Genomic DNA, 272,172 nt, shown 5'->3' with positions numbered 1-272,172 from the left:
ACTAGGGTTGTAATGTACATCATGATAAATATAATTAATGCTGCTATATGTTATATATGAAAGTTATTAAGAAACTAAATCCTAAGAGTTCTCATCCCAAGGAAAAAAATACTTTTTTCTATTTCTTTAATGTATCTATATGAGATGATGGATGTTCACTAAAGTTATTGTGATCATTTCATGATGTACATAAGTCAAATCATTATGTTGTACACCTTAAACTTATACAGTGTTCTATATCAATTATATCTCAATAAAACTGGAAGAAAAAAAAGAACTTCATTCCTTTTGGGGCCTGAATATTCCATTTATGTATATACCACATTTAAAAATCTATTCATCTGTTGATGTATGCTTAGGTTGTTTCCACCTTTTGGCTGCTGTGAATCGTGCTGCTATGAACATTCACATACAAGTATCTGAGTCCCTGTTTTTAATTCTTTTGGCTATATAACTAGGAGTAGAATTGTTGGGTCATATTGTAATTCTGTTTCTAATATATTTAAACTTACCATTCTATTATTTTGTATAAAAAGCATTTGCAGAAATCTTTCACTAGGAACTGTTATTATAAAAATAAGCATAAAACAAATATACATTTTATGTGTTACTTATAAATACATATTTACATGTTTCAAAATTCAAAAAAATCCATTTTTTGTCTATGATTGCCAACATATTTGAGAAGTAGGGAAAATAATAAAAGCACAAATATACCACACACCATTTATATTTTTGCTTTTAAAAGACTGTTCAAAACAAATATATGAATATAATTTGAAAAACAGTGGGGTGAAACATGGGTCAAGAGATTCACTGTTTAACCTGCTAATATTTTTCTCTCACACTGGGGAACTGAGTTTTTAAAAACCTGATGAAGACACTTAATAAGTACTTTAAAACAACCATTAAATAATGCTTTAAAATAAAATCTTTTCTTTTTCAGGATAAACTCAAAGCTGGCAATGCTCTAAAATTTTTGGGTCTTGAGAGAAAACAATTTGAATGACTGAATTTACTACAAAGGCAAATTTCAAGAAGATTTTTTTGTTTGTTTTTAAATATGTATCACATATGTATCACTAAAATCCTATTTTGAACACTTTTATCTAGAAATATAATATTTATCCTGAATTGTTCATAACAAAAATGATTCATGCTTTTATTCAGAAAAGCAGTAAATTATTTCATGTGCAAATCAAAAATAATTTTCCCAGTGCCTTTTAAATTAATGTCAGAAATAAAAAGCAAAATGTCATTAATGATTTATATGGAAAAAATAACAGATTCATCCCAGAGCGTTCAGGTAGGTTCTACTTTGAGCAAATATATGTTAATAGGGCCCAAATAAACTGTTTTTATTCACTTTAACACCTTCCATTAGCCCAGAAGTGGGCTGGGAGTGAAGCTCCAAAAAAATAAATGATATACATATTCCATAACATCTAGGAGCTTATAGCCCAATTAAAGAGGCAAGATACATGTTCGTGGAATAATAACTAAGCAATAAAACATGCGTGTCACAGAAGTTTTAGTAAGAAAAATTCATTTGGATTCAAACTTTGGGCAGATCTTCACAGAAGCTAGAACTTGGGCTGAGTCTATAAGGATGGATAAGACATGCTTAGGTTTGGAAGATAGGAAATAGATAGGAAGGCAAAACTATGGGAACATAGTTCCCATACGAATGAGAACTTATCTATTCTGGAGAAAAGTTTCAGTATGTAATTTACTTTTACGAGAAGCTCTTTTAATTTAAAATACAGAGCAGAATGTTTAAAGAACGCTGTAGAGACTGAGCAGGGCAATACCAGGGTAGCCTTTGTTCTACTCACTTCATTTCTGGTCATCCCACCTGGACTGCTGAAAATGAACTTGGTCCTGGGAAGGGTGATGAACGTCTGTGGTTCATGTTCCTCTGGCTGAATTCTAAAATCAAATATAATTTTTCTAAATTACCCTCTTGCTTTAGTTTCATTCATACTTCTTTTCCCTTCCATTAGTCCAGAAAATCAAGTTGAGTACTGGCATGTGATTTGTACTGATTAAATTTTTGCTAAACTACACCCATCCCATTATTTTTTCTTCATTTATTTAGTCTGTAACTCCATCTCTTTCTTGCTACTCCTGTTGCTTTCTAGGACTTTACCCACCCACCACTCTGTTACTCCAATCTGCCTAAAAAGAAAAACAAAGTCATGCAAAACAGCAGCACGAAGCATGTGTTATTATTCTTTTCCTTCCCCATTCTTTGGGGAAAATATCTGTTCCTTTTCAAATAATATATATTTGAGCACTGTTAACACAGTGTTTAATGATTGTGTTATTACGAAAAGTAACTTGATCATCTCATTCAGTATCATAGATCTATAGATTCATAGCTTAAATAGATACCAGGTATATTCATAGTCACAGAGTATTTATATGATGTGCCAGAACTGTAGGACACTTCCAGACACTGGGGATATAGAAGTTAACAAAAAGGATAAAGTTCCTTCTCTGATGAAGCCTACAATCTGGAGGGTAAGAAACATAAATAAATGAAGGAGGACAAAGAAAGGAGGAATGGAGAGTGAGAGGGAGGGAGGAAGGAAGGGAGGGAGGGAGGGAGGGAAGGAAGGAAGAGAGGGAATTCTTCTCATACTGATAAACATTATGCAGAAATTAAAACAAGGAAATGTATAGAGTGACTAGGGGAAAGATGGGAGACAAAACATTCAGCTGTGAGGCCAGAGAACACCGCTTTAAAGAGGATTTTGAATTAAGACTCGACCAGTAGAAAGAAAGAGCCATGGAGAAGAGTCTTGCAGACAAAGGCTGGAGCAGCAAAGGCTCTGAGGCAGAAGAGAACTGTGGCAGAACTTGTGAGCAAGGGGGAGAGAAGTAGGGACAAAGCGGAAAAGCTGGCCAGATAAGCAGGCCAAGGTCAAGAGTTTAGATTTTCATATTAAGTTTTACAGGAAGCCATTGGAGTTTTTAAAATAGGTTTGTGACATGCTCTGACTTAGGTTTTAAAAAAAAACACATTAGCAGCTGTGTAGAGAATTACTTAAAGGGGTCAAGAATGGTACTAGGCAGACTACGCAAGAAATGATGGTGACTTGGGCAAGAGTAGTAGAAAGGGGATGGTGAGATGGTGTTGTAGGGAGAAGCAACAGCACTTGATAAATGTGAGGACAAGGGGAGATGGGAAGGAAAGAAATCAAGGCTGATAGCCAGGTATCTGTCTGTATGTGTGACTGCACCACAGTTTGTTCAATCAGTCTCCTACATTCGAACATTACATGTAATTTCCAATATTTTGCAATTACAAACAACACTGCAATAAAATTAGGTTCATTTCTTACAGCATACATAAGGACAACTCTAACTTCGATTTGATCAAAGATTAACTCTAAGATAAAATGAAACTATGCAGATGCAAGAAAAGATGAAAAAAATCCTCTTTAATTCGAATGTAAAGAAGGGCTTTCTTTCCTTTTTCCTAAAATTTATTTATTTATTTTTGGCTGCGTTGGGTCTTCGTTGCTGCACGCGGGCTTTCTCTAGTTACAGTGAGCGGGGGCTACTCTTCGTTGTGGTTCGCGGGCTTCTCATTGCAGTGGCTTCTCTTGTTGTGTAGCACGGGCTCTAAGGGCGTGGGTTTCAGTAGTCGTGGCACGCGGGCTCAGTAGTTGTGGCTTGCGGGCTCTAGAGTGCAGACTCAGTAGTTGTGGTGCACAGGCTTAGTTACTCGGTGGCATGTGGGATCTTCCTGGACCAGGGCTCGAACCGTGTCCCCTGCATTGGCAGGCGGATTCCTAACCATTGAGCCACCAGGGAAGCCCAAGAAGGGTTTTCTAATGATGTCTTTTCTGTGCAATAACTCTGGGGACATTTAGCCTCTGAGATGTAGCTAAAGGTATTAAACTCATTCATACCTTAGACACAGATGCCTTGACTCCTAGTTTTTTTCACTAGAGCAGCTGAGCAGATTTATTTTACCATCATGAGGAAGATTGGGAAAAACAGATTTAGGAGCAAAGAGAATCAATAGTTCCACTGTTGGACTCGTTATATTTCAGATGTGTCTTAGACATTTAGGTAGGACTGTCCAGTAAGCAGTTAGGTATATTACTCTGGAGACTTCAAGAGGGAAGCTGCGGAGAGGCCATCAGTGTACAAAAGGTATTTAAAGAAGTAAGACTGGATGAAATCACTGAGAGAAAAAGTAAAGCAGAGAACCAAAAGAACCCAGGACAAATTCCTGGGATTCAGCAGCATTTGGAAGTCGGATGGAGGTAGCCAGCATTGAAAACTGAGTAGTGCCCAGTAAGGTAGGAGGAAAACCAGAAAAATGTGGTATTCAGAAGTAAGGAGGAGACAATGTTTCAACAAGTCCTAACAGCTTTAGGCATTAAAAAAAAAAAAAAAGCTACAATACTATGGTACTTTACAGAATCATATGCCCCCAATATAACTCAATCCCTTTATCCCAAAATAGTTCCACTTCCTATAGTCCCAACTCTGATTAATGGCATCACCCAGTCACCAAAATTCTCTCCTTCACCCATATCAAACCTGACATTAACTCTGATAGATTCCGCCATTTTAACATATATCTTTCACTTCTTATCTATTCCTTCTTCCCTAACACTTCCAACTAAATTCAGGTCCTCAAGTCTCATCAGGACTATTGAAATAATCTCTTACGTATACCGCTGCCTCTTGGCTTAGTCTGGGTACAATCCATCTTCCACACTGTGGCCAGAGAAAAATTTCCAAAGTATGTATATGATCATATTGCTTTCTCTCTCTCTCTCTCTCTCTCCTTCAAAATTCCTCAGGACCTAAAGTGATGGTTTCTAGGCTTTGGGATTTCATTAATCAGTACCTCCCCCTTTGAAAAACTGGACTGATATCTCTAATAGAACATACTTCTCATTTTGGATTGCAGCTGCTATCTTCCCACTGGCCTGGGACTTCCTTGAGAGCAGAAACTATGACTTCATTCACTTATGCACTCATTCACATATATTCAACAATATTTATTGAGGGTCTATTATGTGCCAAGAACCACACTAGGTCCTGGGATGATGTACGTAAAAACAAACACAGTTCCTGTCCTCAATTGTGCTTATAATCTAGTTAGGGAGACATGTATCAAATAAGCAACAAATTAATATAAAACTTCTACCATCACAAGAGCTATGAAGGAGAAGCACATAGTGTATAGAGAGCTTAAAATAAGGGATTTGAGCCAATCAGAGTTGGGGAGAGAATTTTCAGAAGTGTTGCTTGAGCTGGGATCTGAAGAGCAGACAAGAGCTAAAAGGTAGAGAGACAAAGAGGAGAGTGAAGAATATGTGAGGCAGAGGAATAAGAAATAAGACCACAGTAAGAAATAAGACCACTGGGGCTGGAGGTGAGAAACCAAGACATTCTTGGTACAAAGTGACAAGATCACGTAGGGCCATACGTCAGTTGAGGAATTTTATCTATCAAAAAGCAGTGAGGTTTTCAGGCTTCCCTGGCTGCACAGTGGTTAAGAATCTGCCTGCCAATGCAGGGGACACGAGTTTGAGCCCTGGTCCGGGAAGATCCCACATGCCGTGGAGCAACTAAGCCCGTGTGCCACAACTACTGAGCCTGCACTCTAGAGCCCGCAAGCCACAACTACTGAAGCCCGTGCGCCTAGAGCCCGGGCTCCACAACAAGAGAAGCCATTGCAATGAGAAGCCCGTGCACCGCAACAAGAGTAGCGCCCCGTCGCTGCAACTAAAACAAAGCCCGTGCACAGCAATGAGGACCCAATGCAGCCAATATTAAAATAAATAAATAAATTTAAATTTAAAAAATAAAGTTAAAAAAAGAAAAGCAATGAGGTTTTCAATTAGGAGATGACATAACTAGAGATGAATTTTGAAAAGACTCTTCTGGCCCTAAAACAATACTGCTCACACCCAGAATCTCAAAAATCTCTCAGGAAAATCACTTTTTCAGGCTTTTCTTGCCCATGTTTTCTACTACAAGTATTTCTCCAAAACATACTCCTGGGGGGAAAAAAATCCCACCACCATCAGATTCCAAAGGACAACCATGCATAGTTATCCAAGTACTTCTCTTCATTGTATTCTACCATCCCCATATTTCCGATCTCCCCTAAAAAGGAAGTCAGCTCTACTTCAATTTATATTACCCAACCAGAAAACTTAAACCTATATTGATGTAAAAAAAAATGATATAATGAATTAGTTACAAAACAGAAAGAAACTCACAGACACAGAAAAGAAAATTATAGTTACCAAAAGGGAAAGGGGGGTGGGGGGAGGTATAAATAAGGAGCTTTGGATTAACATATACACACTACTATGTAGAAAACAGATAACCAACAAGGACCTACTGTATAGCACAGGGAGCTAAACTCAATATTATATAATAACCTATAATGGAAAAGAATCTGAAAAGGAATATATATGTGTGTGTGTGTGTGCATGTGTGTGTGTGTGACTGTACCACTGTGCTGTACACCTGAAAATAGCCAACTAACAAACTAATCAACTATACTTCAATTAATAAAAAGTATATTCGAGATTGGTTCAAGATAGCAGAGTAGAAGGACGAGTTCTCACTCCCTCTTGCAGGAGCACCAGAATCACAACTAACTGTTGGACAGTCATCAACAGGAAGACACTGAAACTCACCTAAAAATATACCCCACATCCAAAGACAAAGGAGAAGCCACAATGAGACGGTAGGAGGGGCACAATCACAATAAAATCAAATCCCTTAACTGCTGGGTGGGTGATGCACAAACTGGAGAACACTTATACCACAGAAGTCCACCCATTGGAGTGAAGGTTCTGAGCCCCACGTCAGGCTTCAGAACCTGGGGGTCTGTCAACGGGAGGTGGAATTCCTAGAGAATCAGACTTTGAAGGCTAGCAGGATTTGACTACAGGACTTTAACAGGACTGGGGGAAACAGAGACTCCACTCTTGGAGGACACACACAAAGTAGTCGGGACCCAGGGGAAGGAGCAGTGACACCACAGGAGACTGAACCAGACCTACCTGCTGGTGTTGGAGGGTCTCCTGCACAGGCGGGGGGTGGCTCTGTCTCACCGTGAGGACAAGGACACTGGCATCAGAAATTCTGGGAAGTACTCCTTGGCGTGAGCCCTCCCAGAGTCTGCCATTAGCCCCACCAAAGAGCGCGGGTAGGCTCCAGTGTTGGGTCACCTCAGGTCAAACAACCAACAGGGAGGGAACCCAGCCCCACCCATCAGCAGAGATCGGATTAAAGTTTTACTGAGCTCTGCCCACCAAAGCAATAGCCAGCTCTACCCACCACCAGTCCCTCCCATCAGAAAACTTGCACAAGCCTCTTAGATAGCCTCATCCACCAGAGGGCAGACAGCAGAAGCAAGAACTACAATCCTGCAGCCTGTGGAACAAAAACCACATTCACAGAAAGATAGACAAGATAAAAAGGCAGAGGGGTATGTACCAGATGAAGGAACAAGATAAACCCCCAGAAAAACAACTAAATGAAATGGAGATAGGCAACCTTCCAGAAAAAGAATTCAGAATAATGATAGTGAAGATGATCCAGGACCTTAGAAAAAGAATGGAGGCAAAGATGGAGAAGATGCAAGAAATGTTTAACAAAGACCTAGAAGAATTAAAGAACAAACAGAGATGAACAATACAATAACTGAAATGAAAACTACACTAGAAGGATTCAATAGCAGAATAACAGAGGCAGAAGAATGGATAAGTGACCTGGAAGACAGAATGATGGAATTCACTTCTGCAGAACAGAATAAAGAAAAAAGAATGAAAAGAAATGAAGACAGCCTAAGAGACCTCTGGGACAACATTAAACGCAACAACATTCGCATTATAGGGGTCCCAGAAGGAGAAGAGAGAGAGAAAGGACCTGAGAAAATATTTGAAGAGATTATAGTCGAAAACTTCCCTAACATGGGAAAGACAACAGCCACCCAAGTCCAGGAAGTACAGAGAGACCCATACAGGATAAACGTAAGGTGAAACACATTGAAACACATAGTAACCAAACTGGAAATATTAAAGACAAAGAAAAATTACTGAAAGCAGCAACGGAAAAATGACAAATAACATACAAGGGAACTCTCATAAGGTTAACAGCTGATTTCTCAGCAGAAACTCTACAAGCCAGAAGGGAGTGGCATGATATACTTAAAGTGATGAAAAGGAAGAACCTACAACCAAGATTCTCTACCCAGCAAAGACCTCATTCAGATTCAATGGAGAAATCAAGAGCTTTATGGACAAGCAAAAGCTAAGAGAATTCAGCACCACCAAACCAGCTCTACAACAAATGCTAAAGGAACTGCTCTAAGTGGGAAACACAAGAGAAGAAAAGGAACTACAAAAACAAACCCAAAACAATTAAGAAAATGGTCATAGGAACATACATATCGATAATTACCTTAAACGTGAATGGATTAAATGCTCCAACCAAAAGACACAGGCTTGCTGAACGGATAGAAAAACAAGACCCATATATACGGTGTCTACAAGAGACCCACTTCAGTCCCAGGGACACATTCAGACTGAAAGTGAGGGGATGGAAAAAGATATTCCATGCAAATGGAAATGAAAAGAAAGCTGGAGTAGCAATGCTCGTATCACATAAAATAGAGCTTAGGGCTTCCCTGGTGGCGCAGTGGTTGAGAGTCTGCCTGCCAATGCAGGGGACATGGGTTCGTGCCCAGGTCCGGGAGGATCCCACATGCCACGGAGCAGCTGGGCCCATGAGCCAGGGCCGCTGAGCCTGTGCATCTGAAGCCTGTGCTCCACAACAGGAGAGGCCACAGCAGTGAGAGGCCCACGTACCGCAAAAAAAGAAAAAAAATAGTGTTTAAAATAAAGAATGTTACAAGAAACAAGGAAGGACACTACGTAATGATCAAGGGGTCAATCCAGGAAAAAGATATAACAATTATAAATATATATGCACCCAACATACGAGCACCTCAATATATAAAGCAACTGCTAACAGCTATAAAAGAGGAAATCGACAGTAACACATTAATATTGGGGGACTTTTAACACCTCACTTACTCCAATGAACAGATCATCCAAACAGAAAATTAATAAGGAAACACAAGTTTTAAATGACACAATAAACCAGATAGATTTCATTGATATTTATAGGATACTCCATCCAAAAACAGCATATTACACTTTCTTCTCAAGTGTGCACGGAACATTCTCCAGGACATCTTGGGTCACAAATCAAGCCTCACTAAATTTAAGAAAACTGAAATCATATCAAGCATCTTTTCTGACCACAACACTCTGAGATTAGAAGTGAATTACAGGGTAAAAACATAAAAAACACAAACACATGGAGGCTAAACAATACCTTACTAAATAACCAAGAAATCACTGAAGAAATCAAAGAGGAAATCAGAAAATACCTAGGGACAAATGATAATGAAAACTCGACGATCCAAAACCTATGGGATGCAGCAAAAGCAGTTCTAAGAGGGAAGTTTATAACTATACAAGCCTACCTCAAGAAACAAGAAAAATCTCAAATAAACAATCTAACCGTACACCTAAAGAAAGTAGAGAAAGAAGAACAAACAAAACCCAAAGTTAGCAGAAGGAAAGAAATCATAAAGGTCAGAGCAGAAATAAATGAAATAGGAACAAAGAAAACAATAGGAAAAATCAATAAAACTAAAAGCTGGTTCTTTGAGAAGATAAACAAAATTGATAAACCATTAGCCAGACTCATCAAGAAAAAGAGGGAGAGGACTCAAATCAATAAAATTAGAAATGAAAAAGGAGAAGTTGCAACAAGCACCACAGAAATACAAAGCATCCTAAGAGACTACTACAAGCAGCTCTATGCCAATAAAATGGACAACCTGGAAGAAGCAGACAAATTCTTAGAAAGGTATAACCTTCCAAGACTGAACCAGGAAGAAATAGAAAATATGAACAGACCAATCACAAGTAATGAAACTGACACTGTGATTAAAAATCTTCCAACAGGGCTTCCCTGATGGCACAGTGGTTAAGAATCCACCTGCAGGGGGCTTCCCTGGTGGCGCAGTGGTTGAGAGTCCGCCTGCCGATGCAGGGGACATGGGTTCGTGCCCCAGTCCGGGAAGATCCCACATGCCGCTGAGCGGCTGGGCCTGTGAGCCATGGCCGCTGAGCCTGTGCGTCCGGAGCCTATGCTCCGCAACGGGAGAGGCCACAGCAGTGAGAGGCCCGCGTACCGCAAAAAAAAAAAAAAAAAAAGAATCCACCTGCAAATGCAGGGGACATGGGCTTGAGCCCTGTCTGGGAAGATCCCACATGCCGCAGAGCAACTAAGCCCGTGTGCCACAACTACTGAGCCTGCGCTCTAGAGCCCGCAAGCCACAACTACTGAACCCGTGTGCCACAACTACTGAAGCCCGTGTGCCTAGAGCCTGTGCTCTGCAACAAAAGAAGCCACTGCAATGAGAAAGCTGCGTGCACCGCAATGAAGAGTAGCCCCCACTCCCTGCAACTAGAGAAAGCCCACATGCAGCAACGAAGACCTGATGCAGCCAGTAAATAAATAAATAAAACTAATTAATTTAAAAAAAATTTTTTTAAACAAACAACAAAACAAAATCTTCCAAAAGACAAAAGTCCAGGACCAGATGGCTTCACAGATGAATTCTATCAAACATTTAGAGAAGAGCTAACACCCATCCTTCTCAAACTCTTCCAAAAAATTGCACAGGAAGGAACACTCCCAAACTCATTCTATGAGGCCACTGTCACCCTGATACCAAAACCAGACAAAGATACTACAAAAGAAGACAATTACAGACCAGTATCACTGATGAATACAGATGTATAAATCCTCAACAAAATACTAGCAAACAGAATACAACAACACATTCAAAGGATCATACACCATGATCAAGTGGGATTTACCAGGGATGCAAGGATTCAATATACACAAATCAATCAATGTGATACACCATATTAACAAACTGAATAATAAAAACCATATGATCATCTCAATAGATGCAGAAAAAGCATTTGACAAAATTCAACACCCATTTATGATAAAAACTCTCCAGAAAGTGGGCATAGAGGGAACCTACCTCAACATAATAAAGGCCATATACGACAATCCCACAGCAAACATCATTCTCAATGGTGAAAAACTGAAAGCATTTCCTCTAAGATCAGGAACAAGACAAGGACGTCCACTCTCACCACTATTATTCAACATAGTTTTGGAAGTCCTAGCCACTGCAATCAGAGAAGAAAAAGAAATAAAAGGAATCCAAATTGGAAAACAAAAAGTAAAACTGCCACTGTTTGCAGATGAGATGATACTATACATAGAGAATCCTAAAAATGCCACCAGAAAACTACTAGAGCTAATCAATGAAATTGGTAAAGTTGCAGGATACAAAATTAATGCACAGAAATCTCTTGCATTCCTATACACTAATGATGAAAAATCTGAAAGAGAAATTAAGGAAACACTCCCATTTACCACTGCAACAAAAAGAAAAAAATACCTAGGAATAAACCTACCTAGGGAGACAAAAGACCTGTATGCAGAAAACTGTAAGACACTGATACCAACAGATGGAGAAATATACCATGTTCTTGGATTGGAAGAAGCAATATTGTGAAAATGACTATACTACCCAAAGCAATCTACACATTCAATGCAAGCCCTATCAAATTATCAATGACATTTTTTACAGAACTAGAACAAAAAATCTTAAAATTTGTATGGAGACACAAAAGACCCCAAATAGCCAAAGCAGTCTTGAGGGAAAAAAGCGGAGCTGGAGGAATCAGACTCCCTGACTTCAGACTATACTACAAAGCTACAGTAATCAAGACAATATCGTACTATCACAAAAACAGAAATATGGATCAATGGAAAAGGATAGAAAGCCCAGAGATAAACCCACACACCTATGGTCAACTAATCTATGACAAATAAGGCAAGGATATACAATGGAGAAAAGACAGTCTCTTCAATAAGTGGTGCTGGGAAAAGTGGACAGCTACATGTAAAACAATGAAATTAGAACACTCCCTAACACCACACACAAAAATAAACTCAAAATGGATTAGAGACCTAAATGTAAGGCCAGACACTATCAAACTCTTAGAGGAATACACAGGCAGAACACTCTATGACATAAATCACAGCAAGATCCTTTTTGACCCACCTCCTAGAGAAATGGAAATAAAAACAAAAATAAACAAATGGGACCCAATGAAACTTCAAAGCTTTTGCACAGCAAAGGAAACCATAAAGAGGAAAAGACAACCTTCAGAATGGGAGAAAATATTTGCAAACAAATCAATGGACAAAGGATTAATCTCCAAAATATATAAACAGCTTATGCAGCTCAATATTGAAAAAACAAACAACCCAATCCAAAAATGGGCAGAAGACCGAAACAGACATTGCTCCAAAGACATACAAATGGCCAAGAAGCACATGAAAAGCTGCTCAACATCACTAATTACTAGAGAAATGCAAATCAAAACTACAGTGAGGTATCACCTCACACCGGTTAGAATGGGCATCATCAGAAAATCTACAAACAACAACTGCTACAGAGGGTGTGGAGAAAAGGGCACCCTCTTGCACTGTTGGTAGGAATTTAAACGGATACAGCCACTATGGAGATCAGTATGGAGATTCCTTAAAAAACTAAAAATAGAATTACCATATGACCCAGCAATCCCACTACTGGGCATATACCCAGAGAAAATCATAATTCAAAAAGACACATGCAGGCTTCCCTGGTGGGGCAGTGGTTGAGAGTCCACCTGCCGATGCAGGGGACACGGGTTTGTGCCCCGGTCCAGGAAGACCCCACATGCCGTGCAGCGGCTAGGCCCGGGAGCCATGGCCGCTGAGCCTGCGTGTCCGCAGCCTGTGCTCCGCAATGGGAGAGGCCACAACAGTGAGAGGCCCGCATACCACAAAAAAAAAAAAAAAAAAAGACACATGCACCTCAATGTTCACTGCAGCACTATTTACAATAGCCAGTACATGGAAGCAACCTAAATGTCCATCGACAGGCGAATGGGTAAAGAAGATGTGGTATATATAGAGAATGGAAAATTACTCAGCCATAAAAAGGAACAAAACTGAGTCATCTGTAGAGACATGGATGGATCTAGAGGCTGTCATACAGAGTGAAGTAAGTCAGAAAGAGAAAAACAAATATCGTACATTAACACATATATGTGGAACCTAGAAAAATGGTACAGATGAACCGGTTTGCAGGGCAGAAATTGAGACACAGATGTAGAGAACAAACGTATGGACACCAAGGAGAAAAAGCAGCGGCGGGTGGGGGTGGGGGTGTGATGAATTGGGAGATTGGGATTGACATGCATACACTGATGTGTATATAATGGATGACTAATAAGAACCTGCTGTATAAAAAAATAAATAAAATTCAAAAATTCAAAACAAAGTATATTCAATCACTTAAGATTAACTTAATTGAAATAAATACCTGCTTTATAATATTTTAGCTTACAGACACCATTCTGAGGCTTCTTTACAATCAAAATTGAACAAAAGTGAACTGAGGTCTTCATTTCTGAATACAAAACACTACGCACTTTTATTAGGTACCTAATAAAAAATTTTAAGTTTGTTTTTGAAAAGTCAATACATGAACATGTTAAAAGAGTTCAAAAAGATCAAATTCAATGTATGTCTCCCAGAGGGAACCAATTTTACCTGTTGTGTATATATGTGTATTGTTGTAAAGAAAATCTATACAAATATGTTCCTATAAGAGGGTTGTATCTTCAAGGAATTCATTGAAAAGACTCTGACAAGTACAGGTTTCTGGTAACTGACTATACTGTTGAACTGAATGAATAAGCATTTTCAGAACTCTAATGGAAAACTGATGAACTCATAAAAGTGCTAACAAAAGATCAAGATGAAAAAAAATTTAATTACATGGGACTGAGTGAACTGATGAGGATGATTATAATTTTTGTGACTTTCTGTTTGAATAAAAAAAATCCCACAAGGACTCAGAGGCACAAAATATACAAATCAATTTTCACTGCAAAGTACAGGAGCTGTTACAGTGGAGGATTACTGGACTGAATGTCAGTATTACGACATAGTATGAGTGTGTTTTGTGTTTGGTAATTGTAATCATTGTTGCTTTTGTTGTGGTCATCCATTTACAATGCTTGGTGTCAGTCTATTTATCTCTTGTAAAAATAAAATATTGTGTGTGTGTGTGTGTGTGTGTGTGAGAGAGAGAGAGAAAATAAATAAACAAATTAAAAAGAAAATCTATAATCATACAAGCACTTACATGTACATATTCCTTTGTTCATTTTACCCAAACAGTAGCATCTTCCTTTTTTTTTCCTACTTAATACCTTGGTGGTCCTTCCACATAAAAGCTGCCTTTTTTTTTAAGGTATTCTTTTTTAATTTTTATTTATTTTTAAAATAAATTTATTTATCTATTTTTGGCTACGTTGGCTCTTCGTTGCTGTGCGCAGTCTTCCTCTAGTTGGGGTGAGCAGGAGCCACTCCTCGTTGCAGTGCATAGTCTTCTCATTGTGGTGGCTTCTCTTGTTGTGGAGCATGGGCTCTAGGCACACGGGCCTCAGCAGTGGTGGCACACGGGCTCAGCAGCTGTGGCGCACGGGCCTAGCTGCTCCGCGGCATGTAGGATCCTCCTGGACCACAGCTTGAACCCATGTCCCCTGCACTGGCAGGCTGATTCTTAACCACTGCACCACCAGGGAAGTCCCTGCCTTCTTTTTATATCAGTCTATTTTAAGTTGATAACTTAAGTTTGGATGCATTATAGAACTCTGTATTTTTATTCCCTCTCCGCCAAAGTTTTATGTTTTTGATGTCACAATTTACATCTTTTTATCTTGTGTATCTCTTACCTAAGTATTGTAGTTATAGCTTTTTTTACTACTTATGTCTTTTTATCCCATACAAGCTTTGTAAGTGATTAACCTACCACGTTTACAACTTTAAATTATTCTGATTTTTACTGCATATTTACCTTTCCTAGTAAGATTTATACTTTCATATGTTTTCCTGCAACTAATTAGCACCCTCTTGTTTCAGCTTAAATAAGTCCTTTTAACATTTCTTGTAAGGCCAGTCTAGTGGTCATGAACTCCGTTAGCTTTTGCTTGTCTGGAAAACTCTTTCTCTCTCCTTCAACTCTGAAGGATAGCTTTTTTGGTAGAGTATTCTTGGTTGGTAGCTTTTCTTCTTTCAGCACTTTGATGCCTTCTTCTTTTTAAGAGATGACTAGTATCTTATTGCATAGATGTATCAAATCATCCAATCCTCAATTCATGGACAATCATACTTGCAAGCTTTTGCAATTATAAACTACTACTAAGAATACCCATATGACATATGATGTCGAACATCTTCTCATATGTCTATTTACCATTTGTATATCTTCTTTCTTAAGTATCTGTTCAGATCCTTTGCCTATTTTTAAATTGGGTTCTTTGTTTTCTTATTGAGTTTTAAGAGTTCTTTGCATATTTGGGATACAAGTCCTTTATAAGATATGTGTTTTGCAGAGATTTTCTCCTTGTATTTTCACTTTTAACAGTGTCTTTCACAGAGCAGAGGTCTTTAATTTTAATGAAGTCCAACTTAATTTTTTCTTTCATGGATAATCTTTTGGTGTTGTATCTAAAAACTCATTGCCTATGACAATAAAATGGAAAACCTGGAAGAAATGGACAAATTCTTAGAAAGGTACAGTCTTCAAAGACTGAACCAGAAAGAAATAGAAAATATGAACAGACCAATCACAAGTACTGAAATTGAAACTCTGATTAAAAGTCTTCCAACAGACAAAAGTCCAGGACCAGCCTGCTTCACAGGCAAATTTTATCAAACATTTAGAGAAGAGTTAACACCTCTCCTTCTCAAACCTTTCAAAAAATTGCAGACGGGCTTCCCTGGTGGTGCAGTGGTTGAGAATCTGCCTGCCAATGCAGAGGACACAGGTTCAAGCCCTGGTCTGGGAGGATCCCACATGCTGCGGAGCAGCTAGGCCCATGAGCCACAACTACTGAGCCTGCGCGTGTGGAGCCTGTGCTCCGCAACAAGAGAGGCCGCGACAGTAAGAGGCCCGTGCACCGTGATGAAGAGTGGCCCCTGCTTGCCACAACTAGAGATAGCCCTCGCACAGAAACGAAGACCCAACACAGCAAAAATAAATAAATAAATTAATTTTTTTTTAAATTGCAGACAAAAGAACACTCTCAAGCTCATTCTATGAGTCCATCATCTCCCTGATACCAAAACCAGACAAAGATATCACAAAAAAAGAAAATGACAGGCCAATATCACTGATGAACACAGACGCAAAAATCCTCAACAAAATACTAGCAAACAGAATCCAACAACACTTTAAAAGGATCATACACCATTATCAAGTGGGGTTTATTCCAGGAATGCAAGGATTCTTCAATATATGCAAATCAATCAACGTGATACACCATATTAACAAACTGAAGGAGAAAAACCATATGATCATCTCAATAGATGCAGAGAAAGCTTTCGACAAAATTCAACACCCATTTATGATAAAAACCCTGCAGAAAGTATGCATAGAGGGAACTTTCCTCAACATAATAATGGCCATATATGACAAACCCACAGCCAACATCGTCCTCAATGGTGAAAAACTGAAACCATTTCCACTAACATCAGGAACAAGACAAGGTTGCCCACTCTCACCACTATTATTCAACATAGTTTTGGAAGTTCTAGCCACAGCAATCAGAGAAGAAAAATAAATAAAAGGAACCCAAATCAGAAAAGAAGTAAAACTGTCACTGTTTGCAGATGACATGACACTATATATAGAGAATCCTAAAGATGCTACCAGAAAACTACTAGAGCTAATCAATGAATTTGGTAAAGTGGCAGGATACAAAATTAATGCACAGAAATCTCTGGCATTCTTATACACTAATGATGAAAAATCTGTAAGTGAAATTAAGAAAACACTCCCATTTACCACTGCAACAAAAAGAATAAAATACCTAGGAATAAACCTACTTAAGCAGACAAAAGACCTGTATGCAGAAAGTTATAAGACACTGATGAAAGAAATTAAAGATGATACAAATAGATGGAGAGATACACCATGTTCTTGGATTGGAAGAATCAACGTTGTGAAAATGACTCTACTATCCAAAGCAATCTACAGATTCAATGCAATCCCTATCAAACTACCACTGGCATTTTTTACAGAACTAGAACAAAAAATTTCACAATTTGTATGGAAACACAAAAGACCCCAAATAGCCAAGGCAATCTTGAGAACGAAAAATGGAGCTGGAGGAATCAGGCTCCCTGACTTCAGACTATACTACAAAGCTACAGTAATCAAGACAGTATGGTACTGGCACAAAAACAGAAATATAGATCAATGGAACAGGATAGAAAGCCCAGATATAAACCCACGCACATATGGTCACCTTATCTTTGATAAAGGAGGCAAGAATATACAGTGGAGAAAAGACAGCCTCTTCAATAAGTGGTGCTGGGAAAACTGGACAGCTACATGTGAAAGTATGAAATTAGAACACTCCCTAACGCTATACACAAAACTAAACTCAAAGTGGATTAAAGACCTAAATGTAAGGCCAGACACTATCAAACTCTTAGAGGAAAACATAGGCAGAACACTCTATGACATAAATCACAGCAAGATCCTTTTTGACCCACCTCCTAAAGAAATGGAAATAAAAACAAAAATAAACAAATGGGACCTAATGAAACTTCAAAGCTTTTGCACAGCAAAGGAAACCATAAACAAGACCAAACGACAACCCTCAGGATGGCAGAAAATATTTGCAAATGAAGCAACTGACAAAGGATTAATCTCCAAAATTTCATGCAGCTCATGCAGCTCAATAACAAAAAAACAAACAACCCAATCCAAAAATGGGCAGAAGGGGCTTCCCTGGTGGTGCAGTGGTTGAGAGTCCGCCTGCCGATGCAGGGGACGTGGGTTCGTGCCCCGGTCCGGGAAGATCCCACATGCCGCGGAGCGGCTGGGCCTGTGAGCCATGGCTGCTGGGCCTGCGCGTCTGGAGCCTATGCCCCGCAACGGGAGAGGCCATGGCAGTGAGAGGCCCGCGTACTGCAAAAAAAAAAAAAAAAAAAGGACCAGTGACAAAAATGGGCAGAAGACCTAAATAGACATTTCTCCAAAGAAGATATACAGATTGCCAACAAACACATGAAAGAATGCTCAACATCATTAATCATTAGAGAAATGCAAATCAAAACTACAATGAGATATCATCTCACACCGGTCAGAATGGCCATGATCAAAAAATCTAGAAACAATAAATGCTGGAAAGGGTGTGGAGAAAAGGAAACACTCTTGCACTGTTGGTGGGAATGTAAATTGATACAGACACTATGGAAAACAGTACGGAGGTTCCTTAAAAAACTACAAATAGAACTACCATATGACCCAGCAATCCCATTACTGGGCATATACCCTGAGAAAACCATAATTCAAAAAGAGTCATGTACCAAAATGTTCATTGCAGCTCTATTTACAATAGCCAGGACATGGAAGTAACCTAAGTGTCCATCAGCAGATGAATGGATAAAGAAGATGTGGCACATATATACAATGGAATATTACTCAGCCATAAAAAGAAACAAAATTGAGTTATTTGTAGTGAGGTGGATGGACCTGGAGTCTGTCATACAGAGTGAAGTAAGTCAGAAGAAGAAAAACAAATACTGTATGCTAACACATATATATGGAATCTAAGAAAAAATAAAAATGTCATGAAGAGCCTAGGGGTAGGATGGGACTAAAGACACAGACCTACTAGAGCATGGACTTGAGGATATGGGGAGGGGGAAGGGTAAGTTCTGATTAAGTGAGAGAGTGGCATGGACATATATACACTACCAAACGTAGGGTGGATAGCTAGTGGGAAGCAGCCACATGGCACAGAGAGATCAGCTAGGTGGTTTGTGACCACGTAGAGGGGTGGGATAAGGAGGGTGGGAGGGAGGGAGATGCAAGAGGGAAGAAATATGGTAACATATGTATAACTGATTCACTTTGTTGTAAAGCAGAAACTAACACACCATTGTAAAGCAATTATACTCGAATAAAGTTGTTAAGAAAAGAAAAAGGATTATACACCATGATCAAGTGGGATTTATCCCAGGGATGTAAGGATTCTTCAATACACGCAAATCAATCAATGTGATACACCATATTAACAAATTGAATAAAAACCATATGATCATCTCAATAGATGCAGAAAAGGCTTCTGACAAAATTCAACACCTATTTATGATAAAAACACTCCAGAAAGTGGGCATACAGGGAACCTACCTCAACATAATAAAGGCCATATACGATAAGCCCACAGTAAACATCATTCTCAGTGGTGAAAAACTGAAAGCATTTCCTCTAAGATCAGGAACAAGACAAGGATGTCCACTCTCACTACTTTATTCAACATAATTTTGGAAGTCCTAGCCATGTCAGAGAAGAAAAATAAATAAAAGGAATCCAAATTGGAAAAGGAGAAGTAAAACTGTCACTGTTTGCAGATGACATGATACTATACTTAGAAAATCCTAAAGATGCTACCAGAAAACTACTAGAGCTAATCAATCAATTTGGTAGAGTTGCAGAATACAAAATTAATACACATAAATCTCTTGCATTCCTATACACTAACAACAAAAGATCAAAAAGAGAAATTAAGGAGACAATCCCATTTACCATCATGTCAAAAAGAATAAAATACCTAGGAATAAACCTACCTGAGGAGGCAAAAGACCTGTACTCAAAAAACTATAAGATACTGATGAAAGAAACCAAAGATGACACAAACAGATGGAGATATACCATGTTCTCGGATTAGAAGAATCAATATTGTGAAAATGACTCTACTACCCAAAGCAATCTACAGATTCAGTGCAATCCCTAGCAAATTACCAACAGCATTTTTCAAAGAATTAGAACAAAAAATGTTACAATTTGTATGGAAACATAAAAGACCCCAAATAGCCCAAGCAATTTTGAGAAAGAAAAATGGAGTTTGAGGAATCAGGCTCCCTGACTTCAGACTACCTACAAAGCTACAGCCATCAAAAATGTATGGTAGGGACTTCCCTGGCAATCCAGTGGTTAAGACTTCACCTTCCAATTAAGGGGGTGTGGATTTGATCCCTGGTCAGGGAGCTAAGATCCCACATGCCTTGGGGCCAAAAAATAAAACAGAAGCAACATTGTAACACATTCAATAAAGATTTTAAAAATGGTCCACATTAAAAAAATAAAAAAAATTTTATAATTGAAAAAAAAAAGAAAAAAATGGTCCACTTTAAAAAAAAAAAACCTTGGGAAAAAGAAAAAGCAGCATGGTACTGGCACAAAAACAGAAATATAGATCAATGGAACAGGATAGAAAGTCCAGAGATAAACCCATGCACCTAGGGTCACCTAATCTATGACAAAGGAGGCAAGAATATACAATGGAGAAAAGACAGCCTCTTCAATAAGTGGTGCTGGGAAAAGTGGACAGCTATATGTAAAAGAATGAAACTAGAACACTTCCTAACACCATACACAAAAATAAACTCAAAGTGGATTAAAGACCTAAATGTAAGGCTGGACACTACAAAACTCTTAGAGGAAAACATAGGCAGAACACAAATCGCAGCAAGATCTTTTTTGATCCACCTCCTAGAGTAATACAAATAGAAACAAAAATAAACAAATGGGATCAAGTAAACTGAAAAGCTGTTGCACAGCAACAGAAACCATAAACAATACAAAAAGACAACCTCAGTATGGGAGAAAATACTTGCAAACAAAACAACCAACAAGGGATTAATCTCCAAAATATGCAAACAGCTCATACAGCTCAGTATCAGAAAAACAAACAACCCAATCAAAAAATGGGTGGAAGATCTAAATAGACATTTCTCCAAAGAAGACATACAGATGGCCAAAAAAGCACATGAAAAGATGCTCAACATCACTAATTATTAAAGAAATGCAAATCGAAACTACAATGAGGTATCACCTCTCACCGGTGATGGCCATCATCAAAAAATCTACAAACAATAAATGCTGGAGAGGGTGTGGAGAAAAGGGAACCCTCCTACACCATTGGTGGGAAGGTAAACTGGTACAGCCACTATGGAGAACAGTATGGAGTTCCCTTAAAAAACCAAAAATTGAGCTACTAGGGACTTCCCTGGTGGTCCAGTGGTTAAGAATCTGCCTTCCAATGCAGGGGACACGGGTTCAATCCCTGGTCGGGGAACTAAGATCCCACACGCGTGGGGCAACAAGCCCGCGCACTGCAACTAGTGAGCCTGTGTGCTCTAGAGCCTATGTGCCACAATTAGAGAGCCCACGTGCTGCAACTACTAAGCCTGCACACTCTGGAGCCCGCCACAACTAGAGTGAAGCCTGCACACTGCAACAAAGAGCCTGCGCCACAACGAAGAATTCCGCATGGTGCAACGAAGATCCGGCGTGCCGCAACTAAGAACTGCCGCAGCCAAATAAATAAATAAATATTTTTAAAAAATAAAAATAGAGCTACCATATGACCAGCAATCCCACTCCTAGGCACATACCTGGAGAAAACCATAACTTGAAAAGATACATGCACCCCAATGTTCATTGCAGCACTATTTACAGTAGCCAGGACATGGAAGCAAGCTAATGTCCATCAACAGAAGAATGGATAAAGAAGATGTGGTACATATATAACAATGGAATATTACTCAGCAATATAAAAGAACAAAATAATGCCATTTGCTGCAACATGGATGGACCTAGAGATTGTTATACTGAGTGAATTTAAGTCAGACACAGAAAGACAAATATCATATGATATCACTTATATGTGGAATCTAAGAAAAGGGTACAAGTGACCTTACTTACATAACAGAAGTAGAGTCACAGATGTGGAAAACAAACTTAGGGTTGCCTGGGGACAAGTGGGGTGGGGGAGGGATGAGTTGGGATTGACATATGCACACTACTATATACAGAATAGATGACTAGTGGGGACCTGCTGTACAGCACAGGGAACTCTGCTCAATTCTGTAACGGCCTATATGGGAAAAGAATCTAAAAAAAGAGTGGCTATATGTATGACTGATTCACTTTGCTATACATCTGAAGCTAACACAGCACTGTGAATCAACTATACTCCAATAAAAATTTTTTAAAAACCTCATTGCCACACACAAGGTCACCTCCATTTTCTCCTATGTTATCTTCCAGAGGTTTTAAAGTTCTGCATTTTACATTTAGGGATATGATCTACTTAGAGTTAATTTTTGTGAAAGTTGTGAGATCTGTGTCTCAATTTTTTTTTCCATACACATGTCCAGGTGTACCAGCACTATTTGTTGAAAAGACTATCTTTTCTCAATTGAATTACCTTTGCTCCTTTGTCAAAGATCAGTTGACCATGTTTGTGTGGATCTATTCCCAGGCTCCCTATTCTGTTCCACTGATGTATATGTCTATTCTTTTGCCAGCAAACGCTGTCTTTGGTACTGTAGCTTTGAGGTCGGATAAAGTCAGTTCAGCTTCTCTGGTATTGTGTTGGCTATTCTGGGTCTTTCACCTTTCCATATAAACTTTAGAATCGATTTGCACATATCTACAAAATAACTTTCTAAATTTTTTTATTGGGATTGCATTTGAATCTACAGATCAAGTTGGGAAGAACTGACATCTAATGATATTAAATCTTCGAATCCATGAACCCAGAATATCCTTCCACTTATATCTACTTTGATTTCCTTAATCAGAGTTTTGTTGTTTTCTGTATACAGATCCTGTACATATTTTAGATTCATACCTAAGTATTACTTTTTGTAAATGGTATTATGTTTTTAACCGCAAATTTCAATTATACGTTGCTGGTATACAGGAAAGCAATTCACTCTTGTATATTATAATCCTGCTATAGCCACTTACTGTTCCAGTTTTTTTAGTACTCTGAGATTTTCTACATGAACAACTATGTTATCCATGAACAAAGTCAGTTTTATTTCTTTCTTCCCAATCTGCTTAGCTTTGATTTCCTTTTCTTATAAGACTTATAATACAACGTTGAAAGGAGCAGTGACAGGGGACATCCATGCCTTAGCAGGAAAGCTTCTAGTTTCTCACCATTAAGTATGCTGTAAGGTTTTTATAAACGTTCTTCATCAAGTTGAAGAAGTTCTCCTCTATTCCTAGTTTGTCGGAGCTTTTATCATGAATGAGCGTTGGAGGTAGACACTTTTAAAATGCTGCTTTAAGTCAATCTATCCTGGAACCTCTAAGCAGCCTAAGATGTGAGGCAAGGTAGGTACGAAGTTAGACAATGTTCACGATAGCTGCCTACCAAATCAACAGCTCAACACTGTGGCCTGACGGGGGCAGGCAGAGCCAAGGTATATCAGTACATTGAGCAGCCCCGAAACAATGACAAAAGCCTGGAGATATAATCAAGAACTCAATGAAAAGTAGTATTTATTGCCTTTCGAAGTATGACTTCCTGCATGTATACACTACTATGTATAAAACAGATAACTAATGAGAACCTAGTGTAGAGCACAGGGAACTCTACTCAATGCTCTGTGGTATCCTAAATGGGAAGGAAATCCAAAAAAGACGGGATACACGTATACTTATAGCTGATTCACTTTGCTGTACAGCACAAACTAACACAACATCGTAAAGCAACTATACTCCAATAAAAGTTAATTTAAAAAGGAATCCTGATATAACAATGCAAACAAAAAAGTATGTCTTCCTATACGCTGTATCTTTGGCAAATAGCTAAAATTTAAGTTAGCAACTTTATTCACACACATTAGGCGTTGGCTCAGAGCCAGAGGCCCACCGACTCCCAGTCTGCAAAATTTCTTGCAGGGACAGGATAAAGAGTTAATCAATAGGTATGTGCGGTGTTACCATATTAAACACTGATAACTTTTTAACTCAGTTCCTTTTACACTATCTGCTTCTCTTTAACCTTCTCTTTCAAACTGACTGATTTGAAAACACACTACAGATAGGGACTCCAAACCTAGTTTAGAAATTCAGCTCCTCTGGTTGCTCATCAGATAACCTTTGACAAGCAATTAAAAAAATAAACCCACGGCCTGCGTGGTGGTAGGATTCAAACAAGATAATGTAGAAAAAAATAAAGTGCGGCACAAACGTAGGCGGGTGCGGGGGGGGGAGGGGGGAAGCATTTCTTCTGCACCCTTTCCCAGGTAGGTCCTTCCCCGAGCCGCCCGCTGGGCGGAGGCTGTCCCTCGGGGACTCCGGAGTCGGGAGCCTACGAGACTGCGCAGACCGACGCTAGAGGAAAATGGAGGATGTGGCGCGCGACTGCGACAGAGGAAGGTTCTTCTGTTTTTTAAAGCACCGCCAGACTCCCGGCCCAAGAACCAGCCGGGATTTCAGAGCCCACGCCCAGGCCCCACGGCGCAGCCGCCCGCCCGCGTCTCTCGCCACCCGACACGAAACCAGCCTCTTCTCGCCTCTCCTCCCCGCCCTTCTCCCAGCCAATCCTAGGCCCGGCATGCACCGCGCTGACCTTTCCCTTCCAGCCTACCCCCACCTTTGGGCGCCTCCAAATGACAAGAGGCGCGGAGCATTGTGGTCCCGTGCGCGAGAGCGAGGCCCGGGCCGGAAAAAGAAAGCAAAAGACTAGGGCGAGCCGGTAGGGCGGCCCCCACGCACGCGCACGCGCACGGGCGGTGGCGGTGGTGAAAAAGGGTGGTGCGTGATCTACGGCGAGCGGAGTGGGGCGGGGTCGCGCGGCCTTGGCTGGGTGTCCGCGAGCCGGGAGGGGCGGGGGGTGGGTGAGGGAGCGGGCGGAGGAGGAAGTGTCATGGCGTCCGGCCGTGGAGCTTCTTCTCGCTGGTTCTTTACTCGGGAACAGCTGGAGAACACGCCGAGCCGCCGCTGCGGAGTGGAGGCGGATAAAGAGCTCTCGTACCGCCAGCAGGCGGCCAACCTCATCCAGGACATGGGACAGCGTCTCAATGTGTATCCTTTCCTATTTTGGGCCCTGCGCCTCTCACGCCCTGTCCCCCTCACTACTCGCCCGGTCGCCGGGCCTGGTGCCCCGCGAACATGGCGCCGCCGCCTCGGTCTTTCCTGGGCCTCGGCCGCACCGTAAGAGAAGACAAGCTAGGGTCCTGGAGGCTCCGAGCGGCCGGCGGCGGAGGAGGGGAGGAGAAAGGGAGTCCGGTGAACGCGGGCCGGGAGGCTGCGTTGTGTAATCTGTTTGGGGCCGCGCGTGGTGACGGCGGGGGATGGAAGTGCCGCCCGGGCGAGAGGGAAATCTTAGGGATTATCGCAGAAAAGAGGCGGCTGCTTCTACTTTTAGTCCGAGAAGGGGTTGAGAGCTAGGAGGGAGATGCTGAAAGGCGTAAGTGTTCTCTGCAGCCTTTCCCCGCTCTCATCGCCGGTTTGATGGCGGTTCTCTTGTACCTTGGGAGCGCACGGGACGTCTTTATGTTCCTGGCATGGTTTTGCATGGGTGCGCGCGCGCGTGTTTCAACTGGTTTGATTTTGGGTTTAGTCGTAGCCATTGATAAATCCTTCCTGGGCTCGCTTAATAGCAGTATTGGAGTGGAATGGTCGGCGTTTGTTATTATTCCGGCTATTTATTCGGTGGGGAGCCTTTTCCATCCGCCAGCCCCCACGCCACCATCCTGTGGGTATTTAGTTCCTTATTATTACAGTTTGGGGATTGGTTTTGAGTGAATGGGGGCCTTGGAAAAGAACCGTAGATCGGGAATTTTCCTTCAAAATAGTTTTGGAAAAGAGATCTTGTTTTTCTCCGATATTTCCTAAATGTTAACTTTCCAGCTCTCAGCTTACAATAAACACTGCGATTGTTTATATGCACAGGTTTTACATGCACCATTCTTTCACCAAATTCAATAGAAATGTAAGTACTGTTTTACTAATCTGTTTTTGAAACAACCAGATTTTAATATATAATCGATACGCAGAAAAAAGTTGGTCGTGGATTTTACTATTGTATTTAATGTTCTAAGTTAACAGTGAAGGTGAATCGCGTGGTAAACATTTTGCTTCAAATGTGGGGTTTCTGGTTGGTTGGTTGGTTTTTTAATTTGTGTTGACAAGCTGCCAGGCGCTGTGTCAGGCTCTGCCAGGTCTTTTGAGCTAAGAGATAAATCAGAAGCATTTCTCTTCTCAAAGAGTATTTATTACATTGGTATTCATTTAAATTTTACACTCAACATTTGAACAATTTATAGGTACAATGTAATTGTAGAAAACCCAGTCATTCTGTTGTACATCTTAATTGTATTGGACTCATATTGCTTCAAATACTGTGAATTGGGCTTAGTTTAATTGTAACATTTTCAAATGACCCTTTGAAAGAGTTAAATGTTTAGCAGAAATATTTCATTTGCTAACACAATTTAAGTTGTAAAACGTTCTTGTTTATCACATTTTAGCATTAGTTGTCTACTTAAATTTTTGGTGGTTTGAATGGTGTCTTGCTTCAGAAGTACTATGTCAGAGGTGTGTCTGTGTATGTACAATTAGTTTGAAGTAAATCTTACCTTCCAATACTAAAGTACTGATTTGGAACATATTCTGTAAATTTTGACAAGCTGAGTAGTGGCATTTAGTTGAAATTTTCATTTTAAGTTATGAAAACGGCACTTCGGTGTCTGTTCTTTTCAGAGAAACACGAATACTGTGTTGTACCTGTTATCAAAGGAAATTGCATATTGTTTAGAAATATTTAGCTCTACCTTATTTCTCACCATATTTTTTGCTCACAGCTATTTATAGAATGCTATTCTGAAAGGAGTGTGGAAAAGTTGACCCTGGAAGACTTTATGCAATTTGTGGATTGTCATTAGAACCTTTTAAGAAAACAGTCTTTGAAAAGGTCCTTTTTTTTAGTTGGAATGAAAAGCTTCATAGTTTAGATTGATTCCTATTTTAATCTCTTCTGATCATAAATCTGATTTGGTTTATCAGATTGGCATATAGGTTTATATTAAACAGTATACATTTTGGTGTCTTGCAGTCTCCACTGCTTCTACTTTTCATCTTTTAAATCTGTTTGATTCTTGCTGTTTATATTTTCCCAGTTATTTCTTGTACACAGAACTTAGGTCAGTGATAGTGTTATGGAAGAGAGAGGAAGCCTTTTTGGTATAACATTTAGATTGAGAGAAATACATTTTTATTTAAATTGTCTCCTAAGGCAGTAGTGAACTGATGAATACTAATATAAGTATGGCTTCCCTTAAATAGCCCTGGAATATTCTGGTAGGAATCACAAATCAAAATAGTTCTGGAAATTCTTGATGTGGCTACAGATGTCCTATTTGCTTACTTTTCTACTTCAGTAGTGATTTCACCACAAGACTACACTTCTCCTTTTGAACCCTCCGTCTTTCATAATTTGTCTCTATGGCCTGGTTGGTGTGCTTTAAAGCAAAACCTTACTTAACAGCCAAAATTCACAGCTGTAACTTTAAGTTGACTGGTGAAGCCCAGGTCACTTGCATTCTAACTCTTATGATTTTATTTAAATGCCATCATTTAATAAGAAAGCCAGAGTATTCATTTTTATTACCCTACTTTCTATCTTCTGTGTGTATAAAGGCAGACTTCACTGTTTTACATTGAGTCGTTATTAGGAGAATAATTGAAATCTGATGCTAATTTCTGTTTTGAGAAGTAAATTGCACCCTTCATATGTAACCATTGTCTTTTTTACCTTTGCTATTTTATCAAAAGTGGTTTTAATATTTATTTGTGTTGGTACACTTGCATCAATTGCACAGCCTCACTCTTTTATCTTTTTTTTTTTCCCTATTCTTTTAGGGTGAAGGGGGTGGTCTCAAATTGAATGTGAGTCACTTTCAAATTCATACTCCCTGACATCACTGGGAAAATTTTTCTTACAAGGTTATAATGGAATGTCATGGTAGACTTTAAAAAAGCATGAGTCTCCACCACTAAGTAAATTGAACACCATTTGGTAAATTAAACCGTATAACAAGCTTCAATTTAAAGATGCTAGTAACAACATATATCTAGTTTTATAATAAATATGCATTCATTATGTTAAAATATTTAAAAATATTTATGTGGCTTTATTTTATTTTTTCACATTAACAAATTTAAAAGTAAAAAAATCCCCTAAAGGTCAAGTTGGTCTTGTGTTAAAAGTTAGTGTCAACAGAGCTGTCTTTTATCATTGTTACTTTCTCTTTTTAGAAGGTTGGATGGCTACCAGCAGGAAATGACTTTTATATGTAACCTAATTAAATAAATCTATCCTTTGCTCACTGGATGCAGTGAGGTTTATGTAATTGAGATTAGTAATTGAAGAATGGCCTTGCTGTATCAAGCTCAAGATAAATCTAATGAAGTATATAAAAGAGCCCTGGAACCAGCAGTGCCTCCACAAAGTATGTACTGTGGGAGAGCACCCTCCCAGTTTCAGTCGTAGAATAGATATTGACCCAGCTTTTCCTAGAAACTGTTCATTAGTTTGGTTAGTCAAGTTATGATGCATTTGTTTCTTATATTAATTCCAAGTTTTCAGAGTTCTCTTAAGATGAGGTTGTAAAAAACACACTCTTAGTATTTTTGTTGGTCATGGTCTAGTCTCATATCTCTCTCCAATTCATGTGATCATTTTAATCTTCTCTTTCTTTAGTTCTGTTGCCTCTTTTTTGAGCTGCAGCAATTGAAACATTATAGTATGCCAAAATTTAAATGTAGCTTTGTTTAAGGTCTCAAGAGTGCACAGTAAGTTAAGGGCAGTATTCAGAACTAATGATTTTTGACTATGATGACATCTAAGAATGCACCATCTATGTCATATCTGAGTTTCACTTAATACATCTAAGATTAGTCAGCTGATATGCATAAAGGAACTTGTATTTGCTTGTGCTAAAATTTGATTACCACTTTTTGCTTGCAGTCTTAATCTTTCTCAGTTGACTTGGTTCTTGACTAGTAGATACCGTTTGAAAATTTAAAGATTTTCTTTTTGCATTCCTTTCTTCCCCTGTAAAGACTTAAGTGATTTAAAGGAAAACCATTCTTTTCTCTCTCTAGAAAAGTGCCCACAATCCCTGTTCTTTGTCCGATAATAAAGCGTTCTCCCATTCTAATTTTTATTAAGTCTTTGCATAGAAATTTATTCAAGATTTTTTAATGGTAGATTTCATTCAGTTTACACCAACTGTTGCTTATTTATACTCAAATTGCTCATAAAATTGTCATAAACAATTGCTACTTGTGAAAGAATAACATTTTGGGCAATTTGGTTAGTTAAGGATTTTGTTTAAATTTATATTGTGAAAACCCTAAATTTCTCTCAAACATAGGAATCTAGATAAAGTTAAATGTAACCCCCTTGCCCCCAAAGGACGGGGGGGGGGTTGTTTCCTTTCTTTTTTGGCTATACTCACCAGTACCTCACATAAAGTTGATATCTGGCAATAGTTTGTCAATAGAATGTATCAAATCTTGTTGCTCACAGGTCTGTTGAGTGAATTCTTCTACATTTTCCTCTATATTCATCCTCCCCACATAGACACATTTTAAATGTTTTATTACTGAAAACTAACAGACACATGGTAAATGAAAACAGTAGATAAAGGGATATGATAAACCTCCCTCCCATCCAGGTATCTAAGCCCCCTGCCCTACAGCATTTGCTGTGCACAGTTTCTGTGTGCCCTTTCAGAAATAGTTTTTGCTTGTGCAAGCATATATGTGTGTATTTTTTTCAGCACAGAAAACGGTTTTTGTTTGCTTTTTTCACAGTTCTTAGATCCAGCACACAACAGCAATATGAGAACAGACAGAATTGGACTGGTCCTAGTTGGGGTTAGATGTGGCTGTTTCTGGAGAAGTAATTTTTAATATGGCACCAGAAAAGGATAGTATAGATTGACCCAGTGGATCTCAACCAGAGGCAGCTTTGTCCACCAGGGGACATTTTACAATGTTTAGAGATATTTTTGGTTGTCACAGATGGGAAAGGGGTACTACCGGCATCTGGTGGATAGAAGCCGGGGATGCTGCTAAACATCCTACAATGCATAGGATATTCCTGCAAAACAAAAAGTTACCTGGTACAAAATGTCAGTAGTGCTGAGGTTGAAAAAACCATGGGTAAACCTAAAGAGTTAAGAAGTGAGACTAAAAGCTATGTTATCGTCACTAGATTAATTTTGAGTGTTTGGTGAATTTTATCTGTTCTAGTAAGAAATAGCCTATTTATCTATAATTCTTCAAGGACCATAAGAACAAAGATCACATTTGTAATCTTTTTCTAATTGGGGGCTTTAGGGAAACTTTTTGGTATTTCTAAAATTTAAAGTTTAAATTTAGCTTGTTAATGTTGCTTTTCTGTTAAGTACTAATGTGTTTTTTAGCCTCTTGAGTTTGTTATGAATCTTACAATATTAGAAGATATTTTAGTAGTTTGGTTTCTAATTTTGTTTATGGTGGGGTTTTATTTGGGGTTTTTTTGTTTTGTTTTTTGCGGTACGCGGGCCTCTCACTGTTATGGCCTCTCCCGTTGCGGAGCACAGGCTCCAGACGTGCAGGCTCAGCGGCCATGGCTCACGGGCCCAGCCGCTCCGCGGCATGTGGGATCTTCCCGGACCGGGGCACGAACCCGTGTCCCCTGCATCGGCAGGCTGACTCTCAACCACTGCACCACCAGGGAAGCCCTATGGTGGGTTTTGACATAAATTTTTTTGTTACTCAAATCTACCAGCCTTTAATTTTGCTTTATTTCATTACCTTTATGTTTATCTGGAGATAAATGTCTACCTATATGTATTTACTGATTTCATGGGAAGAGATTCTTGGGTTTTGGCGGTTGTTTTTCCTCGTTAGGTTTATTTTGGTATGTGGTTCCTAAACATTTACTTAAGGTTGATATTCTCTTTCTTACCCCAGATAAGGAAGAAAAGAATCATAAAGGTTAAACACTTCGTCTGAAGTCACACAGCAGCTGAGTGACAAAAGCTAAAAATCGCACCCAGATCTAGACTCCATTGTTCATGCAGTTATCAGTATTTCTGCCTCAAGTATCTGTTACTAGGAATCTTTTCATAGCCCTGAAATTTTTCACTAAAAGCAGTTGATGTGTAAAGCTTTTGTGATGTGCCAGTTGTGATTCACCAACGCTCGGCATGAGAATTATCAGGACGCTCCTCTAAAATATGCTTTCGTGGGCTGTACCTTAGACCTATGTAATCAGAATATTTGTGGTGGGACCTTGGGATCCTCTCCCTTAACAAGCTTCCCAGGTGATACTGATGCCTGCTAAAGTTGAAGACTGTTCGTTTAAATTTTGATGTTTCCCTTGTGTCTCATAAACTGTTACACAGTCAGCCCTCCATGTCTGTGGGTTCTGCATCTGTGGATTCAACCAACTGCAGATCAAAAATATTTGGGAAAAAATTCATTTACAAAGAGCAAAACTTGTATTTACCCCACACCAGTAACTATTTACATAGCATTTGCATTGTATTAGGTATTATAAGTAATCTAGAGATGACTTGAAGTGTAAGTAAGGATGTGCGTAGGATATATGCCATTACTATGCCATTTTATATTAAGAGGCTTGAGTATCCATGGATTTCGGTAAATGTGGAGGGGTCCTAGAACCAATCCCCCGCCTGTGGCTACTGAGAGATGACTGTACACTGGCCGTTTTGTAGACGTTAAATCAGCATGTTTCATTCTTTTACCTATTAAAGTAAAATGTCTTTGAAATCTGAGTGGTTGTTTATATTATAGCTCATTTATGCTTCTGCCTTTTAATTTAATAAAACAATTAGTCGGAGAATAATCTTATGTTCAAAATCCATTAATGCTACTGGAAAATACTGTAGGGCTGTCCAGTAGAACTTTCTGCAATAATGGACGTATTCTGTATCTTTTATGTTCAAAATGATATGTACTGACCAAACACATTTCCTAGATTGTAAATTTGAGATTATTAGACTAGATGATTTCTAAATTCCTTTTCAACTATAAATTGTGTGGATGAAAATTTATTAAGATCTCACTCTGTAGGGCTTCCCTGGTGGCACAGTGGTTAAGAATCCGCCTGCCCATGCAGGGGACATGGGTTCGAGCCCTGGTCCAGGAAGATACCACGTGCTGGAGAGCAACTAAGCCTGTGCGCCATAACTACTGAGCCTGCACTCTATAGCCCATGAGTCACAACTACTGAGCCCGCATGCCACAACTGAAGCCCGTGCACCTAGAGCCCGTGCTCTGCAACAAGAGAAGCCACTGCAATGAGAAGCCCACACACTGCAACAAAGAGTAGTCCCCGCTCGCTGCAACTAGAGAAAGCCCCTGCGCGGCAACAAAAACCCAATGCAGCCAAAAATAAAGAAATAAAATAAATAAATTTATTTTTTTTTAAATTCCACTATGTAATAGGCATTTTACTTATGGCAGCTGAAGTATTCTCCTCCTGAGGAAACAGATGCAATTACTAAGTTACTTGTCCAGAAAGTAGCCGTATGTGATTGGCGTTTGAACCTAGATCCCTAGCCTGATCGCATGCTGCAGTTCTCGCTTGTGTCTAATGTGCTTAAGAAATGTTCCTAATGTGTTTCAGAAATAGGGCACACTAATTATTGATGCCAGTGATTTCTAAGGAGGAGATGAGTATACAAGTGAATAATGAAAATACTCTCAGATTTTGCTTTTCTCATTGGGTGAAATCCAGTGAAGTCCTCTCTTGAGTTAGGCCCCAATCCCTCCTTCAGCCATACATCAATCTTAGAATTTACGCATTGTGCACCCCTATTTTTCCATGTGGTGCTTTCCCTTCACTTTTCATGTGATCCTGACCTGTCAGGTTGTGAGACTGAGCTGAAGTTCCAACTCTTCATAAACCATTCCCCAGATAACTCCACTCTTTCACTTCTGTTTGATTCTCTGACCTTATCCTTTGGGTCCTGTTCACCTCCTGTTCTATTTCATCTATTTGGTATTCTTTAGTGCTGTAATGTAACTGTGCATATATGAAATGAAGTGGGTTTCTTTGTGTTTTTTGTTTGGTTGGTTGGTTGAGTTTTTTTGGCCATGCCACGTGGCATGCAAGATCTTAGTTCCCCAACCAGGGGTCGAACCCGTGCCCCCCAACAGTGGAAGCGCGGAGCAAGTGGGTTTTTTTAATTGTTATAAAATGAAACACAAACATGTAAAACCACTAAATATATAGCATAGTGAATTATTATAAGGTAAACAACTTTGTAACTACCACTCAAATCAAACAAGGGAACTTTGCTAACTACCCCAGAAGTGCCTTCATGTTCTCCATCCCAATGTCAACCCTTTCCTTCCCTCCACAAAGGGATAGAAAAACTGTTCTATCCTTTCCCATTATTAAAGATTTGATAGGTTTCTTAAATCTTTCAAGGTACAGGTTTCCCCTCTATCCCTTTCTTTTACTTAAATTTTATCTGTTGAAAGACCTAGGACATTATACCTGTAGAGTTTCCACCTGTCTGGGTTTTGCTAACTGTATATTCATGGTGCAGTTTATTATGTTCCTTTGTTGGTGTATTCCCTGCAAATTGCCAGTTGGATCCAGAAATTTGATCAGACTCATGTTAGATCCCTTTGGCAGGACTACAGGTGATGTTATATTCTTTAATCAGCAGGCACCTAATGTCTGGTTGTCTTTTTGTGGTGTTAGCAGCTGTTGATATTCAATGCCTAGATCCTTTTATTCATTGTGATACTTCAATTCTGTCATTTCTTCTTCATTTATTAATTGGAATGTTTGTATAGTGAAATGTTGTGATTCATCATTATTTGGACATCCAGTGGTACAAGTTCATATAGGAAAGGCAGAATAAATACTTGATTCTTGCCCTATATTTACCACCTTTGTTGAAAGAAAATTCACATACCATATATTTCATCCTTTGAAAGTGTACAATTCAGTGGTTTTTGCATACATTCACAAAGTTGTACATCAATTTTAGAAATCCGTATCACCCCAAGAAGAAATCCCACATCCTTTAGCCATCTCTTCCCATTCTTCCAACCAGCCTATTCTGGACAGTCCCTATAAATGGAATCATTCAATGTGTGGTCCTTTGTGACTGGCCTCTTTCACTTAGTACATAATATTTTCAAGGTTCATCTGTGTTGTAGCATGTATCAGTACTTCATTTATTTTTCTTGCTAACTACCATTATACCACATTTTGTATATACATTTATCAGTTAGTGGACATTTGGGTTGTTTCTACTTTTTGGCTGTTACATTGCTACTATGAACATTTATGTATGTTTTTGTGTAGATACATGTTTTGGTTTCTCTTGAATATATACCCAGGAGTAGAATTGCTGGACCATCTAACTCTGTCTGTACCCGTATAGTCTGGGATAGTTTCCTTAGTATCTGTTATAGCAAGATATTCCAGGTTCATCCTGTATATTTTATATCCACAGCTGAAACTCTGCTTTTTCTTTTAGTAGAAATGGTATTTCAAGATATCAACCTGGACCCTGGAGATACTCATTGTTGCTATGTTTGTCTTGTTTTTAGGCATCTTCAATAAACAGCAAGGAAATACATAGTACAGTAAATATGTATTCACTATACGCATCAACATATTGTTTATTATTCATTTAACAGTAAATATATGAACTATACAAAATATAGGTGGACTTGTTTTATATATATATTTTTTAAATACATATATTTAAGATATCTTAGGAATTCATTCTGATTCAAGCAACAATAGCATTTTTACTTAACTTTTTTTTTTTTAAACCTCTTTTGTACTACATCTTTGTGACCTTTCTTTCACACCAAAAATCTTAGTTTTGAAGGATGTGGGAATGATAGAATTTAAATATCCCAATATCACTTGTTAATCCCACATTACACAAACATGTTTCAGAATTACAGTACAACCACCACCAGTGTAATTACTGAGAACATATTTTTGTTTGCTTTCCCCTCTCACCCCTGGTTTTTAAAAGTTGTATCTACATTATCATAAATAGCCATTACAAAACTCTCCCTTTTAATCTTCATTCAACCTTAGTTCTGCAAGTAACTTTATTTGTATTGTTCACTACCAGTGTGTATGTTGAAGTCTCTGTAGTCATTTTGATTGTTTAAAGTTATCTTGAAGATCATGGAAACAATATTGTCTAAATCCTTGGATGTTGATAATTGTTTGTGCCCTTTATATCCAAGGTCAGTTTTGCTGGATATAAAATTTTTGGCTTGTGCTTTCTTTTCTTGAGTATCTTAAATATGTAACAATTGCTTTTTTCTTTTTTCCTGGTATAAAGCATTGCTGGCAGTTTGGGTGGTGATCTAACTTTCTTATATTTATTTTTGCCTAAGTGGTCAAAGGATTTTTTTTCCTTAAAAATCTAGGTGGTTCTGGGTTGATATGCTCAGGTGTGTGATGTGCTCTTTGAATGTGTGATTTCATATCTTTTTTACTTAGGTTTTGTGTTATGAATCGTTTTTTTTCTCTTTTTTTAACATCTTTATTGGAGTATAATTGCTTTACAATGCTGTGTTAGTTTCTGCTGTATAACAGAGTTAATCAGCTATACATATACATACATCCACATATCTCCTCCCTCTTGCATCTCCCTCCCACCCTCCCTATCCCACCCCTCTAGGTGGACACAGAGCACCTAGCTGATATCCCTGCGCTATGCGGCTGATTCCCACTAGCTATCTACTTTACACTTGGTAGTATATATATGTCCATGCCACTCTCTCACTTCATCCCAGCTTACCCTTCCCCCTCCCTGTGTCAAGTCCATTCTCTACATCTGCATCTTTATTCCTGTCCTGCCCCTATGTTCTTCAGAACCATTTTGGGGGGGGGATTCCATATATATGTGTTAGCATACGGTATTTGTCTTTCTCTTTCTGACTTACTTCACTCTATCTGAAAGACTCTAGGTCCATCCACCTCACTACAAATAACTCAGTTTCGTTTCTTTCTATGGCTCAGTAATATTCCATTGTGTATATATGCCATATCTTTTTTATCCACTCATGTGTCGATGGACACATAGGTTGCTTCCATGTCCTGGCTATTGTAAATAGAGCTGCAGTGAACATTGTGATACATGACTCTTTTTGAATTATGGTTTTCTCAGGGTATATGCCCAGTAGTGGGATTGCTGGGTCGTATGGTAGTTCTAGTTTTAGTTTTCTAAGGAACCTCCATACTGTTCTACATAGTGACTGTATCAATTTACATTCCTACCAACAGTGCAAGAGGGTTCCATGTTCTCCACACCCTCTCCAGCATTTATTGTTTGTAGATTTTTTTTTTAAGATGTTGGGGGTAGGAGTTTATTAATTAATCTATTTATTTTTGCTGTGTTGGGTCTTTGTTTCTATGCGAGGGCTTTCTCTAGTTGTGGCAAGCGGGGGCCACTCTTCATCGCTGTGTGCGGGCCTCTCTTGTTGCGGAGCACAGGCTCCAGACGCACAGGCTCGGTAGTTGTGGCTCACGGGCCTAGTTGCTACGCAGCATGTGGGATCCTCCCAGACCAGGGCTCGAAGCCGTGTCCCCTGCATTAGCAGGCAGATTCTCAACCACTGCGCCACCAGGGAAGCCCGTGTTTGTAGATTTTTTGATGATGGCCATTCTGACTGGTGTGAGGTGATACTTCACGGTAGTTTTGACTTGCATTTCTCTAATGATTAGTGATGTTCGGCATCCTTTCATGTGTTTGTTGGCAATCTGTATATCCTCTTTGGAGAAATGTCTGTTTAGGTCTTCTGCCCATTTTTGGATCGGGTTGTTTATTTTTTTGATATTAAGCTGCATGAGCTTCTTGTATATTTTGTCAGTAGCTTTGTTTGCAAATATTTTCTCCCATTCTGAGGGTTATCTTTTCATCGTGTTTATGTTTTTCTTTGCTGTGCAAAAGCTTTTAAGCTTCATTAGGTCCCGTTTGTTTATTTTTGTTTTTATTTCCATTTCTCTAGGAGGTGGGTCAAAAAGGATCTTGCTGTGATTTATGTCATAGAGTGTTCTGCCTATGTTTTCCTCTTAAGAGTTTGATAGTGTCTGGCCTTACATTTAGGTCTTTAATCCATTTTGAGTTTATTTTTGTGTATGGTGTTAGGGAGTGTTCTAATTTCATTCTTTTACATGTAGCTGTCCAGTTTTCCCAGCACCACTTACTGAAGAGGCTCTCTTTTCTCCATTGTATATTATTGCCTCCTTTATCAAAGATAAGGTGACCATATGTGCGTGGGTTTATTTCTGGGCTTTCTATCCTGTTCCATTGATCTATATTTCTGTTTTTGTGCCAGTACCATACTTTCTTGATTACTGTAGCTTTGTAGTATAGTCTGAAGTCAGGGAGCCTGATTCCTCCAGCTCCGTTTTTCTTTCTCAGGGTTGCTTTGGCTATTCGGGGTCTTTTGTGTTTCCATACAAATTGTGAAGTTTTTTGTTCTAGTTCTGTGAAAAATGCCATTGGTAGATTGATAGGGATTGCACTGAGTCTGTAGATTGCCTTGAGTAGTATGGTCTTTTTAACAATGTTAATAGTATGGTCTTTTAAACAATATTAATTCTTCCAATCCATGAACACAATACATCTCTCCATCTGTTTGTGTCATCTTTAATTTCTTTCATCAGTGTTTTATAGTTTTCTGCATACAGGTCTTTTGTCTCCTTAAGTAGGTTTATTCCTAGGTATTTTATTTTTTTTTGTTGAGTGGTAAATGGGAGTGTTTCCTTAATTTCTCTTTCAGATATTTCATCATTGATGTATAGGAATGCAAAAGATTTCTGTGCTTTAATTTTGTATCCTGCTACTTTACCAAATTCATTGATTAGCTCTAGTAGTTTTCTGGTAGCATCTTTAGGATTCTCTATGTATAGTAGCACGTCATCTGCAAACAGTGACAGTTTTACGTCTTCTTTTCCAATTTGGATTCCTTTTATTTCTTTTTCTTCTCTGATTGCAGTGGCTAGGACTTCCAAAACTCTGTTGAATAATAGTGGTGAGAGTGGGCAACCTTATCTTGTTCCTGATCTTAGTGGAAATGCTTTCAGTTTTTCACCATTGAGAACGATGTTGGCTGTGGGTTTGTCATATATGGCCTTTATTATGTTGAGGTAAGTTTCCTCTATGCCTACTTTCTGGAGGGTTTTTTTCATACATGGGTGTTGAATTTTGTCAAAAGCTTTTTCTTCATCTATTGAGATGATCATATGGTTTTTCTCCTTCAGTTTGTTAATACGGTGTATCACATTGATTGATTTGCGTATATTGAAAATATTGAAGAATCCTTGCATTCCTGCAATAAACCCCACTTGATCATGGTGTATGATCCGTTTAATGTGCTGTTGGATTCTGTTTGCTAGTATTTTGTTGAGGATTTTTGCATCTATGTTCATCAGTGATATTGGCCTGTAGTTTTCTTTCTTTGTGACATCTTTGTCTGGTTTTGGTGTCAGGGTGATGGTGGCCTTGTAGAATGAGTTTGCGAGTGTTCCTCCCTCTGGTATGTTTTGGAAGAGTTTAAGAAGGATAAGTGTTAGCTCTTCTCTAAATGTTTGGATTCACCTGTGAAGCCATCTGGTCCTGGGCTTTTGTTTGTTGGAAGATTTTTAATCACAGTTTCAATTTCAGTGCTTGTGATTGGTCTGTGTATATTTTCTGTTTCTTCCTGGTTCAGTCTCAGAAGGTTGTGCTTGTCTAAGAATGTCCATTTCTTCCAGTTTGTCCATTTTATTGGCATACACTTGCTTGTAGTAATCTCTCATGATCCTTTGTATTTCTGCAGTGTCAGTTGTTCTCCTTTTTCATTTCTAATTGTGTGGATTTGAGTCTTCTCCCTTTTTTTCTTGATGAGTCTGGCTAATGGTTTATTAATTTTATCTTCTCAAAGTACCAGCTTTTAGTTTTACTGATCTTTGCTATCATTTCCTTCATTTCTTTTTCATGTATTTCTGATCTGATCTTTATGCTTTCTTTCCTTCTGCTAACTTTGGTGGTTTTTTGTTCTTCTTTCTGTAATTGCTTTAGGTGTAAGTTTAGGTTGTATATTTGAGATTTTTTTGTTTCTTGTGGTAGGATTGTATTGCTATAAACTTCCCTCTTAGAACTGCTTTTGCTGCATCCCATAGGTTTTGGGTCATCGTGTTTTCATTGTCATTTGTTTCTAGGTATTTTTTGGTTTCCTTTTTGATTTCTTCTATGATCTCTTGGTTAAGTATTGTTTAGCCTCTATGTATTTGTATTTTTTACAGATTTTTTCCTGTAATTGATATCTAGTCACAAAGCATTGTGGTTGGAAAAGATACTTGATACAATTTCAGTTTTCTTACATTTACCAAGGCTTGATTTGTGACCCAAGATATGATCTATCCTGGACAATGTTCCATGAGCACTTGAGAAGAAAGTGTAATCTGCTCTTTTTGGATGGAATGTCCTATAAATATCAATTAAGTCCATCTTGTTTAACGTATCATTTAAAGCTTGTGTTTCCTTATTTATTTTCATTTTGGATGATCTGTCCGTTGGTGAAAGTGGGGTGTTTAAGTCCCCTACTATGATTGTGTTACTGTCGATTTCTCCTTTTATGGCTGTTAGCATTTGCCTTATGTATGGAGGTGCTCCTATGTTGGGTGCATAAATATTTACAATTGTTATATCTTCTTCTTGGATTGAGCCCTTGATCATTATGTAGGGTGCTTCTTTGTCTCTTGTCTTTATTTTAAAGTTTATTTTGTCTGGTTTGAGAATTGCTACTCCAGCTTTCTTTTGATTTCCATTTGCATGGAATATCTTTTTCCATCCCCTCACTTTCAGTCTGTATGTGTCTCTAGGTCTGAAGTGGGTCTCTTGTAGACAGCATATATATGGGTCTTGTTTTTGTATCCATTCAGCCAGTCTGTGTCTTTTGGTGGGAGCATTTAATCCATTTACATTTAAGGTAATTATCAATATAACTAAATTAAAAAAAGTAATTTTAAAAAGAGAGAAGGAAAAAAGAGAGCAAACCAAAATAACAAATCTTCCAATGATAACAAGCACTGAAAACTATACTAAAAAACAAAAACAAAAAACAGTCTGTCAGAACCCTAGGACAAATGGCAAAAGCAAAGCTATACAGACAGAAAACACACAAAGAAGAATACACATACACACAAAAAGAGAAAAAGGAAAAAATATATGTATATAAAAAATTTAAAAAAAGAAGAGAGCAACCAAATCAGTAAGCAAATCTACCAGTCATAATAAACTCTAAATGCTAAACTAAGATAAACATAGAACCAGAAATAAATTAGATGCAGAAAGCAAACCCCAAGTCTGTAGTTGCTCCCAAAGTCCACCACCTCAATTTTGGGTTGATTTGTTGTCTATTTAGGTATTCCACAGATGCAGGTACATGAAGTTGATTGTGGAGATATAATCCGCTGTTCCTGAGGCTGCCTGGAGAAATTTCCCTTTCTCTTCTTTGTTCGCACAGCTCCCGGGGTTCAGGTTTGTATTTGGACCCACCTCTGCGTGTAGGTCGCCTGAGGACATCTGTTCCCCACCCAGACAGGACAGGGGTAAAGGATTGGCTGATTCGGGGGCTCTGGCTCACTCAGGCCCTGGGGTGGGGAGGGGTACGGATGCAGGGCGAGCCTGTGGCGGCAGAGGCTAGTGTGACGTTGCACCAGCCTTATGCACGCTGTGTGTTCTCCCAGGGAAGTTGTCCCTGGATCACGGGACCCTGGCAGTGGCGGGCTGCACAGGCTCCCAGGAGGGGAGGTGTGGATAGTGACCTGTGCTTGCACACACGCTTCTTGGTGACTGCAGCGGCAGCCTTAGGGTCTCATGCCCATCTCTGGTGTCCGTGCTGATAGCCACTGCTCGTGCCTGTCTCTGGAGCTCGTTTAGGCGGTGCTCTGAATCCCCTCTCCTTGCGCACCTGGAAACAGTGGTCTCTTGCTTCTTTGGCAGCTCCAGACTTTTTCCCGGACTCCCTCCCAGCTAGCTGTGGCGCACTAGCCCCCTTCAGGCTGTGTTCACGGAGCCAACCCCAGTCCTCTCCCTAGGATCTGACCTCTGAAGCCTGAGCCTCAGCTCCCAGCCCCCGCCCACCCCAGCGGGTGAGCAGACAAGCCTCTTGGGCTGGTGACTGCTGGTCGGCACCGATCCTCTGTGCGGGCATGTCTCATCTTTGCCCTCCGCACGCCTGTGGCTGTGCTCTTCTCCGTGGCTCTGAAGCTCCCCCCACCCCCCCGCCCACCCCTCGTCTCCACCAGTGAAGGGGCTTCCTAGTGTGTGGAAACCTTTCCTCCTTCACAGCTCCCTCCTGGGGGTGCAGGTCCCGTCCCTATTCTTCTGTCTCTGTTTATTCTTTTTTCTTTTGCCCTACCCAGGTATGTGGGGAGTTTCTTGCCTTTTGAGAGGTCTGAGGTCTTCTGCCAGTGTTCAGTAGGTGTTCTGTAGGAGTTGTTCCATATGTAGATGTAGTTTTGACGTATTTGTGGGGAGGAAGGTGATCTCCATGTCTTACTCCTCCACCGTCTTGTAGGTGCAAATTCACCATCTGAATCATTTTTTTAATGTCTGTTAGTTTGGAGGTGTGTTGGTTTGTTAAATTTTTTGGTGTTTTTAATTGTTGTAAAATATAACATAAAATGTAACATTTAAACCATTTTTAAGTGTACAGTTCAGTGGCATTAAGTACATTCACATTGTGTGCATCCATCCATATCCAGAACGTTTTATCTTCACAAACTGAAAGTCTATTTAGTAATCAAACTTCACATTTCCCCTTTCTCCCTGCCCCCAGCAACCACCATTCTACTTTGCTATGAATTTCACTATTCTTGGTACCTCCTATAAGTGGAGTCTTAAAATATTTTAACTTTCACGTCTAGCTTATTTCACTTTACCTGATGTCTTCAAGATTCATGTTTGTTGTAGCATGTGTCAGAATTTCCTTTCTTTCTAAAGCTGAGTAATATTCCATTGTATGTTTGTACTACAGTTGTTCATCCATTTTAATTTGTTAATGGACAGATGGATAGCTGCTATAAACATGAATATACAAATTGCTCAATTCCTTGCTTTCAGTATTTCAGGGTGTATACCCAGAAATGGATTTACTGGATCACATTGTAATTCTGGGTTTAATTTTTTGAGGAACTGCCATACTGTTTTCCATAGCAATAGCACCATCTCATATTCCAACTAGTAATGCACACAGATGCCAATTTCACATCCTCACCAACACTCTTGTTTGGTGTTTTTGGCTGCATTGGGTCTTTGTTGCTGCGCACAGGCTTTTCTCTGGTTGCGGAAAGTGGCTACTCTTCATTGCGGTGGCTTGTCTTGTTGCAGAGCACGGGCTCTGGGCGTGTGGACTCTAGGGTGCAGGCTCGGTAGTTGTGGCTCACGGGCTTAGCTGCTCTGCAGCATGTGGGATCTTCCCGGACCAGGGCTTGAACCCGTGTCCCCTGCATTGGCAGGCGGATTCTTAACCACTGTGCCACCAGGGAAGCCCCACCAACACTTACTCTTCTCTGGTTTTCTGATAGTAACCATCCTAATAGGTGTGAAGTGATATTCATTGTAGTTTTGATTTGAGATTCTCTGAGGACTACTGGTGTTGAGCATCTTTTCATGTGTTTATTGGTCATTTATCTTCTTTGGAGAAATGTCTACTCAAGTCCTTTGTCCATATTTTAGTTGGGTCTTTTGTTGTTAAGTATATGAGTTCTTCATATACTCTGGATGTTGATCCCTTATCATATACATGATTTGCAAGTATTTTCTCCCATTCTGTAGGCCAACTTCATATATATGTATATAATATATATTTTAGTGCACAAAAGTTTTGAATTTTGATGAAGTCCAAATTTTTTCTTTTGTTGCCTGTGCTTTTGGTGTCATATCCAAGAAATCATTGCTGGGCTTCCCTGGTGGCGCAGTGGTTGAGAGTCCGCCTGCCGATGCAGGGGACACGGGTTCATACCCCAGTCCGGGAAGATCCCACGTGACGCAGAGCGGCTGGGCCCGTGAGCCATGGCTGCTGAGCCTGCGCGTCCAGAGCCTGTGTTCCACAACGGGAGAGGCCCCAACAGTGAGAGGCCCGCGTACCACAAAAAAAAAAGAAAAAGAAATCATTGCCAAATCCAAAATTATTTCCCGTCTTCTTCTAAGTTTTATAATTTTAGGTCTTACATTTAAGCCTTTGGTCCATAGTGAGCTAATTTTTATATATGGTGTAAGGTAAGGGTCTAATTTTTGCATGCGGATGTTGTTTTCTCAGTACCATTTGTTGAACTTTTTTTAAAGCAAGTCTTTCTAGTGTGATTTTTGTTGCTTGGGGACAACTCTTCTAACTTTTTTCTTATAGTATCTTTGTAAGACCTAAATACTTCTTGTGATACTCACTTTTTTGAGAGATTAGTTTTCCTGAGTTTTAAGTAGATGTGTTTCAGAGGAGCTTTTCTAACTTCACTGTTATTTTGTGTAATATTCAGAAATGTAGCAGGTTGCTTTCTGGGGTTTCCTGGCTGTGTTCCCCTACCTCATTTTTATCTCTGCTTTGCCTTGTACCTATCCTGCCAATTTTGCTTTATGTTCCCAGTTTTTCTTCAATATGGAGTCCTGGAAGGGAGCCTTGGAAGATCAGTTTCAAAAGTTCATAGAAGTTAGCTTCGACCCTTTAAGCCTTATTCTAGGCCTCATGCATTCATCCACTTAATTGGACTTGACATAATTTTTCCGAGGTTTAGCTGCTGTTATCAGATTGGCCCGCCATGGTTTCCAGTGGATGCCTGTTGGCTACTTTGAGTTTCTTCTGTTATCAAATCCAGCATATGCCCCATTACTTCCCTTTCCTTATTGCATAGATGCTGATACTGTAGATATTGTGGTTACAGTAGCCTGTTTTCTCCTCTCCCATTTGTATTTTGGGATTTCCTTGTTAAGTGGTTTGGTTATAAGCATCCGTAGGCTCTTGGTTTTGCTGTCTTGTTACTCTGATTCTCTGATTTTCTGTGGAGATTTGGGTAAGCAAGGCAGAAGATCCATCAGAGAGAGTTTGATAGACATATGAAAGCATGTGATATTCTTGTTAGATTTTTTTTCAGATTGATTCTGAAAAGAGCTCAGAGTTTAAAAAAAAAAGCTTTAAGGTTATTTTGAAACATGGTGCTCTTTATGTATAGTTACATATGTTGACTGATGGAGTGTATTGACCATATCTTCTACAAGTCTTTATAAAGTCTTCATGAAACAGCTTTTTTCCCTCAAAATTAAATGATTGTAAAATATTCACATAATTCATACCTTTTTTCGTGCACACACATACTTGTGTCTGCTAGTCTTGATAGTTCATATGCTTCTTTGATGGCTTTAGCTTATTTGTCCCAGAACTAAGAAAGTATCTTATACAATTTGGTGATGTAGTAATTCTAAACTGAGCCTGGTCTATAGAATCGAGCAGATTTTTATGTTAACAAATATGCAAAGAGTGTTTGCATTAGCCAAGGCACACAAAGGTCTCTGTATGAAGACTGACTTTATGTAATTTATAAACTGATTTTGAAGGCATAACAGATATTTTTAGTACATAAAATTGTTTACTGTAATTTTTTTAAGTGAAAATCAAATTATATCACTATACATTCTACTATAAACATGTATACACATTCTAGGGAATGAGGAAAGTGATAGAAACATCCTTACCACCCCACAGCATTTTGGGACATTAACTTAATATTTTATACTTAAATGTAAGTTGTGGTTCTGGTTGTAAAGCTGGCATGTTAAGTACTCTGTGTATGTCATATTTAAGGAAATAGATGTGATGTGAACTAATGGGCACAGGGTTTCTTTTGGGGGCGATGAAAATATACCTTAAATTCACCAGTTTAGAATGTGCAATTCAGTGGGTATATTTATAGAATTGTGCAGCCATTATCACAATCTAAGTGTATAGTACTTTCATCACCCCAGAAAGAAACCCCATGCCTATTAGCAGTTCACTGATTTTTCTCCCCACTCCCAATCCTGGACAACCATTCTGTCTCTGTAGATTTGCCTATTCTGGACATTGCATATAAATGGAATTATGCAATATGTGGTATTACACTTAGCATAATGTTTCCAAGATTTGCCCATGGTTTAGCATATATTAGCACTTAATTCCTTTTTACTGCTGAGTAACATTCCATTCATTGTGTGGATATACCTCATTTTATTCGTCTATTTATCAGTTTGTGGACATCTAGGTTGTTTCAGATTTTTTGCTATTGTGAATAATGCTGGTGTGAACATTCGTGTGCAAGGTTTTGTGTCGAGTTATGGTTTTGTTTTCTCCTGGGTATATACCTGGGAGTGGAATTGCTGGATTGTATGGTAAACCTAGACCTCAATAATCTTAGGTAGCTTTTTTTTTAAATATATTTTTATTTATTTTTATTTATTTATTTATTTTGGCGGCACCAGGTCTTAGTTGCGGCACATGGGATCTTCCTTGTGGCGTGAAGGATCTTTTAGTTGAGGCATGTAGACTTCTTAGTTGCTGCATGTGGACACTCAGTTGCAGCATGCATGCCGGATCTAGTTCCCTGACTAGGGATTGAACCCGGGCCCCCTGCATTGTGAGTGAGGAGTCTTACCCACTGAACCACCAGGGAAGTCCCTTGGATAGCTTTTTTAAAGACATTTTGTGAAACTGCCAAATTGTTTTCCAAAGTATTCATACCATTTTACCTTCCCACAAACAACGTTAAATGGTTCCACTTTCTCCACATCTTTGCCAACACTTAAACTGTCTTTTTTCAAACTTATGGTTCTCCTAGTGAGTGTACAGTAGTATCTCGTGGTTTTGATGTGCATTTCCATAATGATTAATGGTCTGGAGCATCTTTTCATGTGTGTGTTGGCTATTTGTATATGCTTAAGCCTTGAACAGTGCAGGGTTTAGGGACCCCACCCCCACACACTAGGAAATATGCATAGAACGTTACAGTTGCCCTGCCCTCTGTATACAAGGTTCTGCATCTGTGGATTCAACCCACTGCAGTTGCTAAGGCACTGTAGTATGTATTTATTGAAAAAAATCTAAGTTGTAGGACATCTTTATATATTCTGGGTAATAATCGCTTATCAGAAAAATAATTTGGGAGTATTTTCTTCCATTCCATTGCTTGTCTTTTTCACATTCTTGATGGTGTCATTTGTAGCACATGTATCCAATTTATTAATATTTTTCTTTTGTCACTTGTGCTTTGGTATGTCTAAGAAAGCATTGCCTGATCCAAAGTCATGAAGATTTATTGCTGTATTCTTCTAGGAGTTTTTTAAAATAGTTTTAGCTCTTACATTTTGGGCTGTGATCCATTTTCAGTTACTTTTGGTGTGTGGTGTTAAAGAGGGAGGGATGGACTTCATTTTTTTGCATGTGATTATATGGTTGTCCCAGCACTATTAGGTGAAAAGACTGTTTATTGAATTATCTTGACACTCTTGTTGAAAAATCAGTTGACCATAAATATGTTTATTTCTGAACTCTTTGTTCTATTCCACAACCTATATGTCTTTATGCAGTACCACATAGTCTTGATTACTGTAGCTTGTAAGTTTTGAATTCAGGAAGTATGAGTCTTTCCAACTTTGTTCTTCTTTTTCAAGGTTGTTTTGGTTATTCTCTGTCCCTTGCATTTCCATATGAATTTTAGGATCAGCTGGTCAGTTTCTGCAAAAAAGAAGCTGGGATTTGACAGGGATTGTGTGAATCTGTAGATCAATTTGGAGAATCAGGCCATCTTCACAGTATAAATTCTTCTATAATATTAGTTTTTGTTTGTTTAGCCATCTGAAGAAAAGTGGTCTTTTTAAGGTTTATGTGGCATGATAGAATACATGTGCAACGTTAATGTTCTTATTTCACAATACTATGATTGTTTATTATGGGCTGGTAGGAGCTGAATATGTAAGGGAGAGTTGAACACCAACATTTGAAATGCTAAGGGTATTTTAAACTATAAATTGATTTTTTTTCATTTTTGTAACAAATTCATAATGATGAGGTACTCCTCAATAAATAAATTTTAAAATGCCAAATTGTGTTAAGCATATTAAATGTATTTAAATATAATGTAATTACTCTGAAAATCAAGCCCTGTTCTCTTCATCAGTACTATTTTTCAGCAATACTGAATACTAGTATTTTTTCGGTCTTTATTAAGCCAGCTCTTTTTTAAATGTAACTAGATGTTCCAAATAACATCCAACCTGAAGATTTTTTTAAATTCTCAACATAAAATTTCTTACGTTGACAGTATTACACTCTTACACTCACACATAATTATATGGGTAGGAAAACAGCTAAAATGCCAGAGTGAGTTAATGACATTTTCTGTAACACTGAAATGCCAGTCTTTTCAGTGCAGTAAAGTTAAGGGTTTAAACCCCTTTTTAACATTGTACTGGAATTTTGGTTTAATTTGTTGAAGCTTGGTGATCTTTCTTAGTAACAAATGGACATTTTGACCTATTCCATTTTCTTCTATGTTGGGGGGCTGTTTTTCTTTATATCTAAGTTTTTACTTTACTTTTCCTGTTCTGGGATCCTCTTTCTGTGAGTCTTTGCTGAAGTTATACCATTACCACTTTTCCTTAACTATAGCCATAGGCAAGTGAGTTCCAAATTCAGACTGTGGTATCTAGAACTAGCTGGATATTTATTAATGAAGCGTCTTCAAGGCACAGAGAATAGTTACTCCTACTCTTAGGGGACAGGAAGTGTTGGGGCAGTTAAGGGACAAGGCAGAAATGGCCTCACCAGCCTGTAGGACCTAAAGATGAAACCTAAGAAAAGATTAGAAAAAGCTTGTTGATGATGTATTAGCAAATAGAAAGCAGACTTGGAGATCTTTGCTTCTGTTAGGGCTTTTTTGCATTAGGAGATTTAAAGCTGAAGAGTAATTAAACAGCTATGGCTAGTTCTTAAATAAAAATGTATACACAAAGTGTAGGCAGAAAATTAACTACTCAAAGAATAAAGACCAGAATGATTTATTTGAAACTGATTTTGATGTAGCCATTTTCAGTGACTTAGAAATCACCCAAGCTTTTTGTTAATGCAAACTGACCTTGCCTCCAACTATCAAGGTTGAAGCCAGCAATGGAGAGTGAAGAATGTCAGCAGTGAGGGCATCATGAGCAGAAGGGGGAGACAGCGGCCAGGAATGGGCAAGAGGAGAAAGATGGAGAAGTAAGGGAGTCAGATCAAGAGATAGGAATGGAAACATACAAAGGAACTGAATAAGAGAAGAATGTAAAAACAGCTGGAGGGAGAAGGGAAGAGAGGAGTACAAGTGTAATCATTGAAGTAAAGTCAAGTGTCATTATTTCAGTGTTTGAATCTGCTTATTAGTTAGGACTACAGTGAACCCTTTAAAGAATTGAGTTTAACCATGGAAGAAAGAAGTTGAGCAAGAAAGAAGGGAATTTTGATGAGCATGTTAAATCACTTTTTAAATTTAAGATCAACCCTAAAAATACACAACTGTTGTTTCATTTTGCAGCATAGTAACAATAATATTTGAGTCATATTACAATGGGGCACTATTCTAAGTGCTTTACATATATTGATTCATTTAATCCTCACCACAACTTTATAAGCAGATACTATTTCTCCCATTTTACAGATGCGGAAACTGAGCCACAAAGAGAATAAGTAATTTGCCTAGGCTAGTCAGATAACAGAGCCAGGATTCCACTGAGGCAGTCTGACTACTGTGCTACAGCTGGCTTCATCACCTCTACCTCCCCCTCTCCATCATTTGTATGGTATATTTCTGTAGAAATTTGTCTTGTTTTGAGAATGTAATATGCCCTTGAAATAGTTGTACATCTGCTAGAGTGACAAACTGTGGACACTATTTAAAGATCACTTTTTCTTCCCTTTAGTTACAATAACTTGAAAAAGTTTATTAAACTCAGTACCAGAACACAAAAGATGAATAGTGCATGGTCCCTGTCCCCAGTGAACTGAATCTTAGTTTGTAATTGGTCATTTGAACCAACCAAATGTCTACTCCAATATTGGTGTGAATTCTTTTACTTTGAACCAAGTTTGCTAATGAATGTTTGTTGCCTTCAGAAGTATGCTCACCTTTAAAAGCCACCGACCAACTAGTATTGTCGTTACTTAAAGGTTTTTGAGTTATTTTTGTTTTAATAAGCTACACAACAGTCAGCTTTTCATACAAAAAGCAGTGGTACCTAGTTTGATTACCTTCCTTAGTCATCCTTAAAATTAAAGCCTCGCATGGATATTCACAAAGTATCTAAAAAGGTGTTTTGTTTTGTTTTGTTTTTACAGCCCTGATGGAGTAAGATGTTTGCAGGCAGTAGAGGAGGAAATGTGAATGGAGGTAGTGGATTTCACCAGGAACTTTGGAAGAGTGTTGGGTATTAGTTGCACTGGAGGAGGATGAGAATTGAGCCCTATTTAGAGGGAGAACAGAAAGACTTCTGTGAGGAGTGTGGGTAAATAAACCAGGAACCTATCCTGAAGATCATTGCTTAGCTCCTTGAATACTTAATTTTTAAAACTTTTTTGTAGAATTTTAGAATCATTCACTAGCATGCATATTTTGTGTCCATTGAGACTGTCTTCTAAGGAGAAGAGCTATGTGGTTTGAAAGTGCTTCTTGATATTGAGGTTTACAAAAAGTCTGAAGAGGATGGAGCTGTGACTGGGAGTCCTAAGAGATTTTACCAAGAAAAACTCATTGGAGACTTTTAGAAGTGCCCTTTAGGCAAGTAAGAGAAATTCTGGATTATCTGGTGTTAGGAAGACAGTTTAAATATTAAGTTCAGTCTAATTTGACTTTTCATTTGAGCCTGTATTGCTTCACTGTTTGACAAAGAGTTCTAGCATTTGAAGGTTGACTTAGCCATTTCCCTCTTAGACATGAACGAGATAATAAATGAGAGATTGTGGGAAACTGAGAATATCTTCATTTTATTGAGTGTTTCTTGCATTTCTTACCTTGGCATTGGCTCTTAGATTTTTTTGTTGTGACATTTGGAATACTCTGAACTTAATATTGGTGCCTTTATATTAATATGTGGATTATCCACATGTCATTCCTTCCGCAAGCATTTTGAACAGCAGCTGCACAACGCTGGATAATGGGAACACGAATGAATAATTTAGTCTCTGTGTTCAAGCTGCTTCTAGACTGGTAGGGCAGACAAAATTAATAAACCCCAAGTTAGAGTACAGTGTAAGTACAATGATAGAGGAATACACCGTTTGCTATTGAGTAAAGAAGAGCAATTCGCTCTGACTCGGGAATTTTACCTTGGGCGGTGTGATCTTTTGAGGCAAGCTGTTAAATAGAAAAGGAATTAATCAAACAGACTAGGTAGCAGTGGTAAGAAGTTTTCAGTATGTAGACAGAGTGACAGAACAGATAGAAGATAATTGTCCACTCTCAGTTATCTTACACTTTCTACATCTCAGGGACCCCCCTGCCCTGGATGACTGCCATATAACTGGTATTTCAAGAATATTGACTAATTTTGGCATTGCTTAATTAAATCTGTTGTAAAGAATAACAGTTTAGTCTGTATCTATGAAAACTAAGAATAAGTTGCTTTTCTGAGCATTCTCAATTTTTTAAACCATTTCCTGTTGTAATTTTAAGAGACTGAAATAAATTGAAAGTCCAAGATGGAATTATTCAGTCTATTTAAGGTAACATTATTTCTGGTTGTTTGTAGCCAAACTCACTTAATTTTAGGTATGTTTTAAAGATTTATACCTAGGAAGAGAACCTCGTGAAGTCATTTTTACTCCATTGACTCATCTGCAAATGCAGTTGGACTAGAGAAGGCCCCTTTCAGATCCAGAATCCAGTGATTAAACTTTATTATATCTCAAGAATGATATTTATAAGTTGTTTTAAAAGCTATCAGAAGAAAGATCCACCTCCCCTGTATCAAATTTTCTCCTTATGTTAACTACCCAAATCATGTAGCATCAAATTTTCTCCTTACGTTAACTACCCAAATCATGTAGCTTGATTTATGCCCTCCTCTCTCCTCCCCTCCTTCTTTTGGCATTGTTTCTGTATAGTGATTGATAACACCCCTCAGATGCAGTTAGACTCAGATATTCATCTCTTGAAAAATAATGTACGTGAATCTTGATGTTTAGAAATTATATTTTCATGACAAATTTTTTGTATATATTCCTAGAATGTTATTTGAACTTAAATTATGCCAGTTTTCTGAGTCAGCAATTATTTGGTTTACTACTAAGTTTTTGGATAAATATTTGCTCAAAATTGGTGTTCTCTTAGTCAGTATCTTTATAGTGCAATGTTCTTATGTTTCTATCCCAAGAACATAACTTACTAAAGCTGAAAAAAAAAAGTTAATTTTTTCATCTCCAGTTAGAAAGGTTTCTACTCTATTGGTTTGTCTTACATGTTTATATTCCCTGGTTTTTTAGCTACTTTTAATATTGCTGTATTGAAGTAATAGAGATATTAGGTAGCAGTTTCATGTTCAGAATCCTCTTATTTTGTCTTGTAGATTCTTGTTCTTTTTCTCTCTTAAGCAAGATTGTATAGCTCTTAGCCACAAAATGAAGCATTGATTAAAAGAATCCTAGTAAGTGGTGACTGCCTCAAAAGAGGGAAAATCTGGGTATACTTTACCCACTTTTCCGTTTTTTCTTTTCTTTCTTTCTTTTTTTTTTTAAAGCTTTGGCTTCATTATTTTGCTTGAGTTTTTTCATTTACCTCCACAATGTGCGTTAATATTATTTAAACTCTCTTTTAGCTAAAGTGTAAGTCTTTTTCCTTTTAGAATTCTACTTGCAAAACAAGTAAAACAGATTTTATAGACTGAGGTAACTAGTTCTATCTAATGAATAACTTTTAAAAAATTTAATCTCGTTATAGCCCAACTTCAGTTCATACTATTAATATTGCATTCCTTTCTTGCATGCCCCCTCCCTTAGAAAGTAGAAGGTGTTTCCAAAATTTATTTGTTTTTAAATCACCAAATTTTATCTTTCCCACAGATAATATCACCTACTGCATTATTTTTGGCTGCAAAAGTAGAAGAACAGGCTCGAAAACTTGAACATGTTATCAAAGTAGCACATGCTTGTCTTCATCCCCTAGAGCCACTGCTGGATACTAAATGTGATGTATGTAAAAATTGGGTGTTTTGGGTTTTGAAACCTTTTCATTATTTAGACTTAATAAAAATATAATTTGATTAGTGTTGCCTTCCAATGCTGCTTATTACTATTACAACTCAGGAATGTAATACCAGGAAGTGATCTGACAGAAACATATTTCATGTTATGTTCATGAATTTCACCGTCATTCTGCATCATGTAAAGCTTTGATTCAAAGGTACTTTTTAAGTGTTTCACATTTTGTTTATCCTCACAGCAAACCTGTGATATATGTAGAGGGTATATCATATCACCTTCATCGTTTGGGTGTATTTAAGACCAGAGATATATAATTCTCTTAAATTGTCAGCAAATGAGGGAATAGAAAAACCTCTGGATTTATCTCTAGACCAGTAATTACTCTTTTTATGGAAGTGTTCCTTTATTAATGCGTGTATGCTACTACTATTCTCTGATAAAGATTTATTTTACCATGCTTTCATGAGTGTCATTTTGAAATTATTTTTGTTTTCCTAAAGAGTAATACTGGTTTACAGGCAGCTTGTTCATCACCAGTGTGTCAATAGACCTTGTTTGAAAACACCATTTTTAAATGTTCTGACATCTTAAAAACAGAAGCTAGCATCCTGGGCCTTTCAAATCCTTTTTCTAGCACTCCTATGTAAGTGAGTTGCTTTATCAGGAACTGTTAACTACTGAATGACTACCAGACTGTATGAATTCAGTTTGATTTGGATCAAGTTTAAGGTCCAAATTAAATATATCTGATTTTATTAATGACAGGTTTTATCCTACATGTTGGCTTTAAGGCACTAAAATATTAATGTAGCTATTCAGTAATAGAGAATGTATGATTATTTAAAGTTACTTCTTATAGTTTCTGTTAACTTTACAAATTCAGAATTATTTCTTGTGAATGCTTAGGGTATTGTTCAAATAATAGAAAAATCTATGTTTTAAAATTCAGCTCAGTGATCTCAAAATGGGCATAAATAAAATTAAAGGTGCTTTCACTCTAAGTTTAGTAATATGTCCTTACAGAAATGAATATTTATATATAATATAGTTTTCTTATCACCTTAGTCAATTGTCATGATATAAGAATGAGATGGCAGGAAAGTTTTCATACCTTTTATCCCCGAGTAATTACATTAGGGCAATGATTTATTGAAGTTGAGGGAGAAGATCGTCTATTTTTGTCCCCACAGGTGTATGGTACATTGTTTTGGTATTTTATAGCTAAAATTTTTTCTTTTAATCTAGGGGTTTGAGGGATTGTTTTATTTTGTGTTTTCTGAAGAGAGGAATTTAATTCTAAAAAATAACGCACTGACCTACTGTGACAGTCAAGGAATTACCACATGAAATATCCTAGAGTGAGTTGATAAATCCTTTTCTTTAAAGGCCAGTTCGAATTTAATCTTACTTGGATTGGTGCTTCCTGTCCTTAATGAGTCTTGAAGCACCAATGCCTAGGTAAAGTTTTACGTTAGACTGGAGATGTCTTTTTTCAATTAACCTACCCCCTTTCATATTATTATTTTTAGATTGGTTTTTGTTTTGTTTTGTTTTGTTTTGCTTTGTTTACATTTCCTTATTAGAAGTAATTGAATTTAGGGTTTCCTGTATTAGAAGTAATTGAATTTAGAATTATCACAGAAAATAGGTTTTCTCTATCACCCTCAGTTTTATTTTCTTCATATTTCCAGACTATCTTGTAGTAGTTTAAAATGAATCTGTAATACTCATGAGATTTTTAACAGTCCCATAGTCTAGTAGTGTTATGTTTATTAAGCGTTTTAATATTATTATTTTTACCTGGCAGGCTTACCTTCAGCAGACTCAAGAACTGGTTTTACTTGAAACCATAATGCTACAAACCCTAGGTATGTACTTATGTCAGGTATTATTTGTGTGTATGTTCTTCAGTGCAGTATTCTAAATAAAGGAAAAGATTTCTGGAATAATTTTATCATTGAAGAAAGTTTTATTTGAAAATAAGGTTTGGCGCCAGAATAGTATTGCCTGGTTCTAAGGAAGCCATTTTTTTAAATTTAATTTTGTTTAGCATTTAATTGAATGGCAAACATCGCCTTCAGTGTGATTTCTTATATTTTCAGATAGTTGAGACACTGTGCTTCATTTTGGATTTGCATTGGGGAATAAAATGGTCCTTTAGGGCTGTGGTGTATGACTGTAATATGTATAAACATACATGGCAGTCCTTCTGTACTAGAGCTTATGAATTTATCACATCATTTTATTGTATTTTTTTAATACTTGGTTGCACTGGGTCTTAGCTGGGGCAGGTGGGCACCTTAGTTGAGGCACGTGGGCTCCTTAGTTGTGGCATGCGAACTCTTAGTTGCAGCATGCATGTGGGATCTAGTTCCCTGACCAGGGATGGAACCCAGGCCCGCTGCATTGGGAGCGTGGAGTCTTATCTGCTGTGCCACCAGAGAAGTCCCTATCACATCATTTTAAATGTGACATAGTAGTTATTTAAATGTTGATTGTCTTTGTCTAAAAGTTATATTGTCTTCAAGGTTTGTGCAACTTAAGTATCTGTAAAAATCGTTTATTCTAATCTTTTACTTTACTCATAAGGAAATTGAGCCCTAAGCAGGTTTTGACTGTGTACAGTCATATATTACTTCTGGAAGAACCTAGCAGGGTGTAGTGGGAAGAACATAGGCTTTATGGAGATCTGCGCTTAGATGTGTAAGCCTCTTTACTTGCTTTCCAAATTTGGTCAGAGTTCCTTTACCTTTCGTACCTCCATCCTGTATGTGCAAGGTGGAATAATAATGTAGCTATAACATTGTGACTTTGAAGATGAAAGATTGTTTGTTTGTTTGTTTTTTGCGGTACGCGGGCCTCTCACTGTTGTGGCCTCTCCCGTTGCGGAGCGCAGGCTCAGCGGCCATGGCTCACGGGCCCAGTCGCTCCGCGGCATGTGCGATCTTCCCGGACCGGGGCACGAACCTGTGTCCCCTGCATCAGCAGGCGGACTCTCAACCACTGCGCCACCAGGGAAGCCCGAAAGATTGGTTTTTTAAAAAATTGCCATGTAGTGTTTCATAAATAATCATTATTTATTATGGTAGTTATTTTTATCTTATTGATACTCCATTCCCAAATGTTGAATAGAAGTCTAATAGTCATAGCAGATTCTTTTTTTTTTTTTTTTTTTTTTTTTTTTTTTTTTTTTTTTTTTTTTTTTGCAGTACGCGGGCCTCTCACTGCTGTGGCCTCTCCCGCCGCGGAGCACGCAGGCTCAGCGGCCATGGCTCACGGGCCCAGCCGCTCCGCGGCATGTGGGATCTTCCCAGACCGGGGCACGAACCCGCGTCCCCAGCATCGGCAGGCAGACTCCCAACCACTGCGCCACCAGGGAAGCCCCATGACAGATTCTTTTTATTACAAAAGGAGGTTGTTTGAAACACATATAACTTGTTGAAAGTTTTTATAATATAAAGATATAAAAAGTGAGAATCTTTTTATTCCCTCCAAATCCAATTATTTAGCATGTTACTGTTTTATTATATAAGTATGAATTTTTACGAATAATGAAAGTTGAAGGAAAATAACATTTTAAAATAGTTATTTTATCTTGAAATCAATGTATCGTATTCATATTGTTGATGACAGAGTCTTAAACACAGAGAATGAATAGCATTATTTTAAGGGGAGCATTAGAATTAACTATGGCTTTTGTTAAAGTGCGATTTTGCAGGTTTAATGACAGTAGAAATATGAAGAGACCACACAATATCTTTATAAATCCAGATAATCTGTTTATTAGGATGTTATTCCTTTACTACTGCTGAAGGCACCATACAACGACCTCCACTTTAGAAAAAAAAAAAAGGAAATGGAAAAACCCTGCCCTACCTAAGGGGTTGACTGGACATGATAGTTTTTCAATATGTTGTCTTTGGTTTTAGAAACAGTGATTTAATCTTGAGGCCTATAAGGTTCACTTGCCTTAACAATTTTATTTTTATTAGTAATGAAATGTAGTTATAAGCTAACTGAAACCCATTGATCTAAGGCACAGTGAGAAAATAAGAGGAGCATATTTAAAAGGTCATTTCTCCCACTGTGGCCCAAAGGTTATATTTATGAAAAATGTTCTTTTCACATCTTCTGAAAGAGTTGGAACATATTTAAGAAATATGTTACGTAGTTGAATTCCCTGCTTAAACTGTGGGGCAAGCTTAATAATTGTATTTGTCATGATTTTAGTTTGTTTTTAACTTGAGGATAGTTTCAAACTAACTAATTGAGAATTTTGAATACATACTACTTATCTCTAAATAACTTTGTCAGTTTTCATAATTGGAACACTATTTTTGAGAAGATATTATTTCATATGATTGGGGATATAATAAACATGTCAGTGATGAGAAACTTTGTCTTTTTTAATAATGAAAAATATACGTTTATGGTTATGAGTGGCATTTCTCAGGCAAGTATTATAGTGGTAAGTGATTGGGAAAAAAAGTGCTTTTCATTTCAGGTTTTGAGATCACCATTGAACACCCACACACAGATGTGGTGAAATGTACCCAGTTAGTAAGAGGTAAGTGACACTTTTAAGTTTTAATGCTTTTTATTGTCTATAGTTGATAATTAAATGCAATTTTGTTCTTCTACCCTTTTCTTGAGTTTTATTAAAATGGCAGAAATGTCATTTTGAAGCATTATTTTTCAGTGTTCTACACCTGCCTATTCATCTACTTCTATTTTTGGTTCTTCCTGGTGAATTAGCTTCCTTTAACTTTAGGTGAGAGTCTTGTTTCTCTAAAAAATAAGAGGGCTTCCAAATATTAGGACTCCTTCTACTTCCCCACTGGGCTCTGCCCATCCCAATTCAGGTAGTATTTAAGATGTAGGCCAAATTTAACATATAGGTGCAGAAAATAGTATTAATTTCCAATTTATGTCAAACTTTGATTGACTTCCTGAAAAGTGATTACGGTTTAAGAATTTGGAGGTCAGCTTCAAATCTTTCAGGTAAAAATTGCCTTTCTTAGCGGATTTGTCATTTTGGGAAATGTTTTGCCCATGTTCGTTTGAACAGAATTGATTTAATACATTTTTCAAAGTTCTTTAGCATTACTAAAAATGGTTTCCTTTTTGTGTATAATGAGGAAATTATTATATAGCATGATATATAACAGCATGTGATGTACTTATTAAACCTTTTATAAACAGGAGTACAAAGTTTTTGTATTGTTTTCTTTACTCCTTATAAAGCATGTGATATATATTTTTCTACTGTTGTTAATGAATCCTATGTATCTATCGTTGTATCTCTAGAAATAATTTTTCACACAGATGCATGCAGTACTACTTCTACTTCCCTGTTTACTATGTGAAGTGTTACACACTAATAGCAACCACTTGGAACCTTTAGTGTGCCTTTTTCTGATACTTCTTTTTGAAAATGAAATTTTGCAGTTTCATTCCTTTACCACCAGACTTGTTTAGGTTTATTCTAAACAAAATGGGTAAGACTTTTGAAGGCCTTGTTTCTAGTGTTTACCTAAATGTTCTCTTATTCATTCTAAATTGAATTCACTTTATACCTAGGTTAAGGTTTTATTACTATGCTAATGGCTACATATAAAAACAGACAAACCTGTTGTCTGGTATCATTGTTAAGAAATGGACTAATAAAAATCCCATTTATATTTTTTTAATCCTAAAAGCAAATGTTATCATTTATAAACTAAACTAGAACATATTTAATTTTTGTTTCTATTCTTCATGGTTATATATTTTATAGCACTTTCTCATTCTCAGTATTACAGTGTAGTATAGAATTGTATAGATAACTAGTGTAGATGTTGGATTAAGAAATAGAGCTTTAGAGAAGTTCTGTTTCCCTGAAAACTTGAAAGGGTAAGCTGTTTTGTTTAAATAATGGAGAGCCATATAATTTGCCTTAAGTTGAGATTAGTAAAGAAAGATGTTGAAGATATTAAATATAGGTTAAAAGTATGTATGTGTATGTGCATATACATACACACACACTCTTAGGAAATGAAACTGAATTTTCAGCTTAATATTGTGAAATTTGAGTCAGCTTCTCTTAAATCCTATCTAAAGAAGCTAGAGACATTAAAGTCCATTTATTTGGCAAAATTGAATAGTAAAATTTAAACATTTACAAAAACTATGAATTTGATATATCATCCAAAGCAAAATATTTAAATCTGATTTTTTTGTTGTTGTTAATGTTTAAAATGTGGCCAATTCTTAAATTTTAGTATGACTCTCATATGTGTTTAACATCATTTTGTTTGACTAACATTTCAAGTAACTATAATTTGCATCTTACTCCATTTTTAAAATGTTCTTTCGTGTTTGGTATATTTTTTTCCTTTGCCCCTAAAACCACTTGCAGCTAACAAAAGAACATTTTCCCTACATTCTTCTCTGTTGAAATGACTTTTAATAGGTTATTGAATTTACCTATGTTCTGAGGTGAAAACTGCAATAGCAATTTAAACTTATTTTTACTTACTTTTCTATATGTTTTGATTCTTTCGTGGGTGGGGGTGAGGGTAAAAGTTTTGAGTTCTTTGAAGTTCTCCCCTGCCCCTGACCTCTGGAGATGAGAAAGTTATTATGCTACTTTGCTGCAGGATTGGCTGTTGTCATTTTACAGGGACCTTTCATTTCTGTGATTTCTCCTTCCCTCCCCACCAGGAAAGAATGCCATACTTAAGTCACACTGCCTCCAAGACATCTGATGCTTTGACACTCTTCCTTAGCACAACTCTGCTAAACCCAAATCCCTTTTGTAAACCTTTATGTTGATGATCCACATGGGGCAGCGGGGAATTACAGGTGCCACAAATAAAAATAGGAGAGGGCAAGGAATTTGAGACCTGTTAGAGGGGGTGAGCTGAGGTGAACTGATCCTAGGTGAGCAGAGAGGAAAGGTATGTCAGTGATTATGAATGTAACTGGGGAAAGGGGGGAGACTATAGCAGAGACATCCCTGTTGGGAAGAATAAGAAGCAGAAGAAGGGAGAGGGGGACTGTTTTCAATTTCAGTGTTTCAAGAAGCTAGTTATTAAAAATTGCTTTTCTATTGAGGACCAGTATTGAAGCATCCTGATTCCCTCTAGAGTACTTGTATCTTTTCTAACATTATAGTTAACTGGGTTATATAATTTAAAAATAATACAATAGTGTTTTCTATATCTACATCCTTATGATGTTTCTAGGTTGTTTATTCTCTGTTGATGCTTAGTAGCATGATGAAAAACTGAGCAGTTTGTGCTCTCTGAGTTTGGGGGTTGGGGGTTTGTTTTTGTTTTTTCTTTTGGTGGAAGTACTTAAACCAACTTAAATATGATGACTGAGGATTAAGTCTGGCAGGCAACTCTTTGTATTTTGTATTAGACTTCAAAATCTTTTCTTCTTCTTCTTCTTCTTTTTTTTTTTTTTAAATCCAGGAGAATGCTTTATTGCAACTTTTAGCTGACTAGATGCTTAACTTAGTAACAAGTTTAGCCCTTGTAACTGGCTAGCTAAAAGCAAATCGGCTTGTTTCTCAGATCTTTGGGGGATAGCAAGAAACATTTGAGTGAATGTTGTTGAAGATTTTCAGTAGTATAGAAAATGATGGCGCTCTTGTGATATTTGTAAGTAGTAAGTAAAATTTACTTTTTGTGTACAAATCTTTGAAGTTTTGTTGTGTTGAGAACTTTTCGATGGTAGCATGTTAAAGCTGATAGTATGGTCTTCGTTTTTTTTTTCTTTTCTTACAGCAAGCAAGGATTTGGCACAGACATCCTATTTCATGGCTACCAACAGGTTGTTATCCTGACCCTCTTTGTTGCACTGTTGTAGCACACTATAGCTTCCTTTAATGCAGGGCCCCCTCAATGTGTCTCTTACCCTTGTTGCAGCAGGAGACTGGACCATCTACTGTGGTGGTACCTTCCTGTCTGCTTTGCGGTGTATTGTACAAGGGACTTTTGGCACAGAGGGGTTAAATGCACAATGTGAAGTGTAGTGGTGCTTTCTGATGACATATTCTCGATTTGTGAGTGCATAAGTCTAAAATTGGTAGCCTGAATAGCAGCTAAAGATTACAAAGAGCTAAACTTAACGTAGAAATTCGAGCAACTTGGTAAGTATAAAGCTATTTCTAGTTTACAATTATAGTTAAATGACAATTTAAAAAAATTTCACATTGATCCAATCTTAACTTTAAAATAATCATTAAAGCTTTTTTAATAAATAAAATTTATATAACTTGGTTTTTTTTTTCCAGATAATACCCACCAGTAGTAGATTAGTAGTAGTCACGTCCTATCAGTGCCTTGATTTGCATAAGTATAACTTTAAAAAAAAAAAAACTTCCTCTTCAGTTCATATAAAGAATGGTATGGGTTTGTGCTTGATCAGTAGACATTTTCATCAATTCTGAAACTGAACTGGAAGAATATTTTTTAAAAGTCTTTCACATCTAATATATTAATTTTGTTCTAGATTGATTATATTAATGATTTAAATTTGTGTTTAAAATGAGTCATTGGGGAGGAGTGGACCATACCATCTTTATGTGGTCCTTAATTTCTTGTGACACTGTTAAGTTTTGTTTAAAACTTTGGATTGGCAAAAGCCAATGTATTTTCTTAGGTATATGTTGTTGGGATTTAACCTCTATCCCTAGAAATTCTGAACAACAAGGCCAAAAAAATCACTTAAATTTAAAACTTTGGTTAGAAGAGGCTAGCTGTGACATGCTACATGCCCAGTCTTTGGCATGTCATGGAAGGAGAGAGGTAGTATTTTTGTAGTATTTAACAACATTGGGCCTTCAAGCTGTTCAGCAAAAGGTAAGTTTCCTCTGTGGCTTTGCTGAGAAGAAGATAGTTTTACCTAGATAGGTTTTAAGTTGTCTGAGTTACTTAAGAATTAAAGTTTGTTAAGCCACATCAAATGGTAATCCCTGATTATGATGTGTTATTGAAATTACCTTGTCAGTTTTACAGTCTTCTGCTTTTTCTTTAGTTTTTTGCCATTGACATTACAAAAGAAACAAAAATACCACCAAAGAAAGTTTAAAGCGTTTTACTTGTATTTAGTAATTAGTTGAAATATACTGTCTTCCTCTCCTTTTATAGAGAGGTAAAAATACTTTTAATTTAGATGTAAAACAAAAATTTAGAAATATTAATATATTAGTAGTATTAATAATATACTCTAGGAAGTAAGTGTGAAAATGTTCATAATCTATATAGGTTTTTTAGTATTCAAATTTTTATGACCATAGTCATAAAAAGTGTTATAATGTTAACTTTTAATGAAATAAGGTTTTATACTCTAGACTTGAAAAAGAAAACCTTTATAATTTTGTTTTTGCTCTAATCTTATTGGTAAATGTTTTTCTTTGTTTTACATATTTGAATTTCTATGACTCTTCGTTTCAAACCTGCTCCACAACAGCCTGCATCTTACAACCTTCTGTCTTCAGTATAAACCAACAGTGATAGCATGTGTATGCATTCATTTGGCTTGCAAATGGTCCAATTGGGAGATTCCCGTGTCAACTGATGGAAAACATTGGTGGGAATATGTGGATCCTACAGTTACTCTGGAATTACTAGATGGTAAGTAGAGAAAATAAATCTTTTTGTTACATTAAAATTTTTTTCTTTTTATTATGGATTAAAACTTCTATCTACTTTTGTATAGGTTTGAAAAAATACTCAGTCCCCATATACTCATGCTCAATTGAAGTTATCAGTTCTGGCCAATCCAACATCTTCCTTCCCCCATAGTTACTTTGATGCCAATCCCAGATATCATTTCATCTATTAATATTTCATCTATTTTGAAAAGATAAAGACTCTTTAAAAACATAATTCCATTTTAACAATTTGGCAGTAGAATTTAAAAGTATAGTTACATGATCAGGGCTTCCCTGGTGGCATAGTGGTTAAGAACCCACCTGCCAATCCAAGGGACACGGGTTTGAGCCCTGGTCCGGGAAGATCCCACATGCCGTGGAGCAACTAAGCCCGTGTGCCACAACTGCTGAACCTGTGTTCTAGAGCCCATGAGCCACAACTACTGAAGCCCGCATGCCTAGAGCCCGTGCTCCGCAACAAGAGAAGCCACCGCAATGAGAAGCCCGCGCACCGCAACGAAGAGTAGCCCCCGCTTGCCGTAACTAGAGGAAGCCCACGTGCAGCAATGAAGACCCAACACAGCCAAAAATAAACAAATAAAATTTTTTTTTAAAGTATAGTTACATGATCAAATGAACAGGATGAAAATAAGGATTCATTAGCCTAAAGGGGGGGGTGGAAATGAGCATATATTAACCACCACTCAATATCTAAAGCCTTTTCAGGACTTTTCAAAGAAATATGATTTATAATGCTACAGGTTGATAATACAAGAATACCTAATTTAAAGTACACTAATTTAGGGCTTCTCTGGTGGCGCAGTGGTTGAGAATCCGCCTGCCAATGCAGGGGACACGGGTTCAATCCCTGGTCTGGGAAGATCCCACATGCGGCTGAGCAAATAAGCCCATGCGCCACAACTACTGAGCCTGTGTGCCACAACTACTGAGCTTGTGTGCCGCAACTACTGAAGTCCGTGCGCCTAGAGCCCCTGCTCCGCAACAAGAGAAGCCACCGCAATGAGAAGCCCGCTCACCGCAACTAGAGAAAGCCGCCCGTGCGCAGCAACGAAGACCCGATGCAGCCAAAAATAAATAAAATAAATTTTTAAAAATAAATAAAAAATAAAGTAAACTAATTTTGTTGAGTTTAAAATGTATAAACACAAAGTCAGGTATTAACTTACTGTAGAAGATGTGAAGCAGTGAGCTAAAGGTATTTTCATGGTAGTATTCCTTGCTCTGTTCCACTGATGGTAAAGTGTGTCATTGTTGTCTTGCATTAATAAGTATGAATTCACAAGGAAAGATCGGGAGTATTAAGTTCTGTACATTATGGACCTGGAATTTGGAGGTCTCCTGATAGGACGTTTTTCTGGTAGAGAAATAAGCAGGCCAGAGGCAGGGGATTCCTGGGGATTAAGACATTTTAACCAGGCACTCTAGATTTCAGAAAGGAAATAGATAACATTTCTTACCTAATATATACATAAATCTAAACTGGTATGTTAGGTTTTCTGCTTCTTTTTGTGGGCTTTCCCCAATTTCCTTTACAAAATTGAAGCTAATTTGAAAACTGGATTTACATAACTTCTGTTATATAAAGTGAGAGACCCCTATGGCTTTGGAATGTGGTTTTCTGTTAATATCTTAGATGCTTCTTTAAGACAGAAATTTCTTTAAGGGTCTGCTCCCTTTTCTGTGAAGGGCCAGGTGGTAACTATTTTAGGGTTTGTGGGCTATATTATCTATGCACCTAGACAGCTCTTGCCACCGTAGCTGGAAAGCAGCCATAGGCAACCTGTAAAATGAGTGGCTGTGTTCCAGTAAAACTTTATTTACAGAAACAGGATGCAGGTCATATTTGGCCCACTGGTGATAGTTTGCCTACCCTTGTGGTAAAATATGCTCTTTGTTAGGTCTCTTGATTTTGTTTTGGTTTTTTTTCCTCCCTGAAAAATTTCTTCCGGATTATATACCTCATGCTGTATTACTGCCGCATGATTATCCTCTTTTCCTTACATTGCCAGAGGTTTTTTTAAAGGTTATTGAGAGTGGTAGGAAATCTTCAGTGAGTTGAAATAACATCTTCTAAAAACTAGTGGGGGGCGGGGTGCTTCCCTGGAGGTCCAGTGGTTAGGGCTTCATGCTTCCATTGCAGGGGATGCGGGTTCGATCCCTGGTCGGGGAAGTTCTGCGTGCTGCGAGGTGTGGGCAAAAAAAAAATTGTAAAGCAACTATACTCCAGTAAAAAAATTTTTTTAATAATAATAAAAAATAGGGCTTGCCTGGTGGCGCAGTGCTTTGCGAGTCCGCCTGCCAATGCAGAGGACACGGGTTCATGCCCCGGTCTGGGAGGATCCCACATGCCGTGGAACGGCTGGGCCCGTGAGCCATGGCCACTGGGCCTGCGCGTCCGGAGCCTGTGCTCCGCAGCGGGAGAGGCCACGGCAGTGAGAGGCCCACGTACCGCAAAAAAAATAATAATTAAATAATTAATTAATTAATTAATTAATTAATTAAAAACTAGTGGGGGCTTTTTTTTCCATCTGTGACTTGAAATTAGGTTACCTATGCCACCGTTCTATTTTAGCGGTCAATAGGATAAGATAAAATAGGCATAAACTTAATAAAAATAGTTTGTATATATGGTGCTAAAATAAAGCTCACAAAAAAACAAGTAATCTCCCTTTTATCCTGCTCTTAAATTGTATCAATAGGTAAAGTCTTTTTTTGACACAACAGGAAGCACCTAAATATCCCTTTGCTTCTATTCTGAAAAGGCTCAAGTACATTATTCATTTGGAGAGCCACTGAATAGGAATCTTGGACACTTAACACATTGAAAATTTCAACGTATTATGTGGCAGCCTTTTCTCACATTTTTATGGGATCACATTGTGATCCCGTAAAAATAAAGTAACAAAGTATAAGATATTAAGAGTATCTGAATTTTATCAAGATGTCTGAAGTATCAGTGTTTACCAAAATAATTCATTTAATGACTGTCCCCAAGACAACGTTGGGTTGTATTTGGCCTACCTGTAACAGGGTTTGGTGTGGGGGGGGGGCTTGGTTGTTTTGTTTTTTTAATGATTAATAACAAACCTTCATGTGTTTTTTATAACTTGAATTTTTTCTGAAATTGAGTCAAAACAATTTATTGTTAATTTGGGGCCCAAAGGCATGTGTCTGCTAGATTTATTGCTGTGTCCAAGTAGAAAAGTGGTCTTTTTTTTTTCAGATGGAAAAATGGTAGTACAGACATTAGATTGTTTTCATCCAGACTGAATCGAAAAGCTTCTGAGACTTTAGCAGGAATTAGTTGTCACAGCTTGTGAGCATGTAATGGTGCCAAGTTTTTGCATGAATCTAGTCTCTGTTAAATTAGCATTGATATTATTACATGACATTGTAATTCATTTGACTAATATTATTATTTGTCTTGAGAGTGGCCAATAACTTTATTAATGACACTATTTTGGAGTCAAAAACTATAATTCATCATAACCACACCACTTTGGAAAAGTGGGTCATCTCATTGTAATCCTAAATTTTAGGGAAAAAATTGTAAAAATATGACCAGGGTGATTTACTGATAATGTTACTAGTGTTGATTGCTAGGAAGTTATGGGTATAGGTAAAGGAATTTTTTTCATTTAACTTTGAAATGATTTTAAATCTAAAGAAATTGTGAAATAGTACAGATTCTGTACTATTATACCCTGCACCCAGTTTCTCTAATGTTAACATCTTCTATAATAATAACATGATTATCAGAACGAAGAAGTTAACATTGGTGTAATACTATTAACTACAGATTTTACTCAAATTTCCCCAGTTTTTCTATTCTAGAATCCCATGTTCCATTTAGTTGGCATGCCCCTTTAATCTCTTCCAATCTGTGATAGTTTTTCAATCTTTCCTTTTCTTTCATGTCCTTGACACTTTGAAGAAGAATGGTCAGTTACTTTATAAAATGTTCCTCAATTGGAGTTTGTCTGATGTTTTCCCATTATTAGTGTGAAGTTATACGTTTTTGGCAAGAATACCACAGAAGTGGGTTGTATCCTACTGTGCATTTTATCATGGGGTGTCATGTTGATATGTTGTATTGCTGGTAATGATAATCATGATCACTTGGTTAAGGTCATAAAGTTACTGATTTTCTCTTTATAATTAATATCTTGACGGTATGTTGGGATTACACAAATATTCTCTTTTTCCTTAAACTTTTGCCCACTGATTTTAAAGAATCTACTGATGGATCTTGCCCGTCACAATTATTACTATGATGTTTGCCTAATAGAGATTTTCTATTTGGAAGGAATTTTTTAAATGTGACTAAATTTTCCAGAGATTCTAAGTAAGCATGTAAAATCAGGGGGGTGTGGGAGGAGTGTTTTGTTTTGTTTTGTTTTGTTTAATTAAAACAAATTTTTTTAAGATTCATCTTTGAAAATACCAGTTCAAAGCTGTGTCTACTTCTGTATGTGCTGATGGTTGAATTAGGAGGGTGATAGTGAAGTAGATGAACTCTTGAGCTTTCTTTCTAATATTGCCCACTTGAGAGAATTCTAAATCTAAAGGCACCTTCTAAGTTTTAAATTTGAATTTTATCTTTAGAGCTAACACATGAGTTTCTACAAATATTGGAGAAAACGCCTAGTAGGTTGAAGAGGATTCGAAACTGGAGGGTAAGAGAATGGGCGGGTTTTTAGAACATCAATTTGTTAACTACATAGCTAATCAGTTTGATTTTTTGTGGTTAAATATTCTTATTTCCAGTATTCATAAGTAGTTACAGTGTTTCGTAAGCTACATACACTCATAATTTATTCAACTACGGTGTCCAGTAGACTTTGCTATAAATACTTTATAAATTCCTTATTTAATTCTCTTAGTGATTACCATGGAAATAGTCTCCTCACTTTACAAACAGGAAAATTAAAGCTTAGACGAGTTAAATTCCTTTCTCAAATGCTGGGCTAGGATTTAGTCTGCATCTAATTTAAAACCAGTACTTTCAACTATTTATATCCTTTTTATGCCTCTAAATAAGATATTTATTTACTGGCAACATAAAGTGAAACCCCAGGTGATTTTATTTCCATGTATTTAATATAGAATCTTTATAAGCAAAGAAATTTGTATTAAATTCCTTTGCTGTCATTGCTTCTTCTGTGTTTTATTTAAATAGGCTAATCAGGCGGCTAAGAAACCAAAAGTAGATGGACAAGTATCAGAAACACCACTTCTTGGTTCATCTTTGGTCCAGAATTCCATTTTAGTAGATAGTGTTACTGGTGTGCCTACCAACCCAAGTTTTCAGAAACCATCTACATCAACATTCCCTGCACCAGTACCTCTAAATTCAGGAAATATTTCTGTTCAAGACAGCCATGCATCTGATAATTTGTCAGTGCTAGCAACAGGAATGCCAAGTACCTCATATGGTTTGTCATCACACCAAGAATGGCCTCAACATCAAGAGTCGGCAAGGACAGAACAGATATATTCACAGAAACAGGAGACATCTTTGTCTGGTAGCCAGTACAGCATCAACTTCCAGCAGGGACCTTCTGTATCACTGCATTCAGGATTACATCACAGACCTGACAAAATTTCTGACCATTCTTCTGTTAAGCAAGATTATCCTCATAAAGCAGGAAGCAGTAAACACCATGGGCCAAGTTCTGCTACTCCTGGAGTAATTCCCCAGAAAATGTCTTTAGATAAATATAGAGAAAAACGTAAGCTAGAAACCCTTGATCTGGATGCAAGGGATCATTATATAGCTGCCCAGGTAGAACAGCAACACAAACATGTCCAGTCCCAGGCAGCCAGCAGCAGTTCTGTAACCTCTCCCATTAAAATGAAAATTCCCATTTCAAATGCTGAAAAACCTGAAAAATATATGGCAGATAAGAAGGAAAAGAGTGGATCGCTGAAATTACGGATTCCAATACCACCCACTGATAAAAGTGTCAGTAAAGAAGAACTGAAAATGAAGATAAAAGTTTCTTCCTCAGAAAGACACAGCTCTTCTGATGAAGGCAGTGGGAAGAGCAAGCATTCCAGCCCACATATTAGCAGGGACCATAAGGAGAAGCACAAGGAGCATCCTTCCAACCGCCACCACCCCAGCGGTCACAAGTATTCCCACTCCTACAGTGGCAGCAGCAGTGGTGGCAGCAAGCACAGTGCTGATGGGATACCACCTGCTGTTCTGAGGAGTCCTGTTGGCCTGAGCAGTGATGGCATTTCCTCTAGTTCCAGCTCTTCAAGGAAGAAGCTGCATATCAATGATGCATCTCACAACCATCACTCCAAAATGAGCAAAAGTTCCAAAAGTTCAGGTAGTTCATCTAGTTCTTCCTCCTCTGTTAAGCAGTATGTATCCTCTCACAACTCTGTTTTTAACCATCCCTTACCCCCTCCTCCCCCTGTCACATACCAGGTGGGCTACGGACATCTCAGCACCCTCGTGAAACTGGACAAGAAGCCAGTGGAGACCAACGGTCCTGATGTCAATCACGAGTACAGTACAAACAGCCAGCATATGGACTACAAAGACACATTCGACATGCTGGACTCGCTGTTAAGTGCCCAAGGAATGAACATGTAATCATTTGTTTAGGTCAATTTTTCCTTTACTTTTTTAATTTAAAAATTGTTAGAATGGAAAACTTTCTTCTGATCTAGCAGTGGTAACACCTGCTGTTACTGCCACTGCTTCAATATTTGTAAGTGCTGCTTTATTCTTCATTCTGAAAAGAAGAGATTATAGTAAACAAGTCTTTATCTCCACATATGATAGTGTTATAAATACTGTAAAAGCATGGAAGGTGCAAAACTCAGTATTTCTACAATTGCAGCTAAGAACATTAGGGTGAATGGCTGGCTGCTTCTAGGAATATAAGATGCCTCAAGCATTCGTTTATTTATAATTTGAATACTGTAGCTATTTTTTGTTGTTGCTTGGCTTTTGAATGAGTGTAAATTGTTTTCTTTTGTGTATTTATACTTGTATGTATGATTTGCATGTTTCAATGATAAAGGGATAAAACAGTATACTGACAACTGTTTACAAGAAAGTGGAGAAAAATGTACATACATTTTTGTATGTTTAGATATTACCATAAATACTCAGGATTGGAGCTGCTTGTAAGTATAACAATATACAGAATAACTTTATTTTATCTTGTCAGAGTCCATCACTAATCTAAAACAAAGGTGGCACTTTTTCATGTTAACCTTAAACTCTAGGCCTTACTGGAAGCCACTGAAGGGGGACACTTCACTACCAGATGGGTATGCAGTGCCACAGATGGTCATTTACACTGTGAGGCACTGATTCTGCCTTCAGAGGTTCTGACCAGATTGGCTGCTGAAATAGCCCCTAATTTTCTGAAGGCTTGAAGAGGAAAAAATAAAGTTTACATACTCTTGATGTGAAGTGCATTTAAGTGTTTGTTGGCTTGTTGCAGTACTATAAACACAGAGCTGTTAATAATGGTTATGTAGATTACTGTGATTTGAAAACTGAATTCACAAAAACTTACATTAGTGAAGAATTAGTAAGTCTTTTTCTTAAATAGAGAACTTTAACACTACGTATTTTAACAGTAAACAGGAATCGCTTTTCCTTTAGCGTTCAGAAGGACACCATGTTCTTAAACATACTCCTCCCCTGAAGCGTGTTTGTGTGTGATGCCATATTTCTTTTTCAGGTAAATGCAGTCTTCCTTATAAAAATGAAATTAAACTTATTGCTCTTTCAGTTCTTTTATATTCTAACAATAAATAAAACAAAAAGATCACTGACTGTGCATTGTACCTGTATTTATAGCTTATGGTTGTTAACAGGAAGCTCACTGAGAAAAAAAAAAGGTAAGCCTCCAGGTAAACAGCTAGTGGAGGTTTTACATTTGTTTGCACATCTCAGTATATTCCTGTTGAAGTCAAGTTTGCACAGTCTTCTGACTTCGGAACAAATGATAGACTTTAACTTGTTTAAAATTTGTCTTAAATGCCGGTAACATGGCTCTGGTTTATCAGCTAATCTTCAATTCTGTGGTAAATCTTTGGGCTGTTGAGTATCTTTGAGATAGACTGAATTCAACTTCTGTTGAATTGAAAACTGTCTTAATTTTTCCTCTATGTATATGAATTATTTTTGTTACAAAGCCACTGATATGTGCACAATTGTAATTTTACTCAAGTATGTTGCAGTTGTAAATATTAGAGAGTTTAATCTCGTGCTCTACTCTTATTTAGCAATTACCTGATTTGCCAGTAGCTTTATAATTTTTTTTTTAAGATAATTGTTCATTATTTTGTCCATGTTATTTGAACTTAGGATACTAGGATCCTCTTTCTAGGGACTTTGCCTAGCTAGCATGTCCTAACTTTGTTCTTGTCTGGCCTAACTTTAGTAATCTTTGTCATTACATGTAACTTTGTTACTCTGTATGACATATTATTGTATCCATAAACATGGTAATTTTGATACAGTTATACTTTTACAGTGGTACATAATCCAAGGACTAGTATAGAATTAAGATGAGTGCAAGATGAGGGAGGGAAGGGTTTTGTTCTTGGTAATTTAGATGTGAAACCTCTAAGGAGCTATCATGTGAAACGACGTAGGGTGGTTGTGCTACTGTATAATTGGGGTGATAATACCAGGAATTTTAATGAGATTTTGTAAAGAATATCCAGAAAAGTAATGAACTTATTTTCAGTATGACATAGAAAACAATGTGAATATTTAAGGTCTGTGACTATACTTCACTAAGAATTTGCAGAATTGTTTTGAGATGTGAGAATAAAGGTAATTTTGTTGAATCTTTATTGGTGCTAATGATGGACAGTTAAAAAGGTAGCTAGTGTATATTGTTATGGGTCAGTACTTATTAGTACTTCCAAAATTGAATTTGAAATGCTATGTATTCACTTTTCACTCTGTAAATGTAATTCTTTACAATGACTTTATTTATTAAAGGGCAGCCAGTTGTAATTTTTACAGGATTGTGTGAGCTATTCAAACTCTTCAACCTCTGAACAGGATATTAGCTTCCGTAAACCACAATGGGGATAAAATATGGAATTTCTTTTAAGTTTCGTTTCCATTAAATGAGAACCCTTATAATTCATATTGCCATGAATTTAACCATCTCATTTGCATAAAGTAGTTCATCAGCCTGGTCCCAATAGGCTCAACCAAAGAAAAAGACTCCAATGAATGGACATTATTACTGAGTCTTCTTGTAAGTAGCCATAAATAAACCAAAATAGTATCAAATTTAGGTATGAAATTCCACATGTGCAAAGTACTGTTAAGGTGATACATTTTTGATGAGATTTTTAAAAATATTTGAACTATTAAAAAGCATTATCTTTAAACATCCTATAAAAGAGTGATTCATTTTTTAGTTGTGTTTTCCCTAGATCAAAGATCATAGATTTGTTACCTTTATGCAGAAGCACATTACATAGAAAGGCTTTACTTCTACCTCTTTCAACTAATTTTTCAATATTGAGCTGTGCCCCCTAAATATTTGCCTTAGCTATTTTAAAATACAATATTTTCAGAACCAAAGCAAAGGAGTGGTTTTTTTCACAGAAACATTCTCAGAGGCTTACTTTACCAAATAAACTGATGGTAGTATCCTTGAGTGGTAAGACCTTGCAAAATGTCCTAGTTCCTTTTTCTTGTTTAACCCTGAGGTTCATTTCTTGTTGCAGGTATTTAAATACTGAAAAGTTGTGTAGTCACCCCAAGGTTTATCTTTGAAAACAGTTACAAGTGCATCTTGATCTTCCTCTGTGTATGCAGATTCATTCTTGTTAGAGTTCTTAAGCGTCAAAAGAAAATTTCTACCGTGATACATGGTTTCATGCAGAATGTCATAAGGGGTGCTTACACTACTTTGTGCGAACAGATTATAATTATGTAGGATACATTACTTTTCTGGCCTATCCTCTTTGAACTAAAGAAATGACTAGTTTCAGATAGTTTAAAGGAAATGACTATTTCAGATAACCAAATTTGAAATGTGTTTGTTAGTTACCAGATGTCTTGCCTTAAAACATTTTAAGCACATTTTCTGGTTATATTTGAGAATTTAAGTTACTGATTTTTATTCCTTAACTAATCTTAGAAATAAACCACTGCTTACATATGCATGACTATTATGTACTCTCAAAGTACCCTTGGTTGATTAGATATTTTAGGTTTTGCATTTACTATGGAAATAAGGATTTTTTAAAACTTAGTAATATCTCTAAAGGGAGACAGTTCTACTGTCAAGATATTTCACCATTTCCGAATTTTATCTAAACAGAAAAGCAGTTGTTTCTCACTTACTACTGTGCTTAAATAGCTAGGTGATTTTTTAAGATGTCTTTGCTAAGAAAAATAAGAGCTTTGGTTATGGAGAATTCTTGATTGAGCAGTCTGTGCTTTCTTGGGATGCAGTAGGATTCATTAACCACATTTACCCAGATGAAGGATTAATAAACCCCATACATGAGGGAAACTTGGTGACACATGCTAATCTCATGTACCAGTTTGTTTATGATAGGCTGATTTAGGGGTTTTTGCATTGGAAAAGTAGCACATTCTGTTCCTACCCTTCTAGGGTCCCAGGTTATGGTACTAATGTGTTAATTTGAGAATTCACAGCTTTATTAATATCTGAAATTTGATTGCTGTAAGCAGACAAATGTAAGCCAAATAATCAGAAGTTTGCTTGTTTTGTAAGAGAAGTTTGCCTCTGAAACATCTGTCATTACAGTAGAGATGATCTTGCCAGTGGATCTGGAATGCCCTGAGGGTTTTCGGTCTGATACTATGCATCCGTTTTTTATTCCACAGTGTTAATTTGGGCACAGCCAGCTTTTGCTTCTATGACTCCTCTGTTTCTGTTAACTTACTAGTATGTATTCTGCCTGAAGTTTCTTAAGGTAGCTAGATAAGCAAGATACATTGAAGGCTGTGTGGCTAGGAGTAATTCTGGTGTGGTAAAAGTGACTTAACCTGTTTGCTGTAATCCATTCATCTCAAAAGTAAATTCTGAGGGCTAATTTCCTTTATCTACAAGTTCTGGGAAGAAGCCTCACTTAAAACCTGTTTAGTGGTTGGTTTAACTTTATTTGCCTATTGTTAAGTAATGAGTACATTCTTTTTTTTTTAAGTTGTGTTTTTCAAGCAGCTTCCTTACTTTGGAAAACTTCACGTGTGCTCATTTGTTGTCAGCAAATTGGGATTTCATTTTGTGAATGTACTCAAAACCCCCAAGGACTATTGAACAGGATGTTTGCTGATAGAAAATCTAAAACAGGAGTTTGTATATATGGTATGAATTCAATTAGGCATTGAATTTCAGCTCAGTATCTATTACAAGGAATAATTAATAAAGTTTGTTTATTGACTACATAAATCCAAGGCTCTAACATGTCTTGTTAATGTGAAACAAATAATTTTCAGTCCCTGGGAGATGTGGGAAATAAGGTCTCAAATATAAAAGTTACTCTTTGAGTGACTTCATGTATCATCAAGGAGTATGACCACTGAGATCAGATTGTCCATACTCCATTCTCAACCCCATCACTTAGTAGCTGATGTCCTTGGGTAAATTACTTTGTGCCTTGATTTCCTAATCTACAAAATGTCAGTAATAGTACCTATTCATTGGGTTGTGAGGTTTAAGGTTTGGGTGATCAGGGAATAAATAGAATAGATGGCATTGAAAAGAATCCTAATAAAAGCGTGTTTTGGGTATTGGGGAGAGTGGTGAAGGCCCAATCCAGGTGCAGTAGACTTGAGTGTGTATTAAACACTGCATGTGTACCGTTTTCAGAATTTAAGTTGTTGATTCTGATTCATACTTCGGGATTTTCTTGTGTACCCTCTTGCATCACCTTCACAAAAAGCAGAGAGTAGTTGTAATTATCTGCAAGGGGAATTATCCCTGAGAAATTTAATCATAAACTGCTTTAATATTGCTGCTCTTTCCAACCCCCTTCCCTCCCTCACCGATTTTCCTACACCTCACACTTGAGAAAGAAAATGGAAGCCTTGCAGTGGCTTTCATAAAATAGAACTAAGATAGACAAGTTACTTCCTCTAACATGAATTTTAAGCCTGAATATAAAATAAATGTTTTGAAATCACATTAAAAGATTTGTCTTCATTTTATGTTGATAACAGCAGTAAGGGCGTCCTTTTTTCATATAATAAATTACATGAGCTTTTATTGAGGAACATCACAAAGTTGGTAATTCCCTTTAACCAAAGTTAGTAATCCATTTACTAATTCACCCTACTCCATTGTTTCATCACTTTCACCCCTGCTGTTTTTAATATAACGGAAAAAATTATGTTTTTGTTTTAGCTCTAGTATATGACCTGCCTGTTCCCTCCCCCCAACACCACCTCCCAAAGCAATATTGGGCTTCACTAAATGAGGGTTTTTAATCATAGTGCCATGAAATTAACCAGCTATTGAGACCTTACAAATGTCCAGGCATATACCCAAGATCAGTTTTCTTTGGTCTTTCAAGTCATAATCCATAGGAGCAAGTGCTTTAGAGACAAATTCAGCCATGATTTTTCACAAGTTTGAGAAGTCATAACAATGAGACAAAGTGCTACAGCTTTTCCTCAGGACTGTTTGCTATTCCAGCTTTTCACAGCACAGTGCCATACACAACAACTCTTCTTGTTAACGTTGTTGCATGAAGATGCAGACTGCCTACAGCCAGTGCTTTCAAGTCGAAAGCTTTTTTTAAATGCAAGTTGCTTTATTATATAGCTGCCTTAAACTGAATACTTGGCAAGTACAGCAAGTATGAGGAATAAAGATGGCCTGGTACGTGATGGAGGCTTTTGATGCTCATTGAGCAGATTGTGTGAGTTTTTATCTTGGAGCTACTCAGTACACTAAAGGCCCAGGACTGCTGTCGTCAAGCAGGAGAGAGTGGGTAAAGCAAGTAAGTGGAATCCTGTACACTCCCCAACCCCATAATCCAGAGCTCGCTCTTTTCCACAACGGCAGCTCTCATTCAGACCCCGAGAAACGTCCAGTGGGCTAAAGTAGGTTAAAGTTAAGGAGATGCTGTAGAGCTGGAACTACTGTCAGGATTTTACTTGGGGAGTTAAATTTACTTTGGTTGAGCTTGAGACCCATTCAGTATGTAATGAAATGCGCTTCTGAATGTGATTGAAAACTGGGGTGGTGTTCATGGTGAGAAGGGAAGATAGTCATAGGAGGGAAGGCAATGTTGCTGCAAAGTGAAAAAGGAAAAGCTTTTGACACCATTCAAGTCATCAGAATCACTGGACTGGTGAATTTGTTTATCAGCCTCTATGGAGTTTTGTTTGCGTAAAACTTAAAACTGTAACTGATTTCATTTATAAACTACAAATCTGGGAGGCAGCAGGGAGAAGGCTCTAAAGCCAGACAAATCTGGGTGGCAATCCCAACTTGACCTTGAGAAAGTTAAGTACCCTGAGCCTTATTGTGCATTAATAGAATGAGACTACTACCGACCCAAGCAACAGGCAGAATTAAATGATAATGCCTTTCTCCATTAAGAGCTCAAGGAATGCTAGCCTTCCCAGCCCACACCTTTCTTCCCTCTCAGTCTCCTTTTAGGACCTCTGCCTCCTAAAGGAAAATACAAAGAGAGCAACCTGGGCAATGATAAACACAGTGAATGACCGAACAACAGAAAGCTCTTAATATCAAGGCTTGCCTATTAAAAACATACAGGTTTTGGAGGTTCTGTGAAATTAGTGTTCAGTATTTTTCTATATCAGAAGAGGGGTAGGTTTGTTAACAGCAACTTCATGTGTCCATTACTGTGATCTGTATACACAGCATAAACATGTCTTAGTCCCTGCCCTTGCCTCATAGGGTTTAATAGGGTTGAATGTAAATAGGTAATTGCTCCGAAATCAGATATAATCATTCAGATTTTAAAGAATGCTGAAATCCCTACTAAGATTAAAAAATTAAACCCTACTTAAAATGGTGTTACGTTGATATACAAGTAAATAAAATAAGGGACATATCCCTTAAATTTTTATCAAATATAAGGGAAGAACTCTGCAAACTGGAGAGAGAGAAGGAAGGTACACCCGCAAAGACCCTTCTAAACATGTTGGCCAAAGTAAAAGCTTTTATCTCAGCTGGAGTGCATTTCACATTTATTTCAAAAACTTATGAAGTAGCAGCTTGATTTTGACAAAGTCTGACAGACAACTGGTGTTGGAATTCACCTAAAGTTAGTTTGTAGTTGTGCCATCTTCAAATGATAGTAGCTAGTAAAAAAAAAATCTGTAGACCTAGCTTAAGACAACAGGTGTCAGTGAAATTTAGTAGATGAATGGAGTCACAGCAACCGAAACCTTACCAAAAATGCTCAGTCCACCAACTTAAGACCTTGTAATAACTCTGACAACTTGTCCCTGTTCATTTTTGCAAGGTTTTCCAATGTTCTGGGAATGAAAGTGAAGAATGACCTTAGCAGGGGTGTCCTTCCTTCAGGTGAAGTGAGCAAAAGTGCCCTGGAAAAGTTTATATGCTCACCCACTCTCCCCTTAACAGATCAGTGAGCTTTTACCCCACCAGCTAGCTGTCTTAGGTTTAGCTGGTTCTCAATGCAGTAATTTTCTAATTCACTCTGTAAATACATGAAGACCTCAAAACATCCACCAATCACAGAGAAGGCAGCCTGAGGTTTATGGAAACACCTTGAAGAGCCCAACTTCTTGTAGGTGGAGACTTCTGAGGAGTTAGGGGACCCTCTGATAATGAAAGGCCAAGGCCCTTAGCTCTTCCTGTTAATTTTGAGGCCCCTATAGTCTGCAGCGTTAAGGTTGCTGCCTAAGTAAACTGAATCTAGCATCTTTCTACTCCTTTTACCTTCTCACCTTCCTCTATTCTCCTTTGTAAGAAATAAGTGTCTTTACCCATCAAGCAAGAAAATACATTTTATCCTTGTTTCTACAATTTAAACTAATGACATTAAAACTGACAGGCCAGAAATAAAAGGAAATATCGTATAAAGCAAGAGAGATTGTAGTTACTGGATAATCAAAATGAAACACCGGAATAGGTTTTCTGTTGTTACTCTTTAAGACAATTTTCTTATATATATGGGTAATTGTGCCTGAAGCTTGAGAAGGCTAACCTGTAACAAACTTTTCAGGTAGTGCCACTGCAGGATCTGGTTAAATTGGGTTAGATTGACTTTCCAGTAGGAAAACAAGGGTCCCTTAGCCATTATTTCCGCAATGAAGCAGTAACGGAGTAATCTATAGTGGAGCTGGGAAGAAAGTCCTGATGTATGTTCAACGACTTCTCTTCAAGAAGGAGTGCTTCAGGAGCTGGACAGCAGAAGGTCGCTCATGCTGGTCCCTAAGAAGAGGAAAAAACACATTAGAGTAAGCAGCACCCAGTATCGTGCCTGCCAACTAGATTCAGTTGATTCAAAATGCCAACTTTAACAATGGAAGTACAGCCTCTGCCAGTCAAAGAGATTTGGATTGAGTCCAGACTCCAGATTTTAACTGTGTGATCTTAGGTGAGGGACTCCAACTCTTGCCTCATTGGTAAAATGGGGATAACAATAACACCTAACTCACTGCGAGAGTGTTTTTTTTAATTTTTATTGCAGTATAGTTGATTTACAATGTTGTGTTAGTTTCTGCTGTACAGCAAAGTGAATCAATTATACATATTCATATATCCACTCTTTTTAAAATTCTTTTCCCATGTGGGTCATTACAGAGTATTGAGAAGAGTTCCCTGTACTATACAGGAGGTCCTTATTAGTTATCTATTTTATATATAGTAGTGTGTATATGTCGATCCCAATTCATTGAGAGAATTTTTTTTAATAATGAATTTTTAAAAAAAAATTTTTTTTTTTTTTTGGTTGCGCCGGGTCTTAGTTGCAACATGAGGGATCTTTTTAGTTGCGGCATGTGGGATCTAGTTCCCTGACCAGGGATTGAACTCGGGCCCCCTGCATTGGGAGCAGGGAGTCTTAGCCACTGGACCACCAGGGAAGTCCCCATTGGGAGATTTTTTTTAAATGCATATAAAACTTTGAAACAGTGTCACATACTAATAATTCAAAAATTAGTACCTAGTATGATTCAAAACCAGTCCCTCCTTTTCCATTGTACTTTCGCTCAATTTGTTTGGGGTATAATTTATACACAGTAAAATTCACGCTTTTAGGGCTTCCCTGGTGGCTCAGTGGTTGAGAGTCCGCCTGCCAATGCAGGGGACACGGGTTCGTGCCCCGGTCTGGGAAGATCCCACATGCTGCGGAGCGGCTGGGCCCGTGAGCCATGGCTGCTGAGCCTGCACGTCCGGAGGCTGTGCTGCGCAACGGGAGAGGCCACAACAGTGAGAGGTCCGCGTACCACAAAAAAAAAAAAAAAAAAATCACGCTTTTAGATGTACAGTTTAATGCACTTTTAGTTAGCATGAAATTTATTTTTTAAATTTAGAGGTATCCAGGATTGAAAGAAGTAGACGTTTAAATATGCTTTGGTGATTAATTTGAATAATCCCATTTGGGGCACTCTTGGATGAGCATAAAGGGATACAGTTACTTAATTAGTACTATTGTGGCTTAGGTTTATTCCCCTTCAAGAAATCAAAAGCTTTTGCCAATGAACTAGTCAATGAACTAATGAACCAGTCACTGGTTATCTGCAGTGACCTATTCAAAGGCATTCTTTTCATTAAACTGGCTATCTTGATCATTTTGGAAGCAGATGACCACCAAGAACATCCCAGGTAAAAATGGAAATAAAAATAAAATACGTTAAAAAGCAAGTGACCGGGCTTCCCTGGTGGCGCAGTGGTTGAGAGTCCACCTGCCAATGCAGGGGACGTGGGTTCAGGCCCTGGTCCGGGAGGATCCCACATGCCACGGAGCAGCTAAGCCCACGTGCCACAACTACTGACCCTGTGCTCTGGAGCCCACAAGCCACAACTACTGAGTCCACGTGCCACAACTACTGAAGCCCATGCGCCTGGAGCCCGTGCTCTGCAACAAGAGAGGCCACCGCAATGAGAAGCCCGCAGGCACTGCAACGAACTGTGGCCCCTGCTTGCCGAAACTAGAGACAGCCCGAGTGCAGCACCGAAGACCCAATGCAGCCAAAAATAAATAAATTAATTTAAAAAAAAAAAAAAGCAAGTGACCAAAAATCATTCTAAAATAAAAAACCTCTCCCCTTCTGGAGGCTCTTTCTCCTGCCTTCAAAAAATGCAGAAATCTCTTTTCTCTTCAAAAAATCCTTAGATGACTACCATTTCTAGCTGCCATCCTATTTCTTCTATTCCTGCCAAATTTCTCTAAGTTGGTCAAACCCAGATTTCTTTTTCAACATTCACTAACCCAAATCCTTACCATTTGGCCTACTCTTCTCTATAGAAATTGCTCTTTTAAAACTAACCATGACCTTCTCCTTACCAAATTTAATGAGCTCACCCTCCTTGTCATCTCTGTAGCATTTGAAGTATTCACTACCCCCTTTTCTCTGAAACAGTCTCTACTTAAGAGAAACTGTCCTCTTCGTTCTTCTCCCACACTGTGGCAACTCCCCTCCTTCCCTTTCTTCCAGTTGTGTACTGGACTTAATTCTATGCATATTTTTTTATCTTCTCCCACGAGCATTTTCAAAAACATTTTCATCAGCCCTCTAATTTTTTCATGATTATAGCTACCAACCTTATGATTTTCAAATATGCACTTCCAATGTTCACTGCTTTCCTGAGCAACAATTCCACAGCTTCAAATGTTTCCTTCAACTTCCTCCCCTGTTCCTCTTTCACAACTTTCTATTACTTCTTCCATTATCCATGTTCAAAACCATGAGATCCTATCATCCTCTATCACCAAGTCCTGATTCACCTTCCTCTGAAATACTGGTATATATTTTTTAATGTTTATTTATTTAGCCTGCGCCAGGTCTTAGTTGCAGCATGTGGACTCTTAGTTGCGGCATGCATGTGGGATCTAGTTCCCTGATGAGGGATCAAACCCGGGCCCTCTGCATTGGGAGCATGGAGTCTTACCTACTGGACCACCGAGGAAGTCCCTGAAATACTGATATTTTGGAATCTTCTTTACACTCCCACTGCTTCCATCACCATCAAAACCCAAACTCTGGATTCCAGAATGGCCTCCATTCGAGGTCCCTCTACTGAATCTGCTGTCTGACCTGACTCCCCAAAGACCTTTTTCTTCGCATTCTCTACCCCAAATCCTTTGCAGTCCTCTGGTCTTCACTGCCTATCTCAACAAAGTTAAACTCCTTGGCTTCCCAGAACTTCTGAGACCTGCCCATAGGAGTACCCCCAGCCATGCTTCTTACTGCTTCCCCAGATTGATTTCTGTTCTGTCCTTGTTCCTGATTTTTACCTGATCATCTCTACTTCTGAATCTTTAAGAGTGCCTTACCCCTTTATTTGTAACTATGCACACCTCCAAGAAGTTATTGTCATAGACAACAGGCAAGATTCTAGAGTCCTTAGGGTCTCTGGCATAGAATTGCAGGCTTGCAGTATGACACTCATTAGGAAAGGTGTATTAGTATTCTCCCAAAGGGTTATTAATAGTTGAGCCCTAATTACATACCCCAAGCTGTGCTAAGCAATTTACATACACCATTTCCCTTACCCTTCACAACAACCGTGTTAATTGATTATTAGTGGTGTGAGTTGTGTATTGCTTAGTTTATGAAGCAATGGTTCAAAAGGAGAGCCAGAAAAAAATATTCCTCCCTTTCTCTTTAAAGCTGTGTGTGTGTGTGTGTGTGTGTGTAATAAGAACTAGAAAGGAAATGAGAATAGCAAGCACTTTCTGTGGATCAATAATAGATAATTGTTCAATTCAGAACAAAGAAACTGCAGTATGTTTAAGAGCTAAGACCAATCTCCAAGACTAGTACTGGTCTAAATGATATTCCTAATACCTTTATGTCCCTTTTGTGAGGCGGTTTTTTTTGGGGGGTGGGGGGCTGGGGGTCATCTCTGTGCCTGGAGCTCTGTCCGCAAAATCCATGCTGGAATGCTTACGGCATCTCTGCATGTAGGGATGCCCAGAACTGCAACCCTGGAGTATGCCTTGCTGCCCTGGCCTATGTGATCCCCTGAAATCAACCAGGACATGCTGATTGGTATACACATGTGCTGGGAGAGGGAGACAGTCTGAAAGAGACACACTCATCGGCAGACAGGGAGGCCTGTGGGTTCTGGAGGTTAACTGAGAAAGATAAAATGAACCCATTCAGGGAGCTGGAGGTTGCCATATATGTTTGCTGAAAGCTGGGGCACTAGAATTTTTCATCTAGCAATAAGAAAGCATACTTCCTTGAAGGGCAAGAAATTTTGTTGGTTTCAGACCTTTCTCATTCTGCACATGCAACTAAATGTTGAGCCTCACTAGGTGGGTGGATTTTAGGCTGTTCTACATCATCACAGAGGCCAGGTAGGTAGGCTTGAGCACCCCTACCCTACTCTTTAGCTCTCCTCCACCGTACACATACATGCATATACATATACACACTTTAACCAGAGCCATCTCTCTGCCTTTATCTTTTATTCTTTGAATTAAGATTTCATATGAGCAGAGAGTGCCTGGGTAAGAAAAGTTTGAAAACCACACAAATGAGTAATCTCTAAGTTCCCTACAGTTCTAACATTTTACACAGGACTTTATTCCATAAGTACCAGGAAGCCTCAGGACAGGGGAAAACAGGCAACCTTCTGGGGCTTTTCTGCTTCCCCAAACACTACCCATTTGATGCTTGAAACACTCCAATTAGAGATTTGTTCCTTTGGCTCAAAATGCTTCCTCTCACTTTAAATGCAAGTGTTTCTGGGGAAACAATACATTAACTGTCAATCATCAATCAGTCAGTTCATATCATTCCCTTGATACGAATGAATTTCTCACATACTCTCCTGAGAGCTGGTTTTAGGAAGGAATGAGAACATTGGTTCCCCGAGAGGGAAGGGAGGCTAAAGCATAGGTGATGTCATTTCACCATGGCTAGTCCCTGGGAAGATGTCTCATTGGTAAATAAGTAAATCCTTAGCAATTTTTGCACACCCATTGATTTGAGGAAGTATTGTCTGGACCTGATAAGACATTTCATTGAGGCACTTCCCACTTGAAGCATTACCCCCATACCCTGGTACAACAAGGAACACAATCACCCAATATGGCCAATCATGATTCTTTTCAGCACAAAATCACTCCCTGCTTGATTTCATAACCCAAGCAGAGCTTATAATGGGCCATAAATTGCAGGGGAAACGTCAGCTGCTTGGAATCTCTGGGGATTTATCCTCCTCCTGCTTTCAGTTTCTTACCTGGTGAGGCACACACGCACGAAATCTGCTGCATTTTCTGAGAAGTGTTCTGGTAAAGGAGGCATCAGCCCTCGGTGTGCGCCAATGTAAAACATGGCTGCCATCCTGTCCATGGAAGCTAGTGGGGGCCTCCCTGTGGCCATCTCAAACACAGTGCAGCCAATGCTCCAGATGTCTGACTTCTGTCCATAGCCAGACTCATTGATGACTTCCGGAGCCATCCAATACAGAGACCCATGCATGGACTTCAGCATGTCACTGTGGGTACCATTTAAGCCAGCCCAGGCCAAACACTTGACACAGCCAAAGTCAATCAGCTTTATTATTCCAGTTGGCATAAGCATAATATTATTTCCTTTGATATCTCGATGCACCACACAGTTCTCATGGAGATAAGCAACACCTTGCAGAATTTGCTTTGTATATTTACAGAACACAATCTCAGGCAATGGCCCAAAATTGTTTATAATACTAGAGATTGAGCCACCAGGAACAAACTCCATGAAAATGCTTACAATGTTATCCTCCAAGCATGTCCCCAAATAGGCCACAGTGTTGACATGTTTCAGTGCTTTGAGCAAATCTACTTCTCCCTGCAGTTTCCCATATTCTTTTTCAGTAGTTAATTTATCAGAGGTATCCAAAGCCACCTGTTTTACAGCTATTAGCTGTCCTTGGCAAGTAAGACCACAATATACCTAGAAGCAAACCAATGCCTTATTATTAAATGTAAATGACGACACTTGTTCACAAAATGGCTCCCAAACACTTGTCTTTCTCTAAGCTGATACATCCCTACCTAAATGCAAAGTACTTAAGGAAATTGAATGTTTTAGTGGAGACAAGATGGGGATAAGTAGCTTAGTGAATGTATATCATAATGGCTTGGGTTCAGTCTTCTCTTTACCAATCTGTGTAAATACTATCTAAAGTGCTGGGACCAGAAATATAGCTACACGTGGAACAACTCCTACAGAACACCTACTGAACGCTGGCAGAAGACCCCAGACCTCCCAAAAGGCAAGAAACTCCCCACATACCTGGGTAGGGCAAAGCGGAGAGATCCCCACACAGAGGATCGGTGCCGAGCGGCACTCACCAGCCCGAGAGGCTTGTCTGCTCGCCCGCCGGGGCGCGCAGCGCTGGAAGCTGAGGCTCGGGCTTCGGTCAGAGCGCAGGGAGAGGACTGGGGCTGGCGGCGAGAACTCAGCCTGAAGGGGGCTAATGTGCCACAGCTAGCCGGGAGGGAGTCCGGGAAAACTCTGGAGCTGCCGAAGAGGCAAGAGACTTTTTCTTCCCTCTTGGTTTCCTGGTGCGCGAGGAGAGGGGATTAAGAGCGCTGCTTAAAGGGGCTCCACAGACGGGCGCGAGTCGCGACTGAAAGCGCGGAGCCCAGTGACGGGCGTGGGACGCTGGGGCTGCTGCTGCTGCCGCCGCCAAGAAGCCTGTGTGCGAGCGCAGGTCACTGCCCACACCGCCCTTCCGGGAGCCTGTGCAGCCCGCCACTGCCGGGGTCCCGGGATCCAGGGGCGGCTTCCCTGGGAGAACGCACGGCGCGCCTCGGGCTGGTGCAACGTCACGCCGACCTCTGCCGCTGCAGGCTCGCCCCGCACTCCGTGCCCCTCCCTCCCGCCCGACCTGAGTGAGCCAGAGTCCCCGAAGAGGCTGCTCCTTTAACCCTGTCCTGTCTGAGCAAAGAACAGACGCCCTCCGGCAACCTACACGCAGAGGCGGGGCCAAATCCAAAGCTGAGACCCAGGAGCTGTGAGAACAAAGAAGAGAAAGGGAAACCTCTCCCAGCAGCCTCAGAAGCAGCAGATTAAAGCTCCACAATCAACTTGATGTACCCTGCATCTGTGGAATACATGAATGGACAACAAATCATCCCAAATTGAGGAGCCAGGAGTCAATGCTGTGCCTCTGAGGTGGGAGAGCCAACTTCAGGACACTGGTCCACAAGAGACCTCCCAGCTCCACATAATATCAAACGGCAAAAATCTTCCAGAGATCTCCATCTCAACACCAGCACCCAGCTTCACTCAACGACCGGCAATCTACAGTGCTGGACACCCTATGCCAAACAACTAGCAAGACAGGAACATAACGCCACCCATTAGCAGAGAGGTGGCCTAAAATTATAAAAAGTCCACAGACACCCCAAAACACACCACCAGACGTGGACCTGCCCACCAGAAAGACAAGATCCAGCCTCACCCACCAGAACACAGGCACTAGTCCCCTCCACCAGGAAGCCTACACAACCCACTAAACCAACCTTAGCCACTGGGGACAGACACCAAAAACAACAGGAACTACGAACCTGCAGCCTGCAAAAAGGAGACCCCAAACACAGTAACATAAGCAAAATGAGAAGACAGAAAAACACACAGCAGGAGAAGGAGCAAGATAAAAACCCACCAGATCTAACAAATGAAGAGGTAATAGGCAGTCTACCTGAAAAAGAATTCAGAATAATGATGGTAAAGATGATCCAAGATTCTATTTCCCAGATCCAAAATCTTGGAAATAGAATAGACAAAATGCAAGAAACAGTTAACAAGGACCTAGAAGAACTAAAGATGAATCAAGCATCGATTAAAAACACAATACATGAAATAAAAAATACTCTAGATGGGATCAATAGCAGAATAACTGAGGCAGAAGAACGGATAAGTGAGGTGGAAGATAAAATAGTGGAAATAACTGCTGCAGAGCAAAATAAAGAAAAAAGAATGAAAAGAACAGAGGACAGTCTCAGAGACCTCTGGGACAACATTAAACGCACCAACATTCGAATTATAGGGGTTCCAGAAGAAGAAGAGAAAAAGAAAGGGACTGAGAAAATATTTGAAGAGATTATAGTTGAAAACTTCCCTAATATGGGAAAGGAAATAGTTAATCAAGTCCAGGAGGCACAGAGAGTCCCATACAGAATAAATCCAAGGAGAAATACGCCAAGACACATATTAATCAAACTGTCAAAAATTAAACACAAAGAAATCATATTAAAAGCAGCAAGGCAAAAACAACAAATAACACACAAGGGAATCCCCATCAGGTTAACAGCTGATCTCTCAGCAGAAACTCTACAAGCCAGAAGGGAGTGGCAGGACATAATTAAAGTGATGAAGGAGAAAAACCTGCAACCAAGATTACTCTACCCAGCAAGGATCTCATTCAGATTTGATGGAGAAATTAAAACGTTTACAGACAAGCAAAAGCTGAGAGAGTTCAGCACCACCAAACCAGCTTTACAACAAATGCTAAAGGAACTTCTCTAGGCAAGAAACACAACAGAAGTAAAAGACCTACAATAACGAACCCAAAACAATTAAGAAAATGGGAATAGGAACATACATATCGATAATTACCTTAAATGTAAATGGACTAAATTCTCCCACCAAAAGATACAGAGTGGCTGAATGGATACAAAAACAAGACCCATATATATACTGTCTACAAGAGACCCACTTCAGACCTAGAGACACATACCGACTGAAAGTAAGGGGATGGAAAAAGATATTCCATCAAATGGAAACCAAAAGAAAGCTGGAGTAGCAATTCTCATATCAGACAAAATAGACTTTAAAATAAAGACTACTAGAAGAGACAAAGAAGGACACTACCTAATGATCAAGGGATCGATCCAAGAAGAAGATATAACAATTGTAAATATTTATGCACCCAACATAGGAGCACCTCAATACATAAGGCAAATACTAACAGCCATAAAAGGAGAAATCGACAGTAACACACTCATAGTAGGGGACTTTAACACCCCACTTTCACCAATGGACAGATCATCCAAAATGCAAATAAATAAGGAAACACAAGCTTTAAATGATACATTAAACAAGATGGACTTAATTGATATTTATAGGACATTCCATCCAAAAACAACAGAATACACATTTTTCTCAAGTGCTCATGGAACATTCTCCAGGATAGATCATATCTTGGGTCACAAATCAAGCCTTGGTAAATTTAAGAAAATTGAAATTGTATCAAGTATCTTTTCCGACCACAATGCTATGAGACTAGACATCAATTACAGGAAAAGAGCTGTAAAAACTACAAACACATGGAGGCTAAACAATACACTACTTAACGAAGTGATCACTGAAGAAATCAAAGAGGAAATTAAAAAATACCTAGAAACAGGGCCTCCCTGGTGGCGCAGTGGTTGAGAGTCCGCCTGCCGATGCAGGGGATACGGGTTCGTGCCCCGGTCTGGGAGGATCCCATATGCCGCGGAGCGGCTGGGCCCGTGAGCCATGGCCGCTGGGCCTGCGCATCCGGAGCCTGTGCTCCGCAACGGGAGAGGCCACAACAGTGAGAGGCCCGCATACTGCAAAAAGAAAAAAAAAAAAAAAAAAAAAAACCTAGAAACAAATGACAATGGAGACACGACGACCCAAAACCTATGGGATGCAGCAAAAGCAGTTCTAAGAGGGAAGTTTATAGCAATACAATCCCACCTTAAGAAACAGGAAACATCTCGAATAAACAACCTAACCTTGCACCTAAAGCAATTAGAGAAAGAAGAACAAAAACATCCCAAAGTTAGCAGAAGGAAAGAAATCATAAAAATCAGATCAGAGGGCTTCCCTGGTGGCGCAGTGGTTGAGAGTCCGCCTGCCGATGCAGGGGACACAGGTTCGTGCCCCGGTCTGGGAAGATCCCACATGCCGCAGAGCAGCTAGGCCCGTGAGCCATGGCTGCTGAGCCTGCGCATCCGGAGCCTGTGCTCTGCAAGGGGAGAGGCCACAACAGTGAGAGGCCCGCCTACCGCAAAAAAAAAAAAAAAAAAAAAAAAAAAAAAAAATCAGATCAGAAATAAATGAAAAAGAAATGAAGGAAACGATAGCAAAGATCAATAAAACTAAAAGCTGGTTCTTTGAGAAGATAAACAAAATTGATAAACCATTAGCCAGACTCATCAAGAAAAAAAGGGAGAAGACTCAAATCAATAGAATTAGAAATGAAAAAGGAGAAGTAACAACTGACACTGCAGAAATACAAAAGATCATGAGAGATTACTATAAGCAACTCTATGCCAATAAAATGGACAACCTGGAAGAAATGGACAAATTCTTAGAAATGCACAACCTGCCAAGACTGAATCAGGAAGAAATAGAAAATATGAACAGACCAATCACAAGCACTGAAATTGAAACTGTGATAAAAAATCTTCCAACAAACAAAAGCCCAGGACCAGATGGCTTCACAGGCGAATTCTATCAAGCATTTAGAGAAGAGCTAACACTTATCCTTCTGAAACTCTTCCAAAATATAGCAGAGGGAGGAACACTCCCAAACTCATTCTACGAGGCCACCATCACCTTGATACCAAAACCAGGCAAGGATGTCACAAAGAAAGAAAACTACAGGCCAATATCACTGATGAACATAGATGCAAAAATCCTCAACAAAATAGTAGCAAACAGAATCCAACAGCACATTAAAAGGATCATACACCATGATCAAGTGGGGTTTATTCCAGGAATGCAAGGATTCTTCAATATACGCAAATCAATCAACGTGATACACCATATTAACAAATTGAAGGAGAAAAACCATATGATCATCTCAATAGATGCAGAGAAAGCTTTCGACAAAATTCAACACCCATTTATGGTAAAAACCCTGCAGAAAGTAGGCATAGAGGGAACTTTCCTCAACATAATAAAGGCCATATATGACAAAAAATAAAAAAAAAAATAAAGTGCTGGGACTTTAGATGGTCTTTTACGCAATTCACAAAATGTAAGGAACATCTTTTGTTTTTGCCACGCAGCAATGATTCTCCCAACTTCTGGTAACATAACATGAACCGTTGAACAAAGAGACTTCTTTCCCACAGGACTTGGACCTCAGAGAATTAGAGGCTTGAAATACAATGGCTATTGTACTACCCCGTGGAGCCTGAGAACCAGAGCCAGAAGGAGACACAGAGAGACCAGATCCCCAATGACATTGTTTGACCCCTGAAACCAGCTGTGCCCAGAGCCAGTCCTACTCCAAATCCTTCAGTTACATAAAGCTGTGGACATCCTTTTCCTCAAGCCACTTTAGGCTGGGTTTCCTATTACTTCCAACTGAAAGAGTTCTAAGTAAAAGAGTATACGGGGTGGGGAGGGCACTCAGGAAGATTAGGGAAGAGGGAGGAGTCGAGGAGGAGTAGAGACTTTTTATTTCAACATGTTTCCTGTTTCACTTACTGTGCCGTAGGCTCCCTTCCCAAGGGTCTCACCCTTGGTCCACAGGATAGGTTCTTCATACTTTAAACTGTTTTCAGAAAATGTCTTCTTTTCATGTGAGTTGAAAAATCTCTCCTCTTTGTCACATATCCCAAAGCCATTACTGTATCTCTGGAAGAATGAGACAAAAAGAAAAGCCATCATTACATTCTGAGTCCTTAGGACGGAGAGAAAGGGTAGAGAGAAAGGTCTTCCTTTTTTCTAACTTAGGACCAACCAGAGAAGGCCAAATATGCACCCCTAACCAATCACGTGGGAGGCCCCTTCTAGTTAGCCCACCTACAGCTTCCCCAGGACAACAGCCTCCAATCAGGGCACACCTGAAGCCTTTTTTCCACTAAAAAGCTTTCCTACTCCTTGCCTGCTTTTGAGTCTCGGCCAAACACAAGTGATGGTGGTTGACTCCTTTGCTATAGTGAGCTCTGAATAAACAACCTTTGTTCTATTTCCACAATGTATGCATACACTCAAATATACACATATGTAAGCATATATGCCTACACTTCCATACACATACACATTTACACACAAATATACATACAGATAGATACTGTCTCTCTTACACATACACGCACATACATTCACCCATGCACAGCCATGCAAGCAAGTCTAATGGTCAAGACCAGCTGCAATAGACTAAACATCCATGGTCCTCTAGACCCTTGTTACTCAAAGGAGAACCTACAGACCAGCTGTATCAATATCCCATGGGAGATTGTTAAACTTTCAGAATCTCAGGCCTCAGACATACCAAATCAGTGTCTACATTTCAGCATGACCCTCAAGAGATGTGCATCCACAGTAAACTTTGAAAGGCCTTCCCCTGGAAGTCGGGAAACAAGTATATTTTTGTAGAGCTTAGACCATGTTTACCAATTGTTTGATTAGGACCAAAAATACTTTGTCTTGATCTCCTCTATGAGTTCTTAAAAATAAATGATGGGGCTTCCCTGGTGGTGCAGTGGTTGAGAGTCCGCCTGCTGATGCAGGGGACACGGGCTCGTGCCCCGGTCCGGGAAGATCCCACATGCCTCGGAGCGGCTGGGCCCGTGAGCCATGGCCGCTGAGCCTGCGTGTCCGGAGCCTGTGCTCCGCAACGGGAGAGGCCACAGCAGTGAGAGGCCCTCGTACCACAAAAAATAAAAATAAAAAAAAATAATAATAAATGATGATGGTGATGTAGAGGTACGGTGACGGTCCTTAAGAATAAGATAGGCTTCCCTGGTGGCGCAGTGGTTGAGAATCTGCCTGCCAATGCAGAGGACACGGGTTCGAGCCTTGGTCTGGGAAAATGCCACATGCTGCAGAGCAACTGGGCCCGTGAGCCACAACTACTGAGCCTGCGCATCTGGAGCCTGTGCTCCACAACAAGAGAGGCCGTGACAGTGAGAGGCCCGCACACCGCGATGAAGAGTGGCCCCCGCTCACTGCAAATAGAGAAAGCCCACGTGCAGCAACGAAGATCCAACACAGCCAAATAAATAAATAAATAAACTTTATTTTAAAAAAAAGAATAAGACATTGCACAGGATCTCCTTCCTCGGGAATGAGCACGGGTGCCTCCAGAGGGCCATTTGGGTTCCTCCTCCCCAGCCTCTCATGTTTCTATCCAAACTGAACTTTAAGGATTGCTTAGAAGTGAAAAGGTCACAAAAGGTCAGCTTTTGACTCTGTGATTGCAGGGTAGGGTTATGGGCTGATTGTATTTACTAGCTTGTTAGCTTTTCTTGAACATGAAATGGCAGGCTGGTGGACCCATCTCAGACACACAGGCATGCACACACGTACCCCCAACTCCCACCCAAGCCTGGCAGCCTCTGTGAATCACTGTCCACGTCCCAGCCAAGACCAGGTTCACATGAGGGTGAAGCTGGCCTTTTACAACCAGGAATATTCCCACTGTGTAGTAATTAAGTGTGGGGCTGGAATCAGAATTCCTGTCCCCACCACTCACTACCTGCGTAACTTTCTAAACCTCAGTTTCCTCATCTGCAAAATGGGGACTTGTTATTACCTTTAGTATTGATCTCATGGAGCTGTTAGGAAGTATAGAAAGGATGATGTGTCTCACTCATACGTGGTAAGTTCTCAATAAACTTAGCTATGGTATAATTATTTACCTTGTGTATTCTTCTGATCAATTATTTTAAAGGATTCCTGATCCTGAAAGAGTGTGATATAACCTGAGTTAATGTACAGTAAATGATGTTTCAGCTAAACCCACTGTTTGTCTTTAAAATTTAGTAGAACAGGAGGCTCATATACTTCAGTGAGAACTAAAACAAACATAACCTTACTACCTGCTGATAGTCTTCTCACCACCCCACTCCAGTGCCAACCAAATTTTTTTTAAATGTCTTCAGGATTGTTGTTTATGCTTCCCTGAGAGCAATGGCTAAGGCTTGTACCCTACCATGTCTTCAGTTCTTATCCCAATACCAAAATCACAGGAGGCATCAATAATATTTTTGTGTTAAAGTAAACCATTTGGGAACAAATGCTCAGGTGCAGGGAATCTTTGAGAAATGAGCTTTTCATGTTTTCATACGTCTTTTGGAACTAGATGGTGAGCTACTTCGGGGGCTGTGTTAATTTCTTTCTATCTCACACACCACTTAGAGTAATGCTTTACCCATAATTATCTCCCTGCTGTTACTTGTTGATTAAAAACATCATCACTGAATATAATATCTACCTATTTCAATAAGTAGCTCTGCTATATTAATGTAACCAAAGTGATTCCACTGCAGTGTCAGGCTAGCTAAATTCTAGAAGTAAGGCAACATAATGAAAACGTCTTAGCACGAGAGTCAGGAGACCTGGATTCCAAACTTGCAACCAAACAATGAGATCTTGATAAAACTATTTAATTGTTTAGGGTTACTGATTCCTCATTTGAAAATAAGGGGTTTGAAACAGATTGTCTCTGAGATCCCTTCCCGCCCCCATGAATCTCTGATTCTAATTATACCCACCGGTATTTTGACAGTTGTCTCTCCGCCTAATTCTTGCATGGTATTTCCTCTCTTACTGAGGGCAAGATTTCGGCTTTCAGGATCTGTTTCATCTGCCATTATTTGGCAAGAGTTGTTATCTTTCTCATCAAGATCTAGTAGTTCTGCAGCTAGACAACCTAACAGTTCATCTGATGATTCTTCATTCTTTACAGGGTCTAGAATTTCTTGGGAAATTGAATATGCATCACTTAAGGTTTTTCCAAATGTTTGATATGGAATTGACTTATTAGCCAAACTAACATGATCCAAAGAATGTGCCCAACGTTGATATGCTTGAGAAGATGCACTTTCTTGTTTCTCTTGGAAAGAGAAACTCAAAAGTGTTTTAGACTTATCTGAAACACTATCAAACTCTACATCGTTAGTTAAAATTTGATTGGCATTAGTTTCACCAGGAGATACTATAGTCTGCTTTTCTTGCAGTACATGCTTGCTGGAACTCTTCTCACTGGGCAGTGCCCAGCTGTTTTCTGAAAGGACAAATGGGGTTTGGTGATGTTGCTCTTCGAGTTCATGCAGATCTCTGAGGCTCGTGGCAAGTATCTGATTGCTAGAAATGTCTCCTTCATCAAGACTTCCTCAACAATGGACAAATCTGAGACAGGAAGGAATTCGTTCTGCTCGATGGACTGCTCATGAGTCTGAACCATGTTCATGGGCTGAACTTCATCTTTGGAAGATAGAAAGTCATTTCCTGAAGACTTTATCTGCTATTCTGGTTCTGAAATACCATCACCATTTTCAGTGTCATTGCTACTTACAGGCTGGTAACACTTTTCTTTTCTTTTTTTTTTTTTCTTTTTGTTTTTGCAGTACGCGGGCCTCTCACTGCTGTGGCCTCTCCCGTTGTGGAGCACAGGCTTCAGACTCACAGGCTCAGCGGCCATGGCTCACGGGCCCAGCCGCTCCGCGGTATGTGGGATCTTCCCGGACCTGGGCACAAACTCGCGTCCCCTGAATCGGCAGGCAGACTCTATCAACCACTGCGCCACCAGGGAAGCCCCAGAAGACTTTTTTATTCCTGGATTTTTACAGATGCAAGGGAATGATTGCTTTTTAGGTTCCAAAGCCCGGTAAGTGGATTGCTTCTTTTCTATCTGTGGCATTCTCTTTTGAAACTTTGGTGATTGCCGAGGTCTGGGGTCCACAAGCCCCAGAGCAGGAAAAAGTTGAGTTTTTATGCTGGTTTTGTGCATGGTAGGCTTCATGGGACTTTCAATGGAAACCATGAAATTCTGAGGTGTCCTGTTACTGGCCTTGGTCTTTGAATCCAACTTATTTCTATGGGTTTTCATTTTATGCCTGTCATTTCTTGTTCTGCAAGTATGTTGAAGCTACTGTTGTTATGAAGGGTGCCCTTTCTTTTTTGGAGGCTTGGTTTAGTTATTGTTGGTTCCTTGGGAGTTTCATCTCCAGGGAAATTGATGTGGATAAGAAGCACCATCCCATTCATTATTGGTTTGGTTGCCTCTGCTACTGATATTTTTATGTTTGTCTCCATGCTTCTGTGATCTTCTGGGAGCTTTTCAATGGGGTCCTGAGGAACTATATTGGACAAACTTTTAAGAAGAGTACACTCTTCTGAAATATGATTTGGCTCACTTACTTCCCCTTTATGTGCTGAAGCAGTTTTTGAATCAGCTTTATCATTTCTAGTCCCTTCATCCTGGCTTAGAGTTATTTCTGAATGCAGGGCTTCTTGGAACTTGACTGGTTTGATATATCCAACTTCTGAATCTTGTTCATAGTTTCTGGCTACTGAACCCTCTTTCTTTGCTGATGAAAGAGATTGAGTGTTCTCTTCTGCTCTTCTCACTTCAGCACCATGGCAGTCAATATCCACTTCCCTATCTGTAGGAAAATTGCCTTCCTTGAAATTCTCAAAGGACACCAAAGACTGTCCTTTTTCAAAGTGAGAGATTTCAATGTTGACACATCACTCTGTTTCCTTGGATTTCCTACTCTCCTCTGTCTCCAGGTGTTGTCTGTGATGGTGAGCCTTCCAAAAAGAGCACATGTTTCTGGACCAGGTAGATTTATCAAATGACCTGAGAGTCTGATCCTCCAACACCTTGAACGGTGCTTCCTTCTGCTTGTTTGATGGTCTAAACTCATCAGATCGACTAACAGGCTCTGAGAACTTAGGTATGAAAGATATGAAGCTTGGAATATTTCTTTCTCTCTCTTTCTGATCCTTATGATTTGGGGGTATAGTAAGGAGACCAGATCTCACAGGCAGGGGTGACAATGGTGGCTGAGGGAACTAAAAGGAAAGAGAAAACAAATGAATACAGAAACACATATGCATATCATATTAATAAAGTAATCTGAAGAAAATTTAAGATTCTCTTTAGGAAGTCCTTTAAAGTACAAAGTTATCCTGGAGATCACAGTTTTAAAAACTCAAATCTTATTCCTGGTGTCTTTTAAGAACCAGGGTAAGACAATACTTTTAAAAAACAATGTTAATGGTGCTTCCCTGGTGGTGCAGTGGTTGAGAGTCTGCCTGCTGATGTAGGGGACACAGGTTCGTGCCCCGGTCCGGGGGGGATCCCACATGCCGCGGAGCGGCTGGGCCCGTGAGCCATGGCCGCTGAGCCTGTGCTCCGCAACGGGAGAGGCCACAACAGTGAGAGGCCCGCGTACCGCAAAAACAAAACAAAACAAAAACCAATGTTAACATATGTAAAGATTCATGGTTATATGTTTAAAATAAAGGTTCTACATTGTAAACAATAAAACTTTTACGTTTTTTAAAATTTCTATTCTTTTCTGTTTACTTTCTGTTTTATTTCTATTCTCTTTCCATAGAATTGATCTAAGATTTTTAAAATTCCCACTTAGAACAGCTTAAAATTGCTGTTACATTTACTGTAATAGTGATCGTTAGGCTGCAAACCAACCCAGAATTTGTATGCAGAACACAACTGTTCCTCATTATTTGGCTGAATTGTTTTGTTGAGAGTGGCTTATAAATGTGCCTCACTATACACTTGAGAGTTAGCTCCTGAAATGGTTTTTAATTCTCCTTGGCCCTCCAACTATTTTCAAATTAAGCAAGTTTATATTATTATCAACCTCTAGAGGTCAGTGTAACCCAATATATAATATTCAGCTTTTTGGTTGGTTAAACTATAAACTCTAATTTTACAGTTTTCACTGTGGCCTTCCCCCTCCACCACCCCACCCTCTGGGTATAGAGATTTGATAACTAATTATATCAGAATATTTACAGGCATAGATCACGAGTGGTAATTGAGAGCTCTATGTTTAATTTTCATTCCGTTGCCACCTGTGTGTAAGAGGAAAGGAAAAGGAAACTGACACTAGAAACAGGCATTAGAAACAGGTGAGATGCAATATAATCCCCTAGTTTCAGTACCTAGATGTCTTTCTTCCATCTCTCAAAATACAGATTCTCCCAGTGCTTAAACACTTCTGCAGTAGCAGCAGTTATTTCATTTATTTATTTTTTAGGCCAATAAAGTCCTTTTTTCCACACTAAGCAGTACCTATGCATTTTCTCAAAGGCTCATAGAATATAGAAGAGTCAGTTGAGAGAATTGCAAGGCTCTTTCCAAACGCTTTACTTACAAATGAGACAACTAGGAAAATCTTTCTACCAATGGAAAAAGGATTACCTCATTTCTCAATACATTAAAACAAGAAAAATTAAATATGTCCAAAAGAGCTACTCACTTCATTATGTGGATGACGGGAAACACCCCAGAAAAGAAATATACCTGTCAAGATATAATTTTCCCAGAAATTAGCTCCCCTATAAACTGTAGGTGAGTTGTGGTTTTTCCAAAATATATGTTCAGGATTTGGGCTCTGAGTTTTTTGTTTTGTTTTTTTTTTCTTTTGCACTATGCGAGCCTCTCACTGCTGTGGTCTCTCCCGTTGCGGAGCACAGGCTCCGGACGCGCAGGCTCACGGGCCCAGCCGCTCCGCGGCATGTGGGATCTTCCCGAATCGGGGCACGAACCCATATCCCCTGCATCGGCAGGGGGACTCTTAACCACTGTGCCACCACGGAAGCCCTGGGCTCTGAGTTCTTTGATAGGATTTGTCTCTAACAAGATTCTTTGGTTAATCCTTAAGTTAAAAATGCTCAAACTGCTCTTACCTCAATTCTCCGGCACTATACATCATATTAGAAGAGGAAAACACTGTAACGAGAAAAATTATAAAATTATAAAAAAATTTTTTTAAAATAAATTTATTTATTTATTTATTTCTGGCTGCATTGGGTCTTCCTTGCTTCCTTCCTTTCTCTAGTTGTGGCGAGCAGAAGCTGCTCTTTGTTGCACTGCTCAGGCTTCTCATTTCAGTGGCTTCTCTTGTTGCAGAGCACGGCCTCTAGGAGCGCGGGCTTCAGTAGTTGTGACACATGGGCTCAGTAGTTGTGGTGCACAGGCTTAGTTGCTCCGCGGCATGTGGGATCTTCCAGGACCAGGGCTTGAACCCGTGTCTGCTGCATTGGCAGGCAATTCTTGACCACTGCGCCACCAGGGAAGTCCCCAAAATTATTATTATTATTATCAGATATTCTTAGTAGTAGAGTGAACACAGTCGGCCTTAAGCCAGGGGATGGCGATGGAGTGATCTTGGTGCTGAGGTTTGAGGAAAAGTTGTCAAAATGAAGAGTTTTTCCAGGTGTGATCCACGTGACAGTGGGTACAGAATGATTACACAAAACTACTGCCACTGAAGAGGGTTGTTGTTTTATATAGAATGTTGTTTTTTATATATATCTATGTTATATATATGTATATATCTCTGTTTTATAGTTATAACATTTGCGTGTATATATAGTGATATTTATTTATTTATTTTTATTTATATTCCTTCTGGAAACACATGACCTCTGGATCAGAAAGCAGAGCACTTGTCACCCACAGGGCATCATAGAGCCAGTTCCCTGCAGCCCGATTTCCCACAGGTTGACACAAATGAGAACCAGGTGCTTACCTGCACCGGTAGTGAGGCTGCACCATAGGAGGAGACCCTGAAATTATGAGACTCAGAGCTTACGTATAGAGTGCTGGCAGTTCAACCCATCTTTCCCTTGTGAGAAAGAGAGACCTTCACTATGAAATGTAAGCAAGTGTCTCCAGGAGAAGGGGGAAATGTGTCTCTGGCTTTTGTTGGTTTGTTTTTTTACCCTATTAAGTAAGTAAACAGCTCTTGGCGAAGCCAGCTTCAGTCTTTCTGGAGCAATAGCTTATCTCTAACTTCCAAGGCATGTTTGCCATTCAGTCATCTTTCAACCTAGTCTCCTAGTGCTTTTTGCTCAGAAAACCCAGACTTTGCAGAAAAGTGAAAGTATTTATGTATAATTGTCTCCCATCCATTGTTTGAACTCAAACATGAGATAGATCATAAATTCTGAAGGAGGGCGGGGAAGGGCGAGATGAGATTTACTAGGTAGGGTAAAACCCAGACGTTTTTTTCTTCTTACGAAAACATCAGAATGGTCCCTAAAACCCCACTCACCATCATGGGTTAAAGTTGAAGCCAAAAGCTCCAATGTATTCAGGGTCAAAGCAGGCACATAAATGAATGAAGTGGGATAAGTAGGGACAGTGATGGACTGAAGTTATGTGCCCCAGCTACAGGGATAGCCATTCCCCAGTTCTAGTTGGTGTTGTCCATTCCAGATGGGTAGTCCAGCACTGCTGGACCTTCCAATTGCCAAGAGAAGCCAGAGAGCTGGAGACTTTATGTGAAATCTGCTTCCCATCCCTTTTTAAACTACTTTGAAGGCCGAACAAAATATGCCTGTAGGTCCTTTTTGGCCACAGGCTGTCATTTTGAAATTTCACTTAGCGAGACCTCTCTGAGATGTACCACAGGTAGAAGCCATTCTCAGGTGAAAAATGGTCACCTAAGAAGAGGATTCCAATAGGAGGGGATGCGGGCATTCCCCTTAGCCACAGCTGGCCAGAGCACCACCCCAATTCTTTATCCATTTATTTAACCAATATTCATTGAGTAGCCAACACTGTCCCAGAAGATGGCAATATAATTGTGAAGAACAAAGACAAAATTCTTGCCCTCATTGAGGTTGTATGCTAGAGGTTGAGATTTTCTGTTGAAAAGATATTACAAGTTAATACTAGAAATATAACTGAATATGATTTATAGTTGGGTGTTTATGTATAACACCCTGAGTGTAAAAAATTCAGGTATTATAAATATTTAGATGAGTACTATCCAGTATTGATAAGGAATGACATGAGATATAAAGGCACTCTTAAACATTTCTGGTGAGAATGTAGAGGTAAGATCTTTCCAGTAGGTAATGTGGTAATATATACTGAAAGCTTTTTTAAATGTGTATAGAATTCCAGTTAAAAGATTGAATGTACAAGCTTTTCTCCACTCTCTCCACAAGCCTCACTAAAATGATGGTAGACTAATTTTTTAAAAAGGTAAAGAAGGGAATTCCCTGGCGGTCCAGTGGTTAGGACACAGTGCTTTCACTGCCAGGGTCTGGCTTCGATCCCTGATCTGGGAACTAAGATCCCGCAAGCCATGCAGCCAAACAAAAAAATAAAAATAAAAAAATAAAAGGTAAAGAAAAAGAACAGCAAAAACCTAGAGGGTAAAACCGCACATGCACAACATCAACAAAATTTTGGATGATGAAAACTGTATGGATGAGCTTCCCTGGTGGCGCAGTGGTTGAGAATCCGCCTGCCAATGCAGGGGACACTGGTTCGAGCCCTGGTCCGGGAAGATCCCACATGCCACGGAGCAACTAAGCCCGTGCACCACAACTACTGAACCTGTGCTCTAAAACCCACGAGCCACAAGTACTGAGCCTGCGTGCCACAACTACTGAAGCCCGTGCGCCTAGAGCCCATGCTCTGCAACAAGAGAAACCACCGCAAGGAGAAGCCCGTGCACTGCAACGAAGAGTAGCCCCCACTCACCACAACTAGAGACAGCCCGCACGCAGCAACGAAGACACAACACAACAAGAAATAAATAAATAAATAAATTTATTTTTAAAAAAACTGTATGGATGAATAATAACCAATTTAGTAGTCAGCTTTCTCTGTTCTGCTCACTGACTGCAGAGGGTAGAACTCAACAAGAAATAATAACCCCAGAAAGGAGCAGGAATTAAAGATACCAGGTACCTCTGAAGGTGGGGTTGCAGGTGAGTCTGAAACAAGGGGTTGCTTCAAACTCTGTACAAGGAGTTCGTTCCAGATTCCCTGTCCTGTGTCCTGCCCCACTTGTCAGGGGTTGCTCTTCTCCATTCCTGGCTGGAAGTTTATTCTCTGAAGAGCTTGAAACAAAGATGCGAAGGAGCTAGGTACAGCTGAGAGCAGAAACAGGGTGCTGGAGTGAAAATGTGAGGATAAATGAAAGCCTCCACATTGACATGTGAAGCTCCAGCCTTATAACCTACAGGCAAGAGCTTGGATTCTCCTCTCAGGCAAACTAGCTGAGAGAAAAGCCTACCTACGCACCCTGACACTAGGGGAATCCGTCACCCAACCATCCAGGTCTCTGTCCACTCCACAAGCCCCCTCGAGCCTCTGGCACTTTTTGGTCTCCCCCTCTTAAATACAAATAATCGCCAAGGATCAACTGATATATGGGAATAGCCTCTAACATGAAAATAAACAGGACAAAACAGAAAGAGAGAAGAGAACTCAGAGGGAATAGAGACAATGAAAAACTACCGTTAATATCATTCATGTACCTTCTTCAGGAAGCTACGGGAAAATTTACCTTCCTAAAGTGAATGCATTAATCAAGAGAGAGGAAGCCGTGTACCCAGTACACAGGGGTCCAACACAGAGGGTAGCCAAGGGCATTTCCAGGATAATGATGAGGAACTCCCAAAGAGACAGCTGGTCAGGAGGTCCAAAGACCAAGTAACACAGAGTGAAACAGGAGGGCAGAGCATTCCAGGAGCAAGGTCTTAGAAAACAAAAGAAACCAATGGATTACTTGGTGTGCAGTTGCTGAATTGAGGTGCGTTTCACAGGTCCATCGGACAGGATGGGGATGAATTAGTGACAGATACACAGAAAGTAAACAAATGGTGAAATGAGGCGAGTATTAAAGCTGGGATAAATAGAATGTCTCAAAAGAAAAGCAATGTAATCATAGCACACTCTGGGGCTCAGCTGTGAATGATATTTTACCTAGTCATAATAAGAGAGGGCTTCCCTGGTGGCGCAGTGGTTGAGAGTCCGCCTGCCGATGCAGGGGACACGGGTTCGTGCCCTGGTCCAGGAAGATCCCACATGCCGCGGAGCGGCTGGGCCCATGAGCCATGGCTGCTGAGCCTGTGCTCTGCAATGGGAGAGGCCACAACAGTGAGAGGCCTACGTACCACAAAACCCCCCCAAAAAAACAAACAAACAAAAAACATAATAAGGGAGACATTGAATATTAATTTTTTTAAAGCACAAAGATTTCGAAGGTTGCCTGTGTGTGTAGAGAGTAATATAAAATTGTTAAACCCTAATAGATAATGCCTAAATTGAGCAATCAAGCAATGTAGTTATAAACATGTTATTTAGAAATGTGGAATTACATTCTAGAAGAAACGGTCTTGAAACAGTATTTGTACTTCTTATTTCTTACTTTTTATTTTTTCTCACCTGTCTTTTCTGACTTTTTCTTAATTGACATATATTGATTGTCTAAAATTTAAGATTGCATTTAAACAAAAATATTTTTAAAAAGGGAACGAACACCAGCCTGGTAAACCCAGCTGACTTCTTCAGACAAGATCGTAACACTGATGGAGCAGATCCCATCACAGGATACTGACCTAACCCAGTTTGTTCTTGTTTGAATGTGCTACTTTTATTACATCTTCAAGACTTTCTGTGGTTTGGCCAGGAGAAGAGGATATTTCCATGATGTCCAATTCAATCTCTCCATCCATCCTTCTTCCAGTTTGTACCTGCACCAACTACCCTCCCTTTTCTCTAAATTCACCTCCACCACAAGACTAAATGTTTCTCCTTTTTTTCCCTCATAACTAAAGTGGGGCTCAAATGGGCGGTGTGAGCTCTGAACACACATGACATGGTGCTTAAGCACGTTGGCTTCAGAGACAGGGGGTCCAGGTTTGAACCCAGCCTCTGTAACCCATTAGCTATGTGACCTGGGCATGCACTTAACCTTCTGAGGCTCACTTTCCTCATTTCTAAAACGAGAATGCTAATATTACCTGTATCAGTGAATATTTGTGCCTTGCGGTAATAGGCACTCAATAAATGGTGACTGCCATTGTTATTAATTCAATATACATTTTAAAATAGCTATATGCCAGATCTGGAGCGAGGTGTGCAGAGGTGCGATGGTTTTTGCCTTTGTCATCTGGTGAAGACCAACACATAAAAAGACAGTGACAATTCAGCATGATGAGTGTTATGTTGCAGACAAGGTCAGGATCCTATGGGAGTCCAAAGGCCTGGCGACTCCCCCAGTCTTGGGGACATTCAGGAAGACTTCCCAGAGGAGGGGGTTTCTAAGGGGAGAACTGAAGGATGGCTTAATGTTCCGGCAGAAAAAAACAACATGTGCAAATATTCACATATTTGTTCTGGGAACAGAAGGCGTTTGGTGATGCTGATGTTTAGCATCTGCTGAGGAAGAGTGGCAAGAGAGGAGACTGAAGAGAGGCTGTGGACAACTGGGAGTGAGATTTCTGGATTTCAAGGAACAAGACCCTGGGTCTACATCACAGTCCAGACCTGATGTTAACACTTTTATACACAGCCTATCGAAACTCAGCTTCAACATCATGTTAAATGAAATCAGCCAGACAGAAAAGGACAAATGTTGTATGATTTCACTTATATGAGGGACCTAGAATAGTCAAATTCATAGAGACACAAAGTAGAATAGTGGCTACCAGTGGTACAGGGGGAAAGTAGAAAGGAGAGTTAAAGTTGAATGGGTATAGATCTTCAGTTTTGCAAGATGAAAAAGTTCTGGGGATGCATAGTGGCAACGGTTGTGCAACAACGTAAATGTATTTAATTCCACTAAACCGTACACTTAAAAATAGTTAAAATGTGATGTACATTGTACCACAATAAATTTAAAATTAAAAAAAAATTTAAAACACCACTGCTTCATTTAAATTTCATTTGAGCTCAACCCTTGCACCCAAATCCTATAATAATAATTCAATTTTTTTCCCTTCTTTTGGTGAGATGCTTCACATTTCCTCCGCTGTGTGATATCTCTCGTTGCAATAAGCCAATAAATGCAAAATTTTGGATTTTGCATACAATTTTGTCCCTGGTGGTTTAGGCCAATTGGTTTAGGACAGTGGTAAGCAGATATCAATGAGAGTAACGTCCTAAGGGGAAACGCTGGTATCAGTGTGCTATCTGTTAAATAAGTCTTGGGCTAGATAGAACAGCTAACTCAAATCTTGGAGGAAAGCATCCTCAGTGTAGGCCCCCCAAACTCCCATAGATAAAGATAAACCAAATATGAGTTCCCTGTAAAGATTTTCAAACGCAGAAGAAAAAGATCAGTAAAGAAATATTTATGGACCAAAGAATAAAGGAATAACTGTGTAATTAAATGAACTCACCTTCAGATTTTCTCGGCTGCCCCTTCAGAAAGTGAGGAACATCTTCTCTGGCTACAGACTTGGAGATGTTCGGTTCTAAGCAAGGTCTTGGCCAAAAAAAGCCCAAGTTCACATTGCAGAGCTCCTGGTAATGTTCCTCTTTCTTCAGGAGTAAAGGCTGCCTGGTCACCATATTTGTCCTGGAGCCTACCATCTCAATTTCATTTGGAAGTGAAACAGAATGTGCTGGTACCCATTCCTGATGCACTGAGGTTATCTGACTAAAAGGCAGAGGAAACGGTTTGATTTAAAAGTCATTCCCCATGTCTTCTGGGTCTCCAGTTCTCAGCCCAGCCCGACATCACTAGAAAGTTTGGAGGACTACTTCCAAACGCTGCTGCTGTGTGGAATGGCTGTATTCCTGAAAGCACAAGACCTCCCTGTCCTCTGAGTTGCTCCCCACCTCATCTGCCCTCTGCCCCTCGCACTTTAGTTTTCCCATTCCCTGTTTCCTCAAGCAGAGATATCAGAGGGGCAAAGGGGAGACATAGGGGGTGCATCCTTGTACTTCTCCAAAGGTGTTGACCAAAGGCCTTTGACCATTCTCCAAAGGACCAGTGCTTCTCAAACTATCTTTGGTGAAGAATCCGTTTAAAATTTTCCATTGCATTGTGGGCTGAAAGTTTTGTAATATGTAATCAAAGTGAATGATTATATGAAATGAACATATGAAAAATTAAAAGAAAATAAAAAACATGAAAATAAATTATAAGACACTCATGAAAGAAATTAAAGATGATACAAATAGATGGAGAGATATACCATGTTCTTGGATTGGAAGAATCAACATTGTGAAAATGACTCTACTACACAAAGCAATCTACAGATTCATTGCAATGCCTATCAAACTACCACTGGCATTTTTCACAGAACTAGAACAAACAATTTCACAATTTGTGTGGAAACACAAAAGACCCCGTAGCCAAAGCAATCTTGAGAAAGAAAAACGGAGCTGGAGGAATCAGGCTCCCTGATTTCAGACTATACTATAAAGCTACAGTAATCAAGACAGTATGGTACCGGCACAAAAGCAGAAATATAGATCAATGGAACAGGATAGAAAGCCCAGAAATAAACCCATGCATATACGGTCACCTTATCTTTGATAAAGGAGGCAAGAATATACAATGAAGAAAAGACAGCCTCTTCAGTAAGTGGTGCTGGGAAAACTGGACAGCTGCATGTAAAAGAATGAAATTAGAACACTCCCTAACATCATACACAAAACTAAACTCAAAATGGATTAAGGACCGAAATGTAAGGCCAGACACTATCAAACTCTTAGAGGAAAACATAGGCAGAACACTCTATAACATAAATCACAGCAAGATCCTTTTTGACCCACCTCCTAGAGAAATGGAAATAAAAACAAAAATAAATAAATGGGACCTAATGAAACTTCAAATCTTTTGCACAGCAAAGGAAACCATAAACAAGACGAAAAGACAATCCTCAGAATGGGAGAAAATATTTGCAAATGAAGCAACTGACAAAGGATTAATCTCCAAAATTTACAAGCAACTCATGCAGCTCAATATCAAAAAAACAAACAACCCAATCCAAAAATGGGCAGAAGACCTAAATAGACATTTCTCCAAAGAAGATATACAGATTGCCAACAAACACATGAAAGAATGCGCAACATCACTAATCATTAGAGAAAGGCAAATCAAAACTACAATGAGATATCATCTCACACTAGTCAGAATGGCCATCAACAAAAAATCTACAAACAATAAATGCTGGAGAGGGTGTGGAGAAAAGGGAACACTCCTGCACTGTTGGTGGGACTGTAAATTGATGCAGCCACTATGGAGAACAGTATGGAGGTTCCTTAAATAACTAAAAATAGAACTACCATACAACCCAGCAATCCCACTACTGGGCATATACCCTGAGAAAACCATAATTCAAAAAGAGTCATGTACCACAATGTTCATTGCAGCTCTATTTACAATAGCCAGGACGTGGAATCAACTTAAGTGTCCATCAACAGATGAATGGATAAAGAAGATGTGGCACATATATACAATGGAATATTATTCAGCCATAAAAAGAAAAGAAATTGAGTTATTTGTAGTGAGGTGGATGGACCTAGAGTCTGTCATACAGAGTGAAGTAAGTCAGAAAGAGAAAAATAAATACTGTATGCTAACACATATGTATGGAATCTAAAAAACAAAACAAAACAAAAATAAAAAAACTGGTCATGAAGAACCTAGGGGCAAGATGGGAATAAAGACGCAGACCTACTAGAGGATGGACTTGAGGACATAGGGAGGGGGAAGGGTGAGCTGGGACAAAGTGAGAGATTGGCATGAACATATATACACTACCAAATGTAAAATAGATAGCTAGTGGGAAGCAGCCACATAGCACAGGGAGATGGATGTCTTTCATACCAGTTTTATAGTCATCCTTGAGGGCAAACACCTAGCTGACAAGTTGGAGTAAGAAAAACATACAGCATACTTTCCTAATAACTAAACTGTCAGTGAAAAGGATGTTCTAGTAAAGGCTAGGTACAGTTACTGTTTTGCTGTGGAAATTAGAAAACTGGGCAGTGTATACATGTGAACACGTTCTTAAGAATGACTGTACTTTTACAATCATTGAGGACTAATAAACCCTGGTTATTTTTTTTTTACCCAGAATGTTTTGTGTGTGTGTGTGTAGTACGCGGGCCTCTCACTGCTGTAGCCTCTAACGTTGCGGAGCATAGGCTCCGGACGTGCAGGCTCAGCGGCCATGACTCACGGGCCTAGCCGCTCCGCGGCATGTGGGATCTTCCCGGACTGCGGCACGAACCCGTGTCCCCTGAATCGGCAGGGGCACTCTCAACCACTGCGCCACCAGGGAAGCCCTACCCAGAATGTTTTTAAGCAAATTTAATGTGTTCAAAATCTGTTAATTGGTTGATTTCTTCTTTTATTTTAAAACAAGGAGCAAAGATACAATAAGCGAGTATGAGAAATACCTGCCTTTTTAGACATTGTGAAAAGTTAATGGCTCCTAAATGGAAAAAAAAAATTTTGGTCCTAAATGGCGGAGGGGAGGGGGAAAGATTATACAACATTCTGGCTCTGAAATCATCTTGGAACATATGTGTTCTCTTTTTGTCTTTTGAATACTGTGAGTAGTCACGGGAGCCTCTAAACATATCCAGTGGTCCAGCAAAGAGGATGCACTGTTACATGTAAAAATAAAACACTTGCTCCCATCTGAGTGAATCTTTCCAGTAAGAAGATGTATTAATAAAATAACCCTGACACTTCCTTGGTGGTCCAGTGGTTAAGACTTCACCTTCCAGCACAGAGGGTGCAGGTTCGATCCCTGGTCGAGAAGATAAGATCCCACGTGCCTCGTGGCCAAAAACCCAAAAAATATAAAACAGAAGCAATATTGTACCATATTCAGTAAAGACTTTTTAAAAATGGTCCATATCAAAAGAATCTTAATAATTAATTAACCGCACGAGAAAATGTTACAGTGGAGAGAAACTAAAAGGCAACATTTAAACACAACCAGAAACATAATTTCCTTGCAGAAGAGGTGCAAATGACATTCATAAAAGTCGGGAAATGATGATTAATTTGTTAATGTAAGTGCTATATCATTAAAATGAAAATTTAAAATTGGCCTAACCTAATTCATTCAATCAAGAAAAATTATTTTCTCCAGAGAAGTTTTACTTTTCTGTGTTTTCCACTTGTTCTGTTTAAATTGATGGGAATCGAATTTCAAAACATTTTGATAACCTCTCCACGTTTTGATAATTTCCTAAGTCATGATTTTCAACAGAATTTTTTAAAACTACATTTTCCAGCCTTTTTTGCCACTAGAGTTCAGAAAGCTAACTTGAGACATGGATTCACATGGGTTACATGAGAAAAGATAAGGCACAGGCATCATTTGCTGATGTGGGTGTCAACAGAGGAGGGAGGTTCTGAGGTCAGTGTGGGAGCAGCTCCTGGTTGTGACTGAAGCAGCATAATCTGGGGGTCAGTAGCCAGTTTTGAGATGTAGCTACAAGAATTCTTTCTGACAATCCAACCTGGGGTCTGTTCTTCTCCCTTGGTTTTTCAATGGTCTGTGAACTTTCTAGTATCTTTGAAAACTTCCTTCCTTCTTCACTCAAGTAGAGTAGATTCTGTTATCTACACTTAAGAATTGTGATGATACACTATTAAAAATAAATTAAGCCCAGTAATTTCAGAAAATAGGTTCTTATTCACTCATGAAAAGGGTAATTTTACATGCTCAATTTCCAGCCTATGAGGTTTGCATCTGATATGTTCTGGGAAAATAGCTTATTGAGGAATACAAGAAGGTTTTTATACTACGGAAAAAGATGAGGGATTTTGCGGGGGGATTTTATTTTACAAGTTACCATCTGTAAAAGCCCATAATAAAGCAAATGTACGCTGCAGGAATACTTAGTTGTTAAAAGACCAGGGGAGTTATCCAAACATTATATAAAGTTTATACATACTTTAGTCAGTGATGCTCCCTTTTAAAAGAATAATACAATGAACAGAGATAAACTAAATGATTAAATGTGCATATCTAGAGCTTCCCTGGTGGCACAGTGGTTAAGAATTTGCCTGCCAATGCAGGAGACATGGGTTCGAGCCCTGGTCCAGGAAGATCCTACATGCCGTGGAGCAACTAAGCCCACGCGCCACAACTATTGAAGCCCACATGCCTAGAGCCCGTGCTCCACAACAAGAGAAGCTACCGCAATGAGAAGCCCACGCAGTGCAACGAAGAGTAGTCCCCGTTCGCCGCAACTAAGGAAAGCCCACATGCAGCAACGAAGACCTAACACAGCCAAAAATAAATAAATAAATAAATTTTAAAAATGTTCATATCTACAACAGAATAGTCACATGGTATGTGCATAAAGTCTTCATAACATGTGCAAGCACTTTAACATTAACAACCTGGAATATGTTATTGGTAGAAACATGTAAATGGGATTTAAAGAGATTTATTGCTGTTTAAGATGTATACAATGCACAATAATACCCCAAACAGTTTTATTTCAGGCTTTGTGACTTAAAAGAGTAACTAGTTCTAGTGAAGACTCTTATCAACTATGAGAGGAAAATTTAGAAACGTAATTGCTTCTTTCAAATGGTAACCCAAGTTATGAAAGCTTAAAACTACAAGGGCTTAGTCGAGATGCTGCATAAGTGTTATGGTTCCTATATGAAAACCTAAAATCTTACAAATCGATTTTAAAAGAATTATAAGCACCTCAAATGGCAAGTCACCTCCAAATTGAGCAGAATAAACACATTATTTTAACCTCCTGGAAGATGATGGGGAACACAGTCAGGCTTCTGAGAACTCAGCTTTGAAACCTTTGAAAGTCAAAGGCAGATCACATAGACTGTTTGGAAGGGGATCAGAACTTGTTTATTTTAATTAGGTCTTTCAGGGTTCATCGTTTCAAATGTTATTAAATTATTCCCCGCCCTCCGCCAGGGGAGAGGAGATACTGAGTGAGTTTGAGAAAGACTGAAGGGTCCCCAGAAGAGGGCAGCATCACATAAGGGGCCAAAGGAGACAGCAGCTAGGACAGCACTGTGGCATTCAGGGTGGTTGACAGGGATGAGAAAAAAGACGTCCAGAGAGCAGCTTCCCTGGAGTGTTAGAAATGCAAATAGGAACATTACCAGAGAGAGATTGGAGCAGTTCAAATAAACATTTCATTTAAGAAGTTTGTAGTAGGGGGACTTCCCTGGTGGCACAGTGGTTAAGAATCTGCCTGCCAATGCAGGGAACACGGGTTCGAGCCCTGGTCCAGGAAGATCCCACATGCCGTGGAGCAGCTAAGCCCGTGCCACAATTACTGAGCCTGCGCTCTAGAGCCCGCAAGCCACAACTACTGAGCCCACGTGCCACAACTACTGAAACCCATGAACCTAGAGGCTGTGCTCCACAACAAGAGAAGCCACCGCAGTGAGAAGCCCGCACACCGCAAAGAAGAGTAGCCCCCGCTCGCCGCAACTAGAGAAAGCCTGCACGTAGCAACGAAGACTCAATGCAGCCAAAAATAAACAAATTTATTTTTTAAAAAAAGTTTGTAGGCGAATAGATGACAGACAAATGTGATCTCTGTGATGCCTATTTTTTGAAGTGAGAATCTGCAAATACTTTGTGATCTGTTCAATACAAGGACACTTATGGGTAGGACAGGATGACATATTTGGAATGGGCATGGTTCTGGAAAATTCCAGACTTATGACCTCCTAGAATACAAGAGTGCAACCTGGGGCTTTAGTTCTTTGTTCAGGCCCCCAACTCCCCCTCAAGGGAGGAGCTCTGGGATGACAGATAGTGGAGAAATGCTTGCCCCTGGAAGAGAACAGATCCCTGGAGCTGATGGAAGATTCTGAGAGGAAAGAAATGAGGGATAAGATGTTATTAGACAGAAAAGAAAGGAGATGAGAACAGTAGGCTGAGCTGGAGTGGGGTAGAACGAAGAGGAGAGACAGAAGAGGGATGCCCATTTTGGCTGGGCAGATTGACAAGACTCACTGATTCAGGTATGGACCAAAGGATAGGATTATGAGTGATTTTTCTTTTCCTTTGTGCTTGTCTGTGATTTCAACGTTCCTGCACTGAGCACTACCAAAATTAGGGGGGAAATCCAAATAATCCATGTTATCTTTGTAACCATATCAAGGACAGAAGACAGATACCTTCTGTCCTGGGTTGCCAGTCTTGTCCATCACCACTTGGATCTCCTTTTTCACTAATCAGTTGGAATGAGTGCAGACATCATCTTGGTCAAACTCCTGAAATATCATAAAATAGAAACTCAGTTGTTCAATGTAGTACTTGGTTGGCAGAGTGAATGTTGATTTTTTTTCTAGGCTAAAGTTTCACACTGTGGATTCCTTTTAAATCGGATAAAGTATTTAGGACTAAAAATATGGGAAAGTATTCGCCTCCAGAGCACCAGGCTCAGACAGACACGGACGTGATTAACTGCATAATCAAAAATGAAGATCAAAGCTGAAATCACTGAGACACATAGAAATTCAATATTTTCTACTTTATCATGTCCGTGTCCAGGCTGTTAAACTGCCACAAATTCCATCTGGGTGGGTAACTGGAAAGAATCCTTTGGCCACAGTCCGTGAACAACCCCAAAGGAACATGATCTTTTCCATAATGCCTCCCTGGGGCATCATTTGTAAATGATGAGGGTAGAAATCCCTGCCCCATATGGAAGCTGCAGATATAACCTTAGACTGAAAGGAGGCAGCAAAGCTGATTAAAGTTTTCACTATGACAGCTTTTTGATCTAATCTTGGTATGCAACCTCTAAAGCTTTCCTTTTACCCTCTAGAAAATAATCATTATGCTGAAAAACACAGTTGAGAAACAGCTTGATTTATAAAAAGTACTCCTAACTCTCTAAAGGAGAAATGTTTTCTATTAGAATTCATTGTTGTTGACAGTTTCCTTCATTAGAAGTTGTTGCTGGTGATTTTGCCCTTTCTAACGTCTAGAACAGTGATAGATGCAAGTAGTAGTTAAAATATCCCGTCACAACCTGGATGTTACAACGGGCTGTCTGGCTTCTGTGATCTGGTTGAACTGCCTATTTAAGGAGACTGTTGGATAAAAAGCCTTAGCCCTAAATGCAGATGCCTGTTGGACAAGCAGGTAGCCTTTATCACCAAACATTATCTGATATTTCATTCACTAATTCCCAAGAGAGCTTGGGAATCTTTTCTTTTTGTTTTGTTCATTTTAATTATCACAGAAAAAAATAAAAATAAAACCCTGCATTTATACTGCCATGAAAATATTTTAGGTGTTCAATTGTAATAACTTAGTAGTACATCATTTTTAAGATTTTTTTTTTGATGTGGACCATTTTTAAAGTCTTTGTTGAATTTTTTTCTATTTTTTAAATCTTTATTAGAGTATAATTGCTTTATAATGTGTTAATTTCTGCTGTGCAACAAAGTGAATAGGTTATATGTATACATACATCCCCATATCCCCTCCCTCTTAAGCCTCCCTCCCACCCACCCTATCCCACCCCTCTCAACTGCTCAGTTCCTTCATTAGCTGGTCCTTTAAGAAAAGTTGGAAGACACAGAGTGTGGGCACACCTACCTACAAAACCCATCATGACTACTAGCATTTACACATAAAGTGTCAGACACTGTTGCACCTTTCACATATTAACTAATTTAATCCTCACAACAACTCTAGAGGTAGGAACTATTGTTCTCTTTTGTATGTGAGGTCTAGAGAAGTTAAGTAACTTACCCAAGGTCACATAGCTAGCCTGAAGTCTGGTTACAGAGGTCTTAACTACTCTGCTTTCTTGTTACTGTGAAAAACTTGAAACAGAGTCTGAACAAGAAGCAGAAAGAAAAGAATCAATAACAGTGAGCAAAATTAAGAGAAAGAATACTCAAACCTGATTTATAGGTTTTGCACAGGAAAAGATAAAATAAAAGATGTGTGATGCCTACAATCTCCTGACAAAAATTTCTTCCGTAGAATAAACTGAAAAACCATAAGTATCACAAACAAAAAGAATGTAGGGAATAATGTCTACTTTGAAGGTTATCATGGAAATGAAGGCAAAAGCAGAAACAGCTCAGAATTTTCTAATTTCTTTTAGAATACTAAATATGAATGACTTTAGGGAGTGCTTGGGTGCTACAAGGAGGAAAATTAAAATAATGACACTCAGTTGTGAGTGAAGGAGAGAAAATGTTAGAATAGCACATCCCAAACATAAATGGAGTTCATAAACCGTTGACAGCGATGCAGGAGGTGACAACAGACTAGATAGAGGGCATAGCATTCTAATCTGTAAACAACAGAATGCCAACCACACAAAAAAGAGGCATAGAAATCATACGTAATTAAATTTAGAAAGATGATTCTCCTTAGATGAAAAAAGATTGGGAGAGGGTATGAAGAGCCTCTCAGGAGCAATCCTACAAGCAAGGCAGCTGCTTATATTTGTAAACTATAAAAACCTATTACAGACAACCCAAAAGAAAAGCAAGCTTTCATTCAAAGAAAAGAAGTGAAGAATGACCTTGGGTTTTGCAATTTAAGCACTAGAGAAAGCACTAAGAAGCAGAGGCAAATTCAATAGTGAGAGTCTATTTCTCCTTCAGAAATGAGTTCAGTTATTTCAACCATAATAAGAAAGATATAGAGTGAAAGTTCAGAAAATGTTTTGCAAGACAAAATATACTAATATGAAAGGATTTTTAGTCTTTTTAAGAAAGAAAGTTCCTAACTATACCACAAAAAAAAAGAAAAGTAAATGAGTTTTTGTTTATCAATTTCTGATGCATGACACGCATTTTAAAGATTGGTCTCTAGGTATTTTATTCCAATTACTATGTAATATTAGTAGTCAAAAACAATACAACCTTCAATCTTGTGACAAAGCCTACTACACAGCAAGGTTTCTAAGCCTTGCTGCTATTGACATTTGGGGCTGGGTGATTCTTTGCTGTGGAAAGCCTGCCCTGCGCACTGTAGGATGTTTAGCAGCATCCCTGACCTCTACCCACTGGATGCCAGCAGCACTTCTGCCCCGGTTGTGACACCAAAAATGTCTCTAAGCCTTGCTAACTGCCTCCTGAGGGGTAAAATCACCCCCTTTTGACAACCACTATACTAAAGCAACTTTGGTGAGAAGGAGGCTAACCTCTTTAGAAAAGTTACAAATGCACAATAGTAAAATATTCAAATAGTATTAAAAATAAATGTTTCCATTCTACCTCATCCCATCCCATGCCCCAGAGGAGTCGGGATTTAACCATTTCTGTATTTTAATTTTTAATTAGTTTTCATTTTTATCTAACTTATACATTTTTTAAAAGTCAAATAATGGTTAAAAGCAAAAACTTATAACAAAAAATGTCATCAGTTGCCTTCCCCACTCTTTCCCCCAGAGGCAGCCAGTTCCAGCCTTTTAAGTGTTTCTTTTGGTATTTTCTTCCATATCTCTAGATAATGTACTTATCCTGCTGTCACTAAAGTGATATATTACCTACTGGCTTCTTATTATTGCAGTTGACAATTTAATATTCTTATACTTTGCCTCTAACTTCCCAGTAAATTCACCCTCTTTTTCTTGTGAAATCAGTAGGCAAAGTTCAAATTATGATTATTTGAGTATTGTACTATACTGTATGTATTGCACTGTAGTAGTGCAATAGTAGTGTAGTATGTTTATACTTTCCTGAATAACTTTTTTCCTGCACAAAACCCAAAACCCCTATTTTTATTTCATTCACAATTTAACATTTAATTCCTTTTCTTATATTTTTTTAAATCTTAAATCTTCCAAACATCCTGTGGTCTTTTCACCAGGTTAAATATATCAGATAATATATCAGTTCCATCTTCTTCCTGGAAATCTCCATTATTCTGTTCTCCCTCACTCCTCCCATCCCCCAAGGATCAGAGCTCTTTGTTCTCTAGACTTCATACGTGGCTGAAGCCCTGGGACTTGCTTTCTGCTTTATACCAAGGATACCCTCCTCTCTTGTGTTAGGTTCCAGATCCCCTGAATTATGGATCCAATTTTCCCCTCCATTTTTATCTTATTTCGTTAATTTAACAGAGCACATAGTAGCTTCCTTAAAAGGTGTATGAAATGTAAAATGTTTGAGCATTTGTGTGTCTGAAAAATGTCTTTATTCAACTCTAATACTTGACTTATAGTTTGTCTGGATATAAAATCCTAGGTTGAAAACCCTATTTTTTCTCAGATATTTGAAGGCATACCCCTTCCCTTTAATTTACTTTTAAGTATAGCATACATTCAGAAAAGTGCACATATCATAAGTGTATAGACTAGTGAATGTTTATAAACTGAACACACTCATGTAACCAGGACCCGGATCAAGTAAAAGACTTCTTAGACGTAAAAATCAAGACCAGTAAAGGAAAAAGTGGGTACACTGGTTTTCATCAAAATTAAAAACTTTTGTTTGATAAAAGAATTGTCAAAAAGGTGAAAAAGGGCTTCCCTGGTGGCGCAGTGGTTGAGAGTCTGCCTGCCGATGCAGGGGATGCGGGTTCGTGCCCCGGTCCGGGAAGATCCCACATGCCGTGGAGCGGCTAGGCCCGTGAGCCATGGCCGCTGAGCCTGCGCGTCCGGAGCCTGTGCTCCGCAACAGGAGAGGCCACAACAGTGAGAGGCCCGCGTACAGAAAAAAAAAAAAAGGTGAAAAAACCCCCAAGTTTTTCTTATTGGCTAGCAGAAAATATCTGCGAGTCACACTTCATTCAGAATATATAAAGAATTCTCTAAACCCAACGATAAGAAAACAAACAATTCAATCAGAAAATGGACAAAATATTTGAACAATTTATGCTGATGGCAAATAAATTTTTAAAAAATGTTCAACATTGGTCGTTAGGGAAATGCAAATTAAAACCACAATGAGATAACACCATATACTTATTTTGGTTTAAAATTTTTAAAATGGTTAAAATAGAAAATACTGATAGTACCAAATGCTGGCAAGGGTATAGAGAAACTGGATGTCTCATTTATTGCTGGTGGGAATATAAAATGGTAGAGCCACTCTGGAAAATTGTTTGGCAGTTTTTAAAAAAAACAAAACACACATTTACCAAATGACCCACTAATTGGACTCCTGGGCATGTACCCTAGAGAAATGAAAACATAAGTCACACAAAAGTTTATACATGAATGTTCATAGTAGCTTTATTTGTAATAGCCCCAAACTAGAAACAACCCAAATGTCTTTCAACAAGTGAATGGCTAAATAAACTGTGAAACAAAATATAATTGTAATAGAATACTACTTAGCAATAGAAAGAAACTATTGGTACACGCAATAGCTTGGATCTATCTCAAGAGCATTATGCTGAGTTGAAAAAGCAATCTTAAAAGTTCACATGTATGATAATTTCATTTATATGACATTTGTGAAATTACAAAATTATAGAGTTAGAGAATAGATCAGTGGTTGCCAGGAGTTAGCAGGGAGGATGTGGCAGTAAAGAGAGGAGTAAGAGGGCGTTCCTTTGTGGAGACAGACCAGGTTTGTATCTTGATCATGATAATACAGGGGATAAAATGTCATAGAACTGTACACACAGGCACACAAAAACAGAAGAAGAAAAAGGAATGCATTCAAAGACTAGTGAAATCCAACTAAGGTCTGTAGTCTAGTTCCTTGTATTGTGTCAATATCAGTTTCCTAGTTTTGACAATCAGCTATAGTTATGATGATAATTCCAATTGGTGGTAGCTCATGGAGGTTATACAGCACCTCTCTGTACTATTTTTACAAGTTCTTGTGAATCTATACTTATTTCAAACTAATTTTTTACTCAAATTTTTGTTTTTTGTTTTCTTGTTATTTTGGGATGATATTTGGAAGGAGAAAGGGACTGAAAGATCTTACTCCACCATCTCCAAAACTCTTTGTATTGTTTATACATATTATAGTCCATACCTCATTACCTTTTAGAAATAGACAATTTTGTGGTCATATTCTTTTTTTTTTTTTTTTTTGCGGTACGTGGGCCTCTCACTGTTGTGGCCTCTCCTGTTGCCGAGCACAGGCTCCGGATGCGCAGGCTCAGTGGCCATGGCTCACGGGCCTAGCCGCTCCGCAGCATGTGGGATCCTCCCAGAATGGGGCACGAACCCGTGTCCCCTGCATTGGCAGGCGGACCCTCAACCACTGCGCCACCAGGGAAGCCCTGTGGTCATATTCTTTATTACCAATAAAATATAAGGTAGGAATTTCTCTTTTTTTGGTGGGGATCGAATCCAGGTCCCCACAGTGAAAGCACCAAATCCTAACCACTGGACGGCCAGGGAATTCCCATAGAGTAGTAATATTTTTAACAATTTGGGCTATGTTAATTTTTATAAAAATTCAAAAGGTACACATGAGTATACCTTTGCAAAGTTCTTCTCCAATTCTGTTCCTTTAGGCAACCACTTTACCAGTTTACTGTACATCTTGGGAATCATTCCATAATTTTCCATGGGCACAATGTTTGTTACCACTACCGCTACTATACTTTGTAGAGTCATTCATCATGGGCAGGGGGTGATGACCAGGGCCAAGAAGAGGTACCTCCTTTGTCGTACCCTGTGATGGATTTGACATGATCAGAATAATGATTTTCTCCTTTTCCACATTAACATACATAAAGACAAGCTACATTTTACTATTTAGTATGGATTCAACTGCAGTAATATTCTGTGGTATTCCATACACACACACACATACACACACACACACAGTGCATGAGACTCAGAGTTGACTAGCTCATTACTGCCCTGAGATTAAACTCATGAAAGACTGTCATTAATTGTACTTTAAGTTTCTTTATAATCACATTTAAATCTATAATTGCAATATATGATTGTTATAAATATTCAAGCAACACAAATGAAGTAGATGTAAATACAGTAAGTGTAGATGGAGTAGCTTATCCATTTTTCTGTTACTTTGTTTTTTTAAAGAGAGTTTCTTACCTTCCTGCTGCTAATGCTTTGCAAGATTATGTTTTGGTTTTTAGTAACTGTCATCATATCAGTTGGAGAAGAGTTTGTATCATGACAAATGTCAAGTAATGATTCAACATGTCTTTCTGCCAAAAGAAACATAATAATGTGTTTTGATGAGATGCATCTCCAGCAGTTTCACAGCAAGATCTAGCTCTAGGTTCTAAAATCAGTTCCATTTTGTCTAAGATTTTCTTGAAATAGTGGACTGGGATCCTGATGAAGCTTCAGGCCATAATTTTCACAAGAGTCCACCTAGAGGGGTGGGATAGGGAGGGTGGGAGGGAGGGAGACGCGAGAGAGAAGAGATATGGAAACATATGTATATGTATAACTGATTCACTTTGTTATAAAGCAGAAACTAACACACCATTGTAAAGCAATTATACTCCAATAAAGATGTTAAAAAAATAAAATAAAATAAAATAAAATGAAAAATAAGGAAAGAGAAATTATTATCATACAGACAGGAAAGTGATGGATGGTAAGGTAAAAACATACAAAAATGTTTGTCATTAATATTAAGTGGAAATATAGAAGATAACATAGAAAATAGATTAAAGATATAAATATGTGAAAAATATGCATGTAAATGGACAAAAATCAAAAGAAAACATGGAAAATGTTTATGTTATTAAGATTATGACAATTATTAAACATTTAAAATTTATTTTAATGTAATAACAAAATAAAAAGGAAGGAAATAAAAATTGCCCTTAATTAAAAAAAAAAAAAAGAGTCCACAGAATGAACGGGGTTTTGTCCTTTTATTTTTAAAAAGGGGCCAAAGTTTCGAGCACACTTCCTGTCCAGCACTTGAAGCCACATTAAACTGATAGAGTTCTAAAAACCAAACAGTGAATTTCCAGTTAGTTCCTGGGGGACATTGCTCTCATATTCATCCCTCTCCTGCTATCCTGACTTCTTCAGATAAGCACAGGCTCGTCCATGAAAACTTCCTCTTGCAATCATTCTTCCATTTATCCTAATAACTGAAACAAATTTGAACGAGTGATCTATACTCATATCCTCCATTTCTTCACCATATCCTCTTTCTTTACTCTTTGCAACCTGTCTTCTGCCTCTATCCTGCCATTGAAACTCTCACTTCCTTATCACGTCGGCTTTGTAAACTCTTTTCCAATTTGACGTTGTTTCCCACTCCTTCCTTCTTGTAACTCTCTCCCAATTCTCCTCCCTTTCTCATTCCCCTGAGTCTCTGTGTGCACAGCTCTCTCTAACTGTGGGCGCACCTCCTCTGTTCAGCCCCTGCAATTTTCTTACCATCATCAGTACATTAGTGATCTTACCTACTCTCAGGTCCTCACAATCTCCTTGTAGAGAACTCCCAAAAGAACATATCAACCCATCCATTCCCACAAGCCCTGTCCTACAGAAAATTGCTACTTTGAACGTCCTAAGTTTCCATCAAATGTAGTGTTTTACAACTCATTACCTTCAACATCCTCACCAAAACAAAGTGTTCTCCTATTTTGTTGATTGTATTTCTATCTCCCCACCTCCTAGGGCTGAAACATTGGAATCATGTTTAACTCAACTCCCTCAGCCCTCGTCTCTGTGTCTCCTCTATCAATGTTACAGCACTAAATTCTGTGAATTCTTTCACAATCTCTTAGACTCACCATACCCAGCACTTCTCAGGCCCACTACACACCATGCCCAAAGACTCTTTTCCTGGTCCTTATAACCGCACATGGGTACTTCTGTAGTTTCTTAAGAGAGCTTCCCTGGTATGAGTCTCTTCCTTCAAATTCATCCAACACAATGACAGCTTAATTTTCCTAAAACATGGCTTTCATCATTACCTGGCTTAAAAGTCTTTAGTGACTCTATTTTATTGGGAAAAAAAAATGTCCTTCAGGCTGACATTTAATGAGTCCTCAATGGACCCAGTTTCTTTCTTTCTTTTTTTTTAAAATAAATTTATTTATTTTATTTATTTATTCTTGGCTGTGTTGGGTCTTCATTGCTGCGTGCGGGCTTTCTCTAGTTGCAGTGAGCGGGGGCTACTCTTCTCTTTATTGTGGCCCGCGGACTTCTCATTGCAGTGGCTTCTCTTGTTGCGGAGCACAGGCTCTAGGCATGCAGACTTCCGTAGTTGTGGCTCGTGGGCTATAGAGCACAGGCTCAGTAGTTGTGGCGCATGGGCTTAGTTGCTCCCCGACATGTGGGATCTTCCTGGACCAGGGCTCGAACCCATGTCCCCTGCATTGCCAAGTGGATTCTTAACCACTGCGCCACCGGGGAAGTCCCTGGACCCAGTTTCTTTATGTATCTAATCTTCTGTATTCCTTTTCCCTGACATGAACTGTTGGTTCTAGTCTCCCATTTGCTCCTGGGATAAGCCATGCTCACTTACAGTATGCTGCCTCTGCTCCACAAAATTAAATCTCATCTTTTTTTTTTTTTTTTTTTGCGGTACGCGGGCCTCTCTCACTGTTGTGGCCTCTCCCGTTGCGGAGCACAGGCTCCAGACGCGCAGGCTCAGCGGCCACGGCTCACTGGCCTAGCCGCTCCGCGGCATGTGGGATCTTCCTGGACTGGGGCACGAACCCGTGTCCCCTGCATCGGCAGGCGGACTGTCAACCACTGCGCCACCAGGGAAGCCCAAATCTCATCATTTTTTAAGGACCAGATTGAGTCTCACCTCTTCCATGAAACCTCCCTGGGGATAACCTTGTACCCTGCCAAGAAGCTTCCAAAAAAAGCCAATCAAACAATAAAGTCAAGCAGCTTTCACAGTCACATGTGGCTCAGTGGCACTTTTTCTATTACACTTTTCTCTGTGGCTGGCTTTTTTGTCCTGCTCAGACTCTTTCTCCCTGCCTATATCACACCTTCTCTCTTCTTCTCTTCCTTCCTATCTTACCCAGCATTTGAGAACCACTGTAAGTCCTTCTTCCCCTTTCAAGTTTACAACAAGCTCTTTCTCCTCTGACTTACATGATGTGTCCCTGACTGTACTGAACACTTTCAAAAGGTAGGACCATGTCTTAGACTTCTTTGCCTGCCTCAGAGTATCTAGTTTTGGGTCTTGTACAAAGTCTCTGCTCAATAAATAGTTGTTCACTTGATTTCTTTTTTAAAAATTTATTGAAGTATCATTGATTTACAATGTTGTGTTAATTTCTACTGTACAGCAATGTGATTCATTTATACATATATACACATTTAGTTTGATTTCTTTAAATGGATCCATCAAATCCATGTAGAAAAAGAAAGATTTCTAATACAGCTTTTGTAGTTAGAGAATTTTGAAAGTGGAATAGAAATATTTACCTGGTTTTGGCATAGAATTCATTAGAATGTCCAATAACTGCTGTTTTCTGAAACTTCCTATTTGTGACACATAATGTATTGCTGATTTTCCACTAAAATCACAGAGTTTAGGGTCTCTAGGAAGAATAGAATCAACATCAAAGATTAGTTAGTTCAATCTATTGAAAAAGAAAACCACTGACATCAAATAAATAAAAGTTATTTATTTTACTATAAAAGTACTTTTAATTACTATAAAAGTAATTTTATAGTTTGGGGATAACAATAATGACTTCAAAATGTATGAGAGAGAGTGACAAATTTTCAAGATTTTTAAGTGAGAAGAATATGCTGTATATCTTATGCCTCTCCCATTCTAAAAACCTTCTAAGGCAGAAAATTTCCAACTTTGGACAAGAAGTTTCATAATTCTTTAATAATGCCTAAATCAAGCAAAGATAAAAATTTTTTTAAATTATTTATTTATTTATTTATTTTAGGCTGTGTTGGGTTTTCATTTCTGTGCGAGGGCTTTCTCTAGTTGCATTGAGTGGGGGCCACTCCTCAACGCGGTGCGCGGGCCTCTCACTATCACAGCCTCTCTTGTCGCGGAGCACAGGCTCCAGATGCGCAGGCTCAGTAGTTGTGGCTCACAGGCCGAGTTGCTCCGCGGCATGTGGGATCTTCCCAGACCAGGGCTCGAACCTGTGTCCCCTGCATGGGCAGGCAGATTCTCAACCCCAGCACCACCAGGGAAGCCCTAAAAAACATCTTGATTAACTGTTGTCTTATCATCTCCACATAGCTGACTTGATTGTTTTTTTTCTTTCCAATGGTTTAGTTAATTGCTTAGTCTTGATATTTCTTTTTCCTAGTGCTAACAGCTAGCTCTTTTATCATTCAAAATAGTAGAATGGCCTAGCATCTCACTTTGAAATTAAACTGATATGCTTATTTCACAGGCTTTTGGTTGAGTGGAGTGATCATATCATAAAATCTCTGCGTGATTTTTTCATTCCTCTTTGCCTTGCCCTGTGACTGTTAAGCCCAACTGACTGGTCTTAGGACTCCTTGAATCAGCACCAATCTCCTCTCTCTGCTGTACTGGATCCTAGAATTAGACATGAGCTCAGAGAGGTCCAAAGGGTAAATGATGGAACTCTTATTAACAGATTATGGTGAGAGAAACAATGACTAAACTTGCTTCACTAGTCACATTCTGGGACCAGGAGCGAATTGATCATGGTTTCCAACCTAACACCTTTGAATTTGAATCTCTTTATTGCTATGGGACAGGGTAATGTTTTATGATCTGCAACAATATTCTTATGACCTTTTCTCCATCAAAAGTCATGATTCAAAAGAGTTAGCATGGGACCAAGAATCGATGGACTGCCACTACCTTGATATGTAGCCTTAAGCAAGTCATTTATCTTGTTAGGACCTTGTTTTGCTCATCTGCCTTGATTAGTGTTTCTTCATGTGGTGTCCTTTGATCTCCAGTATTCTGGACCCCACTCCAGGCCTACTAAACACCATCTCTGCGGTGATGTCCAGTAATCTCCATTTTTAACAATCTCTTCAGCTGTTGTTTAACGCTAAAGTTTGACATAGCTTCAGACTTCCATCTTCATCCTATTATACTAATTGATCCTTTTACAATAGCTCATGTTCTTGACTATACTTTTGTTCTGGAAGTTTCATCTTCCTTTTTTATTCCCAAAACAAAATTCCTGTGAAATACTGAGAAAGAGCTTTGTCCATCTTTTCTTATTTGATGACAAGATAAATAGGTAGCAAACAGAATTAGGAAACTGCAATTCTGACATGAAAGACTGTTTATTAACCCTCTAATTTTTAAAAGAGATTGTTTACGTCTCCTATCCTAAAAGAGCAGGCTGACATGTAATCTTTAGATAACAGTAAATCATTACTATAAATTGTTTTTGATAATTGACAGTACTTTCTGCGATAATTAGTAACATTTGGGGGGTAGGGAGCTGTATACTCCAGAATTATTTGACATTCCAAGGAAGTACCAAAAGAGTAAGTATTTAAACAAGTAAAACAAAGGTCCAATATCATAAGAATAATAGATAGCAACCTCTAACATCTGTACATCACTTTGCAACTTCGAAGTCCCTTTTGTGACCATGCATGTGCGTTTCATATATATATACATTATATATATATATATCTTATATATATACAGCATTTAATATATATTCACTATATATTTATATATATAAAGAACTAAATATATATATATATATATATATATATATATATCAATATATACGTCTAGGTTTGCAAATGACTTTGTAAGTAACAATGGCAGAGACACCCTTCCTTGGGTGCTGACTGACCACTTATACTCACGCATGATGCCTGAGGAGCTCAGACAGAACCTCCACAGGTCTACAGAGGGTTAACATATAAAGACTCTCAAACAGGTCCACATCTCTCACAGCCAGCATCAGAGGGGTGAAGCCATGTTGGTTTGGGAAATTTATATCTAGGAACTCTTCAGATGCCTTTAAAAACATGAAACTTTATTTCTGTTATGTCTTTACTGCATGTGTATTAATACTAATCTTTGCATTTTCATTGTTTGGCCAAATTCTCAACTTTAAGACATTCTTCCTCAATATCTTGAGAGGGAGCTGATTAACTGAAAGAACACAGGCCTGAGAGACAGACAGATCTCTGTTTGAATTTGAACTTTTTAAATTGGTTATTTAACCTCCCTGACAGGGTTATATCAAGGACAGTCTGTTAAAAGTTGATCAAATCACCCTGATGAAATAAGGGACCCCTAGTTAAATAATGAATACTTTTCATCTGGGACATAATCATACTAAAAAATTATTTGGTATTTATCTGAAATTCAAATTTAAATGAGTGTCCTGTATTTTTATTTGCAAAATCTGGCAACCCTATACACTGAACTTCAGGGGCTTCAGCTGCAAAGTGGGAATAATAGTGTTTACCCTTCAGGGTTGTTTTGATGATTGGAGATAGATAGAATATGAAAAGCACTGAGCAGAGTGTTTGATACACGCACAGTAAACATTTGTGGAATGAATGAATGATTTACAATGACAAGGTAGCTTATTATTTAACAGTATTTATATAGTCAAATGGATGTGAATATATAGATGTTATATGTTTTTTAATGAAAGTAAAATTTAATTTGGATAATTCAGAACTGAGAAGCTACTGGAAGGCCAAATTATCCAAATTGTTTATTTTCTAGACCAAAGTAACTCATGAACTTCCATCTCTATTTCACTTTATGCCACATCAATACAGTCGGTGTCTCTACCCCAGTTTCTCCAGGGACAGACTGGAGATAATGATATTACCTCAGAGGGGTGCTGTGGGCATTAATCAGTTATTATTTTTTTAGTCTCTGAAAAGAAACCACTTCTTATATCAATGTTTATTATTAGTTAGAACTAACATGAAAGTTTTGAGCTGAGAATAGTTTTCCAATAGCACAGTAATTGAGGATCTATTGATTAAACTCTGGATCCAGTTACAGGTACCAGTTTTTTAAAACTTAGGGACTTATCTTGAGGAGTGAAAAATGTGGTTATGAAAACAGACATTGTCCCACTACTGGGCATATACCCTGAGAAAACTAGAATTCAAAAAAAGCCGTGTACCAAAGTGTTCATTGCAGCTCTATTTACAATAGCCAGGACATGGAAGTAACCTAAGTGTCCATCAACAGATGAACGGATAAAGAAGATGTGGCATATATATACAATGGAATATTACTCAGCCATAAAAAGGAATGAAATTGAGTTATTTTTAGCAAGGTGGATGGACCTAGAGACTGTCATACAGAGTGAAGTAAGTCAAAAAGAGAAAAACAAATACCGTATGCTAACACATATATATGGAATCTAAAAAAAAGAAAATGGTCAGAAGAACCTAGGGTCAAGATGGGAATAAAGATGTAAAGATGCAGACCTACTAGAGAATGGACTTGAGGATATGGGGAGGGGGAAGGGTAAGCTGGAACAAAGTAAGAGAGTGGCATGGACATATATACACTACCAAACGTAAAATAGATAGCTAGTGGGAAGCAGCCACATAGCACAGGGAGATCAGCTCGGTGCTTTGTGACCACCTAGACGGGTGGGATAGGGAGGGTGGGAGGGAGGGAGATGCAAGAGGGAAGAGATATGGGCACATATGTATATGTATAACTGATTCACTTTGTTATAAAGCAGAAACTGACACACCATTGTAAAGCAATTATACTCCAATAAAGATGTTAAATATATATATATATATATATATATGGTGATGGAGCTAACAGATTTAAAAAAAAAGAAAGAAAAGAAAACACATCGAATGACAGCAACAACTGTTGAAAATACCATTAAAGTGAAATTTAGTGTCTTCCAAAAATGTTTCTAAACCTCAGTTTATGATGTATGGCAATTTTAGACTATCGTTTAGTACAGCAAAATAATTTAGAGTTCTTTGGATTTTGGTGTCTGTTTCCTTGAGCTCAAGATAAAGATAAAAACTGCAAATGGTCCGAAGGGATCTAAACAGCAGTCGTACAAATGGCAATGATGTCAAGGGAACGCCTGTGAGTAAGTTGACAGTGGTTCTCCAGGGGCATCCTTGGGAGCACATTATTTCCCAGGGGTGCTACATGACTTCTCCTCGCATCCAGCTGGAAGAAGGTGTAAATAGGCTGCTGCTGTGTTCTTTTATTATTTTGTTTTCCACCCCAAGTGTCCAATTTAATTCTGTTTCTTTCTCATATTTCCTGCCTGAAACTTTCTGGAACTGCATTTGAAAAGAACTTATTTTTCTTTAAAAGGAGTCATACGTAGTCTGTTCCTTTCTCACCCCTCACCCACTCACCTACCCAAAGACAGAAGCAAACATCAGATTAACTGACCAGCAAGTGTTGAAGTTGTTCAAGGTCATCTTGCCATGAACTTTGAAGAAGTTGCATTTGGGGAGCCTGGATTCCATTGATGGCCAAGAGTTGCCTTTGGACATCACAGCTAGCCACGTGGACCGCGGTTTGATTTCTTTAATTGCAAAGGGTAATATCTACTCCATTTTCCAGAAGAAATCCAACAACCTGCAACACCACAGCATTCTAATTTAGCCTTTTTGAGTACCAATAGTGTCTTCTGGGTTGGGTAGAAAACTTATTTAGTGGGGCACAGCTCTGATTCATGATATAAGAAAGGAGAATAAGAGAGGCATAAAAATGAAGGATTGATTTGGATGCAGGTGACTGCTATTGCCTTTTTTTAATTTGGGAAACAAAAAATCTCCATGATAATGGGTAGTTTGGGGATATCTTTTTTTTTTTTTTTTTTGCAGTATGCGGGCCTCTCACTGTTGTGGCCTCTCCTGTTGCGAAGCACAGGCTCTGGACGCACAGGCTCAGCGGCCATGGCTCACGGGCCCAGCCGCTCCGCAGCATGTGGGATCCTCTCGGACCAGGGCACGAACTCGTGTCCCCTGAATTGGCAGGCGGACTCTCAACCACTGCGCCACCAGGGAAGCCCCTATATACTTATTTTTGAAAACAGTATTTTCAGTATCATTTCAGTTAAAAGAAATGTTTTCAGAAAAAAAGATAATTAAAACCTGTCCTTCAATAAAGATGAAAACTGGATAATCAAATAACAACTAGACTAGAAATACATATTTATATCACCAGCTCATCTATAAAGTGGAAATAAAACCCCAAAGGTATTTTTTCCCAAGCTTATTACCCTTAGCAATGAAATGACAATGCATGTTATGGAATCGTGGGCTTAACTCTTAAGTGAGAGCATTTCAAAAGTAGTATCTACCTCAAAAATAAAAACTAAAATTAATATTTAAACCAACTGCAACCCAAAAGTTATTAAATCAAATCACTACAGTACTGGGCACTGTGGTCGTTTATTTGGTAATCTACTGTCTCATACACTCAGCAGTGACTGGAGGAGGACAATAATGATTGAATTGACATACAGCAGTATCCCTATACATGGGTAGCTCTTTCAATGAAAGTGGACGGACCCACCCTGCTTTTTATTAGTGAGCTCCATTTCCTCTTCTGATCTTCAGTCTGTACATTTCCATCTTAAGTTTTTTCATGAAAAAGCTTTTCTCAATTTTTCTTTTAGGATTGTTTTGATCAACGATTTTTTTAAGCAATAACATTTCATTCCACAGGGATTGCTGGTTTAGCATCTATTGAAGCCCTGTTCTTGTATCTTTAATTGTATGTATGATTAATCTACAATACTTGTAAAACAAAATCTTTTTATTATACTTTACATATGATTTGGAATCTTATGTAATTAAGAGTTAAAACAATGGGAATCTCCTTTTATGTTAAGAAAATATAGCCAAGAACACATACAATACTGAGTGGCACAAGAAGGTTTATACCATGTGAAGTTAACACATATATAGGTGATTAAACTAAAATAAAAGATTGTTGCTGGGTATAATTCAATGGACATAAGTATTTTTATATACTTCTCTTGTCCTTACCAGTTTAGCCTACTGGTTTAGAGGCATTTATATAAAGTATTGGATGGGATTGTTTCAATATCTGAAAAGTCAAAAATAGCTTATTACAACGACTCTAAGGATATAATTATTTGAGATTAGGACACAGTTTCCTCTATCAGTTTACCTGATGTTCCTCCTTTGGGACATCCTTGGGGAGAAAAAAAAGTTGCAACATTTGGTATTATCCAAAATGTGATGAAAAGTGGAGATTTGGCTTACCTGTGGTATGTTTTGCAGAGGAAGTTGGTCCACTGTTGAAGAAACACCAAGCCAAACAGCAGTCAACATCATTCTAATTCATCGTGGCACTGATTTCTGGGACAGCTGTCAACCCACACTTCAACAAGGGATCCATTTAAAAGCAGCATAGATATTGATTTTTTCTTTGATTATTTTCCAGTGGTTCACAGCTCACAGTACTTGAAAAAAAAGATATTTAAAGCTGGTTCTGAGTGCACAAACCCTTCAGTTAGCTGCAGAGACTGCTTAGTTTATGGCCTGTCACCTGGGCAACCATGCACTGTGCATTTAGCTTGGAGATTTGAAAGCAGTACAATTTCATTCAAGAAGGAAAACAAGTGTGTACACTATTTGAAGTTGCTGTTTAGATGCTTAAAAGAGTTCGACCCCTATGGACTATCATGGTTGGCACAATTGCCGTTATCACCTTATCCACTGAGATTTTTTCCAGGAAAGCTGTACCTTTATAATTGCTGTAATGTGCCAAAAGGGCCCCTTTCCAAATCTGAATATGGGTTACAGAGTGAGAATCCCATAGATTACCCCCAAACTTGTTGTATTCTTAGAGTCATGCTTGAGAAAACACTAGTGAATGGAAATTCTTATGTGAGAACATATTTCTTGTCTAGACATGTGCTATTCCAGAGCGAAAGCTTCAGTAAATGGACTGGATTTTTGTTTGAGTCATAAATGGTAATAAATCCAGCTGAAAGAGACTTTAAACTATGGTCTACCAAAACATACTCATGAGGAAGTAGACTCAGGGCACTCCAAAATATAAGGTCACCTGGCATCCCTGTGCCGCCAAATTCTTTTCCACCACTTACTGAAGGATGCAGCAGTTTCTCTTCTAAAGATGTACTTAACACTATATATACTCAACTGAAAAGGGTTTAAATATTTTATCATAACAACAACTAACATTTATTAAATGCTTCCTAGGTTCGTCCTTTACATGAATGATGTCATTGAACCCTCACAACAACTCTATGGAATAGATACTATAATCACCATCTTTCCCATGTTACAGATGAGGACAATGAGGCTTAGACATTTTAAGCTAACAAATGGTAGAGCCTGGGATTAAATCTAAACAGTCTGATCACCATGTTGAAATATTCACCACTTTTACTAAGCTAACATGCAACACACACACACACACACATTTATACACTCAGATACTCACACACTTGCTCACACACACTTCTCCAGTGAGTGAACACGCCAGGGTAAAAACCACTCAGACATTGCTAGGTTTCTGTATACTCTTTCATCAACCAATTCAGCCTGACGCAGATTGACACGAATCCAAGTACAAAGCAGTTTGTTACTGTTTTACTTCCTACATCCTACCTTGTTTCTACTCCCAGGAGGAATAGTGCTCTCTCTTAGCATTTTTTTTTTTTTTTTTTTTTTTTTGCGGTACGCGGGCCTCTCACTGTTGTGGCCTCTCCCGTTGCGGAGCACAGGCTCCGGACGTGCAGGCTCAGCAGCCATGGCTCACAGGCCCAGCCGCTCTGCGGCATGTGGGATCTTCCCGGACCGGGGCACGAACCTCGGCAGGCGGACTCCCAACCACTGCGCCACCAGGGAAGCCCTCTCTTAGCTTTTATGTCAAGAGAAAGTTACAAGTACTGTAGTTTCCGATGTTTAGCACTTCTACAGGGTTACCCTTGGGTTCAGGATGGTCTGCAATCCATGAATCTTTCACTTGGTTCCCCAAAGAGTAATCCTCCTCCTGTGTCTCGTTTTGAGAAATAGTCATTCATTCAAATCATGTTTTTTCAAGAAACTGAGTTTTTCAGAAAAGTGATGAGACAAGCATGCAAAACTAGGGCAGTATTAGGTGATAAGGCCACTAGAGAGCTGTGTAAAATGCTCTAAGGAAGCACAGGAGGGGAGTGTCTAACTTTTGGAGATATACCATGTTCATAATTAGGAGGCTTGATGTTGTAAAGACATAAATTCTTCTAGAAGTGTCACAATCAAAATCATAAAGTTACTTGGGGAGCATTAACAAGCTGATTTTAAAATTTATATGAAAATTTAAAGGGCCCTAAATAATGAAGATACTCTTAAAGGGCAATAAGGTGCTATTTGAATGGAATAGCAGAGAGATCCCATAAACACACCCATACATACATGGTATACACACTTGGTATGCAACCAGGGTAGCATTGCAAGTAGTGGGAAAAACATGGTCTTTTCAATAATATGGAGCCAATGAGGTATCCATGTGGGAAAAATAGATCTTCTCCTCACACTATATGCAGAAATAAATTCCATTACTTCAAGACCTATATGTGAAAGGTAATACTAAAATGCTTTTAAAGGGACTTCCCTAGTGGTCCAGTGGTTAAGGCTCCACACTTCCACTGCAGGGAGCATGGGCTCCATCCCTGGTTGGGGAGATAACATCCTACATGTCCCGCGGTGTGGCCAAAATAAAATAAAATAAAATAAAAATACTTCCAGAATAGATTATAGTAGAATATCTTCATGAGCTCAAACTAGGGAAAGATTTCTTTTTTGGGGTGGGGGGAGAAGGTTTCTTAAACAAGACACAAAGTAAAGTAACCATAAAGTAAAGTATTGAAATTTTGACTTCATAAAATTAAGAACTTATGTTCATAGAAAGACACCATTAAACGAGTGTGACAGGCACAGATGTGCCACTCAGAGCCCCCTTCAAGAAATGGCTTGCTGCCCAGCTGCAAGGAGTGTGGTTTGATGACCACCTCCAGCTATTAGCTTCGTCAAGTTTGCCTAGCTGTGGAGCCAAGGTCATGCTATTCTTGAGGTGGTCCCCAGGCAAAAACTGACCAGTGATAGTCAAGGTCACTCTCCTCTTGGGGAGGTCCCTGGCCAACGACTAACTGAACACGGCAGTGGTACAAGGGACTCGTCATCTCTGCCCAATGGAGGACTCATATAATGGAATATTTTTGTCCCAGTGCTCCCCATGGGCTGGCAGAGACTCTTTGAGGTAGGAATTTTTGTCTGATGGCAATCCCTGCCCAACCTTACCTCCTCCCTTGTCCTTCACAGGTGTTACTCCTCAGTAAAATCTTTTTCACTTTCAATTCCAGCTCAGTGTCTGCTTTGCAGAGCACCAATTTGCCAAAGTTAACAGGCAAGTCACAGAGTGGGAGAAGATATTTGCTGCCTATATAAACAATATTGGGGTCATGCATAGAATATATAAATAACTTCTAGATGTCAATAAATGACAGACAGCCCTATAAAAATAATTTTAAAACTCAATTTTCCACTTTCACATACACACAAAGGATATCCAAATGGCCAATAAGCAAACAAAAAAGTGCTTAACCTCAACAGCAATAGGGAACTGCCAATTCAGATCACAGTGGAATACTCCGTACACCCATTGGAATTGCAAAAATTTTGTAAATCTGAAAATTCCAAGTGTTGGTGTGGATAAAGAGCAATGAGGATTCTCATAAACTGCTGGTGGGAATATAATTTGCTAAGCCACTTTGAAACACCAGCATTATCCAGTAATGTTGATAACACTCTTAACCCATAACCTAGCAAATCCACTCCTAGTATCTCTCACAAATATATACCAGGGCACAGGTACAGGAATATTTACAGCAGTATTACTCACCAAAACCTGAAAACAATCTAAATGCCCATAAGTAGTTGAAGAGATAAATAAATTGTGTTATATTCATATGAAGGAATACCACATAGCAATAGAATAAATGAATTACTACTATGCATAGCCATGTAAATGAATCTCAAAAGCACGATGTTGAACAAAAGAAGTAAAATACACGCAGAAAAATAGAATGTTCTATTTAAGGCAGGCAACACTAAAATATATTGTTTATGGATAGAATTTTATTACAGGTAATAAAACCACAAAGATTAACAAGGAAATCACCCCACAAAAGTCAGGATAATATTTGTGTCTATAGTGAGGAGGGTCTATAATTGATAGGGGGCACATGAAAGCTGGAAATATTCTATTTCTATTTCATCTGGTTGATATGTGGATGTTTGATTTATGAAATAGTAAGAAAAGTCATGAAGTTTTTCTTACAATTACAGAAGATACACAGGAGCTGAGACCTGGTGGATGAGAATGAACAGGTCATACAAGAGCCTGTGGAAGAGCATTCCACAGAGAGGGTGTTGCCAATGCAAAAGGCTAGGGAAAGGGAAGAACCTGAAGCTCTGTACAAAAAAATAAATGGAGGTTGTGACTCAAGCACATTGATTAAAGCAGAAAGTGGTAGTGTATGAGGATTGCATAGCAGGGTAATGCCAGACCATGCAGGTCACAGTGAGGAGTTTGAATTTTATTCCAAGGGCAATATAAAGCCATTGATTTATTTTTTTAATTAATTAATTAATTAATTTTTATTTTTGGCTGTGTTGGGTCTTCGTTGCTGTGTGTGGGCTTTCTCTAGTTGCAGCAAGTGGGGGGCTACTCTTCATTGTGTTGCACGGGCTTCTCATCACGGTGGCTTCTCTTGTTGTGGAGGACCACCTCTAGGTGTGCGGGCTTCAGTGGTTGTGGCTCACAGGCTCTAGAGTGCAGGCTCAGTAGTTGTGGTGCCCGGGCTTAGTTGTTCTGAGGCATGTGGGATCTTCCCAGACCAGGGCTCTAACCTGTGTCCCCTGCATTGGCAGGCGGATTCTTAACCACTGTGCCACCAGGGAAGCCCCCATTGATGGGTTTTAAACAGGAAATTGACATGGTCTGCTTTCCTTTTTTTTCAGAAGGTCATTCTGGTTGATGTATGGAAAACGAATTGGAGGATGGATCTCCACTTCTAGAAATAGTAAAATAGCTCCTGTTGGGATAGGAAGGGATCAAGGAAGACTTTTAAATTTGGGGCTTAAGCAAATGTAAAAATGGGATCTCATTTATCAAGAGGCAGATAGTGGGAGAGGAACATTTGGGGCAAAAAAATCAAGAATTATTTTTTAGACCTACTTAAATTTGAGATGTTTGTTAATCTTTCAAAAATTCATATAACTTAGGCAGCTGGATGCAGAAGTCTGCAGTTCAGGGGCTGCTTTTTGGGTAGGAGATAACAATTTCAGGGTCATCTACATATAGATGACATAAAATCACCTTTGAAGGTCAATGGTTTGGACCCTTTTTTCTTTTTTAATGTAATCATAAAGGCTATACATTTTGGGAACTCCCTAGTGGTCTAGTGGTTAGGACTTGGTGCTTTCACAAAAAAAAAGAAGAAAAAAAGGCTATACATTTCCCTCTAGGCACTGCTTTTGCTGTATCCCACAAATTTTGATATGCTGTATTTTAATTGTCATTCACTTCAAAATATGTTTAAATTTCTCTGATGATGATTTGTTCTTTGATACCTGGTTTTCTTATTAGCGTGTTGTATAATTTCCAAATAGTTGAGAGTCATCTACATATGGATGTAAGGTTAAATTACCTGAACATGTACCTGAAAGAAAAGGAGTGCCCACTCATTCATTCATTCAACATCATATCTTGAATGTCTTTTTTTGTGAAAAGCTTTATTCTAAGCACTGGAGAAATACCAGATAAGCAAGATAGTAGGATAAATGAATAAATAATCAAGGTATTATACCATCAAATGGTTATAAATGCCATGAAGAAAATTAAAGTGATAGAGACTGATAGTTGTGGGTAAGAGAGTGTTTTATTAGATTGTATGCTTATGGAAGGTCTCCATTACAGGTAAACATTTGATCTATTACCTGAATGAAGAGAAGCAGCCAGCCCATTGTAGAGTGGGTGGCAGAGCATTCTAGGCAGTGGGAATAGCTGGTACAAAGGTCCTAACGTATATATAAATATAACATGTTAAAGTTACAGAAAGAAGGAAGATGGTGAAGGTATTAGAATTGAGATTGGAGAGGTATGTAGGGGTCAGATCTTGAAGGATCTCATAGGCATAGTAAGGAGTTTGATTTACTCCAAGTGAAATATAAAACCATCAGAGCATTTTCCTCAAGGGAGTGACAAGGTCTGATTTGTTTCTTTTTTTAAATCATATCAATAGTTCTACAGAGAAAAGATTGTAGGGTGCAGCAGTGGAAGTCAGAGGTGAATGTAAAATCAGCTGGTGCTTGGTTTACCATAAGTAAACCCAGGGAGTGGAAGCTTTGAAGGCAAAAAATATAACTATAAGAGTGCTCTTGGTTGAAGGACATTCTTATGAGTATGTTTTTGTAAAAACTAAGGCAGAGTGAAATAAAAGGCCTTGGGAAATGACTGCTTGCATGAGGTTTCTATTACTTCTTTGGCACAAAGAAAGCAATTTGGAATAACATTTTTATAGGCTATGATTAGAGATACTCAGAACTAAACTTCTAATACTTCTATTTCCTCACCCCTGGCCACCTCTGATCATGGTTAAATATGGAAAAACTACAGGCTTATTTTTTTCTCTTTCCCACTACGGAGAATCTGGTAGTGTTTGGGAAGATGTACACGTATGGGGCCTATTTCCTTTTTTGTTTTAAATAAATAAATTTATTTATTTTTGGTTGCGTTGGGTCTTCGTTACTGCACAGGGTCTTTCTCTAGCTGTGGTGAGCGGGGGCTACTCTTCATTGTGGTGTGCGGGCTTCTCACTGTGGTGGCTTCTCTGTTGCAGAGCATGGTCTCTAGGCACGTGGGCTTCAGGAGCTGTGACACGTGGGCTCGGTAGTTGTGGCTCTAGAGCACAGGTTCAGTAGTTGTAGCACACGGGCTTAGTTGCTCCACACCATGTGGGATCTTCCCGGATCAGGGCTCGAACCTGTGTCCCCTGCATTGGCAGGTGGATTCTCAACCACTGCACTGCCAGGTAAGTCCAGGCCTATTTACTATTTATTGAATATTTAAGTATTAAGCAGGAAGAAGTTAAGACAGCTGGCCTGTCATCAGTTTCTCTCCTATTACTGGGAGTGGAGAGGTCAACATACGCCTAGACAAAGAAAGAAAGTAGATGACCCAGTATTGTAAACATGACAATAACTGAACCTCTTGGAAGATACATGGTTATTTGCTAAGAGGAGCGTCCTTGTTCATGGAATGCTCTTTACACGATATCCCTACTTCTTTAGGATTGCTTATGGTGAATCTACGAATTTAAGGAACATGGCTTCCTGAAAAATGGTACAAAACCATTCAGCTATATGCCCATAAAATGGAAATGTTTCATTACAGAGAGCTTATGTCTTACATGGGAAGAAAGGACCTGGGAGCTCCTCTCAGTTTCTCAGACCTCCCCCTGCTTTGCCTGTTCCTGTTGATTGATTATATTCCTGAAATTATTCATAAAGCTTGATACTGGAAGAGATCTTAGATTTGCATGAGTCTGATTTGACAATATGATCCTTCATGTTACACACACACACATATTCAGCTACTGGATTCAGTTATCTTTGAAACATGCCTGTTGAGTTCCCACCTGTAGGTGACATCAAACACTGATATTTTGAGACAGAAGAGCAGAAAAGTTAAAACAATAAGCAAAGATTCTGGGGACAGAAAGGAGCCCTAGAAGAGGAGTCAGGATTACTGAGCTCTCATCTTTAATGTTATCTAGCTGTGTGACTTGGGCTTAGTTTTCCTATTTATAAATTGAAAGGGTTGTGTAATATGATTTCAGAAACCACCTCTGGTTCTAAAAATTTGGGAATCCAAAACAGAAAGTACGAAAAACAATTTCATTGTATGAGAAAAACCAAGAAATGAGGGACTTCCCTGGTGGTGCGGTGGTTAAGAATCCACCTACCAATGCAGGGCACACGGGTTCGAGCCCTGGTCCGGGAAGATCCCACATGCCGCGGAGCAACTAAGCCCCTGTGCCACAGCTACTGAGTCTGCGAACCACAACTACTGAAGCCCGCGCACCTCGGGCCTGTGCTCCACAGCAAGAGAAGCCACCGCAATGAGAAGCCTGTGCACCACAACAAAGAGTAGCCCCTGCTCGCCGCAACTAGAGAAAGCCCACGCACACAACAAAGACCCAACACAGCCAAAAGTTAATTAATTAATTAATTAATTAATTAATTAATTAATTAAAACAAAAAAACAACCAAGAAATGAGAAATAACACTGGGATCAAGCCTCCCTCTGGTGGTCACCGCGTTCAAAAGCCTGCCCTCATTCAACCATATCCTCAGGGCCTTTGTATTCTATTCTTGTCTCTCAGATCCAATACGTACCCCTCCAATCCACTTTATTCTCCTGTCATTTTGTACTTCTATTATGACAGAGATAGCCTTGTTTTAGAGTTATTTTATTTTATTTTTTTGCGGTACGCGGGCCTCTCACTGTTGTGGCCTCTCCCGTTGCGGAGCACAGGCTCTGGACGCGCAGGCTCAGCGGCCATGGCTCACGGGCCTAGCAGCTCTGCGGCCTGTGGGATCCTCCTGGACCGGGGCACGAACCCGTCTCCCCTGCATCGGCAGGTGGACTCTCAACCACTGCGCCACCAGGGAAGCCCTAGAGTTATTTTTATCTCTCCATTAGATTCTAGTTTCTAGAGGACAAGGAATGTGTTTTAATTATCTTTGTTTCTCCTATTGTGTTTATGTGTTTTACCCAGAGCAAGTTTTTGGTGACTATTTCTCGAACTGACTATATGCCCAGGAGAGCGAAAAAACTGAAGAATTTTATGTAGTGACACTTTGCTTACTATAGGCACTTTGCTTACTCAAGTTCTCAGTAGAGCTATGTTTTTGTTTTTTTGTTTGTTTGTTTGTTTTTATTGCATTCTGGTGAGGTAGAGAGGAGGAGAAAGAATCTCAGTGAGCAATAGTAGCAAATGAGATGCTGTAAGGTGGGGGGGACTTGAAAAGGACCACAGTTAAAGTTTTGAATCTAATGTTAGCTATAAGAATGCATTAATGAATAATTTAAAAATCTGGGCAACACCAATGTATTCAGTAGGAAAGGATTAAAGGATTTAAAAATTCTAGAAAGTGCTTTTCTGCTGAGGCAGCAGTGGTTTGGATGTGAGCTACCTCTTCTGCATGTTAAGCACGACCTCTTTGTCCCCTGCAGCACAGTTGTAGAAATAGGTGGAAGCTTCTTCAGGAAGCCCATGAAGGGAGCTGCTGCTTTTAAGGAACACACTTTTCCTAAGAACACTCTCTCCCAAATCTCTTTTTCCAATTAAAAGGTGGTGGAGGGAGTAGAGGTTTGCGGGGGTTGGTGAAGGAAAGGAAGGAAGATAAATTGGGCATCTTGGTGGATGGAGAAGAGAGACAAAGGAGATCACTGAGGTCCAAGGGGCATAATAGTCTAGAGAAATTTGGTAGAGAGAGACCAGGGTTTTCTGTGATACTGAATGCAGGGGGTGGTGGTGTTTTTATTAACTAAGGTGTTCTGTCTTACAGCTCAGAAAGAGAATGTGAGCAGGGACAGCTCCAATTCTATGAGATGAAGCCAAAAATGACATTCCTTAAAGCCTTGGCAACAAAATATGGTTTAATGTCAGCTTCATCTGGACAGATTTTATAAAAAACACAGATTCTGGGATGAAAAACAAGTGAAAGATTTGAAATCACTCTTTATAGGGGAAGAATGTGAATGGCCAACAAACACATGTAAAATTGTTTAACCTCACCAGGGATCAAGGAAATGCAAATCAAACCACTTTTTGTTCAGCATGCTGGCAAAATTTTAAAAGATGCATGATATTAAATGTGTGGGGAAATGATTATTCTTTTACACTCTTAGTGGGTATATAAATTAGTAATGCTCTTTTTGGACATTGCAATCTGGTGCTATCTATTACATTTTAAAATGTACGTACTCTTTAACCCAGCATTCCCATTTCTCAGTATTCACCCTAGAGTAATTCTCACACATGTTCACAAAGATGTAGGTATAATGAATTTCTACCCGAGGTTTTTTTTTTTGTTTTTTTTTTGGGAGCTCTTTTATCATGGAAAATTTCAAACATGCAAAGTAAACAGTGTAGTATAATGAGCCCCCATGCACTTATCACCCATCTAAAGATGTTATTAATAGCTTTAAATAGTAAATAGTCTACATGCCAAGTCATGGGAGAAAATTAAATAAAAAGTAGTACATCCATACTTTGAATTTTGGAATGCTTTGCAGCAGTATGAAAAAGGTGGAAAGAGCTTTATATAACTTTCTAAATGGGTTCCAACATATAGCTAAGTAAAAAAAACTGAGTTGCCAAATAATGCACGTAGTATGATACTGGTAGGTTGAAGAGGTTCAGAGCACATGCTCAGGAGCCAGCCCTACCACTTAAGAAGTGTGTGACTTGGGCAAGTTACCTGTTCTCTTTCTGCTTCAGTTTCCTCATCTGTAAAGTAAGGATGCATGAAAATAATAGTATCTACCTCATAGGGTAATTGTGAGAATGTTTGGCATGCATTAAGTAGTGGACGTTCTTATTTGTGCAAAAAATTGATCAAAAGAAGGTAAAAGTCTATATTTTATATATACAAATATTTATGTAAAAGCATAGGAAAGATTCTGAAATTATTCACACTTAACTGGTATTAGTGATTTTATCTTGAGGGTATGGGAATTGAGAAGACGGTCAAGGAGGCTATTTGTTTTATGTATATCACTTGACCCTTTTACTATGAGAAGACATTCCTATTACTCGTATAATGCTTGGACAAATTAAACAATTCCCAGGCTCTATCTTTGGAGATAAATAGTGATTTAAATATTTCCTACTTGGAAGTATATTGCAGTATATAGATGGGCAAAAGCAAAGAGCAGGAATAAATGGAAGATATAAGACTCACTGCAGCAAAATTGCAGAAGCAGTTGATATGGAAATTAGTCCATCTAGTCTCATTATAAACTAGACTGAAGTGGACGGTGAAAGGGATCTGAGGAGTGGATCTGAAGAGCAGATAAGCACACATTTGGAGATATTATTAATGTAAATGTAGTTAGCGGGACTTACTAATATTTTGCATTTATTCATCATCTGTGGCTAGAATAGTTCTTATCCCTCACAAGGAAAGATTGGAGATTAAATAAGAATATGCCTGTGTAAAATATGGTAATTGTCCACATATACCCAACACCCATAGAAGAATATGCTTATTCTGTAAACTTGTACATAATTCTTATGATTCTTTTTAATTAATTCTTTTGTTTTCCACATTCTGAGTTCAAAAATACATTAACCTTAAAATATTTTAAATAGAAACACATTAACTTGGGCAAACTAAATCAACCTGGCAACAGGTAGTGTCCTTTGTGGATCTACCAGATGAGAAGTTAAGTTACAAATTTAGGAATTAAAACTAGCTGTTTTGACTTATTATTATCATCTAGAAGGACTTCAATTAATTTATACTTGAAACCTCCTGAAGGCAGGCACCTCGTTTTTAAGTTTTCATTTCCCATTTTCTAAAACAGCACCAGGCACCTAACAGCTGCTTTTTTAACAGGTGTTTATTGAATGAAGAAAGGAGTGAATGAATGGTGAGTAAAGGAAGGTTTCATCACTTCTCTTGAAATTCTCTGGAGATTCCTGCGTTGGTGACTGTACCTCTTTGTAGTTCAAGAAATAGTGGACTACTTATTTAGGATATATGAAATTGCGTGTGTGTGTTCAGAAAGGTCACTTGATTATTTTCCCACTACTAATTTTACAAAGAGCTTTAAGAAGTTGGGTAATCATCATGCATCCCTTTCTAAATCATATTATAGTTCTTCATGTCTTATCTCAGACTGTGGACACCTTGAGGGCAGGGATTATTATTCTTTGAATCACTCCGTACAATTGACCATGACATGCCATGACAGTGGCTACTTGATAAATATTATTGAATTAATGAATGAATAAATGCTGATAATTTTTGTAACTTTGATTTAGAGAATTTCTCATATTCTGTTCTCATATTGTCTTCCTCTTCCAGCTGTACCTTCTATTGCAACTGGTCTCACAGCTGTATCGTAGAAAATTCCTGATTCTCTTTGCCCTGAGGCCATCAGGGCAGGTGAGGGTGGTGTAGTCCCACTGCTGTTGCTTCTCTCACAATGTTTGCTCTCTCACTAAGACCTAATTAAACTGTGATGCCCCTACATTCCTCTGGGGACTCAGCCTAGGGTGACTTTTCCAGGCTTCTAATCTCTTAAATTGCCTGTGAATCAAAATTCTCCCCGTGGCCATTATTGGTAACACCTTGAAATAAGTGAAAGTTATGCCAGAGAGGGAGTACACTTGCATGGAAAAGCCCTTGCCTTTGGACTTGTAGCAAAACAGCTCTTAATACGGAAGAAACAAAATCTTTTCTGCTTTGCGAACCAGTGAAAATCTAATAAAAGCGTGTCTCCCCAGAGCACTTTACATCATTAGAATCCTGGCTTCACACTTCTCTTTAACAAATAACTTATTTTAAAAGTTTCTCCAGGGAGAAGACAAGGAGCCAAAAATATCTTGGAAGAAAACTCTACCTAGCAACCTGATAAGGCTGTTTCATACAGTTTCTGAAATTTAACCTCATGCAGCAAAGTGTTTGTGGCTTTTTTAGTTTCTGATTTTGGTATGTACAGAAACTTCTTCATGGTTAAGCAAGCAGGGAAAGAGTAGTGCCTTACATGTGAGTAGCACTTTATGGCTTTCATGATATAAAGCATTCATTATAATTGCTACTACCATAATTGATCACCTACTACAGGACATTGTGCTAACCATTCTACATATGTACAGAGAACTTAATCTTTGCCACAGTCCTATGTGGTAAAGAAGTATTACAAATCCTATTTTACTATTGAAGAAACTGAGGTTTAGAGGAGTTATGTAATTTGCCCAGTCATATAGTTAGTAAGTGGCTGAACCTGGATTTGTTTGACCTTAAAACCTACAAACTTATTTCACTTGGAGAGAACCTTAAAAAGTTTTACGTGAACAGCTCTTTTCCTTTTATATGTATCACTGTCCCAATGTCTATGTCTGTCTCCAGCATTTTCCTCCCTTCTTTCCCTTCTCAAGAAAAGCCAACCTCACAACATATCCTTCTTTCCCTCCTGCTACATGTGCTCCGAATTCCTGGTACCATCTTGCTCCACAACTCCAGGGAGCACTGTCCACAAGGTGCTTTCTGTGGGTGGCACCTCCTGAAGCAAGACTTCAGCATGCCATGTGAATGCTGCCCCCTGGGGTTGTGTGACTGCCAGCTCTGTGGATTTCCTCCCTCTCACCTTATCAAGAACTTCAGTCTTGCATCTCCCCTCCATCATCAATCTCTCTCACATGCTCCTAGATTATTCGAATCAGCATAAAAACATAGCCACTATCCTCTACCTTGAAGACAAACAAAACCCAAGAAACAACACCAACAATCACCCTTGACCTTATATTCCTCTTTCACCTGCTTTATCAACAGCAATCAATATTTTTTAAAAAAAATATTGGGGCTTCCCTGGTGGCGCAGTGGTTGAGAGTCCGCCTGTCGATGCAGGGGACACGGGTTCGTGCCCCGGTCTGGGAAGATCCCACATGCCGCAGAGCGGCTAGGCCCGTGAGCCATGGCCGCTGAGCCTGTGCGTCCGGAGCCTGTGCTCCACAAGGGGAGAGGCCACAACAGTGAGAGGCCCGCCTACCGCAAAAAAAAAAAAAAAAAAAAAAAAAAAAAAAAAAAAAAAATTTACTTATCTATTTATTTGGCTGCGCCTGGTCTTTAGTTGCAGCTTGCAAGCTCTTGGTTGTGGCGTGCGGAATCTGGTGGAAGTCCTAGCAGCAGTCAATATTTACCATTCCGAAACATTCTCCTTTCTTGAGTTCTATGCCATCACTCTTTCCTTGTCTTCCTATTTCTCTACCCACTCCTTTCCTCTCTCACTATATACTTTCCTTTATCCAGTCTCTAAATACAAAATGTCTTCAAGCTTTTTATGAGGCTCTTCTTCTTCTTTCTATATTCTCTTAAGTCTTCTCATCTGTTCTTGTGATTTAAAATACTCCCAAGTGCATATCTTTACCCCAGATCTTGCCTCTGAGTTCTAGTCTTATACCCAATGTTCTCCTTTACAGCTCCCCTTGAATATCTTACAAGCATGTCAAACTTAACGCTTCCCAAACCAAACTCTAGTTTTCTTGCTCCTTCCCATCTTCATCTCAGAAAATGGCATTATCCTCACACAGTTGCTTAGGCCAGAATCTTGCAAAATATCTTTGATTCCTACCTTTCCCTTATCCCTGCATTTAATCCATCATCAAGTCCTGTCTATTGTATCTCCAAAATACATATCAAATCAGTTTACCTTGTCTGCTGACCCTCCCTAGTCAAGGCCTCCACACCATCTCTTTGGATGCTTTAATAGTCATGAGCTGTTCCTATTTCTTCTTTTGTCCCCTGCCCCCAATCCATTCCTGTAGCATCCAGATTTTTGCAAAATGTAAATTGGATCACAATGCTCTCTTGCTTAAAACATTTTAGTGAGGTCCATTGTGCTTCACATAAGGGCCATACAGAAGGCCCTATATGGTCTAGCCCATGCCTACCTCTCCAACTTCATTGCAACCACTGTGCTCTAAGTGTCCTCTCTCAGTTCACTAGACAGATCAGACTTTCCTACCTTTAAGCCTCTGAATACGCTATTCTCTGTCCTTAAAAGCCTTCCCTGCCCCCAACCTGGCTGCCTCCACCTTATCCTTCAGCTGGCCCCCAAGATTCTTCTTGTCAAGGTCACCAATTACCTCCACGTTGCTAACAGTGATACTGAAATATGTAGCATCTCCTCTTTCTGTTTGTGCAGTAATTTCCAGTTTCCCTACTTGATCTTGAGTTCCTTGAAATCAGGGATTGTATCTGCCATATGTCTTCATTTCCCTGCCGTCTACCATAATGGTTGGCTTATAGTAGGTATTTAATAAATGCTTATAAATGAATGAAGGTGGAAGTTCAGACCTCTTGGGAAAGATTGCTGCAGTAGTAACCCCCAACTCCCACTAGTGTAGTGAACAGAAACTAGAAAGAATATTAAAAGACAGGGATTCAAGTCTTGGCACTGGCAATAATTATCAAATTCTTCTGACCTAAGTTAACTCATCTGCATCATCTACACTAAATTTTTGATATCTCCTGCTCTTAAGATTAAAATTTTTAATTGCTAAAGCTGTATTTCTGAGTCCTCTACCCACGAATCCCTTCTTGTGAGTTGCAGAAAATCAGTAAATGAGACTTAATTTTTAAAAAACTTTAAAAACAATTTATTTTTTAAATTTATTTATTTTTTGCTGCATTCGGTCTTCGTTGCCGTGCACGGGCTTTCCCTAGTTGTGGCGAGCGGGGGATACTCTTCGTTGAGGTGCATGGGCTTCTCACTGGGGTGGCTTCTCTTCTTGAAGTGCATGGGCTCTAGGACTGCGGGCTTCAGTAGTTGTGGCACACGGGCTCAGTACTTGTGGCTTGTGGGCTCTAGGGTGCAGGCTCAGTAGTTGTGGCGTATGGGCTTAGTTGCTCCTTGGCACGTGGGATCTTCCTGGACCAGGGATCAAACCCGTGTCCCCTGCATTGGCAGGCAGATTCTTAACCACTGTACCACCAGGGAAGCCCTTTAAAAAACTTTAAAAAAGCTTTTAATTACGAAAAATTTCAGACCTAACAGAAGTAGGGAATAGTATAAATACCCAGGTAACCATCAGTGGCTTAAACAATAATCCACTCATGGCTAATTTTGCTTTATTTCTAGCTCTATCCACTCCTCCCTCCCCTTATTTTGAAACAAATCCTGGACATGGTATGATTTCCTCTGTAAATATTTCAGAATGTATGAGATATAATTACTAACTGCTAGCTGGCACTCCTTCTGTTCCTCAGTGACTTAAAAAGTGTTGTGTTCATTGCACAGCATGTTGCTCTTCTCAGAAACAGATAAATAGCATAATGATTTTATTTGATGACTTACCCAAACTGTAAACTCTCTGAGGGGTAGGGGTAAGGGAGGGTGGATATTATGGCATCTAGCTCAGTGCCTTGCAATCAATCAACAGAGGTGGAAAGAAAAACAGAAACACAAACAATGTGTTTTAGGTTTTTTTTTTTTTTTTGTCTCCTTCTCTTGGACACTGTGCTGCTACATTTTTCCTGACTAGACCTTGGGCTGTGATGGTAGGACAAAGAATTATCCCTCTGACTATGCACACTCAGGACTCTCAAAAGGACAGCAGGATTAACTCCTTAGATGTCAATCCCCTGGCATGTGTCCTGCCCACAAGCCAGCCACTCCCCTTTCATGACCCATTCTGACTCTGTCATCTGTGAATTTAAAACCTTTTGAGTTTCATTCATATTTTAAGCTTGTTTTCTTTTCTTTGGATTACAAATGCCATACATTTTCTACTTGTTGAATAGTGCTTCCTTTATTTGTCCTAAATATCAGCTCTTTCTCCTGGCCCAGCTCTTAGACTCCTGTAAGGTAGAAGACAATGAATTCTTTCTTTCTTTTTTTTTTTTAATGAAGCACTAATAGCTTCTTTTAAAATTTTTATTTATTTATTTATTTATTTGGTTGTGCCCAGTCTCAGTTGCTGCAGGCGGGCTTCTTAGTTGTGGCATGTGGACTCTTAGTTGCGGCATGCATGTGGGATATAGTTCCCTGACCAGGGATCAGACCTGGGCCCCCTGCATTGCAAGCACGGAGTCTTAACCACTACGCCACCAGGGAAGTCCCAAAAGGCGATGAATCTTTTGGGGAAGCCATATAGACCCTTTCCTTACATGGCGCAACTATTTCAACAATCATAGGGCTGGAAGGGATCTTGAATATGGGCCAGTTGAACTAACTTTTCCAATTCCACCCACCAGATCTCCCCCTTCCTTGTAGTTGCCCCGTGTGCTGGAGTATACTCAGTGACAGAGCACTCGCTACTTCCATAAGCACCAGCTCCAACTTTGCAGAATGTTTTTTTTTTTTTTTTTGCTTTATAACAAATTTAATCAGTTATACATATACATATGTTCCCATATCCCCGCCCTTTTGCGTCTCCCTCCCACCCCTCCAGGCGGTCACGAAGCACCGAGCTGATCTCCCTGTTTTTTTTTTTTTTTTTGCGGTATGCGGGCCTCTCACTGTTGTGGCCTCTCCCGTTGCGGAGCACAGGCTCCGGATGCGCAGGCCCAGCGGCCATGGCTCACGGGCCCAGCCGCTCCGCGGCATATGGGATCCTCCCAGACCGGGGCACGAACCCGTATCCCCTGCATCGGCAGGCGGACTCTCAACCACTGCGCCACCAGGGAGGCCCCCTCGGGAGGCCCCCTCCCTGTTTTTTAATACACTGGTATCCACATGAGTCTAGGGCCTTGTCTTACCTTTTTGCTTCTGTTCCTTTCCTGAATTCATTGCTCTACAGGAAATTTTTAAATTGTATTAAATCAGCCAAAGAACGGGGACTTGAGGGCAGAGTAAATTCTTCCTCCTCAGGAACCAAAAACATTAAAAAACAAAAATCAAATGATTTCAGCTTGAGAAGACCTTTCCTAGAGGGACTCCGAGGGCGGGGCGGCGCGGAGGCCCCGCCCCTCCCCTCCCCTCCCCTCCCCGCCTCCGCCAGTTCTCGGCTCTCTTCCCCGCCCACCCCACCCTCGCCCTCCTGCTCTTCTTCCCGGCAGCCCTAGCGCTCGCCTCGGCGCTCCTCAAGATGGCGGCCGACAGTGAGGTGAGGTGTTTGCTCCCTCCCTGTCCCTATCTCTGTTTACGTTTGCTCCTCCGCGTCAGCGCCCCGGAGCTCAATCTCTTTTTTTCCTTTCACTTCCCGCAGCCCGAGTCCGAGGTATTTGAGATCACGGACTTCACCACTGCCTCGGAATGGGAAAGGTGAGTGAGTCGTTATCATTGGTTACCACCACTTTGGGCCCAGGCGTCTCCCCCCGCCACTCCCCCAGCATAGACTCCCCCAACCCAGACGCCACTTATGCGGGAAAAGTAAGACCCCTGGGTGTCCAGGTCTCCGCCTCCTCCCTGCTGTGGTCGGCCGTAAGCCTCTTCTGCGTCTCGCGTCTGACTAGCCCCGGCCCGCCCACATCAGCCAAACGCCGGAGGAGTTTAGTTTTCTCCGCTCTTCGGCCACTCTCCTTAGACCTTTGGTTCTCTCGTTGCTGCCCACCCGCAGAAACAGTTCCCAGGCTACCGCTTCCGTTCCTGCGTTCCTTTCCGTGTACGTCATTTTGTTATAGTGAGCAATAAACTTCGCAGGTGCTTTTTTCTTTCTTTTTTTCTTTCCGTGTACGTCCTTTTCAGGAGCAGGCCTTTCTTCAGAGTCCTGGTGGTTGTCCGTCTGCCACTCCCACCAGCTCCATCTTGTCTTTTAGAATAACCTTTTGAAATAGTCCGCGTCTGGCTTGGGAACGCTTTGATTCAAGTTGTTCCATTTCAGTGGGTAACGTGCCCAGGCTTCCGGTGCCATCAAACTCCCAGTTGAAACAGCTACGTGAAACTGTAGGATCGCTGGAATTAGTTGAAGGCCAAGTGTGGGGAGGAGTGATAGCTTGGATCCAGGTGTTAACAGTTTGATGTCCCAGAGGCCCTTCAGGTTTTCTGAGTGTTGGGGTGAGTAGTTAGCTTGTTGGAACATTTTGTAATCTTTCTGGTTGGGAGAGGAAGTCCATCTGGATGTGAATGTCATGTCATTAAACGGCGTAGAAGAGATCCCTGCTGGGATACTTGTTTGACCTGTGGTCCCTTCCCCCGCCCCCCCAAAAAGTCCGTAAGAGACAAGCACAGTGGCAAGGCTTTATTGAGCGGGTACTGTGTGTTCAGAACTATACTAACAGAGAAGAACAAAACCAAAACAAAACCCTTGATCCATGTGTTAAAAAAAGCAAAACAGCAAATAGTTAAATTAGTTTAAGGATGCTATTGCTGTGGATTATAATTGTTGGAGGTATTTTCATAGAAAAGATAGGAAATGTGCTGGGCCTGGAAAGTGGAAAGTAATTGGTTAAATACGAGAAGGTCCCGACGTGAACAGAGACAGGTGAAAACCTTTGGGATTTAATGAAATGTCTTTACTGGAGTGAAGGCTGTTGAAGGGAAGTAAACAAGGTTATTAAGGAAGATAGGACCAGGTTATAGACAGCTTCCAAAGCTAAGTAAAGGAATCTAAATTTGGTGCTTTAAGACTTAAGTGTGTGTCGGAATCATAGTTGATGATTCTGTATGCCTGAGAATCAGAAATTTGCATTTCTAACAAGCTCCCAGGTGATGCTGCTGCTACTGCTGGTCAGGAGACCACACTTTAGAACATTAAAGAGCAGTAGGGGGGGACCTTTGATTTTTTTTTTTTTGTGGTACGCGGTCCTCTCACTGTTGTGGCCCCTCCCGCTGCGGAGCACAGGCTCAGCGGCCATGGCTCACGGGCCCAGCCGCTCCGCGGCATGTGGGATCCTCCCGGATCGGGGCACGAACCCGTGTACCCTGCATCGGCAGGCGGACTCTCAACCACTGCGCCACCTGGGAAGCCCAGGGACCTTTGATTTTAAAGTGGCGAAGTGATATGAGAGTTGTTTGAGGAGATGAGGTAAAATGAAGTTACTTTGATTATTAGGTTGGTGATTTGGAGACTGGAGAGAGAGGCTAGGAGGGAAGATTGTTAGACATTTCAAAGAAGTTGATGATAGGCTTGATGAAATGTACAAGTAGGAAAAAAAAATCAAACATGGAACTTCAGTTTCTTGCCTGAGAGAATGAAGATACGAAAGTGGCAAAGTGAGAATACAGTTTTAGACTTGTTGAATTTGAAATAATAATGTCTTAAAGGTAGTTAGAAAATGTAATTTGGATCTTGGAGAGTGGGATGAAGAAACAAGAAACAAGAGGAAACAAGAGTATTTAAGGGAAAAATGATCATTTTCCACTAGCTAAATTTTTAAAGTATCCTGAAGTGGACTATTAAATCCTTTAGCTCCTTATTTGGAAGTAATTGTTAACACAGCTTTGAAAACTACCACAAAGTAGGAACTTTGATTTTTGACTTTTAAGCTCTTGTTTCTAAAGTAAAACCAATGTTTTACAGTTTGGGAAAATGTTAAGACTTTGGAGTCTTTTAAACCTTGAGTTTAATGTTTGAATGAAATTTCTTGTCACTATGTTATGAGCCATATGGACAGTTTATTGAGAGAAGCCAGTAACTCTTTTTATCCCTTGTCCATTGAAAAAATATTGAGTACCCATGTGTCAAGCACAGTGCAGGGCATTAGGGATGTGGTGGTCAGTGAAAGCATATGGTTCCTGCTCTTGCTGAACGTACAGAGTAATGGAATAGACAGACCTGAATCAAATAATAGTACAAGAATCTGTAATTACAATTGAAATACTGAGAAGAGAAAGAAACCTGCTCTTTTAAGAGCATATAACAAAAAAACCTAATACAGAATGAGAAGTAAGAGGAAGTGACTCTTCAGGTGAGATCTGGAGAGCTTTCAGGGATAAAGTTATTACATTTTTGTAATCAAATATCAATACTTACAGGATAGAGCCCAATTTTGGTTTGTTTTAGTACTGATAGGATTCATACAATGAATATTTTAAGATGTTCCTTCTTTTACCATGAAAGCTGTATTATTTTAAATTATTTTTATTATAATACATCATTATAAAATAAAAAAGAAAAATCACCTGTAATCCTACCAGCAGGAGATAGCTGCGGTTAATATTTTGAGAAAATTCCTTGTAATCTGTGTGTTGTAAACTTTTTGTGTTAAACTGTATTAATATTTATTTCTCAAATCTTTTTTTAAAAATTAATTAATTTATTTATTTTTGGCTGCCTTGGGTCTTTGTTGCTACGCGTGGGCTTTCTCTAGTTGCTGCGAGCAGGGGCTACTCTTTGTTGTGGTGTGCGGGCTTCTCTGTGCGGTGGTTTATCTTGTTGCGGGCAATGGGTTCCAGGCGCGCAGGCTTCAGTAGTTGTGGCACGTGGGCTTAGTTGCTCCACAGCACACATGTGGGATCTTCCCGGACCAGGGCTCGAACCCGTGTCTCCTGCATTGGCAGGCAGATTCTTAACCACTGCACCACTGGGGAAGTCCCAATATTTATTTCTATAGCTTCCATTTTTTCATCTAACGTATGGACATTTTCTTATTTCCTCAAATGGGCTTCAAAACATGATTTTTTTTTTTTTTTTTTTTTTTTTTTTTTTGCAGTATGCGGGCCTCTCACTGTTGTGGCCTCTCCCGTTGCGGAGCACAGGCTCCGGACGCGCAGGCTCAGCGGCCATGGCTCACGGGCCCAGCCGCTCCGCGGCATGTGGGTTCTTCCCAGACCGGGGCACGAACCCGTGTCCCCTGCATCGGCAGGCGGACTCTCAACCACTGCGCCACCAGGGAAGCCCCCAAAACATGATTTTTAATGGGTGCATATTAGTCCTTTGAATGGATGTACCATAAATTTACAGCTGGTTGCTGCAGTTGGACTTTAAGGCAGTTTCCAGTTTTTTACCTTTATAAATGTAATGTGTATTTCACATACAGATTTTTGCTCACGTATGCCTACATTTGAATTTTTTATTTCTTTTTTTGCAAACGTGTTTACTTATTTCTAGAGCACTCTTCATAAAAGCTGATAATTGCCATTTGAGCCCCCTCAAAATACTGTATTAATATCTTTTTTTAATTTTAAAGAGGAGGTAATTAGAAGGTTCAGTTGAATCATTAAAACTCCCATTACTACCTTTACCCAAGAATGTAAATAAATACTTTATAATGTCACTGACAGGAAAAACCTGATACTTTTGAATATATTTTGACTAGAATTAACTCTAGTACTCTAGCAATACTATGTAAGTGTTTTAGGAGAGCAGTGTTGCTGTTAAATTGCATCATACATATACAGTTTAAGAAGGCAGCTTCTTAGAGTAATAACAGGTCTTCTGACAGTGTCCTTTCCTTTAATATGTATTGAACACTGCTACTGAGACGTGACAGTGTTCATTTGCTGAAATTGAGCATGAAATTGTTGCTAGTCAGAGTTCATTCTGTTTAATAGGTCTGCTTGATCATTAGATTTAAAGATCAGACAGTGAATAGTTTAAAAATCTGTTGATTATTCCTTAAAGCTGACAAATCTACTTTTAATTTCTTGCCAGCTGTCCCTTAAAACTTGTTTTAATGGGGAAGTTCCCAAATAATGTTTTTTTGGGGGAGGGGGAGGCAAATCAGGGAATTCATAAATATCTTTAAAGGAAAAGTTAATTTAAATAGATCAGTTATTTGGAGGGTAGTGAAGAAATCATTGGCTTCATAATTATCTTTACTAGTATCATTTTAGTCTGTTAGTTTTTCTGTCTCAAATTTACTATATTCATTTCAATATGGAGAGATTTACTCTTATATTTTATAGAGGGCAGAACAGGCTTTGTTGGGTTGGCAGTAGACTTAAAAAAGTCAGTCTAAGAAATCTAAGAATTCTTTTTTTTTAAATTTTGCATTGTTTTGATTATTTATTTATTTATTTGCGGTACGTGGGCCTCTCACTGTCGTGGCCTCTCCTGTTGCGGAGCACAGGCGCCGGACGTGCAGGCTCAGCGGCCATGGCTCACGGGCCCAGCCGCTCCGCGGCATGTATGATCTTCCCAGACCGGGGCACGAACCTGTGTCCCCTGCATCGGCAGGCGGACTCTCAACCACTGCGCCACCAGGGAAGCCCCTGATTCTTTTTTTTTTTAACAGAAACTTTAAATCCACGTATTATCAAGGGAATTTATTATTTTTTAAATTTTATTTATTTTTGGCAGCGTTGGGTGTTTGTTGCTGCACACGGACTTTCTCTAGTTGTGGAGAGCGGGGGCTACTCTTCCTTGCAGTGTGCAGGCTTCTCAGTGCGGTGGCTTCTCTTGTCGTGGAGCACGGGCTCTAGGTGCACGGGCTTCAGTAGTTGTGGCTCGCAGGCTGTAGAGTGCAGACTCAGTAGTTGTGGCACATGGGCTTAGTTATTCCACGGCATGTTGGATCTTCCTAGACAAGGGATGGAACCCATGACTCGTGCATTGGCTGGCGGATTCTTAACCACTGGGCCACCAGGGAAGTCCCTCAATCTACGAATTCCTGGGCTAAAGATTATTTTCATTTTTATTTCACATCCATAAATTAGGCTAACAATACTAAACTTACTGAGACTTCTTTGTTGAAAGTGTTAAAATATTAAAAAAAAACTTTTAAAGAAATTATATAATAGGAAAAAATGTGGTTACATATTTAGAAAGTTTTTTCCTCTTTCCTAGGTTTATTTCCAAAATTGAAGAAGTCTTGAATGACTGGAAACTGATTGGAAACTCTTTGGGAAAGCCACTTGAAAAGGTCAGATCTATTTGCTGGTGTCTCTAAATGAGTATTTGCTTTGAAACTTCTATTTTTAAGTCTTTTGCTGCATTTGGTACATTTAAAGTAAATGCTTTTAAAGTTATATATAATCTCTGAACATAAAATGGCATCTGGAAGAACTGGGATTGGAATCTATGGCGAACAATATTTGTAAGATACTTGTGACCTGTTTTTTTGTTTTTTTGTTTGTTTTTGCGGTACGCGGGCTTCTCAATGTTGTGGCCTCTCCCGTGGAGCACAGGCTCTGGACGTGCAGGCTCAGTGGCCATGGCTCACGGGCCCAGCATGTGGGAACTTCCCGGACCGGGGCACAAACCCGTGTCCCCTGCATCGGCAGGCAGACTCTCAACCACTGCGCCACCAGGGAAGCCCAGTGTGACCTGCTTTTTAAATAATAAAATTTTGTATGTGTAATGTCATTCTTTGTGAGTGATTTTATTTCTGTTTCTCCTGATGTTTACTTCTCTCTTGCTTTCTCCCTTAGAATGTTCGAAAACAGTTTTTCAGATTATTTTGGTCAGAGAAAAATCGCAACTACCAACTTCTTGGGTAGAGTGTTTTGCATAACTAATGAGGAAAAATCTTGGTTTCAACAACTAACTTGATGTCATTAGTAGTTATTTTACTCAGTTTTTGTATTTTATGATACCACTAATAATGTTTGTCCTTTCCCTCTTCCTTTTTTAACTTTATGGATGTTTTGAGGATATTTGAGAATGAAAAAAAAGAGTGAAAAAATATTAAAAATTGAGGTGAAACTAATCCTAATTTAAGATATTAATAGTTTTGCTCATAAACCATGCTCCAAATGTTTACTGAAGCACATACTCTGAGAACAAACCTAGATTTCCTGTATTTCACTGAAGGGAACTAACAGTTTGATTTTAGGCTTATATAGATGCTCTCTTTGTTAGGTAAATTCTTTTCAAGTAAATTTGATCATTTTTTTTGTTAAAAATCTATTCTTAAAAAAAAAATCTATTCTTAACTGCATTTTATCCCTATGTAAGGAACTCTCAATTCTCAATATTTGCTAGCTTTATTGTGATGTTAACAGAATTTGAGACTCTCAAAGTATTATGATTTTTTTCTTTATCCATATGAATAAGAGCAGAAAAAGAAATCACATCATTTAATATAGTGAAATATATACATTAAATCAACTGTGTTTAAATATTTTATGATTGTATTTTTGAATAGAGGAAATGTGAAGTTCTGAAACACAGATATTCTATTCCACTTGAAACAAAGACATAGCAGTTGATATAAATGCCAATAAAAGGCAAAACAAGCTGGATATAACTGGAGTGGGAAGTGATTTGTACTATCAAAAAGAGTTAAACTGTGTATTTGTGAGCTCTGATACATTATATTCCTTAATTCTTTGATTTACACATATTTACTGGGTATCCTTTATGTGCCATGTCTGAAGAAGTAGTGAACAGGATAAGATCCTTGTTTGCCATTGCACATGAATTTTCATGAGAGAGGTAATTAATAAGTAAATAAGATTAAAATTCTAGATGCTAAATTCAACTTTGGGATTTAAGTTGGGTAATGTATTCAAAGTAGGTAGCATATTGCTATCAGGTAGTAGGGGCAAAAGGAGTATTTTCTCCCTACAGGTAGTAGTAAATAAATCAAATATGGAAAATATGAACAGGTTTCAAGGTGAGCTGTAACTATGATCAATAAGATTAAAGAAAGTGTAAAGGAGTATATATATGCTGTATATATTCAGCATAAAAAAGAAAATTTAGACAATACCTTAGTAAGAGTGTAATTTATGTCAAGGACAGTGATTACCAATTCTCTTCCTCCACGGAGGGAGAATTAAGAGAAATTATTTTTTAAATACCTTTAATTATGGAAAATTTCAAAAATAGTATAGGGAACCCCCATGTGTGTGTCACTCAGGTTCAACAGTTCTTCTATTTCTTATTTCAACATTATCACTATCTACTCACCACCCCTACTAGATTTTTTTTAAATAGTTTTTTTAATAAAGTATACATAATGCACAAAACTGCTTATTTTGATACATGTTTATATCATGTAAGATTCCTCACTCAAGATATTGGACATTTCTGTCTTCCCAGAAATGTCCATAGTGAACCTTTCCACTTGATTCCCATGTTCCTCACTCATGTCTTCTCCCTGCAGCACCACCCCCACCCCTGCACCACCCCCTGCCCTTCCAAGGCATCTGCTGTTCTTTTCCTTTTTTCTTTTAAACCATAGATTACTTTTGCCGGCTCTGTGATTGGATATGCATGCTATCATACAGTACATACTCTTTATGCTGGCTTGTTTTACATAATATTTGTGATTATTCTAGGTTGTTGCAGTTATCAGTATTTTTATTGCTGAATAGTAGTCTGTTGTATGAATATACCACAGTGTGTCACTTGTTGACAGACATATTCGCTATTATGAATAAAGCAGAACATGCTTACATGAGGCCTTTTGTAGAGGTATGTTTTTATTTCTCTTGGGTAAACACCTAGGAGTAGAATTACTGGGTCATAGGCTAAGTGTATGCTTAACTTTATGAGAAATTGCTAGATCTTTTGTAACATTTTACCTACCCACCAGCAATATGTGAGAGTTTGGGTCATTTCATATTTTCACCAACAGTTGTTTGTTTTCAGACTTGTAAATTTTGGTCCTCCTAATGGGTATGTAGTTTGTGGAATTAATTTGTATTTCTCCTTCTGGTTTTACTTTTGTATTTCTGTGACGAATACTGGTATTGACCACTTTTTTCGTGTGCTTGTTAGCCATTTGTGTGTCGTTTTTTGTGAAATGTCTGTTCAAGTTTTTTGTCCATATTTTAAATTGGGTTGAGTTTTTTTTTTTTTTTTTTTTTTTTTTTTTTTGCAGTACGTGGGCCTCTCACTGTTGTGGCCTCTCCCGTTGCGGAGCACAGGCTCTGGACATTCAGGCTCAGCAGCCACGGCTCACGGGCCCAGCCGCTCCGCGGCATGTGGGATCTTCCCGGACTGGGGCACGAACCCGGGTCCCCTGCATCGGCAGGCGGACTCTCAACCACTGCGCCACCAGGGAAGCCCTGGGTTGAGTTTTTATTGAGTTGTAGGGATCTTTTAGTTCTTTCATATATTCTGCTTTTAAGTCTTTTCACAGATAGTACTTTTGCTAGGTTGTGTAGATATGTTTTCTTCTAGAATTTATCATTTTAGCTTTTATTTAGGTATATGCCCCATCATGAACTAATGACATGTATGGTGTGAGGTGGGAATCACAGTTCAGTTTTTTACATATGGCTATCTTGTTCTAGAACCTTTTGTTGAAAACACTTTTTTCTCCATTGAATTGCTTTGTTGCCTTTGTCAGACAGTTGACCTAGGGGGGGTCATCTTCTGGAATCTGTATTCTGTTTCATTAAACTATTTGAAAATCCTGATGTCAATACCACATTGTCTTGACTACTGTAGTTTAGGCTTTCCCAGTTTTGGCACTATTGAAATTTTGGCCCAGGTTGTGGGGCTGTCTCACGTATTATAGAATTTTAGTAGTATCCCTGTCCTCTGCCTGTTAGATCCCAGTAGCATCCTACCCGTGGTGAAAACCAAAAATGTATCTAGACGTTGCCAAATGTCCCCTGAGGTGCAAAATTGCCTCCAACTGAGAACCACTGAATAGCTTTAGAGTAAGTCTCAAATTTAGTTAATGTAAATTCTCTAGCTTTTGTTGTTTTCCCAAATTGTTTTGTCTGTTCTAGGACCTTTGTTTTCATTATTAATTTCAGAATGAGCTTGTCAGTTTATATAAAAAGGATTATGATTATGCTGGGACTATGATTGGGATTGTGTTGAATTTATAGATTACTTTGAGGAGAAGTAACATTTTGACAATCTTGAAGCTTGACATCTCTTCACTTATTAAGTCATCTTTATTGCAGCAATGTTTTATAGTTTTTGATGAGGTCTTGCATTTTTTTTGCTAAATTTATTACTAAATATTTTATGTTATATGATGCAGTTGTAAATGGAATTTTTTTTTTTTTTTGCGGTACGCAGGCCTCTCACTGTTGTGGCCTCTCCCGTTGCGGAGCACAGGCTCCGGATGCGCAGGCTCAGCAGCCATGGCTCACGGGCCTATAGCCGCTCCGCGGCATGTGGGATCTTCCCAGACCGGGGCACGAACCCGTGTCCCCTGCATCGACAAGGGGACTCTCAACCACTGCGCCACCAGGGAAGCCCAATGGAAATGTTTTTACATTTTCTTTTTCGTTTGTTTGTTGCTAGTGCGTAGACATACAATAAAATTTTGTATATTGATTTGGTATCTTGAGACCTGGTTAAATGTAAAGATTCATAATCTTTTTGTTAATTCTTTTGCATCTTCTACATGCATAGTCATTTTGTTTGTAAATAGGGACAGTTTTACTTCTTTTTCAATTTTTGTACCTTGCATTTCTTATTTTTAATTGCACTAACTGAGACCTTTAATAAAATCTTGAATAGAATTGTTGAGAGTAGACATCCTTGCCTCCTTCCCTATTTTAGGGGGGAAATGTCCAGCACTTCAATACTCAGAATTGTAGGTTTTTCATATAACACAGGGGAAATGCTGTTCTTAATTAGCTGAGAGGGTTTTTTGAAATCATGGGTATAATTTATTCAAATCTTATTCTGTACCTATTGAAACAGTGATATGGTTTTTCTTTTTTTTTTTTTTTTTTTTTTTGTGGTACGTGGGCCTCTCACTGTTGTGGCCTCTCCCCGTTGCGGAGCACAGGCTCCGGATGCGCAGGCTCAGCGGCCATGGCTCACAGGCCTAGCCGCTGCACGGCATGTGGGATCTTCCCGGACTGGGGCACGAACCCGTGTCCCCTGCATCGGCAGGCAGACTCTCAACCACTGCGCCACCAGGGAGGCCCCCGGTTTTTCTTTTTTATTCTCTGAATATGGTTAAGTATGTTGATTATTTTTTTTTTATTGTGGTAAAATATATACAGATGGTCTCCACCTTACGGTGGTCTGACTTAGGATTTTTCGATGGGTATGGTGCAAAAGTGATACACACTCAGTGGAAATTGTACTTTGAATTTTTATCTTTTCCCAGGCTAGCCTGTGTGGTACAGTACACTCTCGTGATGCTGGGCAGCAAGCTGCAGCTCCCAGTAAACCATTCAGTCACGAGGGTAAGCAACTGATACACTTAAAACGGTTCTGTACCCATGTAACCATTCTGTTTTTCACATTAAGTACTCAATAAATTACATGAGGTAGTCAACATTTCATTACAAAATAGGCTTTGTGTTAGATGATTTTGTCTAACTAGGCTAATGTTAAGTGTTCTGAGCATGTTTAAGGTAGGCTAGGCTAAGCTATAATATATGATAGATTAGATGTATTATGTTGACTTAACGATATTTCTAACCTATTATGAGTTTATTGGGCCATAATAACACCATCATAAGTCAAGGACGATTTGTACTTATGGTTTACCACTTTAACCATTTTTAAGTGTAAAATTCAGTGGCGTTACATTGTTGAAGTTTTCATCAACCCGTACTGAAACTCCCCTCCCCACCAACCCGAAGCCCCTGGTAACCACTGTTGTACTTCTGTTTCCATGAATTCACTGATTTATGTCCTTCATATAGGTGGGATCATACAGTATTTGTCCTTTTGTATCTAGTTTGTTTCACCTAGCATACTTAATGTCTTCAAGGTTCATCCATGTGGTAGAATGTGTCAGAATTTCATTCCTTTTTAGGTTGGAATAATATTCCATTGGATATATATGTACCACATTTTGCTTGTCCTTTCATCTATTAATGGACACTTGGGTTATTTCCACTTTCTGGCTTTTGTCAGTAATGCTGCTGTGAACATGGGTGTGTAAATATCTGTTTGAGTCCCGTTCATTTCTTTTAGATATGTACCCAGAAGTGGAATATTTGCATCATATGCTAATTCTATTTTTAATTTTTTGAAGAATTGCCATACTGTTGGCTGGCTAAAAATACTGTCTTTATCTAAAAGTATCTTTATTTTTCTTGATTTTTGAAGAGTAGTTTTGCTGAAGAATTCTGGCTGAAAAGTTTCCCTTCCAGTTCTTTAAAGATACAGTTCCATTGTCTTCTGTTCTCTATAATTTCTGCTGAGAAATTAGATGGCATTTATATTTTTGTTCTAGCTAGGTGTTTTTTTCCTCAGGCTACGTTCAAGATTTTTTTTCTGTATCTTTTTAAGCCGTCTTAACTATGAGTGTGCATATGTTTATTTTGTTTGTATTTTTCCTGTTTAGTTTTATTAATACTGAATAGGTAAATTTTTTGTTTTTCACCAAACTGGGAAAGTTTTGGCCATTATTTTAAAAATAGATTTCTGGCCTATTCTTTTTTTCTGTGATTTAAGTTATATTTGACTCCTTCATACTGTTCCACGGGTCTCTGAGGCTCTGCTCTCCTCAGTCTTTTTTCTCTCAGATGATTTCTCAGGATTTATCTTCTGTTGTCTCCAGTTTGCTGTTAAACCCACTTAATGTATCTCCAAATTTAATTATTGTAGTTTTTATTCTAGAATTTGTATTTGGTTCCTTTTATAATTTCCAATTATCTGTGATTGCTTATCTCTAAAGTTGTTTGAAAATATTTTCCTTTAGTCCTCCAATTGCAACATCTACATCTTGAGGTTGGATTTTGTTTACTGTATTCCCTTGCGTATACGTCACATTTTCTTGGTTTTTTATTTGTTTTGTGTTTTTTCTGTGTGAATACTGGATAGTAATTTCTTAATTTTACGCTTGTATTTTGAATGAAATTCAGGGACTAGATTCTGTTGTGTTCTCTGAAGAGTATTTTTTTGTTCTAGCTTAATTGGATTAAAATTCCATTCTCTTTTCAGTGGTGACAACAGCTGAAATCTTTTAAGTTCCTTCTTTGTCACTGTACCCTGGAGTCTCTACTGTGCATGCATGGTTTAGCAATTAACCAAGATTTGGGGCAGAGTTTATATGCAAATTTTGGGGCTTACCCCCTAGTTGTGCACAGATTAGAGTACCATTAGGTCAGAAATTCTCATGGTGTGGTCTGAGGACCTCTTTTGGACCCTGAGAGCCTTTCAAGGTTGACAAGGTCCTGCCTTTTCCAACTATATTGTGTATGTGATGCCTTTTTTTCTTTATATGCTTCAGGAAGAACAGTGGATTGCAAAGAGTGAATGAAGGTGCAGATATGAGAATCCAGTTGTCTTTTTAAAACTGTATAATTACAAAATGTAAAACTATGCCACCCTCTTGTTAATTTTTTTTTGTTCTGGAAAATATTAAAATTTTATTTTAATAGGTAATAAGTTCATTGTCATTCTAAATGAATTTAAAAATTTTTTTCCTTTTTAATTTCTTACATGGGGTACTCAGTACTTTTAAGAAAGTAAAGGAATCCTGAGGCAGAAAAATTTGAGACTGCTGTCTTAGACGAGAAGTTACAAAATGCAGATATCATTGGATGCAGTTTCATTTTTTCATGGATAAACTCTCAAGTTTCTGTCTCCATTTGGTCACTCTCCAGAGCCTTGAAAAAATGTTTTTTTTTTAAACCAGATTTTATAATTTTTATCTAAAGGAGGGTTAATCTGTCCAACCAGGCAAGGAGGGACTTCCCTGGTGGTGCAGTGGTTAAGAATCCGCCTGCCAGTGCAGGGGACACGGGTTCAATCCCTGGTCCGGAAAGATCCCACATGCCATGGAGCAGCTAAGCCCGTGCGCCACAACTACTGAGCCTGCACTCTAGAGCCCATGCACCGCAACTACTGAGCCCATGCACCGCAACTACTGAAGCCCATGTGCACTAGGGCCCATGTGCCGCAACTACTGAGCCCGTGCACCGCAACTACTGAAGCCCATGTGCACTAGGGCCCATGTGCCGCAACTACTGAGCCCGTGCACCGCAACTACTGAAGCCCATGTGCTCTAGGGCCTGCTTGCCGCAACAACTGAGCCCGTATGCTGCAACTACTGAAGCCTGTGCAACTAGAGCCTGTGCTCTGCAACGAGAGAAGCCACCATAACAAGAAGCCCGCGCACCACCATGAAGAGTAGTCCCCGCTTGCTGCAACTAGAGAACGCCCACGTGCAGCAATGAAGACCCATCACAGCCAAAGATTAAAAAAAAAAAAAAAAAGAGAGAGGAGGCGGGCTTCCCAGGTGGCGCAGTGGTTGAGAGTCCGCCTGCCGATGCAGGGGACATGGGTTCGTGCCCCGGTCCGGGAAGATCCCACATGCCGCAGAGTGGCTGGGCCCGTGAGCCATGGCCGCTGAGCCTGTGCTCCGCAACGGGAGGGGCCACAGCAGTGAGAGGCCCGCGTACCTCAAAAAAAAAAAAAAAGAGAGAGGAGGAAGTGAGAGTTATTGACTATTAGCTATGGTACTATGCAACATAATTGTGACTGTGCCTGTCAACTTAATCCTTAGACAAATTTTGGTGGTGAACTATTACCATATTTTATGGACAAGAAATGAGGCGTGGGTGCTTGTAGTAATTTGCCCAAAGTCATTCTGTCAGAAGTTGGTTTAAGCAGGATTATACCAAAGTAGGTCACGCTTGCCTTCAAAGACCCACGTTTCTATTTTACTCTGCTCTTTTTGGCTTCAGAGATTTAAGAAAATGTAAAATTACATAAGGAAGTATTAGAATAGGTTTCTATGGGAGATTTTGGAATTTTAGTTTCTTGGGCTTAATAAAATAGATAAAAATCTTGGTGGTATGAATATGATCCTGCTAGAAGACAAGGAAATTAAAGAAATGACCTTTTAAATTCTTTTTAGTCTTGTAATTTCATGATTCTATGTATCTATCAAAAATTTGAAGTACTTTTTATGAGATGTTAAGTTTAAGTATGGCATGATCTGAGAATAGAACTGTTTATGTTCTTTTTTAAAAAAATTTTTACTTATTTTGGCAGCACTGGGATCTTCATTGTGGCATGTGGGATCTTTAGTTTGCGGCACGCGGGCTTCTTAATTGCAGCATGAGAACTGTTAGTTGCAGCATGAGAACTGTTAGTTGTGGCATGCATGTGGGATCTAGTTCCCCGACCAGGGATCCAACCCGGGCCCCCTGCATCGGGAGTGAGGCATCTTACCCACTGGAGCACCAGGGAAGTCCCAGTCAGTGACTGACTCTTTTTTTTTTTTTTTTTAATTTTTTTGCGGTACGCGGGCCTCTCACTGTGTGGCCTCTCCCGTTGTGGATCACAGGCTCCAGATGCGCAGGCTCAGCGGCCATGGCTGACGGGCCCAGCTGCTCCGCGGCATGTGGGATCTTCCCAGACCGGGGCACGAACCCGTGTCCCCTGCATCGGCAGGCGGACTCTCAACCACTGCGCCACCAGGGAAGCCCGGTGACTGACTCTTATGTCACTGAAAGATAAGAAGAAAGATGGAAGAAAGATTATTATGGAAGAAAGATTCTTTCTTATGGAAGAAAGATCATTAACTTTAGAATATTAATAAAAGAAGAATGACTTTAATAGTATTGAAATGTGTTGAGATTTTTTCATACCCACCCAGTAGACTGGAATGACATTTATTTCAGTACTTAAATTTCATAAGGCAAATGTAAAATAAATTTTAGTTATAGTTTTGCTCTTGTTGAGAAACTTCCCAAACTACAGTGTAACAATAGGTCAGACTTGTGACTGATATCACCATTATAAACAATTTATATTTCTTTATTTGCCTTCTCTCCAAACACTGAAGTGTCACATGGATCATTAGAATGGGGGGAGTGGAGATTTTTTAAACGCTAAAGTTTTGGGAGACTAGACAGTTGAGTATCAGTCAGTGATGAGAATATGGTGTTTCTGAAATGAAGTAAATAAAAAAGCAACATTGAGTTGCCTATAACATTTTTAGAAATAGGATTATTTAAATTAATGTTTATACTCTTTTTCCTTTAAATAGTAATCATAATGTCTGTAGCTTTTCTGGATATTATACAGAAGGAAAAATATGTTATATTTCCTCTTCTTTCAAATTGGAAGTTTTTGGAGTTCTTTGCTGTTATTGTGTTAAAAATTTTATTGTAATAAAAAATGGCAGGAGATATCTTTAAGAGACAGCATAGCATAGCGATGAAGAGTACGGGCCCTAGGGAATTCCCTGGCAGTCCAATGGTTAGGACTCCACGCTTCCACTGCAGGGGGCACGGGTTTGATCCCTTGTCAGGGAACTAGGATCCTGCATGCAGAGCAGTGCAGCCAAAAAATACATAAATAAATGAAATGGTCCAAAAAAAAAGAGTATGGGCCCTACAATCATATGGCTTGTATTAGAATTCTAGTTTCTTTTTCTCTTTTTTTTTTTTTTTTTTTTGCGGTACGTGGGCCTCTCACTGCTGCGGAGCACAGGCTCTGGATGCGTAGGCTCAGCGGCCATGGCTCATGGGCCCAGCTGCTCCGTGGCATGTGGGATCTTCCCAGACTGGGGCACGAACCTGTGTCCCCTGCATCAGCAGGTGGACTCTCAACCACTGTGCCACCAGGGAAGCCCTAAAATTTTTTTTTATTGAAGTATAGTTGATTTACAATGTTGTGGCAATCTCTGCTGTACAGCAGAGTGACTCACTTATACACATACATACATTCCTTTTTTCATATTCTTTTCCATTATGGTTTATCGCAGGATGTCGAATATAGTTCCCTGTGCTATACAGTAGGACCTTGTTGTTTATCCTTCCTATGTATAATAGTTTATATCTGCTAATCCCCACACTCCCAGTCCTTCCCTCTCAGGAATTCTAGTTTTAGTGCTTACTTCCTTTGTGGCATTGGGCCATCTCAATTAGTTTTTGCTGCTGCTGGCATTGCCTCTCTTAAAAGTATTCATCAGAGGCTTTAAAATGATATTTGCTTAAGTAGAATAGAATATAAACTAATAGAATTACTTAACACTTATTTGCTATAAAAAGTATCAGTTGCTTCCTTAGAGCTCCTAGAAGTTAAAAACTTAGCACCTAGCTGGGAAAAAATAAAACTCTGCGTAACGTATTTTGGCTGAAAAGGTTCAGGTTTCATCAGAGATAGATGAGACGTCTCTTCAGACATTTTTAGTTCTATTATTTCATAGTTTTTATTTTCTTTGTATATTTTAAAAGATTTTTTGGGGGCTTCACAGGTGGCACAGTGGTTAAGAATCCACTTCTCGTTGCAGTGGCTTAGCACGGGCTCTGTGCGTGGGGGCTTCAGTAGTTGTGGCACATGGGCTCAGTAGTTGTGGCTTGAGGGCTTTAGAGTGCAGGTTCAGTAGTTGCTCCATGGCATGTAGGATCTTCCTGGACCAGGGCTCGAACCCACGTCCCCTGCATTGGCAGGCGGATACTTTTTTTTTTTTTTTTTTTTTTTTGCGGTATGCGGGCCTCTCACTTATGGCCTCTCCCGTTGCGGAGCACAGGCTCAGCGGCCATGGGTCACAGGCCTAGCCGCTCCGCGGCATGTGGGATCTTCCCGGACTGGGGAACGAACCCGTGTCCCCTGCACCGGCAGGCGGACTCTCAACCACTGCGCCACCAGGGAAGCCCGACAGGCGGATTCTTAATCACTGTGCCACCAGGGAAGTCCCTGGTGTATTTTAAAGTAAGTTAGTATTTAGTTGAATTTGTCTGCATTTAATTTTGTAAGTAGCCCTTTTCTTTATATTTTGATTTTATTTTTTATTTTTTCCTCCTTTGACTTAATAATTTTTCTCCTTGTTTCTTTGATTTTGATTTAGTAATTTGATTTTTTCCTCCTAATGAATTTTATGTATACTGCAATTGGCAAGTCTAATGGGTGAGTCATTTTCTAAAAATTTGGTTGTAAATATGGCTGATGAGAATTTTGACTGTATTTTTCTGTAGTGAGGAGGAAATGTTTAAATTATGTTTTCAGGGTAGTGCCCAAAATATTAAATTCTCTCCCTATTATTGGAGCCATGTAGTAAGTCTCTTCAGCTACTTCCTTTTGTTCATTTATTGTTTTATTCACTTTTCATTCATTCATTTATAGAGTTCCTACTATGGATCAGGAATTGTTATTCTGCTTCCTGTTGATTAAAACAACCTCTCAGGGGCTTCCCTGGTGGTGCAGTGGCTGAGAGTATGCCTGCCGATGCAGGGGACATGGGTTCGTGCCCCGGTCCGGGAGGATCCCATGTGCCGCGGAGTGGCTGGGTCCATGAGCCATGGCCACTGAGCCTGCGCGTCTGTGGAGTCTGTGCTCCGCAACGGGAGAGGCCACAACAGGGAGAGGCCCGTGTGTACGCAAAAAAACCCAAAACACAAACAAACAAACAAAAACCTGTCTACCCTCCCTCCCTTCCAGATTGTTAAATACTTTAACTCTTTACTCCATAGTCATTTTATCTATTCCTCAGCTATCAGTATAGTCAACCCTCCATATCTGTGGGTTCCACATGTGCAGATTCAACTGAGGATCAAAAATATTGTAAAAAAAATTCCAGAAAGTTCCAAAAAGCAAAACTTGAATTTGTGGCACTGGCAACTATTTACATAGTATTTACAACTGTTTATATAGCATCTACATTGTATTAGGTATTATAAGTAATCTAGAGATGATTTAAAGCACACAAGAGGATGTGCATAGTTTCTGTGCAAATATTACACTATTTTATGTAAGGGACTTGAGTATCTGATGATTTTGGTATCCTAGGGGGCTGTGGGAGAGACGTCCTTAGACCAGTTCTCCGCAGACACCAATGGAGGACTGTATTCTTTCTGTTCCTCCCACCATGAAGTGTACAACTAATGACTTGTAAGTGTTCAAGCAGTTAATCCCAAATTACATCTCTGAACTCAGTTGCTTAAGCAAGTCATGGTTGGGACTTACCTGGCAGTCCAGTGGTTAGGATTCCACGCTTGCAATGCAGGGGGCATGGGTTCAATCCCTGGTCAAGGAACGAGGATCCCACATGCCATGTGGTGCAGCCAAAAATAAATAAATAAATAAAAATAAAAAATTTAGGAAATAAGAAAATTATGGTGGAAGTTAGGTTTTATCATGGTAGAATTAGAGTTAAGCCAGTTTAAAGGGTGAAGTTCTTTGTGGACAGAGGGAGTCTTAACCCAGAGTCTTAGTTCTCTTTAATGGGAGTTCTTAACCATAGTCTTAGGTCTCTTTAAATTGTGTACATGCTTAATTTTTTTATACATGCTTAATTTTTAATATGAATATGCATGATTTTCCTGGCAGATGGTCCAGAGCTTTCATCGGATACTTAAAGGAACCTGTGACTCAAAAAAGATTAAATAAAAGCTACTATTTAAAATTTTGTTTTGTATGCATTTACTATTTAAAAAATTAATGTATTTTGTTTTGGTTGAGTACATATCCAAAGGCTTAACTTGATCATGAAGTTTTTTTTTTTTTAATTAATTAATTAATTAAAATTTGGCTGCGTTGGTTCTTTGTTGCTGCGCACAGGCTGTCTCTAGTTGCATTGAGTGGGGGCCACTCCTTGTTGCAGTGTGTGGACTTTCATTGCAGTGGCTTCTCTTGTTGAGGAGCACGGGCTCTAGGCGTGTGGGCTTCAGTAGTTGTGGCACGTGGGCTCAATAGTTGTGGCTTGCGGGCTCTAGAGCGCAGGCTCAGTAGTTGTGGTGCACGGGCTTAGTTGCTCTGCAGCATGTGGGATCTTCCCAGACCAGGGCTCGAACCCGTGTCCCCTGCATTGGCAGGCAGGTTCTTAACCTGTGCCACCAGGGAAGTCCGATCATGAAGTTCTGTATCCCACACACAGGTCTAATAATTTTTAAGTCAGTGAAATTTGTCCTTAATATACCTCTACCTCCCTAGTCTTTTACTCAGTCTCTGGTATCCTGGCCTCAAGTTTTGACAGTCAGTCCTACCCTTAAAATGTTGAATGGTCCAAAATTACCTACTTCTTTCCTTTGTTTCCTGTTTCTATCCTCATCTTCAAAATATAATGCTAATCTTACTTGGGTTAGTAGAGTGTAGTTTTTTATTAATGTATTTAAAAAGATTTGAATGGGTGATAATCACTTGATCTTACAAAAAGTATTTTGGTTTCGTATGTTACTAAAATGCTAAAGGAAAATAAAAATGAAATTGAGATTGTTACTCTTCCAGGGAGAGTTTCTTATCCTATCAGTGAGTAAAGTAATTCACAGAAACTGCTTTTGGGCTCCTAGCCTGAATTCCTTTCCACCATATAATGCTCAAGTTTTTAATGTTTTTAAAAGGACACCAGTGGAATTTCAGAAAAATGTAAGAAAGGTAAATAAACAGCTTTAGATTGTATGGAGAAATATTTGGGGGCAAGATATCTGTCATATGGCCTAGAAGGTTGTCTTCTGAAGTCAGTTTCCTGAAATTGTCTTTCCTGTCCTTTCCATTCTCTAGTTTTGAGGTCAGAATATTTTTATTAAAATAAAAACCCTGTAATTACAAAAATAATATAACCAAATCAAATAATGTTTGTATTTCAAAAGTGACAGTTTCCTCCTCATCACTTCCCTTTCGCCTATCTCCTTTTCAGAGCTAACAGTGTTTAACTGTTTGATATTCTATTCCGTGTGTGTGTGTGTCATACCTTTAAAAAAAAAAGATCTGTTTTGTGCTACAACTGCTTTTTAAAAAAAACTTTATATTTTGTTGGCTTTTTTTCCAAGATAAGACACAGACATTTATCTCATTATTTTAATGCTTGCATTGTAGTGCACTGTATAACTGTACCATAATGTCTTTGTTTATATTCCTATTGAAAGGATATTTAGTTTTCAATTTTTGCAGTTGTAGCACTGGGGTAGTAAGCATTATTGTACATACATTTCCAGAGTTGTATGAATATTTCTATAACACTTGTAAAAGTAGGATTACTAAGTCAAAGGGAATGTGTTTTTTTTTTTTTTTTTTTTTTTGCGTTACATGGGCCTCTCACTGTTGTGGCCTCTCCCGTTGCGGAGCACAGGCTCCGGACGCACAGGCTCAACAGCCATGGCTCACGGGCCCAGCTGCTCCGCGGCATGTGGGATCTTCCCAGACCGGGGCACGAACCCGTGTCCCCTGCATCGGCAGGCGGACTCTCAACCACTGCGCCACCAGGGAAGCCCGGGAATGTGTTTTTTATTTTTGGTATATACAGCTTTGTTTTCCACCAAGATGATTGAATGTACTTCTGCTTTCCTCATGCATGGCACATGAATGCACACATTTCCTCAGTCCTCCAACACAATTTTCATTATATTTTTGTCAATATAAAACTATCTAATTTTAATGTATATTTTCTTGAGCACTGTTGAAAATGAGTGTTCCTTCATGTTTATTAAACATCAGAATTTCCCTTTCGATTGCTCATTATATACATTGACCAATTTTCTACTGTCTTTCTTATTTGAGTTATAGAAGGGCTTTGTTAATAACTGTGTTGCAGATTTTTTGCCTAGCCTGTCATTTTTCTTTTAATTTGAATGTGTATTTTGCATTATAAAAATTATAAATTTTTCATTTTACTAAAGAACATAAGAAAACTTATTTAAAAATGACCAATTTAACCATTGTTAAGTGTACAGTTCAGGCATTAATTAAGTGCATTCACACTGTTGTGCAGTGGTTACCACCATCCATATCGAGAACTTCTTCATCATCCTGAACTGAAACTATACTCATTAAACACTAACAATATCATATGAGAGGAATCATACAATATTTATGTCTGGCTTGTTTCACTTAGCATAATGTCTTCAAAGTTTACCCATTTTGTAGTGTGTGTCAGTTTCATTCCTTTTTAAGGCTGAAATAAAATTCCATTGTATGTATATGCTACACTTTGTTAATCCATTCATTCATTTGTCATTAGACACAGGTTGCTTCTACCTTGGCTATTGCAAATAATGCTGCTATGAATATGGTTGTACAAATACCAGTTTGAGTCCCTGCTTTTAAGTCTTTTGGGTATATACCCAAAAATGGAATTGCTAGATCATTGGTAGTTCTATTTTTAAGTTTTTGAAGAACCACCATATTGTTTTCCACAGCAGCTGCATCATTTTACATTTCCACTGGCAATGCACAAGGGTTCCAGTTTCTCCCCATCCACACCAACACTTTTTTTTTTTTTTTGGATAGTAGCCATACTAATGGGTGTGAAGTGGTTTTGATCTCATTGTGGTTTCATTTTGCATTTCATTGTAGTTTTGATTTGCATTTCTCTAATGATTAATGATGTTGAGCATTCTTTCATGTGTTTGTTGACAATCTGTATATCTTCTTTGGAGAAATGTATATTTAGGTCTTCTTCCCATTTATGGATTGGGTTTGTTTTTTTGTTATTGAGCTGCATGAGCTGCATGAAATTTTGGAGATTAATCCTTTGTCATTTGCTTCATTTGCAAATATTTTCTCCCATTCTGAGGGTTGTCTTTTGGTCTTGTTTATGGTTTCCTTTGCTGTGCAAAAGCTTTGAAGTTTCATTAGGTCCCATTTGTTTATTTTTGTCTTTATTTCCATTTCTCTAGGAGGCGGATCAAAAAGGATCTTGCTGTGATTTATGTTATAGAGTGTTCTGCCTATGTTTTCCTCTAAGAGTTTGATAGTTTCTGGCCTTACATTTAGGTCCTTAATCCATTTTGAGTTTATTTTTGTGTATGGTGTTAGGGAGTGTTCTAATTTCATACTTTTATATGTACCTGTCCAGTTTTCCCAGCACCACTTATTGAAGAGGCTGTCTTTTCTCCACTGTATACTCTTGCCTCCTTTATCAAAGATAAGGTGATCATATGTGTGTGGGTTTATTTCTGGGCTTTCTATCCTGTTCCATTGATCTATATTTCTGTTTCTGTTCCAGTACCATACTGTCTTGATTACTGTAGCTTTGTAGTATAGTCTGAAGTCAGGGAGCCTGATTCCTCCAGCTCCGTTTTTCGTTCTCAAGATTGCTTTGGCTATTCGGGGTCTTTTGTGTTTCCATACAAATTGTGAAATTTTTTGTTCTAGATCTGTTAAAAATGCCATTGTTCATTTGATAGGGATTGCAATGAATCTGTAGACTGCTTTGGATAGTATAGTCACTATCACAGTGTTGATTCTTCCAATCCAAGAACATGGTATATCTCTCCATCTATTTGTATCATCTTTAATTTCTTTCGTCAGTGTCTTATAGTTTTTTGCATACAGGTCTTTTGTCTCCTTAAGTAGGTTTATTCCTAGGTATTTTATTCTTTTTGTTGCAGTGGTAAATGGGAGTGTTTCCTTAATTTCTCTTTCAGATTTTTCATCATTAGTGTATAGGAATGCAAGAGATTTCTGTGCATTAATTTTGTATCCTGCTACTTCACCAAATTCATTGATTAGCTCTAGTAATTTTCTGGTAGCATCTTTAGGATTCTCTATGTATAGCATCACGTCATCTGCAAACAGTGACAGCTTTACTTCTTCTTTTCCAATTTGGATTCCTTTTATTTCTTTTTCTTCTCTGATTGCTGTGGCTAAAACTTCCAAAACTATGTTGAATAATAGTGGTGAGAGTGGACAACCTTGTCTTGTTCTTGATCTTAGTGGAAATGGTTTCAGTTTTTCACCATTGAGAACGATGTTGGCTGTGGGTTTGTCATATGTGGGCTTTATTATGTTGAGGAAAGTTCCCTCTATGCCTAGTTTCTGGAGGGTTTTTATCATAAATGGGTGTTGAATTTTGTCGAAAGCTTTTTCTGCATCGTTTGAGAGGATCATATGATTTTTCTCCTTCAATTTGTTAATGTGGTTTATCACATTGATTGATCTGTGTATATTGAAGAATCCTTGCATTCCTGGGATAAGCCCCGCTTGATCATGGTGTATGATCCTTTTAATGTGCTGTTGGATTCTGTTTGCTAGTATTTTGTTGAGGATTTTTGCATCTATGTTCATCAGTAATATTGGCCTGTAGTTTTCTTTCTTTGTGACATCTTTGTCTGGTTTTGGTATCAGGGTGATGATGGCCTCGTAGAATGAGTTTGGGAGTGTTCCTCCCTGTGCTATATTCTGGAAGAGTTTGAGAAGGATAGTTGTTAGCTCTTCTGTAAGTGTTTGATAGAATTCACCTGTGAAGCCATCTGGTCCTGGGCTTCTGTTTGTTGGAAGATTTTTAATCACAGTCTCAATTTCAGTGCTTGTGATTGGTCTGTTTATGTTTTCTATTTCTTCCTTGTTCCGTCTCAGAAGGTTGTGCTTTTCTAAGAATGTGTCCATTTCTTCCAGGTTGTCCATTTTATTGGCATAGGGTTGCTTGTAGTAATCTCTCATGATCCTTTGTATTTCTGCAGTGTCAGTTGTTACTTCTCCTTTTTCATTTCTAATTGTGTGGATTTGAGTCTTCTCCCTTTTTTTTTTGATGAGTCTGGCTAATGGTTTATCAATTTTGTTTATCTTCTCAAAGAACCAGCTTTTAGTTTTATTGATCTTTGCTATCATTTCCTTCATTTCTTTTTCATTTATTTCTGATCTGATCTTTATGATTTCTTTCCTTCTGCCAACTTTGGGGGTTCTTTTTGTTCTTCTTTCTCTAATTGCTTTAGGTGTAAGGTTAGGTTGTTTGAGGTGTTTCTTGTTATTGAGGTAAGATTTTATTGCTATAAACTTTCCTCTTAGAACTGCTTTTTCTGCATCCCATAGGTTTTGGGTCATCGTGTTTTCATTGTCATTTGTTTCTAGGTATTTTTTGATTTCCTCTTTTATTCCTTCAGTGATCTCTTGGTTATTTAGTAGTGTATTGTTTAGCCTCCATGTGTTTGTATTTTTTACAGTTTTTTTCCTGTAATTGTTATCTAGTCTTAGCGTTGTGGTCGGAAAAGATACTTGATACGATTTCAGTTTTCTTAAATTTACCCAAGGCTTGATTTGTGACCCAAGATATGATCTGTCCTGGAGAATGTTCCATTAGCACTTGAGAAGAAAGTGTATTTTGTTGTTTTTGGATGGAATGTCCTATAAATATCAATTAAGTCCATCTTGTTTAATGCATTATTTAAAGCTTGTGTTTCCTTATTTATTTTCATTTTGGATGGTCTGTCCATTGGTGAAAGTGGGGAGTTAAAGTCTCCTACTATGATTGTGTTACTGTCGATTTCCCCTTTTATGGCTGTTTACATTTGCCTTATGTATTGGTGTGCTCGTATATTGGGTGCATAAATATTTACAATTGTCATATCTTCTTCTTGTATTGATACCTTGAGCATTATGTAGTATCTTTCTTTGTCTTTTGTAATAATCTTCATTTTAAAGTCTATTTTGTCTGATACGAGAATTGCTACTCTAGCTTTCTTTTGATTTCCATTTGCATGGAATATCTTTTTCCATCCCCTCACTTTCAGTCTCTATGTGTCCCTAGGTCTGAAGTGGGTCTCTTGTAGACAGCATATATACGGGTTCTGTTTTTGTATCCGTTCAGCCAGTCTATGTCTTTTGCTTGGAGCATTTAATCCATTTACATTTAAGGTAGTTATGATATGTATGTTCCTGTTACCATTTTCTTAATGTTTTGGGTTTGTTATTGTAGGTCTTTTCCTTCTCTTGTGTTTCCTGCCTAGAGAAGTTCCTTTAACATTTGTTGTAAAGCTGGTTTGGTGGTGCTGAATTCTCTTAACCTTTGCTTATCTCTAAAGGTTTTAATTTCTCCCTCGAATCTGAAAGAGATTTTTGCTGGGGAGAGTAATCTTGGTTGTAGCTTTTTCTCTTTCATGACTTTAAATATGTTCTGCGACTCCCTTCTGGCTTGCAGAGTTTCTGCTGAAAGATCAACTGTTAACCTTATGGGGATTCCCTTGTGTGTTATTTGTTGTTTTTCCCTTGCTGCTTTTAATGTTTTCTTTGTATTTAATGTTTGATAGTTTGCTTAATATGTGTATTGATGTGTTTTTCCTAGGTTTTATCCTGTATGGGACTCTCTTCGCTTCCTGGTATTGATTGAGTATTTCCTTTCCCATATTAGGGAAGTTTTCAACTATAATTTTTCCAAATATTTTCTTAGTCTTTTCCTTTTTTTCTTCTTCTTCTGGGACCCCTATAATTCGAATGTTGGTATGTTTAATGTTGTCCCAGAGGTGTCTGAGACTCTCCTCAATTCTTTTCATTCTTTTTTTTTTTTAATCTGCTCTGTGGTAGTTATTTCCACTATTTTATCTTCCAGGTCCCTTATCCATTCTTCTGCCTCATTTATTCTGCTATTGATTCCTTCTAGAGATTTTTCAATTTCATTTATTGTGGTGTTCATCATTATTTGCTCTTTAGTTCTTTTAGGTCCTTGTTCAGCGTTTCTTGTATTTTCTCTATTTCCAAGATTTTGGATCATCTTTACTATCATTACTGTGAATTGTTTTTCAGGTAGACTGCCTATTTTCTCTTCCTTTGTGTGATTGGTGGGTTTTTACCTTGCTCCTTCATCCGCTGTGTGTTCCTCTGTCTTCTCAATTTGCTTACCTTACTGTGTTTGGGGTCTGCTTTTCACCGGCTGCAGGTTCGTCGTTCCCGTTCTTTTTGGTGTCTGCCCCCAGTGGCTAAGTTTGCTTCAGTGGGTTTTGTGGGCTTCCTGGTGGAGGGGACTAGTGCCTGTGTTCTGGTGGATGAGTCTGGATCTTGTCTTTCTGATGGGCAGGACAGCATCTGGTGGTGTGTTTTGGGGTGTCTCTGGCCTTATTATGGTTTTAGGCAGCCTCTCTGCTAATGGGTGGGGTTGTGTTCCTTTCTTGCTAGTTTTTTCGCATAGGGTTTCCAGCACTGTAGCTTGCTGGTCATTGAGTGGAGCTGGGTCTTAGCATTGAGATGGCGATCTCTGGGAAAGCTTTTGCCATTTGTTATTACTTGGAGCTGGGAGGTCTCTGGTGGACCAATGTCCTGAACTCGTCTCTCCCACCTTGGAGGCACAGGCCTGACACCTGGCCAGAGCACCAAGACCCTGTCAGCCACATGGCTCAGAAGAAAAGGGAGAAAAAAAAATTAAAAAAATAAGTTATTAAAATAAAAAATAAAAAAATTATTAAGAATAACAAAAAATTTAAAAGTAATAAAAAGAAAAAAAAAAGGAAGAAGAGAGCAACCAAAGCAAAAAAATCCACCAATGATAACAAGCGCTAAAAACTATACTAAAAAAACAAAAACGAAAACGGACAGGCAGAATTATAGGACAAGTGGTAAAAGCAGTTATAAAGGCAAAATCACACAAAGAAGCATACATCTACACCCACAAAAAGACAAAAAGGAAAAAAATATATATATAATCTATATATAAAAAAAAAAGAGAGAGCAAGCAAATCAATAAACAAATCTACCAGTGATGATAAACTCTAAATACTAAACTAAGATAAACATAAAGCCAGAAATAAATTAGATGCAGAAAGCAAACCCCAAGTCTACAGGTGCCCCCAGAGTCCACCGCCTCAATTTGGGATGATTCATTGTCTATTCAGGTACTCCAGAGATGCGAGATACATCAAGTTGATTGTGGAGATTTAATCCGCTGCTCCTGAGGCTTCCGGGAGAGATTTCCCTTTCTCCTCTTTGTTCGTACAGCTCCTGGGGTTCAGGTTTGGATTTGGCCCCAGTTCTGCATGTAGGTTTCCTGAGGGCGTCTGTTCCTGCTCAGACAGGATGGGTTTAAAGTAGCAGCTGATTAGGGGGCTCTGGCTCACTCAGGCCCGGGGGAGGGGGGGTACAGATTGCAGGGCGAGCCTGCAGCGGCAGAGGCCGGTGTGACATTGCAACAGCGTGAGGCCCCATGTGTTCTCCAGGGGAAGTTGTCCCTGGATCACGGGACCCTGGTAGTGGCGGGCTGCACAGGCTCCTGGGAGTGGTGGTATGGATAGTGACCTGTGCTTGCACACAGGCTTCTTGGTGCCTGCAGCAGCAGCCTTAGCGTCTCATGCTCGTCTCTAGTGTCTGTGCTGATAGCCACGGCTTGTGCCCATCTCTGGAGCTCGTTTAGGTGGTGCTCTGAATTCCCTCTCCTCATGCACCCTGAAACAATGGTCTCTTGCCTCTTAGGCAGGTCCAGAGTTTCTCCCGGACTCCCTCCTGGCTAGCTGTGGCGCACTAGCCCCCTTCAGGCTGTTTTTATGCAGCCAACCCCAGTCCTCTCCCTGGGGTCTGATCTCCGAAGCCTGAGCCTCAGCTCCCAGCGCCTGCCCGCCCCGGCAGGTGAGCAGACAAGCCTCTCGGGCTGGTGAGTGCTGGTCGGCACCCATTCTCTGGGCGGGAATCTCTCTGCTTTGCCCTCTGCACCCCTGTTGCTGCGCTGTCCTCTGTGGCTCCGAAGCCTCCCCCCTGCCCACCCTCCGTGTCTTCTAGTGAAGGGGCTTCCTAGTGTGTGGAAACTTTTCTTCCTTCTCAGCTCCCTCGCAGAGGTGCAGGTTCCATCCTTATTGTTTCATCTCTGTTTTTTCTTTTTTCTTTTGCCCTACCCAGGTACGTGGGGAGTTTCTTGCCTTTTGCGAAGTCTCATTCTTCTGCCAGCGTTCAGTAGATGTTCTGTAGGAGTTGTTCCACATGTAGATGTATTTCTGATGTATTTGTGGGCAGGAAGGTGATCTCCATGTCTTACTCCTCTGCCATCTTGAAGGTCTCTTTGCTCACTTTTTAATGCACTGGTTAAGTTGTAAGGGTTCTTTATTACATTCTAGATATTAATCTCTTATTGAGTTGGCCAAAACGTTCGTTCGGGTTTTTCCATAAGATGTTATGGAAAAACCTGAATGAACGTTTTGGCCTACCCAATATATGATATATAACCTGCAAATATTTTCTCCTATCCTCTTCCCTACCTTAGCTCTTTCCTATTTCTTTTTTCCATCCAGGGTGTTCAGAGGAATTCTCCTCAACTAATGCCGTTATCACATTACAAGCCTACACAGAAGCCTTCAAAGGCTCTTCATTGCCCACAAGGTGAAGTTGAAACTCCTAGAACTGATATTCGTAGACATCCACTGTCAGGTCTCTCTCTACCTTTTTTTTTCTCTATTCCCTGTAGGAAACTTCAGCTGAATTGGACTATTTGTTCCCTAAATTTGACATCCAGTGTCCTGCCCCAGACCATTATCTGTTCTTTCTTATTAGCCTTACCTTACCTACAGACTAACGGGGATCCACTTTGCTGAATGAATCAATTTCTGACTCACTTGGTATTTATCCAACCATCTCCTTAAGCTCTGACCCATATATTGTTCTCCTTGTTTATCTTGTTCACATATGTACTATTGAATTTATATATATATATGTGCATGTTTATGTCTATCTGCCTTAGCTTCTAGTGGAAAGAACCAGGCTGTGGTGGATCAAATTCTAGCTTTAGTACTTAATGGTATGGTAGCCTTGGACAGGTTTTTAAATCTTTGAACCTTTTCTTATCTATAAAATAGGGTTGAAACTTATATGACAGTGTTAGGAGATTTTATGTATGCACACACACAAACATGCACATACACACATAATTACACATTAATTACTTGGCTTAGTAGACACTCAGTGTGTGTAGTTCTTATCCTGAAGGGCAGGGAAGTAATCTGTACAGACATTTAAAAAATGTCTGGGGCTTCCCTGGTGGCGCAGTAGTTAAGAATCCGCCTGCCAGTGCAGGGGACAGGGGTTCGAGCCCTGGTTTGGGAAGATCCCCCATGCTGCCGAGCAGCTAAGCCTGTGCGCCACAACTACTGAGCCAGCGCTATGGAGCCCGCGAGCCACAACTACCGAGCCCATGTGCTACAACTACTGAAGCTCGTGCGCCTAGAGCCCGTGCTCCGCAACAAGAAAAGCCACTGCAATGAGAAGCCCGTGCACTGTAACGAAGAGTAGCTCCTACTTGCCACAACTAGAGAAAGCCCCCATGCAGCAATGAAGACCCAGTGCAGCCAAAGATAAATAAAATAAAATAAATAAATAAATAGCTAGGGGTGCTGGAGAGGTGCTTGTTGTGGGCCAGGGTGCCCACAGTTTGTGTGTGGTTTTGGGAAACCAACCAGAGCCCAAGGAAGTTTCACTGTTTTTCCTAGGCCTTATTCCTGGGAGTAAGCAAGCAAGTGTGTGCATTCTTCAGGAGTAGAATCTCGGTTTCTTATAGCCCTCCTATAACTCCCACTAGTTTTGTAACCAGCTAAGGAGACACATCTTCCTGGTATTGAACCCCAGGGAGGTGGTGCTCAATATGTGGCTTGGACCACTCACTCCCCACGGAGGATCTCTGAGCCTGTGATATCCGTCTCCTCTTCTGTGTCCCCTCCTAGTGCTGCAAGTCCTGATTGCTTCTCCTCCCTTTCTACTTGACTTTGTGTGGATCTTTCCTCATAGCCTTGGTTGAAGAAGAGTCTTTCTATCATTCTCCAATTTGTTTTCATTGAGGATTCCTCATGTAGCTGTATTGTGATGTGTTTCTTTGGGGAGGTGAGCTCAGCATTCTCCTACTCCACCAATTGATCTCCTCCCTTGATATTATCTTTTTAATTATAGCCATCCTAGTGGATATGAAGTGATGTCTCATTGTGGCTTTGATTTGCAGTTTCCTGATGGCTGTTCATGTTGAACATTTTCTCATGTTATTTTAATTTATTAATAAATTTATATTTTTTGGCTGCATTGGGTCTTTGTTGCTGTTCTTAGGCTTTCTCTAGTTCGTCGAGTGGGGGTTACTCTTCATTGCAGCGCGCAGGCTTCTCATTGCGGTGGCTTCTCTTGTTGCAGAGCACGGGCTCTAGGCGCGTGGGCTTCAGTAGTTGCAGTCTGTGGGCTCAGTAGTTGTGGCTTGCGGGCTCCAGAGCACAGGCTTAGTAGTTTGTTTGTTTGTTTTTTTGCGGTACGCGGACCTCTCACTGTTGTGGCCTCTCCTGTTGTGGAGCACAGGCTCCGGACGCGCAAGCTCAGCGGCCATGACTCACAGGCCCAGCCGCTCCGCGGCATGTGGGATCTTCCCGGACCGGGGCATGAACCCGTGTTCCCTGCATCAGCAGGCAGACTCTCAACCACTGTGCCACCAGGGAAGCCCCCAGGCTCAGTAGTTTTGGTGCCTGGACTTTGTTGCTCTGCGGCATGTGGGATCTTCCCAGACCAGGGTTCGAACCCGTGTCCCCTGCACTGACAGGCGGATTCTTTACTGCTGCACTACCAGGGAAGTCCCTTTCTCATGCTTTTATTGGCCATTTGTATATCTTTAGAGAAATGTCTATTCAGATCCTTTGCCCATTTATTTTCTAAAGTAGATTGATTTATTTATTTTTACTTTTTTGGCTGCACTGGGCAGCATGTAGGATCTTAGTTGCTGACCAGGGATTGAACCTGCGCCCCGTGCAGTGGAAGCTTGGAGTCTTAAGCACTGGACCACCAGGAAATTCCCTGCCCATTTTAAAATTGGATTGCTTGTCTTTTCATTATTCATTTGTAAATGTTCTTTATATATTCTGGATACAAGTCCCTTATGAGATACATAATTCACACTTTTTTCCCATTTGCCATGTTGCAGCATGTATTGTGGGTTGTCTTTTCACTTTCTTGATGGTGTCTATAGTTCTTGCTCTTCCATTTAGGTCTGTGATCCATTTTGAGTTAATTTTCATGCCTAGTGTAAGGATAAAGGTTTCAACTTCTTTTTTTTGCGTGCAGACATTCAGTTGTCCCAACATAGATGGCTTTTTAATATTTGTATTTCAATACTGCAAACGTTCAAAAGGATTTCTTCCATCAGTGCATGAAAACTTTCATTTTTAGCTTTATACCAAGGTTTTGTTTACCCTGGTTGCACATTAGAATCACTTGGGAGCTTTTGAAAAATTCTAGGGTTTAGACACAACCTCAGAGATTTTGATTTAATTAGTCTCTTGTGGAGCCTAGTTATCAGTATGTTTTTTAAAGCCTTGTAGTTGATTATAAAGTCTAATTAGGGTGAGAACCACAGCTCTATGTTCCTCAAAAAAAGAAATGGAAAAAAACCACTAGGTTTTATGCTTCACTATATTTTTTTCCTCTTCAATAATGTGTTGCTTTCGTCAGTAGAAGAAAATAATTTTTAATAATTTGTTAAACAATAATTTAACCAGAGTTTTAGTTTTATAATGAAAGATTATATTTTTAATGGTAGGTTGTTTATGATGTGAAATTTGATTCTGGTAACCAATAAATTTTAAAGATGGCTTATGTTTAGGTGTTATAGAAAATCTCAATCCAGGAAGGCAGTGAGTTTATCCATGTGTTTGATTTATACCATGAGGAAATTAACTTCATGAGGAACTCACCATGAGGACTGTGATGTACATATGTCAATTCAAGTCAGAGAGAATACCTTTAGGGACTGGGTTATGTGGTATTTCAGGTTGTTAGACTAGACCTCAGTCTATATATTCTGTGTTACTGAAATATTTCCAGTATATTTGGAAAATATGGGTTTCTTTGTGAATACTGATAAAGATAATTCCTAAGATACTTATGAAGCATGTAGGCACTGTTAAGTTCTGGGCTGCAAAGAATAGACCGTAGTCTTTGCTCTTTACAGTCTAATGGAGAAATAGATATATACGTAAGTGACTTGAATAAGAAGCCATTCTAATGATTTGAACAAGACATTGAGGATCATTACCTTTCATGGAGATAAAGCAGATTTTCTACAGGAAATAACATTTAGGATGAGTTTTGAAGAATGAATATGTGAAAGGTATGCTAAGAGGAAGTAGAGAAGAGCAGGATAAATAGTCTGTGCCCAGATGTCAAAGATAAAGCACACCTCTGAGGAAATACAAGTGGTTAGGATCGTAACACAGGGTAGGAGGAAGGTAACCGTGGGAGATAAACCAGTAAAGCGGTGGGGCCAAGTCTGGTGGGTTTGTGTTTCTACCAGTCCAAGAAGTGCCTTCAGTTTTTAAGTAAAAATAAAAGACACATTCTTCATTTTCACCAAGAACTTTATTGAACAACGTATTCACCCTTTTGTTCCACTACCTTCTGCCATTTTTCAGGCAACTTCATAATTCCATCTTCCCAAAACTTTTTACCTTTTTAAGCAAAGAACTCTTCCAGGTGCTTTTTACAGTCTTTCAGGGAATTGAAATTTTTTCCATTAAGAGAATTTTATAAAGACTGAAATAAATGGAAATCCAAAGATGCAATGTCTGGTGAATACAGCAGATGAATCAGAACCAGCCAAGCTGTAACAATTTTTGCCTGGTCATCAGAGAAACATGCAGTCTTGAGTCATCCTGATGGAAGATTATGCGTTTTCTCTTGACTCATTCTGGACGCTCTTTGTTGAGTGCTACTTTCAGTTGGTCTAACTGGGAGCAATACTTGTTGGAATTAATCGTTTGGTTTTCTAGAAGGAGGTCATAATAAAGGACTCCCTTCCAATCCCACCATATACACAACATCACCTTCTTTGGATGAAGACGGGCCTTCGGTGTGGTTGGTGGTGGTTCATTTCACTTTCCCCACGATCTCTTCCGTTCCACATTATTGTACAGTATCCACTTTTCATCTCCTGTCACAATTTATTTTAAAAACGGAACATTTTCGTTACATTTAAGTAGAGAATTGAATACGGAAATACAGTCAAGAAGTTTTTTTTCACTTAACTTATGTGGAACCCAAACATCAAAGCGATTAACATAACCAAGCTGGTGCAAATGATTTTCGGTGCTTGATTTGGATATTTTGAGTATGTCGGCTGTCTCCCGCACTGTATAACGTTGATTGTTCTCAGTTAATGTCTTGATTTGATCGCTGTCAACTTCACCTGGTCTACCTGAACATGGAGCATCGTTCAGCGAGAAATCTCCAGCACAAAACTTCGTAAACCACTTTTGACACATTCGATCAGTCACAGCACCTTCTCCATACACTGCACAAATCTTTTTTTTACATTTCAGTTGTGTTTTACCTTTCCTGAAATAATAAAGCATAATATGCTGAAAATGTTGCTTTTTTTCTTTCATCTTCGGTATTAAAATGGCTACACAAAAATTCACCAGTTTTGATAAGTCTTTTCTTAAATGCATGCTGATATGACAGCTGTCACATACAGTCTAACAAAATTGTTTCAAATGAAATTAAAGACAACTAAGTGCTACTAGAGCCATCTTACAGAAAAAAACGAATGAACCTTTTGGCCAACCCAGTAATGCCACACTTAGAGGTGCTTGTGATGAGCCATTTTTGTATTATGACTGCTAATTATATTACATGTTTATATCCCTTTTTAATGTTTTTGTTTTATATATTATATGCATAATATATTGCTACAGTAATGCTTAATTTGTTAATAAAAATATACATATATGGAGGTGGATACTCAAAATCTTTTACTGATAGAATACATGATTAAACATCTCTGGAAGCCACTTATAGGTTATGGAAATCCACTAAAGTATTTTAAACAGAAGAACAATATCAGATTTATATTTTAGGAAGGTAACCATGTGGAAGAAGGATTGTAGGGTAGGGATATGGAGACCAGTAGAAAGCTATTAAAATAGTCTGGGCCTGACGTTGTGAAAGGCTCAACTAAGAGAGTGACCTTTATCTTGCTGAGGTCTTTGGCCCTCCAAAGTTCTGGCTGAGAATATTTCTTAATTACCTAAAATTTATTAAGTTGAAAGATGAGTGGAAAGGATTGTTGGGTCCACATGATGATGTTTAGTGCATGTTGTTCTTACATAATTGCCATTATCTTTTCTCTTGGAAAAAGAGCATCTTACTCTCCCTACCTACCGCATTTTCCTCAGAAGTTTAATATTCCCCCATATCTCCTTATCTCTTTTTAAAGTGGTGTTCTATTGATGTTTTTTCTTTGTTGGGTTATAGTTTACACACAGTAAAATGGACAAAATTCAGATTTACAGTTTATTTTGACAAATGTATGTACCCATGTTACTACCATCTAAAGTAAAAAACAATTTTCATCATCCCAGAAAGATTCCTTGTTTTTCTCTCTATCCCGTAAGTAACCATAGTTCTTATTTCTTTCACTATATATTAATTCTACCCATTCTTGAGTTTCATATAGTGGAATCATACACTATGCATTCGTGTCTGACTTTCTGCTCAACATAATATTTTAAGAATTCATCCATGTTACACATAACATTTTTTAGGTCGTATGACTGTACCACAGTGTGTATCCTTTCTCCTATTGACAAATATTTAATTTGTTTCCATTTTTTTCTTACTATTAATAATAAAGCTGCTATGAACAATTTGGTGTGAACATATGCTTTGATTTTTCTTGAGTTTATACTTAGGAGCAGAGTTGCTAGGTCTTGTGTTCAGTGTTATTAGAAACTGCCAAACTTTTCTAAAGTACAAGGTTGTACCATTGTATACTCTTAGCAGTATGTGAGATTTCAAGTTGCTCTACATTCTGACAGTTGGCATTATCAGATTTTTATTTTTAGTCATCTTACTGGGTGTGAAGTGGTATCTCATTGTGGGTTTTTTTTTTTTTTTTTTTTTTTTTGTGGTACGTGGGCCTCTCACTGTTGTGGCCTCTCCCGTTGCGGAGCACAGGCTCCGGACGCGCAGGCTCAGCGGCCATGGCTCATGGGCCCAGCCGCTCCGCGGCATGTGGGATCTTCCCGGCCGGGGCACATACCCGTGTCCCCTGCATTGGCAGGCAGACTCTCAACCACTGCGCCACCAGGGAAGCCCTCTCATTGTGGTTTTAATTTGCATTTCGCTGTTGACTACTGATATTCAGTAGTATCTGGTGATTCATCACAGTTAACTATTAGTCATTCATACCTTCCTTTGCTAAGTGTCTGTTCAAGTATTTTGCTCATTAAAAAAATATTGGATTGTTTCGTTTTAAAAATTATTCTCGTACATCCTGGTTGTGAGTCTTTTGTCAGATATATGTATTTGAGTTTTTCCATTAGTCTATGGCTTTCCTAATCATTTTCTTAATTGTGTCTTCTGATGAGCATGTTTATTTTAGTGAAGTTCATTTTCTCAGTTTTTGATTTTATTTTATTTTATTTATTTATTTTTTTGTGGTATGCGGGCCTCACACTGTTGTGGCCTCTCCCGTTGCGGAGCACAGGCTCCGGACGCGCAGGCTCAGCGGCCATGCCTTACGGGCCCAGCCGCTCTGCGGCATGTGGGATCTTCCCCGGACTGGGGCACGAACCCGTATCCCCTGCATCAGCAGGCGGACTCTCAACCACTGCGCCACCAGGGAAGCCCTTGATTTTATTGTTAGTGACTTTTGTGCCTTGTCAAAGGAATTTTTGCCTGTTTTAAGGTTGTGAGGATATTCTGTGTTCTCTTCCATATGAATATCTAATTATTTCAGAACCATTTGTTGAAAAGACCATCCTTTCCCTACTGAATTGTAGAGGCTCCTCTGTTGTAAAATGAAGTATTAGTGTGAATATATTTCTGGACTGTCTGTTATGTTTCATTGATCTATTTGTCCTTATGCCAGTACTGTACTGTCTTAATTGCTGTAGCAAAGTAAATCTTAAAATCAGGTAGTATACTTTTCATCAAAAATTATTTTAGCTATTCTCGGGTCTTTGGATTTTCATGTTAGTTTTAGAATCAGTTTGCCAGTTTTTACAGAATGCCTGCTGGGATTTTGATTAGGATTGTGTTGAAGTTATAGATCAATTTGGGAGAATCGACATCTTAATGATGTTGTGTTTTCCAGTCCGTGTACATGAAATATCTCTGTTTAGGTCTTTAATATCTTTTAGTAATGCTTTGAGGTATTTTTAGGTAGAGTTCTTGCTCATCTTTCATTAAGTCTTTTCCCTAGATATTTGATTTTTTTTTGATGTTATAAGAGTGGTATTTAAAAATAAATTTCCCAAGCGTTTGCTCGGTATATGTATATAAAAATGCACATGATTTTTGTATACTGACCTTGAATTCCACAACTTCATAAACTCAGTTAGTTTTAGTACTTTGTAGATTCCTTTGGATATATTATGTACATAATCATGCCATCTGTGAATGCAGACAGCTTTCTTTTTTTTTTTTTTCCTTCCTGCGGCATGCGGGCCTCTCACTGCTGTGGTCTCTCCCGTCACGGAGCACAGGCTCCGGACGTGCAGCCCCAGCGGCCACGGCTCACGGGCCCAGCCGCTCCGCGGCATGTGGGATCTTCCCAGACTGGGGCACGAACCCGTGTCCCCTGCATCGGCAGGCGGACTCTCAACCACTGCGCCACCAGGGAAGCCCCCAGACAGCTTTCTTTCTAGTCTGTGTGCTTAATTCTTTTTATTGTCTAATTAGGGCCATCAGAGGTTATTTTTGATGAATTACTAGATTAATTCTGAACTAGAGTTATCCTTTCTGGTTCTAGTAGTAAATATACACCATACTGGAATTTGGTGTCAAGTGACTGTATCATAATGGAATTGAAGGAGGGAGGTTGGAGTGTTGTTTTTCAGTTAAGCTAAATTATCTTAAAAAGTTTGTTTTGGACACAGAACCTGGATGCCCTCTATATTGAATACAACCAAATCCACCTTGAGATAGCTGTTCAGTAAGGTTGACAGTTGTACCTAGAATGCAGGATTAGGGTCAGATAATGTTTCTTTGTATCATTTTTTTTTGCTGTACGCGGGCTTCTCACTGCTGTGGCCTCTCCCGTTGCGGAGCACAGGCTCCGGACGTGCAGGCTCGGCGGCCATGGCTCACGGGCCTAGCCGCTTGGCGGCATGTGGGATCCTCCTGGACCAGGGCACGAACCCGTGTCCCCTGCATTGGCAGGCGGACTCTCAACCACTGCGCCACCAGGGAAGCCCTCTTTGTATCATTTTAAGGGAATATTTCATAATGCCATTTGCAGCAACATGGATGGACCTAGAGATTATCATACTAAGTGAAGTAAGTCAGAAAGAAAAAGATACCATATGGTATCACTTATATGTGGGATCTAAAATATGACACAAATGAACTTACCTATGAAACAGAAACATACTCATAGACATATAGAGCACAGACTTGTGGTTGCCAAGGGGGAGGGGAGGACTGATAGTTTGGGACTAGCAGATGTGTAAACTATTATATATAGAATGGATAAACAGCAAGGTCCTGTTGTATAGCACAGGGAACTATATTCAATATTCTGTAATAAGACATAATGGAAAAGAATATGAAAAAGAATATGTGTTGTCTAACTGAATCACTTTGCTGTGCATCAGAAACTAGCACAACATTGTAAATTGACTATATTTCAATTAAAAATATGGCAAAAAAATTTCAGCTTTTCCGCAAGCTTGAAAAGGGAACTTATCTCTCATTTTCTGGACTTCTCCCCCCCACCTTAGTTTTAGCTTTCACTGCTTTATTGTGGGCATTCTTCCTAGCAAACCAAGCTCTTATGTATATCATTTATTACTTACTGCAGTTTGAGACTTTTGGTACAGGCCATATATATCTTAACACAGGTTAACCTCACTTTAAAGAAACCCAATGTATAAAAATCATAGTTTTTGATATGTATCATACATGGTGATTATTCTCCTAATAAAAAGATTCAGAATTATAAATAGCTTGCCAGGAACACATAAAACTTAGGTACAGTCTGAAAAACACTTTTAAAAAATTCAGTAATGCAGAGAATCATTCCCTACATTTTTCCTATCTAGTTTTGGGCTATCTGTATTTGGAAGTTGCTGAGTTGGTATTTCTGCATGTAGTGGTGGTGCTATGCTGTAATGACTATCTGTAATATCTCTCCAGTGGAAAGAATAGCTATGGGAGACTAGAGGACCTGTGGCAAAAATCCTTTTTTATGGTTATGTTGTGTAAGTAAGAGGGCTGTTTGGAACTTTTAATTAAAATATTTTCCAATGAAGAAGTTGCTGTTTAATTGAAAATATTTGAATGCCAAAGCTTGATAAAGAAGCTTGCAGAACCTGTTAAGCAAATAAGTACTACAGATCTCATGTGACTTCAATTGATTTTACAAATTTGCTTTTCTTTTTCTGAAGCAATTTCTGATATCCAGTAATTCTGTGTACCACGTAGTGATGTTATTAGATTTGAGATCTTTATAATAAAAATATATTTTATTGTCATGTATTTTTTTATAATTTTTTAAATTTATGAAATTTAACTATTTTCAGTTAAAAGCTACTCACAGATTCTGCTGTTGGTAGAGAAGGTGTTGGGGTTTTTTTGGTGTGTGAAGAGGCATGGGATTTACTGTATATTCATGATTTTATATAGAGACTCATCTTATAAAAATTACTTGAAAATTACAATTTTGTAAGTCACTTGATAGTTAATATTCTAGGGGAATTTTCTTCTAAAGTAACACTGTGATAAATAGTTTATAAAATAATTTCCTCTTTGTTTATTCACTTACATATTTTTCCTTTTATTATAGGGAGGATAAATATAGGATAGAACTTTTAGATTAATGGGCAGAAAAAGGGAAAAAAGATCTGTGGTTAATAAACCTAATGGTAACTATTGAATACCATAAAGTAGATGGTTTTCCTTTTTTTTTTTTTTTTTTTTGTTAAATACAGGGTATATTTACTTCTGGCACATGGGAAGAGAAATCAGATGAGATTTCCTTTGCTGATTTCAAGTTCTCAATCACTCATCATTATCTTGTACAAGAATCCCCTGATAAAGAAGGAAAGGATGAAGTATTAGAAGGTAAGTTTGTACTACATATTTTTTTTTTTTTTTTTTTTTTTTTTTTTTTCTTTTTGCGGTATGCGGGCCTCTCACTGCTGTGGCCTCTCCCGTTGCGGAGCACAGGCTCCGGATGCGCAGGCCCAGCGGCCATGGCTCACGGGCCCAGCCGCTCCGCGGCATATGGGATCCTCCCAGACCGGGGCACGAACCCGTATCCCCTGCATCGGCAGGCGGACTCTCAACCACTGCGCCACCAGGGAGGCCCTATACTACATATTTTTAAACTCTTGTAAGAGTGATTATAATTTTGAATTATGAATTTAGTTCTCTTAATTAAGTAGTATCCTCTGGAGATATTTTACGTGTGCAGAGTCGTTTCACCACATCTGAAATAGAGTATGATCTTTGCAGCGGAAAAATTGCAGCATCGTTTATTTTAAAATTAATTAAATCAGCACATATTTATTGAGTGCCTGAGATGTGCTCGGTACTCTGCTAAGCCCAACTGAAAAAAATTTACATTCCAGTAGGGGAGATAAGGTCTATAAGTAAGTAACAATAATAAGAGGTAAAAAGTGGTAAGTGCCATCCCAAAGCACAAAGTCTTACTGGAGTTCAGAATAAGAAAGATCACTTTCAGTCCAGAGAGATCAGAGAAGATGTTATAGAGAATTAAGTAACTAAGCTGGGCTTTGAAGAATTAAAAAAAAGTTATTGATTAGTCAGTGTCATGTTTTGAATGTACCCCAGACTTCAGAGTCAGATCAAGTGGATTAAAATTCTGGTTTTTCTACTTACTAGTTACTTGACCTTTCTAAATTTGACTGATCTCATTTGTAACATGGAGTAATACTACCTGGAGGGTTAATGGGAGGATTTAATAAGATACTGTACATAAGTACCTATCTCATGATTACTAATGTTACCAGGCCCTTGTATAAGCATTGCAATTAGTATTCAAGTTAGCAAACATCATTTGCAGCTTAATAAAGAATTTTAAGAGTTTGTTTCTTCCCCCAAAAGTCATATATTTTATTTGCTAGGCGTAATTTATAAACTTGCAAAGGCAACTTGATTTTATATTATCAGTCATTTTAAGAGAAAGATCCATTTTAAGAGAGTTGTTTTTTAATATAATAATCTCATAATGTATTGCTGACTTGAAATGCTGTAACTTCTAATTCTGAATTAATATTTTAATCTTATTAAATTTTGTATTGCCTATTTTTTTTCCCTAAAAAGTACCTTTCTCAGTACCTGGCCTGTGTTAGGTACTCAGTAAATAGTGCTTACAGTTGTTAATAGGTCACATCATCCAAAGTCTTTGTTTTGTAATACGCCAGTGTAAAACAGTGAGTGAGCAAGGTATTAAAATATGAATTTTGAATCTGTTGGTCAAATACTCTTCTTCATTTACTCATAAAATAAATATGCAGAATGTGTGTTAAAGTTTTTCTGGTCAAAACATTATCATTTCTAAGTGTAGGCCTGAAATATTTGTGCCTTTTCTTGTATAGGAATAAAATTATATTACCTTTTCTGTTGTATATATTATTTTCACAAACAAAACAGTTAGATAGCATCTGCATTTAGATTCATAAACTAGGACAGATAATTTGACCATGTATATACATATTTAAGATAGTTATACAGCAAAATAAAATAATTAAACCAGAACAAGAATAGATATACTTTAGGAATAAGGGGAAGAGGGAAATATATGCAACTGGTGGGAAGTCTGATAATAGCCCAGAGATTTCCAGGTACAACCTTCTGCTGATTAATGAAGGAACCTGTTCAAGGTAGAGAAATCTTAAGTGCTGTTAATTTGAAGAAAGATCATATATCAAGGAAAAGCTGTTGCAAGTAAGGAGGCTTAGAATCAGTGTTTCTGAGATGAATAGATGAAGGAGACTGTGGTATGATGAGAGAAGGTGAATGGATTTAAGGTAGTTAAGGCATTATTGCTGCATGTGTGTATGTATTGGGCAGTTTTAATTTGGTCGTGATTGAAGCTGTAACTAATGGTAGAAGTTACAAGCAAACCATCAGCTCAGTTAATTTGGAGATACATGTTTAAAACTATTATCAGAGGTCAGAAGATTTGAACACCGGTCTTTTATTTATTGGAGTTGCTTATTGTTTTAATTAGAGCATCAAGTCATTAGTGTTCTCCTATTCTTTTTTCAAATTAACAAAATACAAATTTGCTCAGCAAGTATAGATATACAGCAAAAGGAAATTGTTTTTTTTTTTTGGCTGCACAGAGTGGCATGTGGGATCTTTCCTGACCAGGGATCGAACCTGCACCCCCCACAGTGAAAGTGCGGAGTCCTAACCACTGGGCCTCCAGGGAGGTTCCAGGAAATATTTTTATAAACATTATTCTTTATGCTTTGAATTTATTATGCATTTACGAGTGTAAGTAATGATCATTGATGTTGGTATCTTATTATGGATAGTAATGCAAGTAGTTACAGATATATGGGTTATAAAGGAGAAGCTGTGTAGTGGTTTTACAAGAATATTTAAGACGGCCAGGGGTGAGCAAAGGCTAGCCATGGGAGGTGGTATAGAGTTGACAGACTTCTAAGTATAATTTTGAAGAAAAGTGAAGACAAGGGCAGGCTAAGAAGAACAAATAAAACAAGGTTTTCTAGTAAGGAATGAGAAATTGTTTGAATCATGATTTACAAGAATGGAAAATATTATAAATATGGGAATGATATATATCAATATATATTTTTTTATGGACTGGCTTTTTTTTTTTTTTTTTAAAGAAAAGAGAGCAAGAGAGACACTGGTCTTCCTCCAAAGCTTAGAGTTAGACTTAGATATAAACCGTTAAGCAGTTGCAAAACTACATGGACTAGCAAGACATGTCATAGAATGATTTCTTTAAATCATATGATAAAATTCTGCCTTAGAATGAACATACTAACTTTTTAATTATCAAATATTTCTGTAGATGTTATTCCACAATCTATGCAAGATTTGCTGTGTATGAATAATGACTTTCCTCCCAGAGCACATTGCCTGGTAAGATGGTAAGTATACATTTTACTCAGATAACTTTTAGTATGTATGTCAGGAAGGCCCCATGACTGACTCCAGGTTTGATGATTTGCTAGGAGTTCGCACTGGGCTCAGCATGTAGTTGCTCTTATTGCTAGGATTTCTTACAGTGACAGCATGCAAAGCAAAATCAGCAAAAGGGAAAAGGTGCCTTAGGCAAAGTTTGGAGGAAGTGCAAGTGTTTAAGAGTCCTTTCCTAATGGAGTCACAGAGGACACATTCAGTTCCTTTAGCAACAAGTTGTGACAACACATATGGAACGTTTTCTACCAGAGAAGCTTGTTAAAGCCTCAGCTCTCAGGTTTTTAATTAGGGGCTGGTCACATAGGCACCCTCTGACTGTTACATAACAAAATTTCAGACTCAGGAAGGCAGGTGTTCAGCATAAACCACTTTGTTTGTACAAACAGTTTAGGCACAATAACTCTTACCAGTTAGGGAAAATGGTGAGACCCCTCCACAAATCCAGGTTCCCAGGTACCAGCCACCGGCCAGCCTTACAAGTAGGCCTTTCTGAGGATAGCAGTCATAGTCCTGCTGTTAAATCCTTTCTGAACAGTATGTGTCATAATCTAGGTTATACCTAACTATAATTCTGATGACTAGCATAGAACGCTTAAATATCACAGGAAACTTAATATATATTGCTGAAAATTGAATTGACATAAAATGTTCATCTCAAACAGTTATGTGATAACATCAAAACTCTCTTACATCTATTAATCTTTCTAAAGGTCTTTTAATCTTTTTTCAGTTATTCTCAGCATCTCTTTATTTTGGAGAGGTTGGTGTTAAAACATACTACCATCAAAATGGCCCAAGTATGAGTATATGGTCAAGGAAGGAGACCTAGTTGAAGGAAATTTATAAACTGGTTTTAAATTATTCTTTTGGTGTGAGTTGGTCTTTTGATTTTTTTTATTAAAGGATTTCTAAGGAAGGGGAAAATGATTGTATCTGTGTTTGTTTCTTTTTTCTTCATTCCATTGTGATTACTATATCAAGTAGATTATGTAGCACTAAAAAGAAGAAAACTATTTGCAAGTGCAATAAACTGGTTAATGTTTCATACATAGTCCTATTATTTTAATGTGATCTTTTAAAAACTGTGAACTTAACTACAAAAGGAAATTAATGAATAAATTACCCATTTAATTTAATCCATCTAGATTCTTTTATCTTTTAAAATGTGAATACATATATTTAACATGACAAAATAATGTCAGAAGGCAGCTTGTATCATAGAGCATGCATTTACGTGCATTCATTCATTCAGCATTAATTGACCATCTACTGTTTGGTCAGACACTGAATTAGACAAACTAATGTTTAATTTCTAGCTCAAGTACTTATTATCTCAGCAACTTTGGGCAAGTTATTTTATTTCTCAGATTTGGTTTCTGCATTGGTAAAGTAAGAATAATAAATAATATGTACCTTTGAGAGTAATTGTGAGGATTTAATAAGATAATAACACATAGTACATATATCAAAATCTCTCTGCTGTTATATGATTTCTGTTCAGCTTTTTAATATATATTTCAAAAAAGTGTATTTGACACGTAGTCCATAGTTAAATATTCATGGAATAAATACATGAAACCTTTCTATGTATGAAATTAATAAATCACTTGTTAGTGATTTCTTTATGTATTAACAAAAGTCACTTGTTAGTAGTTCTTTTTTAAATAAATTAATTTATTTTATTTATTTTTGGCTGCGTTGCGTCTTTGTTGCTGCACGCGGCCTTTCTCTAGTTGCAGCAGGCGGGGGCTACTCTTTATTGCAGTGCACAGGCTTCTAATTGTGGTGGAGCACGGGCTATAGGCACATGGGCTCAGTAGTTGTGGCTTGCGGGCTCTAGAGCGCAGGCTCGGTAGTTGTGGTGCACGGCGGGGTCTTGAACCTGTGTCTGCTGCATTGGTAGGTGGATTCTTAACCACAGCGCCACCAGGGAGCGTCCGGTATATATATATATATATAGAGAGAGAGAGAGAGGGGGGGGGAGAGAGGGAGAGAGGGAGAGAGAGGGAGAGAGAGAGGGAGAGAGGGAGAGAGGGAGTCCGTGTGTGTGTGTGTGTGTGTGTGTGTGTGTGTGTGTGTTACGTGGGTTTTTTGGTGAACAGTTCACTGAACTTCAACACACGTATAGGTTTTTTTTTTAACATCCTTATTGGAGTATAATTGCTTTACAATGGTGTGTTAGTTTCTGCTTTATAACAAAGTGAATCAGTTATACATATACATATGTTCACATATTTCTTCCCTCTTGCGTCTCCCTCCCTCCCACCCTCCCTATCCCACCCCTCTAGGTGGTCACAAACCACCGAGCTGATCTCCCTGTGCTATGCGGCTGCTTCCCACTAGCTATCTGTTTTACGTTTGGTAGTGTATATATGTCCATGCCACTCTCTCACTTTGTCACAGCTTACCCTTCCCCCTCCCCATATCCTCAAATCCATTCTCGAGTAGGTCTGTGTCTTTATTCCCGTCTTACCCCTAGCTTCTTCATGACCTTTTAATTTTTTCTTAGATTCCATATATATGTGTTAGCATATGGTATTTGTTTTTCTCTTTCTGACTTACTTCACTCTGTATGACAGACTCTAGGTCCATCCACCTCACTACAAATAACTCAATTTCATTCCTTTTTATGGCTGAGTAATATTCCATTGTATGTATGTGCCACAACTTCTTTATCCATTCATCTGTCGATGGACACTTAGGTTGCTTCCATGTCCTGGCTATTGTAAATAGAGCTACAATAAACATTTTGGTACATGGCTTTTTTGAATTATGGTTTTCTCAGGGTATATGCCCAATAGTGGGATTGCTGGGTTGTATGGTAGTTCTATTTATAGTTTTTTAAGGAACCTCCATACTGTTCTCCATAGTGGCTGTATCAATTTACATTTCCACCAACAGTGCAAGAGTGTTCCCTTTTCTCCACACTCTCTCCAGCATTTATTGTTTCTAGATTTTTTTTTTTTTTTTCTTTTTGCGGTATGCGGGCCTCTCACTCCTGTGGCCTCTCCCGTTGCGGAGCACAGGCTCCGGACGCGCAGGCCCAGCGGCCATGGCTCACAGGCCCAGCCGCTCCGCGGCATATGGGATCCTCCCAGACCGGGGCACGAACCCGTATCCCCTGCATCGGCAGGCGGACTCTCAACCACTGCGCCACCAGGGAGGCCCTGTTTCTAGATTTTTTGATGATGGCCATTCTGAGTGGTGTGAGATGATAATCTCATTGTAGTTTTGATTTGCCTTTCTCTAATGATTAGTGATGTTGCGCATTCTTTCATGTGTTTGTTGGCAATCTGTATATCTTCTTTGGAGAAATGTCTATTTAGGTCTTCTGCCCATTTTTGGATTGGGTTGTTTGTTTTTTTGTTTATTGAGCTGCATGAGCTGCTTGAAATTTTGGAGATTAATCCTTTGTCAATTGCTTCGTTTGCAAATATTGTCTCCCATTCTGAGGGTTGTCTTTTGGTCTTGTTTATGGTTTCCTTTGCTGTGCAAAAGCTTTGAAGTTTCATTAGGTCCCATTTGTTTATTTTTGTTTTTATTTACATTTCTCTAGGAGGCGGATTAAAAAGGTTCTTGCTGTGATTTATGTCATACAGTGTTCTGCCTATGTTTTCCTCTAAGAGTTTGATAGTGTCTGGCCTTACATTTAGGTCTTTAATCCATTTTGAGTTTATTTTTGTGTATGGTGTTAGGGAGTGTTCTAATTTCATTCTTTTACATGTAGCTGTCCAGTTTTCCCAGCACCACTTATTGAAGAGGCTGTCCTTTCTCCACTGTATATTCTTGCCTCCTTTATCAAAGATAAGGTGACCATATGTGCATTTGTTTATCTCTGGGCTTTCTATCCTGTTCCATTGATTTATATTTCTGTTTTTTTGCCAGTACGATACCATCTTGATTACTGTAGCTTTGTAGTATAGTCTGAAGTCAGGGAGCCTGATTCCTCCAGCTCCGTTTTTTGTTCTCAAGATTGCTTTGGCTATTCGGGGTCTTTTGTGTTTCCATATAAACTGTGAAATTTTTTGTTCTAGTTCTGTAAAAAATGCCAGTGGTAGTTTGATAGGGATTGCATTGAATCTGGGGATTGCTTTGGGTAGTACAGTCATTTTCACAGTGTTGATTCTTCCAATCCAAGAACATGGTATATCTCTCCATCTATTTGTATCATCTTTAATTTCTTTCATCAGTGTCTTATAATTTTCTGCTTACAGGTCTTTTGTCTCCTTAAGTAGGTTTATTCCTAGATATTTTATTCTTTTTGTTGCAGTGGTAAATGGGAGTGTTTTCTTAATTTCACTTTCAGATTTTTCATCATTAGTGTATAGGAATGCCAGAGATCTCTGTGCATTAATTTTGTATCCTGCTACTTTACCAAATTAATTGATTAGCTCTAGTAGTTTTCTGGTAGCATCTTTAGGATTCTCTATGTATAGTATCATGTCATCTGCAAACAATGACAGCTTTACTTCTTCTTTTCCAATTTGGATTCCTTTTATTTCTTTTTCTTCTCTGATTGCTATGGCTAAAACTTCCAAAGCTGTGTTGAATAACAGTGGTGAGAGTGGGCAGCCTTGTCTTGTTCTTGATCTTAGTGGAAATGGTTTCATTTTTTTACCATTGAGGACGATGTTGGCTGTGGGTTTGTCATATGTGGCCTTTATTATGTTAAGGAAAGTTCCCTCTATGCCTGCTTTCTGCAGGGTTTTTATCATAAATGGGTGTTGAATTTTGTTGAAAGCTTTTTCTGCATCATTTGAGAGGATCACATGGTTTTTCTCCTTCAATTTGTTAATATGGTGTATCACATTGATTGATTTGCATATATTGAAGAATCCTTGCATTCCTGCAATAAACCCCATTTGATCATGGTGTATGATCCTTTAATGTGCTGTTGGATTCTGTTTGCTAGTATTTTGTTGAGGATTTTTGCATCGATGTTCATCAGTGATATTGGCCTGTAGTTTTCTTTCTTTGTGACATCTTTGTCTGGTTTTGATATCAGGGTGATGGTGGCCTCATAGGATGAGTTTGGGAGTGTTGGAAGAGTTTGAGAAGGATAGGTGTTAGCTCTTCTCTAACTGATAGAATTCGCCTGTGAAGCCATCTGGTCCTGGGCTTTTGTTTGTTGGAAGATTTTTAATCACAGTTTCAATTTCAGTGCTTGTGATTGGTCTGTTCATATTTTCTATTCCTCCTGGTTCAGTCTTGGCAGGTTGTGCATTTCTAAGAATTTGTCCATTTCTTCCAGGTCCTCCATTTTATTAGCATAGAGTTCTTGTAGTAATGTCTCATGATCCTTTGTATTTCTGCAGTGTCAGTTGTTACTTCTCCTTTTTCATTTGTAATTCTATTGATTTGAGTCTTCTCCCTTTTTTTCTTGATGAGTCTGGCTAATGGTTTATCAATTTTGTTTATCTTCTTAGAGAACCAGCTTTTAGTTTTATTGATCTTTGCTATCGTTTCCTTCATTTCTTTTTCATGTATTTCTGATCTGATCTTTATGATTTCTTTCCTTCTGCTAACTTTGGGGGTTTTTTTGTTCTTCTTTCTCTAATTGCTTTAGGTGCAAGGTTAGGTTGTTTATTTGAGATGTTTCCTGTTCCTTAAGGTAGGATTGTATTGCTATAAACTTCCCTCTTAGAACTGCTTTTGCTGTATCCCGTAGGTCTTGGGTCATCGCGTTTTCATTGGCATTTGCTTCAAGGTATTTTTTGATTTCCTCTTTTATTTCTTCAGTGATCTCTTGGTTATTAAGTAGTGTATTGTTTAGCATCCATGTGTTTGTATTTTTTACAGGTCTTTTCCTGTAATTGATATCTAGTCTCATAGTGTTGTGGTCGGAAAAGATACTTGATACGATTTCAATTTTCTTAAATTTACCAAGGCTTGATTTATGACCCAAGATATGATCTACCCTGGAGAATGTTCCATGAGCACTTGAGAAAAATTTGTATTCTGTTGTTTTTGGATGGAATGTCCTATAAATATCAATTAAGTCCATCTTGTTTAATGTATCATTTAAAGCTTGTGTTTCCTTATTTATTTTCATTTTGGATGATCTGTCCTTAGTGATAGTGGGGTGTTAAAGTCCCCTACTATGATTGTGTTACTGTCGATTTCCCCTTTTATGGCTGTTAGTATTTGCCTTATGTATCGAGGTGCTCGTATGTTGGGTGCATAAATATTTACAATTGTTATATCTTCTTCTTGGATCGATCCCTTGATCACTATGTAGTGTCCTTCTTTGTCTCTTGTAATAGCCTTATGTTACAGTCTGTTTTGTCTGATATGAGAATTGCTACTCTAGCTTTCTTTTGATTTCCATTTGCATGGAATATCTTTTTCTATCCCCTCACCTTCAGTCTGTATGTGTCCCTAGGTCTGAAGTGGGTCTCTTGTAGACAGCATATATATGGGTCTTGTTTTTGTATCCATTCAGCCAGTCTGTCTTTTGATGGGAGCATTTAATTCATTTACATTTAAGGTAATTATCCATATGTATGTTCCTATTACCATTTTCTTAATGTTTTGGGTTTGTTATTGTAGGTCTTTTCCTTCTCTTGTGTTTCTTGCCTAGAGAAGTTCCTTTAGCATTTGTTGTAAAGCTGGTTTGGTGGTGCTGAACTCTCTCAGCTTTTGCTTGTCTGTAAAGGTTTTAATTTCTCCATCAAATCTGAATGAGATCCTTGCTGGGTAGAGTAATCTTGGTTGTAGGTTTTTCTCCTTCATCACTTTAAATATGTCCTGCCACTCCCTTCTGGCTTGCAGAGTTTCTCTTGAAAGATCAGCTAGCTGTTAACTTTATGGGGATTCCCTTGTGTGTTATTTGTTGTTTTTCCCTTGCTGCTTTTAATATGTTTTCTTTGTATTTAATTTTTGATAGTTTGTTTAATATGTTTCTTGGCATGTTTCTCCTTGGATTTATGCTGTAATGGACTCTCTGTGCTTCCTGGACTTGATTAACGATTTCCTTTCCCATATTAAGGAAGTTTTTCAATTGTAATCTCTTCAAATATTTTCTCTGTCCCTTACTTTTTCTCTTCTTCTTCTGGAACCCCTATAATTCGAACGTTGGTGCGTTTAATATTGTCCCAAGGTCTCTGAGACTGTCCTCAGTTCTTTTCATTCTTTTTTCTTTATTCTGCTCTGCAGTAGTTATTTCCACTATTTTATCTTCCGGGTCACTTATCTGTTCTTCTACGTCAGTTATTCTGCTATTGATCCCTTCTAGAGTGTTTTTAATTTCATTTATTGTGTTGTTCATCATTGCTTGTTTCCTCTTTAGTTCTTCTAGGTCCTTGTTAAATGTTTCTTGCATATTCTCTATTTCCAAGATTTTGGATCATCTTTACTATTATTATTCTGAATTCTTTTTCAGGTAGACTGCCTATTTCCTCTTCATTTGTTAGGTCTGGTGGGTTTTTACCTTGCTCCTTCATCTGCTGTGTGTTTTTCTGTCTTCTCATTTTGCTTATCTTACTGTGTTTGGGGTCTCCTTTTCGCAGGCTGCAGGTTCGTAGTTCCCATTGTTTTTGGTGTCTGTCCCCAGTGGGTAAGGTTGGTTCAGTGGGTTGTGTAGGCTTCCTGGTAGAGGGGACTAGTGCCTTTGTTTTGGTGGATGAGGCTGGATCTTGTCTTTCTGGTGGGCAGGTCCACGTTTGGTGGTGTGTTTTGGGGTGTTTGTGGCCTTATTATGATTTTAGGCAGCCTCTCTGCTAATGGATGGTGCTGTGTTCCTTTCTTGCTAGTTATTGGGCATAGGGTGTCCAGCTCTGTAGCTTGCTGGTCATTGAGTGAAGCTGGGTCTTGGTGTTGAGATGGAGATCTCTGGGAGATGTTCGCCATTTGATATTACGTGGAGCTGGAAGGTGTCTTGTGGCCCAGTGTCCTGAAGTTGGCTCTCCCACCTCAGAGGCACAGCACTGACTCCTGGCTGCAGCACCAAGAGCCTTTCATCCACACGGCTCAGAATAAAAGGGGTTAAAGGAGCAGCTGATTCGCGGACTCTGGCTCACTCAGGCCGTGGGGGAGGGAGGGGTACCCATGTAGGGTGAGCTTGCGGCGGCAGCGGCCAGCATGACGTTGCACCAGCCTGAGGCGCACCGTGCATTCTCCCGGGGAAGTTGTCCCTGGATCACGGGACCCTGGCAGTGGCAGGCTGCACAGCCTCCCGGGGGGGGAGGTGTGGACAGTGACCTGTGCTTGTACACAGGCTTCTTGGTGGCCGCAGCAGCAGCCTTAGCATCTCATGCCTGTTTCTGGGGTCCATGCTGATAGCCGCGGCTCGCACCCGTCTGTGGGGCTCCTTTAAGCAGCACTTTTAATCTCCTCTCCTTGCGCACCAGGAAACAAAGAGGGAAGAAAAAGTCTCTTGCCTCTTCAGCAGGTCCAGATTTTTCCTGGACTCCCTCCCGACTAGCCGTGGCGCACTAGCCCCCTTCAGGCTGTGTTCACGCCGCCAACCCCAGTCCTCTCCCTGGGATCCGACCGAAGCCCGAGCCTCAGCTCTGGGCGGGCAGACAAGCCTCTCGGGCTGGTGAGTGCTGGTCGTCACCGATCCTCTGTGTGGGAATCTCTCCGCTTTGCCCTCTGCACCCCTATTGCTGCGCTCTCCTCCGTTGCTCCGGAGCTCCCCCCTCCGCCATCCACAGTCTCCGCCCGTGAAGGGGCTTCCTAGTCTGTGGAAACCTTTCCTCGTTCACAGTTCCCTCCCACTGGTGCAGGTCCCGTCCCTATTCTTTTGTCTCTGTTTTTTCTTTTGCCCTACCCAGGTACGTGGGGGAGTTTCTTGCCTTTTGGGAGGTCTGAGGTCTTCTGCCAGCATTCAGTGAGTGTTCTGTAGGAGTTGTTCCACATGTAGATGTAGTTCTGATGTATCTGTGGGGAGGAAGGTAATCTCCGCGTCTTACTCTTCCACCATCTTCTCACATCACCTCCATGTATAGGTTTTTTTTACATTGCTACCACAGTCAGAATGTAGAACAGTTCTGTAACCTCCCCCAAACTCGTCTTCTCTGTTATAATGCTGGCAGTCGCTGATATGTTTTCAGTCACTATAGTTTTGTCCTTTCAGGAGTGTCATAGAGATGGACTCAAAGAGTAACCATGTGAGACTGGCTTCTTTCACTCAGCATAATGCTTTTGAGATCCTTTGAAGTAATTTTTTATTGATAGTTTTTTCCTTTTTATTGCTGAGTAGTATTCTGTTTTAAGGATATACCACAGTTTAATCATTCACCTGTTGAGGGGTAGTAGGATTGTTTCTAAGATTGGACATTTATGAATAGAGCTGCTGTAAATATTTTTGTATAGATCTTTTATATGAAAATATATTTGCAGTTTACTTGGGTAGATATCTAGCGTGGGATTAAGTCATATGGTGAGTGTATATTTAACTTTATAAGAAACAGCCAAACTGAGTTCGAGTGACTGTACCATTTTGCATTCCCACCAACAATGTGTGAGAGTTTCAGTTGCTCTATATCCGCAGTAGTACTTGGTGTCAGTTTTTTTAGTTTTAGCCATTCTAATAGGTATGTTGTGATATCTCATCCTAGTTTTATTTTGAATTTTGAATATCTTTCATGTGTTTATTTGCCATCGTATATAGTCTATGGTGAAGTGTCTGTTCAAGTCTTTTGTCCACTTTTTAATTGGGTTGTTTTCTTACTGCTGTGTTTTGAGAGTTCTTTATATATTCTGAATACAAATATTTTCTCTGGACAGTAGTTTACCTTTTCATTCTCTTACTAGTGTCTTTTCCAGAATAAAATTTTTAAATTTGATGAAGTTCAGTTTATTAGATTTTTACTTTATGGACCATGCTTTAGTGCCATGTCTGAGAACACTTGCACGAGGTCACAAAGCCTTTCTTCTATTTGATAAAAATATACAAACTTAAAAAAATTTTTGGCTTATTTTAGATTTATGAAAAGTTATAAAGATACTACAGACTGTCCCGGGATACCCTTCACCCAGTTTTCCCTACTGTTAACAGTTTATGTTACCATGGTATGTGTGTCAACACTGAGAAACCAACAGTGGTACATTATTATTAGTTAAACTTTATTTAACTAGTTTTTCCACTAACATCCATTTTCTGTTCCAAGATCTAATCTGGGATACCGCATTGCATGTAGTTATATCTCCTTAGTTTCTTTAGTCTCTGTTCTGTGAAAATTTCTGTCTTTCCTCATTTTTCATCACTTTGAGCTTTTGAGGGGTACTAGTCAGGTATTTTGTAGAATATCCTTCAATTTGGTTTTGTATCTTTTTACCCATTCTTTTTTTTTTTTTTTCTCTGTGGTACGCGGGCCTCTCACTGTTGTGGCCTTTCCCGTTGCGGAGCACAGGCTCTGGACGCGCAGGCTCAGCGGCCATGGCTCACGGGCCTAGCCGCTCCGCGGCATTTGGGATCTTCCTGGACCGGGGCACGAACCCGTGTCCCCTGCATCGGCAGGCGGACTCTCAACCACTGCGCCACCAGGGAAGCCCTGGTTTTGTATCCTTTCAAAAACTTTTTAAAGTAAGAAAAATTTTTTTACGGTTACACTTGGGTTATGACTTCTGGAGAGAATACCATAGAGGTGAAATGCCTTTTTATCATATCAGAAGGTCATGTTATCATCATGACTTAGTCACTGGTGATATTAACTTTGATCACATGGTCAATTCTGTGTTTTATTCTAAAAGTTTTACATTTTATATTTAGAGCTATTATCCATTTCAAGTTAATTTTTGTATTAGATTCTTTTTTTTGCATGTGGATGTTTAGTTGTGCCAACCTCATTTGTTGAAGAGTTTCCTTTCATCATTGACTTACTTTTGCACCTTTGTCAAAGATCGTTTGGCCATATTTGTGTGGGTTTGTGTCTTGGTTGCTGTAGTTTTGTAATAAGTCTTTAAATTGGGTAGTGTGATTCCTTCAATTTTTTTTTTTAATTTTCAAAGTTGTTTTGGCTATTCTAGCTCCTTTGCTTTTCTATTTAAATTTTAGAATTGGTTTATCTATGTCTACAGAAAGTCCTGTTAGAATTTTGATTGGAATTGCTTTGAGTCTGTAGATCAGTTTGGTGGAGAATTGGTATGTTTACTATGCTAAGTCTTCCATTTTATGATCATGGTCTCTCCAGTTATTTAGGTCTTCTTTGATTTCAGCAGACAGATCCTGTATATGTTTTGTTAGATTTATATCCAATTAGTGCTTTTTTAAAAGGAGCTATTGTAATGGTATTATTTAAACATTTTTCATATCCAGCTCTTTGTTACTAGTATGTAGGAATATGACTAATTTTTGTGCATTGACCTTGTATCCCATGACCTTACTAAATTCAGTTATTAGTTCTCGGAGGAGTTTTGTGATGTCTTTTGTATTTTCTTTGTAAACAGTCATGTTGTCTGTGAACAGGGGTAGTTTTATTTCTTCCTTTCCAATCTCTGGGCCTGTTTTTTTCCTTGCCTTTTTTTTTTTTGCGGTACGCGGGCCTCTCACTGTTTGGCCTCTCCCGTTGCAGAGCACAGGCTCCAGATGCTCAGGCTCAGCGGCCATGGCTCACGGGCCCAGCCGCTCCACAGCATGTGGGATCCTCCCGGACTGGGGCACGAGCCCGTGTCCCCTGCATCGGCAGGCAGACTCTCAACCACTGCGCCACCAGGGAAGCCCTTCCTTGCCTTTTAAACTGGCTAAGGCTCCAGTAAAATACTGAATAGGAATGATGAGAGTGGACGTCTTTGTCTTGCTCCTAATCTCAGAGGGAAAGCATTTAGTCTTTTACTATTAAAGATGATGTTAGGTGTAGTTTTTTCATAGATGCTCTTTATTAGTTTGAGAATGTTCTATTCCTAGTTCGCTGAGAGCTTTTATATGAATGGATGTTGAATTTTGTCAAATGCATTTTCTGCTTGAATTGATAATGATCATTTGTTTCTTCTTTCTTATTTTTTGGCTGTGTTTGGTCTTTGTTGCTGCATGCGGGCTTTCTCTAGTTGTGGTGAGTGGGGGCTACTCTGCGTTGCGATGCATGGGCTTCTCATTGTGGTGGCTTCTCTTATTGCGGAGCATGGGCTCTAGGCGCACGTGCTTCAGTAGTTGTGGCTCGTGGGCTCTAGAGCGCAGGCTCAGTAGTTGTGGTGCATGGGCTTAGTTGCTCTGCGGCATGTGGGATCTTCCCAGACCAGGGCTCGAACCCATGTCTGCTGCATTGGCAGGCAGATTCTTAACCACTGTGCCACCAGGAAAGTCCCCATTTGTTTCTTCTGTAGATTTTTTATGTGGTGATTACATTGGTTGATTTTGATAGATAGCTATTTAGCTTTGTATCGCAAGATGAACTCTACTTCTGCTTCTTCGTGGTGTAATTTGTATTTGTGCTTATATGTATTGCTGAATTTGATATGCGGATATTTGGTTGAGGACTTTAGTGTCTGTGTTAATGAGAAATATTGGTCTGTAGTTTTCCTATATTTTGGTTTTGATATCAGAGAAGTGCTGGCCTCATAACATAAATTGGGAAGTATTTTGTTCACTTCTGTTTTCTGGAAGAGACTGTGTAAAATTGATGTTATCTTCTTTAATATTTGGTAGAATTTCCCATTGAAACCATCTGGGCCTGGAGTTGTTTTATTGAGGTGGCAGTCTTCTAAGATACAGGCTTTAAGCAGAAGTCGTAGTTCCAGTTCCTTGCCTCATGTATACCCATATCCCTGAGGGGCTATTCAAAACATTACAGCCTGTGTACTGATTTGGATTGATGGAAAGTACATGCACAGACAATGCTTGATTAAATATAAAGGATACAGAAGGAAACTGATGTGTTTAGGGTACTTTGTAGAGAGATTGGTAACATCATCAGAAAACATATGCAGCTTCTTATTCTCAGTCCCTCATAAGCAAGGGATGCTAATATCTGAGTCATATTATACTTTTGGAAGCATAGTTTCCAGACCTAGCCTTATTTATATTTATTATGAAGCTCGGGCATTTTGGACATAACCTAGCCTGGATACATGCCAAAGACCACTTCCCCTGGGCTGGTTATACCTTATCAGTTTCAGAGTGATATAATTCACATTATCTGTGTGAATTTAGCTAAGCTAAATACGTGGTATTCTCAGACATAAACAGATTTTTCTTCCGTCACTCTCAGTCTGTCTAGTCTATCAAAGCACCTTCAGTTTTGCAGACAGCTTTGTGAGCCATACTGATAGGCTTTTAGCATCTGAAAGGCTTATCCTGTAAAATCCCCATCCCTAGTCCCTACCAGTGAGGGCCTATATCCAGAGTTGATAATCCCCTGGTTTTCTTCAGAGTCACCTTTGCATGCTTACTTCTGCTATTCAGTTCCCTCTTTGTTTCTGTGACTCAGGAATCTCCTTTTTATTCTTTCAAGTTCAGCTGTGTATTTCAAAAACATTATCATGTCTTATCAGGTATTTTGGTGTGTTTGGGGGGAAGGGGGGACCTGTGTCATGTCAATCTGCTGTGTCACTTCCATTTTTTAAATTTGATTTTTCTTAAAGGTTAGAAGACCAACAACCAAACTTTCAAGAACTATTTGAAAATTAGACATATTAAAAGTATGTGTGTTTTCTTTTATTCAGCAAACATCCTTTTTAAACATTTACTATGAGCCAGTTACTGGGATATGAAAGATAAAATGTGGTCCCTGCCTCAGTGAGCTTTGGGATTAGAAGAGGGATAGAGACAAGGGAACAAATGGCAACACTGTTGGTAAGTGCTCTCATGGAGGGTAGCACAGGGCTTGATGCAAACTCATAGGAGATACTGCCTTTCTAGACAGATCAAGTCAGGAAAATGTTTCCAGAAGAGGTGATGCCTTACCTGAATCCTGCAAGGCAAGTGAGAATAAGCCAGGTGAAGTTAGATGAAAAGATATTCAAGGCAGAAGAAGAGCATCAGTAGACGTGATGATGCCTAAATGAACTTGAAACCTGCGAGTAGTTTGATAAGCCTGGAGTATGGCAGCTGAGTGTGGAGGCAAAAGATGAGGTGGTGTCTGTGTATTTGGAGCCTAATGTGAACTGGGAATCTTAAGAAGAGTTCATAATGTTCTCATACTTACGTTTTTTTAACAGAATTTTAAAATTATAATTGTTAAAAATAAAAATTCTTAAAATTTTCAAGGATACAGATTAATCACCATGGTTCTTAGCAACTGAAGAATAAGATACACAGAAGTTTTCACTTATAAATATTTCATTTTTTTAATTGAACTAAAGTTAATAAAGCAGACACTGAAAATATGAGGTATTATGCAAAATATTTATACCATACATAATACAGTTAGTAAAGATTGACCCTGTCAGAATGAGAAAAACTTAACATATGATTAATCAAAATTCTATTAATCTATTAAAGATTCTATTAATCTTTAGAAAATAGAACATTTATGTCAGATGCTGAATTTTGATGGTTTAAGTTTATCAATCTACACCTATTTTGATATCTCCTAGTTTCAGTTTTTATATCAAGCACCTGCCAGATTAGCTTTAAGCCTATTTAACTTTTTAAAGGGTATTTTATAAAACTGGTGTCAAAAAGATATGTGGGCATGATTGCTGCTGAACCTGGACTTGGGTCTGCCCAGCACAGCCAATCTACTAAAACCGCGTTGTGGTGAAGTAAAGTGCAGCATTTATTGCAATGTACCAAGCAAGGAGAACGGGCAGCTCATGCTCAAAAGACCCAACTCTGCGATGGCTTTCAGGGAAGGGTTTTCAAAGGCACTGCATGGTCCATGATCAGCTTGTGCTCAGTTCTTGGACTGGTTGGCATCAACGTGAAGTTTTGCACATCATCAGTCTTCTGGCTCCAACCAGTTTGGGGTCTTCGTGCCTGGGGTTGGCAGTTTTCACCTGGTGGGGGGTCTGGTTTCTGTAAAAACAAGTTAGGAATGTGTGTCAGACCTTTATATCTTTCAGGGAACTGGGAGTTCGGTGACTCTGCTATGTGGCTGATTTATAGTCTAAATTGTTACCAGTTTCCTGGCCCAAAATCTTTGCTTTGTTTCTACATGCTTACATTTCCTAATAATTAACTCTTGAGCCAGCCTTTTGAGATTCAGGGGAGGTCTGGGAGACTAAAGCAAAAGCCTCTTACTTCAAAAAACAGGGACACAAAGGCTTGTTTAGTTTCATGATCAAGTTTTATAGTCTAGGCAAGGTAACTGATCTTAATGATGTGATCTGTTGGCTGATTCTCTCTGCCTCCTTATATAACTTATCCTTTAAATACCTTCTAATGGCTGATCCTGAAATCATTGTTAGAGATTTATTCCCTTCTTTATTTGTTATTTATTAAAAGAAACTTAGCCCTAGAAATGGCACAGACATTTATGTCCAAAGGTAAATTTATGAGATATTTTTTGAGCAGAGAGTATGGTGGCCAGGATAATGAACCTCTGTACCTCCTAAAGATGTCAACATCCTAGAACATGTGAGTATAGGTTATGTGGCAAGAAGGAATCAAGAGAGCAGATGGAATTAGGGTTGCTAATCAGCTGATTTTAAGATACAGAGATTTTTCCTGGGTTATCTGAGTGGGCTGAGTATAATCACAAGTGTTCTTAAAAGTAGAAAAAAGAGGCAGAAGATAGTCAGTGTCAGAGTGTTGTGATGTGAGAATAACTTGGCCTGCTGTTCCTGGATCTGAAGATGCAAGAAGGTCATGAGCCAAGGAATGAGGGTAGCCCCTAGAAACTGGGAAAGGCAAGGAATGGATTCTCCCTTAGAGTCTCCAGAAGGAATATAGTCTTGCTGACACCTTGATTTAGCCTGGTGAGACTTGCATCAGACTTCTAACTTACAGAACTGAAAGATAATAAATTTGTGTTGTTCTAAGCTGCCCAGTTGGTGGTAATTTGTTATAGCAGCAATATGAAAATAATACAAAAAGTGAGAGCATAAATGTTATATGCCTGAGGAGACTTCACTGAGATTAGAAAAATATACTGAAAGTACAGCTGGGTTTAACTGAGGACAGATTTTGTCTCTGATTTTGCCTTTGTCTAGCCTGGTCTTTGGGCTTTCATCTTCAATCACACTTTATTGGCCACCACAATGAAACAGCAACAGCGTAAGCAACAGTCCATAAGAAATCTTGTCAGCTGTGTAGTTGAATAATTATGATAGCTTTTTAAAAAAAGATTCATATTTGTGATTTTAATGTATTTTTTTCTAGTCCTAGAAAGAGATACATGTAAAAGAACCTGATAGTTTTGAAAGAATGGTATTTAGCCCTAAGGACCTGTAAAATGTTCTTATTCTTTCAGAAGCAAACATTTAGAGGACTTCTGGTAACTGTGACATGAAGAATTGTCAATTCCTCTCTGGAAAAAAAAGTGTGAAAGAAAAAGTATGAAACTGGAAAAAAATCAAAACAACCATTTCAAGGCACTAGAGGCAAATAAATTTAGGAGCATTTATTCTTGAATAACTGCTAGAGCTTAGGTAAGAGTAGAGGGAACCTCTGGCCCTTTTGCCTGTTGCTGTTTCTGTCATCTCCCCCTCTTCTCCCCAGTCTGTGTTGATGAGAACTGCAGCTTTCCAGTCTAGGTTGGCCGTGAAAACCAGAAGCTCTATTGCCAGATGGGCAGATTTGATTCTGGGTGAAGGGCAAAAGCCTATGGCTTTGCCTACTAAAAGTAGCAGACTTAATTGAGAATGGATGGGGAAACCCTGTACCTTTGCTAGGTCACGGTTCCACACCTAGTCCAAAGCCAGTGGTGGATTATTCAGAAGTGTAACAGGGAGATCCTGTAAGAAAGCCATAGTAGAGCTGGATACACTCTGTACACATCCCCGTATGATAAGGAAACTACATGTGTGCATGGGAGACCCAAGAGAGCCCTAACTTGAGAACTGGTTGCAACTTTGTATGCATTCCCCAACCCGGACACACAGATCAGTCAGCAGAAGGAAAGCTTCATGGGCTCAGCTATTTGAGCACAATCTGTGCCCAAATTACTGATTTACCACTAAGCTATACAGACAAGGGGTAGCCCCTAGGGAGCCAGGCTAAAAAATAAGAATAAAGTTACTGAATAGAGACATAAGTAACAGAGTACTTTGGGGAATACAGATTGCACAGTTGCAGTCTGCAATTTACTAAATACAAACAAACAGAAAAGAAACAATGAGCAGAAAGTTAAACAGGACCTGATTTTACTACAATATGTTATCTAAATGTAATTTTCAACCACAAATTAATAGATTTGCAAGGTCACACAGGGAAGTGTGACACATGTAAGTAGAAAAAAAAGCAGTCGGTAGAAATGGACTCTTTATTGGGTCCAGAGGTTGGATTCAGCCTTTAAAGCAGTTACAAGTGTGTTCAAAGAATTAAAGGAACTGTATCGAGAGAATTAAAAATAGACTAACAGTGAGTCAAATAGCAAGCCTCAATAAATAGAAATTATAATAGAGAACCAAATGGAAATTCCTAGAGTTGAAAAGGATAGCTGAAATAAACTTTGACCAGATATGCTCAAAAGCAGACCTGAGATAGCAGAATAAAGAGTTGGTGGATTTGAAAGATTAATTGAAATTATCCAATCCAAAGAATAAAAAAATTAGAGAAAGATGAACAGAACTTTAGAGATGCATGGGTCAGTGTCATTGTTCCAAAGCATACTGTAATGGGAATCCCAGATGAAGAGAAAGAAAAGGGCAGAAAATATTATTTCAGAAATAATGGCTGAAAACTTCCCAGGTTTGATGGAGAGAATCAAAAACAGCAAGGGAAAAATGACTCATCATGTACAAGAGGACAATACTGCTCGCTGACTTCTCATTAAAAGCAATGGGAGTCAGAGGGCAGTACAGTGACATATTCAGAGTGCTGAAACAGAAAAAAACTATCAACCAGGAATTCTATAGCCACCAAAACTAACTTTCAAAAATAAAGGTGAGGGAGCTTCCCTGGTGGTGCAGTGGTTGAGAATCCACCTGCCAATGCAGGGGACATGGGTGTGATCCCTGGTCCGGGAGGATCCCACACGCCCGGAGTAGCTAAGCCCGTGAGCCACAACTACTGAGCCTGTGTGCTGGAACTACTGAAGCCCGCGTTCCTGGAGCCTGTGCTCCGCAACAAGAGAAGCCATCGCAATGAGAAGCCCACGCACCTCAGTGAAGAGTGGCCTCCGCTCGCCACAATTAGAGCCCGCATGCAGCGTGCAACGAGGACCCAACACAGCCAAAAATAAATAAATTTATTTAAAAAAAATAGAAAATAAAGGTGAAATAACAACATTGTCATATAAACAAAACCTGAGAGAATTCATTGTAGGCTCACCCGCCTTACTGGCAGTATTAAAGAAAACAATAACTCGGATCCACAGGAAGAAATGAAGAGCATTGGAAATTCCCTAATAAATACAAAAGATATATTCTCCTATTTTTTTAAAACATAAGTTTGCTTAAGCAGTAATTATAGCACTGTATTATTGGGTTTGTAACATGTATCCATAATATATATGACAATATTGCACAAAGGAAGAGGGGAAGAAATGGAGCTATATTGTATAAAATTGCTAGATCTTACCAAAATTAACCTAGCAGTGTTACTGAACCAGACTTGGGTCCATTTGCCTGTGTGCAGGCAAGCCAGTCTATTGGCACTGGGTTGTGGTGAAGGAAAGTGCAGCATTTATTGCAGTGAGCCAAGCAAGGATTCCAGGGCAGCCAGTGCTTAAAAGACCCAAAGGCTTTCAAGGAAAGGTTTATAAAGACAGGGTGAAGGAGGGGGTGGTTTGTGGGGTGTGTGATCAGCTCGTGGACATTCTTCTGATTGGTTGGTAGTGAGGTAATTGGAAGTCAGCATCATCAACCTTCTGCTTCCAACTGGTCTGGGCCCTACATGCTTGTGGGCCATAGACAGTTAACTTCTCCCACCTGGTAGGGGTTTCAGTATCTTCAAAACAGCTCAAAGGACGTGGCTCAGAATATTTAATTCCTCCTCGCTTGAGAAATTAAAGGTCCTTGACTTTGTTTATGGCTAAACTGTTACTATTTTGTCTTGCTTGACTGTTTTCCTTTCTGCATTTTCTCACTTCTCTGATTAAATTTATTGTTTGACTAAAGTTTTTCTACAGACAGAAGGTAGGCAGAGGACATGGGTGGGAGTCCTGTTCCAGGAAGGGCCCAGAGGGTCCTGCTTGGTTATAGTAGATTATAAATTAAAGATACAGAATGCAGTATTGAAGGATCATTGGGGGAAAACATTGAAAAAAAGCAGTTGTTTATTGAACACTTCCATTTTCTCAGTTACTTTTTTTTTTTTTTTTTTTTACGGTTCGCGGACTGGGGCACGAACCTGTGTTCCCTGCATCAGCAGGCGGACTCTCAACCACTGCGCCACCAGGGAAGCCCCTCTCAGTTACTTTTGTAGATGCTAGGGATTTAAATATGTCTAAGAAATGGTTTTTTCATTGTTTATCACCACCATTTTTGTTGATCCATTATTTTATGCATATATTCTTTATACTGTTTGCTGAGGCTCTGAATATATTTCTTTCTAAAGTAATACATGTAAGGATTTTAAAATTGTAGCAAGCAAGAAAGAAAAAGGCATCTTAAAAGAGACAAAAGCGAGTGGTAGATTGTCCTATCTTTCTCAATTGGAGGACGTGATGCTAAGGCTCATTTATATTTAAACTTAGTATTTAGTATACATATGTAATTTGTTAGATAGAACAACTCTATTATTAAGTATTGCCGTAGTGGGATTTTTATTTTTTATGTTGATGCATTTGAGGTCCGAATAAATTTAAATCGCTTAACTAGAAGTTGTAGGAAATATAAAGATTTATTGATGAAACTCGTTATCTTACATCACATTCCCCCTTCACTTTTCCCACTCTCTCCTCCACATCCTTCCCTTTTCCACATATATAAAAATGTGGGCTAAAACATCTCTTGCTTTCTTAATTTTGGATAACCAAGCACAAAACCATGGGAAATGTGTGTTATGTCCATCATATACTTTTTATGAATATGTGAGATATATGTATATGTATTTTTGTGCATTGGGGAATTTTTTATATGGATTTTACTGTACGTATTGGTGTGATATATATTTCTTTTTTCTCAGCATTTCATATAGCCTTTATATCATTAAGTTCAGATTTACCTTATTTTTTTTTTTTTTTTTTTTTTTTTTTTTTTTTGCTGTACGCGGGCCTCTCACTGCTGTGGCCTCTCCCGTTGCGGAGCACAGGCTCCGGACACACAGGCTCCGCGGCCATGGCTCGCGGGCCCAGCCGCTGCGCGGCATGTGGGATCTTCCGGGATAGGGGCACGAACCCGTGTCCCCTGCATCGGCAGGCGGACTCTCAACCACTGCGCCACCAGGGAAGCCCCTTATTTTTTTAATGACTTAAATTTTTCCTAGTATAGGGAGGTACTGTAATTATTTACGCATTTCTCTGTTGAAGAGCTTAAAGTTGTTTCTAGTTTTTCACAATTAAACTGTTATAATGAAGTTCGTTTTACATATATCTTTGTGCATTTGTATGAAAGTTTTTGTAGCATAGATATAGAGAGAGATAATTAGTTCAAATTTTGTGATTTTTTTTTTTTTTTTTTTTTTGCGGTTCGCGGGGCTCTCACTGTTGTGGCCTCTCCCGTTGCGGAGCACAGGCTCTGGACGCGCAGGCTCAGCGGCCATGGCTCACGGGCCCAGTCGCTCCGCGGCATGTGGGATTTTCCCGGACCAGGGCACGAACCCGTGTCCCTTGCATCGGCAGGTGGACTCTCAACCACTGCGCCACCAGGGAAGCCCAAATTTTGTGAATTTTAAATATTGATATATTTTGCCTTTTTGTCCTATGGAAAGTTAAGAGTTTGTACCACCACCTGTGTGGCATATCCCAAACTGTTGCCAACACTGGATCTTATCAGTGTTTTATATTTTTTGCAGATTTAATAGGTTGTGGTATCTTTTTTTTTTAAGTGAGTGGATTCTTTTTTTTAAAGTTTATTTATTTATTTATTTTTGGCTGTGTTGGGTCTTTGTTTCTGTGCGAGGGCTTTCTCTAGTTGCAGCGAGCGGGGGCCACTCTTCATCGCGATGTGTGGGCCTCTCACTGTTGCGGCCTCTCTTGTTGCGGAGCACAGGCTCCAGACGCGCAGGCTCAGTGTTGTGGCTCATGGGCCCAGTTGCTCCATGGCGTGTGGGATCCTCCCAGACCAGGGCTCGAACCTGTGTCCCCTGCATTGGCAGGCAGACTCTCAACCACTGCGCCACCAGGGAAGCCCCTAGGTTGTGATATCCTGTTTCATTTACCTAGTCACTGTTGAGGTTGAAAATCTTTTAATAGAATTATTAGCCATTTATATTTCTTATTATTGGAAATATATATTAGTTTCGCTTATTTATTATGCTTAATTTTTTATTGTGACACACAACAAAATTTACCATTTTAACCATTTTTAAGTGTACTGTTCAGTGGCGTTAAGTACTTTCAAATTTTTTGCAGCCGTCACCACTGTCCATCTTCGGAAGTTTTTCATTTTCCCATATTGAAACTCTGTATTCATTAAACAATAACTCCCCATTCCTTCCTACCCTAGCCCCTGCTAAGTACCATTCTACTTTCTGCCTCTATGAGTTTGACTACTCTATGAACCTCATATAAGTAGAATCATAAAGTATTTATCCTTTTGTGACTGGCTTATTTCACTTAACATAATGTCTTCAGATTTCATCTGTGTTGTAGTATGTAGTATGTAGAATGTCTTTCCTTTTTAAGGCTGAATAATATTTCATTGTATGTATGTCCCACATTTTGTTTATCCATTCATCTGTTAATTGACAGTTGGTTTGTTTCCACCTTTTGACTATTGTGGATAATGCTGCTGTGAACATGGGTGTTCAAATATCTGTTTTGAGTCCATGCTTTTAATTCTTTTGGGTATTGGCCCAGATGTGGAATTGCTGGTCATCCTGTGTTTTAAATTTTTGAAGAACCACTGTGTTCTTTTCCATAGCAGCTGTACCATTTAGCATTTCCACCAGTCATACTCAAGCATTCTAATTTTTCCATATCCATGTCAATACTTGTTTTCTGTGTTGTTTTGCTTTTTTTTTTTTTTTTTTTCTTTTTGCTGTACGCGGGCCTCTCACTGCTGTGGCCTCTCCCGTTGCGGAGCACAGGCTCCGGACACACAGGCTCCACGGCCATGGCTCGCGGGCCCAGCCGCTGCGCGGCATGTGGGATCTTCCGGGATAGGGGCACGAACCCGTGTCCCCTGCATCGGCAGGCGGACTCTCAACCACTGCGCCACCAGGGAAGCCCCTTGTTTTGCTTTTTTAATAATAGCCATTCTAATAGATGTGAAGTAGTATCTTGTGGTTTTGATTTACATTTCCCTAATAATTAGTAATGTTGGCTACATCTTTTCATGTGCTTATTTGCAATTTGTATATCTTCTTCAGAGTAATGTCTTTTGAAATCCTTTGTCCATTTTTTAATGTTTTGTTGTTGTTGATTTTGCTCATTTTTTAAAGCTCCCACCTAATGTTTGTTTACTTGATGAAGGCATGGTCTCAGGCTCAAGTAGTTCTAGTAGGGAAAGTAAATCAATGATTTATATTGATCTTTTTAAAAAAATTAATTCCGGGCTTCCCTGGTGGTGCAGTGGTTGAGAGTCCACCTGCCAATGCAGTGGACACGGGTTCGTGCCCCGGTCTGGGAAGATCCCACATGCCGCGGAGCGGCTGGGCCCGTGAGCCATGGCCGCTGAACCTGCACGTCTGGAGCCTGTGCTCCGCGACAGGAGAGGCCACAACAGTGAGAGGCCCGTGTACCACAAAAAAAAAAAAAAAAAAATTAATTCCTCGTTACTGCCACTAGGAGGCTTAGCAAGTGTAATCAGGTTTCTTGACAAAGCCAGTGTGCATAAAAACAACCTTTTTTTTTGTAAGGTATAATTGATGTATAATGTTATATTAGTTTCAGGTGTACAACATAATGATTTGGTATTTGTATATATTGTGAAACGATCACCATAGTAAGTCCTGTTATTATCTGTTAGCATACACAGTTACAAATTTTTTTTCTTGTGATGAGAACTTTTAGGATTTATTCTCTTAGCAACTTGCAAATATGCAGTACAGTATTATTAACTATAGTCACCATGCTGTACATTACATTGCCATGACTTACTTTATAACTGGAAATTTGTACCTTTTGATCCTTTCACCCATTTCAAACACCTCCCACGCACCACCTCTGGTAGCCAACAATCTGTTATCTGTATCTATGACCTAGGTGGGGTTTTTTTGGTTTTTTTGTTTGTTTTCTGTTTTTTTTTTATTCCATATGTAAGTGAGATCATATGTTATTTTGTCTTTCTCTGTCTGACTTGTTTCAATTAGCATAATGTCCTCAAGTCCATCTATGTTGTTGCAAATGGTAAGATTTCATCCTTTTCTATGACAGAATAATATTCCATCGTATATGTATACCACATTTTCTTTATCCATTCATCCATCAATGGATACTTAAGTTGTTTCCATATCTTGGCTATTGTAAATAATGCTGCATTGAACATGGGGGTGCATATATCTTTTTGAATTAGTTTTTGTTTTCTTTGGATAAACACCCAGAAATAGAATTGCTGGATCATATGGTAGCTCTGTTTAAAAATTTTTTGGAGGTACCTCCATACTGTTTTTCCTGCTGGCTGCACCAATTTATATTCCCACCAGGGTTCCCTTTTTTTATATCCTTGCCAGTACTTGTTTTTCTTTTTTTTAAATTTTATTTATTTATTTTTTGCTGCATTGGGTCTTCGTTGCCTCTTGTGGGCTTTCTCTAGTTGTGGTGAGTGAGGGCTACTGTTCGTTGTGGTGCGCGGGCTTCTCACTGCAGTGGTTTCTCTTGTTGCAGAGCATGGGCTCTAGGCACGCGGGCTTCAGTAGTTGTGGCACACGGGCTCAGTAATCGTGGCTCGTGGGCCCTAGAGCGCAGGCTCAGTAGTTGTGGTGCACGGGCTTAGTTGCTCCGCGGCATGTGGGATCTTCCCGGACCAGGGCTCGAACCCATGTCCCTTGCATTGGCAGGTGGATTCTTAACCACTGTGCCACCAGGGAAACGCTTGTTTTTCTTTTCTTTTTGATGATAGCCACTCTAAAAGGTATAAGGCGATTTGTCATTGTGGCTGTGATTTACACTTCCCTGATGATTAGTGATGTTGAACATCTTTTCATGTACCTGTCAACCACTTGTATATATTGATCTCTTAATAATAATAATAGAAAAATACATTCTAAATCAAAGAAGAGAGCATATTTAACAGGGGTAATGGGGTGGTATTTGAGATAAGTCTTCAAAAAAAGAATCCATTGCTATTCTGTGATGGCAGTTGAGTGTAGGGGAAACATTCCAGGTAATGGAAACAAAGTACTGATCAGTAGGGGAGATGAACCTTTGAAAAGAAGGTACAGAAAGTATATATAATGCAATCTTTTTTGAGGATAGGATGAGTAAATGGATGGATGGAATAGGTCTGGAAGAATGACCAAGAAACTGTTGGCAGTGGTTTCACTCTAGTGCTTGGGGATACGAAGGCAAAATATTGTTTTGTTTCCTTTCTTCCAAGGACATTAAGTAAAGAAAGAAGAAAACTGTATTTAAAGAGCTTTAGAGCTTAAAAATCACAGCTCTGGGTTCTTTCCAGTATTTGGTGCTGCTTCTACATAACTAATTTTGATTTCAGGGGTAGGAGGGTGGAGGTGAGGTGAGAAGATGAAATAAATTTTGTCATCTAAACAGTAAACAGATTATGGGTTGGACTTAAAAAATTTTTTTTTTTTTTTTTTTTTTTGTGGTACGCGGGCCTCTCACTGCTGTGGCCTCTCCCGTTGTGGAGCACAGGCTCCAGACGCGCAGGCTCAGCGGCCATGGCTCACAGGCCCACCCGCTCCGCGGCACGTGGGATCTTCCCAGACCGGGGCACGAACCTGTGTCTCCTGCATGGGCAGGCGGACTCTCAACCACTGCGCCACCAGGGAAGCCCTAAAATGTTTTAAATTTTTTTTTTTCTTTTATTGCTGTTTTGAGGGATTTCTTGAGAATGTTCATAAAAATAAGCATTCGTAACTGTTTACATAGGGTTAAAATAAATTAGGCAAATGAGTAATGCCTTTTATAAATTTATTTAAAAATATTATTAAATAAAAATACATTGGGGGGTGAATAGGGTAGGAATTTTCAGGAGGCAAGATCACCAGTTTGACCTTAACATTTTTGTAAATTTTGGCTACAAATTTGTGGTTTTTAAAGGACTTGTCAACTAAATGAGAAGTTTTCATTACTGTAGGATACCGTAGCAAGAGTAAGCCATTTTCTGATAATTTTGTGATTCCTATCTAATATGTTATTGAGTAAAAGAATATAAGAATTCCTTAATTAGGATACTAGAGTAAACCGTGTTCTCAGCACAAGTACATCATGGCTGATAATTCTTTTCCTGACATTTAGGGAATCTATTAAACTTTATCTTTCCACATAAGTGGACTTAATGCTATCAGTTAATTAACTCAAGATGTCAGTGCTGGCTTTCATCTTTTATTTTTGAAAGCTAACTTTTAAGACAAACCTGTTATTTAATGTTTTTTCTTCGTGATTTCAGTAAACTCCTAATTTGTAAAGAATAGAGAGAAAATAGGAGATAAATGATGGAAATTTTTCACCAAATGAAGGAAATCCAGGTTGTTATAGATTCAATTGCCATTTAAGAAAGAAAGAAAGACCTGTAATTCAAGCCTAACTTTCCTTCAGGGAAATTTTTTCATGTTTCTCAAATAATAAATTTTTGTATTCTGACATTTTCCCCTGTTTAATGGCAGTTATTCTTTTTTTTTTTTTAAGGTATGGACTCCGAGAGTTTGTGGTGATTGCCCCTGCTGCAAATAATGATGCTGTTCTCAGTGAATCTAAGTGCAATCTTCTTCTGAGTTCTGTGTCTGTTGCTTTGGGAAACACTGGCTGGTAGGTGGACATTTCGAAAAACCTTGACATGAGTTTAAGAACTATTCTAAATTATAATTTATGAGGGAAAATTATTACTCTTAGGTTTTTGATTATGATTAAGATTAGTACTTGTACATTATTATATTGGAATAAGTTATATAAGGACAAACTCAACAAAACCTTTAGGGAAAGCATTTCTAAAGGGAAACTTACTGAAATATTACATGAATATTTAAAATGGAGAATAAATTGTACTATTTTTGTATTTTGCTTCCAAATGTTTAGTTTATTTAAATTTTGGTGCAAAATCTAATTTTAAAACTTGATGACAGAGCATCCCCTTGTTCGGCCTCAGCTAGGAACATGCATTCAGGTAACTCAGATTTTTTGTTTCTCTGCACACGTCTTCAAATGCTTTGAAAGTGCTACGAGTATTGATTTTGAGATTACAAATAGATTTTAGTGAGTAGGCTTATTTGCGGTTATGGAAATCTTTGAATAAGGAGGATAACTATGTCTTCAAATTATAAAGTACAAAATAATTCACCACTAGCGTGGGTTTAATTTATATTGCTTAATGCCTGTGAATCAAGTTTTATTATGGTTTTGGAAAGCCTCATATGATAGGATCACTTTTATTCAAGAAAATTTTTATTCTGCTTTTTTATGACTTTCAGCCATTTTAAAATAGTTTTCTGACTACAGAGTGCCACTGAGTGATAATTTCTTCAGTTTATTAGTGTAAGGAGAAAAGGAACTGAGAGCGTCTTTGTTTTAAATATAAGTCTGTGGAGTATTCCTTGTTTAGTGCTTTTAAATAGTTGAGATTAAAATAACGTAATAGTGGAAAAACGTGAGATTTAGGAGTTATTCAGTGTTTAGTGAACTTAGTCTATTCCTTTTTAATTATGCCCTATAGCCAGGTGCCACTCTTTGTGCAAATTCATCACAAATGGCGAAGAATGTACGTGGGCGAATGTCAGGGTCCTGGTGTCCGAACTGATTTTGAAATGGTTCATCTTCGAAAAGTGCCAAATCAGTACACTCATTTATCAGGTCTGCTGGATATCTTCAAATCAAAGATTGTGAGTTGGCATTGATATTTTCAGTCTTATAAAAGCAGTAATTTGGTAATTTTATTGATTACATAGAAATATTTCTAATGTTGAAATGTAATTAGAAGAAAGATGTAATTGACTACATAAATTACTGTGTATGTTTAAGCAAAGTGTCCAGTTAGATTTTTAGTGTACTAATGCTCTGATTTTGTTTGTTCAGTTTGTTAACATTTATCTCCTACATTAACTCTTTATACTCCTTTTCCTCTAATAGTAATGTTGCCAACCTCACCACATGAGTGGGCTTCAGCATAGTTGCTTGTTCAGTGCTCTGACTATGAGTAACTGAGATGTGAACTCTTTGGGTTCTGAATTGCTTTTTTTTCCCCAAGGGTCTATTTAATTTGATGTTTAAGATTAATCAGGCTTATATTCTATGACTGAGAGCAGCAGGGCTGAATTGGACGTGCTCAGTATATCTTTGGTGTTCTTTAAAAACACTATCACAGAGATATGGAGGATTTGCCTGTGCTACTCTGGGGGAAGAATTAGGGTCTAGATTGAGGAGCTATTTGTGAATACCTCTAGAAAAGAGAGCAAAACCAGGTAAGTAAGTGGTGGAAGGGATTCTCCACTTAGAGAAGCAGTCCCCTTGAGTGATTAAGTTGACACCCATTTCACTAAAAGTGATCAAACTTGATTAACAAACTGATATTAGATATGTCCTGGTATGGTACATTGAATAGGATATATCATCTGTGTTGCATTCCTGCTAAAAATGTTTAACATAAATCGAAACATGAGGAAACAATCACATATTTCCAAAATGAGCCATATTTTACAAAGTAAAAGCCCAAACTCTTTAAAAATGTCAGTATCATGATAGGAAAAACAAAGGCTGGGAGCTGTTTAGCCTGAAGGAGACTAAAGTGACATAACATGCATGATCCTTGATCAAAACAAAATAGCCACAGAGGACACAGTTGGGACAGTTGGGGCAATTTTTATATGGACTATATGTTAGAAAATAGTATCAATATTAAACTTCTTGAGTGTGATAACCTTTGTTCATAGGAATTACGTGCTGAAGTATTTAGGGGTGAATTGCCATGATGCCTACAACTTACTTTCAGGGGTTCAGCCAAAAAAATTATTTATGTAAATACATGATAGTATATGCGTGTATCAAAATGTTAATTGGTGAGCTTGGTGAAAGTCATACCGGTATTCATTATGCTAGCTTTGCAACCTTTCTGAAGGTTTGCAAATTTTGAAAAGGCAAAAAATGTGAGAAAAAATGCTGAAATATCTTTTTTAACATACATTGTTTGTAGAAAGATATTTAGGATTAGAATTTAATTTCATAAAAAATATGTTTTCAATTTTGAGGCCATAAATCGCAGGGTGGTAGGATTATCACCACCCAGATAAAAACGTTTGACATTTAAAAAAAGTCTGCATATACTGGGTTAAGAAATTAAGTAAAAACTTCTTTAGACCCTTAGTCCCTTTCCTCAAAATAACTATTGTTAGCTGTTTCTTGTGATTATCTCTATTAAAAAAAAGCATAGAAGCATATCTTTTAGAAAGTTCCACGTCTGTATGTAACTTTTTTTCGAAACCTCTCGACTTTGAAATGCTTTAAGTACTGCTTAATTCTACACGTGTTGCTTTGAGAAATTTTTGAAAAAGGCAAGTATGCGTTATTTCTACCCCATTAGTTTTACTTTGTTCTCACCAGAAGTCTTCAATTATATTTAATTATTTTAGATCAAATTCTAGTCAGATGCAAATATTAATGCTTTATTCCTCTTCTTTAAAAACGTTAGTGAACTTTATTTTCATGGATCTTTTATGTCACTGTTCTATGGTGCTCAACTTCTCTTTACTGAGGACCACCTTGATCTGTGTGGAGCCTGACTTTCATTATGACTATTTACTAATTGTACTTAAAAAAAAAGTGTTCCTAATCAGTTTATCACATCATCTGTCAGAACTTTCACAGACCTCACTTGTCTAAATATGAAACATTTCTCAAAGTTGATTTGATAGAGTTGAACTTAAGATAATTGAGACCTGGTTTGGGTACTTTAGTGGTTTTACATAGTTAAAGCTACCCAATATGTGGCTCTCTTATACTTTCTTTATAAAGCTATCTTTATAAATATTACTCTAAATCTACTAGAAGTATTCCAAGGCACTCACCCTCCACTGGCAGTTTATTTCATTTTCACAGGGATCTAATTATTAGAAAAGGCTTCATTGGCAGGGTGGCAGCAGAGGGTGGTTGTCCTTGGAATCACATAAAATTTAAGTTTAAATCCTCTTTTGCCATATAATCCTCTAAGTATTTGAAAACTCTCTCATACCCTAGTCTTTCCTTTTTCAGTTTAGATGTTCTTCATTCTGTCAGATGTTCCTTATATTTCATAGTTTTATATTCTAATTGTTGTTTTGGATATTTGTCTTTTTTAGAACTACATTTCTTCATGTTCTGGGGAAATTTTGTTTGCAGGCTCATTTTGAATGAAGGCTTTATTTACAGTTTTTAACTTTCTCTCCCATCCTCTCTAGTGGTTTTGTAATTTTGTGTTTGCTCCTTACCTGCAGAATATTTCAAACGCTGGTCTTAAAATGGTGTTTGGAGCCTTTTGCTCCGTGTTGATATTGGGGTATTGCACATTGAGTCTTGGACTCATTGGATTGCTTGCTTGGGTCATGAGAGTGGGTTTGTCCCCCGCTCACACAACTTTCCCTAGCCCCATACCTTCCAACAAAGCCACTGCACGAAGCAGGAGTGCCCTGCCCCAGGGTCTGCCTTAAGCAGAGAGTCTTACGGTACCCTCATTCTGGGTGGAGTACTTTTGGTTCCATTTAATGCAGTCTGTAATCCTGGCTGTCACTGCCTTCGTCTGCTTGTGAAACTCAGCAAGCATATGCCTTGAGCCCCATTTAACACTTTGGATTTTCTGTACCTTTTCTAAGGCCCACAAAGATATTTATGTCATGTTTGGTCCTAGACATTTCTTTTCGGTCATCTCTTTCTGTATTTGTCTACATTGCTATGTGACTGGAGCGGAGGTTATGTGTCAGATTGACCTTGTTATGGTTTCTAGATCATTTACACCCAATTACAGGTGAACGCTCATTTGATATCTAGACCTGAGTAAAAAATAATTATTCCTGACCAGCCAGAATCTTACCTTGCTTGTCTAGGACACAGCAGCCCAAAACTGAATTAGCTTTTTTTTTTTTTTGGCAGCTACCTTATTTTGTGACTTGAGATTGAGTTTGTATTCAGTTAAAGTTACTAATGACATTTATCGATGCTGCTGCTGAGCTAAATGTCTCTTTATTCCTCCTGACCAGCAATATCAGCAACACCTGGAAACTGGGTAGATATGCAGAATACTACTGAATCTACATTTTCGCAAGCTTACTAGGTCATTCCTGTGCATATTTAGGTCCTATTCCACATTAATATAGGTTAACCATTATTAAGGGAAGCTGAGATTGTGGGATGTTTGGATGATATTATTAATTTTTAAGATTTTTAATGAATGTAAAGATAGATCTGAATTTTCTGATTCATTAATATAAACTACATGAGTGGCTGTTTGTCACAGTCTAAAAGTCTGGTTAAATATTTAAGACTGGCTTTAATTTGAGTTTATTTTCATTTAAAAGAAAGAAAAGACATCATCTTCTCAAACCTAGTGTTACACTTTATATAATAGTTTTACCTTATTTAAAAAATGAGTCACATTTTTTTCCACATTCAACATGGCTGAAGAGAATAGTAAGAAATTATGTTTGTATAATTAAAATTGTATAAGATATTTTGAAAGAGCACTTTACATAATAAAATTTAATATCTCTTTTCCTGGTAGTAGCTTAAACAGCTTTATTTTAATGTAATTTGGTCTCTGGCATTAATTCATCTCTTGAGCTTTTGAGCTGTGAGAATTTCTCCCATGAAAATGATTTCCTAAATTCTGCACCTTTGGCTCTAATAATTTAGTGACTTTGTTTTCCTTTTTAATGGCTGGAATATCATACATTTTTCATGGCTAGAATGTGCATGCCATATCTAACACTGTAATCTGAAAATCCACATTTCATGAAGGTTGTAATTTATCCATTCCAATAGTTTGAAATTTGCTTCTGGTATTTACAAGGGTACTAACATTTACATGGTATTGTCTGCATTTATTTCCTAGGGATGTACTTTAACTCCATTGCCTCCAGTTAGTATTGCTATACGGTTTACCTATGTACTTCAGGATTGGCAGCAGTATTTTTGGCCTCAGCAGCCTCCAGGTGAGATAATTTAGAACTATATTTAACTTACTGAATATAAATGGAGAGAAAATATATTCAGAAATTAAAACTATTTAAGTGTGTTTCAAGTGTTTGAAATATTTGTAACTCATTTTAAATGTAATATTGCTGATTTCATTGCCTTTATCATTTTTTTCTCTTAAAAAAAGCTGTGTAGGTAGTTCTAGAGACAGAATTATTCTATACCTGACAATCTTTTTGTTTGTTTGTTTGTTTGTTTTTTGCGGTACACGGGCCTCTTACTGTTGTGGCCTCTCCCGCTGCGGAGCACAGGCTCCGGATGCGCAGGCTCAGTGGCCATGGCTCACGGGTCCAGCCGCTCTGCGGCATGTGGGATCTTCCCGGGCCGGGGCACGAACCCGTGTCCCGTGCATCGGCAGGTGGACTCTCAACCACTGTGCCACCAGGGAAGCCCTGACAATCTGTTTTTGAAAGCTAATATTATTTATAAAGCATTCCCTTGCCGTGGAACATTGTGTGCTGCAAATTAGTATGTAATGAGTAAAATGTCTGCTTTCAGAATATAGTAAGAGAAGTCACCCTCATAGGCTGCGAACAGACACGCACAGAACCTTATACAGAATAGAGTTTGAAGAAGAGGGCTAAATAAGGAAAGCAGAAAAGAGAAAAAGCTGTGTATATACATATACACTTATGCTGGGAAGAGCTGTAGAATATTTTACTTTAACTTGCATTTTTTAAAAAATGTGATTAAAATCATTTTACTTACTTAACTATTGATATACTGATTCATTAGCAGTCATTAATTATTAGCCTATAATAGGCCGGCTCTGCCAGGACACAGATATGAACAGACATTATCTAAGTTCTAGAAAAGCTCAGCCTGGTGGACATTTAGCTTAATTAAGTGAGGTTTAGGTTCCTGGATGTTTCTCTCACAGAAAGTGCAATTATATCCAAGTCTATCTAATAAGAAATTTAATATAAACTTATAAAATAATTACAAGGGTTTTACTAGCCTGAAAACATTCTCCATTCTACCTTCCTCAAAGAGAAATAAATTATAATAAAATAATATTCTTTACTGTTTATTTTTGTTGCAAAATGGTTGGTTTGTTTATGAGATTGAAAATAGTAAATTGATTATCTTGGGATGATACTAAAATTAATGTAGTACATTTAGCTTTTGGTGGTTATATATACTACTACTGTTTTATTTTATATAACACTGAATAATTTGAAACTAATGTGCAGTAAAAGAACTCCATCTAAACTACAGCAGATGGAAATAAAAGCTAAGCTGAGATTTATATTAGAAGACTCAAATGTTTGTTTTGGTAATTTTAGTTTCCAGACAACAGTACGCCTTTGTTAATGTTCTATTGCTAGTTTTTTAAAATGGACATCAAAATATTAACCTTCTTTCTCAGTGGATTGAAAGCCATATAAATTTTTAATATTTTCTCTTTTAAAGGGAAGGGACTGAACATGTAATATGGGCCAGACACTGTGCCTGGCATTTTATATACTGTTTCAGGTAATTCCCATTTACCTATGAGACAAGTATTATTATCTTTCTTAGAGAACAAAAGTAACTGGCCCAAGGCCACATGGTCACCAGGTGATAAAGTTCACATTTAAATCCTGGTCAAACTCCAAGTCCCATCATCCTTTCATTCTACAGTGTAGCTTTTCAACTTTTAATTTGACTAAAAATTTTGTACAGTTATAGTCTATTAATAATTTTTAGCTTACTGGTTTAAAAAATGTGCTTAGGACTTCCCTGGCAGTCCAGTGGTTAAGACTCCGTGCTTCCACTGCAGGGGGGGCATGGGTTCAATCCCTAGTCAGGGAACTAAGATCCTGCATGCAGTGAGGCGTGGCAAAAAAAAAAAAAAAAAAAAAAAAAGCGCTTATTATAAATTTTGAAGCTCTTAATTCACATCTTATAGTAAAGCTAGTCATTGTGATCTTTACTGTAAGCATTCTTTAGTTGGAAAAATGGAATGAATTGACTTGAGAAAATTTACTGAATCAAGTAATTGAGCCATATTTAATAACTAATTTTAATAATTTAGTTAGGGTGTAGATAATTGTCAAACATAATTTTAGCAAATCTGAGAGTGTTCATAACTCAACAGTAGACTTTAATTTTAGAAATTCTTAGTGTAGTGTGAATAATTAAAAACAACCATCTATTATTTCAAAGGGAAATCTTTTTGAAGTCTTTTAGAAGTGTTTATTACTTCTTCAAGAGGGATGGAGGTAAGGGGTGATATACCCTCTAAATTTTCCTCTAATCTCAGATACCATTCATAATGGAATGGAAATTCTTTTCTGAACTTCAGATATTTCTGTGTACTGTCAGCTGATATAAGGTTTTATTAATGATGACTAATTTGGGCTATTCAGAAATTATTGACAGCAAAACTGATGAATGTAGGTTGATGATTAAATTTTTTAATACTCAGATAATCTTTCTTTTAGATGCTATTAATCACATTCTGAGAAAATGAAAAGAAATTTACAGGAATAATATTCTCTTGAGTAATATTTAAGGACTATTTCAGAAGAGTAAAATTTAGAATGCTTAGCTTGAATATAGCACTTCACAAATAGGAATTAAATGTGTCCTTTTACTATAACATTCTTTGGGGAAGTCTTTAATATCTAACTGTTCTCTAACTAGCTATATGTATCTTAATGTAGACACTATTAAAACTTTAATTTCTCAAAGGGCTGACCTACCTAGATTTAAATTCTTATTTCTCCATTTTTGGCTAACTGATGGAAATTTTTTTTTTCTTGTTTAGATATAGATGCCCTTGTAGGAGGAGAAGTGGGAGGCCTGGAATTTGGCAAGTTACCATTTGGTGCCTGTGAAGATCCTATTAGGTGCGAATTTCATTATATCATTTGAATTATGGGACTTTACTTTTTAAATTATATCGATGTTGACTTTACTGTGTTTTATAATACTGCAGCCTCCTGGAATGAATGTAGTACTGGAAATAGAGACCTACATGTAACAATCTGTCCATCTTTGTTTTTTTCTCTGTAACTTAAGAAGTAAAAGAGGGTTTAAAGTAATACATAAAATGTACATAATATAATTTATTGATTATTCCTTATAGAAGTGGTTCTTGGTATACTTTGGGGGAAATATTTTAAATATTGAAAAGCACAGACAATATTTTATATAACAAACTTTCATGTGTCCATGACCCAGAATTAACAGTTGTTTTCATTTTTCCTGGCCACTTTTTCAAAATACACAAATTAAGACATAAGTAAGAGACACAAGGGTGACCTTATAGGTTACCCAGTTGCTTTTCTAGAAGAACTACTGAACTTAAAAAAAAAAGCTGTTTCACAAGAAAATGCAGGGGTTGAAAAATTTAATCACTGATAGCAAAATATTTGGAAAATATAAACAGTGCAGATATAGAAACTGTCTCATTTGTTAAACTGTTTGGTTATTTAAAAAATATATTCACATGTATACATATATCTTTAATACTCTCACATAAAGGTAGAAATAATAATACTTTTAACTTAAAAATCACTTAAGGAAGACAATAAAGTGAGTATCTTTTAAAATTGATATTTATTATATGTGCCAGGCACTATACTAAGTAAGGAAGATACCGAAGTAAATAAAACAGACAGTTTCTGCCTTCTTGGCATTTACAGTCTACTTAAAGGAAATAGATGAACTAATCACCTAAATAAACATACAATTACAAATTGTGGGGTAATTTGAAGGAAAAGTACAGGATGTAATGACAATAAAATGAGGAACTAGTTTAGATTGATATGCCATCAGTAAAGTCTTCTCAAAGCAAGTGAAATTTATTCTGAGTCTCAATTAGGGGAGGATTTAGCCAGGCAAAGAGTGAGAGAATGACCATTCCAGGTGGAAGGAACAGCCTGTGCAAAGTGCCTTGATGCAGGAAAGAGCTTGGCGAGTTTACTGAAGAAAATAGAAGGTGGCTATCATGGCTAGAATGTAGTGAGCAAGGGAGAAAGGGTGTAGGGTGGATTACAGATATATTTGTGGCCCTCCAACTGGTTCATTTATTTGAATTTCACTTAGGGAAAATTTTAGGGGGAGAGAAATAAATTGACCTGGTAGAAGTCTGAAGGTTTAATGATTAAATATTTCTTCCAAATTTATATCATGATATGGAGTCAGTCAGCAAAGGAACAAGTGATTGAAGAAGAACACAGAAATAAGTTGAGGGTAAGATGGTGCACATTGGCAGACCATTTAAATCAAACAGTGATTAGCAAATGTTGTGGGCACTATGCTTTTGAAAAGGCATCTTTGGTAGTGGAAGAGGAAATGAAGAGGCTTTTTCTGGTGTCTTCTCTCCTTGTCAAAGAAATTGTTCTATAGTTAGAGGGAGAGGAGAGGCCATAGTCATAAAAGCTTAGGAACTGAATCTGCGGTTCATACCTAAAAATATTCAAGAGTGTATAGTTCTAAACCTCTAACCATTCATGTCCTCTGACATCACATACTGTTTGTGGGCTTTTTTTTTACATTAAAAATTAGTCTTATTTAAAATAATAAATTCACGTTCAGTGGAAAAAATTTAGATAACGTTAAAAAAGGCAAAAATCATATGTTTAGTAGTTAGATTGTTTAGTTGCAAATGGTACTCGTCAACTCTAATTCAAGCAAAAAATCAGTTTATTGGAAAAGTATTTGGTAACTCAAACTCAGAAGTTTAATTGGGACCATTGTAGAACTGGGCTCAGAAAATAGGCTTGAGCCAAGGGTGCCTAGTTGTCCCGTTCATAACCAAGGTTACACTGCATTGATGTGTAGTGCTGGCCCTGCTCTCACAGTGAATTCCTAACTGTACTTGTAGATTCAGTGTCTCAGACAGGAGTTGCTAGTTAGGCGAGCATCACCAAATATCAGAGAAGTGAAATAATTGGCCCTTTTGGCTTCTGTACTCTCCAGACATAAGAAGTGGGTTCAGAATCTAGACAGGAAAAAAAAAATCAGTAAATTCATAACCCCCCTACTCATAGGTGATCACTGACAACAGCTTGTTATACGTGCTTCCAGTATCTTTCATATGCATGAAGTAGGTATATATATGTACGTGTTTATGTATATATATGCAACAAGGGCCCCCAACACCACCCTTGGTTGATTTGCTACGAAGACTCACAGGATGCAGCCATAGTTGTGCTCATGCCTATGATTTATTACAGCAAAAGGATACAATGCAAAAAATGGCAAAGGGAAAAGGCACATAGGGTGAGGTCCAGAGCAAACCAAGGACAAGCTTCCTCTCCCAGTGTAGTCACACAGGACATGCTTAATCCTCCCAGCAATGAACTGTGACATGTATGAAAGGCTGTCTACCAGGGAAGCTCATTAGAGGCTCAGCACTTGGGGTTTTTAATCAGAGACTGGTCATGTAGGCACCCTCTGCCTAGCATGTGCCAGAAGGAAACCAGATGTTTGCATAAACTGTATTGTTTGCACAGGTAATTTAGGCAGAGTGAGCCATTCTTAATCAGGGAATGGTAGGAATCCTCCTGAAATTCAAGTTTCCAGATGTCAAGCCAGGGGCCAGCCTTGCAAGTGGGGCTTTCTAAGTATCAGGCCTGCTATGATAACTCTTTTCTGCACAGTATTTTTGTACATTTTATAAATGTATGTCATCTTGTACATTTTTTGTGGCTTTTTTTTTTTTTTTTTTTTTTTTTTGCGGTACGCGACCCTCTCACTGCTGTGGCCTCTCCCGTTGCGGAGCACAGGCTCCGGACGCGCAGGCTCAGTGGCGATGGCCCACGGGCCCAGCCGCTCCGCGGCATGTGGGATCTTCCCGGACCGGGGCATGAACCCCTGTCCCCTGCATCGGCAGGCAGACTCTTAACCACTGTGCCACCAGGGAAGCCCCTGTGGCTTGTTTTTGATTTTATAATTTCACATGAAAACTTTCTGAAATTTAATATTCATCTATAATAAGAGGTCAGCAAACTATGACCGGTGAACCAAATCTGGCCAATAGCTTGTTTTTGTATAGGTAATGAGCTAAAAATGCTTTTTACATTTTTAAGGGTTTTAAAAAAAAAAAAAAAAAAACAAGAATATAACAGAAACTACATGGCCCATAAAAAGCCCCAAATACTCTCTGGTCCTTTATAGAAAAAGTATGCCAATCCCTGATCTGTATCGTGGTGTTTTCAAAATTGAGATATAATTTATGTACCATAAAATTCACAATTTTAAAGTATACAATTCAGTGTTTTTAGTGTTTACAGAGTTGTGCAGCCATCATCCGTCTCTAATTCTGGAACACTTTCATTACCCCCAAAAGAAACCCCTCACCTCTTAACTGTCATCCCCTCCTAGGCTCCCTAGGCCCTCTAGCCCTAGACAAATATTAATCTACTTTTTGCCTCTATGGATTTGACTATTCTGGACATTTCATATAAATTGGGTTATACCATATATGACCTTTTGTGTCTGGCTTCTTTCACTTAGCATGTTTTAGAGGTTCATCCACATTTAGCATGAATCAGTACATCATTGCTTTTTGTGAGTGTATAATATGCCATGGTATGTAATACTACCACATTTTATTTATCCATTCATCAGCTGATAGACGTTTGGTTTACCTATACTTTTTGGCTATTAGTATAGCATAGTTTTTTCTTGCAGACATTAACTTTATATGAATGTGCTACCGTTTGCTAAACCAGGTGTTTACAGTTTTATTGTATTATAAATAATGACCACTTTTAACATATTTATATGTACATCTCTGGCTATTTACTGCAGATACAATTCTAGAAGTGGAATTGTTGAGTCAGGATATATATATACAGTATTAAAGCTTATGGAGATATTTTACATTTTGTTTATTTTAGTGAACTCCACTTAGCAACTACATGGCCTCACCTGACTGAAGGTATCATTGTGGATAATGATGTTTATTCGTAAGTATGTTAACAGTAGTACATTGAGGTTCACAAACTTCAGTAGAATAAATTAACTGCCAAGTGGTTAGCAATTTTTCTTTGTATCAGTTTCTGATACAGTTGGTTGTTGTTTTTCTGTTTTTAAAGATCACTTTTTAGACTGATTGATATGTATTATAGATGTGTTTTAAGCTGTGGGCTTTGGAGATAGGGTCCTTAGTTCCGGGAAAATGAGCAATCTGAATCTTACTTGGTTTTAGCAAAGGTGTTTTTAAGCAGTTTGGGATTCAGTGCATAATTCTGTTGAACTTTTCTTAGCTGGTAAGAAGCATTTGATAAAGTACTTTGAAGAGATGATGGTTATCAAAATATGTGGGAATAATATTTGATCATTAAATGTCAAATAACAGAGCATCCATGTCATATACTCCTGTGCAATAGAAAATTGCACAGGAAAAAAATTGAAAATTACAGCGAGTGCTATCCTGGAAGAACATGGAGAAGGAGCAACATAATTTTAGTACAGTCTCATGGTTGATGCAGAACAGTGAGAAACAGAAGACTTTTAAAAAAAATAATTAAAATAAATGTGTTATATTTTCTGATGGTAAAAGTAACATGAACTTTTAAAATCAGATGATTTAGATGCATAAATTAAAAGAAGAAAGTAAAGACTACTTACAATTCCATTACTTAAAAAGTAACCAGTTAGCATTTTGGGGGTATATCTTTTTAAGGTATAAATTTATGTATTAATTTGCTTCATTCATTTAATATACTTATTCATTTAATAAATGTAGATCTGTGTTGTCAGTTTTTAAATTGCTCCATAGTATTCCATTAAGTGAATGCACCATAATCTGTTTAACTGAGAAAATGGGGCACTTTTGATCTTGTGGGAATTTTTATAGTTTCTTTTTTTATTAATAGTGTAACAGAAAGCAGATTAAAATTATTATGGATTTTTGCTTATTTCGTTTTCTTTATTCCTAAAATGTAATTCTCATTAGGTTATCATTATATGTTGCCTGTCAGGATCATTTTTATGTTTTTTGATTAGTTTGTTTCGATTTTGGTTTTTCCTTTTGTGCTTTTTTTTGTCTAAGAACTTTGATGTCTTCAGGTTTTATTTTTTTAAACTTATCTAAATGGTCTGCATATGAATAACAGTAAGTTTAAGGGAGGCAAAATGGATTGCTTGTCCTTCTATGTAATGTTTTTATTAGACTGCATTTTGGTAAATGTATGAGTCTTGCAGATTGCCATAAATAGGATCTTGTGTTTATTGTTTTGCATTTTAGTGATTTGGATCCTATTCAGGCTCCCCATTGGTCTGTTAGAGTTCGAAAAGCTGATAATCCTCAGTGTTTGCTAGGTAAGATATTTATGTTCCTTTCCTGAAATAGCACAAATCTGTCTATCCTCCATATTAGGAACACTGAATGTATTCTTTATACTTTATTTCACCTATCCGAAAAGTGTTTTTTATTTTTATTTTTTTACATCGTGACCTCCTCGGTTAACTCCATTAAAAATAAATCTTTGTCAACAGCAGTGAATCATTCTAGTTACTCTTGAATAGTACCAGCAGGCTTGCTTTCTTGTCATTTGGTTTTAACCTGTCTATACCTCAAAATTCTCTATATTTTCCCATGACCTGAGTTTTATCCTCCTGATGCTTTTATGTCACTCCTTTTTTCCCCTCTTGTGGCATACTGTGCATCTTCCATTGTAGTAAGTGGAACCCCTTTTTGTCTTTTGCAGTCCACATTGAATTTGACAATCTTCTTAGAGCCCTTCTATAGGGCTCTATATTGTACCTGCAAATCTTTTTTCTGATAGAGGAAAAGAGGTGTTAATAATCTTGTACACATCATAGGGATATCTGAAGAAGTCAGTGGAATAACATAAATAGAAATACTTTAAAAGCTATCCATTGGTATTCAGATCCTATTATTATATCCCATGTCTAGAATTATCTTTCCCTTCCCATTTTTGTAGATAATATCTCTTTCATGAAATCTTCTGAACCAGTCTCCTCTTTCCAGTCTTTTTCTCTTATATTTAGTACACATGAAAATTATTTTCTCCATTTCTGTGTTCATCCATGCCACCTTTATTTCATTTAACCTGATAAATTACCATTCAACCAAGGAGTTATTGATGGCAATATTAGGGCATTTCTCTAAAGCATTTTTTTCTTGGGCTCTTTATCATTCATCATGTGCTGTTCATTAAATGCTTATTAGCACTGCCATCTGTGCTAACTATATAATAGTGAATACAAAGATAAGGTAAAATTCCTGCCATCAGTGAATTTGTCTTGGGGTATAGGGAGATAGTAGAGGGTTTATATCAAGAGTTTGAGTTGGATAGACCTTGTTTGAAATCCTAGATCCACCAGTTTGAGCAAGTTTCACAATCTCTTGCAGTGTCAGTAAGATACAGGTAACAATAGTACATACTTCAGAGTGTTAGTAAGAGGATCAAATAAGATCATGTACGTGTGTGTATGTGTGTCACATTTAACGCAGTGCCTGTCTATAATGAGTATTCAATAAATGGTTTCTCTTGTTTAATCTTTGATTTACTAAATTATTAAATTTAGCCACTAAATTTCTTCCTAGTTCCTTATTATTCCTCAGCCGCTGACTTTTGTGTTAATTACAGAGGACCTTAGAATTAAAAGTATTGTCATTTTAAGTTTCTGTCCCTTAATCTCACCCTGTCTCTTTAACTTTATGTTTATATGACTAGATTATAGGATTATGTAGTCATATACTACAATAAGCTATAGTCATATAGTTTATATGACTAGATTATAGGATTTTCCTACTTGTCTGAAGAACTCCAGAAAATGTTCCAGGTTTATTCAGAACTAGTTGGTGAATTCTCAGACTTGGATATAATCAGTATACTGTATTGTCTAATAATTTTAGTACTGATGGTTCTTGTTAAGCTTTAATTTCTTTGTGCAAGCATATCTCATAGAAGCTCTTTAGAAGATATCAAACCTTTTCCCCCTTTCTTATAATGACACAAAGCATATCATTAACATGCAGTTAAAGCTGAAATAACTTCATCCTACGTGATTTTTTAATCCTGTAGAAACATATCTTTAGAATTTATTTTTATTTTTATTTTTCTAATGGATTCAGAATTCTAGTAGGGTGGCAGCTAGGGAAAGAAGACCACTACATATATCTAGTAATATTCTTGTTACTTGTACAACTTAATGAGAATAGATACTGTTTGTCTTATTCAGGCAAATAGTAACTGCTTAATATATTAAGTTCAATTATTTTTTCCTTTAATTCTAGAAGTAATTCTAAGGAAAAACTTTTAATATCCTGGGCTATGGAGAGAAAGCAAGGCTACCTTTGAAATAGGATTACTTTTTAGATTGGGTAGGAAAACTGAATGGTTCTTTTTCTATCATATCTTAGCTAATAGCTTTTGTAAAAAGACATGTACTTTTATTTATAGGACTGATTTCTTTCAGTTATGTTTCAAAAATGAGTAACATTTTTTTCTATGTAGGTGATTTTGTCACTGAGTTTTTTAAAATTTGCCGTCGAAAGGAGTCAACTGATGAGATTCTTGGACGATCCACATTTGAGGAAGAAGGAAGAGGTGACACCTTTTTCTTTTTTTAAAAGTTATTTTCAAATGTTCCAGCAACTTTTCATCTATTTTTCTAGTTTGAGTTATGTTGAGGAAGCAAGTTTTGATGAACTAGGCAGCTACCATTTTCTCTAGGCTATATATACCCTGAGCTTAAAACATTGTGTGATTAATAAGTTCTTTCCACCAAAAATGTAAGCTATTTTGAAAAGCAGGGTTTTAGAGGTTTATTTTTGAAGTTCCCTGGGCAGAAGTTATGTTACACCTTTGTCAATCATGCATCCATATAAAGCTGAAAATATGTATTAGTAAAAAGTCACTAATGAAAAGAGTGACTAAAATATTCTGTACAGTCATCAGTTTATTCATCACTTTAACCTGCCAAGGTTGGTGATATAATATGTATTCATTTCTATTCTTTTTATAGAAGTTGCTGATATAACTCATGCTTTGTCAAAGTTGACAGAGCCTGCACCGGTTCCAATTCATAAATTATCAGTTTCAAATATGGTACACACTGCAAAGAAGAAAATACGAAAACAGAGAGGTGTAGAAGAATCACCACTGAATAATGATGTCCTCAATACAATCCTCTTGGTAAACTAAATGTAATGTTTTTATATGTCTATATGCACACTCATTTATTCATTATCTGTTCAGTTCCATCTATGTGGCAGGTACTGGATTGGGAATATAAAATGAGTAAAACATCGTCTCCACATTGAGTTCCCACTAGTGTAGTGGGAAGAAGGAAAGTAAATAGTAGTTACAGTACCACGTTACATGTGAGAATTCTGGCAAAGGGGCTGTGAGAACACGGCAGAGGGTGCATCTGTCTCTGTCTGAGCAGTGGGGATCAGGGAAAGCTTCATAAAGAGGGACAGAAGGATTAGAAGCAGAGGAATAGCAGAAGCCTGAGAGAGCATGTTGGACAGTTTGGTATATGGCAGGGTACTTCCCAGAGGGTGGCCAGGGACGAGGAGAGTAGCAGGTAACCTGCCATGTTGAAGCACTGGACTTCATCTTAACAGTTTAATGACATTTTAAGCAGAAGGTTGACATCAGAATGGTATTCTTGAAAACTTTCTTTCACAACAGTCCAGAGAAAACTTTATAGCGAGTACTAGAAGGGGCTAGGGTGTCTCCTAGGTATAGGGTGGTGGAACAGGCCTGGCCTAGGAGCCATACACAGGGTTTAATCCTGACTTATGGTATGACTTTGAACAAGCCATTTAACTTCAGTTTCTTCATCTGAAATGAGTCTAATGAAAACCTGTGAGTACTAAAGGACCTTCTGTTACACTGGCATAAAATAGGCCTTTGCTAGATGATAGCTACTCTTACTATAATTGTAGTTATAATCGTACTTCTGGCTATTTGTGCACTAAGTCGTTCTTGGGAAAAACCTTTAAGAGTAATGCAATGAAAAGAATATAGGACTTGAAAACTTGATGTTAATCTTATCCCTGCTGTTTACCTGAGCAAGACTTTTAGCCACATTTTTAGTTTGTATATTTGTAAGATGTGGGCACTGATAATGTAGCTCACGTAGTGGTAGGAGAATAAGATACTGTTTGTAAACGTGCTTAGTAGTGGAGGTTGGCACTTGGTAGTTGCTCTCATTTAAAAAGTCTGTTTAGCATGTTCTGTAATATGTGGCAAAGTATGCATAGTAAAAGGAATTACAAGTCAGCAGTACCACAAAACACTTGGGAAGAATAGTGATAAAAGGATTAAAAGTAAATTTCTGTAGAGAAGGCCCCTTCTTGAGAATGTATCCTTAGAGATTTTATTCCAATTATATAGCTTTTTACCACTTCTCCACACCCTCCCTCCCTCCCTCTCTCTCTCTCTCTCTCTCTCTCCCCCTCACACATGTTAGCAGAAATCATGTGGAAAAGATACACTGGTCATTACAGGTTTAGTCTGCTTCCCACTTTCTATGGGTATCTCGTAAGATAAAATTACAGGTCTTTAATATCATACTTGTAGCATTTCATATATAAAAACCCATGGATGATTCTTCTCTACAGAGCCTCATGAATGTTTGGGTGTTTTAAAATTTTCTTTTATAGTTTTGTCTTTTTAATAATAACATTAAAAAAAAATTTAATGACATTGGATGAGCCTGAAATCATAGTGAAGAGATTCTGGTTTTGCATTCTGTAAACTAAACAATTCACAGAACCAGGTGGTTACATTCAAGAAAAATCTGATTTTAAAATTGACTAGTCACTGAAACAATGTATTTTTGAAGAAAAATAGAAAATGTTTGAGATATTGTAGAACTAACTGGGCAGTACAGTAAGAGCACTCTCATCATTTTAAAAACAAAACCATTAAAAAGTTGGTGTTTATATGAGTTACAAAAGTCAACAAAATGAGAAATTTCATTGAAGTTGTGATTATTTTCTTTCTTCCTCCCTCCTAAGTTCTTATTCCCTGATGCTGCTTCTGAGAAACCATTAGATGGGACTTCTTCAACAGACAACAGTAATCCTCTATTAGAGAGTGAAGAATATGTAAGTTAATTAAATTAATATTAAAATATTTTATTTTTTAATTAAAATTTAAAAAATATTTGTTTTATTTATTTATTTTTGGCTGCACTGGGTCTTCGTTGCTGTGTGCGGCCTTTCTCTAGTTGTGGCGAGCGGGGACTACTTTTCATTGCAGTGCGTGGGCTTCTCATTGGGATGGCTTGTCTTGTTGCAGAGCACGGGCTCTAGGTGTGTGGGCTTCAGTAGTTGTGGCACGTGGGCTCAGTAGTTGTGTCTCACGATCTCTAGAGCACAGGCTCAGTAGCTGTGGCTCATGGGCTTAGTTGCTCTGCAGCACGTGGGATCTTCCCGGACTAGGGCTTGAACCTGTGTCCCCTGTATTGGCAGGCGGATTCTTAACCACTGCACCACCAGGGGAGCCCTAAAATATTTTAAATGCATTGAATTTCTAGGGGTTTTGCTATATTTCTAGCAAAAGTCATGAAATCTAGTTCACAACAATGACTACTGTAAACAGTTTTACAGCTCTACACCTGTCATTTAAGCTTTCTTTTCTCAATTTATCAAAGACTTGGATGAGGAAAATGTGAAAAATTTCTAGCACTCACTATAAAGCTTTCTCTATTTTGAAATAAGGATCTTTTTATTTTAAAAATCACCTTAGTAAAACTTGAGTGAAGATGATATCATGGCCTTCATTCAGACAATGCCCTACTATAGAATATTGGCATAGATAACATATTTTGGGTAGAAGAACTTTTCTGGAAAGAGTGAAAAAAATAACAAATATATTGTGCATGGTTATAGGATTGCCTTCATTTTACACTTTTCATAAATCATCAAATTTACATTTTGCAGCAGATTCTTCTTTGTATTTCAAAACTGGACAGAGAGTGGAAAATTCTTTAATGAAGTAACATGTAAAATGAAGTAAAATTTTCATGTTTTCCTCTTTCAAGTCTTTGATAAATTGAGAAATGAGAGTTTAAATGACAGGTGTGCAGATATATCAAATTGTTAACAGTAGTTATTCTGGGGAAGTGATTTCATGAACTGAGGAGGAAAAGCAGGCTTTACATTTTCAGTTTATACAGTTCTGATATTATGTTTTTGATTTTGACAAGTGTGTACTCATTTGTAATTAAGATTTTTATAACAACACATGAAATTTGGAATATATCTTAAAGATTCCACAGAAGAAATTGAAAGCTGTAACTTTAGGCTCACTAAACTATAGCTTCACTTTTTGATACTTATACACATCTTGAAAACATGGAGCTGCCGAAGAACAATTTAGGCAATAATGTATTAGACATTTGATAAAAGCCGGTTTGGTAGGATAGATTAATTTCAGTATTAAAATCTCTGCCTACACAGTTTTTGATTATACATGTAAATATGTTGTTAACAAATTTTGCTTTGTTTCTGTTTTGTTAAATTTAGAATCTCTACAATCAGTTCAAATCTGCACCATCTGATAGTTTAACATACAAATTGGCTTTGTGTCTTTGTATGATCAATTTCTACCATGGAGGGCTGAAAGGAGTGGCACATCTCTGGCAGGAGTTTGTTCTTGAAATGCGTTTCAGATGGGAGAACAACTTTCTGATTCCAGGGTAATAATTTCAGTTTCCAGCTTTAGAGATAGGATTTTTGTTTGTTTGCAAAATTTGACTTTTGACCCATTAATTCTCCTCTTCTAGGAAATCTGCCCTAAGAAAGTGGTAAGAAACTTAGGACACAATTTCTGTTTAGAGGTAGTCACTGCAGCAAATTTATAATAGGAAAAAAAAAGTTAAACAACCTAAATATCAAACATTAAAGAATGGTTAAATAAATCATGATATGTCTCTATAATGGAAAGTTTTTTTCTAAGAATCTCTAATAACACAGAAAGTGATCACTATTTGTAGTAAAGTAGAATATAGTGTTATGTATACAGAGTGCTTTCAACTATGCTTTCAATTATGCTGATAGAGAATATTGAAAAATATATAGAATATATATAGAAATATGTATAGAAAAATAATTGGAAAGAAATACAACCAGATGTTAACAGTAGTTTTCCCAGGTGTGAATTATGTTTTTATTTTGCTCTTTATACATTTGTGTATACATTTGTGTTCTAAATCTTCTGTCATGAACATACATTTTTATAGTTGGAGGGGAAAAAACATCTTTAAAGTTCATAAGTTTCATAGGTATTAGACATTACCTATAATTTTTTGGTATAATTTATATTGACATCTCATTTAAAGAGTTTAGTTAGCATATATGTTGGTACTGCATAGGTTACTGCCCATTTACGTGTGCTACTCAAACTAAGGGAGGAGAGTCATGATATAAGTAATATAAAGTGGTATTTGATCCAAAAATGTTTACTCTTCTGTCATTTGCCAGCCTCTGCTTAGCTGGATTCTCTCTTGGCTGATTACTGGGAACCTAGTGATTTAGCCTAGGGGCAGTCCAGGCTCCCTTTAGCAAAAGAGAGGTGGAGATCAGTGGATTTTATATTGAGAATCCACCATAATGATTGAGAAATGAATGTATAGTATAATCTCTTTTGTAAGGCATGAAATACTATATGCTAGCTACTTCCTAGGGTGAATTTCTAGGCTTTAAAATTTTTTTCGAGTTTCTGTTAGCTTGAGAGCTATCACTAGTTTGCTGTTACTGTTGGTGAATTATGGACTAGGGTGATAAAATAAATTTTGATCTTTTAATTTTATTTGGTCCATCTCAGTTGCCTTATCTATAGAAACCTAGTTTTGATTTATCAATGTGGCTAAAATATATGGTAGTATAAAAATACGAATATCTGAAGCAATTTTACTAAGCTGTTTTTCCCACTACTTTATTTGATAGATTAGCAAGTGGACCCCCAGATCTAAGATGTTGTTTACTGCATCAGAAACTACAGGTAAAGATTTCCCAGTGACAGTATATAAATGTGGTCTTGGTTCAATCGGAGCTTATTCTGATATTAAATGTGATAATGGATTATAGGCTATTCTCATTGTGGTGCTGTAGGTTACTTAAGTCATTGTCATTCACAACAAGGTCCAGGGAAAGGGTGGAGAAAGAAAATAAAATATTCAAGTAGTGGATAGATTTTTATTTTACTGTAACTGTCACCGGCAGAACGGCTATTTCTTCAGTCCTTGTCCTCCTGAAGGAAAAACTTCAGTCATCCTTGTCCTCCTGAAGGAAAAACTTCAGTCGAGAGACAGAGAGCAGTTTTAAGCAGCAGAAGTTTTATTAAGCAAAGCGGAAGTACACTCCTGAGAAAGGATGAGAGCGGGCTGTCTGGAAACCAGAAGCCATCCTGCAGTGGGGATAGGGTTGGCTTTTCAGGCGGAAAGTCCCTTCATGTGTCATTTGACTGACAAGTTGATTGACAGCTTTAGGTTAAGTAACTTATCTCCTTGTGCGCAGGCGCTTAACGCATAAGCACCCAAGTGAAACCTATGGGCGTGGGGGGGAAACTGCAGTGCTCATTTATTACAAATATGGCAAAATGAGCCCTGGGTTACTTTGAATCACCTTTTAGGTCTTGGTGCTCCCGCGCCAACCTATGCTGGTGGGTCTTATCTAGGTTGGTCGTAATAAGGCTGGAAACTTAGCAGTCCTTGACCACAAAAGGGAGTATCTCTGGGCGTGTTCTGATCACCGGTGTCCAGGTCCGGGAGAGAAGGATGACCCTGTCCAGAATGGGGCAGGGACCTGCTCATGTCTGACTAACTGCCTAACAATTCAAACATGAATGTTTTTTCAGATGTTAAATTGTTGTATTGAACGAAAGAAGGCACGTGATGAGGGGAGAAAGACAAGTCCTTCAGATAATGTAACTAATACATATTCAGGGGATGCTGGAAAATCTGGAGACCAGCTGGGGCCCGACAATCTAAAAGATATGGATAAGGAAAAGGGAGAGGTGGGAAAATCATGGGATTCTTGGAGTGACAGCGAGGAAGAATTTTTTGAATGCCTAAGTGATACTGAAGAACTTAAGGGAAATGGACAAGAGAGTGGCAAGAAAGGAGGACCTAAGGAGATGGCAAGTTTAAAGCCAGAAGGACGACTCCATCAGCATGGGAAACTTACACTGCTACATAATGGAGAACCTCTCTATATTCCAGTGACCCAGGTAGGACATGGACTGGTTCTTTAAGTGTTATTTTTTGTTGGTTATATAACTTTATCCTAGTAAGAGATGATTGCTTTGGGTAGAGGCAATTCTTTAAACAGTTCTATGTTCAAAGATCTGTAAATTTGACTGTTGGGGCTTTTAGGTCTAATATTTGTACAACTGAGAAATGTTTTGAAGTTTCAGTAGATAGTAGCTCATCATGTATAAGGTGATCTGTTAGTTCATCTTAAACTTAGTGGTGGGTACTCAGGTGTTTAAAAAAACAAAATCCAAAAATATTGGAAGAACAAAAGTAAAAATTCTTTAATTATATAATTAGTTTTTATCTGTTGTAATATGCAGTTTGAATCCATTTTATACAATTAGGAAGTAGAATAGCAACAACTCAAAACCTAAGGAAGAGCAATAGTTTTTGTTGGGTTTTTTTGCATAGGTAATAAGTGAATACATTTTATTGTGAAAAACTCAACCTAGAAAAAGTAAAAGCCACCACCCACTAATTCCAATTCTCATCTGTAGAAGTAACCACTATTATTGGTTTGGGTTATAATTTCTTACACCTGTTTCTATGCTTTGATGTATGTATGTGTATGCATATCATACATAATTTTGTGGATTTTTAAAAACGTGTGCATTGGTGTGTAGTTTTTTAACCTAATGTGTCTTGAAGATCTCTTCATGTCATTACATGTAGATCTACTTCATCTCTTTAATTGCTGTGTAATATTCCACGGCATGGAAGAGTGATAAGCTTATTGAACCATTACCCTCTTAATGCACAATATGTTATTTGCAGCTTATTGCTATTACAGTGCTACAGTAATGTAGCAGATTCTTGTAGTTTTTCATATATTATCTGTTCACATAAGTGTCTCTCTAAGGAAGAGATGAAAAATGGAATTTCTAGAAAAACAGATATATAAGCTATAAAATTCCTCTTCAAAAGGGCTGCACCTATTTTATACCCTGTCATTGATGAATATAGGAGTAAGGGAATAACATTCTCTCCCCAACTTTCCTTTTACACTTTCTTCCTCCATAAATATGTATTGAGTGTCTAATATATGCCAACCACTGTCCTAGGCCTTAGGATTTTAGTAGCAAACTATATAGTAAGGTTCTTGCACTCATGTTACTTGTATTCATATTTAATTTAATTTTTTTTCTAATTGACATTACCAGTCAAAAATAATTTTTGCCAATACGATGGGCAAAAGTGGTGTCTCAGTGTTCTAGAATGTAGTTCCCTGATTTTTGATGAACCTAAGTATCTTTTAATATGTTATGCCATCCTTTCCTGTGAATTGCATTCCATTTTTCTTTTATGTTGCTGTCCTATTCTTAATGATTTATATGAGTCCTTCATATATTAGATATAAATCCTCTGTTATATACATTGTGTATGTTTTCTCCTAGTTATTTTAAAAACATTTGTTTACTTATCTATTGAGTTAATTATAACTAAATAAAGTGCACAAATCTTAAGTGTACAGCTTGGTGAGTTTTTTCATATTTAAAAACCCATGTAAAACTAATAGAATGTTATATGTCAATTATATCTGAATAAAAAAAATTGACTCAGAAAAATAAAAAAATAAAAATAAAAACTCATGTAACTACCACCCATATCAAGATATAGAAAATTCTCATCTTCCTAGAACAGCAATGATCAGTAGAACTTTCTGTGAAGATGGACATGTATATTTTCTGTGTTCTCTAGTACTATAGCCATTATATGTAGCTACTGAGTGCTTGAAATGTGGCTAGTGCAACTAAGGAACTGAATTTTTAATATAATTTTTAAAAATTTAAACAGACAGATGTATTGAGTACTCCCCTCCAGGTAACTCTTTTTTCTAACTTATATCAGCATAGGTTAGTTTTGTCAATTTTTGAATATCATAAATGTAATCATACTTTGCTTGCTCTTTTATATATGAATGGAATTATGTACTCTTGTGTTGTGCTTTTTATTTAACAACCATCTGTGGGATTCATGTATGTCATTATATGAATCAGTATTTGTGCATATTTTATTACTTTATAGTATTCTGTTATATGAATATGCCACTCAATTCTTACATTGCTTATCCATTCACCTGCTGATGCAATTTGAGTTGTTTACAGTTTGAGCTATTATAAACAAACGAAAATTCTTATGTGTCTTTTGGTGAACATACTCATTTTCTTTTGGATATATTCTTAAGAGTAGAATTGTTGGGCCATGTGGTAGCAATATGTTTGATATTGCTAAACAGTCTCCCAAAGTGGTTGAACTAATTTACATTCCCTCCAACAATGCATAATAATTGTGGTTTATTCCACATAATCTCTTACATTTGGTGTGTCAGGGGTCCCAACACCACTCCCATGTTTGGTGATTTGCTTGGAGGACTCAGTATATAGTCATGCTCACAGCTGTAACTTAATAGAGCAAAGGGACACAAAGCAAAATCAGTGAAAGGAAATGGCACATGGGACAAAGTTCAGAGGATATCAAGCACAAGCTTCCAAGAGTCTCCTTGCAGTACAGTCACACAAGATGCACTTAACTTCACAACTGATCATGACCACATGTGAAATGTTATCTACTAGGGAAACTTGTCACAGGCTCAGTGCTCAGGGTTTTTTTTTTTACTGGGCCCTGGTCACAAAGCACCCTCTGCCTAGCATGTGCCAAAATTCCAGACTCCCAGAAGGAAAGCAGGTATTCAGCATAAACCATATTGTTTGCACAAAGAGTTTATGCATAGTGAACCATTTTTATCAGTTCTGAGTATGGTGGGACTCTGCCAGAATCCAGGTTCCCAGAAGCCAGCCGAGGGCCAACTTTGCAAACAGGCCTTTCTGAGGATAATAGTCTAAGGCCTGCTATGTTAACTCTTCTCTGAACACTTGATAATTTCAATCATTTTAATTTTTGCCTTTCTGAGGGGTATGTAGTAGTATCTCATGTTTTCACATTTCCCTGATGAATAATGACACTGAACACATTTTCATATATTTATTGCCCACTTGGATATTTTCTTGGTCAAGTACCTGTTCAAGACCTTTACCTGTTTTTTCAAAATTAGTCGTCTTTTTCCCTATTGCTTTGTAGGAATTCTTCATATATTCTGGATATGAGTTCTGAGGTGTATATATCTGTATCTGTCTGTCTGTCTATCTATAACAAATAATTTCTCCTAGTCGGTGCCTTGCCTATTCACTTTCTTAATGATGCCTTTTGTTGAATAGGCATTTTTAATTTTAATAAGGTCTGATCTACCAATATTTTTCTTATGTGGATACTGCTTTTGTCTCCTGTTAAGAAATTAACTACTCCAAGGTCCTGGAGATATTCTCTTGTGTTTTCTTCTGGAAGCTTTATGGTTTTACCTATCACATTTATGTTTGTGATCCACCTCAAATTGACTGTGTTTGGTGTGTGGAAGAGATTAAGATTCTCTTTTTTCTGTAAGGGTGTATGTACAGTTATGTTCCAACACCATTATTCAGAAGACCTGCTTTTTCCTATGGAGTGGCAGTGACATCTTTGTTGTAAATCAAGTGATTGTATGTGTGTTGGTCTCTTTCTGGACTATTTATTCTGTTAGTCCCTTTGTTTATCCTTCTGCCAGTAATGTACTGTCCTTATTACTATAGTTTTATAAAAATCTTTCTATCTTGTAGTTTAAATCTTCTAACTTTGTTCTTCAAGATTATCTTGACTCTTCTTTTCCTTTTTATGTAAATTTGGGAAACTGTTTTGTCAGTTTCCACACATAACATAATCCTGCTGGGATTTTAATTCATATTGTATCAAATTAGATTTAGAAATAGCATTGCATTGCATTGGAGAGAATTGATATCTTAACAATATTGAGTCTCGTGACCATGAAATGTCTTTCATTTTATTGAATGTTCCTTTTACTTTCTCTTATCAGTGTTTTTTACTTTTTAATGTAGAGGGTTTGCATATCTTTTATTAGATTTATGTCAAAGTATAATATTTGTAATTTTTCAAATATTGTAAATGGTATTTTTAAATTTCATTTAAAAACATTTTCCCTGATATGTAGAAATAGTTTATTATTGTATATTGACCTTGAATCTAACAATCTTATTACATTCACTTATTGTTTCTAGTATATTTGGAGTTTTCTATACGCACAGTCATGTTATCTGTTAATAGACAATTTGAATTATGATTTTCTGGCCTGTACACTTTTTAATTCTTCTTCATTTCTTATTGTACTGGCTAGGACCTCAGGTACAGTGTTGAACAGTGGACATCCTCCTCTTGTTCCCAATCTCAGAAGAAAAGCATGTGATAATCTTTGAGTATATCTTTTGTAGGTATCATTTATCATATGAAGGAAATTTTCTCCTATCCCTAGTTTCTGAGAGTTTTTTTCATGATCAGGTATTGTATTTTATCAAATGTTTGTCCTACATATTGAGGTAATCATAAGATAATTGTGAGTTCTAAATGAAATAGTGAGTTTTAAATATGATAAGTGAATGATACCATGTCTAGTCCAAAATAAGTACTCAATTTTTGGCTATTCTTTTTTTTTTTTAATTGGAGTAAAATTGCTTTACAGTGTTGTGTTAGTTTCTGCTGTACAATGAAGTGAATCAGCTATATGTATACCTATATCCCCTCCCTCTTGGACCTCCCTCCCACCCCCCCACCCATCCCACCCATCTAGGCCATCACAGAGCACCAAGCTGAGCTCCCTGTGCTGTACACCAGGTTCCCACTAGCTAGCTATTTTACACATGGTGGTGTATTTATGTCAAACCTAATCTCCCAATTTTGTCCCACCCTCCCCTTCCCCCCCACCCCCCGCCGTGTCCACATGTCTGTTCTCTATATCTATGTCTCTACTCCTGCCCTACGAATAGGTTCATCTGTACCGTTTTTCTAGATTCCACATATATGCATTAATATACGGTATTTCTGGCTTACTTCACTCTGTATGACAGACTCTAGGCTATTATTCTTTTGAGGACTTTTTCTTATATAAGACCTAAGAGGCTAGTATTGCTTCGCAGGTTGCAAGGATTGACTTAAAAGGTTTTTTAACCAGTTTTCATATTTTGAGATGGGTTGATCAGTTGTAATAATTGTGCAGTGGGATGTTGGGATGATTGCTTGATAATTTTAAAACATGGATTCTGTTAACTTTTTTTCCCATGCTTATATTGTTTCTTTGCCAGGTGGCTGTCATTTATGACATTAGTTTTGTTTGTTTGTTTGACAGGCCTTATCTTTTTGCTTCTTTATATTATTTTAAAAGTAATTATATTTTAGATACTTCATCACTAACTGTTAGTACTAGGACAGATTATTCTAATGCTAGAAACCAAGTGTATATTTTTTCAAATTTTGTTGGAGTGCATGCAGTTGGTATTGAGATCTTGTGGCATAGACTGGGATGTAGGCATCTAGTAGAGCTAGATTTGTAGCCTGGCACCACCCTTATTTTTAGCTAGTATTGCTAGTAGAGGCTATGTTTCCTTTCTGAGCCTTGTTTTTCTCTCTTAAAAAAAAGTTTGCATTTTCTAGAATTTTATATAAATTTTATGTAATTACAGTATAGTTTTTGTGTGAATTCTTTTAGTATAATTATTTTGAGATTTCATATATGTTGTGTGTATCAGTAGTTCATTCATTTTTATTGCTTAGTAGTGTTCCTCAGCATGGATATAGCACAGATCATTTATCTAGTCACTTTTTGATAGACTTTCCAAAAATGGGCATAAGGAAGCTTTTTATCTTGATTGTAGTGACTGCTTCATGGGTATGTACTTAACAAATGTACCCTTTAAATTATTGTATGTTGATTATACTTCAAAAAATACTGTTTAGGGCTTCCCTGGTGGCGCAGTGGTTGAGAGTCCGCCTGCCGATGCAGGGGATGCGGGTTCGTGCCCCGGTCCGGGAAGATCCCACATGCTGCGGAGTGGTTGGACCCGTGAGCCATGGCCTCTGGGCCTGTGCGTCCGGAGCCTGTGCTCTGCAATGGGAGAGGCCACAACAGTGAGAGGCCCGCGTACCGCAAAAAAAAAAGAAAAAAAAAAAAAATACTGTTTAAAAATTTGTCATATGATCAGTGGTTGACAAGAAGAAAAAAATGAAAGTATTTCTGTCTTGTTCTAATGTATCTTCAGTTTGAAAACCCTACCTATTTATTTATTTAATAAACAAATATTAAATACTTTAAAAACCAATAATAGTTTGTATTACTCTGGGTTGTTCAGGGTTAAATTACATACCATATTTAAAGATATTTGGCATGTAAGTGTTAAGTGAAGTTTAATTTTTTATGTGCTTTTTCCAAGTTTTAATTAACAGTACTCCCTATTTTTAATGAACTTGTTTCATATATGTTGGTTTGATTGGGTTAATGAAGAGTCAGAGGAAGTTGTTCTGGAAGCTCAAGCTTTATTTTTCTGCAGAATGCTATGTCTTCTTCATTTATTTCAGATGCTTTAGTTTCCACATTCAAATTTGTAATCCAAATCTGGAATAATTTAAACTTATTTTTCTCTCAACATGCATCTTATGTATTTAGAAATTAATTTTTGTCTTACCTTTAGGTAAATCGGGGCAAATTTTTAATCTGTTTTACTTTCTTACTTTACAGTTAATCTTATTTGAATTATAACCAATGTATATGTACTTATAGAAAATGTTTGGAATTCAAAATGATCCCAGTTGAAACCATTATAATTTCAGACTTTAGAAATTAGCATAAAATGTGCTGTCAATCCATTGCCACTTCACCAAAAAGAAAAAGTAAATAATAAGACTTTATATAGGTCCCACTTCTAAGAAGTTAAATACATTCCCATATTCCTTTCATGTAGACTTAGGTCAACCTAAAATTTATGGCTAGGAAAGGCTTAAAAATTTTACTCAGCATTTTAGAGCCAGGGCTAGAAGAGAAATTTGTAGAGAATCTGTTAAAGCAAGAGTTCTTAGGTAGTGGATTAGATCCAAACTAATAGTTCTCAAAGCCAGCGTTAGATAGATGTCCTAGATTCTCCCTTCAGTTTGCCACTTGAGAGTTTGCCACTTCGATGATGGTGGGCAAGATGCTATCTCTGCATTCAGTTTCACCACATGTAAAATGCACTGATGACTTCTCAGTGATCAGCGATGAGATCATGTGTATGAGAAAGCTTTGGGCATATTCAGAAATGGTACATATAAGAATGTGTGGCCCTCATGCTCTTTGCTGCTTGTATTCCTCTTGATCATGTTTTTCACTTACAGTTGGCCAGAGTTCCCAGGTGGGGAGGGGTCGTCAGTATCCTTTCAGTATCTCCTCCCTTCCCTCAGGAGGCTAAAGGACAATGAAAAGGAGTTCCTTTTTAATGGAAATAATGAGGGCCTCTGCTCCTGAGTATACTGCTTCATTGGAGATTCATGTTATTTTTGAATCTGAGGAATTTTGATATCATAGGGAAAGTAGAGTAAAAAACTTAAAATACAACCTAAGTATTTTGTCTCTAATTGCAAGTGTTTATTGAGCTTGTGCCAGGATCTATTCTTCACAACAGTGAGTCATATAAAGCTGGAGTAATTGCCCAAGGTTATACAGCTGGGATTCAAACACAGGCATGTTGTTTCTAGAGCCCAAACTCTTAACCAGTCTGTCATACTGTCTTACCAGTTATTATTCAACCCCAAGTATCAGTGTGAGACTTTGAAAGTGATGCATGTTCACTATAGAGAAAGCAAAACAAAAGCTCGTAATTCCATAATCCAGAGATAATCACTGTTAAAGTAGTTCCTTCCCATTTTTTCCTATATCAAACCATTTGCCTGTTATTGTACATTCAGATTCTTTCCAATTTTCACACTGTTATAAATAATACTACAGTGATATTTCTAGAAGTGGAATTCTTGGGTCAGAGGGCATGATCATAAATGCTTGCCATGTATTGATTTCCAGATTGTTGTCTGGGAAGATTTATATTCTCTCCAGCACTGTTTCTGTTTGTAAGTGCCCTTGTAGCTTTGTTTCAAAAATGAGAATGATACAAGAAAAAAGTTACTTTCTTTTGTTTGTTGCTGTGTTTTGAATGCCATACCTTTACCATGCTTCTACTTTATTTCTGACAGATATCTGCAAAAATTATTTATCTCTGTGGAAGTGGTTCTCAACTGGGGAGTGTGTTTTGCCTCCCAGGGGTATTTGGCAAGGTCTGGAAACATTTTTGATTGTCATGAGGTGGAGTGGTACTACAGGCAGTAGTGGTACTACTACAGAGGCCAGAGTTATGCTGCTAAACATCGTACAATGCATAGAACAGGCACCACGACAGAATTATCCAGTCTAAACTGTCAGTAGTACTGAGGCTAAGAAAACTTGCTTAATAGTAAGCTCCTGAAATCTAGAAGGAATCTGTTTATGGACAAGACACTTACTTCTGCTAGCTCTTATCCTATTTAGGAATAAAGGAGTTCATGTTTTTCTGCCTTTAACAACAAAGCAGGCAAGATTTGTTTGGTTAGTCTCTGGGTTGTTGAGTTCTTCATATTTCAAATATAAAATTTAATGGAATCAATTCTCAGAGAACTTTCCTAAGCCTCCTTGAACAGTTTTGAAATGTTTTCTGTCTCTCTCTTAATGATTCTATGGTTGTATTTTCCTTTAGATTTGCCTTAGCTGCTGTTTTATTTGGGGTTACCATTAAAATATATAATGTCTCTGATTTCCCAAAGTAAAAAACAACTTCTTGTGGGAATTGGTAATTTGAATGTGTTTGGAACATAAACTCAAAGCTACTCCTCCAACATAAAATATAGTTATTTGGGGTTCAATTCTTTTCAATTTTCTTCTTACTAGGTATAATAAAAACCTTGCTGCAACTAGTAATGGCATTCATAAAAATATCTTAGGACTTCATTTCTTGATCATTAATAGGCAGGAAAATGTTCAGTGCCTCCAGTTCCTGTCTTAGCTATGGTCAAGGAAACATGATAATCTTATCTGTTGGCTGGCGGGGGTGGGGGGGGCAGTGCGCTGACAGTCATACTTATTCTTCTTGTTACTTTATCACGTAGGTTCCAAAAAACTTGCAAATTTCTCTGAATTCTTTTAAATACATATCTTGTGACTGCTATAGCTGAAATAATTGTCTTTGTTCTATTTTTATAGTTCTGCTTTCTCTAAAAAAAGCTATTCACGAGCTTTGTCCTTTTGTGCTTCGCAGGAACCAGCACCAATGACAGAAGATCTGCTAGAAGAGCAGTCGGAGGTTCTAGCTAAATTGGGTACATCGGCAGAAGGGGCTCACCTCCGAGCACGCATGCAGAGTGCCTGTCTGCTCTCAGATATGGAGTCTTTTAAGGTGGGTCACGTTATCAGAGCTCGGGAGTCTGTTTTGAGCTATTCTGGGATGAAGCTGTGAAAGTCACTCTAAAGTGGTGTGAAGGCCTGCATGTCTTTTTTTTTTTATTAAATGTTTAGATTTCATTCGTAGTTACAACACCCTACCTCCATCCCCTAAAGGTCATAGTCAAACTTGCTTCTTGAGTTTAAAAAAGAAAAGAACAATCTTTTTTTAAAAAATGATTCTATTTTTTTTTAATAAATTTATTTTATTTTATTTATTTTTGGCTGCGTTGGGTCTTCATTGCTACGTGCGGGCTTTCTCTGGTTGCTGTGAGTGGGGGCTACTCTTTGATGTGGTGCATGGGCTTCTCATTGCGGTGGCTTCTCTTGTGGCAGAGCACGGGCTCTAGGCATGTGGGCTTCAGTAGTTGTGGCACGCGGGCTCTAGAGCGCAGGCTCAGTAGTTGTGGTGCCCGGGCTTAGTTGCTCTGCGGCATGTGGGATCTTCTTGGACCAGGGCTCAAACCCGTGTCCCCTGCATTGGCAGGCGGATTCTTAACCACTGCACCACCAAGGAAGTCTGAAAAGAATAATCTTTGAATAATGGTTGGAAGTTGAGAACTGAATCATTTCTGTATGTGGATTGGGATGTTTTCTTCCTTTAGGTATGTCAGTCAATTTAATGCAAGGTTTTTAGAAATCCTTAGGATTTAACATAGGCTGCTTCATTCAGCAAACCTTTGATTACCTACTTTGTGACAGGCACTGTGATTAGGTAATTAAGAAGTACAATGTTTATCCTCAGTTACAGTCTATTGAGGATGCGGGAGGAGATATGTAAATAATTACTATGTGATGAGTTCTCTTAGGAGAGCAAGGTCAAAAAGGTGACTGACTGTACTGAGTGAAGGTCATGGAAAATTTTTCAGAAGAGTCACAGTTTAGGATGAATAGGCATTTGCTACCTGGAGAAGAATATTTTAGGCTTAGATACAGGCCTGTATCTAGAACACAAAGGATTCAGAGAATGGTGACACTTAGCTTATTAATTTAAAAACCAAGGGATGAAGAAAGTCTTTTTGGATTATTTATTTTGAAAGCAGAGGCAAATCCATGTACATTAAAAAAAAAAAATGGGTAGCTCAGTGGGCCACAGGTCTTCCTTTTCCTATTATTGATACTCTGAACTGTCTCCCATGCCCAGACTTTCTTCCTTAACCTACTGCTACCTGTGATGGCCTCCATTTCTTCATTCCACAGCTCCTACTCAGTCCTGTTTTTGTGCTAGGTAGGCCAGCCTGAGTTTGATATTTCAACATAAACACCCCGTGAAAACCTATGCCACTTTCATCTTCCCTGCTAGCAGAGAGTGACAATAAAAGGGAGTCTTTTTATTCCCTGCTTGTTTCCCCCATCTTTCCTAAAAGAAGAAATCTTCAGTAAACCTCTCAAGAGCTGCATGTTTTCTGTAGAGATTAGAAAGATACAGAATATCTTTGAGTTCTGTTCTGCTATGAGGCAAGAAAAAGAGATGTTTTAAAACAGATAGTTGGTACAGTGGATAAAGAGAAGCCAATTGGCTCTCAGGGTATGTGTTAAATCAAAAAGTTAGAGACGGGAATTGGCTTAGGGTGTGTGTGCACAGTAGGAAGTACTAGCCTCCATAGCAGCTATTTTTTTACCTGACCTTTAGCTGCCTTCATATTCATCTGTCCCTATTCTGCTACAGTGTCCTTGTAGAAGCATGTACAGGAGGAAATTCCAAATTGGAGCTGTAAAAGCTCTTCCCCATAGAAACCTTTGCCCCTCATGGTAAGGTGCTATATAATTCCTTTAACACGGTGCTTCAGCAAAACTGTGGTTCGTTAGACTCTTTTGGACTAACCTGGGTAATGTAAAAATCTCTTCAATAACATTGTTTTAACCAGAAAATAGATTATATGTCAAATAACCAACTTACACATCTGCCCCTATGTGGGAATCAGATAATATATTTAAGGAAATACATAGTCACTCTAAAATAGGTATGGTTGCTTTTCCCTTTTTGTATAGGGATGACTTGGTATTAGGGGCCATGGGAGAGTCCCCGGAGCTTTGCATAAATGCTGATAGGTACATGAGGCACCTACACTGCACAGTTCCAGAAGGACAGGGCCTGTTCTTAAGCATGCCCTTGGAGTATATACCTGTAAGAGTAGAAAGAAGGTAAGCCATAGCTGAAGTGAGTCTTGAGCCTCTCCTAGTAGCACTGTGTTCTGTCTGGTATAATAAGGACAACCAGAAGGAAGAATTCTGGTGTGAAATGTCTTTCTTTAACCCATTCTGTAGTACAAGAGTTCAATCTTGTTTTCTTTTTCAGGTTCATTCTCTTCACTCAAGGCCTATCTCTCTAGTTTCCTGAGATGTTTTCATGTGGGTGTGGTGTTGCCTGGTTAATATCCAGTCTTAGTATATGAATCCTGAATCATGCAGTAATCTTGACCCATTGCAGTTCACAGCAGTTTTTTGTTGCTGTGATGCCATAGCCCTTAGAAGTTTATGTTGTTGGCTGTCAGTTAAGAGCCCTCCTCTGATTTCTCATCGCTTTGGGGATTTCCTAAATTGGTGGGGATGATTATACTGGCAGCCAATAAGCTCAATAAGGAGAAGTTGGCAGTTTTGCTCTTCAAATTTAAGACTAACCATTCTCATCATGTTGGTTTTCATTTTGGTGTGAGGTTAATTTAATTTAAAAAGAAAGAAAATGACCATATGCTTAATACTTTTTAGTAATGCTTACATCACTTAATGTTTCAGACAATTAAATATAGTACTTATAGCAGGATGAATATGTTGTGGTAGAGAATTATAACCAAAAAGGTATGTGTTTAATGTATGTACACATATCCTTTGAATATTAAGGGGATGATATATATGCCCATCCTTAATACTCTACTAATATATTACTGGGCACTGGCAAAAAGACCTCCATGCCTTACCACTAACACTGTAAAGCCTCTCCCTTTTTTTTCAGGCTTGAATGTAGAAGTACTTAAAGGATTTTGGCATGCATCTTGTTAATTCTATAGAATTATCCACTAAATAAAACTTTAATTAGTTTGGTTTCAGAAGCCTGAAAAACAATGATTTTAATTCCAATTCCTTAATGGCACAAAAGCAGATTTTAATTCCAGTTCCTTAATGGCACAAAAGCAGTTTATGTAATGGTAACTTGTTATATAAAGCGTGAGAATTTGATGGCTGAATAGAACATTTTTGAGGTTAGCTGATATTTATTGCAGTATCAGTATTGACTTATCGAGGAAAAAAAGAGCAGAACTTTTCCATCATTGGGTTATTATTCTGATCATGTTGTGTATTTAATTTACTTGACTTGAGCTTATTGATACTTTTCTAAGTATTGAGTAGTTAGTTATTATACTATAATTTTAAATTAACTTATATAACTTATAGTCTGAGATTTATTTTCACTTTACATCAAATTTGTATTTCCAAATTCATCAAATGAAAATGTTTTCTTTTTCTATAAAATGGGGGCAGCAAAAATAAAGTACTTTTGGTGCTTTAACATCTGACCTGATTTAAAGGTGATACTGTAACTCAGGTCACATACTAGATTTTGTAAAGATTGGTCTTTTTGTGAAAGTATGATTTTTGAAAACAGGTTTATCAGTAACTGTTGATTTTTATTTGATTCTGCTGAATTTTTTGTCTGTTTTAGGCAGCTAATCCAGGTTGTTTTCTGGAAGATTTTGTTAGGTGGTACTCACCCCGGGATTACATTGAAGAGGAAGTGATTGATGAAAAGGGCAACATGGTTCTGAAAGGAGAACTGAGTGCCCGAATGAAGATTCCAAGCAATATGTGGGTAGAAGCCTGGGAAACAGCTAAGCCAATTCCCGCTAGAAGGCAAAGGAGACTCTTTGATGATACACGGGAAGCAGAAAAGGTAACTGATGTTTGGGTATACTGCTAATTGTTGTTCTAGTATTTTAAAAACTATGATAGATATGAAAGCTTTGGACATACTTGAGAAGCAAAGCATTGAAATGTAATGAACCTTTTACATATTGAATATTCACATTTAAGATTTTAGAACTGGTTACAGGTAGTCCAAAGAGTAAGACATGCATATTTTACATAGAATGTTTACCATTGGACCATCTCACAGCATATGTCAAAAGCCTTAAAAATGATCATGTCTTTTGACCTAGCAGTTCTACTGCCAAAAAAATGTATTAAAGGAATAATGAGAGATACATAAAGATCAGTGTTCAAGAATGATGTTCAAAAAGTTTCGTAGTGAAAAAGTAGATACAGCCAACATTTCCAGAAATAAGGCTTTGTTTAATAAATTATGATATAATCATTTAGTAGACTACTTTGCAATTATTAAAAAAAACATTTGGAGTTCTGGAGAATATTGGCAGCCACCTGATATCAAGTTGTCCCACATACCCTTCCACCCACCCAACTCCCAAAAAACTCCATGAAATTAAGTAGAGTACAGAAATCCATGCTGTCAGCATTACTACAGTTAGAGGTTACAGTGATCTTTGAATTAACTAAGTAAGTAGAGAAATAAGCCAGATTCCAGTGGATTTCCCACTGTTGTAAGCCTGTGGGTGTAGAGATTATGGACAGGGAGTCTTAAGAAGAAATGCTGAGGGATACAGAAGACTTAAATGCAGTCCAGTCACTCCAGAAAGATTGCTCCTAACACTAAGTGTCAAAATACTCAACACAGGTAGGGCTTGAGAGTTAACAGCACTGGCTAAGGGAAGTGGCTTGACAATAAGCAGGACCAGAAGTGGACACTCAGAGAGACTCTGCCTTAGGAAGAACCAGGTAGATAAGTAGGAATGATACACCCCTTAGAGATAAAGCATTGATGGGAAAGAAGGAAAGAAGGGGAAGATTAAAGATTCTGTAGGAATGAAAGAGAAATAAGACATATCAACCTCTCTCATCTCCCGCCATCCATTAAAGAAATTATGCAGAAGAGGGCACTTTTGAACTGTGACATGACCTATAATAGTAAAGAGCAGACCACATCTATATAAAACTACTATAAAATATGGAAAGCACAAATTGGATCATTTCAGCTAATAAAAACATTTCCCAGAAAACTGACCACAAAGCAGAAGAAAATTGTAACATAACAGTCCAAACTGAATCAGATATTCTCAAACAAGCATGGGGGATATGAAAAATGATGTTTAATTAGAAATACTAAAAACAAGAGCACAAATGAATCCAAAACCCCACAAAGAAATGAAACTACTGTTGATTTAACTCAGGATAGAAGTATAAGAAAAAGACAACCATATCAAAAACAAAGACTAAATTACATGGCACCCACAGAAGAATAGGTTCATGTGTAAATTTAATAAAAGGCATTGAGGAAAAGCAGCAAAACAGCCAAGAGAAAGAAACTGAGATAAAGGAGTAAAGGGACTGGGGAGAAAATAGTAAAAATGAAAGATAGGAAAAGTAGGAATAATACTCATTTTATTAGAGTCCTTGAAGCAGAAAAATCAGAGCACTAGAGCAGAACTAATACTTAAAACTGCAATTTAAGAAAACTTTCTGATTATGAAAGAAAACCCAATTTTACACATTGAAAGGGCTCACTGGGTACAGGGGAAAGTTGACTAGGAGTAGCGAACTCCAAATTATATCACTGTAATACTACTAGACCTTAAATATTTAAAAAACAAAAACAAAAAACTCAGACCCTGCAGGCAAAAACATGAAAATAATTTACAAGGGAAAGAGAATGAGAGAGTTGTCAGATTTCTCAACAGCAGGGCAGTGTGGAGCAGAGTTTTCAAGAAATATAAGCAAAAAATACACACTAAAGATTTTACGTTCCACCAAGATGTCCAGGTAGTCAAGGCTATAAAAAATGTTTTCTCTGAGTTTTTGCCCATATAACTGTATACATGTGCCCTTCCTGAGGAGTCCACTACAGCTGCCCCAGTCCAATAGAACTTCCTGCAGTGTTCAGAATGGTTATAGCTATGCTGTCCAAAATGGTAGCCCCTGGCCATATGTGGCTTTAATGAGCACTTGAAATGTGGCTTGTATAACATAGGAACTGGATTTCTAAATGGCTGCATTTGGCTAGTGGCTGCCTTATTGAACAGTGTAGTATAGGAGGATGAACTTACCCAACCAAGAGATGACTAGGGAAACTTTGGCAAAGGGCTTATGGGTGAGCATCTCATTTATTTAATTTTAGAGCTAAGACTAAAACTAGATGGGGACATGGGTAGAAGAAGATGTAAAAACTGTATATTAGGGCAAAGTAGAGAGAATGCAGCTATAAAAGTTGGGATGGAAAAAGAGAAGGAGGAAAGTAGAATGAAATCATTGACTGTTACATAGATAATAAGTGGTAAGCAAAGGATACCATTTAAAATTATCAGACCAGTTCATAAAATAAAGATATAAGGGAATTAAGGGCAGCATAAAAGGTATTAATACAAGGTTATCTACTAGAATAAAAATATAAACCTTCCTAAGTACAATGGAAAAATTATTCAAAAGCAAAGAACACACACCAAATAGAGTAACACACATAATAAAAATCATATCACATGCAAAGTAATTACATATAATTATAAGATAGTCATATAAAACCCAGCTCTCTGCTGTAAACAAGGCATTCTGTGATTCAGAAAGGTTACAAAGTAAACAATGGACAGAGATTTACCAGGTAAATGAAAACATTAAGAAAGCAGGAGTTTTAATCCTGATGCCAAACAAAATAGAATTGAAGCAGAAAAGCATTAAATGAGATACACAAGGATGCTTTATAGTCTAAAAGTGGTATTTCACAATGAGGATATATAGTTGTTAATGTTTATGTACTAGATAACACGGTAACCATTTGTATAAAACAGAAACCATGGGAGATGCAAAAAGAAATAGATGAAAACACACTAATAACAGAGGACTTTTAACACACTCTTAATACAAGACTGGTAAACAAAACTAAGAAAAGATCTAAACAAGATAATAAGGTTGATCTTTTAGATGTATCTCAAACACTGTACCTTGATAATAGAAACTGTACTTTCTTTTCAAGCACACATGGAACATTCACAAAAACTGATAGTAGGGACTTCCCTGGTGGCGCAGTGGTTAAGAATCCACTTGCCAATGCAAGGGACACAGGTTCAAGCCCTGGTCTGGAAAGATACCACATGCCACAGAGCAACTAAGCCCGTGCGCCACAACTACTGAGCCTGAGCTCTAGAGCCTGTGAGCCACAACTGCTGAGCCCGTGTGCCACAACTACTGAAGCCCGCGCACCTAGAGCCCATGCTCTGCTACAGGAGAAGCCACCTCAGTGAGAAGCCTATGCACCACAACGAAGAGTAGCCCTTGCTCACTGCAGCTAGAGAAAGTCCGTGCGCAGCCACGAAGACCCAATGCAGCCCCCCCAAAAAATTATATAAAAAAAACAAAAAACTGATAGTATATTAGGGCACAAAGAAAACATCAGTGGGTTTCATAGTGGCAATAAGACCAATACTCTGATCTCTGCAATAAAACTAGTAATTAAAAATTAAAAACTCTAGGCCTTCCAACTGGAAATTTAAACAGCACTTAGGTGAAAGGGGAAATACAAAGAGGAACTATAGAATTCCTGAAAAATAATGATGATGAAAGTACTGCATATCAGAGCCTATAGGATATATTTAAGAAGATATCAGGGCTTCCCTGGTGGCGCAGTGGTTGAGAGTCCGCCTGCCGATGCAGGGGACACGCATTTGTGCCCTGGTCTGGGAAGATCCCACATGCTGCGGAGCGGCTGGGCCCATGAGTCATGGCCGCTGAGCCTGTGTGTCCGGAGCCTGTGCTCCGCAACGGGAGAGGCCACAACAGTGAGAGGCCCGCATACCAAAAAAAAAAAAAGCAACTAAGTCTGTGCGCCACAACTACTGAGCCTGTGCTCTAGAGCCTGTGAGCCACAATTACTGAAGCCCGTGCGCCTAGAGCCTGTGCTCTGCAACAAGAGAAACCACCACAATGAGAAGCCTGTACACCACAACTAGAGAAAGCCCACGCACAGCAATGAAGACCCAGTGCAGCCAAAAATAAATAAATAAAATAATAAATTTGTTTTTAAATTTTATTTATTTTTTTTTTGCGGTACGCGGGCCTCTCACTGTTGTGGCCTCTCCCGTTGCGGAGCACAGGCTCCAGACATGCAGGCTCCACAGCATGTGGGATCTTCCCGGACCGGGGCACGAACCCGTGTCCACTGTATCGGCAGGCGGACTCTCAACCACTGTGCCACCAGGGAAGCCCTAAAATAAATTTATTTTAAAAAATTATTAAAGCAAAAGAATGAAAATTATTGGATTAATAAATTCCTAACTCAAAAACCTAGAAAAAGAACAACAAAGTAAAACCAGATGAAAATTAAGGAAAGGCAGTCATAAAGATAAAAAGTAGATAACAGTGAGGTAGAGAACAGAAAAACAGATCAAATTAATAAATCTGGTTTAAAAAAAATCAAAGTAGATAAGCCATTAGCTACCTTAATCACAAAAGAAAGGGAAAAGCATGCATATGCAAAATAAATGAAGAAAAGGGCAAATGACTATTGATTCAGAAGAAGTATTTTTTTAAACATACTGAAAATTTGAAAACTGAGATGAAATGGATGATTTCTTAGGAAAATTCAGTGTACCAAAACTGACCCCAGTAAAGACAAATTATATATAAACAGACCAGTTTCCAAAGAAGAAATAGAGACAGTTATCAAGGAATAACCCTGTAAAAAAGCACCAGGCCTAGATGGTTTCACAGGGGAATAGAGAGACCATGTAGTTCCAATGCTGCACAAATGGTTTCAATGCATAGTAATTGAAGGAAATTTTCCAGTCTTTATGAAGTAACTATAACAATGTACCTAAACCTGATAAAGACAGCATACAAAAAAAAGTTTACAGACCAGTAATAAGAAATTGAATGCAAAAATGCTAAGTGAACAGACTCTATTACCACTTTAAGAAAATAATACATGTTGATTGAATGCAAGGATGATTATTTGGAACTCTATTTATACAGTATAATTGACTGGATTAACAAGTCTAAGTAGAAAATTGTATCATCATGAAGCAAAGGCACAGGAGCTAAAAAGAAAAAATCTTTGCAGATTATGTGGCAGTATACTGGAAAAAATCTAAAGAATCATTGTTAAAACTAATTCAAGCAAAAGAATTCAGCAAGGTAGCAGGATATAGAGTTAATATACAACTAGTAGCACTCATGTACACAAATAATAGACATTCTGAAGATGTAAATGTCATTATCTTTTCACTATAAGAAGAAAAAAAGCCATTAAAATACTTGGGAATAAACTTTAACAAGAAATCTTTGAAATCTGAATAAAGAAAACAAAATGCTCCTGAAAAACACAGTTGAACAAATAGAAAGATACTCCTTGTTCGTGGTTAGGAAGTCTCAATATCATTAAGGTCAGTTCTACCTAAATCAACTTATAAATTTAGTGCAGTCCCAATAAAAACACTAAAAGGCTTTATTATGGAGCCAGACAAGTTGGTACTAAAGTTCATATGGAGAAATAAAAATGCAAGTTAGGACTCAGGGGTTTGGAGAGTAGACGTTAATGGATTTCTTTTTGGGGTGCTGAAAATGTTACAAAATTGATTGTGGTTTTTGGTTGTACAACTCTGTAAATATACCTAAAACCACTGAATTGTACACTTTAAGTGGGTGAATTGTTTAAAAAGCACATGCAGGAATAGCTAAGAACAGGTTGAAAAGAAAGAGCTATGGGGGAAGGGAGGGAAAGGGCGGCAACTAACCGAACCAGATTTTAAAGCACAGTACAAAGCTTCACTATTTAAATAATGTGATACTGGCGCACAAATAGACAGCTTAGTGAAACAGAATGGAAAGTCCATAACTACATGTGGAAATCTAGTATATGATGAAGACGGCATCTCAATCACTGGGGTATAGATGGCCTTTTTAATATATGGTCTTGAGATAACAGAATAACCTTTTGGAAAAAGTTAAATTAGATCTATCTCATATACCATAGACAAGAATGGACTGAAGACGAAGCTGTAGGAGCACTAGAAGAAAACATGGGTGAATTCCTCTGTAACCTGAATATAGAGAGAGGAGTCAAAACCCAGATGCAGTTAAAAATATGATTGATAGAATTTGTTTTAAAAAAAACAACTCTTGCATGGCAAAAAGAAAAGTAAATTCAAAAGACAAATGATAAACTGAGAGAAATATTTGTAAACTGGGAGAATATGTATTGCAGATAAAGGGCCAAAATACTATAGAAAAATGGTCAGGAGATAGGAGTAGAGAACTCACCATGAAAAGGCTAATTACCCTTAAGCCTATCAAAAGATGTTCAACTTCATTCATGATAAGAGAAATGCAAATTAAAACTGTACTGAGAGAACCATTTCTCACAATCAGATTGGCAAAAATTCAAAAGCTTGATAAATATTCAGTGAGGCCATGAGGCACCAGGCCCTCTCATACAGTACTGGTAAGAGGCTAGATGGTACAAGCCCCTGTGGAGGGGAATTTGGCAGTATTTAACAAAATTTACATATGCATTTACCCTTTCACCTAGAAGCAATCCCATTTCTAGGAATTTACCCTAATATTTTCAACAGAACAAAAATACAGATGCATTAAGTTATTCATTGCTGCATTACTTGTAATTACAAAATACTGGAAACTATCTACATGCCCAAACTTAGGAGCTTTGTGGAATAAACTGTGGTTCATCTACATAACTGAGTACTATGTAGCGGTTTAAAAAAAAAAAAAAAAAAAGGAGAAAAACCTTTATTAACTGATAGAAACCAGCTTCTAGGATATGTTTTTAAGAGAGAAGTATAAAAGTGTATAAAAGTAAAGTATAAAAGAGTATCAAGGAGTATCGTAAAGAAAAGTATAAACGAGTATAAAAATAAAGTATAAGAGTATAGCTTCATTTTGTGTTTAAAAACGGGGGGGGCAATTAAGAAAACATATATCTATTTATGTTTACAAAAAGAAACTCAGGATAAACCAGAAAACACTGAAATTAGTTACCCAAAATGGTTGGGAGGGGGAGGGAAAGATAGAGTGGGAGGAATATGGGGGGGGTGACAGTTAGAAAAGAGTGTGCTTTTTTTCTGTATACATTTGACTCTGGAAAAATGTAATGGTCTACATTCAAAACTTAAATCAAGAAGAATAGAAAGAGGGGAAATAACCTAAGACTGAAAGCAAGCTGAGATAAACTAGCTGTATTTCAAACGAATAACATCTACACTGAAAGGGGGATGGAGTGGGAGGAAGAAATCTAATTCAGGTAATTTATGGACAAAAGATATGTTTGACTGTATACCCTCAGGTGTGGTGGGTGGTGGGAGACCACAGGAAACAAATCTTAAACTCATACTTTCTAGGTTTGTTTTTATAGTGATATGGGTAAGCAATTCTGAAACTTGTAGATGGATTATTGTTTGAGCAAATGAGTAATTTGGTATTGTTGGGAGCCAGAATTCTCATTGTGGAAGTGAGATGCAAACGTGGAATTGAGGAAGGCAAAGAAGACCCAGTGGCAGTGATTGGAATTGGAGGTATTGGTGTGGACTCATAGGTTTCTAAAATACAGATAGGCATGTGGGTATGTACATATGTATATATATAAGCATACATTTCCTAGCTCACTTCTGTAGGGATCTAGAAGCAGTGACATCCTGGTAGCAGTGAGTACATATATTTTGATTTCTAGAACATTCCTTACTAAAAGGAACCATGCTTCAGAGAAATGGCTGATTTCAGGATTGGGGCAGGGAAGGTGTAAGATGTATGGAAGATCGTGTGTTGCCAGAAAATAAAGAAGTGTTTTTTAAAAAGATGGGGGCATTTCATAAGTAGCTAGTAAGGGGCTCTTACTGGCCAAATCTGGACAATTTGAGTGCCAGATAAGGACAGTAATGAATTATAAACCATTGGATAGAAATCATAACCCATGGGTCCACATTGATAATATGTAGATAAATAAAGAAATGGGAGAGAAGGGAGGGCATTTCAGCAGAAAGATGAATGATAAATAGAGAGGATACATTGGAGTTGGAAACTTCATTTTACAACCATATTTATAGTAACTGGTTCAGGTAAGAATCATCAATAGATATTAAGTCTAGGTGGAAATCTGGGTGAAGAGTGTCATACTTGCATGGTTTTAAAGTGGCTCTTTACAGATTATACTTCTGAACTGCAAGGGAATAAATAATAAGTATGCACTGGAGAAATGGGACAGTACCTTGACTGAATGATCAAAATGAATATCACCAATAAGGGGCAGATTGTCTGCATTGAGATGTGATAATCTGAAGGATCCAACATCAGTTATGTACTGTGTGGTCCAAGAGTGCATAGTCTGCATCTAATAATGAGGAAACATTAGAGAAACCCCAAATGAGAAACACTCTGTTTTAAAAAGAGCTAAAAAAAAAATACACACAACTGTGGGAGAAGATTAAAGGAACACAGGAACCAACTGAAAGATTACCCAGTGGCCAACACTGGAACAATTTGAGCAATAATAAATAAAATAGTATTGGATTATAATCAAAATATAAATATCCTTGAGTCTATAGTGATATAAATAAATTGTGGAATAAATTGGAGAGGAGAGACAAATCTCCCATGCATAAGAACTCTAAATCTACTCTGCCATCAAGGAAGTGGAGCATACCTCTGCACTCCATAAGTGTGGGCTGTGCACGGTACAGTGTGCAGCGTAGGGGAAATGAGTAGCTGTACAGTGCAGAAACCTGACAAACACCACCTTAGCCAGGTGAGCAAGGGTGGCAACAGGGATAAGTCACATCTTGATATGATATGATGAAAGTGGCACTCTACCTCTTTGGTCTTCCTCCCCAAAACATATAACTGCAGTTTAATTATCAGAAAAACAGCAAATAAGTCATAATTGAGGGACTTTTTGCAAAATACTAGACTAGAATTCCTCAAAACTGTCTAAGGCCACAGTAAAACCAAGAAAGTCTGAGAAACTGTCACATCCAAGGGGAGCCTAGAAACATTACTACTAAATATAATGTGATATCCTGGATGGGATCCTGGAATAGGAAAGGGACATTAGATAAAAACTAAGGAAACTTTGTACACAAATATTGAGAGCCTCATTATTCATAATAGCCCCAAAGTGAAACTAATCCAAATGTCTATCAACTGATGAATAGATAAGCAAAATGTTGTATATCCATACAGTGGAATATAACTCAGCCATGAAAATGGAGTTCTGATATATGTTGTAACACGGATGAACCTTGAAAGCATTATGCTGAGTGAAAGAAGCCAGAAACAGAAGGCCACATATTACATGGTTCCACTTACATGGATTATCCAGAATAGGCCAGTCCATGGTGAAGGAAAGTTAGTTTAGTAGTTGCTGGGGGATTGAGGGTAGTGACTGCTTTTGGCCACTGGGTTTCCTTTTGGGGTAATGAAAATGTTCTGGACTTAGATAGTGGTGATAGTTGCATAACCTTGCAAATATGCTAAAAACCACTGAAATGTACATTTTAAAGTGGTGAATTTTATGGTATGTAAATTATATCTCAATTTCTTAAAACTAAGGAAATAGGAATAAAGTATGGAATTTAGTTCACCAAAAAAGGGAGGATGACTATACTCAAAATGTCAGTGTTATAAATGACAGACTGGAAAACTTCCAGATTCATTGAGATTAGAGAGGTGTGATAACTAAAGCCAACGCATGATCCTTAACTGGATCCCGTATGGTGGTGGGAAAAGGTTATAAAAGACATTATTCAGTCAATTGACAAAGTTGTATTAAGGATAATAGCTTAGATTAAAATTATTTGATCAGGGCTTCCCTGGTGGTGCAGTGGTTGAGGGTCCACCTGCCGATGCAGGGGACACGGGTTCGTGCCCCGGTCTGGGAAGATCCCACATGCCGCGGAGCGGCTGGGCCCGTGAGCCATGGCTGCTGAGCCTGCGTGTCCGGAGCCTGTGCTCCGCAACAGGAGAGGCCACAACAGTGAGAGGCCCGTGTAACGCAAAAAAAAAAGTATTTGATCAGTGTTAATTTAGTTTAACTACATTCTTAATTTTAGGAAATATAGATATTTGGAGTTAAAGGGACATCGTATATGGAACTTGATCTCAAATTATTCAGAAAAAAATGTATGTGTGCATATATTGTATGTACCTACAGAGGAGAGATACATGTGATAAAAGAGATGAGGTAAAAGTAGCAAATCAATGTACGCAAAGGGTGTACAAATATTTTGTATTCTTGGAAATTTGTTTTTCTGTAAGTTAAGGAAAACAGCATTTGGAATAGTGTTAACAAGGATGTTCAACAGTGGGAACTCTTATTACTCTATATAAGAATGTAAATCTGTTAAAGTACTTGGTAAAATAATTTGGAATATGACTTCAGTATTTGAAAAACAATAATTTGGCATTGTCTATTTTTAGATAGATAGCCTGAAGAAATTCCTCTACATGTGCACCACAAACATATGAAATAATGTGATAGGAACATTATTTTAATAGCCAAAAAATGGGGGGGCATTTTAATACAGCAGTGAAAATGAGTAGACTAGAGCATGTATCAGTATTAACATCTATGCATTTCAGAAATAATGCTGAATGAAAAACAAGTCACTGAGGAGCATAACCAGAAGCAATACATGTATACAAAGAATTAAAACCAGACAAAACTAAGCAGCACATTGTTTAGGGCTACGTACATATGTGAGACAGCTATGAAGAAAACCAAAACAATGATTAGTAGTTTATTGAGGGTTGGAGTGTGTGAGGGAGGGAGTCTTGATCAGGGTGGGCACAAGGGGGACTTGGAAAGTACTGGTGATCTGTTTCTTAAGCTCGTTTGTGTATAAACGAGTGTTTGTGTTTTCTGTATTTATAAAATACTCTGGTATGTGTATTTTAAAAGTTTTTTAATTTTAAAAACGTTTCAAAACGCAAAACCCTCCAAGGCAAATAATTTTAAATCATACATCATTAAATGAGCAAAGCAAGTTATGAAATTGTGTATGAGTTTTTGTTAAGAAATTGCATATGCATCTGTATCTTTGTGTTTATAGAAATAAGTCTGAGAAGAAAAACACAAAACTGTGTTGTTCCTTAGGAAGTAGGATTTCTAGAGAACTTCTGCATTATACTTCTTTGTTTTTACTTATGTGCTTTTGAGATCTGTGAGCATTTATCAGCTAGGCTCACATTTTGAGATTATATTTCTTTTGTCTTTACTGCTGAAGAGCTTAAAGGTAGGGTCCAAGTGTTATACATACTTTTCTGTGTGTTTTTTTTAATCAGAAAAATAATAAAACAATTTCCATTTTAGAAAACATACTAAAACCAAAAAATTTAGAGGAAGGTCACTAGCAACGTTTAGAAATCTTAACTGAGGAAGAATGCAGGTTACAAAACATTTTACATACTTAATATTAGTTCACTTAATATATATATTCAAAATCTTAAAGAATCCTGGAATGAAAATGCTCCACCACTAACAGTTATTATTTCTAGGTGGTATAATTTGCAAGTGGTTTTAATTTTCTTTGTATTTTCCTAATCTGCATGTATTACATATGGAAGTAGGAAAAAAATTATGAGAGTATTCACCATCATTAAGGACTGAAGTTCTTAGATGATTTCAGTAACATTATTCTTACCTTTGGGAGTAGTAGCTACTTACCTGAATGAGCAGCGGTAGGTACTAAGAGAAGAGAAGAGAGCTCATCTCTACCCTTGTTACAGATGTGAGTTCAGTGGTACTCTTTTATCGGGTTGGCCAAAAAGTGCCTTCGGTTTATCTTTTTGAGCAAAGAACTGTTCCAGGTGCCTTTTACAGTCTTCCAGGGAATTGAAATTTTTTCCATTAAGAGAATTCTGTAAAGACCGAAATAAATGGAAATCCAAAGGTGCAATGTCTGGTGAATACAACCGATGAATCAGAACTTCCCAGCCAAGCTGTAACTGTTTTTGCCTCATCATCAGAGAAACATGTGGTCTTGCATTATCCTCGTGGAAGATTATGCATTTACTGTTGACTAATTCTGGATGCTTTTCGTTGAGTGCTGCTTTCAGTTGGTCTGATTGGGAGTAGTATTTGTTGGAATTAATCATTTGGTTTTCTGGAAGGAGCTCATAATAGAGGACTCCCTTCCAATCCCACCATATACACAACATCACCTTCTTTGCATGAAGACCGGCCTTTGTTGTGGTTGGTGGTGGTTCATTTCGCTTGCCCCACGATCTCTTCCATTCCACATTGTATTGTTTCATTGCCTATCACAATCTGTTTTAAAAATGGAACGTTTAGGACTTCCCTGGTGGTGCAGTGGTTAAGAATCTGCCTGCCAGTGCAGGGGACACAAGTTCGAGCCCTGGTCTGGGAAGATCCCACATGCCACGGAGCAGCTAAGCCCGTGCGCCATGACTACTGAGCCTGCACTTGAGCCCACAAGCCACAACTACTGAGCCCATATGCCACAACTACAGGAGCCTATGCACCGCAACAGAGAGTAGCTCCCGTTCGCCGTAAGTAGAGAAAGCCTGCGCGCAGCAACGAAGAACCAATGCAGCCATAAATAAACAAACAATCAAAAAAATCCCAAAACGTTTTCATTACATTTAAGTAGAGAATCGCATGCAGAAATATGGTCGAGAAGGTTTTGTTCGCTTAACTTACGTGGAACCCAAACATCACATAACCAAGCTGGTGCAAATTTTCAACGCTCGATTTGGATGTTTTGAGTATGTCATCTGTTTCCCGCGTGGTATAACGTTGATTGTTCTCAATGTCTCAATTTGATCCCTATCAACCTCAACTGGTCTTCCCGACCGTGGAGCATTATCCAGCAAGAAATCTCCAACACGAAACTTCTCAAACCACTTTTGACGTGTTTGATCAGTCACAGCACCTTCTCCATACCCTGCACAAATCTATTTTTTGCATTTCAGTTGCATTTTTACCTTTCTTGAAATAATAAAGCATAATATGCCAAAAATGTTGCTTTTTTTCTTCCATCTTCAATATTAAAATGGCTACACAAAGATTCACCAATTTTGCTGTCTTTTTTTAAATGCAAACTGATACGACAGCTGTCACATACGATCTAACAAAATTGTTTCGAATGAAGTTAAAGAAAACTAAGTTGCTGCTAGAGCCATCTCATGGAAAAAAGTGAATGAACCTTTTGGCCGACCCAATAAATGGCTGCTTTATTCTTTGACAACTGCATTGATCACTTATCTAACTTCGTGTCTCCTTCAGGTGCTGCACTATCTGGCAGTACAGAAACCTGCAGACCTTGCTAGGCACCTGTTACCTTGTGTAATTCATGCAGCCATACTCAAGGTAAAGGAGGAAGGTAAATGTCTTATTTGATTAGTCATTAGTTCATTTCCAAAATAAAAGATTTTGCCTAACTTATCTAATGATGGCTTTGATCTTTTTAAAAATAGAAAGTCTGGAAAACATTTCTTCAGTTAAGAAGATTATAAAGCAAATAATATCTCATTCCAGTAAAGTTTTGCACTTCCCCAATCCAGAAGACAAGAAATTGGAAGTAAGTCTGATCTTTCCAAGTGTTCTCCTCAGTTGGCAATAATTATTTTAAAGATGCATTTTTAAAAGGCTTTGCTTTTTTTTTTTTTTTTTGCTGTCTTCCAATGTATGCCTCTCCCCTTTCGCACTGTTAGGAAATCATCCATCAAATTACTAATGTAGAAGCTATAATTGCTAGAGCCCGCTCACTGAAAGCCAAGTTTGGAACTGAGAAATGTGAACAAGAGGAGGAAAAGGAAGATCTTGAAAGGTAATTGCTATCTGATTAACTCATTTTTATCTGCAATAGGAAAAGCCACCACTCTCTTTAGAAAATTTTTGTAAAATATTGAGATTCTTTTGTAGTGTTCCTCCATTTTTTGTAACAAGCATTGGCTAGAGACAGAGAAATATTTGTTTATCATAGGATTTGACCTCTCCTGTATCTCTGAGTATTTGCCATGTGTTTCCATTCCTCCCACTTTTAGAACGAAGGCTTCCAGGTCTCTCTTTCTAGGAGTGTCCTTGTTTGCTCTTGGAGGAACTGGCTGTTTACTCTTTGTTACTTGCAGGGCCCCAGAGCTTTGCTTTCCACTCTCACTGTTCCTTAAGTACAGGCAGAGGTGTTCTGAAACTATTTCTGCTGAATATTCCTAGTTTTTACACAACATTTACTAAAGAGTTACTAAATCTTCTGAACAAGATTTATGATAGCAAATGTGCATATCCTCTGTGCTTTGTGAATGTGTTTTGAAAGAGTGACCAGATGGCCTCTCCATGATGAGGCAAATGATTGGGTCAGCCTTTTCCTCCTTCCAAGATTTGGACCATTTTGAAGGGAGCCTGTCAGTGTGGGTCCCTGTCCATTTTTGCCTGAGGTACTTGAAAGGACGATGTTGTTTCAATAGGTTATAAAGTGTTTCCAAATTAGCTACTTGAGCAGCTTGAATTTGTTATAACTAAAATTTTCATCAGTCTTTCCATGAGAAATGGCATTATTGATGATAAATAATTAATATTATATGACAAGGCATTTGCTATAGCTTTTAACAAGTTCTTGTTTGAATATTATATCTTTTGTTGAAATTTTCGCCCAGCCTTCTTTGCTCTTGAAAATTCCTTCCTCTTAAATGAGAAGGATATGCTCTAATCACAGGAATTGTTTCTAAGATAGCAGTGAGTTAGTGAGCAGGTGGTGCAGAGTTGGTGGCTCTGTGCCTTCGACTCTCTTAGCTCCACCATACGTTGTCTGTGATATACTTGGAAGTAGAGTGTTTCCAGCACATAATGGCACAGCTTACAATTGAGACTTTGCCCAGCAAAACATGTATTTTAAGCGCACGCACACACACAGACACACACACTCACTCATACACCTTAAAAGAACAAAAATGAGAAATAAGGACCATTGCTTTGCTGTATAAATTAAACATGGTTTTTGTTGTTAAAAACATTTAAAAAATCTTTTATTTAGTGTAGCATCTTCTATAGTCTGAAAGAAATAGACTGAATATTTTTTCTTACACTTTGACAGAGATGGGCTTTTAAAAAAATTTACAAAAACAGTTGAAAGGCAGTAAGATTGTCATTTGAGTCGATTTTAATTCCAAATGTCGATCTGTCCTGTTAAAAAAATTTCCACTCCAGCCTTGGTGTAGGGTTCACCAGTATCATTTTGACGGTTTGTCCCCAAAATGAATCAGGGAGGATTGACCCAGTGTGAACTGAGCAGCTTGTTTTCTATCCTTTCATTACCTCTCTCTTCCAGGTTTGTGAGTTGCCTTTTGGAGCAACCTGAGGTGTTAGTTGTTGGTGCAGGAAGAGGACACGCTGGCAAGATCATTCACAAGCTGTTTGTGAATGCTCAGAGGGTATGTGAGATTCCTTATTGACTGTGTCATGATCTCTCCAGGCCTCTGCTCAGTAAGGTACTGTTTTGATTCCCACACATGGCCGATTCTATGGCTGCTAATAACAGCATTGGATTCAAACACTGAAGAAATAATGACTCTCAACAGTAACTTTTTAGTCTTTGAAATCCATCTGCTTTCTTACATGTTTAAATAAAATGATAAGTTTATTTTAATACCTAAATTTCAGAAGTTAAAATGGCCTGAAATTCCTTGTTAACGAATCAGATAGGGACTTGTTTAGCAATGGCCAGTGCTGTGCTGTGGAAAAAATGTTTACTAGTTTCAAATTAGTTTAGTTTTACCAGTTTTAAACTCCATGTACTGCAATGGATTCACAACTTAGCTTGGAGTTAGTAAATCTAACTATTCTTATAATGGTGAAGAGATCTAACTTCAGAGGGTTCCTAAGAAGGAAGAGCAAGATTCAGAATTTTAGGACTATGGAAAACAGTCTTCAGCACAGAAAGAAAGCTCAATTTGAAAACTTCCCTGTGTCATTACCTCTACTGATAAAAGTTTTAAAAATCGTATAGTACCTCTGACATTCTAAAACTGTTCAGATTTGGATTTTTATGAGGATGGTATTAGTTATACTTTGGGTTGATTCTCTCTGTACTTATCTTGTTTACTGGTTAAGAGGCGCTGGTATTCCGTAGGTGATTCTCACATCAGGACTCATTAATATTAAAGATTCTGATAAAAGTATTTTGAAGTGTACTAGATACAGGGTGCCCCTTATGTAGCACTTTGATGACACTAGAATGGCCCAGTTTTGAAGGTATGATTCTCACAGTCAAATGAGAAAAGAATTTTCATGGGTTTACACATGGAATAAAAACTTCATAATCTCCTTTGAGTCGGTCTGGAGTGCATCGAATATATGAATTTGAACTTGAATATGTTGAATTTGAATATATTCAAAATCATAGCCAAATATACTGATAGGAATTTTAGCAAGAACTAAAACCTGAGATTATTTATGAGGTGGCCCCCTAAATTTAAGGATTTCAAGTTAAAAACCAAGTATTTCTTTATAAATTAAAGTTCTAGAAAACAATAGATGCTTACTTTGATTTATTTTGTTTTTCTCTCTGGCATGAAACCAAGTCTGTTTTCACATCCTGTGATATATTTGCCAGTTTACTAGCCAGTGCTTATAAGCACATTTCCTTGTTAACACCAATATGAATTTTCCTTATACTGCAAAAATTCTTTCCTCATTTTTAAAAACCTGTGTGTTAAGAGGATTTAAAATCTGAAGTATTTATAAAATATTTTTAATGCTGAGAGTAGAACACTCTCATTGTTCTAAATACGTAAAAGCGAAATTATTCTCCCCAATGTGGAAATAAGCTTCTTCCCTGAGACTGTAAGTAAGGTCTTACTGTAAAAATTTGGATAATACAGAGAATTATAATGAAAAATTAATGACACTGAAAAATGAATCACATTAATCTCACTACCCACTGGTGATCACTGTCAACATTTAACATCTAGTATATACAAATATATATATAAATATATGTAAATTTTACAAAATAGGATTATATTACATAGTTTACTTTGTTCTTATTTTCCACTTAATGTAATTATCCTTCTACATTAGTAAGTATAAGAGTGTATCATCTTTTCACTGGGCTCATTGTATAGCTAATCCCCTTTAATGGATACTGAAATTGTACATTCATCCCACATTATATAATTTTAAAATATTTTAAACTTTCAAACCTTGAAGTGAATGTTTTTAGGGAACTGGCAGACTGTAATCCATATAACAAGCACCTGGCTGGTACATTTTTAAACTCACCTCTTAAATATCTGGCTAATTAATATAAACCATTCAAATTTATTCACATAATTTTTCATAATTGATACTTTATATCAATTCTATTAAATCAAGATTTTAACTTTTTTAAGGTTATAAAATTTCACTGAAAATATTTTATAGCCTACAGTAATTTTACATATTTAGAACTTTTCCTTAAAATCATACATTTTAATAAACTTTCATCATGATTTTATGTGTCAGTGATATATCCATATTTAAATGGAATTCAGCAAACAGACCACTGATTGGATTTTGCCTTAGTCTTTCTAAATTGAATAAGTCAGACATCTAGTCTTAAATTCATTGGGTTATCTATTTTTCAAGACATGAGTACTTTTTTTAGTATCTTAATCTTTGGGAAAAGAACTAGATTTTTGCTGAACCATTTCCCCATTAAGTGACACTCTGTACGTTGCCTCTTGAGCCATCAGATGCATGAGTAGTGAGATTTGTCTGCTCAGTTGGACGGCTAGGTGTGTTGTATGTGGTGTGTTGTTGTCTTGATATTCTTTTGATAGGATCATGTTCCTTAACGTAGTGCATGCTGTCTCTGAAATAATCTTGAAATCTCTTGTCTAGCTCTTTTAAAACCATCTTGCTTGTTTCCCTTTCATCACTGTTTCTTTTCTCACCCTTTCTCAAGCTGACTGAATCTTCTGATGAGGTAACAAAATAGCCTTTGTCCCTCATAGTTCCTTGTGCCTTCCCATCCCTCTAACTTCATACGGTCATTAAGACTAACCAACCACCTCTTTAACAGTCTGGGTTTGGCATACCTTTCTTGCTGGTGTTTAGCATAACATGATTTCATATTTCCATTGCCAAAACAATTATTTTTTTCCAAGCTGATGGTATTGTGAAAGAAACATAGTGATCAGAGTTAAAATGAAAGCTCTAGTTGAATATGTATTTTATTCAATTTTAATGAAAAAGTAGATGCCTTTAATATTGAGAACTTCTCTTTTGTGGCCACTGCTACATTTCATGGACCTCTGTCACTTCCGCATTACATTAGTCACCCACCCAGCAAACAAAACCAGTGTCCTCAGTTTTAATTTGACAAATGAACCTTAAACAGAATTGAAAGAATCGATACAAAAATCATCTTTCCAGACTCTGGAGAGCAGCAGTTCCTTACTGGACTGAGGACATCAGACTTGGACTTGGGTCATTGCTAGAAGAAATGTATAGAAACCAGCACAACTCCATTGTCCCTCTTCATCAGATGTCTGAATATGGCCCTCACTTTCCAAAGCCGATTGCCTGGCAGTCATTATCTTCTGTCTGTGTCACCAGTTTATTTGTAATCTCTGGCTGCTCATGCAGTGTTTCAAGCTTCTTGCATTTTCTGTGTTGTGATTTTTGAGCAATCATAACATAACTGACTGCATTACTGAGTAACGTAGAACATTTTTATGTATTTATCATGCTTATTCATCTGTCCTTCAAAATGATCTGAGTTTAGCGTTCGGCCCGCTCTTGAACTAGCATGTGATTCTCTTCAAGGCTGCAGCCATGGCTCCGCCGGAGGAGGATCTGAAGAGGATGGTCCCCCCAGAAGAGAGGAGGCAGAACCTGGCGGCAGACTTCCCACCCGCTGCGGGCCGGGAGCTCATCTTGCGCACGACCGTGCCCCGCCCCGCTCCCTACTCCCGGGCTCTGCCTCAGCGCATGTACAGTGTCCTCACCAAAGAGGATTTCAGACTTGCAGGTGCCTTTTCATCAGATACCTCCTTCTTCTAATCCTTTTAGAGTTCCCTCATTTGTGGCTTCACAGACGGTGCTAACCCCTTCTGTGGGAAGGAGGTTGTGCCAGTCAGAACCTGAGAGGCCATGAAGAGGACCTGTCCAGTTTGGTGATCAAGAATCATACCAGCATCTGAGAGACTTTCCACTGGGCTCTCTAGGGTCTTGTGGGGGCAGAGGAGTGGGCTTCAGCTATTGAAAGATTTCTTCCCCAGAGAGACGGCCCTTGTTGTTTGGGGGATGGGGGGGCAAAACAACAGCAGGAGTTTTGTGTACTCCCTCTAGCAGGATTGTGTTCATTTCTTCTTTTCTGTGACTATCCCTTAGGCTATTGCCCTGCATTCATAGTCTCTGTAAACACTTATTATATTTATTAGTATCAGGTATGCAAAGTAGAGTTCCAGTTAACTCAGATTTCTGGATATTTTGGTGGTAGCTTCTACTCCCAGAATCTATTTTTAAAATACTAAATGACATTCTGTCTATTCAGTCACCTGGTGGCCATCTTTACTGTACTAATTGACTTTTGATGAGCATTTTGAATATTCTAGGAGAAAGCCTGGAATTTCACATAGTCTATGTGTTTTTCCATGTAACTGTGACTTAAATGTATTCCTTCCGATAAAAAAATATATATTAAATGTCACTGCAAATTAGTTTTATATCTCTCGTAAGGTTTGTTTCTCTGACTTGTTTAGTCTTTGGTTGCCCTGGAAGATATCACCCTGCAGATCGTTGTTCTCTCTCTTGCTGTACAATGTGCATTCCTTTTTTTGTGGTTGCTTGCAGTATTTAATGAAGCAGAGATGAGCACATGCTAAAAATATAGCCTCTGAACGTAGAGATTATCGTGCAGGTAGTATAATTTGGCATATGTGCTAATGTAATGAATAGAGATTACTTCAGTGAACTGTTTTGCTTTTGTATTATAGTTAAAATGAAATAATCGATGGGGGATGTGTAGCACCCAGCATAAGGATAACAACAACATATTTCTAGTTATTTGACGATCAAGATTTATCAAGTCTGTGTTGCTATGTGGCCTCTGTTCAGTAATCTTAAATCTATTTTTAGGCCTAAAATTCCCACTTTAATCCAAAGTAAAAAATGATTGTACTGAAGCATAGACCTTGCCTATGTAACTTTAAAGAATTAATAGAGCTCTGTAAACCCTATGTTATATTATTTTCGTTAAAAAATGTAAATGTGTGTGTACATATATGTATATATATGCATATATATGTGTGTATATATATATATATGTATGTATGTATGTATGTATGAAGTATAGGAGGCTCTAGCTGATTACCTCCTGGCCTTCACAGCGCTCTTTGGGATGCTGGATTTGACTGTTGCTGGTAAACCACACAGTGCGGCCCGAGGACTGAGCGTAGTACCAAGGAGAAACATACCTTTCAAGGACAGCATTTGTCTGCTTTCTAATGAGGAAGTTAATAACAAAAAACATTTTTCAAAGAGAGGTTGGACTTTAAAAAGGCGTTGTGAATCTAATAAAAGGGAAGGTGTTGCTTTCTCTGGCTAATTTTCTCTTCTTTTCTCCCCTCCAGTGGCATTTTGTTCTTATTTCAGTTAGTTTTATGCTGTCTCAGGTTTTCCTAAATATTTGCAGCCTGCTGAGTCTTGCAGGGATCTCAAGAACACTTTGTGCCTTTTTTAATGACATTATCCGACTTTACTTTTATTATAGTTATGTGTTTGCTGATTTTAAGATATTTTTAAGTACCTACTTCGTATCAGGTACTGTACTAGGCAATGAAGGTTAAACAGAATCTGAACATACTCCCTCCTTTCAGTGACCTTCCCATCAGGGAGGGAAGGCTGAGGTAACATTTTGCTATAAAATGGAGAGTGCAGTCAACTCGACGGTATGAACTGGAGGTCCAGTGTTTATTTAGTAATTCATTCATTCATTCATTTGTTGGTAGTGGAGACTAATACATGCAGTAATAATGAATATAGGAGACGCAGGGCAAATGGGTTGGAGCCCTGGTCCGGGAAGTTCCCACATGCCGCGGAGCAGCTAAGCCTGTGCACCACAGCTACTGAGCCTGCGCTCTAGAGCCTGCATGCCGCAACTACTGAGCCCGCGTGCCTAGAGCCCATGCTCTGCAGCAAAGAGAAGCCACTGCAGTGAGAAGCCCACACACCACAACAAAGTAGCTCCCGCTCGCCACAGCTAGAGAGAGCCTGCACGCAGCAATGAAGACCCAACACAGCCAAAAGTAAATAAATAAATTTGTTTTTTAAAAAATAGTGAATATGAGGGGTGATGGGAGAGGTTTTTCAGTCAGGCTTTAGGGATCAGGGAAATCTTTCTAGAGGAGTTGATTTCTAGATTGAGAGCAGGAGGTAAGTAGGAGCTGAGGTGGGAAGTATGGAAAATTGCAAAGAAGAACCACAGTTACTTCCCCGTCCCTGTACGCTTGCCCTAATTGTGATTGTGCCGCTGCTCCCAGGAAGTGGAGTTTATTTTTCCAGCCCTTGAATCTGGACTTAGCCGTGTCTTTCTTTGGTCTATGGGGTGTTAGCAAGCGTGACACAGGCAGAGACTTGAAAAGTATTTGCACGTTGAGGCTTGCCTTCTCTTCCTCCTGGGAACTGTGAGACATGCAAAGAAGCCTGCAGAAGGGAGAGAGAGTTGGGGTGGTGTGTTACACTGCAAAAATGAACTGATACAGGAGGGCGTAGGAAGATTGTTATGGGTAGAGAACACAGAATGTGCAAAAAACTCAGGAGCAAAGGAAAATGTATCTTCGGAGAATAGCCAGCATTTCAGTTTGGCTGGGTGAGGTACCCAGAGTAGAAAGAGGCAAGATGTGAAGATGGTGAGGTCACTGAGGTGAGATGAGGAAGTTCTGGGTAAACCACAGCAAGAAGTTTGGGCTGTGTCTTTGAGGCACTGATGAGTCAAGAGTTTGAAGCAAGGGAGTGACGTGGTGGGTTTTAGACCACACTAAATGGATTGGAGAGGCTAAGAAGTATTTACACATCCTAGATCTGGTACTAAATTGGAAAGTAGCAATTATATCATCAGTGGTTTTTTCCCCCTCCTTTGTGCTTTGTAACATGTTGCAGAGAGCCTGATAAGTGCTTGTGGAACCAACAGGAAGTGTCCTCACGTCGGCCCTCCCACTTTATGTGTCCCTATACCACTATAGTAATCCAGATTTTTCTTCAGGATGGTATTTTTAAAACTCTCTAAGCATTTATTTTTATATTCCATTCATTAGTTCAGCAGACGTTTATTGGATGCCAGCTATGTGCCAGGTACTGTCCTCGGTGATGGGGATACAGCAGTGAACAGGACAGGCAAAAGGCCCTCATGGCATTTACATCAAGGGATAAGTATGATCAAGTTACCTGAGTCGGGGGAGAGTGGTTTATGGACAGGTGATAAAGGAAGGCCTGTGAGGCAGTGACATTGAGCAGAGACCTGAATGAAGTGAGGGAGCCAGCCTTGTGGGCGCTTGGGAGATGACCCCAGATGGGATAGAAAAAGGCAGACGTAAGAGTAAACGTGGTATGTCGGAGGTGCCGAGAAAAGGCCAGAGTGGCCAGGGAGTAGAGTAGGGGAGGGAACAGGGTGAAGAAAAGAAAGGTGGGCAAACGTGCAAAGACCAGATCACACTAAACATCAGCAGCTGGGATTTGTTTTCTTGATTGAAAGGGAAAGCCAGTGGAGAATTTTGAAGGGGGTGGGCGGGTGGGGCGTGGTGTCATGATCTGACATTTGGAAACTCTTCACTCTGGCTGCTGTGTGGAGAATACACTGCAGAGGCAGGGGTGCAAGCAGTGAAACTAGTAGGAGTGTTGATGATTTGCACTGGAGTGGTAGCAGTGGAGGGGGTAAAAGGTGATCAGATTTGGTACACGTTTTGGAAGCAGACTGCACAGAATATGCTGACGGAATTACTGAGGGTATGAGGAAGAGTCAAGGGTGAGTTGGAAGTTTGGGGCCTGAGTAACTGAGTGACGCTGTCACATACTGAGATATGGGGAAGGCTGAGGGAAGAGCAGGTTTGCAGGGAGGATGCGAATCAAGATTGGGAGTTAGGACATGCTAACTCTGAGCTAACAATTAGATCTACCTGGGGGAGCCAGTGTCTGGGGTGGCCGCAGTGGCTCCCCGTCTCCTCCCTCCTGGTATTCACACCCTTGTGTAGTCTCCACCCCAAAATTGTACCAGAGCTGGGCTTTGTGGTGAACAGAACACGGAAAAAGTATTGGTGTGTCACTCCCAAGATTAGGTTAGGAAAGACATCAGTCTCAGAGTGGCTTTCTCTCTCGGATCACTCACTCTGGGGGAAGTCGACTGCCAGGTCACAACCCTAGGGAGAGGCCCACATCCTGAGGAATGGGGGCTCCTGCCAGAAGCCATGTGAGCTTGGAAGTGGATTCTCCCCAGTCTCAGAAGACTGCAGCCTCCTGAGGAACCTTGCACCAGAACTGCCAGGCTAAGCTGCTCGTGGTTTGCCGACCCTCAGAAACCGTGAGAGAATGTTTGTTATTTTAAGCTTCTGAATTTGGGGGCCATTTGTTATCCAGCAATAGATAATTAATACAGTTAGAAGTGATTGTGTAAGTTTGGAGTTTAAGGAAAAGGTTAGGGCTTGTGCTATAAATTGGGAAATTTAGATACAGACAGTACTAAAGCCATAGGACAGTATGAGACCACTCAGAAGTGAACACAATGCAAAGAGATGGTCTGGGGATTGAACCAGATATCAGGAAGAGGAGGAGGACGGCCAGAGGACACAGAGAAGGAGTAACCACTGATGTAGAAGGAAAACCAGAAGTGTGATGTTCTAGGAGTCAAGGAAAAAAAAATTGAAGGAGGGAGTTGATCAACTGGGTCAAATGCCATTGAGACACTGAGTAAGATGCGGCCTAAGCACTGACTGGTGCATACCTGTGCTTGCAGAGTAACAAATGCAGTCAGAGAGGTAATACAATTCTTACTGGGCAAGAACAAAGGTGACCACCGGGAGGGAAGATTCGTGTCCCCTCCAGCCAGTGGTGCACTTAACACTTCCGCCCTAAACCAGAGGGGGTTTTGGTTGCTGTGTACTCTTCCTTGCCAGGAACTGGAGGACGGGGTGGGTGCAGGAGGGTAGGATGAGAGAGAGGGCAAGAGCATGAAGCCAGTTCAGTCTGTTTCAAGCCAACTGTAACCCACTCTT

The 272,172-nt window shown here is 38.5% G+C and overlaps 3 protein-coding genes across 9 annotated transcripts; 2 read left to right on the top strand and 1 right to left on the bottom strand.

The window, feature by feature from the left end:
* The first annotated feature begins 24,938 nt into the window (after positions 1-24,938).
* On the top strand, positions 24,939-73,400 carry CCNT2 (cyclin T2). 6 transcript variants are annotated; one of them, XM_081243016.1, is made up of 11 exons: positions 24,939-25,117; positions 25,946-26,027; positions 27,956-27,982; positions 52,211-52,339; positions 54,159-54,219; positions 56,856-56,918; positions 60,124-60,169; positions 61,811-61,974; positions 66,621-66,691; positions 67,195-68,353; positions 68,455-73,400. In XM_081243016.1, exons 1-11 carry the CDS (start codon positions 24,960-24,962, stop codon positions 68,520-68,522), a joined length of 2,028 nt encoding a protein of 675 aa, XP_081099142.1. In that variant the 5' UTR covers positions 24,939-24,959; the 3' UTR covers positions 68,523-73,400. The 6 variants fall into 6 exon arrangements, with proteins under 6 accessions (XP_081099142.1, XP_081099143.1, XP_081099140.1 ...); XM_081243017.1 differs by lacking the exon at positions 27,956-27,982; XM_081243014.1 differs by having other exon boundaries at positions 67,195-73,400.
* A 3,958-nt stretch (positions 73,401-77,358) lies between these two features.
* On the bottom strand, positions 77,359-119,219 carry MAP3K19 (mitogen-activated protein kinase kinase kinase 19; the record flags this gene model as incomplete). Its single annotated transcript, XM_081241751.1, is given in 15 exon segments — positions 77,359-77,425; positions 82,409-83,106; positions 88,630-88,779; positions 91,644-92,251; positions 92,254-92,395; positions 92,615-92,997; positions 93,000-93,621; positions 93,625-93,948; positions 95,815-95,828; positions 95,831-95,857; positions 102,277-102,536; positions 109,001-109,086; positions 109,092-109,121; positions 115,853-115,968; positions 119,183-119,219. Coding segments are annotated over 15 exon segments (3,549 nt in total). The 5' UTR covers positions 119,205-119,219.
* A 24,288-nt stretch (positions 119,220-143,507) lies between these two features.
* RAB3GAP1 (RAB3 GTPase activating protein catalytic subunit 1) lies at positions 143,508-267,627 on the top strand. Of its 2 annotated transcripts, XM_081241606.1 has the most exons (24): positions 143,508-143,589; positions 143,692-143,747; positions 149,152-149,227; positions 182,718-182,850; positions 185,801-185,879; positions 211,827-211,946; positions 212,848-213,013; positions 217,207-217,306; positions 220,102-220,183; positions 224,186-224,254; positions 225,538-225,611; positions 227,777-227,869; positions 228,288-228,457; positions 230,293-230,382; positions 231,805-231,977; positions 233,227-233,281; positions 234,137-234,508; positions 243,725-243,862; positions 247,568-247,795; positions 261,212-261,308; positions 261,403-261,506; positions 261,640-261,755; positions 263,253-263,355; positions 266,732-267,627. In XM_081241606.1, the coding sequence occupies exons 1-24, from the start codon at positions 143,572-143,574 to the stop codon at positions 266,966-266,968; spliced, it is 2,949 nt and encodes a 982-aa protein (XP_081097732.1). In that variant the 5' UTR covers positions 143,508-143,571; the 3' UTR covers positions 266,969-267,627. The 2 variants fall into 2 exon arrangements, with proteins under 2 accessions (XP_081097732.1, XP_081097731.1); XM_081241605.1 differs by lacking the exons at positions 143,508-143,589; positions 143,692-143,747 and adding an exon at positions 161,932-162,033 and having other exon boundaries at positions 149,150-149,227.
* The last annotated feature ends 4,545 nt before the right edge of the window (positions 267,628-272,172 follow it).

The sequence above is a fragment of the Mesoplodon bidens genome, assembly GCF_964165515.1.
Source record: "Mesoplodon bidens genome assembly, chromosome: 8".
Lineage (NCBI taxonomy): Eukaryota > Metazoa > Chordata > Mammalia > Artiodactyla > Ziphiidae > Mesoplodon > Mesoplodon bidens.
This window is presented reverse-complemented; position numbering and strand designations above follow the sequence as displayed.

Bases quoted from the DNA above. Each gene is read 5' to 3' on its own strand.
- CCNT2 (XM_081243014.1), top strand. From the start codon at position 24,960: ATGGCGTCCGGCCGTGGAGCTTCTTCTCGCTGGTTCTTTACTCGGGAA. The intron at 27,983-52,210 runs GTGAGTCACTTT...TCTTTCCCACAG, and splicing joins GGGGTGGTCTCAAATTGAAT to ATAATATCACCTACTGCATT. The intron at 61,975-66,620 runs GTAAGTAGAGAA...TTTTATCTTTAG, and splicing joins TACTCTGGAATTACTAGATG to AGCTAACACATGAGTTTCTA.
- RAB3GAP1 (XM_081241606.1), top strand. The intron at 185,880-211,826 runs GTAAGTATACAT...TTTTTTTTTAAG, and splicing joins GCACATTGCCTGGTAAGATG to GTATGGACTCCGAGAGTTTG. The intron at 220,184-224,185 runs GTGCGAATTTCA...TGTTTATTTTAG, and splicing joins GCCTGTGAAGATCCTATTAG to TGAACTCCACTTAGCAACTA.